At 45.4% G+C, this 288358-nt stretch overlaps 1 protein-coding gene, 1 non-coding gene and 1 pseudogene across 2 annotated transcripts; 1 reads left to right on the top strand and 2 right to left on the bottom strand.

The window, feature by feature from the left end:
* Positions 1-54687: 54687 nt before the first annotated feature.
* On the bottom strand, positions 54688-206350 carry LOC8051647 (neuroligin-1). The gene is made up of 9 exons (XM_040504743.1): positions 206209-206350; positions 184725-184910; positions 93942-94312; positions 78718-79193; positions 68427-68539; positions 64985-65523; positions 63826-64029; positions 58789-59018; positions 54688-54724 (listed from the first exon to the last, which is right to left on the bottom strand). Exons 1-9 carry the CDS (start codon positions 206324-206326, stop codon positions 54688-54690), a joined length of 2274 nt encoding a protein of 757 aa, XP_040360677.1. The 5' UTR covers positions 206327-206350.
* On the top strand, positions 172698-173682 carry LOC120848831 (annotated as a pseudogene).
* A 46399-nt stretch (positions 206351-252749) lies between the features above and the next one.
* Trnat-ugu lies at positions 252750-252822 on the bottom strand. The gene has a single exon. It is a non-coding gene; the product is annotated as a tRNA-Thr (tRNA).
* Positions 252823-288358: the final 35536 nt, after the last annotated feature.

Below are 288358 nucleotides of genomic sequence, written 5' to 3'. Positions count from 1 at the left end.
CATTAAAAAAAAGGCACCATAAAACTTTCATTACACCAGTTATTTTATATCTACAAGAAATAAATATGTGAAGCCAACCGCATAAAATTTATTTATAGAGACCATATCGGATCTGCACAGATGAGGAGAAAGCTAATATTGTGGAAGGCCTTCTTAATAACTGTGGCCTTTGATCTAGCGAAGCTGTACAAGTTAGGATAGAATAAATGTTAGACACAGATTTTTCTCCATCCATTGTGGACAAATAGACATCCGACTATGACTGTGGAGGGGAGGGGGACACAGGCAGCAGCCGCATCTTTTTTCTGCGTGCGCCTCGACCAAGTCGTATTAATTTGGGTTGTGGGGACCTGTACCTGCATGTCTTGGCACAGAAGTCCGCCGAGCACAGCGATTTCTGTGCCAAGACGTGAAGGCCACAAGACATTTTTCAAAGAATTGGGCGGCTAGCAGGACTAGTGGGCAGCGAAACCACTGCCACCCACCGTGGAAAAAACCCTGGTTAGATGTGATAAATATTGTCCAAACAGTTTTCAGAAGGGTGCTGTCAGTCACATCAAGTTTGCTTTTCTCTCAGACATGCTAGATTTTAAAAACTGAACGATTTACTTGCCAGCAAAAAACATGTGCAGCCAACTCCACAAAATAACTTTTTCTAAGTGACCAATCGTTAAAAACGGCTCCACGTTGTACAATTCCAAATGTAGTTCCGGAAAAAAAAAACGAATGACAATCTATACAAATGAGAGTTGCTTATATCGTAGCTGGCTATAACTATCCAAGGTAATCCTGCAGTACAATGGCCACAGGAGACTGCCAGAAATCAGCTGACTTGTGCTCCAAGAAATTCCTACAAACAAGACTGAAGAACCATGCAGTTCCTTTTACTTAAAGGTTACCTTATAATGTGTTAGAATATATAAGAAAACAGATTTTAAATCTGAGAGAAAGACCTTGTAGGCATCGACATAAACTAAGCGAAAAAATTATACAATTAGAGGACCCTTACAATATTTGTCGCCTTCGGCCAAGATACTTTATATAAAAAGACTACCTAATTAAGCTAGTTAAGAAAAAAGTAACCTATAACAGTTACTCCTAAGAGGTAATTCCATTATTTTACTTTACTTATTTTATTAAACAAATAAACAAGGCAAACTAGGAACCGGCTATGCTCAGGTTTTTTGCACAAAGTGCCTGTATCAGTGTTATTACATCTTATACTAAAGCAGCAGTCACTTTTCTAAATTTTCATCCAAAAGTTTTACTTTACTGAAGGCAAGCACATCCATTTCCATCGCTGACCAAGCTTTCAACTGGCACACTCGGTGGAATGGCTTGCATGCACAAGGATTTGTTCCTGGTTAAAACCTCAACAATGCACAAAGCCATTGCCTCTGAGGTTATCTTTCTCCACCACTGCTCCTCACTGTAAGCACAACTTTTGGAGGGAGTTGAAAAAAAATATTCTCCTTGTTTATCTGCTGTCAGTGTTTTCTCTGCATTGCCAGCTGCGCTTTGTCATTGGCACTTGTCATCCATAATCCGAAATGCATAATCTTTTTGGTCATTGTCTATCCATGACAATCTAGATATAAGGTAAGCATCAGATCATGCTCCTCAATGTAACTGAAATTAGAAAGATTAGAAACTTAACTACAAAAGAACATTGCTACTTTTTTATTCAGTAAAAATAACGTGATACAGAACTTACTTCCCACAAACTTGGCGTGTGACAGTTAGTGTTACCAAGAAAACAATTGTTACATCAATATGTTGCTTGCAACGTGTCACTACTTAATACTACCTGCGATTCAAACGTGGCAAGTTCATCGGCTACAAAAAGCCAGCAGCAGGTGACCTAGTATGTTTAAATTTAGCTATAGTAACTAGATTCAAAAGAATTTAGCATATTAGGTTTGAATCTAGCTATAGTGTATAGTAACACCAGTTGGGGTCAAAACAATGTTACATGCGACGGACACTACTACAAAACTTGTCGGAAGTGACACCAGCTGGATCAGCGTTGTCTCCCTCTCAGAATCGTGCTCGATCTGTAATAACTCACTTTTTACTTACCATGAAAATACACCAGCGAAGTTGATTCCGTAACTCGACTTGTTCAAATAGTTAAATCATAAAACGTTGCTCGACGTTTCGAGATGCTAACCGTATCTCCTGAAAAACAAGACATACACAAGATTGTCAGAATGCCAGTTAAAGCAAGTGAGAGTAGCTTAAATCGCAGTTGGCACTGGACATGCAAAGTAACCCTGCAGTGCAAGCACGGCTGCAGGAGGCTGCAAGAGATCAGTCAACTTGTGCCCTGAAAACCCTCCACAAAACAAGAATGAACCACGCAGTTCCATTTTGAAGTTAACTCATAATCTGCTAAAATATGCATTAGAAAAAGGCTTGATACATGTTCAAACTGGGGCTTTAGGGGCAACATGTTAGATGTGGCTGATATTGCTACAACAGTTGTCGAAAAAGTGACATCAGCTACATCAGCGTTGCCTCCCCCTCAGGGACATGCTCAATCTGTAAGAACTCAGACTCGTGACTTACCATAAAAAAATTTAAAAAAAAGCGAAGTTGACTCCGTAATTCAACTGGTTCAAATGGTTAAATCGTCAAACATTGCTCGACGTCTTGAGGTGCACACTGTATTTTCTGAAAAACAAGACACAAGATTGTCAGACTGTCAATTTAATCAGGTTAGAGCAGCTTAAATAGCAGTTGGCACTGGACATGCTAAGTAATCATGCAGTGCAAGCATGGCTGCAGGCGGCTGGCAGACCGGCTGACTTGTGCTTTGAAAAACCTCTATAAAACAAAAAGAAAGAACCATGAGGCTTCACTTAGTTCAAAGCTTAAAAGTTACTATTTAAAGGAGGGTGCAACGATTTCCGGACTTCGGTCAAAATTTTGTGGAGGTTGCTCTCTGACACTTCTGAAGTAAAGAACAGGAAACCCATTTCGCCTGCGCGTCCTAGTTGTTGCGTAAAAAAAAAAGATAAATATCGGAATTTCGGGCACCCCTCAACTCACTCCCAGTCTTCAGGGTCACACCTGGTCGCACTCCTAGTGACGTCATTCGGAGTGCCGTGTATCCCTCTCTCTGCTGACATTAGCGGGCGTTATGCTGCAGCTTGGAGCCGAGCGAGGGCACGTAATCTTCTAGCCGTAGTTCCTTCGGCTGCCACTTGCGGCTGCAGGTGGGGGAAAAAGCTTGGCTTTTGTTTTGCGATTATGCAGCGGAATCGCAACATTCTTAATGAAGGAGATGTCTTCTGTATCCTCCGGGACGTGATAAACGTAAAAATGACGAGATGCAAATTCTCTTAATCATAAAATCGTTGCACCCCCCCCCTAATAATAATACATTTAAATATCAAACGAATAATTATTTTGTGCGAGAGCAAGGGGCAAGAAAGTTGCAAGGAGATAATTTGTAAAGTGGCAGGATGCCGGTTGCTGTAATTAAACAGACGCAGACTCCTAATAACACGGGATATGAATACCATATCATGTCGGCCACATCTGCCTTGACACTGTAGCACTCGCACTGCGTGCATGCACCCCCGGTTCACAGCAGCGTACCGCAGCAAATCATGTATTGGCTCTGGGGGCTCAAACATTTTACAGATCAACCATCTTTGGTTACAATTACAGGATGACTTCCCGTTTTAAATAAACGAGTTGAAATAAGTTTTATTTGCATACAGATCCCATACTTCTGTGTGGGCTTTTGTGAGTCGTTTCAGTTGCTTTTTTACGATGCTGTGTCCTGGAGCATTCTCAGATTGAAAATTCGTACAACTGCCGAACCGTCCTATCTGATGGAAGTATAAACAAAATATGACATCATTCGCTTCGATATTTGAAAGTTCTGAATACTCACAAAGCCCTTTGTTACGCTTCTCAAAAGATTGGCATCAGCCACATTAGAGTGTAGGAATTCAAATTTGCACTTACCATAAAAAACATACAGGTTCAAGGGATTTCTGTGGAGACTTCATTTGAAGCCCTTCAGCATCGCTAAAATCTTGCGCTGGGCCGTCGTTCGCTTCACTGCTCCCATTCTCTTCAAGCCCTTCTCCAGGTTGATTTGGAAGATTGGTCTAGGAGGATATATTGCATCATCTAACATTAATGCCATGCCTGCTTCATGCATACTCAGCCTGGTGAAGGTGAAGCCATTTATTTTCTACTATCAAGTCAGACTATGGTAGTGTTGGAGCATATTAAACCTGAATGACTGCTGAACAAGCACACATTCTATAGACCGACACCCTGTTTATAAGCAAGCCCGCGTTTGCCCACACCAGGTGCGAGCACTGTGCGTGCGCAAAAACCAAATTCGCGTAAAGTGAAGCGTCTGAGGTGTGCCGCCGACAGCGCCACCGCAGCTGCGTGACGTCAGTGCCGCGTGCTGGCCTCTACAAGATAACCATGCTTCCCTGCCTTGAAAGTTACAGCCTAATGACAACCAGTGTTCCCACGTTATCAATTCATTATAAATATGCAGCAGCGTAATTCTTTGTAAAATTAGTACAGCTCAAATGTTTGTGCGAGTTGTGAAAAAGGGCGCTCTGGCACGATAAATGATAGGGTAATATAGATTATGTCATTCTATGACACATCCTGTGGACTTGACGCATTTCAAGATTTTCTCACATTTGCATAAACTCGAGAGTGGCCAAGGCTTCCTTTGAGTAGGTAAATTCAACACGTAAAAAGCTCCAAACAAGATGCATACCGCCTTCAAGAATGGCATAGGCTCTTTAAACATTGGCCGATGCTCAGTGACAAGGAAGCAATTGTCGTTGAAGACGCCTCCTGAAAAAAATATGAGCTTGCATCTCAGACAATTTAAAACTGCAGGAATGGTGGCTATGTTCCTTACAAACAGTCTGACTGAGGAGCCAAGATTCATGCATACAATTTTGCAGTCCGTGGAACAGTGGTATTACGTTCCCTCCTGAGTGAAGCCGTGCAAGTATTGAGCGGAGGTATATTGCTTTAATATACACATAGAATATTATGAGCATAAAAATGAATATCAATACGATGGTCTTAGACCATCTGGTTGGGGGGAATCACCGTACGGTGACACAAGTGCGTTGTGTGAAATGAGAAATTCATCGGCTGCATTACGACTGCTAACCAACCAGTGAACGTGAAATACGCAGTGGTGATACACCAATGGGAATCAGTTCATCGAACAACGTTTCCTCGACAGACGGTTTCATCGACAGCTTAAATTAACCTTCTTTTTTTTTTTTTTTTTTTTTTGGGGGGGGGGGGGGGGTAAGCTGCATGAGACTGTCGCCGCGAAGCGACCTGTACGGGTCGGTTAGGTGGGTTAACATTTTTGTAACGAGCAGCCGCAGACTGTCGCCGCGAAGTGGTGTGAACGCAGGCGGGGGTGTGGGTTTACGCGCACTTCAGTGATACACGAGTGGCGAAACGTCCCTGCAGCATGAAATTCGCGTAACGAGTGTCGATGAAACGTTCGTGTCGACGAAACGTGTCCACAAAAAGTTGTCCACGAAACGTACTGCCGCGAAACGAATTTCGACGAAACGATATGGACCCCTCGGCGAAATGAGTAGGCTACAGGAAGCGCGAACTTCGATGCGAAACTCGTAAAGCGCACTCACGCACTCAGACGATTCGTTGTCACATACTTTACTGCAACTCTTGCCAGCCAGCACGCGCGAATAGCCTCACAATCGCTACAAACGACGAACGGCGCGTCCCAGCGAGCTCGCGACATGACACAAGGTTCAAACGAGCACCCGACTTGAGCTTTCAACTCTGAGAAGAACGTCAAACACGAACTGAGATAGCGGCGACAGTCATTGAACCCGAAAGTTTCAAGCCACGCAAATCCGTCGTTTCGTTTCTTTCGAGGAAATGAGTGTCAAAAATACGAACGTATATATGACAGTCCCCAATCAATGTTAATAAAAAGAGCACAACAAACTCACCGTTTTGATAACAACAAGGAAAGCTCGCACAGAAACCACCAAGCACCTCTACCCCTCTACAAAACAAGCGCGGCAGAAACGGCAGCAAAACGAGCGAGCGGAGATGGGTAGATGGAAGAGATAGCGGCTGTTTGTTTATACTAGACAAAAATCTCACCTCGCGCTTTTCAATTGAGCGGTAACTAGCGCCACCTCGTTTCGGAACGTTTATCATTAGTTGTTTGACAGTGCAACAAATGATCCTTTAAAATGTGAGAACCGTTGTCTATTAGTCTAAACCAAATAAAACAATTTTCAGCTTGTCGCAAAAAATTTAAGTTGTTTAAAGAATCGTAACTTTAGATTTACGGACAAGTCAATCGTATTTCAGATTACGGATGCTTCTCCGTAGCTTTTAATGAGAAGCTCTACGTTTTTTTACGGAACGTTTTTACCGTACACACCTGATAGAAAGATATAAACTTTCTTGCCTAAACCTCTCGGACCGAGTCAAGAGCATTTCAGTATTGCAGCGAGAGGTTCCGACAATGAGTGCTTCGCTCTAAAAAGTGCTTCGGCTGTATATGCAGTTAAACCAAGCAATCGTACATCAATCGCCGTACTTCAGTTCTACTCACCTGCCATGCAGAGTAGTTTCGCGTCGTAAAATCCTCCTTTCGTTGGAGCGTCTCCGGCAGGGTAGTACACCTTGTCGTCGTCAACTACACCGCTAAAGTGCCTTACATCGTCGGAACTCACAACAGGCTGGGTCTTGTCGAGTAGGAATTCTACTAAAACGTAAGACATTCTAGAGCCGGGGCAGGATCGACAGGTTGGAGCAAGCGTGAAAACAAAACGAGTCGAGAGCGATCGTTCATGGAAGCTCGGTGAAGAAGTTCGGCGTTTCGGCGGGCTTCTGATCAAGGTTGTCGGTCGGTTGCGTGTCATATCTCTAACATCTGCGGTTTTATGGGCTCACGTCACGAAATCATTTTCTCGTGCATAGATTATTTTTCGTATTCATAGATTTGACGAAATAGTGGTATCCGAACGAACTTTACGTCCTTTGACCGTACGTCTGTCTGCACGTCAAAGCTTTTTGACGTACAGTCAGAGACAGTCGATGTACAATCAGAATCGCCACCAAGAAATCTTGACGGCATTTCACGGCGGCCGACTGCCACCAGGAAATCATCAGAAAGCCGACAAGCGGGGTCTGACTGGAGTTTGACTGTCGGTCAGAGTAACTTGTTGGACAGTCAGACATGCTTGACGTACAGTCAGGCACAGTCAGCGGTCCACTAGAAAACATTGACTGCCAAACAGGGTTACATTGATGGATATTTCCTTCAGGAATATACCTTTTTTTTTATTTGTGATATATATCCTTTTACTTTTGTTTTATACAGAAACCACAATTGCAACAATTTTTATTCCTTGCTGCAGTTTTATGTAGATATTTTTGTTTTCTTGTTCCTAATTTGCTTCAAATTCGTCAAAATCAGGTGTATTAAAACATTTCCGTTTTTCGCAAATCAGCGGCCTTATCGCTTAATGCGTCTTCGCCGGAATAACGAACTGATAAACCGCCACAGCTTTCCCGCTTATCGGTACAGTTACCGGGTGACCGCTGTGACGATCTGATTCGCCAGTTTAACGCACCGGGCGACCGCTTTGCTTCCCTGGAATTCCGGTAATGTGCGGTACGACCGGAGCCACAGTCCGGTACACCAGATAGGTCCACCGCTTCTCAAGCTACCGGGGCTCCCGACTAAGTAAACCGGTCCCGATGAAACACTCCGGGCCGCCGGTACGGTGTCACCGGGACCCCGGACAACGTATAGACCGACACGCGGAGCGACTCTGTTTACCAACACGGCCGGAAGGCCGCGCATGCCCGGTAGCTATGTGTGCAAAAGCAGCCCGGCTCTCCGTGTTTTCGCCAATGCGTTCTATGGCGTGCGCTTGTTGTTGACGTTGTAGGGATGCTTGTATCTTTATTTGTGCATCGTATTTCCTGACAACTAATGTTGTATGCCATGCCCGACTATTTGAGATCGCTGCCCGAGCTTGAACGGCAGCGGTACCCGAAGGAAACATCCATCAATGTAACCCTGTTTGGCAGTCAATGTTTTCTAGTGGACCGCTGACTGTGCCTGAATGTACGTCAAGCATGCCTGATTGGCCAACAAGTTACTCTGACCGACAGTCAAACTCCAGTCAGACTCCACTTGTCGGCTTTCTGATGGTGTCCTGGTGGCAGTCGGCCGCCGCGAAGTGCCATCAAGATGTCTTGATGGTGATTCTGATTGTACATCGATTGGCTCTGACTGTACGTCAAAAAGCTTTGACGTGCAGACAGACGTACGGTCAAAGGACGTAAAGTTCGTTCGGATACCACTATTTCGTCAAATCTATGAATACGAAAAATAATCTATGCACAAGAAAACGATTTCGGGACGTGAGCCCATAAAACCGCTGATGTTAGAGATATGACACGTAGCCGACCGACAACCTTGATCAGAAGCCCGCCCATAGAGATCAGTGAGCCCGCCGAACACGCCACTTCGCTGACTTCGCTTCGCCTATAGAGGCTTCGCCGAGCTTTCATGAACGATCGCTCTCGACTCGTTTTGTTTGCCCGCTTGCTCCAACCTGTCGATCCTGCCCGGCCTCTACAATGTCTTATGTTTTAGTAGAATTTCTACTCGACAAGACCCAGCCTGTTGTGAGTTCCGACGATGTAAGGGACTCTAGCGGTGTAGTTGAAGAGGACAAGGTGTTCCAGGTCTACTGGGCCGGAGACGCGCGAACAAAAGGATCGTTCTACGGCGCGAAAGTACTCTACATGGCAGGTGAGTAGAACTGAAGTACGGCGAGTGATGTACGAGTGTTTTGCATAACATTCTGAAGGCTTAACTGCATTTGCAGCCGAAGCACCTCGTATAAAACGAATTGTCAAATCGAGTTTCCTAAGCGGTGGCATTGCATAGGGTTTAAGGTGCCCGGTTTGTACGCAAGTAATCGCAGGTTCGATCCGCAATGGTCCTGCTTTTTTTTTTTCCTTTTTTTTTTCTCGAACATTTTGTTTTATCGAGGCATTTGGCGATATTTATAAGTACGTATAGCTTTACTCTTATATAAATGCTGCCCTTGTCGATGAAATTCCCTTGGCAGTGGCAGTCAGACGCCATCTGATGGACCATCAGATGACGTCTGATGGTCCATCACGTTCCACCAAGGCTGCTGACTGGCAGTCAGTGTCCCAAATTACGTATCTTGATGGAATTTTCAATAGGGTACCGAACCAAATGCGTGTGGACGGCTTTGCCTACGAGGATCCGTACGCCGTAAACAAGGCCTGCACGAGTTCCGACGTAAAGTTGCTGCCACCGAAGTCGACGGCTCACGTTTTCGTTTATTTAGTTGTTTCGCCAAGCCAGTTCACGGCCGACACGGTGCAGGCGTGCAAGTCTCTCGAGGCCTACGATTACTTCGAGTCGGTTTCCGCACTGCCGGCGGGATCAGCAAACTGTGGGCCTGCGGAAGTGTATTCATTAATTGATTAAATACACACAGCGTCTTCAAGTCAAGGTATGATATTTTTCCTACCCTCATGACCACAAGGCATGACAAGCAGTAACGCTTTCCTTGTCCGTTCTGCAGACTTGGCGGTATCACGTTAGAAGTAACGGCGCTGCCGGTAACGCATTACTTTTTTCAGTAACGTAGTAACCTACTCGTTACGTTTTCGACGCAGTAATGGGTAACGTACTTTGGTTAATATTTTAAGTAACATAGTTACGTTACTCGTCACTACTCCGCAAGTCTTAAAAAAATTACGCTTCAATTTTTTTTCCGTGTTTAAGGCGTAAAGCCATGTTTTTCTTTGCGTTTTTTCTCGTGAGTCTTTAGATGAAACCGTAAAAAGAGATAAAGTAATTATGTTCAGTTTCTGCATGAAAATAATGTTTCTTGATATATGACCTATATCGTCAAAACCGTAAAATGTGTTAAATCATAATTTAAAAAAAGTAACGCAGAAGTAACCTGCATTACTTTTTATCGGTAGCGGTAACGCGTTTCTTTTATTTTCAGGTAACGTAGCTCAGTAACGCGTACCTTTTATTTCCAAGTAACGAGTGACGTATTTCGTTACGTTTTTTCGGTAACGCCTATAACACTGCCGTTCTGTCGGCAATCCCCTTTTGCTGGGTAGCACGGGCGTAGCGAGCCTCCGACGAGCGCTTGGCCGATGCTTTGTGCGCGAACACCATGGGAACAAAGTCCGGGCGGTGTCGATCAGACAGCGGTTTCCCTGTACATAAGCAAGTCTCGGGACGGAGATTGAAATGGAAGCCGCACTTGCTCTCAAGAAAGTGTTTACCGCATAAACGGTCGTTCGCGCGAGCCGACCATTTTTTTTTCGATCCTCGGATATTATTTACCTTCTATGCCTTTCAGAGTCTGCCGGGAACTCGTGGAAACTCACTAAGCTGCTTCTCTTGTACGTTTCGGTGCAATTAACGGCAACACAGCTTCCCAGCATGCAAAAATGCTATGACGCCCAAGCAAAACGTGCGCGCTTTTGCCCACACCACCCGGCTCCGGCGCGATCGCAGCGCCGCCGCAGCTCCGTGACGTCAAACCCGCGTGTCGGTGCATACCGGTCCCGCTGTAACTACTCCGGGCCGCCGAAAAGATGCCATCGGGCCTCCGGTCTAAATATACCGAACCAGTATGGACCGGTACGATCCGGTATAACTTCATATCGGTTATTTCAGTAGGGTTCACTTTTTACAGCCTATCCTTAGCTCACGAATGGCCCAGTAAAAAAATGAGCAATGCTCCAGGCAAAGGTATGGCGCAGCTCGACATTAGAGGCAACCGATTTCCCGACAATTTCAGGTCATGCTCTCAATATTATGAGCGCATCGATGTGCACTACAATAATTCCTCGCATGTATATAAAGATGCAATAACAGGGGCTGTTCAACCCACGGAAAAGCGAGTTGATGCCCAACAGCTGCCTCTGCTTAAACAAAGAATTCAAACGCTGGCAACAATGGCGAAGAGCACGGAGGCACCTGCACCAGACAATTGCGCATCATTTGAGTCCGTTGTTGCAGAACATTTGAGGCACCTGCCGTTAGGGGAAAGTGCTAAATGCCAAGCTGAAATTCTCACTCCAATGTCATCGTATCTGGACCAGTAGAAGGCGAACTTGTTGCAAACTATCGTAATGAAACGTTCACACTCTACTCACTGCTTCTAGTAGATAAACTCGGGCAGACTAGTACAAGATAAAAAGTGTTTAAATTGCTTACTACAGCTTCAAATAACAACTGAGTACAGTAGTGAATACTCAACTCAGAAAGTGTTAAAGTTCAAGTACAAAATAAGTACCTTTGAATGTATACATAAGATACCGAAGAACCACGAACACATCAAAGATAGAGTAACTTGAGAGTGGGTTACGTAATTGTCCGAACTTTATAACCTATCGCAGACAACTGCTAATGTAGAAAAACGCTAACGGAATGTGCAGAAAATAACCAAGATATATAAATTTGTGTGCATAAGGAAGGTGTCCTAGGGGAAGCACATACAATAATTCTGGCCCAGGCATGGAATTATGTGGTCCTTTTCCGAAGCTCACGGATGTCTAAACCAGCCTGCAAGTCCTGCCACGGCACTGCACCATCTCCGCTGAAATATTCACACAACCGCTTCCTTATAGCTGTTGCCAGCGCTCCCCGTCGAGCATTGAACGGTTCTAGGTCAAAATAAGTGTTAGTTCGTATTGCCTGGTTGTGCTTTGAAGTCTGACCCCCAAAGAAAGTTGTGAAGCACGCATGCTGCTTGCACCATTGTTGTTACTCGGTCAGGTTTTGCATGCACTATGTATTGTGTATAGTCAAAAGAAATCTGAACATGTAAGCTAAAATGCCAAAAGCATTTTCAGTCACACAACGAGCCCTGGAGGGCCTGAAAAAAATTAGAACCATGGAGATCAATTTGCAACTCAGTAAACCTGTCTTAACGACTCAACAATAAAATATCATCAAAGATACGATTACTGGTAGTTGAAAATTTTTTGCTTCGCTGAAAGTTTTTGCCCACCTTCTGGTTTCATTTGGTGTACAGAGAAAGGGAAAGCATTATCCCCAACAACCGCTGGTGGCAGCCGCAAGCCGGTCGATGTTTCAATGTTCACCAAGTCCGGTAGATTTGCTCTCTTGCTTGAAATGGCTTTTTGCAGTGGAGTCGTTTGCCATATAGCGCCATCTTTCTTTGAGCCTGGCACCCCCACATCAAAGTAAGCAAACTTGTAGCAAATATAATATAGCTTCGCCAATACTGGAAACTCCTCCGAAAACCTATGGGAGCGGCGGCGAACGTGACAGCGGCGCCTCTAGCGGTCTCGGAGTCTACGGAAGGAGACAACACAATGGAAAAGTAGAGGCTCTGCGACGTCCTCGAGTTTGCGTGCTTCGTTTCGTCACCCCAACAGCACAAAAACTTCATTACGGTAAGTACGCTTGGAAAGCGGAATCCGCTGATCGCAACTCCAACGACAAACAAATAACAACGCGCGCATAAACAAAGATAGAGTAGTTTGTTTAGATGTCTCAAACGCCTCTCGGGGGAATCACGCGCCTTTGAAGCGCATCTGGTAAGTGGAAAAAAGGCGTTGAGCTAGCCGAACTACGTCGTAAGACGTTACTGTTTATTCGTTACAAACTGCGTTGTCACATTTCAATGTCTTACCTGAAGAGGTGATTACTAAAACGTGCGCCAACAACCTTTTAAAATGACCAGAGCACGCGGACCACCCTTTGCAACATTACAAAAACAAAAAAATTAACGAGAAAAATGACCGTGCAAACACTTTCCGAATTTTGAGGAAGAGGTAGGGTCCACATCCCAGACGAAAATAAAATGAAATGGGGAACAGTCGCGAACAACGGCGAATGAAACAAAGAAGTTAGCATACTATACAAGGATACAAATCAGCCAGCAAAGACCTCCTTCAACGACGACGATCGCACGGGGCGTCGTAGGAGCATTGAAAATTAGCAGGTGGTGCTCGCCGTTGGTTTTAAGTCCACAAAAAAAAAAGCGGAAGCAACACGACGAAATCACAAATAAAAAAAAAGCATCAATTTTTTTTTAGCTTCACGTTACACGTTTGCTCGTTTGTTTTCGCGACGTTGATAGGAGCTAAGAACAAAACAGAGGAAAGGAATAACGTAGTCCAACTTTTCAGCTGAACGCTCGTTTGGCGAAATATTCGTCTGTTGAGGCGTCAGTGGCGATTTTGAAGCCAAACATGGTTAGCTCTTCCAGTTTATTTAGAAGTAACTTAATTACTCACGTTTGTTCGGTCTTCGGGAAGCGTAATAAGGATTTTTTACCACAACACAAAAAATTGTTTTTGCTGTGGAGATGGCAGGCATATGACATTCCTGCCATCTCCAAGTATGTGCTGGTGTATGCCCGAAGATGGCCGGTTGATCAGCCAACGATGACTGATAGCAGACGTGAAGGCGTACTCAAATAAAACTCGAATATAAGTGTATAACGAGCTTACACTTTTTAATATATTTATTAAGTATCCAAAACTACATGTGAAGATGTTTGATCAGAAACTCAGTGGAAGGTGAACATAGAAAAACATCACAGACAACAATGAAAAACGCACACACACACGCACACACACACAAAATAACAACAAAGTTACAGACGGCTTTCCAATGTCAGTGTGTAACGTAGCAGACGAACAGGTGGTAGTAAGCGACAAAGCGAAGGAAAGAAAGTAAAAACTAAGCCGAACAAGGCAAAGCAAAATACGCAATGATTCGAACGTCAAGTAAACACAAGAAAAAAAAAAAAAACTAAAAACGTAAACGCTGGAGGAAGAAAGACCCCGGCGGCGTAGCGTTGCCTCAAACATAGAAAGGAGACTGAACAATGGAAGGAGATGCACACCGTCCAACGGGTGTTCTTTTTTTCTTTTTTTTTTTGCAACTCCGCTTTTATTAGTTTTAGTAATAGCGTCAGATTTGCAAGTGCACAATCGACTTCTTCCAGAGCATACTGACATCACAGTAGCGTACGTGGTTCGAAATTGCGTTTTGCTTCTTCATCCGGAGACGATCGGGATTAGCCAGCTCGCGTATTCGACGAAACGGTTTAAAGCAATAGATTCATGAGATATTGGAATCGCAACAACAAAACGAATTGATCAATGTGAACAGTAAAGTTGAAATATAGCAGTATTCTAAAAAATTTCTACGTTGCCCTTTTTCAAGAAGGGCGAAGGTACATTCGTGTTTTGCCTGGCTTACGAAAGTTCTGACAGAGTGTTTTCTACAGGAGAGCCCGAAAATTGCACCCTACAAGGTGTAACATCTTTGTCACGCGAAGAAAATGTCCCTGACTTATGGGGTGGCAGCTATTTGCTTTTTCATTGGTAACCTCGCACGGAGATGGGCAAAACCAATGCGTTGTGGAAAATTCGTCTGCTAGCGGAAACTCAGAGCTCGCCAGGGGTGCTGCGATCACTTTTCGCCCGCGATCCGCGGGAGTTGCCAGTATTGGCTTACATGGTATTTCCTTGTAGTCCGAGTCGACTAGAGCGAAAAGTATAATACAAAAGGTCCTTGTATAGTTTGTGGGAGCCGAGGATGAAAGACGAGGCAGAGGGTACGTGACGGGCGGTCGGCGGAGAAGACACGAGTGGCGCGAGACAGTGCGGGCTGAGCGAGGCTGGAGCTGAGCAGGAACGACGGAGCCGGGCTCTCTCGCCTGGCCCATGGCGAACACCGGAGCGGTCCACCAGCGAGGCTCGGAGACGGACCGGTGGAAGCGTTGAGCCCTGGCCATACTGACCTGGGCTACGACGATCCCGGTGTGGTTCCGCAGCGAGGCTCGGGCTCTGATAGCCCTGGACAGCTAGCCTACGCAGCGCTTGCGTGGGAAGGACGATCCACAGGTCTGGACACGGACACCGACTGTGAGCTCTGAACGACGGGCGACCACAAGGGTCGGCGTGCCTGGACTGCAAGCTCTGAATGACGGACAACCGGGAGGTATAGTAAACCCATTCGCTGTCTTCTCGTTGTGTTGTGTAACTCTCTGGGTGACGAATGGAACGCATACCAATCGGGCAGTGATTAATAGTAGAGCGACCTACATAAAGAACCCCACAAGTTAAGATATAACGATCACGAATTTGCGGGTTTTGTTATAGCCACGTGTTTGCCGTCATTTTCACTCACGCAATACTCAAAATTTTCATTGGTCACGAAAACGGTTGGGATGCTGCAACCATTCAAGCTCCGACTTCGGCGTTTGACTAATTTCCAAGTTCAGCTTCTCATAGATCGCTCGGCAAGTGTTCGTGATAATCCCGCTCACCGAACTCTGCCCTAGCCAAAACTGCCGCGCAGGTTGTCCTGCGACTCTCCTGAAAAATAAATAGAATACCAAATTAGAAAAAAGAAGAAATCAAGGACTACCACACAGCGTGGGCGACTAATAGCGGTTGCTGTTCAGGTGTTGAAAAAGGTGCGGTTAATGAGATAGATACTTTTGAGGAATGATTTAAGGAGGGGAGGTCTTATAAGATGTCGTGGGCAACGCCCTCCAATATAAACTATATTGGAGGGCGTTGCCCACAACGCTAGCTCAGAAAGAGCTGTCCCTGATTGCCTGCCAAGATGAACAAACTTCACGGTGTAAAACACACCTCACCAGAACATTGTGGAAGCTTGCTCACAGCACGTGCTCAGCAGCAGTGTGCGCACCTATTGGCGACGTGAGCGATCGAAAGCGTCGCTGTGATCGGCCTTCCACGATTGGTCGAACTCTGACTGTGACCACAGCAAAAGAGTTTTCATCGACGGAAATAAGAGTATTTTAAGAACTTGAATTTTCAAGGTAAGGTGTTGGCACCGTTCGTTTAAGAGCGCAATGATTTCAGGCTTCCACCATGCTCATTACAAACACCATCAAACTTGTTGCTGGCAAGGTAATTACGTCAAGAAAGTAACTACAGGAGGGCGCCACCAAAACATCTCTCCACCAATATGACCGCCAGTATATACCACCTGATCAGACACGAGAAATGAGAAGGAGCACCAACCGTCTCAACTTGAGAGGCTTTGTGTTCGTCCCTTTTTCTCCTCCGCCGTCTCTGCTTCGTTTCAAATGTGTAATATTAACCAGCTTTCCCGTCTACTAACGCTATATGCAATACTGCTCAGTTTGGCGTCGCTCAGTTTTAACCCATGATTTGCTATTAAAGACTATTGCATAGTTAATATTTAGCTCAGGTACGTACCCGTTGCCAGGAACCGCAGAGTCACCTGCAGTCAAGTCTTCGCGCTGAAAGAACGGCATATATTTGTGACCGCTTCCTCAATCCGGTGAAGGATGCGGTTCAGCAACATGAAGAAAATATCGCCGAGCACCCACAGAAGCCTTCGATATTTCTCACGATCTTGCTGAAGCAGCTCATCATACAGGTCGTTCTGCATTCCATGCATTTTCTCCTGCAGTCACTTTTTTAACCAACATAATTTTTCTTTGGAAGTGAGTCGTCGTCATCTTCTACTTCGAACACCGCTGTAATCGCAGCATACCCACGCGCTTCGAGTCGGCCTCCATTTTGTCCACTCTGGACCTCAGTGCACGGCAGCGGCGCGTGCACTTGGGGTGTCGAGAGTAGCCGCCAAATTGGGCTACCCCGCACATATTCCCGACACCGTGTGAGTGCAGTAGCTGGGCAGGTATTTTCACGGCTTCTGACATCACGCTCATCCACCCGGGGATATCTCCTTCGTGTGAATACCGCTTTACAATGCGATGCTCCGCCTCTGGTGTTTAGGTAAATATTCGACGACGTGGCAAAAAAGTCACGGTATTCGACGAGGAGATCAATAATTTGCAGGCGCTTTGGTACTTGAAGCTCGGGATCGGTGTCGAGCTCCGGCGGCAACGTGCCCCTGTGCTGTGACGACAAGGTTTTCTCAAAGATTGCGGTGACCATAGCTGGCGTTTGAATTTTCGTGGCATAGCCCGTGGTGGTAACCTTCCTTAGGCGCTGTGGCTCTACTCGAAAGCTCATCACGAGAACAGCTGCGCAGCCTTTTAGAGCGAAGCTGTATACCTCTACCAGCCAAGGAAATTTTGGTGTCGTCGTTTGAAGCGAAAAACTCCCGGCGAACAATTGAAGGCAAAACAGCATATGTCCTTTGAAATCACGCATACAGCATACACCTCAGTATCCGATTCAATAAAAAAAAAAACACAAAACAAGCATCAAAATCACATGTTGCATGATAAGGCGCGTGTGACCAATAGGAACACCCTCCCACGCGTTCCGGCCAAGATTAGGTTTGCAGCTGCTTCGAAAGGGGTGGACGTCGTTCGAAACCGTCGCGTGAAGTGCGAAACGCATAAGGGCTGATAACGACGCCTGCTGCCGCGGCGGCGGCAGCTTGCGACGTGGGGAGTGACGTCACTAGCCTTTCATATATAAAAGAAGAACCCGCCTATACCCTGTTCGACCTTACGTCGAGACGCAGCGGACGCTACGAGCTATCTGAGCCAATCCCGTTCGGTTGACGTGGCCTGCGATACGCTTTCTGCGCGTCGCGGTGTTCCCTCTCTAAGGTCACGTGACGCTCACGCGGCCTCCGATTGGCTCCAATGTCTCCTAACATCCGCGGCGCTTAAATATAAGATGAAACGCAGTATAGCAACTTATTTCATTGTTGCTTCAGCACCGCGAATAGTTAGGACTTCTTAAGTGCACCGTAAATACTTGGAGCGCCACAGGGAAAAGAAACGTCAATACGGCCAGCGGCGGCTTGCTGCGACAGGCGGCGGCATTTTGCATAGTGCAGTAGGCAATTGTTGCAGGTGATACCACAGCTTCGCTGACCAACCACCTTTACAGCGTAGATGGAAGCCCCGATTTTTTTCGGAAATCCATTAGACCTCGTGCGACCACAATTCTATTGTCACAAATTACTTGAATGGTGCCTTCCAGAAGAGCTTCACCGAACATGGCGGTGGCTGTTATGACAGTTACGAAAACACTCGACCGCATCGGTAGGCTCACCTCGTTGGCAATAACTCGAATCGCGGTTGACGTCGTGTTGGGCTCTATCAACGTCACAGCAGGCTTTCGCAGCGTCAACTGGTTTTCCGTGAGCTCGATTATGGCGCCATACTCGCAGAGAAAGCCCATTCCGAGCATTACGTCTTTCATACAGTCCTCCAGAACGACGAACTCTACTAGGCCTGTCCCACCGTGGATCTTGACGCTAACAGTGGAACTCACGAGTGGCATGATGAGGTTTCCTCCGGCGGTTCGTATTTTAAGTCCAGCCAACGGTGTTGTCACTTTTCGCTGAGTAGACCGATTAGTTTGCTCCTCTGTCTACGAGTGCCGATACGTCATCAGTCGTGGGAAAGTTAGATTTAAAAATTAATTAGGTACAGTTACAGTTAATTTTAGAAAAAGTTGCGAAGTTACCGTTACAGTTACCGCAACAAGAGTAACTCGCTACAGTTACAGTTACTTTTAAAAAGTAACGACATTACTTTTCAGTTACTTTTCTTGAACACTTAAAAAATTTGGAGAAACTAGAAAACGCCCCTCACAAAGTTTTATTGCATAAAATTAAAACGTATATTCTCAACAACATCCCCATTCTTGGTAGCAGTAGCACATTGCTGGGTCGTTGACGGTTGCGCTTGGTTCATAGAGTCCCTGGACATATTTCAGTTCGTACCCGGCAAGCCAGAAAAAAAAGAACCGCGCAAGCATCAGTAAATTTTGTCTTGACTGTTGACACCATGCCGGAGTAGTGGCGCAAATCAAAATACGAAACATGCGCAGTGCTCTCCGCGTGTATCACTGATTCATGGTTGATTCATCCGATCAAAAAACGTTTGCGCAGAAAAAGGGAAAACCGCAGCAGAAAGAAGAAGCGCGTGCGTGAAGATAACTCGATTTTTTTCCTCATCAAATGTACATGTGGCTATATTTGGGTCGTGACTCGCGAGAAAGAACGTATCCAAAAGTTTGTGCATGGTCAACTGGACACTCGAAATGTCGGAACAGACAATTTGGAAAGTGCAATGAATAGGTAGGTTGTACTCGTTCAATATTACATTATTCATAAAAAACTGGAAAGTAACGACAAAAGTAACTTCGTTACTTTCATCGTTACCTCAGAAAAGGTAATAAAACCACAGTTACAAGTTACATTTGTAAAAAGTAACTCATTACAGTTACAAGTTACCAAACAAGTAACAAAGTTACAGTAACGCGTTACTATTTAAGACTGTACGTCATGGCCGTCGATGACTAAGTTTAGGTTGTCGGGCACCGTAGCAGGGCGGCGTTGCAAGGCATGGTGGCGAAAGAGTGGGAGCGCTTCGGCATTTTTGGAGGCTTGCTACTTTGGTCGTCTTTGGCAACGCCACCTCCAGGCGTTGGTGCACTTGGTTTTTCCGACAAGATAGGCTCCTGGCGGGACGGTCTTTTACGCCAGGAGTGGCGAAAGGGCGGAAGTGCGCACCGAGGCGAAGGTGAACGAGAAGCTCGTGGTAGTGTCAGCACATGGGACAGGGGCCGCCGGAAGTACTCCTCCATGTCCCTTGGTCGCTCCACAAGGCTGGATCGCAGTTCGATTGGCGCAATACCTCGCAGGCCCATTTTTCAGTATGGGTATCTCCGGTAGATGTGGTCGACCTCGCCGCATTGATAACACAGCGGTCGCCGATTGGCCGTGCGCTACACATCCGTCTTCCTAGGCGCTGGTTGTTCGGTGCGAACTAGTTGAGGCTGCCCTCCCCGACTTCGGAAAGTCTGCGGCGCGGGTAAGTCACGTCGAGGTGCAATCGAATACTGCCGGGCTGCTGGCGCCGGTCTCCGAGCTACTGCAGCGTAGGTCAGAAAGTGCACCTTGGGTGCTGCTACGCTGGCAGGAGCCTCCGATTGGAACGCGCACTGAACTTTCTTGCGGACAACTTTGGCTAGTGACAGCGACGCAGGCTGGTTGGCAGCAGGCAGAAGCTTCTTGATTTTTTCCCGGACAACGTCCCCGGTGATCTCATTTATGTCCGGTGTGCTGCGGTTGGACGGCGAAGGGCAGCGAAGCCGGGAATTGCCTTGTAGTGGGAGGCCCGTGCTAGAAGGGCACTTTCGATATTTGTGTCTTCTGTGATGAAACCTTTGACGGTGGTAGGTGGGCTCCGCACAAGGCCTTCGAAAATATTTTATTTCACTCCTATGCATCAGGATTCGAAACTTTTTCTCTTCGGGGGCGTTTTGGTCGGCGTGGTTCTTCAAGAAGAAAACGTCCTCGACGAAACTTGCGACGCTCTCGTTCGTCGCTTGGATTCTAGCTTGGACAGGTTCTTGGGTCCGCTGACATCGCTGCTGGCTGGCAAAGGTGCGTCGAATCTCTGCCTGGAATTCATCCCACGACAAAATCGACGCTCCGTAGCTCCCAAACCAGGTGCGTGCCATACCTTCCAGAGCGAAGTAAACATTCCGTAGGCTCTGTTCAGGCCCATATCCGATGAACCAGGCGACACGCTCGTACTGGTTCAACCAGTCGTCCATATCTTCATGAAAATGGCCACTGAAATTTGCCGACGTCCATGGAGCGGCATGTAAGTAGACGACGGACGTCGGTGGCGTTTCATCTTGAAGCGACGTGGTGTCCACCGTCGGTGTCTTCGCCTTCCTCGGCTGCTCTGATAGTTGATTGAACTCCGGAGACTGGCCTTGGTTGCGGCGGCTGGCTCGAATCTCGGGTTCAAGGACGGGGATTAGTTTTTTGGGGATTTGAAAACATCGAGCCCGACAGACCTTCCGAGGGGTGCGTTTTAGGGGCATGGAATGCGGTGCCCGACACTTCTACCAATATGTCACGAATTGCAATTGACGGGTCGACGAAAATCGAAGCAAACTAAACGTTTAATGGGGCGAACTTGTGCCTAAGACAAAATAAGAAAGGCTACCGCCCCAGGCGTCAATGGCTGCGAAACAGGAGGATCGAACGCTGGGGTGAGACTGGCTCCGGCTCGCACCGCAGGATCCCTTTGCACACGCTTGGGCTTCTGGAACATTCGGCGGAGAACAGTCGTAACTTGGTCAGATGACATGGTTCTCGAACTTGTAAGAACGCCAAGCTGAAAGAATAAATTGAAAAAGCGCCCACTCCCATGAATCGAACCTGGGCCCCAGCGCGAAAGTGAAGCAAGGTAACCATTCGGCCATACATAGGCTCACTGGGTAACGCGCATGCAATATAACCAATATAACCATAATTCTTTATTTGTGACAAAAAATAAAACTGCTGGCATTCGGATTTGTAACTCTAACTTACTTAACTAACTTAACATTCGGCTTTGTAATTCTAACTTACTGTTCTTCGGCCTGAAGGACGCTGCGAGGGAAACATGGGCGGAGTCCGAAAGGCTGATTCTTGAAGTCTGTAACGAGAAACTTGGTATAAGGGTTGACCCAGAAACAATTGAGCGGGCTCATCGGATTGGGAGATTTAATCCTTCTAAAAACAGGCCCATTGTTGTGAAGTTTTCTTTTTTTAAGCAGAAGGAGGCTGTTATAAGGTCGTGTTACAAACTAAAAGATACAGGTGTTTCGGTCAGTGAAGACTATGCTAAAAATGTACAATTCGCGAGGAAGAAGCTCTTGGAATTTGCCCGTACTCAAGGTAGTCCTTTTAAACTCCGGTTCGACAAACTGGTTATTGGTGATAAGCAATTTCATTTTAATTATGCCACAAGCCATGTTTACGAAGCTGCCACATAACTAACTAGACGTAGTGGGAACAGACCTGCTGCCTCGGAATTAGGGGAAGTTTTATCAGGTGAAGCACGTTGCTGCACTTCCTTTCCAAATAACTTTTCTGTTCTTTTCACTAACATAAGAAGCGTCATTCACAACCGAGACGATTTGTCATCAATTGTTGATGCGTCATCTAGTGATATTGTTGTTTTAACAGAAACTTGGCTTTCGAGCGGTGTTCGTGACAGCGAGATTTTTCATTGTTCCAAGGGGTATAGGTTTTTTAGGCACAATAGGAGTGATAGGCGGGGTGGCGGGGTTTTAATCGCAGTAAACGATAGTATGGAATGTTTTCATGTCGATATTGTCACCCCACTTGAACTTGTTTGTGTGCGTTTGCGATGCCTGCACAGATATATTATCATGTGTGTCTGCTACCGCCCCCCTAATGCTCCTGCAAATTTTACTTCTGATCTGTATGACGCGCTGAACGTTATCTCTTCCAGATTTCCTCTGCCCCTTTGTTATTACTAGGCGATTTTAACCTTCCGCTAATTGATTGGTCCGGAGCGTTCCCGATTGCATCTGGGGGCTCTTCCGACTACACCGAGTTCTTGAACCTTTGTGCCGATTTTTCCTTTTCACAACTTGTCACCGAACCCACCCGAGTTACCAGTACAACGGCCAATATATTAGATCTTATTCTATCTACTGACCCAGACCTTGTCTCATCCATAACTTACTTACCGGGAATTAGCGATCACCCGATTTTGCACTTTTATTTGCAACTTCCAGCTTATTTTGAAAAGAAAACCACGAAATATTTTCTCGATTATGATAAAGCTAACTTCGATACCATTAATAGCGAACTAGCTGCTTTTCTCGATGAGTTCCTTTTTAATTTCTCACACCGCACAGTTGATACCAATTGGAATATGTTTAAAACCAAAGTAAGCTCTTTAATTACCTCTTTTATCCCATGTAGGCCTATCATTTCTAACCACTTGTCGCCCTGGTTCAACAGATCTGTTAAGCGTCTTTCTAATAAAAAGAAACGTCTTTTCCGGACTGCCGAGCTTACTGGACTTTCTGAACGATGGGAAGCTTATAGCGCAGCAGCTTGTTCCTATAAGACCGCTATCGCGGAGGCCAAGCGAACATTGTTTTCTGTAACCCTCCCCTCTATGCTAACTAACAGTCCTAAACAATTTTGGAATATGTATAGCGGGTCTAAAAATACAGTGCTTTCGCTGACATGTGATGATCGCGTGGTAGTTCCTAGTCAAAGTTGTGCTTCCGTTTTTAATAAATATTTTGTCAAAGAATTCGCTAGTGATGTTGTTCCTGTTTACCCTGGTACTTTCCCGAGATATGTTTTTTTTCAAATGGATCCACTTGCTTTTAACTATGACGGAATTATAAAACTTATTGATGATTTAAAACCATCTTCCTCCTGTGGCGTTGACAATATCACACCGAAATTTCTTAAGAGAACTAAAAATTACATTTCCATTTTTATTTGCAAAATATTTCAACAATCTGTTAACCTTGGCGTTTTACCAGACGACTGGAAAATTGGGAAGGTGATTCCGCTTCACAAATCAGGCAGTAAACATAACACTTCCAATTATCGACCCATTTCCCTTCTCAGTACTCCCTGCAAAATTTTAGAGCACGTAATTTACTCACATCTTGCAAACTTTCTTGATTCAAATTCTTTTTTTACTGCATCACAACACGGTTTTCGCAAATCACTGTCCTGCGAAACCCAGCTTATCACTTTCACTAATGACCTACTTTCCATCCTCGACCGTGGTTCCCAGGTTGATTGCGTCTTTCTAGATTTCTGTAAGGCATTCGATAAAGTCTCTCACAAACTTTTACTTTTCAAGCTCAGTCACTTGCATGTTGATCCTAATATTTTGTCTTGGATTGAATGTTTTCTTACTAATCGTTCTCAGTTTGTGTATACTAATGATGCTAACTCTTCTCTAAGTCCAGTCACTTCCGGTGTCCCCCAAGGGCCGTTCTGGGGCCCTTATTGTTTCTTATTTACATTAACGACTTACCTACGTGTGTATCCTCTTCTATTAGCTTATTTGCCGACGACTGTGTGATATATCGTGAAGTTACTAATGAATCCGATTCACTCCTCCTCCAAAATGATTTGTGTGCTGTATCCCAATGGTGTGAATTGTGGCAGATGTCCCTTAACATTAACATGTGCAAGTCTATGAGAGTCTCTCGTCGTCACACGGTTCTTCCACCTCTCTCAATTTGTAACACTCAACTTCAGTCTGTGACCTGTTACAAATACCTGGGTGTCCATATTACCTATAACATGTCATGGAAAACCCACATTGACCACATTATTGCTAACGCTAACTCTATGCTCGGTTTTCTAAAAAGAAATTTTACACTGGCCCCCGTTTCTTTGAAATTACTGCTTTATAACTCCCTGGTCCGGTCAAAATTAGAATACGCTGCTGCAATCTGGGATCCCGGTCACTCGACACTTATAACTAACCTGGAAGCCATGCAAAATCGCGGAGTTCGTTTCATACTTTCTAACTATCATCGTACAGCAAGCGTTTCCTCCATGCAACTCAGTCTATCCCTACCCTCCCTCTCTTTACGTCGCAAAATATCGCGCTTGTGCCTCTTTTACAAGATCTATCATTCTAACACGTCATTGAAAGATAAACTATTCCTTGAGCCCCCATTCATTTCTCCGCGTTTTGATCATCCATTCAAAGTTGGTGTCCCTCATTGTAACACATCAGCCTTTTTGAACGCGTTTATTCCAAAAACATCTCTTGAGTGGAACCACCTTCCCGCTTCGTTTGTTAATATACCTTCAATTGATTTATTTAAAAAAACCTTATCTGCTCACCTTTTGTCGTGATTGTCCTTTTGTTTATTTTTGACCAGAGTGCTGTGTTTCGAGCTGTTGATGTTTATTCTCGGCTGTGTTTGCTCTCTTTTTGTACCCTTTTTTTTTTCATTTTTTGGTTGCCCCACCCCCTCTGTAATGCCTTTTGGCCCTGAGGGTATTGTAATAAATAAATAAATAAACTGATTCAACTTCGAAGCTGTTTCATACGCACTGGATCGGCTACTTTTTGAATATTATTTATTTAATAATGTTCAGCGTCTCCCATGCCCTTATTAAGTGAACATTAAATTTCTGGTATGCTTTTGATGTGTTCCTAATGAGTCATCACAAATTCACAACAAGCTCAAAGCATAATGTGTTTCCACAGCCGATTCACAACAAGAGCTCACGTGAGATTACTCATCAAATTTCTTTTTAGAAATACTGCATAGGTTTCCATTACAATAATTTCTTGTTTAAACACATTACGTGCCTAAAGGCTCGATGAGCTTTCTTTGAAACTCGCAGAGTATGTTTAACTGCGGTACCGTGCGTGCAAATATGCAAATAACAAACGTTTTTTTTTTTTTTTTGTCAGTCGGCAGTGTTAATAGGAAGAGAGGCCCCCGGGTGTCGTTGCTGGAGTTCGACCAGTTGGCAACAAAAGATTTCGTAGGAGCGTGTTGAAATTTCTATCGAGGCTCTATTCAATGCTGGGCCAAACACGCGTCTCTTCGTTGGGCTTCCGATCGGCTCGTCGTGGTGGTTCGTTGCCGACCGACATTCTGTTAACGGGGGCTGTTCATTTCGCTTTAATTTTTCGTTGAGTTTCCGATCGGCGAAACGGCTAGCTATTCACTCGTTTTGTTTTCAGAATTCATACATGGGGGCGCCCGTGTGCAAATAGCCCCAAACCACTTCCGGTCCTGCGAAATCAAGTAAACGCGCTAACTTCTGAAAATGACTACTTATACCACTGCAAGACTTAATTCTCTCTAATGGTAAAATAATAATGAGTGAAAAACTTGAAAATATGCGTGAAGCGGAATGTGCCGGTGCTACACAGGTGTCGCCACTGAGATTGGTGCCGAGCAGAAAAGGGGGAATTGCTTGCGTCGAGACGCGCACATCCAACGGCATCCTCCAAATGGAAAAATCCTGATTCGCCGAAGTCCCGCCAGGGGCGCTCGCCAGCGGGCTCGGTGATAGAGAGCCTCTGTTACAGAGTTTCCATCTGCTCGATCGGCGTCACGTGATTTATTCACGGCATTTGTCATACGAGCTGCCAGAAGCCCTCGACTGAGGTCTCCACCCCGACTTTCGTGCTTTTCTAAAGTAGCTAAATAAAGTCACCACAAGAAGGTGACAAAAGCTTTCATCGTCTGCAAACGTCTTCGCCGTTCCTGCGGCTTTCTGTCTCGCCGCTTGAAAACGCAGCGCATGCGCACTTTAGAGTTGCGACCGATGGCCGCGGTTTGAAATGGACCATCTCAAACCGCGGCCATCACGGTTCTCTTGGATGAGAGCCATCTTGGCTCTCTTCTTGGAGACGGATACCGCGCGCTGTCTGATTGGCGGCCAAAACGACAGCGCTCCCTCACCCTCCTTCGAGCTGAGGGGAGGAGGGGGCTCAGCCTTAACGCCGTCTTTCTCTAATCTGACCATTTCACCTTGCCTGCTTTTCCTGCGCGAATAGATATTACCGTTTTGACCGCGCGCGCAAGGGGGGGGGGAGAGAATATGCTCCGGAAAATTTCCAACACACTCTATACTTCGTTTCACCTTACGTACGAGGGCGACAGATGTTATGAGCCAAAGGGCCAATCAAACAGCGCAAAAAAACGCAACATCATGGTGTGCTCTCTGCGCTTGATAGGACTAGCCGGAGCATGAGCAACCACAGAGAGGCGGCGAATACCGGCTGGTCCTATCAACTGCAGACAGCACGCCATGACGCCATGCCTCTTTCGCTACTTGATTGGCCCTTCGGCTCATAACATCGGCCGCGCTCGGACCTAGGCTGAAACGAAGTATAGAAACTAAGGCCCGTTCACTTTCCCTCTCCCGCGGCGCTGACGTCACGTACCCCGATCTAGCCCAATCTAGCCTCGGCGCTGGCAACACTGGCGCTGGGGAGCCGCCTACGCCGTCCGGATCTCTTCCCGCGTGAGCTCCGTTTGGCGTGCCGGGTTGTTTCGTTTGCGTTTCAGAACCACGATGGGTTGCTGTTGTGTCCCAAATTGTCAAGGAAATTATAAGAACGGGCCCCAAGGTTCGTACATTTTCCTTCCCAAAACATCCGGCTCGGAGAGCCCAGTGGAAGAGAGCCGTCCGTCGAGATGATGTCGACTCGGACACGCTACGGGATCCGCAAGTACGCTATTTCCTTATTAATTCAAAATATCTCCAATTACTTTTGAATCAGTTACTGACGTAGGCTGCAGAGAAACAGCTTCGCTCAATTAGCGTTGCTGAATTAAGATAGAAATACGTAAGGGAGTCCTCGAGCGCGGTCCGGTCGCAAATAAAGTGAACCGTTTAAATCAGCCAATAAAGTGAGCGCAATAGGACTGTTCATCTATTTATCATACCCAAATTTCGTGAATATCTGTTTCCAGAAACAAAAAGAAAGGAAAAATGCTACATCTCCAAGTCAGTCACTGCCAAGCTGCTCTGTTGTACTTTACGAAGCCCAGACGATCCACTAACCAGGCTTGTTTACACGTCTGCCGCGATCGTAAGTACACGCGCCTCGATAGCTTTGAGCTGTGAATCCAGCGATCCGTGGCGTTTTTAATACTTGTCCACCATACCGACCGCGGTCGCCGAGTGCGACTCACGCAGTACCCGAGCTGACGACGACGTCGAAGACGCGATCAACGGAGATGTCGTGGGGGCCGCCTTTTGCGGTACCCACGCTATTTTCGAGAAATAACGGGCCCCAAAGCTCGAGTCCGAATCCTTGTTTTGGGTCTGCGCATGCGCAACATCGACGAAGTTATTTCTTTGGGGTTGCGGACGTTATTCTAAAACTCCCTAATGTTCACTTCTCGTTCAACGCGTCTATTTACAATTCAAACAAAGAAGTTTGCTTATTAACTGCGTTGAGTGGCTCGTTCTGCCACATCGTCGGTCTTCCGCGTTCTTCTTGAACATAATCATCACAAGAGAAAACTTCACAGATAGATAAACTTGATTAAATTAGCACATTTCCATGTCCAAAAGCATTTCCATCCCGCGACACACATGTACCCAACGCACGAAAAACGCAACCATGCCGGAAAACGAAAAAAACAACAAAAAACAGGATAGCTAGGTTCGACATTGTACATGTTCCTTTTAAAAGTACACGGAAGTGACGTCTTCATGTCTGATTGGTTGGAAGCAAAAGTGGCGTAATTTTCCTAGAAAGAATGTTGGCGGAGTCGCCTAAACTGGGCGGTGTCGGCTACCGGACGGGACAACATGTTGACGTTTCGTTTTGTACTGAATACGTTTTCAAAGGTACTAGCTCCTGAGTAGGTGTCTTTCGTTGGTCATATTTTCTAAACCGCGTCTTCGTCGGGCTTTTATGCCAATCTTGAACTAACTTAGTTATTGTTTTCGCCGGGAAGACTTACCGGCAGCACCGCGCGGCATTCGAGCTCCCGGAGGATTGCAAGCGTGCGACGCAGCGCCGGCAGCGCGAGACAACGTTGGCGCAAGGAACCGGAGGTGAAAAGACTGCGAAACGAAGCTCGTAGACATTCACGGCTGTGGAGGTTCAAGTGTTGTACACTTTGTTTCTGCGACACGGAGTCCTTCCAAAGTTTGAACGCGAGCGACGAGCACGTAGCGCGGGACTGAAGACAGTCGGCGTCTCTCTCCGGGTCGCGTCCGTCGCTATCGTGCGTCGTGTCGGGGTCCGGAGCGGCTGGCTCCGCTTTTCCGAGACGCCGAGCGAGAGGTACGACGTGGAGACGGGCCTCAGGCCACTCGGTAGGATATTCGGCGTCATCGGTTGCGTGACCGAAACGATGATCGCCATCGTCGGCCCGTCCAAGAACGATCCCACTGCCACGAAGGCGGTGCACTCTGCCGCCGGCATTTCTCCGCTCTCAACGTGATGGTGGTAAGTACGCTCGTATTACGTTCTCAAAATCAGTTTCATGTCTGTCAAAAAGAATACAGCGTAACGCCGGTACGGTGTGAATATGCTGTGTGCTCCGCCAGGGGCGCAGGTATTTCTAGAGAGGGCGTGGAGCGGGGGGGGGGGGGGTCAGGTGTTTGGTCAGTGTATCATATGTTTAAAGCCGCCCCCCCCCTCGTTTCCACGCCCTAAATTTTGGCACATGCAGAAATCAAGAGAGGTGACAGGTCATCCGGATCACCCCCTCTGAATCCGCCCCTATGCTCCGACTGCACGAGCGTGTGCTCTAGATAGTATGTCGTGACATTTAAGACGTGCATCCTTCCGCCCGCCACATTATCTTTGTTTGAAAGAAATGGTTTCTTGTCGTCATAGTTTGCGTTCATGAAGGTGTGTTCGAATCATGTTCATGGTGTCACAAGAACTTGGAAGGTTCTGGAATTGGGAGTGCTTTGTGAACCACAGGTGGAAGATTCAGGTAAACTCATGTCGGTATCTCTCTCATACTTCCGGATGCGTTACGCCGAATGCCGGGTAAGATGCATGCAGCCACGGTGCCTTGGGTCGGTGCACGACTCTTTTGTGTAATGCTTCTCTTGGCTCTGCGGCAACATCAAGCAAGGGCGGCTGGTAGACGACGACAGGCGCCACCTCGGTGAGCATGCTCGATTCATTCCTCTTGCATACAGTGACTGTGTACCGCTTGAAAACCAGAGTACCACAGAAAATGTGCTGTACCAAACATTAACAACTGTGTAGGCCCTGTGTCCATACCTCTGGTACGTTTTTGTAAATACTATCCGAAGGAGCGTAGTACCAGGAAAACACAAAGGTTCATTCGGCTCTGTTCGCTGCTCTCTTGTCGTCAATATTAAAAATAACAGATTATAATAGAACCCGTCCTCTAAACGTGAAGGCGACGACGGCTACGGCTTAGAGTCTTGGTTCATCACCACTGTCCCTGGGATCCACGTAACCTCCATTGCTTGCTGCCGGTCTAGTAAGGCACATTCCTCGGTCAGGTCCGTTGTGAAGCGCTGCAGTGGGCTGTTGAAAAACAGATTTTCGTGTCTGCAAAGGCACCGGACTCTGCATTACCACCCATCAATAGGCACCGCCACCATTATAACGGCATGTGCAGTGCTGGACAACGCCGGCCTTGTATTGAGTGAGCCAAAACCAGAGTCAGGTTCCGACCCTGAAAAGTGAGAGTTGGAATCTGAGCCGAGCTCGGAGGGGTCAGCATCTGATGGCGAGAGGCTGGCTCCCGGCAACCTTCCGGTCGGCCACTCGGACAGGGCTTTGAGGCAGCGCCTTGTCGCCCGGCTCGAGACCAGCTGCAGTCGTGCCCTGCGCAGCGCCACACACACCAGGATTGCAGTCCCACCCATGAGGGGCGCCGCCGGCATCAAGGAGTCTGTCGCTACGACGGTGGTCTCGCCCCAAAGGACACCGTCGGGGAGCCTCTGCTGCCCTCGCCACGGTGTTGACCAGCTCGGACGCCACCGGCGACGGGGAGCCGCTCACCACCACGAGTGCGGTCCCGACCACCAATGACCCATCTGTTCCCTTGCCGTCAGTGAAGGCCTCCCCGTGAAAGCAGTCAAGTGCACACTTCGCTCGCCACTCCACAGTTATGGCCATCCATAATATATGCAGTCTCTTCAGCTCCAACACCTTGCGCAGTTCATCGCGCAGTCACCATGGCTAGGGCCAGCTTGAACTTGAGACAAAAAGAAAAACATATCGCTGGACTACCAACTACAGTTTAATACTTCTTCCCCTTCATGTACCTCAGGTATCTGCTTCTTTTTGTTCTTTATTTTTAGAGCTGCACATACAATTTAGTTTGAACCGACCCGCATTTCAGCGAGACGTAAAACATTCCAAACACTATTGCTTTTCTTATCGAGTTTAATGGAAGGGACAATGACGCATGCTGCTTTGCTTCCTTTGATGGCCATTGTTTTAAATGTTTTCGCATTTCTCGTGCACACAGGCTTTTGTTTCTTGCAAGAATGGTGATGCTGCTCAACTCAACACTGCATTTACAGGTGCGGCAATGACCTGCTGTAGTCCCCTCGACAGAAGCTGCATGCTCTCTTGTCCTATCATTTACGCACCTGCCAGTTTGACCAATGTGACATTTGCTACGTGATAGGGGAATGTAATAAACAACCCCTATGTAGCGCGGGGCACATTGTGTCTTGTAAGAAAAGTCACAGATTTTCTTCTGGTTAAAGTTGCAATTTACTTTGTCTTGTTGGGGTACACTGTGTGGTGGGCGAGGGGGTCGTTTGAATTGTGAAAGAGGTCTGGGACATGTATATAAGGCGATGGTTGTTCGATAAATTTCAAGCTGTGTTAGAGACTTGATTGTTCTGTCCCTTTTTTTATTGTTCCTACGTCTCAGGGTTGCTATGGATGTCATTCACCAGCTCACCTGTTTTTTATACTTTTTTTTATGCAATACGCTGAATTTGGAGCAGGGCACACAACCTTATTGTTCTGCCTCGCAGCTCTTCTTTTTAATTTATGGATTATGCCATGCATGTAGGGTACTACAATTTTTTGCTTGGTTCTTGTCTCCTCTCTTCCATGTCTGTGTCAGCTGATTTGTGTTACACTTTGGTGCAGATTTTTTCAGGTGCGCATACGAAGAAAGCAATCGGATAGCCAGAATCACGTAGGCAGGAACATTGCTTTTCAAAACTTTGCCCATTATACTGGTGACAATATTTCTTTAAGGTTGATACAAAAGCAATGTAGGAAACACTGCGTTTTATAGTTTTGGAATGTTCAGATGCAAACAAAAGAAATCCTTTGCACAACCTTGGTTCATACTGGCTACATATGTTTATATCTTTAAATTCCAGTGTTAGGTCGAAGAACATTATGGACCTGTTCACAGATAATTCATGTGCTGTGTTTAGAGACGGACGGTACTGCCCCCGGATATGTGTTGAGTGCATGGCGGTCATATCGATAGCCTTTCCATTTTATGAGCAGAAGGCATGAAATGCGTGGGATAATGACAGAGAAGGCTTGCGGGTTGCCAAACCGACAAAAGTCACCTGGATTTCCCCTGCAAAGAGCCGAGATATCCTTTAGGCCATCTGTAGACCTGTCAAGACCTATTTCTTAGTGTTGATTAAACCAGGGATATTGCCATCTTGGGTATTGTTTCATATCCCTTGTGGTTTTAAACGTCCCGTTATTACCTTCTGTATTATGACTACATCACTCAGGTGTGCCTCTTGAGGTAAGGATTGGGGGTTTGTGTCAGGATGACTCAAGACCCCACATTCCTGGTTTCTCTCTTCCCCTTACATTTTGTCATGGTGCCTATTTCAGCCCTTTCTGGAAAATAAAAATTTCAGCCGTGTTTGAGACCTTTCGGTGCATGTGTCCTTTTTTACGTAGAGTATCAGGGTTTATGTCATGTTGCACAGCTAGTTTATTTTTGAAAGGGCTTTATTTTTAGAATGCAAAACCGTAACTTGAAAACGTAAAAGTATATAAAAACAGGTTTTACAATATTTCATTCTCGAAAGTGAAAATGAACACACTAGCATAGCACAACAACACACTTGGAGATTCTTAAATCACATGTTATGTGAAACATTGATCTCTTTTTTGAACGCGTTTTGCAGCACACTGCCTCTAGGTTGTATTTCGTAACATATCTACTAATATACACGAAGACCTGCCGTATTCGACACAAGATTAAATGCAGCTCGACAATAATACACTGTAAGCGACCTATATTTCGCGGGCTCTGTATTTCGCAATTTAGGTTAAAACTGAAGTTTTGGAATAATTCGCGGGTTCTAATTTTCGCGACGCGGTGGGACCTCAATATAGATTCCAGTGAGCTGACATCTTACCGGAATTGTTCGCGGTACCTATTTTTTTTTGCGAATTGTTGTTGATTCGCGAAAATTAAGTCGTTTACAGCATCTACAAAAAGACGTGGTGAAGTTTGCTGCTGAGGAATACCAGACAAGATGAAAGTAGTTGCTGTTGCAAGTTATGACTACACTGTAGGTCTCAGAAAGGTGAGCGCGCAGGTGAGCTCGTGAAAAGTTGACATACCTTGACCTGAGACAGGGAAGGAAAAGAAAGGCACGTCTCCGAACACACCGCTGTTTTTGGATACGCTGTGCGCTGACCGTCCCTTTCACGTATCTTGTTTCGTCCCTGTCTCAGGGTAAGTCATAACAACCGAATTATTCTTGGGTTCAACAGAGCAGGCAGGCGTCTTTGTCCAGGTCGTCTGCTGGCTTCTGCGCCTTCATTATGCGCCGGGAGCACAAAACGCTGGTAACGGATTCAAAGATTTCTCATATAGTGATTTTTTTGGCATTTGTTTTGGGGCTTTGTATTGCATAATAAATTTATAGGGCACACAAAAAAAGTTAGTATTTTCCTGTCATTTTTTTTTATTTGGCGGTAGGCAAACTGTTAAAGTGAAACTGCATGGTTTTGTATTTGACAAAAACACTTAAAATATCTTTATTTTGAATCCACCATCACGAATATCAAAATCATATGTCATGTTAATGCACCAGGTAGCCACAACAGCGCAATCAAAGTAGTGCTAAAGGGGACTCACCGCTGTTTTGGAAGCGTTGTTGTCGTCGCGTTCCTAGTCCTTGTTGTCTCGTTCGAATAAAGGAGAGTATCATAACGTGTTATGCAGATATCTCGACACTTCGGTGCTTTCTGCAAGAATTACTTCACGAGTCAAACTTGCTGCGCGCATTCTCTCACAAGCTGCACGTGAAAGGCAGTGGAAACCTCTAAGTATGACGCAACACCCAGGTGTTTCGTTTTCTGTCTTTCTGGCGTTTATGTATACGTTCGGATAATGTGCTTGTGATATTTTAATTCACATAACAAGACTACGCTAGAATGCAGCTCTAACTCCTTTTTTTTTCCTGTAGGCCAGCGGCGCTCCACGCGACAATCAAGTGAAAAGAGTGACGTGCAGCCAGAGCGCGTGTCTGCAGAGCACAATCCGGACACACGAGCCTCCGATGGCGCAGGCAAGTTGTGCCGAAAACTGATTTATCCTGGTCAATAAACCGAAGTATTCGGGCGGCACCGACCTGGTGTACGCGAATACGACAAAGGCGACGAAGAACCAATGACCAACGAAGCCTGAAACCACCGACCACAAGCCATGACCATGCAAGGGAAGCTGGAAGCCTTCTCAGGCAAGTCATGGACATCGTGGTTAGAACGTCTTGGATTTTACTTCGTTGCCAATGGCACCAACGCCATGGATAAGAAGCGAGCGCTACTTTTAACGCTGTGCGGCCCAGAGACGTACGAAGTGGTACAAGCATTTGTCGCGCCCAGAGGACACGGCGATGTTAAGTTCGATGAGCTCGTGATCATCCTTGGTGCTCACATCTACCTTCGATCTCCAGAGCGTGTGGGATTTCCCTTGCTGCTACCCGTCTCGGAGAATGACACAGCACACCGGTTCAACAACACGTAAACATTTAATGAGCGCAATCGCCTGCGCCGCGATCCTAACAGCCCCCGCGCATCCGCTGCGACGGCCTTTTATCAGCGGCGGAGCGCCGCTCGCGTGGCCAGTTGCCCTTGGCCCCCTCGTGGTCAAGATGACCCCTCATGATTGTCGGAGGGGCACCCTGGGCCAACCGCTTGGAATCGCCCGGTTGCCCACAAGCTCTATAGCCAGTTTAAGTTTCAACCCCGAGACCAATTACCGGAAACATTAATAAGCAGCTACGTTGCGACTTTCAAACAGCTAGCAGACGACTGCAATTTCGGCATCTTGGCCTCCGTAACTACGCATATTGCTTCGACAACAGCGCAGCTTCCAGCGTCGCAGTTACCAGCGTCGTCTCAAGCATTCGCTGCTGCAGCTGGCACTGAGCAACAAGCGATGCCACAAGTGGACATTAAACTGCCGCTAGAAGTGATGCTGCGTGACCCGTTCGTCTGCGGTATTCGCAACGAACTTCTGAAGCAACGCCTGTTTGCTGAGAAGGACCTAATGTTCTCCAGCGCATTGCACGTTGCCATCAGAGCAGAGAGCGATTACAAGCCACAGAAATCCATCAAAAAACAAGGAGCACCAAATAAACAAGACACTGAAGCCAACAAGAATTCTGCTTCACACACAAAAAAAAAAAAGAAAACGTCGATGCTATTGATGCACGGGTCAGAACGAGCCACAAGAGTGTCGATTCCAGAAGACTGATTGTCGGTACTCTAAGAAGACTGGACATATTGAAAAGGCATGTCTGGCGAAGAAGCACCAAGGCAGAGTAGGACGCAAGAAAACCAATCACGACGTCAAAGCAGTGATAGAAGTCGTGACCCAGCCGACGTGTTCTTCCAGAAGTTGATTGTATGAGCTAAACAAGCTGTCCACGACAAGGCATGTTCCCATATTTCACGTTTCTCTTTAGATTGAGGGCAAAACTCTTCAGTTCGAGGTTGTTTCTGGCGCCGCTTGTTCACTGATTAGTGAAGAGACATTTCGCTCCACGTGGCCTAAGAATTTTTTGAAAATCACGAAGAATGACTTTGAACTATACACTCGGAGTGATGAGGGCCTGAAACTTCTTGGGTCGCTTCAAGTGCATGTGTGTTTCAAGTCAAATGATTATATCCTTCCGCTGCTGGTGATGAAAGGGTCCGGCTGCAACCTTTTGGGCAAAGATCGGTTCGACACCCTTCACATCCGAGTACAGGGGACCAACCTGCTGCAGCAAAAACCACGCCGCCAGAGGTGGAAGCACTCCTTCAGCAGCATCCCAAGGTGTTCCAGGATGACACTTCCCGCTACATGGGACCCCCAGTGCACTTGAAACTCAAGATAGGACCAACGCCGAAGATTTGTAAAGCTCTCCCGGTTCCCCCTGCGCTCCGCGCAGCTGTAACGTTCGAGCTTCAGCAGCTACAGCAGCAAGGAATCATTGAACTAGTATAGCACGCTGAATTGGCTACGCCGCTCGTACTCGTCGGGAAAAAAAAGCGGAGCCGTCAGACTGCCTGGCGATTATAGGAGAACTGTGAACGCCCTATCGAAAAAGGCAATCTATCCGCTGCCTACATCAGGAAAGGTCCTGTCAAACCTCAGAGAAGGGACCATCCTCTTTACAAAGAACTTGTACCAAGCGTACCAGCAGTTGACGGTGACGGAGTCCACGGCAGCTGTCCTGACAATCTACACAATTAAATGATTGTACGGAGTGACACGGCTGCCATTTGAAATTTCAGCAGCGCCAGCGATCTTCCAAAGGATGATGGAGACGACACTAGCTTTCATCGAAGGTATACGCGTCTATCTTAACGATACTATTATCAGCGGCGCAACCATAGAAGAGTATACTGAAGGTTTCGACCAAGTTCTATCCAGGCTAGACAGCTCCGGTCTCAAAATCAAAACAGAAAAATGAAAGTTCGCAGTCTGCGAGGCTACATTTCTGGGACACAGGATTGACGCCGCAGGTGTTCATACAACCGCTAACAAGGTGCCAGTGACCCTCGATGCTCCAGAGCCAACAGAAAAACAGTAACTGCAAGCCTTTTTTAGGTTGCTAGCGTTCTACAATCCATTCCTCAAAAACAGGGCTATGGTCGTAGAAACCTCTTCAAGCTTCTTGAGAGGAACAGGCCATGGACGGGATGGACAGTCACAGGGAGGCATTTCGCAAACTTATGGAGTTTATTAAGGACTCTAGTGTTCTCAATCATTATGACGAAAATAAGCCTCTGATGCTGTCTTGGTACGCGTCTCCGTACGGTATTGGAGCAGTACTCGCTCAAAAAGTCCCCGATGGACGCAACGCTCCATTCGCTTTTGCGTCTTGGACAGTAGGAGCAGCGGAGAACTATTTCCAGTTGGATAAAGAAGAGTTGGCTATCATCTACGCTGTATACCATTTCCATGAGTACATCGCTGGACGGAAGGTCGTATCTACACAGACCACCAACCACTTTTTTGAATACTGGGAGGCTCGAAACTCATACCACAAGTTCTACCCCACGTATGACACTGTGGTGTATAAACCTCGGTGCCTACGACTAAGAACTAAGGCATAGACGAGGAAAACCACATCAAAACGCAGACGCCCCTGAGCCGGCTACCACTTCTTGCTGATATCGACGAACCCTGCATCACAGATGAGGTGTCGATGCTTGCATGCTCGACGATTCCCCTACTATCTCCATGAACGCACTGCAGCACTCACTCAACAAGACGAAACCTTAGCAATAGTTTACAAGGCTGTACATCACGGAAGCGCAAAAAAGCTCAACGGTGATGACTGCAGGCAATACAAAAGTCGCCAAAGAACTATTAAAACTTAACGGCTGCTTGACCAGGGGATCAAGGGGGGTCATACCCAGCGCAGCCAGAGCTCAGGTACTGGATATACTTTCTGCTGGTCATCGAGGTACGGTGACAATGAAGGCGGCTACTCGAGGCTACGTCTAATAGCCTTCACTCTTAGAAAAAAGGGTATGGATAGTCCTCCCTTAGGGGGAGGTACGGTCTTGTAACCTATGTTTCTTTAGGAAGAACTTTTGGCCCTGAAGCAGGGGAGCAAAGTTCCTCCGTCGCTTCCATCTCAATATGGCGGCCCCGAATCGAGCAAATCGAGCCCGTCTCTTGTACGGGACGGGAGGAGCAGCAAATAAAAGCGTAACACGAGCTTTCCGCGAACTGTGTTTATTTTCGAAGGCAGATTCCCCCCACAGGTACAGAAACTTGCGTTTCGAAAGCAGTTACTCAGTCTTCTCGCCGACAGCACTGCGATGTTAAACGGAGACAAACGATACCCAGTTACTTCGCGCACTTTGCGTCTTACCTTTGGTGTTCCTCGAAACTCAATTCCTTCGTCAACCGCACGTCACGGAGAATGGAAAACTCAATCCGCGAAACCAAAAGCCGCTTTCGAAAAAACAAAGTCGAAGCCGCTGTTTATCGCGTAGCGTGAAAGAAGGTTAAATCGCTAGCCACCAGATGGCAGGGTCAAGCAGAGTAATTGCAAGAAGCTAGGCTAGGTGGCGCTAGGTACCGCCAAATTCATGTTCTACAAAAAATAATTTGATTTTCTCAGGCCACTGTTGCGCATAGGGATCCTCTACTGTACACACATTACGCACAGTACAAGCATCGGTTGAACATACATTAAAGGACACATGCAAAGGAAAAAAACATTTTTTTTTAGACAGCTTAGATGGAAAAAGGATGTCATTAAACGATTTTACAACGAAGAAACAAAATTTTTAGAGCTATATTTACGGCGCTATATGAATTTGTAGTTGGCGCTCGCGGGAGCCGCCGCTGGTCATGTGGTAGGCCGGCGCGCCGCCGCGCTGCGTCGCCGCCGCACGCTGAGCGTTGTGCGAACGCCGCTTCAACGCGTTTCTTCAAGCCGCCGTCGCCGCCGCCGCACAAGTTCGTCTGCTTCGTGGCGCCACCGCCGTCGTCTGACCGGCGCACAGGTCTATCACGTCAGCTTCCGCTTTTTCACGAGTTTCCTTTGGGCTCTAAAAGTTACTTCTTCGTCTTGTTTTTTTGTTATACTTCAAACAAAGATTAATAAGTTACTTTTAGAGGCCATAGGAAGCTTCCGAAAGAGCGAAGCACCACGTGATAAATAAAGACCAGTCACGTGATAAATACGGATCACTTTTCCGCGGTGCCCGCGGGCGCCAACTACAAATGCGTTTTGCGCAGTAAATATAGCTCTAAAAATTTTTTTTCTTCGTTGTAAAATCGTTTTATGGCGTCCTTTTTCCACCTAGGCCGTTTAAAAAAAATGTTTTTTTCCTTTGCATGTGTCCTTTAAGCACATACAGCGGCACAGCACACTAACCCGAACACTACACCCGCGATCTGCGGTTCCGTCTTTTATACTGGTCGTTTTGAGCAGACGAAATTTCTCGGTGACTGAATAGGGAATAAAAAATTTTCCCAGCATGTTGATTTTTAGAGCACAGCTCTTAGTCGCCCGTTTCCGGCTTAAGCGGCGTCGGCGTCGCCGTCGGCGTCGGCATAACCACACGGTGCATTATGGGAAATGTCCCATAATGCACCGCGCGAGCCCCCCCCTCCCAGCGTCACGTGACTCCCCCTCCCCGAGGTCACGTGACCCCCTGAAATCACGTGACTCTCCTGAGGTCACGTGACTCAATTGAGGTCACGCGACCCTCTCCCCGAGGTCACGTGACCCCCCAAGGTCACGTGACCCCCCGATGACGTCATCATCACTGATGACGTCACCGGCATCCGCATCGTCATCGTCATCATCACTGACGACGTTATCAGTGACGTCACCGGCATCCAAATCGTCATCATCACTGATGACGTCATCAGCGGCGTCGCTGATGACATCAAGGACATCCGCATCATCATCATCATCATCACTGATGACGTGATCAGTGACCTCTCTGATGACGTCACCGGCATCCGCATCGTCATAGTCATTATCACTGATAACGTCATCAGTGACATCACTGATGACGTCACCGACAACCGCATCGTCATCGTCATCATCACCGATGACGTCATCAGTGACGTCACTAATGACGTCATCGGTATCCGCATCGTCATCGTCACTAATGACGTCATCAGTGACGTCACTGATGACATCATCGGCATTGTCATCGTCACGTGACCCCCAGGTCACGTGACCCTCCCCCCAGTACCCTTCCCTCCTCCTACTCAAGAGCTGTGCTCTAATTCGGCGTTACAGGGAGTTGTAAACGGCTTTCACTTTTTTCCAGCAATTTCATACATCTGAGTATTTTAAATAGCTCAGGGGATGAATCTCTTATTAAAAACCAAACGCTCGATGATGGCGTAATTATTTGAAAGCCAATAAATCAAGCCGCTCCAATGCGGTTCGAAGCCATGAGTTTGTTTCTCCGCACGGCAGGTCGTAGCTTGTCGTGCGGTCCATACCGGTAACAGTTTAACCATACCGGTCACCAGTTTGTCAAAGGGGTCGCCCGTATGGCTCAAAGGGGTCCCCCGTATGAGCCATAACGGTCACCTATTTGGACAAACAGGTCACTCCTTTGGCAAATGGGTCGCTCGTCTGGGCAAATGAGTCGCTCGTTTGGGCAAATGGGCGACTCGTTTGGGCAAAGTTGTCGCACGTTTGCTCAAACCGGTGACCATGTTGCAAACTGTACCGTTTTAATCAAACGGCTCTCCGGAGCCCGTTTGATATTGAACGTACAGATCGGCGGCGTGGGCACGCCTAGCGTTTCAGCCGTTGCAGCCAATGTTTCCGGAAGACTGGGAGCGCGGGTTCATCGATTTCAGATCGTCCGCGTAATGCAAGTAATTATATTTATATTTCAATTGCGCTGATGTTCGCTTATACTGCAACTAAAACTAACACGTTTTTTGTTGCTGTTTTACGTAAACGCGCGACGCTGGTGAGCCGATATTTTTGACAGAACTTTAATACATTGTCCATCTTTGTTGCCTCAATTTACTTATTCAGCTCGAATCTCTCGCAGAAGACGCAACCGCGTGAAAGAATGTACGTCAAGACCCCGTTTCACTTTAATTCAAGACGCAGAGAAGGTAGCACGCGTACGCGCGGCTGCAAGAACATCGAGCATTGCGAGAGCACGCCCGCCGTTGCAGCAGTCAAACTACGAGCTCGCGCTGAGTACTTTCTTCGCTCGGGCGCTAGCCGAGCTTCAGGCCGCCCCGCCGCCATTTCCAAGGTTCGAGCGTGTCGAGCGTGCTAAAATGCGCGCGCGCGCGCGCACGCGTGTTTCTTTCTCGAGGTTACAAAAGCACATCTCACTGGAATGCCTGGAGAGAGGGAGAGTGGCTGTCCCCGTGGTCCTCGCCCTTCCCTCCTCTCTTGTCACCCGTCACGTGATCCTCAGCCGCGCGCGAGCTACACGCTGATAAGCATCGAGATCCGGAAGGGTGCGCCTGACAGCCGCTTCTTTCTTTCTCTGCTTGTTGTCATCTCCAGCTCGAACTTCGCGCGTCCACCTGCTTCGATCTATCGCCTAACCCTGCGGTCTTATCAGGATGTCTCTCGACAACGTATTTGATGTGCACCAAAGCTCTCAGTGTTCGAAAAGTCCTACGCCTATATCGGCAACAAGCGATTCGTCAAAGAAGTCAGGAATTCTTGCGGTTTGGTTGGGTTCGGCAAATGACAGCTTGTGCGCCACATCGTGTTGAAACTTCCAAGGAGCCGTTCCCTTTCGTTTGTGTTTCTGTGGTTGTCCTGCTTTGACCGTGTCGACAAATATCACGGATTACATCTTTCAAGTCCGCTATTTTTATGGTAAGTGCGCCGCAACCTACTTCTTGGCAACGATTGACCGTTCTTCTACTCGTACTCTTCCAGATTATCTATATAATTATGCAGCCGCTATTCCCGCGGCAGCCGGGCGAATAATTTCCCGAAAGTCTACCTTCATAGTCTAGAATTACCTCGGTTCTTGTTTGGTTTGCTATCTTCTCAGTTGTATAAAAGCTTAGAGTGCCTCTTACATTTCACTGATCGCTTGCTTGTTTGTACTTGTCTACAGAAGACATAATAAACTTTGAGGAGCATTGAAAAAATCTTTTGTGTCTGTTTTCCTGTCCATTTGCAAGCACCTACGTGAGCACATTTGTTCTACGTGTTTCCTCCATGTTATAAATATGTTTATGAGTTTCGGAACGTCTTAAATAAGTTTAAGATAACCAACCCACCAGACGATTCCCATTTAGGGCTAGCGTATAATTTCCCGATTCGAATGGCACGTTCAAACGTGTGGTCACGTGCAAGGTCGAACGGGCACCCGTATCAAACGGGCACCTGTATCAAATGGGTACCGTTTCGAGCGGGTACCGTTTCAAACGGCTACCCGTATCCCATAATCACGTTTGATCCAAACGGGTCGACAAGTTTGCACCCGTTTGATTTACCAGTTTGGCACCCGTTTGAATTTCAAATGTTTTTTTTTTTCAGTAGGGTTACCCTATTGTCTTTTAATGCCAAAAATTCCCCACTGTAAATATACGTACTTTACGTCACGATTTCGTACTGTTGTCCTGGCCCCAGAGCGCAATCGCTCTCGGGGACGAGACAATTGACAGTCACATTGGCCACTGTACGATAGGAGCTTACTGTTCAGACCAGCGTTCCAACATGACTATCCGCATGTCGATCGATTGCACCTAATTCCTCAAGTGGCATTAAACTTTTTAATGTAAAGCGGAATGTCAACCTGCGACACCCCACCCCTCCGATCACGGCCCGACCAGCGGCATCAATGCCCCACCAGTTTACGATCTCATCTTGTTGTTAGACCACTGATACGCGAACACACGGTCAGATCGGCGATAATTCCAGTCTTCTGTTCACAACCCACAACACTGCCATCACGATGTTGCTGCTATGTTGCTGACACGCACAAATACAGAACTACGTTGAACGCCGGTTGCACTCGGCATCGGGAAACAGAACCGAACTCAGCACGGAAGGCACCCAGGCTGCCGTCAGCAAAACCTTCCTGTCTTGGACGCAGTTCCTGCGATTTCCGTAACGTCGAAAACGTCGACACAGTTACGCGTGGTTTCGATACTGTAGTTCCGTGCCGCGTGAGCGCGTGAGTCCCGCAATCCGGAAACGGCCATCTTACCCAGTGTACGTAGCGTTGCTGGCACTGCTCCGGAACTTCGCTGTTTCTAGCGGCTTCGTTTGCTCGTTTGATAAAATTAGTGATAAAAACGTCAATGCAACCGAAATGTTCTGCACGTTGAGACTAGAAGACGGAATTACAGGCGGCCTCGCTGCCGCTGAAGGTCAATCAACTCAATAGCTATTTATTAAACAGCGTGCGCGACCTGCTCGAAAAACGAAACCTAAAGATGATGAGTCGGAAGGGCGAAAGTTTTCTCCCGTCTGCCTGGAGAAGGAGAAAAACGTTTCGTTCCTCCCCTTTTCTCGTGTCCGCTTGGGGGCGCGTCAATAGACCGGAGGAAGACGCGTCGTTGGTACTTTTTTCCTCCATTTTTTCTTAGAGTGTAGAGTAGACAAGGATATCGAGGTGAAGGCAAGGACATGTCGCATTTGCCAACAGCATCAACGGGCATCGCCCAAGGCACCTCTTCCGGAATGGCAACGACCATTGAAGCCAAGAGACACTCTAGATGTGGACTTCGCCGGACCCGCTGTAGGAAAAATGCTATTGATAGTTGTTGATGGCATTAGAAAGTCGATCGGAGTTCGCCAAATGAATAACGTCAACACTGGCTCACTGATCCTAGAACTACGAAACTCTTTTGGAATGTTCGGAGTACCACGTAAGATTGTCAACGACAACGGTATATCGTTTGTATCCGCCGAGACCGAAGAAGTCTTACAGAATAACGGTATTCGTCACGTAAGAAGCGCCTCATGCAATCCGGCGACCAACGGCCAAGCAGTAAGAATAATGAATGAAACTAAACAGGCCTTTTCTACAGACAATACAGGAAGCTTTTTTTGCCGGCTTCTTGGATTCCTGCTCAAACAACATACCGTAATCAGTCTCACGACGGGAAAAACGCCGGCTGTGCTAATGTTCGGCCGAGAATTGTCAACAGCAATCACACGTCTACAACAGCAAAGAGAGCGAGATAAAGAAGCGAAACAACCAGTCACGACACCTAGGAAGCTTTTGGTGAACCGCAACATATTCATTAGACATTTCAGAGGAACACCGTTGTGAATACCAGGAAGAGCAGTCAAATGACTCAGATTCTGTTCTTGGGCTGTCAAGAAAAATGATGGCACTGTACGAAGGCACGAAAATCATATCAGAAATCACACAAAGACGCTTCAGGACAAGTGGTCACGTTATCATCTTCAGCAAAAGGCATCAGCAACAATGGCCAACAAGATTTACCGGCGCAGTGCACCATTCCGATGGTTGTGCAGCCATCAACAACAGAAGGACAGGAATCCAAAGAGGTTCAAGCTAATGTTAATCCTGATGGACAGATGGTTCCGCCACCTACCTCTAGACCACAACGTTCAAGAAGGCCTCCTGATAGATATGGCGACGGCATCTAGAGGGGGAAGTAGTGTGGTGGCCAGCGGAGCTCCACGAGACCATCAAATAACAAGAGGGATGTGCGGCCAGAGCGCGTGTCCGCAGAGCGCGATCTGGACACACGAGCCTCCAATGGCGCAGGACAGTTGTGCCGAACACTGACCTATCCTGGGCAATAAAACTAGGTATTCGGCCGGTAGCCGACCTGGTCTACGCAAATACAGCATTCCGCCGAAAACCCTTCCAGCTTTTGTAGGAAGTAAGCAGCTAGCTGACGCTAGATGCCATTCAGGCCATCAAGCAGCGTTGTGAATTTAAAGCTAAGCGTTCACAATCTTTATATGTTTGCGTATATGGCACTTTCGCTTAGTATGTCTGTTGTATCTGCACGAGTTGTAGCATTTCACTTGGCTCTGGCTTAAAGTAGAATAGTGTATAATAATGGGAAATTACTATGAGTGATAGTGCTTGAGTCCTAGGCAGGGTACTATTACGTCGCGCACAGGTCCGCGTGCATGATCGAGAAAGGCACTTCTTCGTTCGTCTGGAAGATTCTCGTTTACTTTTACCCCGATTGTAAAAGATGAGGAAGCCAAAATGACATTGCTTAGTCAGACTCGTCCTAGTTGATTCACAAACATTCCAGGCCGAATATTCGAGATGCTGAGTGTAGAATATACGGAGATGACTGCGACTTTGCTGACTCACTCCTATTCTCCAGACGACAAGGCCCATTCACTTTCGCGCTAGTCAGCTGTCACGTCGACCCATCGTCGCTCGCTGATGCCGTCTTTGACGCTCGCGCCTTTTTTCTCGAAGTTTTGTTCAGCATTTTCTTTCTGGCACGAGTTTGCCGATGAAAACACTATTTTCAGTTCAATATTCACCGTCTCTTCGCCTTCATCCTCCACATCTCTGGTGGAGGTCGGGCAACTTTCTATGTACATTGCTAGTATATCCCCCGAAGATCCATCGAAGCAGGTCAATTTAAAGCCGGGGTTCCATCTTCTTTAAATCCAGACAAAGCTCGAGCAAACAACTGCATCAAGAAACAACCCTCTGGAATTTGAACATCTGCCGGACAAGCCCCCCAAAAAAAAGAAAATAACACCGCCGCCTTCGATCACCAACTCGATCGTCATTATGCTCGTCAGCCCTGGACAACTGCTTCCTTCCGCCGCTTTGTTAAGACAGACATCAAAGGCAGGATCAATTAGTACGAGCGAGTAGCCAGGCACAATGGGTTGACGCTTGAACCTTCAGAACGTCTAATTTTCCTTCGAGGGCACGGTGCGACTGTGGATCGATAATCATGAAACCTCGATTACGGCATGGGACCAGCTGAAAGAGCTTTGACGGACGTTCAACAGTCTTCGCCGACGGGAGAGATCCGATGAAGTCCTTCGAACGAGGACGCCAGGTCCCAACGAGAGCATAACCAGCTACGTTACGTTGAAGACGTCCTACACCTGAGTGCACGCGCCGACCCTCAGGCAACGGAAGAAAAATAATCTGAAGATTCTCATGTGCGGCGTAAAGGAGAACACATTTGGAGGTCTTGTGCGCAACCCACCTGCAACCATCGAGGCTTCCGTGACAAAGACGGGAACATCAAACGCGCCCTTCTCGCGAGAGCCACTCAGTACCAGCGATTATTCGTCGTCGCTGGCACCACGCCGTCCATCTGCGTAATTGGCTTGAGTTCAACCGACCTGCACAAGATCATCCGGGACGTCGTCCGGGAGAAGCTTTAAAAGCTGCTCCCCCTTGCTGTGCTCCCAGCCTTGTTTTCAGTCGTCGAAATTGTACGCGACAACATTCAACAAGCACTCTAGCCTTTAACATTTGTAAAAATTGCCGTCCCGGAGAAGCCGACGTTGACCTACGCCGCCATAACCCAAAGTCCGCCACCGGTTGCCCGCCGGTTGCACCCGGCGCCTTCTCGATGCGACACGCCTGTACCTTAGTGCGCTCAACTCCAAGATGAAAGAATTCAGTACGTCCGCCAACAAGAAACGGCGCCAAGGAAGACAGACACCTTTAGAGTGGCTGTCCGATGTGCGCTCTTCTTCACTTGCAGGGAAGCCGGCGCCCCTACTGACGACTTGGGCTGCGCGGGTTCCACCCGAAGGACCCGCGCTCACAGTACGGTTTAACGTCCGCGAGAAGTCGTTGAGTACCTTCGCCGTCCACTGTCTCCTGTGCAAGCTCCGCCCCGAGAAACTAGTTTGACTTATCCGCCACGCATGCGTCACAACTTCTTATGTTTTGACGGGAAAGTCTGTCTCCCCTGCCTCGACGGGTAAAGAAAACGAAGAAATGCCAGTCGGTGTTATTGCCGAGGTCGAACGACGCAAATATCCTACACAAAAGTCAATGAACAACGTCGCTAGAATAAACACTAGCGACGAGATATATTAGAAGTAAGTTTCCACGGCGGTGTCAAATAACCTCGACGGTATCATCGACTGCCATATAGCGACGGCACTCATTGACACCAGAGCAGTCTATTCCTTTTTTTATGAAAAGCTGGCTCGCCGCTCTTGGAAAGTGATGACGCCGAGTGATGACCCTAAAAGGTTATTTGACGCCTTTGAGACTTCAACTACGAAGTGCTTTCCGATGGAACCCTACAATCAGGACGCCGCCAGCCGCGACCCGAAGCATTGCACGTCGTTCACATCAAGCCGTACTATGCTCGATATGAGGAAGGACTATTTATGGTTGAGACGACCCCGCTGTTTACTCATATCTGTTATTTGGTCTAGCGTTGTGTTAATTTATTTACGGTTGCATCGGGGCGATATACTTTTAAAAGGGGGAGTAATGCCGCATGCATAACCTAGATCAAACGCTTTCCCGTGCATCTAAATGATTCGAGTCTACTTGTACGCCGAGTGTAAAAGACAAGGAGGCCATAATGGACTTGTTTAGTCAGTCTCGCCTTAGGTTAATCCCGAACATTCCAGGTCGAAAGGTCGAAGTAGATACCGAGCTGACCGCAGCGACTCACTCCTACGCTCCCGACGACGAGGCACATTGACTCTCGAGCTAGTAAGCTATCGCGCCGAAGGACCGTCGTTCGCTTGAGACGCCGTGGACGCTCGCTGTTGCGTTCTCGACGGTTTTTTTTTTTGTTTTTTTTTTCTTTTTTTTTTTGTTACAAGTTTGTTTATTAAACGTTTAAGTTCATTATTTATCCTTCTTTTGCCTTCATCTGTGGTAATACAACTGTGGCAAATTTAGGAGTCCTTGCCCTAAAATCGTAAGTTCCGTATCTTGTTTATGTCTACAATAGGGCTGTACAAGCAATGCAGATCTACCTTCAGTGTCTGATTAAGATTTAGCGCAATAAATCCAACGTCTTGCAACAGATGAGCTGCAGGAGAGATTCTAAACGCCGACTCCAGATAACTAGTGGTACTGTGCCACTAAGACGACCATATTATTTTTTTTGGCATCACGGAGAGGGGGAAAACACCTGCAAAAGTCATTTTTAAAATGACCCCCTAGAAACAAAAAAAATCTACAGAGACACTTAAGACTGCATACGTGTGGGAATGCGAAAGCACGACGCACGCACAAGGCACAATTTCAGTCAGCCGGAACCGCGGAGCCGCCGTGGCGTCGGGGAAGCGTGCACGTCCCGCACCCCGGAGACCAGGGTTCGATTATCACCCATACCGAAATCTACAAAACTTTATTTTCGAGCCCATAAAATTGCTTCGTTTAGAGGTACCTACCTGGAAAATTCTTCACGTGTTTTTACTCTGCGCTACGCCGCCAGCTGTTCGGCTGTCTTCTCAGCTATTATGACGCCATTGCTATCCCAGGCAGCACACAGTATTGAGTCAATATTGGCGTCGGATCGGAGCAAATCGGGCCGATTTCATTCTGATACTGCCGATATTGGCGGTGAATCGTAAAGATTGGGCCAGTATTACTGTGATGCGGCCGATGTCGGGGAACATCACTTGGGTCGGCCAACGTTACGCTGATATACAGTATCCAGCGCCGTTTTGCGGTAATTTGTCGGGACTGAACCGGCTATATCGGCCGATATTAGGAATTCTTGACCGTTTCTAAAACGATACGGAATCGTGGTCAATCGCGCCGGCCAATCGCGGCGGGCGCCGCTGTTTCCACGGGGTGCGCCGAAGGCGTGCCGGGCAATCAGCGGCGGGAACTGTGTTCTTCCGTACAAACGAACGGAAAAACTTTTTTTACGGTAACTTTTTTTGGAGATTAGTACAAAGCGGAGGGGGGGGGGGGAGGGGGGGGGGCGTGATGTTTTCTAAAATCTTTAGTTTGCAAGGTTTGCGGCACAATTAATATTGTTTCTATAAAACCATATCTCAGCGGTGATTTCAGGTAGAGCGTCCCGACCTAGGTGCACCCCAACTTCGGCAGTAATTAGCGACGCGCCCGCTTGGGAGTCGGGGGTGGCACCCTTTATTCGGGGCCAAAATGGCCGATTAAAGCCACAATGGAAGTCTCGTGCAGTTCCTCGAGTGGCCGATGAGGAAAAAACGGCGGCGTTGCGATCGCTATTAGCTCGGTTCTCGAGTACGGATAGGTGCCACTTTTTCAGAGCAGGCTCTATTTTTTTCAGAGCGGGCAGTTTCCCAACTGATCGGTTAATTCTATAGTAACGTTGGTTTGGCCCAAGTCGGCTGACACCGCAGCAGCTGCGGCCATGTTAACCGATATTCGCCCATCTCTGCCCAGTACTCGAATATTCGCCCATCTCAGCCCAGTACTCGAATGATATCGCCGATTCTGGCCCATTTTTGAAAGATCGTTAACCATTGTTGGCCCAATACTGGGCCAAGGTGTAAACGCGAAACTGGGCCAATATTGCGTGCAATATTCCCTCGACGCTGGTCCAGTGTCGACGTGCTGCCTGGGATACAGCTACATGACAGATCGCAGCCAATGGGAATTTAGGTGCCGTTCTCATGTTGTGGCGGCTTCGCTCCATGGATCAGTGCATGCTTTAGCATTAAAATGATGCGCCTAATCACAAATGTGACAATGCGCATTGCACTGTGACTAGTGTGTGGTATTTGTAAGTGTAGGATTTTCTATGTCTGTTTTGCAATAGAATATAAGCACTGGTTTCAAAAATCACGCAGAAGTACCATTACTTATAAATAAGCCCCTAATTTAGTTCGTTGCTATCTTATTCCTGGTCATGTATGATTTCTTGGTACCAACAAAGAGGCATTGAATTTTATAAATATCGTTTTGTTTATAAACGTAAAGAGGTAGTAGTGTCGAAAGAAAAGGGAATGTTCCTAATTTGGTTTAAGAATAAAAATACCAAGCCTAACGCAACTTTTATTTGGCGCGCAACGGAATTCAGCGTGTGTTGTATGACAGCCAACCTGGGGTATTTTTAAGGTACAAAATATCAGTTATTACACGACCACATGCCGCTATGATTATTTGATAATAATAATAATTGGGGTTGCGTGGTTCCTTGGCAAATAACAGAGAGAGCGGATCTTCTATCAAAAGCGACAGTGGGGTTGTCTAACCCCACTGTCGCTTTTGACAGAAGAAAGAAAGAAAGACCTGAAGTTTTTTAAAGTTTAAACGTTTGGCCGTAGCGCAGGGCAACCAGCTAAAGAAATTTGCACCTCCATAAATAAAGTTCAAATATTCGCCGAATGAGCATAAAGCGGGTGCACATTGCCCGGTGAAATTTCCAGCCATTTAGTTTCCTTTTCGTGACAAATGATACCAAAAAACTTGCCAAGGTAAACTGCCAACCTGTTCACAAATGACCGAGTTACAAAAGGCTGTAACTTGTGGCGCCATCTCGCGGTAAGCGCAGTTAACTTATGACACAGTATATAACCCAGTTGCTTTGCCTATAGTGAGATGGCGCGGCAAGCAACAACAATTGCTGACTTGGTCATGCGTGAACACGTGAGCAGTTGACGCTGGCAAGTGTGTTTGTATACTTTTTTTTTGCAGAAATGGAGCTGCGCTTTGAAATTTTACCTGGCAAGGCCCGCCACCTGAATGCACATTCATGAAAGTTCAAGTTTTATGTTTTTCAATTGAATATGCCATTTGTTTGTTTGTTTCGCAGCACTGGAATTAATTTTGGACACACTATACTTACAATAAAAGTCTCAGAAATTGTTTCGCAGGGAACAAAATATCACTTTCATTTTGTCAATGCTGCGGCACATTGCCACTCTACTCCGGGAAAGTCAGTTTGAGGCTGTCGCGTGTCGTTTGCAAAACACGCAAATATAAATACACAACAAAAATGAAGTTCGCAATTTTTTTTATCTACCAAACAATGCTTGAACTTGTCATCCTCTCACTTGGTGCGCAACGCAGTAAGCGTTGATGTGAGCCATACCTTTTTGTATGCGACATCTGGCCGCCCAACTTGGTCACCTGAGCAACGAAGACAAACAATACGCTCCGCAAGGCGCTGCGCAAGTCGCACTCCGACTAACTCGTGTGTGTCTTTATATTGGTGTATCATTTAGAATAAGTTGACTGGAAGAACTGCACGGAACGCTTTCATTCTTAGACGGATGCGGTACAACGAACTCGGCTCTGTTTTATTTTTATGTAAAACGCGCACTGCGCCCTCCTCTCTGCCTTACAGCTTCTTAAGGCAATCAACAAAAAAAATTAAAATTGGAACTAAGTGATAGTATGAAGGAGCAATAAATGTTCTGCCTTGCGTTTGTGTGTAGCCTGGTGATACAATGTGTTGCACCAGGTTGCCGGCATCTGAAATTGTCTCTGTCCATTTCCAACCGCGAGGTAGCCAAGTACGATGGGTCACGCAAGCTGCGGCTTGCCGCTGATAGAAGGCCGGCGCAGAAGTGTGCGAGCCGGCTTTTCGGTCGCGGCGCGCTGCGATAACAATCAATAAATTACTACATGTCCTTGAATCAAAGCAATCTACCATTTTCAGGAGCGGGTACAAGCCAGCCAAATCCTACAAATCCGAGCAGTAAAACAATAATAAAGGTTGTTTTTCCTTGCTGAAATATTTCGATAGATGAGGACTGAACAAGCTCACAATAAGATCGCCCGTGCAAAATTACATAGCCTTTCACTTTTAACAAAAACTGGCCTATAATAAAATGTAGGAAAACGCAGAGGTTGCTTTTATTTCTTACTTCATAAATCATCAAGAAACATTTAATATATGTCTTGTTTGTACTCCCATTAGCTACAGGATAACCGCTAAGAGCTCTCCACAAATGTGCCGATTCATTTCACCCGCAGAATTATTTTGCATGATGAATGACCGAACGGTTAACTAATGTTGTGCTGCTTAATTTTTTTTTTTATGTTCATCGCTTTCTTTTATATTCCTTGCCTCATTCGGTGCCACCTTATTTTTTCAGTCACTGGGACTTACTGTCTTTGAGACAATCCCTGATTTTTACGTATCATTCTCTTAGATTACCGCTGACTTCAAAATGTCCGCATGAACAATATAGGTCTTTAGCTGAGGCCCTCATTGACGATAATAATATAAACAAATCTCCATTTCTCGCATTTTCCAAAGGCGTTCTAAATGCATGGCTAGTATTGGGACTCTTCGTGCTTCTTCCTTTGGGGAAACAGTAAGGAGGCCACACAAGGGCACATTGCGAGAGTGTTGCGAATAAATAGAGCCGTCACAGTCGCCCTTAACATTGTGACGTCAGGCGACGCCCTAATGTCTGAGGCCATGTCACCTCATGACTCACCTGACGTCATGGCTTCACGTGACGTCATTAAGTCACGCAACTCTTGATGTCACGCGGTGTCATAATGTCGCGTCACACTCTGACGTCATCTAGTCAACCTGCTGCGGACACAATATTGCTGAAGCTGTCCTTACAAATCCGATGCATTTCTTAAGGATCATTTCAGCGAACTGGTATGTTGCTCTCGACTATGTAGGTCATTCAAAAAGATAAATTGTGTTTGTAAAAAGCAGGCCTTTGCTAGTTGTGAGAGGCGAGCGCTGGCCGTCATGTGCTCTCAGCTCTCTCAAACAGGAGTTCCTGGAAAAACCGTGCGAGAGAAGTAGGTGTTATCTTAAAGGCGGTTCTTCCATGCTCGTAATTCGTGGCCTCTTTTGCAGCCCCTATAAGGCTCTGGCAGCGGCAGCTCTCCCTGATTGTACGTTAGAGCTTAAGGAGTTTCTTTACTATTGGTTCGTAATATATTGAAAGCCAACGCCACTTTGTTTTTCTTTCTTGATGGAGCATTAAACAAACAAGAGAGTAGGTTCGTTAATTGAGTCTCTTCTGTCCGTAAAACACACTTTTAAGCGGATTTATCCTACATCCCCTCTCGAAAGAAAGGCAGCCATGTGAAGAATGAAACACATGGCACAAGGGCTGGGACTGGGTAGGTCTAGGGACATGTTCCGAGACCGACAGGGCTACACAGCGCGCACGGGACCGATAATCGTGTGATGTTACACTACGTTCATTTGCACCAAAAACGTGCCCCAAATTGATGTTCGATGCGTTGGTTGATACATTTTGTGTCGTGTGTTTCCGGACAGCGTCGAAGTTTAGTCACTTCGGGTCGTTGCGAGTGCATGACAAACCAATATTTTGAGTTAAAGGTAATGCTTTATAAGTGTTTTTGAGACAGATGTTTATGGCTCCTGGCAGCCGAAGCCTAAGTTTGAAAATCTCGCCCAAGTACTTCTCGGAAATCTGGCGCGTAGCTATTCATGGTGGCAGATAGAAAAAATGACATTAAATGATCAGGTAGAAAATTAATCAAAGTTTTTTTGATTTAGAAAGGCTATGTGCCCCAAAACATTGAAAATCACGTTTTATAACCTTAGAATCCCAACTAAGAATACAGTTTTGAGAAGTATAGCACTTCCGATCTAAATAACCGTCCGACGTAATTAACGGTCACACTATATCAGTAAATGGCAAAACCGATGCATCAGAAGTATTGGCTTACATTTCTTGACTACTGGAACTGTATAAAGCAATCTGAACAAACCATATAGCGGCAGTTTCTAAAAAGCGAACCCTTTCGTCTCGTACTGGCAGTAGAACGAGTGACGCAGACACGCTTTAAGCGCTTTAACCACGGTGCGACACTTGCTCGATAAACCATTTCACATGTGAAAATAAGAGCGCTTTACAGCCTTCTTTTCCCTATTTTTTATTTGAAGATGAACCGAAGTATAGCGCGTATTTTAAAGAAAACAAGCTTTTGGGGTGACTATTGCCGGCTTTCTCAAATCCCACAAGACGACGTTTCTTACCTCAGACAGTTTGAACAAATAAACAAAAATGTCAAGGCGATCGCACGCGCAGGATAGGCAACGCCATCTGAATAATGCATGGCCCGTCCAAACCTTTTTCCCCACCACGAAACATCATCGCGCCTTGCTCTACATTATGACAACGTGACTTCCTGAATGAACCAAAATGTATAGCGAGACTTGAGGCAGCGCCTCACTCGAGTTGGAAGTCCAAAATAGGACAGTGCACCTTGAGAGCTTTTTCGGCGGTGAAAAAGTGTGCTGGGGTCTGACAATATCGTTTTGCTTGTTGGATATTGCGCTGCGCATCCATTTTGGTTCCCTGGGTATTTGAATGCTTCATTTTGCCTTTCTTCCGATAAGGTGTTGCTCAGTTTGCTTTGCCGAGTTGTTACATGCAAGCAAGCCTCAAGTGGGTGCGCACGTGCAAGATCCTTATTTATGCGATCATCGGACTGATTGAATATTTGTTAGCTCTCAATATAAGTAAAAATATTCAAGGGCTTTTCGTAGTTGAAACTCTGCACACAAAACAGGTAAAACGAATGAAACTTTGGTAGATGTAGGAAATCATTTTCACCTCCCTGAGCAAATTTCTGCGAAACACAGCATTAAAAACGTGTGTGATCCATCAGAGTAAATAAAAGTGACAACTTAGATCTAGAATAAACATAAAAAACATAGTGCTATCAGTTATATATTGTTACGCGTTCGCTTTTGTTTTCTCCCAGGATAGATGACTCGTCAAGAAATGAAAGTTTCTTCGTATGCAGGACCGGGCAGTAAGGCACAATGCACGCTAGAGCATCGAACCTGCCGGACATTACGATTCCACAGCTCAGTTCACGCAGGACGTTGAACGTTTACAAATGTTTAAAAAAATCATAACATGTTTTTGTTTGTTTTTTAGCGCGTGGTAGTTGTTATGGTAACTTTGTTAAAACAAAGTTTCCATTATGGTGACTTCTGCTTTGGGTTTGCACTGTACGCGTGGTATCATCCTCCCATTTATTCCCGGTCGTCTCTGGCTCACAAAGGCCGGCTCAGAGTCACGCACACACACGACGAGAACAATAAAAACTCCGCTTCTTTCTCAACCGCTTCTCCCTCACTCGCGCACATGTACCAGAAGCTGCGCGCGCGCACTAGCACATACCTTTTTTCGCACACACTCACACATGCATTCACAATCAAGGCGGAAAGTGTGTACTGTATGTCTTCCTTCCTTTTTCTAAGTCTTTGTCTTTGGTAGAAAGGGACTGCAACAATAATACAACGCGGGCAGCGAGGAGTTTCTTACAAGCGATCGTGGTGCTCTTGCACTCGAGAGTTCTCGGTGGCGTGGTTTCCGGCCTCCCGCTATGCCGATGTTGTTCTTTTGTTTCTTTTTTTCGTTCCACTTCCGCGGAAGGGGATCATCAGAGAAGGCGTCGGATCGGCACCGGCGCGACGTTGGTCATTGTCTCTGAGCAGTCACGCTTCCGATATAGTCTTTGAGCGTGCGCTTGGAAGAGAGGCCGAGGCTGAAACCACCCGCTGTTAGACGGTCGTCTCCTCTCGGCGATCTCGGAAGCTTCTGCATAGGGGGGAATAAGAAACATACAGAGGAAGACTCAAAAAAGGTGTTTTTTTTTTCGGGATTATTTTTACCTTGAATACTATCTACACAATGCCGCGGTGAGCATTTTCCAATGTATTGAGCTCAAATTAAAGAGTTTAGCAAACGTTTTTTTTTTTTTTTTTGAAAGCCCGTAGTGACCAGGGTATGAGAGTATGAACATTCTTTGAAGCGGCAATGCCAGCCCCTAGTGCCTACAATGTTCTACAAGAACAGTGTCCAAAAACTCTCTTTCATTGAAGGGCGCCTGCTTTCGCCCTTGCTCCGGCTTGGTATGGGGCTTGTAAAGACTAAAAACAAGAGTCACTTGCTTTAGAGAGCGCACACCGGCTGCGTGAGCGACTGTAGAGTGTGAAACGTCGAAGAAGGAATATCGGATATTCCTTTCTTTCAGCATTATTAAGTTAACTATACGTTGTTATAAAAAAAAAGAAATGCTGTATATTTTACTTGATTAACTGCATACGCCGAAAGACCAGTGCAGTAATCTTCACGCATATACGTCATAAACTTAGCTTAGTTTATGCCGTTAGCACAACAGCCCTTTCGCCACAATTTACTTGTTTAAAAATAAAGCACGAATCTTTTTTTTATTCTAAAGGCCTATCAATCCTTCGGTAGATGCTTTCCCCCGGAACAAGCAAAAGAATCTTTAGAACAATTCGTTGGCAACAGACTTTTTTTCCGAGTCATTTTCTTCATAATGAGCGAAATATAAGACACTGATCTCTGTAATTGCCTCTGGGGTCTGTGTATAACGTTAATTCAGGGCAAGACACAAATCCAACGTCAGCAGGCGAGCAGCCTTGGGGTGCTTTCGATTCATTGAAGTAAATGTGCAGCTGAGACACGATTTAAAGCCAACAGTTCAATTCTGATACTTCCACCTTGGCTAAACTTCGCATGAATTGCCGAAGGGCCTTGCTACTACCTATTACTTCTGAATCACAACTAATGTGCAATGACTTTCGCTTTTTGTGCGATAAAAGTGTCCCGTAACAGATCGGTTGTGGTTAACGAATTGGGAGACCATTTTGTTGACAGTAAGCAAGGATTCAATTAGAGCTATGAAAGTCGCGAGCTTTATAGGGTATATTTACACGATGACAGATAGTTAGCTTTTAGGTGTGCATACCCAAAGTTTCTCGTATTTATCATCTGGGATATCTTGAAAAAGGTTGCCTGCACGTGCATATAGAACTCAAAAGCAGAGTAGAACATCGGCAGTATAGCAAACTGAACAGCATCAATAAACTCATCCGTTACTGCCTAATACTGGTAGTAAAGCAAGTACAATTGGAGAGTTTCGGAACAGCCAACACAAATACTCCTCTAAACCTCGTAAGGCAGACTTTCACCGTATGCTTTTTACAAGAAATTTGCACTTGCTATTTTGTTCGTATAAGGGAGCGGAAAACAAACAGCGCAAGGACAAGGACAGAGTAGAAGGCGGTAGACACACACAGCGCTGACTTACAACTGAGCTTTATTGGCACTGACAACCTGTATAAATACACAATTTGCCCTGCCCAAAAGCCAAGAAAAAAACACAAGAGGAGGACTACACGTGTTCCTAGAGTCATCTGCAGGCGCCGTTGCTCTCCGATCTGAGCAGAAAAATACACTCCTTTTCCGTCAAGGCAAGTGACGGGGCACTAACACACTCAGAGCCCCATTGCCCAATGGCGCGGGCTTCTATAATCTCACGTGTCAGTTTCTCTTTTTGTTTACTGATGACCGTGCATCGTTCAAAAAACGGAGTACATCCGCAATCGCGGCAATGCACCCCAAGGTGCCCCGACACAACCTGAGACACATTATATCAGGTTGTGTCGGGGCACCTTGGGGTGCATTGCCGCGATTGCGGATGTACTCCGTTTTTTGAACGATGCACGGTCATCAGTAAACAAAAAGAGAAACTGACACGTGAGATTATAGAAGCCCGCGCCATTGGGCAATGGGGCTCTGAGTGTGTTAGTGCCCCGTCACTTGCCTTGACGGAAAAGGAGTGTATTTTTCTGCTCAGATCGGAGAGCAACGGCGCCTGCAGATGACTCTAGGAACACGTGTAGTCCTCCTCTTGTGTTTGTTTTCTTGGCTTTTGGGCAGGGCAAATTGTGTATTTATACAGGTTGTCAGTGCCAATAAAGCTCAGTTGTAAGTCAGCGCTGTGTGTGTCTACCGCCTTCTACTCTGTCCTTGTCCTTGCGCTGTTTGTTTTCCGCTAATATGAATGACCAACTAGCCCAATCGTCAACACTACTGTATAAGGGAGGTTGACGCTGGTACTCATATGGTTGAGCAAGATTGTTTGCTCCGTTTACTGTTATGTAATTTTTACCTGTGATTTATTGTTCAAAGTGAAAAAGAACACTTTCCTTTTAAGTTGCTTTATTTTTTCAAGTAAAAGCTTATGTGCTTATTTAATCTGAAGTACATTTTTATGGGCTTTTTTTTCTGACTGACCGTAAGAGCTTAATGTGATAAAATAATCGTGCCATTTGCATGCTTTCAAGTAAGTAACCTTCTAATAATAATGATTGCATAACAAGCCAGTCTCCTGATTTCATCTCCCTTTATTATAATTATTCAAGCATGATTATAACCCCCTCCCCCCCCCCCCCCTCAAATGTTTCGACTGAACGAAATCCTACTTGAAATTACCCGCTCAACCCAAATGATACATAGGGCAAAGGTTTATATTTCACGGCTTTGACACTCGCATTGCGTAAAACGCCCTACTGGTTAGAGCCAGAGGGTGAAGACAACAACCGCGGCACTGAAGTCCGGAGGGCAAGGCCATATATAAAAACAAAAAAATATATTAGTTGATAAATGACGTATTGATTTAGCTGTAAGTAGGCTTGTGTTTCAAGCAACGTAGACTGAGCCAAACAAAAATCAGTGGTGTAGACGAAAGTAAATCTCGATACATATAAGATATATGCAAACGAGAAATACAAAACAATGTTGAATAAAATGATCGTACGAAGGAAAGTAGATCGGAGTAAAAACGAAATTGATGAAAATAAATGCTTGCCGAAGGCAGTCACTTGAAAGGCGTCCTTAGCAATTGTTTCGCAATTTAGAGCGCATTGAATACTTGTGAATGTAGTTTTGAACTGCTGGCACTGAACGGAGAGGTCACCTCAAACCAGCACGCACCGCTCTTCCAGCACAGGCAGCATATAAAGCCGTAAGTATTTATAAACTGCTTATAATGTGCCTACACAAAACTCATTAGCCATTAGTGTGCTAAAAATTGTGTTTTATAATAATATTTTTTATGAACGATTGTGCGTTTTCTAGCAGATAAATTTATTTGTATACCTTTCGGGCAACATTATGCAGAAATAGCCGTGTAGATGGCACAGAAACAAATGTATGTATCTTAAGTGTTTAAATTTTTCTTTTTACAGAATTATGAAAAAGGTGGTCGACAAAGGCTTTTTTTTAATTGTTGAGGTATCACATAAAAATTAAGCTAACGTGCGAGCTTTAATAGTATTGATAAAAACGCTTCTGCTATACTTCTGTACGAAGTATATTGTTTTACTATGTATCACAGCCGCCGCCATCAGTCAGAAACTAAGCACGGGCGCTTTGGACATGGCGTCGCTCAACTTGCCGTTGTGCCGTGGTTAATCGCACCTCCTGTGTAATAATGTCGTAATTCGGAATTTAGTATATAAGCTGAAAGAGGCAAGCGCTGAGGATGTTGTGAAGTTGATTGTTCCGTGAGGGCTCGGCTGGGACTTGTTATCAATGGTTGAACACTCGAGCCTAAACTGTGCCACGCGTTGAACTCCAAGTGGTGAGGTCGCACATCCAGAACTGGGCCTTTTCTAACTAGGACGTGATGAATTGCACCTAAGTAGAAAACTAGGGCCATGAACAGAGACGAGGAGAGGGTATAAAATAAATCCATGCGAGAGATGAAATATAAAGTATAAAATAAATTCACGTGTGAGGATGATGTCCATTGAGAGTTAGGAGGATGAAAATTTGTCTTACGTACTCACACGCACAGCTCCTGAGTGTTGTGACCCGTGCCCTGTTGCGGCTGCTGCTGCTGCTGTTGCTGCTGCTGCTGTTGTTGGTGCTGATGCTGCTGATGCTGCTGATGCCTCAAAAGCGTGGCCTGATGAAACGGACCCCCGGGGGACAGGACGCGAGCCGAAGCCGAGAGCGGGAGCAAGGGCTGGGACTCGGGATGGTCTGAAGGCAGCAGTCCGTTCGGCTTAGGGGGAACCTGTGGTGTTGCGCCGTCAAGGTGGGCCGGGTAATTCAACTATTCAAGTGAATGCAACACTGACTAGATAGCGCAAGATGCCGTCCAATGATTTTTTTTTATCCTGCATTAATCCATGCACCTTTCCTCCAAGGCCACCGACACATGGCGAAAGAATCCTTGCGCCGATTCGCGTTATAATTATATCTTTTAGCAGACCGAGGTACTTTTTTTTTTCTAACCGCAATTCAGTGCACTCTCAGTCTCTACTACCCCAAAGCTACTACATTAAAGATATCGCTACAAATACGTTTCATTTTCAATCCAACGACCGACACGGTCAACAGCGTTATCCCGATGTGAACGTCCATTTATTTTAAGTATCTTTTTTACTGATGACGAACCTGCTTAGACGTGTTGAATATATCCTTTGATTTGAAGACTTGTGTTACGCATTTATTGGCTCTCTCAAGCAAACCTTCCGTCATAAAACAAAGCAGCAAAATCGGCCCCTACGTATCAAAAGATAAAAATATTATTGAAAGTCCCATCAGCTGATAAGTCTTACATCGTGTGAAAATTCAATGCGTAGTTCTGTTCGTCTAGCAAAGTAGAGCAAAAAACTTGCCAAAATCAGCGTTGGGCTTGTTCGCAGTTACTGGTTGCGCCATTTCCCAATAGGCTCAGGGAGCAGACAACACCGTGCGTTATCTGATATCTACGTCGGATCCAGACTGACAAGTCATGCGCACCCGCGAGGCGAGCACAGTTAACTTCGCAGACGACATCTGCCAGCTGATGGTACTTCAGGGACAAGTGCGCTACAGCCGATCAATAACGTCTTTTGTGGGATTGTCCGATGCTAGAGGAGACAAGGAGCAAGCACCGAGAGAGGACATAATCTCACTGGAGTGCGAGACACAACCGCCCGCTGGCCAGACAAAGAAATTGAGGATCTAGGCACTTACTTTTTTATTTCATTCACGAAGTAGACCTGATCACAGATATCTATTCCGTAGCTTTATTCTCCTTCTCTCTCGCGCAGTCTTGACCAAGCAGCAAAGCTACCGACAAGAGTCCCCGTGGACCCCCTCTTATGTCTCATACAGCTCGCATGCTTGCTGCGCCTATCGGGAGATCGTCGTATGCTAATGCATCCGTGGCTGACTTTGGCAAGATTTTAAAGCGAAAGCCTTACTTTCCCCATTACTCAAAAGAGCGGCCGCGTTGTGCCCGAAAGATACGTCATAAAGCACGCGCCTCAAAAATAAAACACAAGGAAAAGCACAGCAACGCAGATTCTTCGTCACGGAAGCCTGCGGGGGCGCTCAAGGTCAATGCGGACGCGCCTCAGAAATGAAGCACAAAGAAAAGCACAGTAACGCGGACGCTTTGACACGGACGCCGTCGTGAAATTGGCGGGGTTTACCGCCCCTGCGCAGTTGGGGAGCATGATGTCCCTGCCGGAGCACCGTGCGATAAAGAAAGACGTGGCGCGCAGATTGCTGAAATGCGCCGCGTGTAGGAATGCAAAAGCATTCCTACATGTAAACAGTCCTCAGTGTCTCGGCCTGATTTTCGTTTCTATAATTTTATTAGAGAAAGGGAACTACGCCTCGACAGTTCACACGGTGATCCTGAACTTCTCAGTGCACATTGCGTGAACGTTTGATCATTCTATTTTAAGTCGCCGATTATTTGCGGCTCGTTTTACAGCGGTAATTTCGCTTGGGACACCATATATTAAAAAAAAAATGTACGAGTAAAAAATGGGCGTTCATTTTTTCCTTAAAGGTATTAGGCATACATATACATGAAACGAATTGTAGGAAATTAGTGTAAGAATTGCTGTGTCACGTGACGTATATTTTACAACCATTTTAAACGGGAAGCTAAAAGTTTCCATAAGTCACGTGACGTCCTGACACGTGATGTCGATTTCCCCCGCTAAATTTAGCGGGGAAACTCTACTGGTGTCTGGGTCGAATGACGTTATTTTTTCATCCAAATTTCGTGTGTAACTGAATTGGTATATGGGTCACAAGATGTAAATTTTCCTGCTAAATTTAGCGGGTAATTGGATTGGTGAATAGGTCCTGTAACTTTAATTTCCCACTAAATGTAACTAACAAACTGATTATTTGTTTTGGCTAAAGGACGTAAATTTTCCCGCTAAATTTAGCGGGGAAACTGAGTTGACGTAAAGGTCACCCGCAGTCAATATCCTCACGGTGTATGCGTTCCCTGATGTCACGTGAAGCCATTTTCCCCACTAAATGTTAGCGGAAAATGCACGGACGGGTGGACGGAAAGACAGACGGACAAAAGTTTGGGATTGAGGGTAGCGTTAAAAAGCGCTTCATGTTTCAAAGAAAACCTATATTCTACACGCGAATAAACTTTCTTGGATCTGCCACGAGACGGCACCTCAAGCTTTCGGTCGAGCATCGGTTGGTGTAAACTTTCCTCAAAAAGAACAGCAGCTACGGCATCAACCTCAATTCCTTCCTAAGAGTATTCAACATCACTCAAAACTTGGCACCTACTACCTGGAGGACAAAACTCAAACTCGCCTCGATTCTATCTTTTTTATTGGATGTTAAGTTTATCCCTCTGGTGTCCAGAATAGCTTGAAAGTGTTGCGTCGGTGACTTGAACAATGTTGCGTCGGTGACTTGCACTGTCATATCTCTGTGTGATATACCGCCCCACGCATGCGCGCCATATGTTATCGCTTGGCGCCCTGTCTAGAAGAGCGGAACGCCGCTGCTGTGGGAATCACTTTCATCTTGTTCGTTCTTGACGATTGACCATGTTGCAAGAAAGCAGTAAGCCCTGCTGCGTCTGTCCCAACTTCCCCTCAACGTAACAGTGGCGACGAGGATGGTATCCCACTAAAGAATGATTTATTTCTCCCACGCCATGTCCGCCTCAATAAATTACGCCCCATCTGTTGCAGAGGCGAGGGCACCTGCGCTTAGCAATGAAGAGTCGAATTGAATCTTCAAAACCGGTCACTTGTTCTTTAAAGCCAAACTGACAGAGGATGGGAGGTATGACGGTGTGCACCACTGACCTCGAAACACTGGAAGAAAAAAAAAACTGGCGCAAATATTGCAAAATTATTTAAAAGGGTCTCTACTATGTAAAACGCTGAGTGCACCTGTGCCTTCCCCCAGGTCGTAACTGCCTTCAGTCATTGGACGTAAAAAATGCGGCAAATGACAAACGTTGCTTAAACTCAACATTTTGAGAACAGAGATTGTTTCCAAAATACGTTTCAAACACAAACACAAATATTATAAAACTCTGAAAGCTCGGTTTGTAGTGATTAGTAATGCACCATCCAAGACTGGATACATAAAATATGGTGTTCCACAAGGATCCATATCGGGACCAGTATTGTTTCTTTTCTATATTAATGATATCGTTTCCATCCCTCAAATTCCAGACATTGTCCTCTACGCAGACAATACAAATGTTTTTTTTTTTGTTTTGTTTTTTTTCCATCCAGAAACGCATCATCTTATATTCTCGTCATAAATATGCGGTTTAAAAATCTACCCAAATAGCTTGTCGCCATTCAGCTTCTTCTAAATATTAAAACAAGATATGTAGTTTTCCCTTCCATTAATTGACCAATGAATCTTGTTAGCTCCTTGATCTTTCAATCACACTCCTTGGAACGGGTTTTTGATAAAACATTTTTAGGAGTTAAGTTTTATGAGAACCTTCGTTGGACGTTCCATTGAGTCGTGTGAAACGTTGTATCACGCAATTTGGAGGCATGCTGAATAGTTTTGGAACATTACTTGCTATGTGGCCAAATCGTCAGCTTAAATTCGCTAATCTTGATTCGCAACTACCTTACTGCTTACTTGACTGGGGAAGGCGGGTTACACCTACATCTAATATAAAAAGTTTCTACCTAATACTGAATAAAGGCGCACGGTTTATTAAATCTGATTGAGCTTCGATACTGTTTCTTCCTACTTTGAATAAAATCGTGAATTGAATATTGAACCCTTATATAACCAACGATCGTCTAAAATCCTTTCTTGGGTGCTAAAAGACGACCCCAAAAATTATTTTTGTCTACATAATCAATATCTGATACACACTACAGTTTTAGACATAGACATAGCATAAAATCTAGAACCAGAACTATTCCACTCAAAGTTTGAATTGGGAAAGTCCAACTCGGCTGAACATTTACCTTAACTCAATTGATATATTGGAACGACCTTCCTCTCCGCAGACCTTCAGGAAACAATCGAAGATATATTTCTTAAATGTTGTTTAATGGCTTCTAATGGGGTTTAATATGTTCAGTGGCTTTCATTTTAAATTGTGTTGTTGCCTTGTAAGTTTTCTAAATTCTAGTGTGTTTGAAGTTTTCATGTAGCATTTATTTTGCTCTTTTCTAGTTTTGCTTGTGTTGCTAGTCTATTATGTTGTTAGAAACCCCAGTGAGGCGACCTTTGCTGTCGCATTTTGCCTCAGCTCCAAGGCAATGCTGTATTGTCAAACTGAAAATATACTTACACGCAGACGTACGTAAACGAAACAATTTATTTGTAGCACGAAGATTATAGTATTCTCTTTGTTGTAAAACCACGTCAGAATATCTAGGTTTTCAGTATGTCAAGTAATATTGTGGGCATGAAAGGGATAACTCTCATGTGGATGACCATACCCAGGGCAAAAAAAGTGTATAATCAGAAAGCTGGCTGCTTGGCCAACCGTCGACTAGAACTGTCCGGTTATTATAAAGATCACACATGGTGGCGTTTATGAAGAAGAAACTAGTTATGGTTCGCGAACCCACCTTGGGAGGTGCGACGGCGAGGCATCCACCAACGACAGATGGAGGCGTTCCTTTGTAGTCTAGGTGCCCGGTGCATCCCCCACCAAGCTGGCCACAAGGCGACGATGGCGGAGGCCTCTTCAGAGTGCCCCCGGAGAGGATGGACGCCGGCTCAGACGCTGGAATGCCGCCCATGCCAGACAGGTCGTCGCCCATGCGTGGAGGCTGTCAACGGTGGCGAGGGAAACAAAACAAAATTGGCTACCGACCGCTTTGCATGATAGTTCACTTAAAACTGTCATTTCAATGATGAGTATATCTTACGTCTTTTACTATCCATGTTTTTAGTCCTTTGAACTCAAGGTATGCTGTTATATCTAAGATTGAGTTTTAATTGCAATGAGATCCTGGAGTGAAAGATGTCTCATTTATCATTTTATCTGTCAACATTATTCTTCGTTTATTCTCGAGCTTCAAATATGACTTTCTAGGTACATTCCATGTAACATTTCCACTTCATCCATCTCGCCACCTTGACTTCTAGCTTTGCTAAGCGAAGCGCCGATTTGTTCAGTCACTTTTTTATTGTAGGTTCGGGAAGCGGTTGAAGGGGTTTAGTTTTCTTGTCTCTGTGATTGTTTTGTTTACACTGTTTAACAAGTAGCTTCGTGATGTCTGTTTTTCTATCTTAAGAACATTTCATTTGCACTACAGCTATGTATTAAATATCATTGCAGTCTGCTAGCTATTGCCTGCGAGTCTGCCATTGAGGAGCGTCGATGTTTCGAAAAACAGAACACCGACGAAATATTGTTTGATTCTGAAGGCTACTGTGTATTACAACAAAATTTCGCAACGACACCCTAGAAGCGGCTATCTAGCTTAGCGCTTTTCAAGATACCTCTTGTTAAGTTCATGCCTGCTCTGTGAGACTGCCAATGCGCAAGAGGTACTCGCAGGGAAGAAGCGGGCCCAGCCTGACGCGACAAACGGCACACCTAATAACACAGTTTAAAAGGTTGTGCAATTCGAGTATCTATTTTGAATCGTCAAGAAAATTAATATCCTAGACACACCCAAGAGTAAGAAAACGAAAATCTATTTGCATAACAAGAAAAAAAAACAAAAAAACAGCCGAGCTGTTTTTTTCTTTTTTGAAAGCAGCCCCGGCAAGGCTCACCTCGAAAGGCCTCTTCTTGCCCTTGTCTGTCGCCCTGCCCTTGTCTCTCTGGTAGTAGACGCCGGCGAAGATGAGCACGTTGAGGATGAGCAGCGAGCATCCCACGGCGATGGTGACGCCCAGCGCGGTGGAGTACGTGGCCTGCGGCATGGCCATCGCCTGCGAGTCCGTCTGGTTCGGGTCTCCGGGCGTCGTCACGCCGCCACGACCTTCGCCGGCTGCGTCATGCGCCATGCGGCCACGTCCTCCCGACGTGGTCAACAGCCCTCCCGCGCCGCTCACACCACCCGCGCTGACCCCGTGCGCCGTGTTCGAGTCCACCGTCGAATGGGTCAGGGACGTCGTGGGAGACGGAGACGGCGTCGGTGAAGGGACTTCGCGTACGACCCCGTCGTAGCTGGACGGGTCGTCGAAGTCTTCGAGAAGGTGGTGGGAACGGGGAACGTCGGCACCGCCTGACCGGTGCAGCTTGGGGATGAGCTGGGTCCACACGGAGAGGCGGTGCGCGTGGTAGTGGTCGCGTAGTTTGGGCTTAATGCCTGCGAGTATTCAAAGTAGTTTCAGGGGTGAGATGGGTAGCCCTCTAAGAAAAAAGCTCTTTTTTAGTCTGCCAGAAAGACGTTCCGTACGAAGAATACATTGGGAAGGCGCACTTAAAATTTTGCAGCCTGCCAGAGTGACCTTAAATCACGTGTTTTCACGTAGCCAACGTTGTTAGTAGTTCTATTAACGTTGGGTTTCTACCCATGGTGCTACGTGACATTACGTAACACCACCATTTCGCGCCGTAAGTCAAGGGACACCATGAGGTGACATTCTGACTCTATGCGAGCTGGAGTCGTGACCCACAGTGGCACGAGCAATGATACCACGTGATCTCGGGTAGCACCAACTACGTTAGCGCATGACGATTAATGACGTCAGCCAAAATATTTAAATAAGTTATTCCACTAAGATTACCCTAACGCAGAACTTTATGGCGATCGCTACGGAGACGTTGAAGCAAATTTAAACTTAACTTTTGTTAAAACATATTCTGCGTAAAGAACAACCTGAAGCTACTTTTTCCCCGAAGTACGCGGAAAGCTAATTGAGGTATGCATGGTGGTACACATTTTCACTTAAAAATATCTTAGAAGGGCACTTTGTTGACGGGACTTTTTTATTTTGCAGCTTGTCAAGTTCTCTATTTTTGTCCCTTTCTTCCGTGATTGCTACGATCGGCTCAACGACTGTTTTGTTTAAACTTAGATTGAGAGGCACATATACGGTGAAGATGGGTGCATGGCGCCTCCCAGGAGATTTTTACCTGGAGGTCTTCCAAGATGCAGCTATAGTCACACGTGGCTTGAAAGCTTAAAGTGAGCTCAGGCGGTTGTTTCGAGACACCCGAACTACGCAGATATTAGGATGGTTGTGGACGTTTCAGCTGACTCGAAAATCGTCGCGAAAACTACCAAACAAACAAAGAAAAAGCGCTCACACAGCGCTCACTAACAACTCTGTATTGCTTGACAAACGTCACGCAATACAACCTTCAGCCTGTACAAATACGTGACAACACCCTCAAATCGAGCAACCTGCTGCTCCAAGTAGCATAGAACAAGCTTTGCGTCTTGCGTTGAGGGGGCTGCCTATGAATTCGCCCTTTCCTGTGGAAGAGAATACGCAGGAAACCCTGGGCGATGTCTTAATGACGGCCTTTGTGAACATAACAACCACATCGTCGTCGCCAACTCATGCCACTTGGGAATTCGCTGACGGGATTGTGGGTCGTTCGCCGCATTTCAACAATTGCACCGTGTTGGGCAGGAGTGTTAACCAAATAACAACGGAAATGATCGAAGCCCAGAACATTAAACGACTGGAGGAAAAGTGTAGACTGTCTATAATATTGTCACAAAAAGAGAGTGATTATTTAGTCGCAAGTTTGTCAAGGTGTTAGAAAGGATTTTTTCGTCTTTCAATTTCCTTTTTCTTTCTTTTTGAGAGGCTTCTGAAATTTAGGTAGAACAAGAAGCAGAATTTTGTCACGCAATACAGTGTTGTTAGTGGGCGCTGAGTGTGTGTTTTGTTTTGTGTGTGTTTGGAAGCTTGAGCGATAGCTTTTCGAGTGCGCTGTAACATCGACCAACATGAACAACCAACTCGCCCAATCTAAAGTGTTTAAAATTTAGGAATATCCATGCTGTGGTGTTCCCGGCATGTCATTCATTATTTATAGATTCATATGAGCTATTGAGAAAAAGTACACTACAAGCAGTACTAAAACTAGCATCATCAATTTTAAGATTATTCGAGCGGGGTGGCGCCACATGTTGTATAACTTAGAAACCGTGCATGGCGTCTAACAAACCCGGATTTTGCTGAGGTGTTTTCGCTTCGGTAGTATGAGCTTTGCCAGCCTTCGTTCAGCAAAAGGTGCAATCCCTATATACTGCTCCAGATTGCATTTGACGTCACGTTTTTAGTGGTGCCAGTGGAATCTCTCAGCCGCTCAGATCAAACTAAACTTCTATTAGTTCGCGTTAAAAATTATTACGACTTGCAAGATGGATCACTAGTTTAGGCATGCTTAGTAATATGTTGAACCAATTTTGAGACATATCAATGTCTATAATACAATTTCACTTTTCAGAAACGGATGTCCTATGCATCTTATTTCAGCCTCCCACTCAATGAGATTACGGCACAGGGGAATAAGAAGTTCGAAGAACGAACTCGAAGCAAGAAGTGTAAACACACAAGGCCAAGCGGTTCTGAGTCAGTGAGTAACTATGGTGTACAGCGAAAAACTATGCTTCGTTTTACCTTCAGTGAGAGCAGAGATAACGTAATTCATCGAGTACGTCAATAAAGCAGCGCAAAAATCGCAACGTCTTGGTGTTCGTCGCGTTTCTGTGCGTCTGTTTTTACTGAATAGACCAACAACTCGCAGAAACTGCCTCTTGACTTCGTGTTTTGTTTTGTTTTGTTCTTTTAGTTTATGTGTTGATGCATGTAGGTCTTCGAGCTCTTGATTCCGCTCTGACGTAATCTGAAACTAGATATGGCACAAAAACTGAACTTGCTTTTATGTTATGCTCCACCGCATACAAACCTGAATGCAGTGTGAACACATTAATTTCGCCTCTTAAACATAGACGTATACTTTGGGGGAATTATACGTAAACATTCGAAGGAAGCGAACAACGTTTTTGCGCCACTTTGATGTAACGTCGTGGTGTCCGAGTCCACGGACGTTCGCAGCAATGAATGCATTGCTTCAGAAAATTGCCCTAGTATATCGTCCAGCTCATATGTACGGCTCGCACGCACATAGACGCAGATGGCTAGGGCGTGCAATTCGCGTGCGCGTTTGTTTTGGACGGCAGAGAGGTGATATGCCCGCAACGCACGTACAGCCTTTCCCTAGGAAGTTTCCGAAAATAAGATGATTTACCTATCATGAGGTACTTTTGATGCACCGGATCATACGCCGGCCAGGCGATCTTTTCGACACGACCGCCCTTGCCCCGGTCAGACTCCGACTCCGACGAAGTGAAGTTCGGTGAGCTGGAAGGAAGACGAGGAACATCGGTAATAAGGCGCTCTACATCGTTCGTATCGGACAGTCTCCGCACAAAAGTTAATATTGAAAAAAGGTAGCGAATTAATCCGCGTTTCTGAGCCGCTTTGGCCCATCCGAAAAACATTGTCTCGATGAATAGAACTGTATACAATACTGCGTTTCTTCCACACGCGTAGCCAGCGTGAGCTTCTTCTAAGTCTCGTAATAAGTTAGATGAAAAACCCCGTACTTATAATAAATGCGCAGAGATTCGCCGACGCCACAATGTATTCTACGCATAGTGATTCCCAAAAAGACCAAAGCACTGCAAAGATTTCTGTATTTTTTTTTTTTTTTTTTCATTTGTCGTCACCGCTTGTTTTGGAAAACTGTACCAAACTCAGGCATGATCGGAGTAGTTTCTATACCGTAGGAATGAACGGCAAACCCAGTTCACAAAGATAATGCCCACTATACGCCGATAGCCAGAAAGTCACAGTTAGGGCCACCGGTATATTGACTGGAATAAAAGAGTTTCGTGTTGCGTTCTGTTGTCGCGAAGAAATAATGGGCGAGCAGCCATAGAGTGCTAAAAAAATATACCCACTCAAATATAAACAAATATCTGTCTTGGGGAGGTTGGAGCTGGCGCAGGACGTAGCGTCAAATGAAGATCATAAAAATAAGTGTAAAAAAAATCTTTTCAAATCGAGATGAAAAAAAAAAAAATAACACAGAGGAGGCAAGCATTAAATAAAAACATGAAAAAACAAACAAAAAAACATCCAATGTCTCTCTCCGAACGTTGTCGCCATAGCTATTCCGGCCTTGAGTAGAGCGTACACTAAAATGAAATGGAAATTGCGCTAGCCGACAACGCTTCTCTTGTAGTACGGGGTGTTTTCGTCCGCCGATGAGACTACATATTTCACTTGTAATGCTGTTTTTCGCTTTATTCTTACGCTGGCTGCTCCGCGAAGGACATATGTGGCATAAATCATGTCGGATGGAGAGATTTTTTCTCGGCCTCGGTACACCAACGGTGGTCTGACTTTCGCGGCGAAATAAGGCACTTAAAACGGATGGGCGTGAATGGTGTCCTTTTTTCAAAGCATATAAGACGCTCAATTACGCTGTTTTTGCAAGTTTATTGTAATATATGTTTTAACACTCCCTGTGTGTGTGTTTTTTTAATAATACCTATAATCGAGACAATGTAAACATCCGCTTAATTCAGCTAATCAAATAGATATGTTATTTATTTTAGGACTTGGAATTAATGTTTATTCGAGACTCGCAAATGTTTGCACTCCGTGCTGTCGCGCGTCTGCTGTGGGCATTTCGAACTTGGTTATCGAAGCGATAATATCATGTTAGTATTTTTTTTTGCTTCATCTTATTCGATTTACATATACCCTAGCACAAATATCAGCCACGCGAGTTGATAAGAGAAGCAATACATCATAATTCGCAGTTGATCCGGCGGGATGAATTGTGTATTGTACAATAGTTGAGCTTGTAACTCGATTGCTCTATATGAACTCGTTTATTATAGAAGTTGTTTATTTTGTAGTCAAACTCATAATGCGGCTAATAATGACAAGTTTTCTTGGGAGGCCATAAAATCTGTATGTATGTAACTATTTGCCACAAAGTAATGATGTAGGTAATGTGATGTAGGTAAGATTTAAAATACAATATCTGTTTTAGTCTCTGCCACATGTTCCTTAGAAACAAATCATCTCAAAATGCGTTACCGGTAGGCTATATTTCTTAAGGCTTTAATTCGTCTGAACCATCTGAACTTCTTGATTTACAGCGCTGAATGGAGACACTGCGTAAACGCAAACAATTTGCTCAACAAAAGTTTTGAACGACGTTAGACCAATCATAATATATACCACATTTTTCCGAGGAGCAACGTACAAAACAGTTCCATAGCGATCGTAAAACGAGCATGCCGCTAGTAGTAATTCAAAATGGTGGCCCCACCAAACTTTATGTATTAACTGATAGGAAAAGATGCGCAGGGCTCCTCTTTTTTGGATGCTCAGCCGCCAACACGAGCCCGTTTCGATTCGCTCTGATCGAGCAGCGCGTCTGCGCTTGGAGCTTGCCAGACGGCAGAGTAGGCGAACGAGAGAAACTCGAGCCGGCGACCTTCCTGCTGTTTTATTTATACGGCCAGCTAAAATAGTGCAGTCGGGGAAGTAAATGAAGCTGGCGACAGTGAGCCTATCGGCGAGGCAATATTTCACGCTTTTTCACTGAAAAACAGTAAAATGGCATGAAATATGAAGCCTGCTTTAGAGTTTCACAACTTCAGTGACATACCATCGCTAACAAATAAAATGCTAAAATAACGACGGATATAAAGAGCGCTTGAAAAACATGCAGTGATTCAAAAGCGAAGTCCAGGCTCGTAGTCACCGTTTTAGAACGTATGATTTTGTTTCCGCCAACATAAAGACACATCCATGTATCTCTCTCTCCCCGCTCTCTCTTTTTCTCTCTCTCTCTATATATATAGATAGGGTGTTTTATTTTTATTCTTACACATTTGTTTAAAAAAAAAAACGTGAAAGCTACACTAATCCGGTTTGTGCAGGTGGGTTATACGGCCAGGCGGACATTATGTGGGTGGCTAATCTTCGCGATACGTCGGCTAATTAATTAAAGTTTGTTAATTAACTTTTTTAATTAGTGGAAATAGACATTTGATTTCAATTAGAAACTTGTAGAGCATCATCGAAAACCAATAAATCAACTATTTTTGGAAAAATATAACGCCGGGGAAGCATTTTACAGCGTTCTGTAGAAACGCTCCATTTGGACGCGTTTCTAGATTTCGGTTTCTTATCGTAGCGCATCACCGCGCCCGCGGTCCTGCTCCCCAGTGGCTGAGACGTGCAACACACGTGCGCCGTACTTCCCTCCATTCTACGAGGGAGGCGAGGAGGTGGCTTCGCGTCGCGACCACCGGGGAGCAGGATCGCGGGCGCGTAGAAGCGCTCCGATAAGAAACCGAAATCTAGAAATGCGTCCAAATAGAGCGTTTTTACAGAACGCCGTAAAATGCTGCCCTGGCGTTATATCCTGCTAAAAATAGTTGATTTAGGGGTTTTCGATGGTGCTCAGCAATTTTCTAATTGAAACCATATGTTTATTTTAAGTAACTAAAAATTTAATTAACGAATTTTAATTAATTAGCCGACTTATCGCGAAGATTAGCCACCCACATAATGTCCGCACAAACCGCATTATTGTAGCTTTCACGTTTTTTTTTTTTTTAAAGTGCAAGAATAAAAAAAAAACACCCCGTATATATATATATATATATTTGTGTGTGTGTGTGTGTGTGTGTGTGTATATATACAGAGTGTTTTTTCTTAACCTTAACATATTTGTTTAAAAAAAGTCGTGAAAGTTACACTTATGCCGCTTGTGGTGGTGAGTTATACGGCCAGGGGGACATATTATAGGGGGCTAATCGTAATGATCAGCCGGCTAATCAAAATTCGTTAATTAACTTTTTAATTAATGAAAATAGACATATGGTTTCATGTAGAAACTTGCTCAGCGTCATCGAAAACCACCAAATCAGTAATTTTCTGAAAAAACCTTGAGCGCGTGCGAAGCGTAGTAGTGCACTAAAGTTAGCACTCGTGGAACAGGTACAAAGCTAGCGGTTGCAATAAGGCGCCCGCGTGATTTTTCTGCCTCTTATCTAGCCCCGGCCTTGTACACGTCGCTGCCAAGAATCGAATCCTGGCTTTTCGCGTGGGAGGAGGGCACGATAACCGTTACGCCACGCGCGAGCTGCCTACTTGGCCAGCTGCGCGCACGGCAATATTATTCGTAAAGTTCATCGACGTTTCAACCTGAGACAGACCTTTTTCAAGACGTTACATTTGACGAAATATTGGCACACTTTGGTTACAAAACGTGGCCCATGACGTCAAGGGACTATGCTAATTCTAAGCACCTGACTCCTTCAAGAGCTCCACGATAACATGATTTAAAAACTCTTGGTATTTATAAATAATAGACTTTGAAAACTCCAAGAACCGTCTCAAGTGCGTTTTCTTCCGTAGATATATATATATATATATATATATATATATATATATATATATATATATATATATATGCAGGGTCTTTGTTTTTAAATAACAAATTTGTTTAGAAAGGTGCAGTAAAAGTTGCACCAAAGCTGTTTGTGCAGTTCGGTTATAAGACCAGCCGAAACATGGTATAGGGGGCTAATCGCACTGTTCAGTCGGCTAATAATTAAAATTCGTTAATTACCCTATAGATATATGGTTTCAATTAAAAACTTGCCCAGCGCCATCGGAAAACACTAAATCAACTTTTTTTCGAAGAATATTACGCAGGGGCAGTATATTACGGCGTTCCGTAAAAATGCTCAATTCGGACCCGTTTCTAGGTTTCGATTTCTTATCCGAACGCATCTCCGCGCCCGCGGTCCTGCTCCGCAGTTTCGGAGAAGGACTGCGTTCAACGTTCCTCCATGCTACGATTGAAGCGAGGGGTTGGCCGGAAAGATGCGTTCCGATAAGAAAGCGAAACCTAGAAACGCGTCCAAATTGAGCGTTTTTACGCAACGCCGTAATATACTGCGCCTACGTCATATCTTTCTAAAAATACTTGTTTTAGTAGTTTTTGATGACGCTGCGGAAGTTTCTAATTGGAACCACATGTCTATTTTCAATCATTAAAAATTTGATTAACGCCTTTTAATTAACTATCCGACTGAACGTTGCGATCAGCCACCTATACTCTGTCCCCCTGGCAATATAACTCACCTGCGCCAACCGCATAAATGTAACTTCCACGGCTTCTCTTAAAAATATCTGTCAATTAAAAAATAAAACTGCAAATATAATGGGTATGGTAACCGGGGGCCGAAGGAGTGGGTATATAACTCAAGAGAAATGATAGCCTTCGTGAAAACAGCAACAAGGGACAATTTATTCTTCGACGTTTCGGCCAGAGGCCGGCCGAAACGTCGGCCGGAGTCTGGCCTTCAGACTACTTAGTATAGAAGTCCCCGCAGCAACACGCAATCACCGAGTTTCAACTTGCTCGCGTGGGTAACGTCAGGGTTAGCGCTGGCCAGCTTTCGAAAGCTGTACACATTCGGCTTGTTTTGCAACAAAATTATACTGTGCTTTAGACAGGCTTCTTGCCTTTACTTTGACAGGAGAATATATATATGGTGAGCTTCCGAAACCTACATATATTTATATATATATAGGTTTCGAAAGCTCGCCAGAGCTGCCGCAGACGTTACCCACGCCAGCAAGTGGAAAAACTCGGTGATTGCGTGTTGCTGCGGGGACTCCTCTATTAAGTAATATGAAAGTTTTATGATAAGGATCGTTAAAGTCGTCCGCTAAATACAGCAGCCACCCTTTTGCGGCGTCCGTAGGTGAGCAGAACCCGCGTACGGATCATACAGATCGCGGCTTCCAAGAGAAAGAACATTTTAAGTGCGCGACCTTGTGGGTGTCCTTACTAGCCGTTGAAAGGCGCTTCAGGAGATCTCAGTGATCAGAAAATTCGCCGGAGAGCGCGACTCTTTAGGGATTCGCTTGAGCCTGATTCGGCGCGCCGGCTTTGTTAAACCCGCATATGGCGAAGCGATTTCGTAATTGAGTGATCCATGGCGCTGTGCGGGGCAGCCTGAGTATCTCATCCTGAGACTTTGACAATTGCACCCAATTAGTATATAGCAGAATTAACGTAACAGTTTCAGTACATAGCCTCTCGGCAGGTAATTTACGCTGCACTCGAAAGACACGATTAAGATTGAAGCCCTCAATATTTTGATGTCAATTACAAAGTTCGTTACTGCTCGTCGACGACGTATAATCGCTCTTTCCTGAACCACTAACCGTTCAGGAATCAAACAGCAAAACAAAATACTGCATATTCTGTTTAACCTGTCTGCGAAAATGCTAGAAGCGCGAGCGGGTGCACTTGACGAATGCTTCTGTTGCACGGGTGTTTGCATAGCTGAGCCGAGGTTAAAACTAAGTATATTGCATCCATGGACTTCGCCGCGGTCTCATTTTGTCGCGACCCAGTATTCGTTATAGAGTATGTGCAAGCAAAACCAACACTATGGGATAGAACAAAAAACTGTTACCATTTGTTTGCGGTGTTGTCACGCGCTCTTGTGCGATCTGAGTATTTCTAAAATCAATGTCCCAGCATTTTTTTTGTTATTGTTATACGCGAAATTTTGCGTGTGTCTGAAATGTGTGGTTGTGATATGGCGACACATGTTCACATTGTTAATACAAAAACAAAAATTACTCACTGCAGTACGACTTTTGCGCGTCGGTACAATGCTTATCCAGATCAAAAACGAGTATGGGGTAGTGGTGTAGGGCACTGGATATAGCTATTCCTCCTGTGATCTTCGACATGAAAGGCAGCAGGGGGCAATACGCGGGAACCTCTTGCTTGATCGCTCCCCGGTTGGGAGGATGCTCGTCCATCTAGAGCATGCAGCGAAGCTAATAGCTATCATTAGTGTATTTGCATGGAAAGGTGAGGCGGAGAACGGGTAATGACGGGGATGAGCTGAGCTTGATGGTTATCAAACGTCAGGAGTGGAACCAGCTGAACAAGAAAAGAAGTAGAAACAGTAAAGGCAACCGACCTCTGCACTACCATCTATTTTAATAAATCGTCCTCCTCTTCTACAAGTTCCTATGCGTATCCCTTTGCTTTTGTTTCTTTTTTTTATTATTCTTAATAGTGTTGCTTCCTTTCTTCTATTTATACTTAGCAAGAAGGGCGCCCTGCAGAAATAGCTTTTCCTGAAGTCGCACGGTTATTGAGGTGGAGCTCACTCAGTTTTCTTCTTTTTCTCTAGCAAAGGCCTCAAACATCTCCCTTGCAAGCTGGTTTTTTATGGTGCCCTATGATCGGAGGTTGCTGAAGCTTTGCTTTGCATTCGGAAGTATTTCGACAGGCAGGGAGGTGACCTTGTCGCGCGAAGTTTTTCAGGTTCGCTACAATGTTCACGTGCACGGTCGTTTATACAGCCCCCGGTCTGTCCAATATAGCAACGCCCAAATGTCAACAGTCTGTTGTAATCGACTTCCCTTCGGAACGGAACGTAGTTTGACCTGTGCCTGGTGTCGCACTTATCTTTCTTTTCGGTTTGTGTCTGATTTTGTCTAGTGGCATAAGGAATAAGCCGTATTGGGTGCCGAGCACACAACTTGAACGTTCTGCCGGCTCGCTATATATTTTTTTTTCCAATTTGTGGGCCCTTTGCAGTGGTCCCGTATATTCATGGGGTCGCCCACAAATTGAAACGATAGCGAACCGGCAGAACGTTCAAGTTGTTTGCTCGGCACTCAATACGGCTTATTACTTATAGCACAATATCGCCAGATCAATAAGGCACAAACCGCAAAAAAAGCTAAGTGTGACACCAGGCAAAGGACAAGCTACGTTCCGCGGCAAATGGGAGTTGTTTACAACATACCGTTTTGACCGACCGTGCGATCATAAACGACCGCCCTAGTGAGAATGTAGCCAACCTGAAAAATCTCACGGGGACCACGACATCTCGCTGCCCGTTGTCAATGTTACAAATGCAAAGCAAAGCTTCAGCCATCACGCATCAAATGGCACCATAAACACAAGTTTGCAATAGAGATGTTGGATGGCTTCTCTATATGAGAGGAAGGAAACTGTGTGAGCTCCGGCTCAATCAGCCCACAATCAAGAAAAGCTGTTTCTGCAGGGCACCTTTCCAATTGAGTATAAATAGGCGAAAGAAAACAACACAATTTGTGATGAAAAAAAACGGAAGAAGCAAAGGGATACGCATAACAACTTGTACAATAGGAGAAGGATTTATTAAAAAAGTTGATACTCCAGCGAACCGTTGTCTTTTATGTTTTTCCTTCCTTCCTTGTTTAGCCTGTTCTCCCCGTGAAGGAGCATGGGTATTTTTTTACGTGATAACGTGGTGTCGAACTGCGCTGTCAGGCGAGCGGCCAGAAGCGGATGCAGATGCCTGCAGGGATAACGGCGGCTGTTATGAGTGTCGGTATTCAATACGGTTTTGTTAATCGTTGGCCTCCAATCTGCTATGTGTGAGACCTGCGACGAAGATGGAAATACAAAGGCCAGAGTGGAGCTGCATCAGAAACAGGACCCCAAACACCAAGAGTAGGCTCACCGACGGGACCAAACACAGCAAAGCAAAATTCCGAAAACGCAGCTGCCGTCGACGCTTTTTTCAGGGATCATCCAGGCAGGGATAAGCATAATTCATCGCAGTAGGGACGGCTACCAAATCATAGGTGAAATTTCCTATCGAATTTTCTATTTCAGAGCTAGAGAACATAGACAAGTTCGACGAAAAAACGCAACGTTGTTTTCTTGCTAGAAATGTTCCAGTACTATATCACTGCAAATGACATTACAGAAGCGAACGAGCTAGCAGTATTTCGAACGGTGATTCCTGCACATGCCTACAAGATGCTCAAGCATTTAGTAGTTCAGGCTGCACGAGAGGAAAATATGTTTCTTGTAATGACCGCCATACTACCGAACCACTAGTGCCTCAAAGAGTCGCTGATCTCCGAGCGGTTCAAATTTAATCGATGAGAAAAGAAAGTCTATGAGAGCGTGTCAGATTTCATACTAAAGCTGAAGCAAATGCCGGAAATGAGATTTCGGCCAATTTATACAAGAAGTTCTAATGGCGCGTTTACTCTCGCGAATTCGCGGGCGGATTCGCGCAGGCGGAAAGTGAATTTTGGAGAATGGAAACGAAATCGACTCGTTGCCGGCGGAAAATCTTGATATGGGTCCCGGACTGATCCGACTGTTTTGCGAGCAACGAGCTGATTTCGCCACTCGGCGCCAAACACAACGTTCTGCATGCGCGAATTCCCGTGCGAATCCGCAAGTGTATACGCGAAGTAAGAGATAGGCTCGTCGTTGGGTTTCGAAGCAAACAAAATTATAGCGCGTTGTTTGCTGTAGAGCCTCTCTTATTCGAATGTGTTTGTTAAACTTCCGTTTACGCTAGTAATACTTCGTATATATACCGCTGAGTAACGGTTGATTTGGCGCAGGGTTATTTGCCTTTTCGGCAATGCCTTTTTCCTCAAACTTTATGACCTGCCTGCACTGGCCTTTATTCTACCCAGCTACCACTGATGATGTAACCTTAGTGAAAGACACACTGCATTACCATTGTGAGTTGGCAACAATAATTGTTAAACTCTCAACAAGAAACAATCAAAAGGCAGTTCTTACGTGAGATGGAAGGAAGGAGTAGAAAGTTATATTGTGTAATCCTACATATAAATAAGACCTGAGACCTTCTTAAGCAATTATATAGCCCCTAAAACACTCAGTGCGTGCCCTACAGGGGTCAACACCCCCTTCCCCTCTCCCTCAATATTCCAGTCACTGGTATTCAAGGATATTTGGTATTAGTTTTTCATGCAAGGTAGGGAAACCCATCCTTGCCTTGCATGAAAAACCAAGGCCGACGAATGAAAAATCGAAGCGGTCGATTTGGTGATGTTGAAAACGTACGCCCTAATACTCATCATAATTTTGAAAGGCGGGAAAGGCCCACAACATTCTCACTGTATTCAATACCGTTGAATTATTATTAGTGAAGAGAACGGCCACAAAAGCAGGCCTGGGTTTCGTCTCATAAATAACAAGACGGTGGCTCTAAACTTTCGACGTCTCCTAGATGAGACGGTTCGGTGATTGCATATGAGTGCAGCACCAGCGTCCGGCTGTTGTTGAAGCAGTGCAAATATAAGTCCCATTCGAACACTAATAGAGCACTCCTGTCCTATATTCCACCCCCTCCTTCCCCGTGTTGGCTTCTTGTAGAAGAGGCCGAAAACGTAGTGCTACGGCCTTGCTATCTAGGACTTGTTCAGCAGACCTCCTGCCTAATTTCCTGGACTTTTCCTCCTCCCAAAGGGTGAGTGCGTCGTATCAGGACGACAGAGGCTTTACAAGTGAAACCGGGGGAGTGGCAAAGGCAATTGTTACCCTCCATGTTTCGTTTCCTTCCTAAGTCACGTACCCTTGAACGGTTCTTCACTCTCCGGTGACCGTCAGCCGGGCCCTCGAAACATTTTTAGCGCACACTTACCCGGTCCGGAAGAAGCGTACCCAGTAGGCCATCGTGGTCTCGGCGAGCGCGGCCTCCTGCCTGGTGTAGTTCCCGTACAGTGGCGCGCCGGACCCCAGCACGGGCTGCCCCAGCACGTAGGGCAGGTCCTCGCCGTGCACGCAGCCGTTCTTCTGGGCGAACGACGACTCGTCCGAGTGGTAGCCGAAGAGGTAGAAGTGCGTGCTCGACCGGCGAGTGTCGGGTTCGGGCCCAGACGTCGCGGCGGCAGCTCGACGCGCCGTCGCGGCAGCGTGGAGACTGCCGGCCTCGACGACCGGTGCGACGACAAGGGCATCGCTGAGGGCCTCCGCAGTCTCCTCGAGAATGCTGACGGGGTGTTGAACCGATCTGGTCCAGTCTGTGTACTCGTTGACGATCGTCAACAGGATTTCTTGCTGGTGGTACGAGTAGAGGTTGCGCACTAGGGTGCGTAGAAGCCGGTCTCGGCGGTCCACCTAATACCAAAAAAAAAAAGAAAAAAACAGAAAGGACAAACGTAAATACACGTCATTCGCCGAAGCATTGCCAATTGGCCATTAATGGAAGGTTTGAGCACATCTTTTTCGCTTCTTAACGCTGGTCCCGACGAGCGCTTTGGTGTATACCTCGATATGGCAGCCCGAGCTCCCAATCAATGTATAGTTCCACAAAAAAAAAATAATGCGTTAAAAGCCCACATTAAAGTAAGACAGAGCAACACCCTAAATACGAATGTTCACCTAATTTAGTCGAAAGTATTATCGGGGTGAAGAAACTGAATTTCAGCCTTTCTTTACTCGTGGATTACTCTATTACGTGCATCTGACGTTTTTTAATGCGTACGGAGCCCATAATTGTTTAGGCGTTCTAGTGGAGCGCTCAGAAAAGAATCAACTTCGGAATGTCAAACGAACCACGTTAGCTAATTGTGCATATAAGCCTGATCAAATGACGAGAGCAGGATACTTTTTCCAGCTAAACAATTTTTGTTAAAAAGACACTTCTCTGCATTATGCAAAAAAAAAAAAAAAAAATTAAACAAATATGTGGAGAGGTACGGAACTATAGCCTGCCTGTATTTATCTTGAAATATTGATGCTATTTTAGTGACACACACGTGACTTTTAGTGCTACACTCTTAAAGGGGCACCAAAGTTTATTCTGAGATCGCCTATTTGTGGTGATAAATCAATCTACGGTATCTGAGTATGCTAGAAAACCAAAGTTATACTCATGGGCCGCCGATTTCCATATTAAAAGTGTAATCAATATTCTTTGCACGCCCGCCTTACTGCGCTATGTAGCAGACAAGGGGGTACCGTTGGATGGCGTTTCTAAACAATACTTGCTATATTATATTTCTCACGTCCAAATATTTTAGGTGGTTTTGTAAGATGTACTGTAGAACGGGCATAAAACAGAGCAATAATAGTAACGTTCGGAAAATTCATGCAGTTCACTAATTTTATTGGTCAAATATTTTATGTATGTGGCGGGTACCAAAGAATAGCCCGCCTCCCCCCCTTCCCCCCCCCCCCCTTTATCCAAGAAAAAATTAGCGCCCGTGTATTTATATTGTTGTGAGTTTACTTGGACATGGTCGCCATCTAGAACTGGTCACCATTGACCAAAGTTACACATACTCTATGCCATAAAGAGCATGTTTCTACAAAAAGTATCTTAAATATTTTTCATATTTATAATACATTTCGAACGCTTTTATACAGTTTTCCCTCATGGCGGAGTCAAGGGGTACCGTAACAGTGCAGATAATTTTCTAGGAACGGTAGAGAAGCAAACCAAACATACAAACACAATGACTTTTCTAGCTCTGGACTACAATCAGTTCAAAATGTCGCTGCGAATGTTCAATTGTTCCCCGTCAAAGAAACCACGACGATTTTCTTCTTTTATGTTTTCATAATGCCTAAAAATGTTTAAAAAACGATTCAGCTGAACCTATTAAGAACAGTTTCAAAAAGTTTTTTGCTGATATTATATGCTAAATTACACATAATGGTATAACACTTAACACAATGTATGAAGCTATTAAGGAAAACATTATTGTGACATATATTTCCGGGAAGCGACTCACTCGTTGTTCTGTCCTACCGTACCCTAAGAAACATGCACTAAGAGGGGGTTATTTTATGTCCGCAAATAGGGCTCTGAAGATAGAAGAGTATTCAGATTTCTTTAGTTTTTAGCCAACTTGGAGTGAAGGTTTAGCCATGACACTTTTCTTCTTGCTTTCAGCAGCCTAGTTATAGTCTTGATTGTATCGAAAATTCGAAAGCACCATTTCGTATTGTGCTGAATACCTTAGTTCTTCTGACACTGCTAGACTTAAGAGAATTTTAGCAAAGGCGCCTAACATTTGGAGAATAGCTAATTGTTGAATCCGGATTATCTTCATAAAATAACAAAATGTTTTTAAATATATAATGATTGTTGACATAATATATACTATATTCGAATTACTGCTGCCTTGGCTACAGCAGCCTCCGCCTCGTTGGTGACACACGCGAACGCCATCCATGCTCGGCTAAAACGCTACAATTTTTATTCAACGTCTTCCTTTTTTTTCTTATGCGGATTAGCGCTGAGTGTGTGTACTTGCAGCATGTGGCTGCAAGAATGCGCACACAAATACCCCATAGCCCCAACATAGCTCGATGGCTTAAACAGACTTAGACAACTTCCTTTTTTTTCAATTCTGCTTCTACTAAACAACACATAGTAATATAGTATCAAAAAATAATGTAAATGCAAGTTCAAAACAGTTAAATCGAACCCCAATGCACTTTGTGCATTTATTCTAAGTCAAAGGTTTAAAACATCCGCCGTAGAAACTTAAACGGCGCGCTCCAAGCGATTTTCGCTCCTTTGCAGACGACGTTATCTCAGAAAGACAAAAGCCTGACTTTCAGTGCGAAAATTTGAAAACATAGCTGACTATTTCGTACCTCCTCCCCTTCGTAAGCTCTCTGCCTTTTCACTGTGATACATCCGCTGTCCCAAAAGCGTGTCATCGGGTCCAAACTGACGTCACACAAAACCGGACCTCACTAAGGCCCTTCACCCCTAAGCTGACATTGTGGTGGAAGCTACGCGCTTACCGAACCAATCAGCCGCCTCCCTTTATCACCTGACCTCAATCTCTGCGCGTGGGTATGCGCGGAGGAGCGTGATCATGTTGCAAGTGTGGCTGGCCCAACGAGCACGTAGCTTCCACAGCACTGTCAGCTCCGGGGTGAACGGGTTGGGGAAAGCAACTTTTGTCTGAATTTTGAGCGACGGGCTAACCTTCTAGGGGGACAATGGCTCTGTCCGGCTACATAAACCAGATTCCGAGCAAGAGGGGCCTCCCCTCTTTTCGTCTTCTTGAACTGTTTGGTGGAATGTGCGATTTATGAGTTGAGGAGGAATGCTAAACAGGAAAAAGTTAGAAAAGCGTTTCATGACCCCTTTAATGTAATGGTACTAGTGTTTTTAAGGGATTTTTTAATATTTTGGGAGGATTTTGTAATACTTTTGGTCTCTGTTCAATATAGCTATTGATCCTTCGCATCTTGGATGTTATGACGCCTAAGAGCTCGAAAAAAATACTCACTGGTTTGATGGCAATGTTTGCAATTTCACAAATTTCCAAATGCATATACAGGGCCGAATTTCGTGAGAATCAACAAAATATATATATTGCCATACTTTTTACATGCGTGCGTTGAACTGTCTACCTCAATCACCCCAAATTTTAAACTATGCTTGTTTTCTGTAAAACTGCCAATATTCATTTGCATTTTTCGTAACATTTCTGGGTTTTATTTACCAATCCAACGGGGAGCAGCTGTGACGCCGCAGCGAAAGACTCATGCTTAATGTCTGCCAGGAGAGAATATATTTTGCTAGCTACTGAAATCTCGTTTACACGACGCCTTCTCCGGAATAAACCTCCATCAGAATGCAAGCAACTCGGCTGCAATTTGAGCCTCTGGATCGCTAAGACAGACTTTACCTCGCAATAGCATTTTTTAGAGCGCAGCTCTTAGGGGCCCGTTTCCGGCTTGAGCGGCGTCGCCGTCGCCGTCGCCGTCGCCGTCGCCGTCGCCGTCGCCGTCGCCGTCGGCGTAACCGCGCGGTGCATCATGGGAAATATTCCATAATGCACCGCGCGAGCCCCCCACCGGGGTCACGTGACTTCGTGGGGAGGCACGTGACCCCCCCGAGGTCACGTGACCCCCCGAAGTCACGTGACTCCCCTGAGGTCACGTGACCCCCTCCTCGAGGTCACGTGACTCCCCTGAGGTCACGTGACCCCCTCCTCGAGGTCACGTGACTCCCCTGAGGTCACGTGACCCCCTCCTCGAGGTCACGTGACCCCCCGAGGTCACGTGACCCCCGCCGATGTCGCGTGACCCCCCGATGACGTCATCGACACTGATGACGTCACCGGCATCCACATCGTCATCGTCATCATCAGTGATGACGATGACGATGCGGATGCCGGTGACGTCATAAGTGATGATGACGATGACGATGTGGATGCTAGTGACGTCATCAGTGATGATGACGATGACGATGTGAATGCCGGTGACGTCATCAGTGATGATGACATCAATGATGATGACGTCATCAGTGACGATGACGATGTGGATGCCGGTGACGTCATCAGTGATGAGGACGATGTGGATGCCGGTGACGTCATCAGTGATGACGTCATCAGTGATGATGACGATGACGATGCGGATGCCGGTGACGTCATCAGTGATGATGACGATGTGGATGCCGGTGACGTCATCAGTGATGATGACGATGACGATGTGGATGCCGGTGACGTCATCGGTGATGATGACGATGACGATGTAGATGCCGGTGACGTTACCGACATCCGCATCGTCATCGTCATCATCACTCATGACGAAATCAGTGACGTCATTGATGTCGTCACCGGCATCCGCATCGTCATCGTCATCATCACTGATGACGTCGTCAGCGACGTCACTGATGACGTCACCGACATTCGCATCGTCATCATCACTGGTGAAGTCATCAGTGACGTCACTAATGACGTCATCAGTGACGTCAGTGATGACATCATCGGCATTGGGGGTCAGGTGACCCCCCAAGGTCACGTAACCCCCCCTGGTTAGTCTAACCCCCCCCCCCCCCCCCCCAGCGCCCTTCCCTCCTCCTCCTCAAGAGCTGCGCTCCAATTCGGCGTTACAGGGAGTTGTAAGCGGCTTTCACTTTTTTATAATATCGATTACATGCAATTATACTGTTTAGAACTGAATGTTTTCTCTTTGGACATATGTTACCCATGTTCTTGAGGAGGCTATTTTAAAAACTGTGGAATTGTTCAATTGTTGAGATCCTTCCACAGAAAGGAGGCATCAACAAAAACGGACACGTACGCGACAATAGTACGAAGTGCAAAAAAAAAGCATGCAACTTTCAGAAAAGAAAAGGTGAGCATACAGAGGGGACAGGTTGGTATGATAATTTGTCTTCTCGTGAACGCCACAGTTAACTGCTCCTTAACTAGAATCTTGCTTCGGACGACGTGTCAACATTGTAGCGCATCATTCCTCTTAAATAATCTCTCTTTTCCCGTGTATCAAAAGCTAGCTAGATGTAAGCTTTCTTCGCGAAGTTCAATCAGCATAAATAACTGATAAAATATACCACAAGTAAGACATAACGCACTGAGAGTGGTTATATTAAATCGGAGGATGGCCGTATCTGCTGCGCTATTATAGCAACGTGCCCACAATCAAAAATAAAGGAATTAAAGCAGCAGCTTACGTGACCAGTTAAGCACATAAACGAAAACCGATCGAACGCGCCAAGGTGGTGAGCGAACGCCAGGGCCAAAAGGCAACGAGAACAGTCCGGCTTATCAGAGCCGCAAGGACGTCAGACGTAGGTCGGGGGGCGAAACCGAGGCAATGAATTGAGAGACCACAAAGCAGAGAAGTATATCTGCCGACTGAGGCCGCCCTAGGCCAGCGCAGGAACACTGGAGGCCCGACCGGACAATACGCGGCTAGGAGGGCAGACAGATATCCGCGCAAAGTGGTATACCGCCGGCGGCGGGGCGATGGCGATCCCGGTGAGACCAAGCTTGTTTCGGGGATCGGCGGGAATCGGAAACAAGCGACTTCCAATCAAGTCTGGCGTGTGAGGGAGGTTCGCCGTAATCAGCGAAAGGGCGCCGGGTAAATAGATATCGGCCCTGCCGTCTCGGGGCTGGGCTCTGACCACGGTGGCTTTAACCTCCTTGATCGCAGCGGGGCATTGGGAGAAGTAAGCGGATGGCGCAACAACGCGGTGGAGACGATTAAACCCAAACAAGGTTGGCGAGCGAGCAGCATAAAGCTAGGCGCAGTTGGCAACTAGATTGAGTTATTCAGAAGGTCCTCACATTCTACTTAGCTGTATGATTATCTCAGGATATCTTACTGGGTTCTCACTAAGGTGAGGAAGTGACGTTTTTCTGCGTTACAGGCACGAAAGGTACTATTGCATGCTTTAGACTTGTGGCTGAATCATAAAAATTGTAAACAAACCCTACGTTTGATGCACTGCTGGAGTCACGTAGCGGGCCTCACTTCGTAACGGATTATAAATAGACCATTAAGCTCTAATATTAAAAGCACAATGAGTGGTTTAACTATGGGGTCCTTGCGGTCTCACGCCGGTCTCGCCAAACATTTTATAAAGTTACAAAAATTCATTTTTTTTTTTGGTATACCTCCTCACAACAGTGAATAGAGGGATGATAAATTTATAAAGTTTGCATAATAATTATTTTCATTATTAATTAACTTTCCATATCCTTTAAATGGGTATAATTTAGATTTGATATTCTAAATTTACAAACAAAAATAGATCGTTTTATATTTTAGTTGTGTTGTTTCATACCAGATTTTGTTATCCACTTTTTAGAGAGGCTCAAACAGAATTCGTTGGGCGACATTCACCCAACACACAGTGGACTGGTCTGAAGTTGCGAAATCAGGCAACTTCAGACCAGTCGACTTCTTGAGATATACAAAATCCATTTATGTGGAAGTTCATACGGCGGCATACACTCTTAAGAAAAAAGGGTGTAAAATGATGTATCGTTACACCCTCTGTCGTATAAAATACACCCCAAAATTTCAGTAGGACCTACAGTGCCCTACAGTCAAACAGACGGGCCCAAATTATACGAGGCGTTTGATAGCCACGTGGTACAACATATTAAATTAGCTGGTGTACGTTTTACTGACTACAAACAAAAATAATCGGGGTTTTCTTGGCCCTACTGTAAAAACTCGGTGTTTTCTTTACGTGGTCTTTCATATGAACTTTAGCTATTTAATAAGTTATATCGCACAGTTATCAAGCCCCTCGTAAAATTCGGGGCCGTCTATTCGACTATACACTCCGTGCGGGAACTATAGGGGGCGGTTTGAAAAACGCGCGCAGCGCCGCTAGCGGAGGAGCTGGCGTTCGACCGCGAGGCGCGTTCAGCAGCCTGCGGCGCCTTTTCGCATGCCAAGCTGTGGCGGCGGAAGCGCGCACGGACCAAACTTTTGCTTTTTGAGTCGATACGTTGAGGGTGACGTTGCATGAGTGCTGGGGCAGAGCTAACAAGGTCATTTAGCCGTTCTCCACTTCTTATATATTGAGTTTGAGTCGTTATTAGGGGTAATTTCTCTAGTTGCGGCCAAAAAAGGAGTTGGAGCGATTTTCCGAAAAGCAAGACGGCCGCCACGATAATTGCTCTGAGTGGAAAATTTATTTCGCTCGTCGCTGTAAACGTAGGACTGCTGGAACGATGATATTGGAGACGAGTGAGATGTTCACTAAGTTTGTGCACGAAGTGTGCCAAGTTTCATTTAGACAGCAGGTGTGAAAGTTATGTTTCTAACGAATAAAGAAATAAAGCTATACGGTATATCCAATATTGGACCCAAAATGTTGTGTTATAGCGGGCTGTGCAAAGTGCAGATTTGGGCACACAGGTGCTTGGACTTGAAAGTAACATGACACAGCACTTATTATACAAAAAAAAAAAAGGTGCCATATGGAAACCAGGTGAAAATTTGGTTTGGGCTGCGTAACTCAATGGGAACCGGTTTTGACCATGAAAAGGCTGTTAAGAGAATACCACTGGTCGGGGGAGGTGGAGACTTTAGAGGTAGGAAGGGATTAGTTGACTGTACTTTCAATTGAAACAACTTTACGAAAGGTTGTTCCAAAGCCGAGAAAACAAAGTTGTCGGCCAACACACGGTTTGGCCGCCAAGGGCTTTTGCAGTCAGATGTTGTGTAATAACCTGTTGTGCGAGGTGCTGATTTTCGGCGCACAGGTACTTTGACATGACCGTCACGTGGCACAACACTTATTATAACAAAAATAGTTGGCACAGCGAAACCAGGTGGGAATTTAGCTTGGGCGGCGTAACTAAATGGGAACTGGCTTTGACCGTCAAAGGCTGTCAGATAATACCACTCATCGTGGGAGGTGCACACTTTACAGGTAGGAAGGAACCAGTGGACGGTACTTTCAGTTCGAACCACTTTGCGATAGGTGGCTCTAAAGCCGAGAAAAAAAATGTTGTCTACAGAACTCGGGGTGTGAGCGTTTCCACATCCAGAAGGAGGCTGGTCAAGAAAGAAAGTACACCACATAAACTTCCATACCCAAACATCGATTGTACAGTGACTCCGAGTTTCATTGTTGTTTTCATTAGATTTATATTTGTCACTTTTTTTTACCGTTCCAATCTTTCTTCATGAAGTACAGATTGCGTGCCATACTTGTCCGGAAATATCATCGACACGTACGATGGGGACGAAACTTCTTTGGAGGGCATTCCTCCAACGAAATTGGCACTGCATACCCGCGAGTGTGTGATGGCATTTCAGTTCGTCCCATCGGCGCTGACACACGTAGGCGTTACTGGTACGAAAACAAACGCAGAGCGCAAAGCGGCAGTGTAGAATATGTCAGCCTGCCGACACAGTGGCAGACATGATCGGGACACCAAATTTCTCGCGTCGTACGGCACGGCTCCATCGTTGTCGCTGTCCCACAAAACATCGGCGAGGTGAAAAACTGTGAAACTTTGTCTCCACGAGATACGGCGCATAACTATTGAAGCACTTAATGACGCAGCAAAGGCTCATGCTGTGAACCCAGCGCAACCGCACCACTCCGACTTCAATGCGTACCAACGTACGCGGCGTGGTTTCGGTTTCGTTTTCTCTGGGGTTCTCACTGCATACCTTCGGTAGCGGCCGCGCGGCGGCGCGCCAGTCGCGTCGCACGGAGTGTATAGGGCGCTGTACGTCGAAATGAAGTTTTGGGTGTATTATATGGGACAAAGGGTGTAACGATACACCCTTTTACACCCCTTTTTCTAGAGAGTTTTCGTGTGGCCACATTCAAAGTCGAGAACTTCACTGCTAAAACCCTAAACTTGAAAGTGGCTCCTTCTTCTTGGGTTAACAACTCAGAACTAGATGCATTCAATATAAAAAATAGATTGCTTTTGAACAGCGCTACATAGCCCCACTATTATTGCATCTTGATGTGCGAGCGCGGACAGGTGTATATAATATAGGACCCTTAAATATTTGAAAATAAATGACCGACTGTTTCACCCTGAAGGAATTGTCAATTTGGCGAGTCATTCGGACCATTTGGAAATTATATCGTAATGCTTGTAGGCTACAGAAACAAATCTAACAAACTGTTGAAGCATGATTTTCTCTCTCTGAAATGGCCTCAGTTGTTTTTTTTAACTTTTGTTTTGGCAGCGGAAACACATGTTGACATTAAAATGTATGAAATAAGAGTTGTGCTTGTATTTCACATATTTTCAGTAGTTGAAACAACTATCTGGGTGGGTACAGAACTGCATCAATTCAGTAAGATAATTGATAAGAAAAAAAAATTTTCGTTTTGCCATAACTTCGATTCCTTGTGCTGATTGTTGTTCTCTACCTCAGTTGATTAGCTAAGCCTAGAAACCGATTGGTTCATTGTTAGTCAGTAATGCATTTCAGATCGCCGTGATTAAATAATAGGATCGTCTACAATGGGAAAAAAATCCCTAAGTACGGGGAAAAGCTTTCATAAAGTTGTTTATTCAATAGGACTTTTCTTTAAGCATTGGCATCACATGTATCTCCGAAGAGATAAAATAATGTCAATAAGTTTGATGTAAAACACGATGTCGAAGGTGAAATATAACTACAAAATGAATAATTGCTTTCGAGAGAATGAAAGAGAGAAAAAAAAATGAAAGTCACTTACAACCCCCTGTAACACCGAATTAGAGCGCAGCTCTTGAGGACGAGGAGGGAAGGGTACTGAGGGGAGCATATACCCCTCCTCCCTCCTCCTCACCTCCTCATCCTGCGTGCTACTCCTTCCTCCAAGCGGCGTCGGCGTCGCCGTCGGTGTAACCATGAGGTCACGTGACCCCGTAAGTTCACGTGACGTCACACCGTCAGTGATGACGTCACACGTGACGATGACGATGACGTCTTTGTAATGACGTCACTACGATGACGCCACAGATGACGTCGCCAGTGATGACGTCGTCACTGATGATGTCATCAGTGACGTCATCGTGACGATGATGATGACGTCATCGTGATGGTGTCATCTTGATGACGTCACTTAAGACGTCATCAGTGACGTCACGCGTCCCATAATGTACCGTGCGGTTACACCGACGCCGACGGCGACGTCGCTCAAGCCGGAAACCGGCGCCTAAAGCGCAAACCGCATGGCGCGTTTTTCTACACGCGAAAACGCGACGCGCTATGAACGCTCGCGCGGAAGCTGACGCGGGGGCAGCCGCATGCAGATAAAGCCAAGCACCGCCGGCCGCGCGTTATCAGGGTTGCCAGACAACAGAATTCTCAACACGCAATGTAAATGTTGACGGAAAAACTACAAAATGAGAGTTAAATGAACAAACAAGTAAATAAAACGGGTTTGTGTGTCAAGAGAAACACCTTTTTAATTTTTACATAGAAAATAAAAAAATGCTTTTGAACACTCTGAAATGTGATGAATACGAAACAGCGTACTGTGCAGGATCACGTGATAGTTCGACCGACCCTCATTCGGCGAGAGCCGCTTCGACGCCTCGGCGCGCGCGTATTGTTCTGGGTCGGCTAGAAACCAACGCTCCCGCGAAAACGCGCGCCCGCGCGCAGGAAATGACGTCAGTTTGACGCCGACGCGCCTGAATCGCGAGCAAAAACGCGCCATGCGGTCTGCGCTTAAGAGCTGCGCTCTAAAAACAAAAAAAAAAAAACACACACAAAGGACTGCAGAATGACGACGTGCACCGTAGATTCCTCTGTGGTGTTCGCGGCCGACTTGTCCTTCGTGTTTTTCTTTTCTCTACAATGTACAACTAACTCGCCTAAGTAAATGTTCTTATAGAATAATTGTTTACAAGCCAGTGTTGTTAACTAAGAGGTAAAAATGCTTATCCCATTGTCCCTCTTCAGGAAAACAACGGCTGCCCTGCTCAATAGAGTTACAAAAGATTGATCTGTTCAATGGGGAGTTAATTACTGGAAGCTGATACGCCTTCTTGTAGAGAGCGTGAGTGGTCAGTGTCGCCAAATGTTTGAGAAATGGTGTGGTTCTCAGAGTAACAGTTAGGAAACCATTCTTCACTCAGTAGGATACTAATTCATTAAGACGGTGTTTTGTGGTGCGTTTCTTAATACTGTATTAGTCAACCGTGTTGACTACGTTGCGCTACGCTGGATTTCACTAAGCCTCATTACCGAGTTTTCAATTTCCATAGCAATGTGCAGCGCCACGTTGTTGTAAATAGGTGCTAGAGATCTAAACACAATTTGCTTTTAGGAGCACATTTTTAAGCGACCGTTAAAGGGTAACTAAATAAGATTTCGAGATTATTTCTTGGGTAAAAATAAATCTGTTCACTCTAAGCCTAACAAGAAAACTGAAATTATAGCTATGCGCAACCTTTTTGCCTGTGAAAAAAGCAAGACCGTGTAGTGATTTTTTTTCTATTAAAAATCGCAACCAAGCACCGTTAAACGCCCTTTTTCTGAGATATATCTCAGAATAGGTGCATAGAACTATGTTTGTCGCATTTTTTAGGGTGTTAAAGGCACGCGTGATTGCAATTGGGGGTTTTGTATGGTGCTTAGGTCGCTTCGATATAGTTTACGCCATAAAAATACGATCTCAAAATGAACTTCACTGACCTTAACCACAAGGTGCCTTGAACAGTCACTGAATTGCGGTCACACACAAGCGCACAAGACGGAACACCCTTCAAGCTACTGATTCTCAAAAGCTACCCATTTCTCTCAGTTTCACTATTCTCTTTTGGTTCTTCCTATACTCTCTAAAATGCAATAAAATACAACACAAAAAATGTTTCTTTGTTTCTTAAAATGCAGTCCTAATGTCATTCCCGCTTAGCCGAGGAATATAATATCAACATGATCCTCTGCATTTATATTAGAGAATAGTTGAATTTGCACCACAGCACGCCATTGCAAAATAAATCAACAGAAATCTAAAAAGATATATAGTTGCAGTTTATTCCACTATATTGTTAGAAATAGTAATGCATAAGACATGTTGTATTTTGGCATTGTTTACGACACGTTGTTAACTACAACTAAACTTACCAACGCGAACCAATTTCTGAGGGTTTTTTCCTCTCTTCAAATGTCCACGTTTTAGAAGATAACTTAATAAAGGTTTCTAAAACCCAAGACGTAGGCTACAAAAACGGGACAAACACAATACATTTTTGAGAGCTTCCTTACTTTGGTGGATTTTATCTTGAGTAACTTATCAGGTAATTGATTCAAATCTTCGTTACATAATAATTCCTTGTATCCGCTTTATATTTTGAATAAATAAAAGGTTCAGTAAATTTTCTATTCGGTCTAAACGCTATTCCTTTGGCATTTTCCACTTTATGTTGTTGAAAAACATGTTTGATAATAATATATTTTATCTGGTCCCAGTAAGTTAAACATCTAGTTTTGCAGATCAGTTTCTTCAATTAGGTAGCTCATATTTGTCGATATCTTTTGTTTGGGTTGATTTTATTTTTAGTTGGTGATATATGGCGCAGTGTTCGTAGAATGTTATTCCATATTGAATTTTGGACTTCCCCAGTGATTTGTGTATCACTTCTAGTATGGGTCGAGGGACCAGATATTATAATTTTGTTCGTGCATATTTATTGGTAATTCAGTCAGGTTTTGTCTGCTCATATATCTGATGCATAATGCGTGTGTTTTAGAAACGTTTACAACAATATTGCTGTTTCGACACCATTTTGTTCATTTAAATGTCTTATTGTATAATCTTTACAGCGACTTTGTATTTTTGTTTCCATATGCAATTACTTTATCGCCTGCAAATTAAAAAAGCTAATATATATTTTTTTTAAATTTGATCTTAGCTATTTTGTTAACGTAAATACAAGTAGTGGACCGAGTGCTCTACCTTGGTGAACTCTCTGTTTGACATTTGGTTTTCTTCTATATTCTGAGGCGAGTAGTACTGTCTGACACCGGCCGTCAAGATAATTTTGGAATAAGTCGAAGATCTTTCCCCCAATACCTACACTGTCGAATCTCTCCAGTAATATATTATGGTTTATTGTTTCGAAGACTCTACTAAAGTCTATGAATAAAGCTAATCCATTATATAATTTCCACACGCACAAAACAAATCTTCAAACAAGGCATTGTTTCCTTTGTGCTCCCTGAATCCATAATGAGTGCGAGTTAATAAAATATATTTTGAAATATAGCTCAGCATGCTTTTATTAATGCAGTTTCAATAAATAATTTCATCGCCGACAGTATGCATACATGTCTGTAAAATGAATTTGTATTTTTTTCTCGCCTTTTTGCATATCGGCCGAACAATGGACGTTTTAATTTTCTTAGGAATATTGCAACTGCAATAAATGCAACTATATAAATATAGTGGTGCAGGTTTTAAAATATTGACATAATATTGCATATATCTTGCTCTTCTTTGGTTCAACCCCACTGCTTTATTAGTCTTAAGATGTCTAACAATTTTAATCAGGTCACTGTCATTCATATAAAAGAAAATAATAAAGTACTATTTCTTATTTCATTGCCTTTGTTTTCCTATTCCCATGAAGCAGAGTTCTGATTGATTGTACATATTTCGTATTTAAGCAATTTGCTAGTACATCTCAGTCTTGTTCTTACCTAAAGTTTGTCTAGATTGCGTCCTCAATGTTTTTTTGTTCTTTTGTTTTTATTTTTGTCATTTGTTTTAATAGTTGGTTTACTAAAGTCCAGCACTGCGCCTTATCCCTCATCTTAGAAAACTTAGTGCGATAAAAGTCCCCCTTTTGAGGATATTATCAGCGCTGTACCTTGGCTCCTAATTTTTCAGTTTTTCTTAATATCTGCTACTATAGCATAACGCTAAGCAAGTGCAACGCTTTAGTTCTTTAATTAATTCGAAAATCAATTTTTTTTTAGTTACCCATTGGTTCTCTTTTTTATGCATGTTTGTCCTGCCTACTTGAGTTCATGCTCGCAAATATATTTCAATCTGTTAACCCAATTGACGTATAACGTTTTTCTGTTGCCGATCTTTAGCAATTTGTTTTTCAATGTGTTTCTTAAATATACCAATACGTTCGTATTCTTAATAAATGAATAATCAATATTTTTTGTCTTTTTATCTTTAAAAACTCGCAACGGTTGCTGCTACAAAGTAGTGATCGGCTACATTTTCGGAAATGGCCTGCCCTTTGGACTTACCCTTCTTAGTTCGCATTTGTATATGATCTATACACTATTGTGTTAGTTTCCCTCCTGCTATTTCTTCCCTTGTAAACGCATATATAATCGATTCCAAACCCACTTGTGCCACGCCATCTAGGAATGTATGTACTCATAAACTCGGTTTTCAGATGTCTATGGTCCTGTCCCCTAAAACAATAATGTCAGTGTCAGTTGAAATTTAATTACTTATTGGATGTCACACCCGGTTCATATTTTCTTTCAGATATAGGCCTTTTGGATCTGCACCGTACCTCAGTTCCTAAGTTAACTAGCCCAACAATGCACGTTGTCATAATGTTCCTGGCTTCAGCAGCTCCTCTGAACACTGGCCACTACCAACTCAAAACAAAGAACAAACAGGCAGCTCACCTCGAAACCATGTTTCTCCTCGTGCGGTGTGAACAAGAAGTAGGATTCGAACCGTACGACGCCGAAAAGCAGGTCGTAGTCAGCGTACGAGCTGTCTCGGGACGCCATCTCGACGCGGGGCTCCCCGGGAACCACTGTACCGTCCACGGTGGGACCGAAGGCGGCCAGGTGGTCCGGTACCGTCAGAGGCACGTCCATGAGCTCCTGGACCGGCCGGTGTCGCAGGCAGTCACCCAGTGCGCCCGCTTCTGCAGTCGGGCACCCCAAGGCTTTGCCCACTTGCCGGGCGTAACCTACGGCGTCCCTGGCAATGGCCCAAGGACTAAGCGCAGAGCCGGACATCATAACAGCTCGCCGGAACAGGCCGATTCCTGCATTAGAGCAAGAGCAGTTTTTTTGTTAGTTCACTCTGGCAATGAGTGGAACTCTTACCGTCTGCTTGACGCATTGTGACGATCGGATGTACGGCACTTAACATTTTCCATCAATAGAAGTTCACGTTGTTTTAACGATTCGTGAATTTCGGAACGCAGGTGAGGAAGGAGAAAAGCGAAAAATATAATTTGACTACCTTCTTCTGTGTTCGTTTCTTTTTTGTGCGCTATGAGCTCTAAATCACATGAGAGGGCCACCGGACATTGCACTGAAGGTCGTTTTATAAAAAGCCGTTTTATCAAAGATGTGGACATTTGATCCGACACCGATTCACCAAACGCCATTTAATCGAATCGTTTGACACAGCTTTATCGCATTTCGCATCACCGAATTTAGAAGCTTTACTGTGTTTTTAAATGTGGTTTTTACGAGGCTATCGCATCGCCATTTATAAAATTAATTCCCTGGTCACATTCTTTATCAAGAGGTTTGGTTGCTGAATCTTAGAATAAAGAAAAAGTGTTTTTGTTTAGCGACTTAGTGTAATCAGCTACGACAGAAGGCCGGTCTCCAACACACATTTTGTTACCTTTCGTTCCCCTAATTGTTTACGAATAAAAGGTACTTCCTGAAATGGAATATACCTATCTTCGCTGCGCCTCTGTTAATTTTGTATTTATCTAATTACTTGTGTTTTCGTTATATTCTAGGAGAATAGCTTCCTTCGTAAGAGCATACGCTGAAAATCCGGCAGATGAACGGTGCGATTCGTCAAAACCAAAATGCCAAAATGTGAAACAAAACAATTTTGATTTTCATGCGAAATAAAGACCTACTTTAAGGACGGCTTTGTGCTTAAAGCAGATTGCGTCTCTTCAAGAACGAGGATAGACTTTAGAAAGGAAGTACCTTCGTCACAGTGCACGAGAATTACAGGTTCAAAAAACATTCAAGTCGCTGTTCTCGTTTTTTATTATCCACATTAACAGCAGAAAACGTCGGTTATAATGGAAAAAGGAACGGAAGAAGTAGCGGAGAAAATGAAGTGTTTTACAGTGAGTTAAACACCACGTAGGAAACTAAAGTTTTTAAATAATAATAATGATTATAACACTGTTGTTCTTCCGGTGTTAAAATAAAACTATTTCCTATGCTAAACATTCCTACCTCTCAACTAGGCAGCGATCGATGAAACGTGTTCGATGAAACTACGTTCGATGAAAAGGCTTAGAGGAAACGGTATTCAATGAAATTTCCGGACAGGACATATCATTGAAAGCCGTTTCATCGAACGCCATTGCATCAACAAAGGGGGCGCTTTATCGAATGCCGTTTCATAGAACGCCGTTTCATAGAATACCTGACGGCCGTTTCATCCAGACGTGTACGTAGTTCAACTACTCTACTCAAGTTGCTGTAGTTTAACTACTTTTCCCAGTAGTTTAGTAACTTTCAATTACGTTTTTATTTCGGTAATTCGTAGTTTACCTAAATTACTTTCTTAATAACTTCTACTGAAGTTACAAATTACTTTCGAATTTTAGTGCTTGTTTTGCCAATCAACAAACATTCCTGCACAAAGGAGATAAGGTGTTGGAAGATCAGCTGATATTCGCAAAACGGGGAAAGCCGATACCCCCCGAAATTTCCGCGAGCCCCCCCCCCCCCCCCCCCCCCCCCCCCAAATCCACTGCAACAACACTGCTACGAGACGCGGGGAGCGAACAGGCACTACGCAAGAGCGGCCGAGTAAGTGCGGGATTAGCACCGAAGACTGGCGTTTCTCTGTGTCCCGAAGCTCATAGAGACTTGACCCGTTTGAAGAAAAGGTAGGTCCCCGCTTCCCCCAACGTAGGAACTCTCGCCCACTACAACAGGTGTACACACTGCATCCTCACTCAAAGGAGGCAACAAAACGCAGCACCTGCTGAAACTCATCTGGTGCTCCAGTGGTTTGTGCTGTACTCGAACAATCACGTGCTAAAGGGCAACGCAAAGATTAACTTTTTGCGTTACCTTTCCTCCCAAAACTCAAAATATGCAGATCGACAAAGCTTCAAAGATCGTTCGAGAAGCCTGTAGTAATTCCACCAAAGTTTTTATAAAAAAAATAATAAACAAGCAATGTTGGGAAGCACTCTATGTAAATGGAACTTAAAGTACTAAGGTTTAGATAATTTGCACTTTACTTGAAGTAAATTCTCTGGACATTTACATGTATTTTCTGAGAAAATTAAAACTGCCGACTTCAATGTACACTCCCAGAATTCGAAAACAAAATGGCGGTATTGTCGTGTGAAAACGCGCTCTTTGGAGACGTGATCTGGTTATTTCTCTGAGTGAAGTAATGGCGGCTGTAAGACCGATCGAAATAAGTTCCTTATAAGTTGACTGTGTCAAATAGCTCGTCAGCGAAAAACAACTACTCTGCGGCGACTTGACCTGACACAATATTTGCTTCCATTTCCGCAAAAACTGATGCACCTCCTATTGCCCCTAAAGCAATGCATACTAGTTAAAAAACACTGTATAGGGAATGAAAGGGCTCCAAGAACGATTGTGTAAAAGTGTTTGTATTTTACCTTGAAATATATTGTATTTTCATACGTTACTTCAAGTGCATTGCGCCCGGTGTACTCACTACTTTACTTGAAGTACATAACCTTTCATTTACTTTGTACTTTACTTCAAGTACTTTAGGTGTACTTTACGCAAACCTGTAAACAAACAAGCACCGTCTAAAAAAGTCAAGCTCAGACAGTGCTAAACCTCAAAGTAGAAATGACACACTCGCAGTACATCATTGAACAAACAAACAAGAAAGTACAAAACAATTTATCACGCAGAAGCAGAACCAGCTATTAAAGCATTTCTGTGAAAAACAACAAGCTGATTCCTATTTCGCTAGCACAAATTCGCTAACGGATCAAAACCTCTGTCCTTTCTTTTTACCATAAAAAACGTATAAAGGTAACTCCAAATGTAACTTCAAAAGTAATTTACTACGTTTTTACAGTAATTAGTAATTTTCTCAATTACTTTCTGTTTGAGTAATTTCTACTCTACTCAAATTGCTTTTGACGTCAATACTCAGTAACTTAACTTAATTACCTTTTTTGAGTAACTTGTACATGTTTGGTTTCATCTAATATTTATTCCATGCATTTACGGTATGGCACATTATGAAATCACTGATAGGTGCCTCCCCACATGCAGGTATTTTGCGAAGGGATGACAACCCTTAAATTGTATTGCCATTCCTTTTCTGTGCCTTTAAATCAGAGGCGCACTTCCTTCTGGCGAGATCGCGTAGTTCTGATGTAGGTCTGCAGCGTTTCTAGGTTGCGGTCTTGGCTCCAAAAAGAATACACCTTGAAGAAAACAAATTGGCCAAACGAGCTTGTAGCCATCTAGCACAAAAAATTTGAAACCGTAGAAAATAAAAAAAAATAAAAAAAAATTTAGAATATTCCTAGTTAGCTTTGAAATATTAACATTTCTAAACTTGAAAAAAAAAAAAAAAACTCATCAACATTAAAAGAAGGTAACTACGCAGTCAATAATGAACAATATAGAACAAATGCTGGGGAAGCGAAATGGATGCAGCCGGAAAGTAAGAAACCAGAACATTGCACTTTCCAACTAGGCAGGTTTAAAAAATGTCACGCGGGATCATAGATACGTAGTTGAAGCTGCGGCTTTGTTCTATTTACCTCCAAGCATTTGTCATTATCTACGAAAGTACAGTGAAATGTACTTCCGTAGTTGCGGGATTCAAGCAATCAAAATAAAGATCGGTAAATTCGTAATGAAATTAAACGGCGTTCAATGAAAAGTTATTGATATAATCGAGTTCGATATAACGGCGTTTGATGAAACGACATTCGATGAACGGCTTCAATGAAGTGGTGTTCGACGAAACGTCGTTAGATAAAACAGATCTAGATCTGATACCTGGAGCAGACTAGTTCCCGAGCACCATTAGGAGGGTATCGTTCACAGCCACGAATAACAGTGATCAGCGCAACGTTGATTCTTAAGTCACCTCGAGCCTGTGTCCCGAATTCGTCCATAAGACCCGCTGTGTCGCTTCGGCGGCTCCGGGGAAAAGCGCCGGCCTACAGATCCCCAGGTGACGTGAACGAATCCCGGCCGAGGTGCCCGCAATCTGACAGAGTCTTATCGCTTAGAAGGCGCTGTGTAGTCGTGATTTCGGTTACACATCAAAAGAACGCTAGTTAGTCGAAATTATTGATTAGTCTTCCGACGGACGCATGTCAGGGCCGTCTTTTCTTTGGCACGTAAAACGTCCAATTTCAGGTCAGATGTTGAGGGGACGAGGGAGTCTAATAACTCAGCGGCGTAGATTGGGCCGGCTGCAATTTTGCGCATTTCAAATGCAAACAACGGGACTGCCAGTTTAAGAAACATCCTCAGGGAAGCCACCAACCTAGCTACAAGAAGTCCGAGGTCATTGATGAACAAGGGTGAAATTTTGGTCAAGCTGAAACGAGAACGTTCTCGGCTGCTGAATGCAAGCAGCGCGACAGCTTGTACTTGATCAGCCAATAAGACATTTTGTTAGCCGTTTGCGAGCTCAACAATGAGGCAATATTTTCGTGAGAAGGGTTCACTAGCATATATATAGTGAAAGAGGTGTCTTTGAATCTGATGTGATTGTAATTCACAGTTTTTCAGCCACTGGTCGACGTCAGCTTGTGCAGGGTGGCATTATGCCAGATTGTACAAGACGTAAAATGCCTGGTGTCACATAAGAAAACACATAAATATTTCCTTGTTTTTATTAGGGAGAACAGTGGTTTCGAGAAAGTTCTCACCGCTGAAATGTGCTGAGAGACTGCGTTCATCATGCTTAGCAATATACAATCTCTGCACGAAATATTGACACATCTCTTTGAGAATCAGCGTGGCGCGTCGGCTGCAGCGATATCGTCCCATTTGTTTCTCTGTGAAGTAGGCGCGGTGAACAAAAATTCAGTAGCTGTTTTGAGACGTGTTTTGAACGTCTTTTCTGGCTTCGTCTCGGGTTTTAGTATATCGAGGTAATTTATTCTGTTAATTTTATTACACTTCATGCGTACTCTTCGGCCACCTGTGTACAGTATACTAACTTGTTAGGTTAAGAACTTATTTATGTAGCTATGTATTTCACCTTAGCAGTCGACGATCCCTTTGACTCACTTTTGAAGGAAAGTACCCTTCAAAGGGTCGTTGGGAAGGGAAGTACTCTTCAAAGGGTCTTCAAAGAGTCACTGAAGGCATTTGACACACTGTATCACCCCTTTTCGCTATCTGAAGGCCCTACTTGTTGTTTCGCATTACCTTACTTATACTTTCGTATAAGTGGAGTTTGTATCTCAAGCAGCGCAATATAATAGAGTGTTACGTACTTTCGCTGAATAATTTGGTGCATGTGTCTGGTTTCCTATCTCATCGTTCCTTGACTTGCTCCGGCATTGATCAGGGCAGCAATTTTCGTCCTCGTCTTTAGCTTTTGTCATCGACGGTATTTCTTGCGTGATTCAAAAGAAATACCTTTATTTGTCGGCGAACAAAAAATTTCAGTTAGACAAGTACTGTAAAACTCTTCTTCTGCTTAAATGTGATGTGTGTTGTTTTTTTTAGTTGTTTTTGTTATTGTCTTTTTCTGAACAATTTCAATCCGAAATGCATTTTTCTAGGCAGGAAAGGTAACATTTTGCAAATTTTTTTTCTTTACGTGTCAGGTCGCCCTAATGTTACTGAAACAACAGCGCAATTCGCGAGTTGCTCAAAGGTCGAGCTTAATTACCCCAGTGTTTGATCCAACTTCTTTATTTAACCCAGAGACCCCAAGACACGTCTGAAACTGGTTCTAAAAATTTGTCTAGCTTTTTTATTTTAGTATGAATATTCCCGGATGAGAACATAACTTCACATAGTGCTCTGATAATTTTTTTCACTCTCATTAGCGGCCTATTTCTGTTCCTTCGTGTTCTAAAGTGTTTTAGTGTTTTATTAGTTTATGCTTATCCTTAGTGTGGCACCAGAAAACATATAGCTGTTTGCGTGGCATCTAAAAATCAACCAATACATAAATGTTTGTAGTTAACAAAATATTATCCGCTTTATTACGTAAACAATAGCGGAAGGAATAGTATTTATGTATTCGCCAAGATATTCGCGAGGACCACCGGAATACTTTAAGAGTGTTGAAGCCTTACACCGATAGTTGTATAGCTATTAACGAGTAATATTTCAGGCGTCCATCGAAATCCAGAAACCTCTTTTGATTTCGGAATTTTCGAAGTCCCCATTTTTGAGTTGACCACCTAATTTTACCAAGGCTGGTATTTGATTTGAAGGGCCATAGGGAGACACATCTGTCATGAGACCTTATGTATATCAATTTACAGGCTCCCGTCGTGTTCTGCGACGAGCCGCCCATTAAGTTTTCATTCATTCGTGTTTATGTAGTTGAATTAGCTCCGTAATAAAACAAGTTCTGGCGTTGTAAGTATACCCGCGTATAAACACGCTATATTTTTATAAAATTCAACTAAACGAAGACTGAGTGAATGGAAGACCCAGAAGTGGTTCAGTGCTGTTGGCAACTAAAGTTTAAATATAAGAAAACAAACAGAGAAGGTAATTTCGTGGAAACAGGTAAATGCAACCAAAATCTAGTATGTGCAATTTTTACCATATGAAAAAATAATGTTTTCAATATAATGCTTCATTTTTCTATGATAATACTATGATGCTCGACAAAACAATCGGGGTTCGTTCACGCGTAACGTCTTGTAAGCCGAAAATGTTTATTCGTCACCACCTCTTCATTATAAAGCTGAAAGTAAGGCAGAAGGGTCGTGTGCTGGGCTAGTTGGTAACAGTTTTACTTGGTTGAAAGCTGCGAACAACGTGAGAGACTGCAGAACAATACAGGAGACAGAATAGACGCTGAAGTCACAACTCAATATTTCATCCAGAGGAGAAGAAATAAGGTGACATGCCACAGAGGCACAAGCTCGCAAAACGAAAACTCTAGAGCGCCGGCCGATCATTCCTTAATACTTCCGAACTTCACTCAGAACCACGCCTGATAAGCAGGACAACGTTTTGTCACACATCAACCCACGTCCTGACGAACTCTGTGGTGGGTGATGGCCTAACGGGCCAGATCAGGATGGCTACTCAGCAGCCACTCTCCTCGACGCCAGAGCTGCCTTCCGATCAACCAGTGGAGAGCGGAAGTGAACAGGAACCCGACTTTCCCAACAACATTGCAGCCTGCGCTTCGGTGGCCATGGACGTGAGCGCCACCATCCAACAACAATGCCTGCCCACATGTGAATTATGCGGCTCCTCACCCTGCGCAATACCTAACGCCGGCTCCGCATCATTAGTCACCGCAACTGGTTCAACAGCTGATACTATCACAAGACCACCACCCATAACCCTGCGAGCTACTGACTGTGCAGACTGGAGCTCCCAACCTGAGGCCTTAGTCGAAGACACGGGCGGTCCATGGCTTCCGGCATCGCGTAAACGCCGCCGCCAGATACCTTCGTGGACTCCAAACTTAACCGCCTCCAGCCAGCGCGCACGACAAACCCTCTTTTTGACAACCAGGGAAGAACGCTGCACCGTCATATTGCGCCCATTTCACGGGATAAACCTGGCGTCGCTCCCACACACACCGATTCAATGACGTGTTGTCGAAGCGGCTGGGACCCTATCACAGAAATCTCGCACACGAATGCATACTAAGGCCAGTCTAATCGCAGTTGACACCTGGGAACCAGTTATCGTATTGAAATTACTGCAGATCACCGAAATTAATTTTTGGTGTAAACAAGATTAATTTTAGACAATACGTCCCAATGCGCGAGCGATGGGCCTGGAGAGTTTTCTTACGGAGCGGATTTATTATACTCGCCTGAGGACCTATTGAGAAACCTCTCATGCCATACGCACAAACCCCTAGCAGCCAGCCTCATGGATAGTGAAGGGAGGGCTGTTATAATCATCGTCGAGTGTTCCACACTTCCCAAAGAAGTCGTTTATCGCCTCTACCTCAAAAAAGTGGTCCCCTTCAGAGAAAGGGCTATCGTATGTACTCGCTGCCACGAACTTAACCACCAGCATGACGTGTGCCCAGCAGCGCAGTCCGTCTAAGTCTGCGGAAGTCCACCCCACCGCCATGAGATAGATGGCTGTCACGAACCCCATAAATGTGGCATACGTGGGGGTCCTCACCTCGCGACCGACGGTACCTTTTTGAGGGAGCAAAAGGCCTCAGCACAACGTCGTAAGGGGTGGGCTGCTCCGCCACAGCGCAGGGGGCAACAGCCACAATGGACAACGCTGCACGCCAATCCACCTCCACCTCACTTTGCCAAAGACCATAGTGCAACGGAGGATGCGTGGCCCGCCCTACGTTCACCACCGCCACCACAGGAGTCTTCAAAGACCCTGTCGCTTCCCCGTGCCCCGGCCTGGTCGCGCCCGACCCCACTGGGTCTCCAAACAAACCCTGATCGTTTCCCGCCGCCTAGACCTCCCCCACAGTCAGCAGAGCCCGTCGCCAGGACAAGGACCGTTAATCCACGCTCACAAGGAGAAATGGTAAGAACCTCCGTCGTGAAACCCACATCTGAGGTAAATGATACATCCCCAACACGCATTAGGCAGTCGATCTCATGCTTGTTACTGCAACAATCAAGAAAATCGATAACCTCACAGCCCTTGTAGCAACCTCCATTATCGCCCCCCCCCCCACACCCTGGCGTCGTACCCAACAGTAGAAAGCAGCACAGGCGGCGTTGACTCTGCACTTACCGGCCAGTCAACGGAGTCTTTCGGCCCTAGAGTAACAGTATTACAGTAGAATTGTCGCTCCTACCGACAGCAAGGTCTGTAACTCAAAAAACGGTTGGCAGCAAACGCCAATCCCCCTCAGCATTATCCTCCTACAGGAAGCCCGAAAGCCCGAGCCTCAAATTGCAGGCTACCGAGGCTTCAATACCCCTACCATCGTCATCGCACAAGAAGGTTCACGTAGAAAAATAAAAGCACAGTAGGCCGTTCCTACACCACGAGCCCATGCGCACGTGCTGGTCAAGATATCTATCCCTGCTACCCAGCTCGAAACGTCTAGCTACTGTTCTGAACAGCGCAAAGTGACGGCGGTATCGGTGCGCTTCCAAGACAAAGACATCGCAGTGGCTTGTGTGTACTGGAGGCCGAACAGTAACACCGGCGACCAAGATGCTGAATGGCTTCAACATATGTGTACTAACACAATTCACCCTCTGCCTGTGCTGATTGATGCAGACTATAACGAACCTCACGCGTCGTGGGGGTGGATATGAAACATTGGACATGGCCGTAGCGTCGCAGATAACGCACTCGCGGCCGGAATTATTCTTCCCTTGGGCTGATAATCAGGGTCAGGACTGTACGTCGCCAGGCGTAACGTGGTATTCGCCAAGCCTGCGATGCACGTCGGCGGTGCTCGACGACACATGGGGCAGCGGCCAATTCCCGGTAGTCATCACCATTGGCGGGAGATCAACAGCTCTCTCCAAACGTACTGCCAACACAGTCCGGTGGGACGCTTTTCGCGCAGTTCTCGCAGAGCTGCCGTCTGACGAACCAATTCAAGATTGCATCATTCAAGCAAAAGAAATCGCGACACTGTTTGTTGAGGTAGGATCAGAAGCTCCGATTCCTGATCAACACTTGCTCACTCTTTGGAAGACCGAGGATTGAGGCTTAACACCGCTACCTAGAGGACGGAAAACTCCCAGCAGACCTAGCGCTCTTAAACCATGCCTCGTCAGAGGCAAAGTGGCCTTCTCGGGAGCTCTCGCGAAAGGAGTGGCACGATCACTGCACATCGTTCAACGGACGCACGTCACTGGCCAAGGTCTGGGTGAAGATCCACGCTCCTCTGAACGGCCGGGGAAGATATGGCACTTGGGCTGGGACTAACCAACGAAGATTTTGCTGGTGAGGCTGGCCTTATATTTTTCTCTCAGGAGTGTCCCACAAGTTACGACCCGGTCAATATCACAATCTTGCACTCACCATCTGCAAGCATGGATTCAGGTATGGACGAGCCTTTCACCTAAGCAGAGCTGCAGGGCGCACTATTTTCAATCAGAGAGTTGCAAGGTGCCCCGGGACCCAAAACCAACTGTTGGAGCCATGTGCAACCTTCCAGAATCATCTATGCAAGAAGTCATGGGCGTTTTCAATAGGTCCTCGAACATGGGCCAACTTCCCGCCACCTGGCGCCACGCCATGGTTACACCAATCCCTGGCCGAACCCTGAGTCGGCTTTCGGACATGCGGCCCATTTCTTTGATCTCACATGCCGGGAAGCTGATACAGACGATGGCGCTGATGCGGCTGGAAAGGCACGTTGAAGCCAACAACGTCCTCCACCCCTGCCAGACTGGCTTCCGTTGGGGACTGAGCACTCAAGACTCGCTCGCTTTGCTCGCTGAGGACCTCACGGGTAAGCGCCCGCGATACGACGTCAATTTAGCGGTAGCCGTGGACTTGAAAAAGGCGTTTGATACCGTACCGCATCCAGCTGCTGCACCCGCTGCGTCCGCGGCAGGTCGTACTGGCAAGCCTCTGCAGTACATTCGAGCGTTCCTGGACGGGTGCACCTTCAGCACTTCAGTGGGCAGGGCCCAAACACCACCCGCTCCTCTCGGGAAGGGTGTCCCGCAAGGCGCAGTGGTTTCACCACTACTTTAAAAAAACTAGTGATGGCAGATTTGAGTAAGCGCTTCGACGAGATTCCCGGCGTCCGCCACACAAATTACGTAGACGACATCAGATTATGAACGACGGGCGGTCCAAGCGGTCCTCAAAGCGATGCGGCCCAGGAAGCCCTGGACGTTTTCCATGGGTTCCTTGTTGAGAGAGGCCTAACTCCTTCACCAGACAAGACGCAATGCGGCATCTATGGTAACACCACCGCATGCCGTGAGGCGGCCTCGTGTATTGAGCTCAAGTTTGGGGGCACCGTCATTCACGCCACCAGCGTACTGCGTGTCCTCGGTGTGGACTTCTCCACGCACGAACCACCTAAGACATGGCTGAGGAAAATCAAAGCCTCCGTCAACCATATGCTCCACCTCATCCGTCGCACTAAAGCCAAGGATTGGGGCGCCTACATTCACACTCTATACATGCTGGTTCGAAGTCTGATCCAGGCCAAAATAATCTACGGTGCCCAACACGTGGGTCTCACCAGAAAACAACACGAAGCCCTTGAGATTCTAAATCGGCGTGCCTGCGCACCGTCACGGGCCTTCCGAACTTTACGCCGATTGACACGCTACAGAGCCGAGGCCTGCATGAACTTGTATACAAGCTCATGCAGGCCTCCACACCATTGGCGACCTGCTACACGAGGCACACCTCGGGCAGCACCTCCGCCTCTCAAGGTCCGGACCCTGCCACTTTATTCTCCGGCTGTTCGGCCTGCGGCCCGTCGAAGGAATTCTACCCCCCCCCCCCCCCCCCCCCGTGGAGCCTGCCGCACCTAGCCCCCTGCAAGCCAACACCATTCCGCGCAGGAGGCGGTCATCCCGATCGCCGTAGATTCCAAGCTGCAGCACACGAACGCGCTGCTAACGCCGACGGACCTCAAGTGCGTCGATACTACTGTGATGCGGCTCGGGACACAGAATCCGCCTCCACTGCGGCCGCTGCCTGCTGCCTGGCCTTAGGTTCAACCCCCAGTATTCGGCTCACCACAGTGCTTGACTCCCTCGAGGCTGAGCTCCGGGCGCTTCTCCTGGGAGTGTAACTGGCGCTCCGTGACATCGCCAATGGAGGGCTCACGCCCCCAGGAATTTTCTTACATTCCGACTCGACGGAAGCTCTCAGTGCATGCCATTCATTGGCCTCTCCTCGATACCCAACAGTTTCCTCCATCCACGTGGTCGTGGCCGTGCTCGAGTTGATTCTGGGGCCTACTGTGAAGATCAAGTTTGTCTGAGTTCTGGGCCATGCGGGCATCCAGGGTAACGAAGCGGCACACCGGCTGGCAAGGGCGTCCTTGTCTTACCCCTCGTCCGGTAAGCCGCTACTGCGCCTTTTTGGATGATTCAACCACCGGCTGGGACACAAACACTGACACCTCACCAACACCCTACCCCCGCACCTAGCCCAGGCGGTGCCTTCCCACCCGGTTACCTGAGTGCGCGATCCCGATTCGACGGGGATATCCGCTGGTGGCCGAAGTCCGACTTCGTCGTACCGCGACCGGCTACGCTTGGACACCCCACCGCCTCGCCCGCATTGGACTACATTCCCTAGAGCATGCCGGTTGTGTCCGTTGCTCTACTAGCCCCACTTTACGTCAGCCCTTGCAGACCGTAGGCTTCACCCACGACACAGCCTCCAACGACCATCCTTCAGCGCCTCTCGCCAGCCTGCATCATCTGCTGTGCGAGTGCTCAGCAAGACGACAGCAGAGGGAGGCGGAACTAGCCAAGCTGAGCCCAGCAAGTCGACCCAAGACGCTCGAGTCTTGGACGGCACCAACAAGTCCCAATGAAGCAAAAAAGCTTGTCTTAAACTCGCTGTTGGCTCACATCAGAACGGCTGGTATTGCCGGCCTCATGTAGTTCTTCGTCCTCCTCCCCTCTTTCCCTCCCCCATATCCCCCTCCCCTTCCCCTTCGCGGCAGGGCATGCAACCGGCCGTGTGGTACTCTTCTATAACTAAATGAAACGTTTTCAACAACAACGCTAGATCGGAGATGAGCAGGACAGGAAGAGGGGGAGGGGCGCACACTCCAATCGTCCTCCTCTAGAGCTGCACTCGAATTCGGCATCACAAAGAAGTGTAAACGTCTTCCATTTTAAGAATTTTTTTTTTTCTTTTAAATCGCGTAACGTGTCCAAACAAACCCGTTTTCGATACCGATATTCTTTAGGATATTCGTATAAAATTATAAAAAAACTATGTTCTGTTTAAATAGAATCATGACACGTGATTGCCTTTTTATTAAGTTATAATAAATACCTGTGTAATTGGGTTCGAGAACTACCTCAGCCAGTTATTTCATATTAGGAGGAGCGTTTACACCGCATTAAGGAAACGGGCAAGGTCTTCATAGCCAAGTCTAAAATATCTTAAAAACAAAATGGTTATTTCGATATGCATTCGAATAGATAGCTATACAAACAGCGTTGCAACAGAAAAAAAAAAATACATTGCTAAAAAAACATACCATGGTAACTTTGCGTCTATTCATCCAGGGTCTGCGAGCGCTTGAGTCGTAATTGAGCCACTCAGACTTCCAACAACTCTCCACTATGCCGGTTCGACAATCAAGTAAAAGGAGAAAAAGGGCGTCTCGTTCAAAAATAGCGTCCAAGCAATGCTGTCGTCTTGATTTATTTCCCATTTTTTCCTTTCAGTTCTTCGCGACCATTACTGGATCGCGATGAATCGCGACCATTCCTGGAGAGCGATTCATAAATCAGGAGCAGGAAGACACAAAGCAGAGAGAGGCTAGTATAAGCTTCGACCTCGGAAAAAGGATTCCTGACGAAGGCACGGGCGCCACAAAACAAATAGCGGCGGCAGAACACGTACGCAGGCACAAAAGCGGGGCATAAATCTCCGGTGTACGCGGCGACATTTGCGTCCGGTCACGTCTTTTCCGACAGGCAGGCCAGACTGGGCGGGTAAAGGGCGTCCCTTGTGGTCGTTTTGACCGTGTACGTGTCGCCCGCGGTGTCCCGTCGCCCTGGTCTTACACCGCAGAGCCACAAGCCGGGAAGCCGCCTTCGCAAAAAACGTCAAGATGCCGCGAAAAACTAACAAAATGTGTTGCCTTAAAAAAAACACACAAAAAAATAAACAAGGTCAGGTATAGTTATAACATATAGTGTTATTTTTAACCTTTTTCCTATGCATTAGTTAAAGTTAAATCAATTCTTTTTTTTTAATAAGTTATGTTTACGGATTTTGCGTTTTCGGATGTTCTTTTTTCTTTTTTTTTCTGCTTTTAGTACGGGGCGTGTTTTGTTGTTTCCTTTTGTAGGCCTCTTGTTTTTGGGTGTCAAAATTTTTGGGTGGACAAACATATATGTTTATCGGGGATCAAATAGTATCTAGAAGACAGCACACGGGCATGGGATTCCCTAAGGGAACAGAGGTGTGACATGAATGCTTGAGATGCGTCCCGTATCGCTGCAAGAAAGGAAGGAGATAAGAGGCGTTGCTACCGGAGAAAGAAGTGGTCTCACCGACAGCTCAGGGAGCTGTGTTACGAGTGAGCACAGAATATATCTGTATGTTGGTTTTTCTTGGTCAAAAACAGCTCAATGTGCGTTTATATTGAATTTCCCCGATTTTCACAAAACCTTTTTGGCGGTTAGTGTTCGAGGTCTATTTGTTTCCAAACATTTGACGGGGTGTCACATTGTGTATTTTATGCAGCTTGCTTTCGCTAAATATAAATGTACCGTTATGAGCTAAACACAGAATTAAAAGTCGGAGAGCAGTGCGTCGTATTCAACGGTTAATATACTTATTAACGAGGGTTACTCTGGAAATACCTCAAGCTACTATTTGTGATACTTTGCTATATTTGTTTCCATTAACAATGTTGGCGAAGATATTTATTAATTTATTTATTCATTTACAATTCCCCCCCCCCCCCCCCCCGGGCCTTAGGGCGTTATAAAGGGGACTGTGTGTTAGTTACAATGAAGGAAACATGCGTCTCGAAATGTGGTGGGGTCCTGGATGGTGATGAAGTATTCGGGAAGGTCATTCCAGTCCACAGCTCAGTCAGGAAAATGGCATGCCGATAAGATCGGAAGCAACACTGCGGAAGGGCTATTTTATTGCTGTGATCGAGTCTGAAAGAAAGATCACCCATAGATGAAGGAAGAAACTGAGTTAGAGTTGGCGAATAAAAGTTTTATGCAGAAGGCATATCAAGGTATTCGCATACCCCTTAGTTTATACCGGCAAATGAACTTATGAGAAGACATTGCAGTCTTGCAAAGTGACCTAAGCGATGTGGTTTTGTTGTCTTTGTCCGACAAGTTTATCCCTTTTGTATTCGTGACCCCCACCAATGGGCTCTTCGTGTATCAAAACCTAAGTGACTTATCGATTAGTCTAATCAGTGAAAAATAGACATAAATAAATGAAAACAAATGTTCTCTACAAATTGATTCGGGCGTTTAATAATGTTACACATATTATATATATATATCTTATTAAACGTGCTTGAAGTCTGTGGTTCATAGCAGTCTTGAACAGTGGAACTGAATAGTGGACAGTGTCACTAGGTATACTTAGTTGTGAGCATTGTTAAGAATTAGAATTCTTATATAAATTTCCCAGTAAAGACAGCAAGTGAAATTTTACATCTTAGTCTTTAATATAATTCAAATGCGCGTCATGAAAAAAAAAAAAAAAAAAAAACACGGCATTTTTGTGAGTTTTATTTGCGTTAAGCTTGCGTGATATACAATTATCCGTACATCTATCTTACACAAAAAGAAGAGAAACTTTAGGGTCAGGCGGCACACATTATTCTGACCAACGGAGACGCCTCCTCTCCCCCTCCACTCACACTGCAATGTCGGCATTGAAAGCCTTTCTTGGATGATAAATTATTGAAACCAGGCGGATAAATATAAGACTGCGTTTTCATCATATATTTAGCCATACTGGAATCTATAACCGCATATATTTCGGAGCCACCTTGATTCTCTTCAGATTGATGATTCGAAGAAGTTTTGTACATGCTCTTACAAGGTTTACATATTTATTCTGCCGTGTCTTTCACCGGAGAATAACAAAAATAATTAAAATTAGTGTATTCGAGAGAAAGGAACAATTTTCTCGGTATCGCATTAGTCGTAGTAGATGACGTCAGAAATGCGCGATAGTTACTATGTAGTTCGCTAATTAATTTAAAATAGCTAGTTAACTTTTCAATATTTAAATGTAGAGCTATGGTTCCAAATTTTATTTTATTTAGTTCAAAATAATATCAGTTCCTACATGGGACTATGATAGGGAGGGCATGAACAAAAAAACGTGGTAAACACTGAATGAAAAAATAGGAAATGAAAATAACATTAGAAGCTTGGTCTCGAAAAAAAAAAAACACAACAAGGAAACAAGAACAAACAACAAAAACATGACAACTGCGTTCCTTGCAAACCCGTCCCAAAAATATATTACAGGCGAATCATTCGGCACAGGGGAAAAAAATGTAAAATCATTACAACAACGGAAGAATGACGCTGGCTGGAAGTCATGACGCGACAAAAAGAGGGAATAGTAACTAAATCAACATGTCATTAAAAGGATTGCTGCCCACGTCATCAAATGCAAGATAAGAACAAAAATATTCGAGCGATTGACACGATACTGCTTGTTCTGGGAGAAAGCTCCACTCGCTTATCGTTAGGGGAAAAAAAGAATACTTAAAACAGCCTTTGAAGCAGCAGGGCTGGTGAAGGGCACGACCATGCTTGCTACGTGTAATTCTAAACGCATCTGGAATTAAGTAAGCTGCCTTGTCTATCTGTAGATAATCATTAGGAACCATGTAAAGAAATTTTAACATTTTCTCTTTATGCCTAGCCTTTAGTAGCGAAAGTTTGGCTTTCGAGTACAAAGCCGTTGGCGAATCTAATCAACGGTATTTAGATAATATAAAGCGCAAAGCGAGCCTCCGCACTCTTTCTAATTTAAGGGCATCTTGCTTAGTGTGGGTGTCCCAGATTTCGCATGCATATTCGATGACCGGCCTGACGAGGGTTTTATATGCCAAAAGTTTTGTGTTGACTGAACTCAGTTTTAGGGGCCTCTTAAGTACCATAATTTGGCGTTCGCTTTTCCAACAACGTTATCTATGTGCGTCCCCCAGCGTAGATCGTGAGAAATGGTGACACCCAGATATTTTTGTTTCCTAACCCTTTCAATCGGGTTTCCTTTTAGCTCATATACAAACACACTGGGTTTAGTTTTGTGAGTAACTGTCATTCAAACATTTTTTCTCAAAATTTAACGACATTTGCCATGTATTGCACCATTCACCAATGCGCGGAATACATGTATTTAGGTAAAGTTGGTCCATGGGCGTCTTAACTTCTGTATACAATATGGAGTCATCGGCGAATAATCTAGCCTGGACGGTAAGGTTTTTAACTATGTCGTTTATAAATATCTTGAAGAATAGCGGTTCGAGTACCGTGTCCTGGGGGGCTCCCGACTTGACATCTCTCATATCGGAGTGCCTATCTTTAATTTCTACGAATTGCCTCCGTTCATATAGAAACATCTCTATCCATCTTAATACTACGGGATTCTTTAAAATATATTTTAATTTGATCAATAACTTCCTATGGTTAACCTTATCGAACGGCTTCTTAAAGTCTAAAAATATGACGTCAACCTGACCCCTGCGATTCAGAATCACGGAAAAATCATGCACAACTTCAACACGCCCAGTGACAGTAGACAACCCCTCGCAAAATCCATGCTGAAAGCTATTTAACGAATTATGATTTCTCAAAAAGGAATGTATATGGTTCGAAATTATATGTTCAAGACGTTTTCCACTTAGATACTTGCTGAGTGTCATCCAAAACCCTTAAATCAGTAATTTTAAGAAACAGTGTGCTCGGTGAGAAGCCTAGTAGTGCGCTAAAGTTACCACTAGTAAAGCAGGTACAAAGCTGGGGCTCTCATAAGAACCGGAAAAATTGTGCAGGCACCTCACCGCAACCGCTTGCTTTGTGCCTGCTCACGAATGGCAATTTTAATGCAATACTGCGCTTCTCACGCGCTCAAAGTCCTCCTGAGAATGACTGCTTTAGTAGATTTCGATGACGCTCAGTAAGTTTATAATCGAGACCATATGTGTATTGTTGCTAAATAAAGTTAATTGAATATTTTCACTTAATTAGCTACCTAATGAGTTTCGCTTATTTGCGGATGTCCACCACCACGAGTAATGCTCTTCCGAGAAAAGTATATTTTTACCTAGAAACAGTAGAACCAACCCTGCTGCGCTGTCATCACGCGACGCAGCAGAGGTTGGTTGCACTATTTCTCCACGGGGCGCGGTGCAGTTGGGGTCGAGATGCGCTCCGAAAGGAAACCGAAACTTAAAAACCCGTCGAATTTGTGTGGTTTTTCACAAAGTCGTAAAATGCTGCGGGTGCCTTCTATCGTTCTGTCATTTGTTGATTTAGTGTTTTTCAATGATGCTGACTAATTCTCTGATTGAAACCATGCCCTTAAACACAGTATTAAAAAAAGTTAATTACGCCAAAATAATTAACAACTTATATATCCCGGACTTTAATAATATTCCTAAATAGGCCCCGGGCCCAGGACCAAAACGACACAAGCCTTTTTTTGTTGCGACGCGTAGTTCTCGTAGTATCGAATTCGTCCACCTTTCGTGAAACACCATATATATATATATATATATATATATATATATATATATATATATATATATAGATTAAATCGTCCGTTGTTGCTGTTTCCACTAAGGGTTTTTTTCTTCTCAGTTATATATATATATATATATATATATATATATATATATATATATATATATATATATATATTGTTAGGAAAAGAAGAGGACGACGGGCTCGAGCAGCAAAAGGCGAACGAGAGGGCTCGAGGATTTGGAGCGTGCTGACCCCAACAGCCGATTTACAAACCGCATTGTAAATCTCATCCAGCATTAAATCATCGTTTTCCAACATCTTAACAAGTGGTGGAGGTAAGCAAGCTTTCTCCTACCTCACAACCCCGTCTGCTGCCCTGGAATTGCGCAGTGGACGCTCTACCTCTCGCCCCATGCCTGACGAAACGGGAAACGCCAGCACTATCAATCGACCGGTCAAAACACGCCAACGCGACCCCCCCAACTTCTCAGGCGCACATGACGCAGATGTGCACGACTGGTTGAAGACACAACCTTTGGGATGATACCCTAAAGCTCGCCAACGTCGTTTTCTTTTTGACGGATACCGCTTATCAGTGGTACGACAACCACGAAGCAGACTTCCTCTCGTGGGATGGCTTCAAAGCAGCGTTTTCAGAGGTTTTTGGAAAGCTTGAGGCCGGTTGCCGGGGCGTTACATAGGCCGTTCGGCCTATGTAACGCCCCGGCAACTTTCGAAAGGATGATGGACACCCTTCTGCGGGGACTAACGTGGACCATATGTCTCTGCTATCTGGACGACGTTGTCGTCTTTTCATCGACGTTTGACCAAAATTTACACCGTCTACGTCAAGTCCTCGACTGCTTTCAAACAGCCACTTTGCAACTGAATTCAAAGAAGTGCGTGTTCGGAGCCCGCCAGATCAAAATTTTAGGACACCTTGTCAGTGCTGATGGTCTGCGTCCTGACCCAGATAAAGTCCAGGCCGTAACAGAATTTCCAGTCCCAAAACACACAAAAGACGTACGTACGTTTCTTGGACTTTGCACTTATTTTCGCAAATTTATCCCCGGTTTTGCTCACACAGCCGAGCCTTTAAACAGCCTCCTCCGAAATAACGTATCATTTCAATGGACTTCTATTCAGAGTACGGCCTTTCAAAACTTAAAAGCTGCACTGACCTCAGTCCCCATCCTTGATCACTTCGTTCAAGGCGCGCCTACTGAGATTCGAACGGATGCCAGCGGACATGGTATCGGTGCAGTCTTAGCTCAAACCGTATCTGGTGCCGAACGTGTCATTGCCTATGCCAGTAGAACTTTGACAAAATACGAACGAAATTATACTACTACCGAACGGGAATGCTTGGCTGTTGTGTGGGCAATTACTAAATTCCGTCCTTACCTTTATCGGACTCACTTTACAATTCTTACGGATCACCACTCCCTTTGTTGGCTTGCCACACTTAAGGACCCCTCAGGACGCCTTGGTCGCTGGTCTCTAAAGTTGCAAGACTACCAATTTACGATCAAGTACAAATTCGGAAAACGACACATCGATGCCGACAGCCTTTCTAGATGCCCTCTTCCCAATGACCCTGCGCCTTCTGTCATCGCTCCCCTCACCGATGTCACCGCAGTTCTAGATACTATTGACATTCGTATCGCTCAACAAACTGACGAAACGTTGAGTCAGATAATCTCCTGCCTACTCCATCCAACGAACCATGCAAGTCGACGCACCCTGCGGCGTGCACGACTGTTCCAACTTCGCGACGGCATCCTCTACAGACGTAACTACGACGTCCAAGGTCGTCCATGGCTCCTCGTGATCCCTTGCCAATTACAAAAAGAAATCATACGAGCCAGTCACGATGACCCAACCGCCGGACACCTTGGTTTCTCAAAAACGTACTTCCGCATTCGCACACGCTACTTCTGGAGAGGCATGACTCGTACCATCAATCGTTATGTTCGATCATGTCATCTTTGTCAAACGAAGAAAAGCTCCACAACTTCGCCATCGGGTCTGCTGCGGCCGATTCCCCAACCGCAACGACCCTTTCAGCGGATTGGATTCGAATTCCTGGGCCCTTTTCCCCTGTCCACACCAAACAACAGGTGGATAATTGTCGTCATTGACCACCTGACCCGCTACGCCGAGACAAAATGCGTCCCGTCTGCTACCGCCGAGGAAGTTGCCGTCTTCTTCTTACAAACTATTTTGTTGCGTCACGGAGCGCCTCAATACATCATAAGCGATAGAGGAACACCCTTCGTTTCAAAACTTATTCAAGAAGTTTTGCGGCTGGCTTCCACCATTCACACCGTCACAACCGCCTACCATCCGCAAACGAATGGCCTAACCGAGCGCCTCAATCATACTTTATCTGATATGATTTCGATGTATGTCACCGACAATCAAACTACTTGGGACGCCGTTGTTTCCTACATTACATATGCGTACAATACGGCTCGTCAATCAACAACTGGTTTCTCACCATACCATCTTCTTTACGCCAGAGAACCTTTCACGACACTGGACCCCAACCGCCGATTTACAAACCGCATTGTAAATCTCATCCAGCATTAAATCATCGTTTTCCAACATCTTAACAATATATATATATATATATATATATATATATATATATATATATGTATGTGTGGTTTTGCTTCTCGGATACTACAGGAGTTCCTTTTTTTTCAAATTTCAAATACCAATGTTTCAATTATTTAGATTGGTCAAACAATTACGCGACGATCACATACTTTTACGCGTTTAGAGAGCGTCAGTTCTGCTGCTTATTGGACGATATGACGAGGACGATCGATTGACTTTGCGTTGATCGTGCGTCATACAATTATCTTTTACTAAAATAATGCTGCATTGATTTATCTTCGATACGTTATTGATGAATAAATGATTTTAAGATTGGGATATATTTCCGGACAAATTTAGAGGGGAAACTGAATTGGTGCATAGGTGACGTGACGTCAGTTTTTTATATTTTTTTGCCAAATTTAGCGGGGAACTTGATTATATCTTTAGGGCCCGTGACGTCACATCACGTGACATTAAATGTACCGGCAAATTTAGCGGGGAAACTGAAGTGGTGCATAGATCACGTGAAATACATTTTTCGGCTATGTTTTGTGGCGAGCTTCTTGTTTCCGAACACGCCATCGAAAAACTGGGGAACTGATTGCTAACAGGCTGATTCTGTAGAAAGGCAGACTGTAATGTGTGAACGTTGTCTGTAATAAGCGTATCAGACGTAAGAAATTGACTTCTACTCATAATTCGAGTAGAAAAGTTCACAAACAGAACTATTTTATATACGCATATTTTATATTGCATGATTAGATATGCATCAAGCAGATGCCAATGGTATTTTCTTTCAGTAGAAAAGTGGCATAGGGGTACGTGTAGAAATATGTTATATTACTTCGATACGGTGCGTGTCCGAAAACGCTGATTGTGGAGTCGATAAAGAAATATCTCACTCGGACAGTTCATATGATATATATGAAATAACGCTAACCGCATGTTGGGATATCTTCGACGTAATTTTGCAAAAGTTTCCTCATCTCTAGAACTTTTACTTCGTACTAATTCGTCAAAACCTCGAGCTTTCCGTTTCAGTCAGTGATCCTTGTCATGAAAATCTGATTCACTCGCTGGAAACGGTCCAGAATAACTATGTTCGTTTTATTTGGTCTAATAACAACAGAACTGTGAGCATAACCAGTATGAAATTTAGCCTTGACTTACCGTCTTTGGCACCTTTTCGTAGAAACTTTCGGCTTCGCTTTTTCAGAAGTTGTTCGATCACCTCCATCTCCGCGCCGAACTTATTTTACCGTCCCAGTACGTTTCATCTCGATTAAATCACGTTCATAAGGTCAGTATCCCATCATCCAGGACTAATGCTTTTGCTACGTACGCGCCGTACGAGCCAGCGGTACGAGCCATGTTCCCCGACCGACGGAGAACAACCCGACACCCCCGATTTCGCAAGCGGGGCCCGGCGGAGTTTCCCTCTCCCGTCTCTTTCCTGGCTAAAACATATGCAGCGGCGGATCACCGCCGCTCCCCGGCACGCAGAAGATGCTCTGTGCTGGTTTTGACTTGACGCCTTTCTTTCGCTATAATAAACACAGTTAACCGCACCTTGACTCAGCCACCGTCACTCATAAAGTAGTCACATCAATGGCGACGAGAACAACGATATCGAAGCCCTCATCCAGATGCCCAACATCTGACAAGGCAAGTCCCGACGGTTTGTGATTTCTTCTCGGAAAGAACTCTCAAGTGAAAGAAAAATGGCGACTATCGGCACCGCCCCAGCGGACGACGCGGAGGTGGAGCCATGGGCGAACTACGCAGAACGCTTGGAGCAGTTCTTCGTCGGTAATCGGATTATTGACGACAAGCAGAAGACCGGGATCTTTCTGTCTTGCGTAGGACCGAAGACCTACGGGTTACTTCGAAGTTTATTAACTCCAATAAGGCCAAGCACAAAGACGTTCGAGGAGCTCCTGGGGACCCTCAACCAACACTTCTCACCGAGACCATCCGAAATAATGGAACGGTATAAGTTCAATAGCCGCTCCCAGCAAGAGGAGGAAACCATTTCGGAATTTCTGGCAGCTCTCCGGAAACTCACCGAGTTCTGCAACTTCGGCGACACCCTCGACGTCATGATCCGAGATCGACTGGTATGTGGTGTGCACGATGTAGGAGTGCAGAAGAGACTGCTGGCAGAGTCAGCGCTGACCTTGGAGAAAGCAACGCGCATAGCACTGGCGGCGGAGACCGCTAGCAAGAATGCATCGGACTTGAGAGGAGAAGGCTCGGACCATCCCCAAGTCAACAAGGTGCACGAACGAGCTGTGAAGAATAAGCATGTGGGACGCTTTCCGCGAAACAAAGCACCCCAGTCTCAAGGGCATCAGCACCAGAAGTGCGGACGATGTGGCAACACCGACCACGACCCAAAAAAGTGTCCTTTTATGTCAACTGCCTGCTTTAAATGCGGAAAAACGGGACATCTCGCAAGGGTGTGCAAGTCGCGCTCTCAGGCAAGTGGTTCGGCACGCCATGGTCAGGCCAACGTCATCGCTGCAGCACAATCGGACCCCGCAGAGGAATTGGATCTTCGTGCGATGAACAGCGTCAGTGAGCTGCCGATGCACAAGCCATGGACCATTCCGCTGAGTGGGAACGGAATTCCTGTGAACATGGAGGTCGACACCGGTTCCCCAGTATCAGTCATTTCGGTGAGTGTTTACCAACAACACCATGAGTGATGGCCTAAAATGACCTCTTGTCAGACGAAACTATCGTGCTACCTGGGAGCCCTACCAGTTAAAGGAGTTCTCCACATGACAGTGGAATACGAAGGACAGAGTGCAAAGGCGCCAGTCTACGTCTTGGACTGCAATGGACCGAGTCTGTGCGGCCGCGATGTAATTGGAGCGCTACGTCTACTCCAGAAGATCAACTTCGCCGAGGCGGAAGACCGGGTCTCCGAACTCAAGACGAAGTTTGGCGAGTTGTTCAAGCCTGGAATAGGCCAAATGGAGGGACCACCAGTGCACCTGCACCTTCACCAAGACGCAAGACCGACATTTTTCAAGGCAAGATCTCTTCCCTATGCGCTGCGAAACAAGGTTTCAGCTGAGATCGACCGTCTTTGCCAAGAAGGAATCCTGTCGCCGGTGACACATTCTGAATGGGCGACTCTCATCGTGCCGGTGATGAAAAAAGACGGCTCCGTGAGAATCTGTGGGGACTTTAAGGTCACACTAAACCCTGCCTGTGACATTGAACAGAACCCTCTCCCAAGAATCGGGGACTTGTTCGCATCACTGAATGGCGGAGAATGCTTCTCGAAATTGGACCTGAAGGATGCGTACCAACAGGTTCCCCTCGACGAGTCGTCAAAGAAGGTGGCAGTGATAAACACGCATCGTGGACTCTACTGCTACAACAGACTGCCCTATGGAATCGCCTCGGCCCCGGCGATATTTTAGCGCAGGATGGAAGCACTCCTACGCGACCTTCCGGGGACGCAGGTGTTCCTCGATGATATTCTGGTGGCAGAACGCGAAGAAGAATTCGGGCGAAACTTGGAGAAAGTACTCCAGAAACTGCACAGCAGCGGTGTTCGTCTTCGAGAGGACAAGTGCGAATTCCGGAGGCAAGAGGTGACCTACCTTGGACACCGAATTGACCGTGATGGGCTACATCCTGAGGAACAGAAGCTAAAGGCCATCAAAGAAGCGCCAACACCTAGAAATGTGAAAGAGCTGAGGTCGTTCCTTGGATTCTTCACGTATTATAGGAGCTTCATTCCCCGCATGTCAACGATGCTCAACCCCTTGTACGACCTACTCAAACTGAATGCGAAGTGGCAGTGGGACACGGCCCAAGAAACAGCGTTTCAGGAAGCAAAGAACGCAATCCAGGACTGCGGATTTTTGGCTCATTTCGACCCATCAAAAGAAGTACTGCTGGAGTGCGATGCGTCGCCGTATGGAGTGGCAGCGGTGCTTTCTCACCTGATCGATGGCGTCGCGAGGCCGATTGCGTTCCGCTCCAAGACCTTATCGCCCGCTGAAAAGAACTACTCGCATCTCGAAAAAGAAGCTCTTTCCTTGATCTTTGGTGTGACCAAATTCAGAGATTATCTCCTGGGGAGACAATTCACACTGGTGACAGACCACAAACACCTTGTTGGACTCTTCAGGGAAGACAAAGCTATCCCAGCAACAGCGGCTGGCAGGATCCAGAGGTGGGCCCTGACACTTGGTGGATACATGTACAATATACGCCACAGGGCTGGGAAGTGCAACGGCAATGCCGACATGCTAAGCCGGCTTCCACTGAATGATGGAAGTCGATCACCGACAAGCCCAGAACAAGTGGCCTTCGTGAAGCAACTGGAAACAGGACCACTTTCGGTGAAACAACTCGTGGATTTGACAGCTGCCGACCCGGAGTTGAGTAAACTTCGAACGACTATCCTGGAAGGATGGCCAACTCAGCCACAAGATCCCACTCTCGAACCCTTCTGGACCCGTAGAGCGGAGATGTCGGTGGAGGAAGGACTTGTGGTGTAGGGGAGAAGAGCAGTAATTCCACGAAAGGCAAGGCGAGCCGTGCTGCTGAAGCTACACGACGCCCACTCTGGCATGGCTGCGATGAAGTCCCTGGCCAGATCGCTCTGTTGGTGGCCAAACATGGATCGCGACATCGAGAACATAGCCCGCGACTGTCATCAGTGCCAGCAAGCGCAGCCTATGCCGCCCTTAAGGGAGCCACTGTCGTGGCCAGCAGCGACCATACCCTGGTCAAGAATCCATATCGACTATGCGGGGCCAGTCGACGGACAAATGCTGATAATTGTAGTAGACAGCTACTCTAAGTGGATTGAGGCTGTTCCGGTGAAAAATGCTACTTCAGAAAAGACCGTAGAAGTAATGCGAGGATTATTTGCTCGTTTTGGGGTACCATACTGCATCGTCTCGGACAATGGCACTCCCTTTACCGGAAAACCCTTTAAAGACTTCACATCCCAGAACGCCGTGCGTCACGTTCGAACTGCACCATATCACCCACAGTCGAATGGACTCGCCGAACGGGCTGTGCGAACGGTGAAGTCGGCTCTGAAAAAGATTTCTGGCAAAGACCTACAAACAAAGCTGGACCGCTGGTCGCTTTCATACCGGCGAACACCCAACAGCACGTCAGGAAAATCTCGTGCAGAACTCTTGGTAAGACGTCAGATACGTTCGAGATTGGACCTCATTAACCCCGCGCGACTGGAGAAAAAGGAAGAACAACAGCCTCAGATTACCGCTGACAAACGACTTCAACCTGGAAGAACCGTGTTTATCCGCAACTACGGATCGGGTTCCCGTTGCATTCCGGGAGTCGTAAAGGAGACGAAGGGAGCGCGCATGGCAATCGTTACTACACCAGACGGCGACGTTGTCCGACACGCCGACCAGATCAGGCTGAAGATTCCGGAAATGAAAACACCAACTTCTGAGGACGACACATGGATGGACGACGTCGGCATTCCCGAGGCGCCAAACATGCCAGTGCCAAGAAGGTCAACTCGTCCGAGACGGAAGCCTTCGCGCTTTCAAGCCACTTAATGTAAACTAAGGGTGGAGGAGTGCTACGTACGCGCCGTACGAGCCAGCGGTACGAGCCATGTTCCCCGACCGACGGAGAACAACCCGACACCCCCGATTTCGCAAGCGGGGCCCGGCGGAGTTTCCCTCTCCCGTCTCTCTCCTGGCTGAAACATAAGCAGAGGCGGATCACCGCCGCTCCCCGGCACGCAGAAGATGCTCTGTGCTGGTTTTGACTTGACGCCTTTCTTTCGCTATAATAAACACAGTTAACCGCACCTTGACTCAGCCACCGTCACTCATAAAGTAGTTACATCAATGGCGACGAGAACAACGATATCGAAGCCCTCATCCAGATGCCCAACATCTGACAAGGCAAGTCCCGACGGTTTGTGATTTCTTCTCGGAAAGAACTCTCAAGTGAAAGAAAAATGGCGACTATCGGCACCGCCCCAGCGGACGACGCGGAGGTGGAGCCATGGGCGAACTACGCAGAACGCTTGGAGCAGTTCTTCGTCGGTAATCGGATTATTGACGACAAGCAGAAGACCGGGATCTTTCTGTCTTGCGTAGGACCGAAGACCTACGGGTTACTTCGAAGTTTATTAACTCCGATAAGGCCAAGCACAAAGACGTTCGAGGAGCTCCTGGGGACCCTCAACCAACACTTCTCACCGAGACCATCCGAAATAATGGAACGGTATAAGTTCAATAGCCGCTCCCAGCAAGAGGAGGAAACCATTTCGGAATTTCTGGCAGCTCTCCGGAAACTCACCGAGTTCTGCAACTTCGGCGACACCCTCGACGTCATGATCCGAGATCGACTGGTATGTGGTGTGCACGATGTAGGAGTGCAGAAGAGACTGCTGGCAGAGTCAGCGCTGACCTTGGAGAAAGCAACGCGCATAGCACTGGCGGCGGAGACCGCTAGCAAGAATGCATCGGACTTGAGAGGAGAAGGCTCGGACCATCCCCAAGTCAACAAGGTGAGCGAACGAGCTGTGAAGAATAAGCATGTGGGACGCTTTCCGCGAAACAAAGCACCCCAGTCTCAAGGGCATCAGCACCAGAAGTGCGGACGATGTGGCAACACCAACCACGACCCAAAAAAGTGTCCTTTTATGTCAACTGCCTGCTTTAAATGCGGAAAAACGGGACATCTCGCAAGGGTGTGCAAGTCGCGCTCTCAGGCAAGTGGTTCGGCACCCCATGGTCAGGCCAACGTCATCGCTGCAGCACAATCGGACCCCGCAGAGGAATTGGATCTTCGTGCGATGAACAGCGTCAGTGAGCTGCCGATGCACAAGCCTTGGACCATTCCGCTGAGTTGGAACGGAATTCCTGTGAACATGGAGGTCGACACCGGTTCCCCAGTATCAGTCATTTCGGTGAGTGTTTACCAACAACACCATGAGTGATGGCCTAAAATGACCTCTTGTCAGACGAAACTATCGTGCTACCTGGGAGCCCTACCAGTTAAAGGAGTTCTCCACATGACAGTGGAATACGAAGGACAGAGTGCAAGCCACCGTCACTCATAAAGTAGTCGCATCAGCTTTTTTCACTCCTTTTTCCCGCGCAGATAAGATGAGTGAGATCGCCATCCCATACAAAACAGCTTCGATAGAAGACCTCCAACTGTTCAAGAACGGCTTAGTTAAAATTGTATAGATAGATGTAACTTTTTGTACTTCTAGTAACTGCTGTCTTTTACTGCATCGTCATTTATTTTTGTAACAAGCCCCCCCCCCCCCCTCTTCAATGTCGAAGTCCCTGAGGGCACATGTGATAAATAAATGTAGTAAATACGAAAGTGCTCATCCCGAATTTTCCGTTTTTGTTTCATTTATTTTAGACCAACATTTTCCGAACTAGGTTTCCAGAACTTTGTCTTTGTGTTTCTGCCTGAAAGACACGTCACAGCAATTACGTGATAAGAGTTTCTCCAAAAGCTCTGCAACAGTTTTTTTTTTTACTCGAAGACGAAACTAATTCGGCAAATGATTCTTTCAGAGGTCTCCAAACCCCTGCGCGTGGGCCATATCCAGCCCTTTGAGATGTTTTGGCCGGCCCGCGGATGGCCGCGGTCTTTCCAGTGACGTCCAGCACGCAGCCCGCTGCTACTAATGCAACAAAATAGCTTTCATAAGAAAATTGGCGCGACGACAAGCACAAAAAGCGCAAGCGAAGATATCAGTAGAATTAGAGGAAACTGTAGTTTTGTGTGAATATTCGAATTTTCAAAAGGTAGTTCGAATAGTTGTCTACTCGAATTCTCTTCGAGAGGAAGCCTGATATAAATATATTTCGAAGTATTGAGCGGCGTGAGAGCCCTGTTCAGCGCGCTTCTTACCGAGAACCGGTGCACTACGGAGAAGCGACACCCACGGACCTTGCTTCTACGGGTGTTGTTTCTCCGCAGCTTAATGGTGATCTTTAAAAAGCGCGCTCAACGGGGCTAACACGCCGCCATCAACACTTCGAAGAACCCAAACATTGCAATCACGCTCTTACGAGGAGAAATCACTTTCAAAACGAGATGGTGCACACGCCCTCGTGGCGTACGCAAACAGAAACAAAAACTTTGAGAATGTTAATATCGACACTACAGTAAAATTTTAAAAAAATGCAGAATACGCCTAAGTACCTCTCATGAGTTGTGAATGCAAAAGCACTAATGTCCAATTGAACGGCAGACGACGATATAGATGCTTCAGGCGCCGCCATGTTCCTTGGCGCCGACAGGAGCAGAAGCTGCCGCAGCGCCGGCAAGGTGTGCGGCGGTGCGCCCCGCAGAGAACATTGGCTCGCTGGTGAGTGCTGCGCCGCTGGGTGAGGCAGCGGCGGGAGTGCGAAGCTCAGCACGATGCGTACTGAAAACACGTGCCCTTGAAAATCATCATCGCCATAGTTGCGTCTCCCTTTGCAACCTCCCTCTCTTGTTCGCACAAACGGCTGTTCATGCAGCGCCCAGTTTGGCCGACATACTCTGCCCTACATCAGAGGAGCACAGAATATGCCAGTCTGGTCGCGCATGGGACGAAAGCTTTCGAGTGCTTCTAGGCACACTTAGTCTCGGCTTGTGTTGGTGTGTTCACTTGACGGCACATCGCGCCCAACTTGAAAGGGCACGAGAACACCACGCTTTTGTTGAAGTGGCGGGCTACTGCCTTTGGACGGTCCGGGGTGTTTTAGTAGTATTTGATTGTTATGATATTCTTACTCTGAGTGTGCTTCTGGACACACGAGCCCTCGACAATAAGTCTTTTAAGCGTGGAGGCTATGAGGTCGCGCGGGTAACCGGCCTTTTTCAGTCTAGTGAGCTGTCCGTCCACGCTGGAGACCGAGAGATGAGGATATGAGCTTTCACGAGAGAAAACTGTCAGTTTATGGCGTTTGCCCGCGTTGACTGTTCTGGAGTGGTGGCTGTCGAAGGGGAGCACTAACTTCGGAGATCACTGATGAAAGATCCAGCAGACGCCTTCTGGCGATCAGTGTCAGCGTTTTCCGAAGGAAGACGTGTGTGGCGCTCCCAAAGGGTCCACCGGGGTATCTTCCTTTACTTGTGTGTCTGTGTGGGGGGGGGGGGGGGGTTGTTTTTTTGTTGGCCCGCCTTGCACGCTTAGCAGCGGCATCCGTTGACTCAAGCTGCTTTCGCTGTTCCCCAGTTTCGGTAGCTCGTCTCCTTCGTTCGCAATCCGTCTCTTTTTGCCGCCTACTTGGACCAGCGCTACACTCTGTTTCACCTTAATGCCCGTGCCCCACTAGAGCGACAGACATAAACAAACGACCGCGACAAGCCACAAACCAGAGTCTTTCGCGATTTGAGAGGTTTTGCAGATCAAAGGAAGCTATACTCAAACACGAGCATCATGCACGCGAGGGTATCTTTGGTAGGCTTGAAATCATTCGTGCTTACTTCACGAGCAAAGAACGACTAAACGCCTGCCAAAGATACCATCGCGAGCATGCTGCACGGGTTTGCGGCTTGTCGCTGTCGTTTGCTTCTGTCTGTCGCTCTACTGGGACATGGGCATTAGACGGATTGCAGGGGACACTGCAACCTATCCTAGCCAATCCAGCGTCGTGCATGTATCACATCACCAGCGCCCCGTGCGTCACTGTGCCCCATTCGAAGGGTCTTGCATATTTATCTCGTTTCAAGTTCACTTGCTGAATGACGCAGAAGTAAAAATTCAGTTGTAAGTCAGCGCTGTGTGTTTTCCTTTACTGGTCCTTTGTATTGTTGCGCTGTTTTAACTCATTCAATATGACCATCAACCAACTCGCCCAACTTTACACCTTGTTCAAGAAACATGGCTGCCTTCCCGAATGGGGTGGATCTAAGGGTACATAGATCGATTTACCTACGTAACGGTCTTCAATTAAAAAAACGAAAAAAAAATGAAAGCCGTTTACAACTCCCTGTAACGCCGAATTAGAGCGGAGCTCTTGAGGAGGAGGAGGGAAGGGTACTGAGGTTCACGTGTTCTCTGGGGGGGGAGGGTCAAGTGACCTCGGGGGGGGGGGGGGGGGGTTACCTGACCTGAGGTCACGTGACCTTGGTAAGGTCACATGACCCCTCCCTAAGGTCACGTGGGGGTCACGGGACCTTGGGGGTCGCGTGACCTGGGGGTGTCAGGTGACCACGGGGGTCACGTGACCCCCCAGAGAAATTTTTCCGCTAGATTTAGCCGAAAAAAATGTCCACTAGATTTAGCGGGGAAATTTTTCCGCTAGATTTAGCGAGAACATTTTTACGCTAGATTTAGCGGGGAAATTTTCCGCTAGGTTTAGCGGGGAAATATTACCGCTAGATATAGCGGGGAAATATTTCTGCTAGATTTAGGGGGGAAATATTTCCGCTAGATTTAGCGGGGAAATTTTTCCGCTAGATTTAGTGGGGGAATTTTTTTGCTAGATTTAGCGGGGAAAATTGTTTGCTAGATCTAGCGGGGAAATTTTCGGTTAGGTTTAGCGGGGAAAATTTTTAGCTAGATCTAGCAGGAAAATGTTCCGCTAGATTTAGCGGGGAAAATTTTTTGCTAGATCTAGCGGGGAAATTTTCCGCTAGATATAGCGGGGAAATTTACCCATAATGCACTGCGCGGTTACGCCGACGGCGACGGCGACGCCGACACCGCTCAAGCCGGAAACGGGCGCCTAAGAGCTGCGCTCTAAAAAGTGGAAGCCGTTTACAACTCCCTGTAACGCCAAATCGGAGCGCAGCTCTTGAGGAGGAGGACGGGAAGGGTACTAGGGGAGGGTAGACCCCTCCTTCTCCTCCTCCTCCTTGTCCTCCTTCTCCTGCTCCTCCCCTCATTCTTGAATATGCTCCGGGGGGTCACCTGACCTCGGGGGGAGGGGGTCATGTGACCACGGGGGGGTTGTCACGTGACTTGGGGGGAGGGGGGTCACGTGACCTTGGAGAGGGGGGTCACGTGACCCCCGAGGGGGTCACGTGACTTGGGGAGTCACGTGACCTTGGGTGTCTCGTGACTTTGGGGGTCACGTGGCCTGGGGGTCACGTGACCTTGGGGTGACCTTGGTGGGTCACGTGACCTTGGGGTGGCTCGCGGTTACGCCGACGCCGCTCAAGCCGGAAACGGGCGCATAAGAGCTGCGCTCTAAAAGCAAATGTAGCAAAAACATATAAGAACGTTCATATGATCCTTGCAATATAGTTGTCACATATTCTATTTGCGACATGCCATTAACCCCTTTGAAGCATGGCATGCTATGTAACGTAATCAGCTACCTCAAGACATTTGTCCGTCTGGACGTTCTTGAATATTTAAAGCAGAGCTTGTCACCACAATCGGTTTGCTTTCAATGGCTACATAAGCCAAACTATTTAGACACGGGCAATATAGTTATAGTTAAACCGATACATGCTCATACCCAGCAGGATTCGAACTCAGAGCCTCTTGGTAGGGAGCTCGATTCTCCAACTCTACACCGGCTGGACGACTTGCTGCATACACCGGCTAAGATGTATGCCTTAAAAACAAATACCTCCGACTTGCATAACAATACCAACATTTATCAGACGTTTCGTCTCCTATACGGGAGACATCATCAGTGCGGCCTGGGAACACCCGACTAGCTACCAGAAATCAACGCTTCTTCGTTTAAAAAGCGCGCTCAACGGGGCTAACATGCCGCGATCAACACTTCGAAGAACACAAACATTGCAATCACGCTCTTGCGAGGATAAATCACTTTCAAAACGAGATGGTACACGCGCCCTCGTGGCGTACGCAAACAGAAACAAAAACTTTGAGAATGTTAATATCTACCCTACAGTAAAATTTAAAAAAAAAATCAGAGTACGCCTAAGTACCTCTCATGAGTTGTGAATGCAAAAGCACTAATGTCTAATTGAACGGCCGACGACGATATAGGTGCTTCAGGCGCCGCCATGTTCCCTGGCGCCGAGAGGAGCAGAAGCTGCCGCAGCGCCGGCAAGGTGTGCGGCGGTGCGCCCCGCAGAGCTCATTGGCTCGCTGGTGAGTGCTGCGCCGCTGGGTGAGGCAGCGGCGGGAGCGCGAAGCTCGGCACGATGCGTTGGATTTCTGGTAGCTAGTCGGGTGTTCCCAGGCCGCACTGATGATGTCTCCCGTATAGGAGACGAAACGTCTGATAAATGTTGGTATTGTTGTGCAAGTCGGAGGTATTTGTTTTTTAATCATGAATCCCGGCTTTTGGAACATTTTTGCATTAAGATGTATGCCATACGCTTCCTCCTTCAGTTATCCCATACCAATACTCTCTGTAGTGAATGATGATGTAGAGGAGGGTGATCCCAATTAACAAACAGTTCTTCATGTTTAAAACATTCCTTTAATTTGGGAAACCTATTCAAACGATGGCATCACAAATAATCCAATATATCCATTAGAGCCATTTAAAAATAGAGACTGCAGTCAACTTTTCAATGTTAATGAATGTTTTATACATCGTCTTTCGACGCCGACCCTGCACCAAAAAATTCTAATCTCTCAAAACGCACACACACGCGCGGTAGAGCGGCGGGCAGTGAAGGTTTGAACGTCACCTAAGGGGAGTCTACGCATGTCCTCAAGATAGCTAGATCAGCTTGTAACAGTCTGAAAATGAACTATAAGCAGGTTGGTAAAGGGGATCTGAAATACACAAGGAATAAAATATATAAGGGCGAAAACAGAAATAACTGTACTGTCTGTCTTTGTTACTACGTTCTTTATGATTCCGTGTATATCAAGTCATGTAAGCTCAGATAATTGTGATGTTAGAATGAGTTTCTTCAATCCGCTCAAGGTACGTAATTCTCAAGTGTCTCCTTTTTTAGAATGATATTCCGTTAAGTCACTTCCTTGTTTCGAACACCTTATAAAAGTTAAATAATTGCTATTGTGCCTGGATGAAGGACACTTCAATGTTTGGGACGGGGCTTCACTCTAGTACACGCTGTTGTGAAAGGCCTCAGGAGACAATCTTCGCCCTTCAGCACGTCCGCCACAGGTGAACACCCTGGAGCGTCGTCGTCGTCAGGTGGCTCGGGTCAGCTTGCCCGGAAGCAAGGCGAAAGGCGCCATGGCGTCGCGAGCGTGACCTCCAACGAGAGGTTATCAAGTTGACCGATACCGGTGTCAACACGGGACGCAATAACCAACGGACCCTTCGTCGCCCGGCAGCCTTGGGTCGGTCCTGGAGGAAGGAGGGGGCTCTGTCTCCTCTGCAGAGCTTCACACGTTTATGGGATTATCCCTTCCCGCACGAAAGCCAAGACGCCTGCAATTAGGGATCTCACTGCCTACATCCGGAGTCCGATGCCGCCATTGTCCGCCGAGATTGACTGGCGACAGCGCGACCAAGGACGTCTGGCCCTTCGGTGTGCGTGACGCGAGTGGCGGTGTGTGAGGGAGAGAGGGAGAGGCTTTGCCTGAACGTTACGAACCAGGACCTAACCGGTTTGGTCGAGGCATGGACCATGGGGAAATGAGACAATACAAAAGGAGCAGCACGTGTCTGCTAGCGTTTGTTTTCAAATGTGTTATCAGGGATCTCGGACGAGGTTGAACCTGTCTATATATATATACATAAGCAGAGGTTTACGAGACACCCCTCCCGCTCCCTGGCGATTCCGGTTTCCATATAAGGTCCTGCCCTGGCTCCGCTCCCTGCCGTACCCGAAGTCCCGGACAACCGCTCGGTCCCACCAACGCTCGCTTCAACTAGGCTTTCCATATGCAGCTCTTCAGCATCATTGTCGTGTGCACTGGTTCATTTTATTTCTGTGACATTTGCGGCGTGGCTAAAGAGTTTATTATTGTGTTAGGATTAGTACCCACATGACAAGGAAAAACTGACGGCGTCTGTCTGGGGACAAAACAGAGGAAAAAGTATCGCTTCTCGTAGAGGGGAGAGTATTTAAGGACAAATGCGAGAGGCAGGCGACGTCACGGGACAGAAGCCAAACCGCGCGCGGAAGCATGTTTGAGTCTGAACTTGCAGGTGTGCGGAGCGCGTATGCCCTGGTTTGTGCTACAAATTGGAGTATGAGCCAAGTACTATACTCCGTTTCACCTTAAAATAAACCGTTGCGGAGGCTACGCGGGATTGTAGCCAATCCACTGCCGGGTTAGTTTTATGGTTAGTGTTTCTAATTCTGTTTTCCTGTAGAAAAGTGTACATTGGGAAGACGGCGAGGTGTGTTAGTGACCGGGCGAGGAAACATTCTCTGTCCTTCCGCTCCTCCCCGTCTGGCAACCTAGTGGTTCACTGTGACAGATGTGCATGCTCTCCAATGCTTAATGAATTCAAGATTTTAGCCCGACATAAAACTAAGTATGCTCTGGAGATTGATGAAGCATTTTGTATTGCCTACCATGACGCGGACACGTGCATAAGTGCTCCGTCACTTGCCCTGGTTAGTGATGAGATAAATTTTATCAGAAAGGCAGGTAAATACGTGTAGCCACAGGTCGGCTTGATAAGAAGATGACGTGTTATCGGGTCGATTGCACTTGTATGTTTCTCTTGTTTCAAGTTTACTTGCTGGATGGCGCAGAAGTAAAAATTCAGTTGTAAGGCAGCGCTGTGTCCGTATTTCCTTTTAGTGATTCTTCGTCTTTTTGCGCTGTTTTACCCCATTAAATATGTTTCTCGAATGGGGGACGTCATTCGCCGAACACGCTGTGTCTCCCTGCACGCACTCGCTGACTTGACTCTTACAGGGTCTCGCGCTCCAGCTTCTCGTTTACCTTCCGCGGTTGGAGCACGCGGTTTGGGAACGATGACGTCTACAGCATCACTCGCTTTGTCGGAGTTTTCAACACTGATCGCAACAGCGATGAGTGTGATTGTTATCGAGAGATTTTGGAAGCAGGCCATTTTGACTTGGACCCTCTGACAACCGGCTCCAGCGACGACAATGAGATCGTCGCGTACTAACTGGCCGTCGTCCGCGACGATGTCGCACGTGCATGCAGAGTGCAAGGTGAATGAAAGGAAAACTCTAACCAAAAAAATATTAGTACGGAGCCCTACGTTTCAAGGCCAGTTCGGCCCCTTGCTCACGGGTGACTGTTTTTGTTCTTGTCGTTGTCTTGCAAATTGCCCGGTGTTGCTGGCTTCTTTAAAGCGGTCGTTGTTTCTGCACATGTTTCATGGTTCATAGCGCCTCGCGTGACGCACCGCAAACGACACGTAGGTGCTCAGAAGTATCCCAGCTGACCGGTTGACGTTATCTTCGGTGTTCTGAATGAACCAGGGCTCTAATAAAAGGCGTCTGCGACAGTTTCTTTCCGTGCCAAGAATAGAGCAGTTGTTGAATACAATCGTGTGACCCTCTTTCTGGACGTGTTCTGCCAGCGCGCAACCCTGCACGTTATTCTTTTTGACGTCATACTGATGCTGGCGTAGACGTTCCGGGAAGTTTTTAGTTTCCCCAACGTAGGAGGCGGCGCAGTCACCACAGGGGATCCTGTAGACGAGTCCCTGAGCATTTTCTTTTGAAGGACGACCCTTTGAAAGCGAGAAGAGACGTCCAAATGGTGGACACCGGTTTATATGTCACACTGACGCCGTATTTTCGTAAAACGCGCGCAAGAGTCTCGCTTGGGCCCTTGATGTAAGGGACGCATACGCGGTTGGGTGGAGGAGAGGCGTCTTCTCTTTTATTGTGTCTACGTTTTTTGTACGCAATGGAAGGTCGAAGAGAAAGGGGACGACAGCGAGAGTGTACGTTGCAGTAGCCGAGTAGCGCCAGAGTGTGCGATCGTACCGTGTTGAGGTATGCTTGGGCGAGCGTGGAGTGCCTAGAATGAGATTCCGTTTAACTACATATTTTGATAAGATGGTTCATGGGCACCATGGTGTGAACTAACCTGGACAGTGGTTTAATGGGGCGAACACGGGCTGAAAACAAAAAGGCAACAGAAGAAAAGAATAGAGGGTTGTTGGCGTCGATAGCGGCATAACAGCAGGATCGATCGCTCGGGCGGGACTTACTCCGACTTGCCACGCAGAGCAAATTTTGTACCCGCATGTATCTCTGGAACATTCAGCCTAAAACATTCGGCGCGTAGAACATTCGGAATTCGATCAGATGAGAATGTTCTCGAATTTACGAGAACGCCAAGTTGAAAGAATAAATATAAGGGCAGTCCGCACACCGGAATCGCACCTAGACCTTTCGCGCGAGTCAAGCACGGTAACCATTTGACCACGCACGTGCTCGTTCAGCGACGCGCGTGGCAATATATATACGTAGTACACCATGGTCATTTTATTACAGAAAAAAAAACTACCCGTTTAATTTGTTTGTCCTAATCGCTTTAAAATTCGTGCTTTCTTTTGTGTAATGCTTTTGAAAGCTAACAATTAAAGGCAGAAATTCATCACAAAGATTCTTATAGGCACCATACGAGGAAATACTATTTACCTGTATTTTTATCGAAACACCATGCGGCCTCTAATTAGTCATGTTTGTGCTGATGCAATCAACATACAAATCCCCTAATGCTAGCCAACATTTATTTACCGCAATAACAACACGAAATGCATCCACTGGCTCTATACAACTTCTCTGGCGTTTTAATACGCTCGGGAGTTGAACATTCTATGTAACATTGCAGAACCTCCCCGTCTTTTCAGGGGCAATTCTGAACCAAATCATGCAAAAAACTAAAGCAAACATCAGTTAATACCCCCAATAAACTGAATTTCAAACTATCGGCGCGCGTTCTACTAACTCACACAGCTTCAAATTTCCTTTTTCAGTCAGTATTTGTATCAATTGCTCCCATGCAGTGGTTGCTTTGAAGTTTTGTTTTTTCTTCAAACCTCGGAGACAAAAGGCCTCTTACGAAATTGAATAACGAAGTTTCGATTTGACTTCCTTGAGCCTGCAGCCGAACAAAAGAGTCGTTTTTGTCCTTTGTGTTGTCTGCTCATGCGAAGACAACGCTGCTGTAATTTCCCAGAAGAAATCGACCTCGCCGAACAATTTCGGGACTCCCGAAGCGCTCCTGGCGTTACGGGTAGCAAAGATGAAAATCTGGTCGCGGAATTCTTCCCCAGGAATTTCCGGATGGCGTGGTACGTTCCGCAATCACGATATATGGCTTCGCCGTAAAATATTGAAAATAAAGATGAATCAAAAATAACCTCAAGTTTCGAGAGGACGTGCCTTCCATTAGATGCACTGAAAGTCTACGGAAGCTTTTGTTTACATTAATTGACCTCAGGGACATTTGTCTTGCGGCACTTTGAGCATTCCTGGCAGACGCCGTTGGGCTCAAAGAAGGGATTCGGATATATACTTATACACTTTCGCCTGTTTCCCAAGGGGTTCGACATAAATAAGAAGGGAGGCACCGCAAAAAGCTCGCGCTGAATTACGAATGAGGTATTAGAAAGAAGTATATGATGACCCGGTATTTTATAAAGTTGTACTTGCGCTACTACAAAAAAAAATCGAGCAAACAAGTGAAAACAAAACAGAAACTGAGTCGATCGAACCCAGGAATAAAAAGGCACGTATCCTCTGGAATATCTCCGTCGGCTTATTCAAATGAAAATACATTTGCGTGCCTTTATTTACTAAATAATAGCTCTCACCTTATATAGGCAAATGGTGTGCAGCTAAAAAATGTTTTGCTGGAATGAGTTTTGATCCCCAGATGTTACCATAGCTAATGGTGCATTCTGCTAACTGCGATAACCAGGTTTTTGTTATACATTTTATATAAATGTGTTTATATACGATTGATTAAAACTGCTCTGCACATGACGCGAAGCATCCGTTGAACAAGCATATTTTTTTCAGATCCAGTATTTGTTAGTTTTCATTGCTGGCTCATTGAAGGGGGTGAACGATCGGCACCGGACAATGCCAGTTCCGGTTGGAGGACTCCACAATTTTAATGTGTTTGAATTATCTCAATATATTTCACGCTGATGTAGACAAAGTTTTATTCGATTCCTCGCTTTTGATAGTGTGAAGGGAATATATTCGTGAATATATATATATACATACTTGTGTCGCAACGACTATTTTAGCCAACACAGGTGTAATAAACAGTACGGCAGTTAGAGTAAACGCGACATGTTCACTTATTTTTCGATTTTGTCATTCACGCTACTTGGAAGCACCAAATCTAGCCACTAAGGTTGGTGCCCGAATGAACACTAACCTGCACACTAGTACGTTTCTACGCAGTTTTTTTAATTATAAAAAAGATGGTGAATAACTTTTCCAGTTAACAGTGCCCACTCTGCGCACACTCCTTTCTTTAGAAACTCGAAAACAATACGCTCAACTAAAAAAAAAAAAAAAAGAAACAGCGATGCAAACATAGTTAAAAACAAAAGAGAGCAAAGACGAGGGCAAAGTAAAAGGTGACCGACAGGACACAGCGCTCATTCTCAACTGAAGATTTATTTATGTTAGCATCCAGTAAAAACAGCAAAGATGCTGCACCAAGTTAATCAAGGAAAAACAACAAAAAAGGCATATCACGTGTTCAATACGACTCCGTGACTGGTTTGTCCTCCTCGCTCAATGTACTGCGGCTCTTTATTTGAAAGCACGAGCGACGGAGCTCTAACATAATCTGGCCCTAGTCTTGCAATGCTACGAGCTTTTATAACTCACGCTTGACTTTGTCTTTATTTTTAAAAACCGCTTGACATTTGTTGAAGACTGAGATGCAACCTCAATCCCGACTGTCCACACCGAGGTTACCCGGCACAACTGAAGAGGGTTAAAAGGCTTAAAAGAATTGTGGTTGCATTCCAGTCCTCGACCAACGCCAAGGGTTTTTTTTTTGTTTTTTTTTTTTAATAAAGACGGAGTTACACGGTTGACAAGTCCTTGTCAAAAACTTGGAGAATAAAACTAAATGGTAGCTCCGGTGACGTACACACTTCCGGGTTTAGCCACTTGCTTGCGACGATTGAATCGCTTTTTCAGAGGTAGTATTCGAGAAATGAAGGAAGATCAGCCGCTGGCGTCTGTTACTGAAGACGTCCTCAGCTTCTCTCCCCATCACGTCAAAGGAAGGTGCTCATTCGTGTTTCCGCATTGCGCAGGTGAAGTGCTGATACGATGCGGTAGTGCTCCCACCCTGCAATTCAACCTTTTCAATTGCCTCTATCACAACAGTCGAACATTTTCGAGGTAGACCTCCCGCCGTTTTCGCGGTTTTTTCTTCCGTCTGGTCTTTCCCTCCGACCACTGAACTGCATCTTTCCATCCTCGAAGTTCACCGCTGCCACCATGGTGTGTGTACAGTTGGGTCCAAAGAGGCGCAGCTGTGGTTCTGACATTTTCATAACGAAGCCAACTTGGGCGATGGCGGCCCTTCTCTGCCGCGTTCCGTCTACCGCGTCCGTCCGACCATACTTAGTCCGAAGTTATTTATTTATTTATTTATTCATTGGTTTATACTACTGGTCATTGTTCAGGACCATTGCAGGAATGGTTACATTCATGTGGTTACAAAATAGCCATCAAACAAACAAACAAACACAAGAACCAAATGACGCTAATATGTCACGAAAGGAAAAACATGCAAGCAAATACAAATAGAAACAAAATCTTCACTCATCATTGAAATGTTTTCGTACATCATCAAGAAATGGAACTAGGGAACTAGAGCTCGTTATTTCGGCGGGTAAGTTATTCCAAACGTTGGTCGCATATGCAGCGCCATCTGTCGATAGCGCGTACCATTAATCCGCGCCCGGGTGCCACGGCGGCCGGCTAGCTCCGGTTGGTCAAAGGATAAATTTATTTATTAAAATAAAAGAGAAAAACATACTATAGGCATTTAAATAAATGTTTTAATACTTTTTTAATATAAGCACTAAATATTCATTTAGGTAAACACATTTTATGTCAGTAATTATAATTTCCAAGTAAAAGGATTATTTATTAATTAACATTTTATCATTATTTTTATAAATATATAAATGTGCAGAGTAATTAAAAATTTCCCTATTTGTATAAATCTAAAAATGTAAGTATTTTTAGTTTCCTTCATTAGCAAAGCTCAATACACCCCCAACTTGTCAAAACTGTTTCCCCATGCGAACCGGGAACGGGAAAACCATTTGAAGTGCGACTGGGAATCGCTCCAACCAGTTACTTGCTTACTGGTCCCATTTTATCCCATTTCCAACTGGGAGTCAAACCAGTTGACTTCCAGTTGGGAATGGTTCAAACCAGTTGACTCCTCATTTAATCCCAGTTGGTCCCAGCTGATTCCCAGTTGGTACCAGTTAAGGTGCCAACGGGTCCCAGTTAGAAATTTTCGCCTGGTTGAACATGCAAATAAAGTAACAACTTTCAAGAAAAGCCCGCGAACTCCGAATACCCAATGCAGGTGGGGAGTAAAGCTGACCGGGTTTCTACAGCTTTGGCGGTTGGCAGAAATTTCTGGCTAATAGGGGTCGCTCGATTCGCAAAATGGCGGCGGCCAGAGAGCCATCTCTGTGTGTCTTCTTCTTATTACAGTTGGTGAAGCTGCACGATAGGGTAGCTTCAACTTAGTGACAAATCTTGCATATTGGCAATATTAACGTGATCAAAACGTTAGCGGACCTTGAACAAACCCTAGGTTCTCTTCACTTGGCATTTTTGCTTAGGTTGGTAATTTTTCTTTACACGCCTTCTCTAGAACATATCGCTATGCCTCAAATAATAAAATAGGAACGAGCTGAGCTAGATGGTGGGACGTATTTTTCATTATAAACCCAGCTGAACTTACATTAAAAAATGTGAGGAGAGAAAGGAGAAAGACATCCAGCGATCGGATATCGTTTCACCTATCTTTCCTCACATTTTTTTTCTGCAAGTTCAGCTTGTTCCACAATAAAAATATACGATGTTAGAAATGACTGACTCAACAGAAAAAAGATCTAAATAAAGCAATGCCGCTATAATATTGACAATAATATTGCCTACTATTTTTTCCGATCCACCTAACAAAATACATTTTTGTAACTTACTGTCGAATGAAAAAAAATGCACGTGGCTTTTTCCATAGGCATATAGAGGAGCATCGCAAAGGTACACAGGTATGCTACAACTTCAAGCGGTAAGTCGCGCAGAAACTTTCACCAGGCGGACCTTGTGGGCAAGCTGCGGATCCAAACCCTTGGCCAAGGTTGCCCGCCTGCCAATTCCTTGATGGTCATTCCCACTGAGAGGGGTCCAAAGACCATTAGCCATTCGAGCGGCGCTCTGCCGCTGATAAAAGGCCGTCACAGCGTATGCGCGGGAGTCTTGGGATCGTTGCGCTGGCGACAACAGAATCAATGACTGCGTGTTGTTGAATGAATGTTTTGTTTCATTCATACGGGGGCGGGTAGCACCAAGGGATGTCCCACTACCTCTAGCGTTCACATAATAACTTAATGTCTAGGACACTCACTTATGTAGCGCGCAAGAGAACCGCATAGCTTTGTGCGAGCTGGCGATCGTAAGGGGTCCAACTCAGGCCTATCTTGAATAGGGCCACCTGAACAGTTGCGACGTTGAAAAACAAAAACGATAGGGAAAAATACTTTTTCTCCTCTCTTCGGCCTATACTTCGATTCAGCTTAAAGAGCCCATGAAGTGAGTTTTAGGCTGATATAAATGATTTTAACATGGGACTATACTTATCGTCAATCGTTTAGTGAGCCAAACGAAAAAGGACAGAAAGTCAAAAGCCAGCTTTTCGGTACAAACATTTAAAAAATAGCGGACTACTTCATACCTTCTTTCCTTCAAAAGCTCTCTTCCTCTTCACTATGATACATCTGCGGTGCCCAAAGCATGCCAGCGGTGCCAAAATGACGTCAGCCAACCCCAGCTCACGCATCGGACACCAGAACTCCGTCACTCGGGCGTATGCGCTCGTCAACAACCAATCTGTCGACGAATATTTGGATTGGCGTTCGTGGCCGATGAGTGCCCTGACGGAACTTATTGTCACTTGCGAAGGACTATTTCTACGGTGACCTTAAAACGCACGGTGTAAGCTCGGTGGCATCGCACCGGTGCCCAAGCACGTCATGACGACGTGATTTTTTTCAATCCGCATTTGAGTTGAGGATTGAAGCTCAGAAGGACGAAGTAGAGAAATCTTTTCATGACCACTTTCATTAAGTCCAGACCCAGCCAACGCTGCGAGCTAATCGGACCAATCAAGGAACAAATTAAGTGCAGACCACTGGGTCGTGTCTCTTCATGCTTGATTCAGTGATGACAGAACACCTACAGAAACATACCGAACACCATAACGGCGTGCTTTTGACGGGGCCTGGTAAGTATCCAACCGCCCGTAGCGTTGACTGCGTCTGGAGTTAAGGTGAAGCAAAGTACAGTACGGTTTTGCTTCAGAGCATTAGATAGTGCCAGAGTACGTTTTAGAGCGCAGCTCATCGGCGTCCGTTTCCGGGTTGAGTGGCGCCGCCGTCGTCGCCGGCGGCGGTGTAAGTGTGTGTTGCATTATGGGACGTTTCCCATAATGACTTCACACGTGACGTCACGTGGGACGTCACGAGGGTAAAATTTTTCCGCTAAATTTGGCGCGAAAGTGTTTCGGTTATTAAGCAGGACACGTTTCCGCTAAATTTCGCCGGGACATTTTTCTGCTAAATTTTAGCAGGGAAAATGACGTCACGTGACCTCGACATCAATTCAATTTCCCCAATAAATTTAGCGGGGAAACTTTTGCTAAACTTCCTGCTAAATTTAGCGCTGAATTTAGCAAGAAAATGTTGGTCCATTTTCTGCTAAATTTAGCGAGAATATTTCCCGGCTAATTTTAGCGAGAAAATTTTGGTTTAATTTAGCAAGAAATTTAGCGCAAATTTCCCGCTAAATGAAAGGGGAGCAGGAGAAAAGGAGGGGAGGGTCCGGGAGGGGCGTACCCTCCCCTCCGTACACTTCCCTCTTCCCCCTCAAGAGCAGCGCTTTAATTTGGCATTACAGGGAGTTGTAAACATCTTTCATTTTTTTTTCTTGCGTTTCAAAGGCTCTTTTTGTTTTGGTTCGCCAGCTAATTGCTAAAGTGCAAGACGTGAGCTAAATATGTTCTGTATAAACAAAAGAACTAGCGGTGAAGCCTAGATCTAGGATTTGTTTATCAATTTCGTCTCAATATTACCACATAAAAACCGAACAACCAGGAGTAAAGGATAAATCTGGCACTTGTTTCGCGAATTATGGACACCCAAAGAAGTTCAAGTTAAACTCTGCCTTGGCGTCTTCTGTTTTCTTTTTTTTTAATTCTCAGTTTTTAAACATAATAAAATAATATCGCCTACATACAGTGCTACCTGGACATAGTGTCATCTACCGCTACGTAAGTATATATATATATACATATATATATATATAGAGAGAGATATATAGACGGTGTGAACGACGAGATGAAGTGCATCATTATACTCATTTAACTCTGGCAGACGTATTTCGTAGTTGAAACCATTCAGCGGCCTTGTATTTTACGCGAATATTTTGTAAATTCTGTGATTGGTCATTGGACTTTATTAGAAAAAAAGAAAAGCCTCCAGTCAGTTTTGCTGCCTTGCTTTCAATCAATAAAGGTAACTTTGCGAGCATATTGACCAAGCTTATATTTTGTTTTATTCCCAAGCGCATTGGTAGAAATGAGTATTTTTATTTTGTGTGGAGATAGACGAGTAACTCGGCAATTCAAATTCTGAAGACGGACTTAAATGCGAAACATTGCAGAGGGGCGCTTAAAACAATTTTGACGACGAAGATTCTGAATTTGGGGCCCAAATAAAAAACTCCCCGGCTTACAAAGAAGGACTGCTCTCTGCAAAATCTTCCATAAACAATGGGGAGTGGAAGAGCTGTGGTTCTCTGCTATACCTTTCATTCAGAAAATGTATTTTTGACGATTGCAAGTCATCACAAATACAATATAGGCTGGTTTCATGTGACGTACTTTCTTCTGGATATCTTGCGGGAAGTTTGTAATGTCAGAAATTTTTTCCTACGAAGTTCAAAGTGTAAAGGAAGTGCTTTTCAGCTCGCTTTAGTTCTTTCGCTTCGTGAACAACAGCGTATTTTGGAGTAGTCGGCTTCACAAAAGAAAGTATCGTGTAATACAAAAATTGTATTAGTACCGGTATCTCTTCGACGTCCACACGAGCCTGCGCTCAAGAGTTCGAGTAGTCGACGGCCAAAGAGGCCCGTGGGGTCCTATTTAGCTCATGGAGAAGGTCGATAACTTTCTAGACTGCCGAATAAATGTGGCGTTACAGTTTCTTGCTGGTCGCGCAGTATTGATAGTTAAAAAATTCTTGACCCGTCTTCCGTAGCTTAAAATCAGTCAGTTTATTTTTGAGACCTTCTCGCCAACAAAAAAACTGCTAAAAAGGTCTCCTCGGACATGCGTGTCCTTGCGCTCCTGCATCCACTATTTAATACCTTGCGTACGGCAGGACAACTTGAGATTCGAAACGGAAGCACGGGTTGTCAATATCTTCCACCGGGAAAAACAGACAATCACAATTTAAGATTGCATCGGATATCAGTAGGCCGAGGCGCATAGTTGGTAGCAGAGTGTTCATATCTGTAGTTTATTGGTATACGACTGCCGGCGTTTTATTCGTGTTTTTATCAGGGAATGACATTTCTTAGAAGCAAAAGTCCGCATCTGGCTTACGTTAGTATGTCGTCACGAATGACAATTGATGACCCAACATATTTACAGACAAACCAAAAGTTCAATGAGGCGAACTTTTGCCGAGAAAGCAAAAAAAAGAAATTAACAACAGAAGGCAACTCGCCAGCGTCAGGGGCACCGGGTGTCGGCGTGAACGCAGAGTCGACCGCAGGCGAAAGACTGACTCCGTACGGCGCGGCGCGGCTTCTTTTGTGTCTTTCCTGGGATCCTAGAACACTCTACCCATTTCATTCCGGAAGTATACATTCTTAAAGTCACTGGATCTGGGAAGGGAGCGTCGTTGCATTTTCGCTTCCGAGCCGTACATAAACGAGCACCGTCATACAGACGACAAAACCTCTTTGGTTTCGGAGTACCATGTAAAATAACCCGTGGCGACGATTAACTGCCGGTTTTCTTGCGTCAATGCCATGGGAACGGTACAAGAAAGTTCATTCCGATCTTTTGAAACCGGGAAGTTCGCTGCGGTATCGGTTGAAGAAGTCCTGACGGCTTCGTCGGCGGTTTCTTGCGTGGTTCGCATTCGCGGCACGATCGGGTGTAGAAATGAACGGTCCTTAGAAGTCTCGGCGAGTAGAAGTTTTTTATGAATTCTGGCATGTGTCCTACTGTACTCGACGTGCGTCGCCGTCAGGTCGTCATGGCATCCTCGGAAGACCTCTTCTCCAAGGCTTGGAGGTATAACAACAGCCACGCTCTGTTGTAGTCGCCCAAGTTCCCCTTGTACAGCATGCCCTGTTTCATGGCTCAGGTACAAGGGATTCGTTAGAAAGCGCGGGGAACCGTACTCCCTTTTCCAACTACGTGCTCGATGAGTGCTCACTGTTCAGGGTGATCTCGTTGGAGTGTTGCCATGTCGATGAAGTCCAGAGTTTTGACCAAATACTCATCTTCGTCATCTTCGAAAGGATCGGCTTTGACGGAGGGGCTCTTTGCAGTCAATCGCCGTCATTGCGCTTATGCTCGGACTTGTACAACACGGCCATGCCACACTCCTGCAGTCGTAGCATCCACCGATCAAAACGTTCGCTGGGGTGCTTCAGATTAGCGAGCAAGCAGAGCGAACGGTGGTGCGTTACCACGCAGAAAGGACCCCATACAAACACGAGCGTAACTTTGTTGTTGCCCAGATTACGGCAAGACACCACTTTTCAGTCGTTGAGTCATTTCTATTTGCCTTGGACTGCGTCCGACTTGAGTATGCGATAACTCACTCTGCGCCCTCCGTCGTCTGGACCAGTACCGCGCCAAAGGCGGTGTGACTTTTGTCCATTTAGACCTCTGTTTCAGCGAACTGGTTGATATGGCCCAGAATCGGGGCGTCAAAAGTCTTAGCTTGAGCTCATCGAATGACCACTGGTGTTCTTCTGTCCACTCAAACTTTCATGCGTCTTTTGTCGGGTGCGTCAGCGGTGCGCACAGCTTTGCGAAGTGTCGAACAAACCGCCCGGTCGAGTCCCAAAAATCTTCTTACAGTTTTCTTATGTAAAGGCGGCGTCAATGCGGCTAGAACGCGCGTCTTTTCGGTGTCAAAAGGAAACACAATCGTTGCTCACGACGTGGCCCAGGAAATGTAGTTTGATGATCAGCCTCAGAAAAGTACCCTCACCAAAATGTCACGAATAACAGTTGTTGAGGAGACGAATGGAAAACAGATGCTAAACGTTTAATGTGGCGAACTTCTGCCGAGAAAAACAAAAAGAGAAAAAAAAAAAGGTTGCTTGTGACATGATAGTTGATGCAGCGAGCGTTTGGGGAGAGTGGAAGCTTCACTCCATCAACTGGGTGAGATGACGTACACTCTAAGAAAAAATGAAGGAAAAAGGTAGCAACGGAGCGTCTTCCTCCCTTCTACTGACGCGCCCCCAAGCGGATACGAGAAACAGGAAGGAACGAAACGTTTTTCTCCTTCTCGAGGCAGACGGGAGAAAGCTTTCGCCCTCTCGACTCATCTTCTTTCGTTGTCGTTTTTCGAGCACGTCGCGCAAGTTGTCTAATAAATGTTGTTGAGTTGATTGAGCTTCAGCGGCAGCGATGGCCGCCTGTAATTCCGTGTTCTAGTCCAAACGTACAGAACATTTCGGTTGCATTGACGTTTTTATCACGAATTTTATCAAACGACCAAACGAAGCCGCTTGAAACAGCGAAGTTCCGGAGCAGTGCCAGCAGCGCTACGTACACTGGGTAAGATGGCCGTCTCCGGATTGCGGGGGATTGCGGGACCCACGCCGAACTACAATAGCGGAACCACGCGGAACTGCGTCGGCATTTCCAACGTTATGGAAACCGCAGGAACTGCGTCCAATGCAGGCCGGTTTTGCTTCCTGCTGCCTGGGTGCCTTCCGTGCTGAGTTTGGTTCTGCTTTCCGATGCCGAGTACCAACTGGCGTTCAACGTGGTTCTGTATTTTTGCGTGTCAGCAATATAGCAGCTACATCGTGATGGCAGTGTTGTGGGTTGTGAACAGAAGACTGGAACTATCACCGATGTGACCGTGTATTCGCGTATCAGTGGTGTAACAACTAAATGAGCTGACGTAAACTGTCGGGGATTGATGCCGCTGATCGGGCCGTGATCAGAGGGGGCCGTGTTTCGCAGGTTGACATTCCGCTTTACATTTAAAAAGTTTAAGACCACTTGAGGGATTAGGCACGTGCAGTCGATCGACTTGCGGATAGCCATGTTGGAACGCTGGTCGGAACAGTAAGCTTCTATCGTACAGTGGGCAATGTAACCGTCAGTTTTCTCCTCGCCTACAGGGATTGCGCTCTGGGGAAAGGACTGAACAGTACAAAATTATGACGGAAAGTACGTATATTTACGGTGTGGAATTTTAGCATTAAAAATGAATAGTAGGTAAAATCGAAGAAACAAAAATCTAGACTTTATTTTGCGTTTTAAATATACTACAGTTCCTCAAGAAACTGGCATTTAAGTGGCGCGCTGGGATCAGCGCTAGAAGTTTTCGAGCTCGTCACGGCGTAGCTCCGCACACTTAACACCTGCCACAAGTCGCGGCTTCGACTGCGTTCAGGTTGATCGAAGAGCGATTTCTCTGCCCGTGAAGCGTCACTTCCACCTGAGTGAATATCCGGTCTACAGAGATTAATGCAAGACGGCAATTGTAGCCAAATAGAAAAACAAACGCTGCAATATAAATACAGGCTATAACGTGCCGTACGGGGAAACAAACTCATGGCTTCGAACCACATTGGAGCGGCTTGATTTATTGGCTTTCAAATAATTACGGCATGATCGAGCGGTTACTTTTTAATAAGAGATCCTTCCCCTGAGCCGTTCGAAATACTCTCAGAGGTATGACATTGCTGGAACAAAATAAACATGCTGGGAATATTTTTTATTGCTCAGGGAGTCACCGATAAATTCCGTACGTTCAAAACGACCAGCATAAAAGACGGAAACGCAGAGCTTGGGTAAGTGTTCTGGTTAGTGTGCCGCTGTATTGATGTTTGTATGTGCTATGTATGTGTATGCGCTCAATGTATGTTCATCTGATGCTTGTAGTATGCGTATGTATCTACATGTGGTGTGTCGCAGAGGTTCCCGAAGATCCCGATGCGTAGGTGGCCTGAGGAAATGAAAATATTTTTTTGTAGAAAATCAATTCGGCGGTACCTAGCGCCACCGAGCCTTCATACTTGCAATGATGATGATGATGATGAGGATGATGAGGATGCCGCTTGTTCCCTTTGAAACGGGCGAGCGCGAACTAAGTTCGTGCCCCAGCCTGGGAGCGAAGAGGTCTTAATGCCCCCTGAGGTGGATCTTATTCCACCAGTCTTCAAGTCTTCGTTTAGTGGCCACTACAAGCCAGTGCCGGCCGCTAGAAGGCCCCTTTATCCGCGTAGCTGCAGAGCTTTGTGCATCAGAGTAGTCTGCTTGGTTGCGCCCAATTTCAGTAATTGTGAAGCCCAACGCCTCTGCGAGCACTAAGGGGCTCTGCAGGCGTGGGCACCGGGAAGGCTGAAGTCCCGCACAATCTAGGACAACGTGCTCCACCGTTTCATCGTAGCCTCCGCAGACCCGACATGCGCTCGAGGTCACCGTAGCATCAAACCGGCGTCTGTAAACTAGTGTCCGGAGGGCCCCTGCGCGCGCCTCAGACAACAAGCGGCTGCCCAGGCTGTTGTCGTACAGCAGTGCTTCCGATGCGATGGTTGTTTTGTGGGTCAGGTACACTTGGAGCGTCGACTTTGTTTTTGCGTCTCGGAGCCATTGTTGGGCCTCGTTGTCACGGACTTTCTTCTTAACCTCTGACGCCCATTCCCTTTCTGATGACGCTTCAACGGGGTCAGAAAAAAAGCCATACTTGTGCTCAAGTTGATGAAGGCGCTTCTGCCAGCGTGTCCGCAGCCCCGTCAGGTGGGTGTACGTAAACAACCTCCTGGCCCACTTGCAGCTGTCCATATGGCGAAGACGCCCGTAGTAGGTAATTTTGCTGGTTGCCTCCCGAGCCTCAAAGGAGGACCAGCCCAGCTCTCCCTGAACTGCCTCGTTGGCGACCCCCCCGTGGCAGCCCAATGCCTCGCGTCCAATCTCTCTCTGTCGGCGTTCCATATGGGCTCGGACATCACCGGGAACGCATACTACGGCATTTGCAAATGTCAGTCCAGGCATTACTACAGCTTTCCAGAGCTCCCGGGACACAATAAACCGATTTCAGCTCCAAAGGCTTCGCTTACAGAGAATGTTGGCTCCTCGTGTGGCTGCGTAGCGAAGATAAGCGTGGTGGTCTTGTAGGTAGTCTGCCGCATTTGACAGTGCGATGCCCAAGTACTTATGTGAGTCGAGTATTGGCACATCGCATCCGCCGAGGCGAAGGCTGCCGAGTGTTGGGTCGAGGGAGCCTGAAAACACAACCGCCGCTGACTTGCCCGCGTTGAATCTCAAGCCAAGCTCTATTGCCTCATGCGTGCATATGTCAAGAAGTTGTTGCATTTCAGACACTGATGCCGCAGTCAGTACCACATCGTCTGCATAAGTTAGTCCCGGCAGAACCCAGTTGACGGTCTCGCCATGCTCCAGGTGAGTTAGAGAAACGCCCAGCCCTGATGGGATGAGCTGCCTCTCTAGAGTGGTCACGTAGAGCATATATAAGAGCGGAGATAGGGGGCATCCTTGCCGCAAGCCCCTCGTCACCAGCACCTCCTCAGACATACACTCACCGAGCTGGGTTCTAACCGTGTTACCATCGTAAGGACGGTAGATGAGCGCTGTCCACTCCGGTCGCATGTTAAGATCCTGGAGTTGAAGAACGAGCAGGGTATGTGGGACGCTATCGTAGGCCTTCGCGATGTCTAGAAAGCAACAGATAAGATTCCTTTTCTCCCTTCGGGCCACCTCAATACATTGTGTAAGGGTATACAGGTGATCTTCCAATCGGCGCCCCCGTCGGAAGCCTCCTTGGAGTTCCGTCAGTAAACCCTCTTCCTCCGCCCATGCGGTCATGTGCTCTTTCATGATGTAAGCGAAAGTCCTATACACCGTACTTGTTACGGTCAGGGGTCTGTAGTGTCGAAGGTAATGACGATCACATCCTTTTTTAGGAATCAGTACGACCCGACCACCCCTCCAGTCCTGAGGAATCCCTTCTGTCCCAGACAGAATGTTCTCGAAGATGTCTTACTCTGCTTGACCCTGCCATCTGGTGGCAAGCAATTTAACTTTCCTTCACGCTACGCGATGAACAGCGGTTTCGAGTTTGTTCTCTTGAGAGCGGCTTTTGGTTTCGCGGATTGATTTTCCATTCCTTCGTTATGTACGGGTGACGAAGGAATTGTGAATTGAGGAACAGTACAGGTAAAACGTAAAGGACACGAAGTAACTGGGTATCGGTTGTCTCCGTTTAGCATCGCAGTGCTGACGACGAGAAGACTGAGTAACTGCTTTCGAAACGGAAGTTTCTGAATCCTATGGGGGAATCTGGCTTCGGAAATAAACACAGCTCACGGAAAGCACCTGTTACGCTTTTATTTGCTGCTCCTCTCGTCCCGTACAAGAGACGTAGCATCCCTGCTAAGCCTCACTGAGCTCGATTTTCCCGATTCAGGGCCGCCATAATGAGATGCAGGCGACGGAGAAACTATTTTCTCACCTCCTTTAGGGACGAAAGTTCCTCCCTTTCTAAAGGAACATAGGTTACAAGACCGTTCCTCCCTTGAGGAAGGACTATCGATACCCTTTTTTCTAAGAGCGTACTTCATCTTGAAGTTGTTGAACATCCGATGACTGAGTGTTGACGGGCACCAGGTGGAGGTGGTCACAGATGAAACCGATATGTTTAATACATTAGAGAGTTTTCGTAGATCGTTTCCGCCGTCCGCAACGCTCTTCGCAACCCGCTACGACATCAAGATTTCTTCAGTCGAGGCTAGCAGAGCGCAGGCTCAGTTGCATTCTCTTCGTTACGGAAAGCTTAGCGGAAGGAGGAAAGCGGTATACGAAAACTTTCGTTTGTCTCCTAGCTCCGCTAGGCAGTTCAAGGAGAAGTTACTGGACGTCACCAAAATCATGCGTATGTTGCCCGCAAGTCGCTGAAACCAAAGTTCGCGCAATATGGCGTCATCAAAAAAGGGTCCGCGATCTCCGAAAAGCAGCTGCATGGATCGTAGCCGCTGAGATGACTTGCGGTCTCCTAATTGGACCCTTGTAAGCACTTGCTGAGGACGCCACTGTTTTGATGCTGTTGTGCTATTAATGAGCTCTTCTATTCTTTTATTTTAGAGATGGTCGCCGGGAGATTGCATAATTATGTCTCCACGTTTACCAGAATAAGTTGGTTGGAGTGCGACGACCACGTAATGTAATTCTGTCTCTTGTCGGGAAATGCCGCGCGTTGCCAAAATAGATCCGATGTGAGCAGACGAGAGGCCTTGATATGCTCGCAAGAAAGGCGGTCGTTTGACTGTCACGTAAATTAGTGTGCTTGTCTTACCGGTAGTTCGCATGGTCATCACGTTCGGGTCACCTTTTGAAGTGAAAAAAACTTTGTAAGTCCATATTTATTTTGGCGACTGCACCAACTGCACTGCCGCTCTGATCAGCGAGCGCGCGTCGTTTTCTTCTTTTTTAGGGGCTGCCGATTCTCTTCTTCCTCGGCCGCTACAACAACATTAGTGCGTCCTAAAAGTCTTGGCAGCGGCTATTCCTATATCATTACGACAAAAGACGGCAAGAATGGCGCCCATTTAATTTAAATAATGGTACGTTAAAAAGGGTGCTCTTGGTCCCCCAGAATAGAAAACCATGACAAGAGCTTCCTAACAAGCAAATGTGGGAGCTAAATATCTGCCATGACTTACTCAAAGGGAAGACAAATTGTCGCGTAGCATAGGCTCCCATGATAACTTTCAAATAAAGTCGCAAACATTCTGTGGAACCGCTGTATGTTTGTTCTGGCACAACGTAGAACTTGAGAGACGTACCATAACTCAGCAAAGAAAATATATTACAAACACTCGCCTTTGCTAAAATAGGCAAATCCCGGTGGGCGCACTAGTTAGCATGGTATTTTTAGGTATAGCGGCTTGTGACCAGTATAGGTAACTAGAGCGGAAGTGACGTAAAGGCACGCCAAAATAATTACAACGTGTTTACACCACGTAATGCCTTGAAACAGCCGGTTTTGTGGCCCTCTGTACATGCTAGAAAATGAGACATTTACAATTGTTTTTACTTTCACTTCTGTCTACCTGGAGATATGTTCGACTTTTTCTGGACAAGGTTGCTAATGTTGCATTTGATTTTCCCCAATTCCTGAAAGGGTGAACTTACATGTTAATTTACGCGTAACCAGACATCGAGTTTGCTTCTATATTCACTCACTGTGCAATGCCTCACCTCTCTCCCGAATTCAGTCATTATATAACGGCACCGCTCCACCCCACCTTGATATATCAGTAGTTGTTATAATGCTCCGTCGCCATTTCGATAATATGACATTTGTCTCTTAAATTTATGTGTGCTTAGGAATATTTGTTCTTTTGGTGGTTTTGTTGTTTTTGTTGGTGCACCAAGGGGCAGACTGATCTGCCTGTTCTGGGCCCCCAAAATAAAAAAAAATATTATTATTATTATTATTACTATTGTTATATTGATGCCGAATTAGAGTGCAGTTTTTGAGGAGAAGGCGGCGAGTGTACGGAGAGAAGGTTATGCCCTTCCTCCATACCCTCACTTCCTCCTCTGTTCATTTTATCCTCCTCCTCCCTCCCTTCCCCTCCTCCTCATCTTCTTCTCCTCCCTCTTCGTCTCCTGCTCCTTTTCCCCTCCTCCTCCTCCCTCTCCCCCTCTCCATCCTCCTCCTCCTCTCGTCCTTCTACCTTGCTCCTCACCATCCTCCTCCCAGTCCCTACATCCCCATCCCTCCCTCCTCCCTCGTGACGTCACTCGTGACGTAGTGAAGGTCACCTGAAGGTCGTGACCTTTAAGTGTTAAGGTAATGTGAAAGTCGTGACCTCCACGAGTGACCGTGACGTCACTCGTGACTCTATTGACTTTCGTGACCTCACTCGTGACCCTCGTGACGTCATTATGGGAAACGTCCCATAATGCAACGCGCAGTTACGCCGACGGCGACGGCGACGCCGCTCAAGCCGGGAACGGGAGCCTAAGGGCTGCGCTCTAAAACCATTGCATTTTCGCCAGTTTATTGTAGCGCCCGTAGCTTCACAGAAAGACTCTGTAATAGCAAGTACTTCACTTACACTTTTCTCGTCTTTACGAAATACAGCGATATCGTCTGCGTGCACTACAACTAAAACAAGAATGAGACGTTAACAAATCTTTGTAACGCGAATTTACAGCGCAGCTCTTAGGAGGATAAGGGGAGTGTACAGAGGGGAAGGTTTGACCCTCCTCTTCCTTTGTATTCTCTCCTCCTCCCGTCCTCCTCGTTTGCTCCACGTCCTCCCCTCCTTTCACCTTCCATCTCCCTCCTCCTCCTCCCCTACTCCTTCTCTCTTCTCTTCCTCCTTCCATCCTCCTGGTCCTCTCCAACTCCTCCCCCGTACGCTCTCATCAACCTCCTCCGTCCCCTCCCCTCCACCTGCTCCATACCTTCCCCTCCTGCCAGTTTTCCCTCTAAATTTAGCTGTAACATTTGCGCCCCGTGACCGCAGCAGCAATTCAATTCTTCGCTGAATTCGTATGGCATTTAATTGCTGTCGAGGTCACGTGAGGTCAATTTTTCCGTTGTCAGGAGGGGAAAATGAATTCTTTGATATCTGACGTGACATAAAGTCATGTGACGTCCGTTTCATAGTTAAAGGTAGCGGGGAAACTGAATTAATGTTGAGGTAAGGTGACATGAATTTTTCCGCTAGATTTAGCGGGGAATTGAATTGTTGTTGGGGTCACGTTACGGTCATTTTTCCCACTAAATCTAGCAAAAAACTGAATTTGTTCTTAGGTGGCGTGACAACAAGTCATGTGAAGTCATTTTCCCGTCTAAACATAGCAAGGAATTGAGTTAGTGTTTATGTCGAAGAGACTTCAATTCTTCTGCTAAATATAGTGCGGCACGCCGACGCCAACGCAAACGCCGCGAAACCCGAAGCGGGTGCCTAAGGGCTGCGCTCCAAAAAAAGCTAAAACTGAAACAACAGATGCAACCTGATCCCAGGACACCGCTGACTATAAATTATGCTTTAACAAAATTGTACGAGATACAAGTCAAACAACAAATGAGACATAAGACAGCCCTGTAGCACAACAAGCGACGGCAATATCCATCGTTACGGCATTGTTAACAATAACACGTGTATAACATCCCGTGTATGACATATTTTCCCCCTCTGGTATGACTTTTTTTAGCTAAAACATGAGCCATAATAGAAAAAGTCATGCCCAAACGATTGAAGGCTTTTCTCTAAGTCCATTTGCAACATGCGACTTGGTTGGCATTTCCACTACTGTGCTCAAAGACACCATGCGCGATATGAACGTTCGTCTAAATCGTCCTTCCCTTTATACCGCAGGTTTCATGTTCCTTTATAAAATCGCACAGAATATTTTGTAATCGTTTCGGCATCAATTTGGAAAATAGTTCATAATTTCATATTACACAACGTAATTGGTCGATAGCCAGAAACAAGCCTAACCTTAGCCTCATCAGTTTTGGAACGAGTGTAGTTAACGTCGTCAAAAAATAAAAGGCGGTGCTTTTAGTTTACAGTTAAAAAATATGAATTTGTCTAATTAATGCACGAGGCGTGCATAAATTAGAAAAAATATTCATATTTTTTAATATTTTCTGTAAAGTTTTGAATTATTTCTACCTGGACTGGCCTAGTTAGCTGCGCACGCGGGAGTATAAAGATTCGGCAAACGCTAGCTTAGCTCGTTCTATGAGAGACAAATGAGGTCTCGCTCTCGCGTGGCAAAAGTGGAGCATAAGTATATGCCACCGGGACGGCTAGGAAATGAATAAAAGCAAGATACGTGCGATTGTATGCAGGCACGCAAATGACATATCTTGGTGTCCCTATTCAGTTATGTCGTCAATCCGGCCAATCGCCATGCTTTCGTATTTCACTCACATCAAAAACGGCGCTAATAACTAAACATATGCATGTGAAAAAATCGACAAAAGTATGAACGCTGTTCACCAAAATGACTGAACGCGGCTTAGTAAAAAAAAAGAAGAAAAAAAAAAAACCTTTTTGTGAAACCTTTGTGATTAGTCTCGGTATATTGTAACGAATGACAACTGGTGAGGCGACAAAAGATGAAGCAAACTGAACGTTTAATTGGGTGAGCCTGTGCCCAAACAAGATAAGAGTGGGCGCACGATAACGGGCATTGATGTCGGTGTAACGGCAGGACCGAGCGCAGGTGAAGCCTCTCCTGTACGGAGCGACACAGTTTATTTTTAAAGCATTCTCTGTGAGCCTGGAATACTCTGCCTCAATCTTTCTCGAGCTTCACTTTCTGAAGATGAGCAACCTAGACGGTCTCCCATTCTTATTGAATCTTCTACGTACGAAAAGAAACGTAAAAATACATGCAGTGCCGGAAATCGAATTTTAGTCATCTGCGTGTCAGCACAGCGCGCTGCCCAATCGGCTACGTAAGCGCGCGGCATTACTCCCCCCTTTAAAAAGCGCATTGCCTCGATGCCACAGGAAACAAAACAAGGGAAATCAAAAGAAAGGTAAACTAAAAAGTCTTGTGGAACGGAACAAGTTCACAGTCGTATTCCGTGTAGAGTGGCTTGAGTCGAACGACGTGAACCACGTCGGGACCTTGGCGGCGTCTCAATGGTCCTTGCATTCCGTCGGGCGCAACTTCGTAGTTGAGCTCTCTGAGGCGACGATGTACTTTGTACGGTCCGCAGTAGCTTTTAAACAAATTCTCACTGAGAATGCGGCAACGAACGGGTGCCTAAACCTGCACCCTGTTTCCGGGCTGAAAGTGAACGTCCCGATGACGAAGGTTGTAGCGGCCAGCGTCGGCACGTTGCTTGTCTTAAATCCGGAGTCCGGCGAGCTGGCGCAATTCTTCGGCCCGTTGCGCAACGGCATGGGAGTCGTCACTCACATCGTCAGCTGGCTCGTGGGGCAGCATCGCGTCTAGCATCACCATTATCGTCCGACCATGTACCAGCTGGAAGGGTGTAACCCCAGTGGTCCCTTGAACCACAATGTAGGTGGCGAAGGAAACGTAGGGCACCACCTGGTCCCACGTCTTGTGCTCTACATCGACGTATATGGAGATCATGTCGGCGATTGTCTAGTTAAGTCGCTCCGTCAACCCGTTGGCCTGCGGGTGGTACACCGTGGTGCGACGATGGCTGGTGTGGCTGGGATGACTAATTTTTTTGCATCAGCTTCGTCATAAACGACGACATGGGATCTGTAATCAACACCTTGGGAGCGTCGTGACTGAGGACGATGAACTCAATGAAAAACCTGGCGACTTCAACCGCAGATCTCCACGGAAGTGCATTGGTTTCGGCGTACCGCTATAGATAATTGGCACGAGGATTATTCAGTGGTTCCCCAAAGTGTATGGCGGAAAAGGACCAAGCAAATACATTCCAATTTGCTGAAATGGCATAGACGGGAGAGCGACTGGTTGCAGTCGTCCTGCTGACCTCGTTGATGGTTTCTTTTGTAGTTGGCTCTCATGCCACGATCGGGTGTAGAGGTGAACGATGTTCCGAAGCTGAGGCCAGTAGTACCTCTAGCGGATCCTGGCGAGTATCCGGGTGTAGACAAGGCGTCCCGCCGTTGGGTCACCGTGGCAAGCTTGGAAGATCTCTCGGTGGAGGCCTCTGGGGACCACCAGATTTATGTCGTGTTGTTGTTGCCGGAGGCTTCCTTTCGAAGTACACCCCGTCGGGTGGCGAAGGGCCCCAGAGCTCGCAAACGGACACAGGCGCCGTAGTATGCCGACTTTTCAGTTAAAGTCGGCATACTACGGCGAAGTTAATCCTGTTAAAGTTCTCCCATTTTGTCGACGCTCACTGCACCGAGAAAATCATCGTCCTCGTCGTTGTCGTCACGCGGCTGTTACGCCAGCTCGGCAGGGGCTCTCGAAAGACAATCGGCGTCACTGTGCTTGGAGCCAGACTTGTAGAAAAGAGTCATGTCAAACTCCTGCTGCCAGTGACTCCAGCGAGCATGGCGTCCTGATGGGTCCTTTATGTTTGTGAGCCAGCAGATCAAGTGGCGGTCTGTTACTCCGCTGAAAGGACTTCCATACATACAAGTTCCAAACATAAATACAGTCCAGACGACAGCAATCCACTCTTTTTCTGTCTTTGATTAGAGTCACGTCGCTTTAGGCAGCGCCTGACTAGCTTATCCGATGATTCGCTCTGTGCCTTCTTCTCGTTCGGAACAGTACGGCGCCAATTCCGGTATTACTGGTATCGGCGTGGATTTCGTGTTTTGCAAACTGAACAAAATGTCCAAAGACAGGGGTGTTTGAAAAACTCGAATTTACGTCGTCCTTCGGCATACGCGTCAAGGGTGCAGAGAGCCTGGCGAAATTTCGGACAAACCGCATTTAGCAGAAGGCCCAGGGACTTCCTTGCAGCCTTTTTGTCCAACATTGGTTAAATTGAGGCTATGGCGCGCGTCTTTTTAGGGTCAGAACGAACACCTCCACTGCTCACAGCTTGGTTCAGAACTTTACTTCCTTGTGGACCAATCGGCATTTTGTCGGTTTAAGGGTGAGTCCTGCGTTATTGATAGCTTGGATCATGGCTCGGAAGCGACCTAAGTGCCCGTCCAAGCTGCTGCCAAACGCCACAACGTCATAAATTTAGCAGAGGCACCTCTGCCATTTTCGACCAGAGAGCACGGTGTCCTTAACTTCCTGGGAGGTTGGTGGCGCCGCGTATAGCCTGAAAGGCATCACTTTAAATTCGTACAGCCGATCCGGCATGACAAAGACCGTTTTCCTGCGACCCCTCTTGTCGACTTCGATCTGCCAGCATTCACTCGTCAGATGCATCGACCAAAAATAAGGAGACTGGCGAAGTCTGTCAAGCGTGTCGCGAATCCGAGAAAGCAGCTGTTGGCATCCTTTTTAGTTAGAGCGTTGAGTCGACGATAGTCCACGCAAAATCTGAAAGTTCCGTTCTTCTTCTTGACGATCACGAATGGTGAGGTCCATAAACTGCTTGACAGCTAAATTATTTTGTCGTCGAGTATTTTTTTAAATTGATCTTGAATGATCTCCCTCTCTTGCACAGAAAAATGGGTACGGTGAGTGCTGCACCGGGAGCGCGGTGTTGTCGTTAACAGTGCGATCGTTTGTCGTACGCAAAACACCCAGTGAACTCGGCGATAAGTTCAATCAGTCGTATTCGTTCAGTAGCAGGAAGCTTTGGAACGATTTCAAGACCGGTGGGCTGCGTTGTCTGGGGCTGCGATGATGACGAGTCTTCGGATAGTGCAGTGATCACGGCTGAGTCCCGGAGTTCTTTGATATGACCCAAGACAGTACCTTTGGTAAGGTGTCGGTTCTTATCAAAGGTTTGCAACGCGAACTGTTGAACGTCCGTCTTGACGTATTGTTAAACCTCTTGCAATTCTGATTCCCCTTTCAAGCAGCAACTGAACGGTGCCCTTGAAAAGAAATTTAATGCAGAAAGCTTCATCGGACTCGACGGGTATCAAAACACTCGACCGTGACGGCAGATACACATGGTCGGCGAGTTCTCGAACAGCGGCTGCCTTTACCGTTGATACTTCAGGCGTCGGGACAAGTTGTCAGGGTATCTGCCTATTCTCTCCTAGGTCGATGACCGCACCGCACTCGCACAAGGAGTACATTCCGATTATAAAATCCCTCGCACAGTCCTTCAAAACGACGAACTTCACCGGACAGGTTTCGCCGTGAATCGTGACGCCGGCAGTGCACGTTCCAGCGGGTGTAGTAATTTTCCCTCCGGCAGTGCGTATCTGCGCGCCATCCCATAGTGTAGCGACTTTCCGAAGGCGTCGAAAGAGTCTCCAACACAAAGCGGGGTATTCTGTTCCGGAGTCCACGAGTGCCAACTCGTCGTGGCTATCGATGACAAGGTTGAGACTGTTGGGCAGGTTTGCGGAAGTGTCGTTTTGACACGATGTGCTGCAAGAGTGGGAGCCCTCCGGCGTCTTTGGAGGCTTTTTACGTCGTCTGCCCACGGCAACTCCAACTACAGGGGTTGCCGCTCTTAGTTTTCCCGGCGAGACAGGGGGGACTGAGTCTCACGGCTGGACCTGCGTAGAGGCGATGCTGGAGATGAAGGTCACAGTGAACGGACACCGCAGCGGAGTGACGGTGCCGGAGATGGAGACCGGAGGAGATACACGTCAATGTCCCGAGGTTGCTGGCCATACCTTGGGCATGGGTCGCTCGACTTAAAACCTCAGAGTCCAAGCTGAGAATAGTAGCGGCGGCAAAAGACATGGTCAGCCTCTCCGCTGGGGAAACATATTGGGCGCCGCTCTGCCGCCCTCCACACGTCCGTCTTTCGAGGCCCACGTTGTTCCTGGTGGGGAGTATTCTTTGGCGAAAGGGCCTCTTGTTGTGGTGCAACTGAGTAATGCAGGGCCGACGGGAGTGGCGGGCGACGAGCTACAGTGGCGCAACTCAGAACCGGTGGTTCCGGAACGGCGTTGACGTGAACCTAACACTAGAGCGCTTGGTGAACTTCTTCGATGACAACCTCGGCAATGGAGGGCGAAGCTGTCCTTACAAAATTGATCAATATCTTTCAATTAAGTTTATATTCAATTGAATGACTTTCAATTATAACTCGTTTAGTTTCTTTTGTAACGGTGGGCTTGCGGCAGCAAGAAGAAATGTCTTGATTTCCTCCCGGACGTCGGTCATCCCGTATGATTTCACGGATGTCCAGTGTGTTTCAGTTGGACGGCGAAAGAGCAGCAAACCCGAAAAGTCGCTGGTAGTTGGAGGTCCCTGCTTGAAGGACACGTTTGATGTTTGTAGCCTCATTGATGAAACCTTCGACGGTAGTTCGTGGCGTTCGGTGGAGGCCTCCAAAGGTGTTTTCCTTCAGTCCTCGCATTAGACCTCACAGCCTATTCTCCTCTAGAGTGCTGGGTCGGCGCTGCTCATTAGGTGGAAAAGATCTTCTAATAAACTTGTGACGTTCTCGCTTCGGCTCTAGGCTTCATGTTTGAAAAAGTTCATCGATCCGCCGATGTCATTGCTGGCTTGCAAATGTGCAGCGAAGGTCGGTTTGTTTTTCTTCACACGACTAAATCGACGTTAAGTGGTTTTCGAACCAGGTGCGCTCGTTCCTTCGAGAAGGAAGAATATATTTGGTTGGCTTTGCTCAGACCCCATCCGCTGAACCGGGCGACGCGCTCACTCTAGCTCTACCAGTCGTCCCCATCTTTATAAAGGTCACCATGGAAAGTCGCCGGCGTCCGTGGCGAGGCCTGTAAGTAGACGACGGAAGTCGCTGATTTTACGTCCTGCTGTGACGTGGTGTTCATCGTAGCCGCAGTATTTCTTGACCTAGCCGGGATATGTTTGATTTCCCGGGGCAGGTCGTCGATACGATTTCTGTTCAAGGCTTCAGCTTCGTCACTGAAGATTAGTTTTTCGGGACTTGAAAAAGATCGAGTACGACAAATCTTCTGAGGGGTATGTTTCAAGGGTATGAAGAGCGGTACCCCGCACCTCTTCCAAAAATGTCACGAATCAGAATTGACCAGGCGAGAAAACCTGAAGCAAACTAAACAATTAAAAGGGCGGACCTGTACCCAAACAAGATAAGATTAAGAGGACGATAATTAGCGTTGATGGCGGCGTACCGGCAGGAGCTAGAGCGGCGAAATTTCGTATAAGCCTTTGCTGGGAGCCTCGAAAAATCTGCCTCGATGCTTCTCGAACTATACGTTGTGTACATAAACAACATAAAAGGTTAATCAAACTTCTTAAATCTCCTCCTTACAAAAAAGAAATATAAAAGAACATTCAGTGGCAGTTATCATACCCAAGCTCTTTGCGTGTGACCGCAGCGCGTTGCGGACTTGGTTGCGTAGGCGCGCGACATTGTGATCTATAAAATAAACAATCATAACCAAGAAACAAACCAATCTCGAGTGTGTAACACAGGATGCATGTTCGGTAATACAGTGCATTGATAAAGATAAAGCGGGTACGCCCAACATTTCATAGACTCTTAGTTTTCTTTCACGGTGACATTAAAATAAAACAATAAGTAAGCAGTTATTGAATCAACACAAAACAAATGAGAGGTGGAGGGGAACAGAAATCGGAGGGTAGAAAATTGAGTTGAATTGACTGCAAATTCCCTCCAAAAGAGACAAAAAATACGCCAAAAACAGGAATAGGCGCCCAGTAAAGAAACACACAGGGACAGAGAGAAAGACATTCGTCTCCGGCCGCTGGGGCCAGTGCTTAGCGGGAACGCTACCGTCAGCTGGCGAACCAATTCGCTCGGCTGACGCAGTGCCGCAAACCGAAACGTATCCGATAAATTACCTCTTTCGTGGGGGCTGCCTCGCTTGTTCCCTCCGATTTCTCTCGGTTGCCTTGTTTTGCGGCGTTTGAGCGCGGGGCCCTGCGCGCTTATTCTGTCCTCCTCTTAGATGTTCGTTTCTTGTTCTGTACAACCTCGTTTTTTTATTTTTTTTTATTTCTTTTTCTTTATTCTGCTCCTCGCCCAACCGCAGTTCTACGGACGCGCACAATCACTAACGACGCCCATTCTGTTTCGAGACGTTGCCTCTAGACTGCGGGGAAAAAAAGGCGCTATGGAGTCGAAGAAGTCCTTCAGAACCGTTTCGACTTCTAGCGTTGCCGTAAACGAAAAAACTTTTTTTCCTTGTCCGCTCCAGTGATTGTTTTATTACCCTTTTCCACTTGTTTCTAATAGCTTTGCTCTTTGTGTTGTTGCACACCTTACTTTTATTATGGCTGTCTCCTCAAAGTGGATTGCGTGCGGTTCCAGCGGCACAACGAGGTACAAACGAGGAAGTCTAAAATCAGTTCCACTCGGAGCTCGTAGGCTGCTCGCCACGCTGAGTTCTTACGGTGTCGTTGATCTTCTTTTCTACTTGCTGTCGCACCAAACGAGAAGCAATTTAGGCTAACTAGATTTATTTAAGGGCTCTTTCGGAATAGATATTATCTTCTTCCTCATTCGGAGGCGCAAACACGTTTTCAAAACAAAAGAATATATGCTTCTTTGTTTTTTTATAGGGAATTTATGAGTTACTGGCATTAAGAAAGATAGATATTTTACTTAATCAATGTTGCCTAATTAAGAATGATATAGTGAAACTTTCCAGTAACCGGGAAATATTTAAATTTTCTTTGAAGTTCAAATGAATACGACCGCAAACGTGCGAGTGAGACGAATCTTTTGGGAGACATCATATTGTGACCAACCGTCAATTACACTTAAAATAAAGTTTAGTTGCAACACCGGTAAAAAAAAATCTTATAAAGATTAGTTAATTCAATAATTAGAACGTAGCGTACCATATTCATCAGCAATTTATATACACCTGCTGTCTACACGTTGCTTTATAAATACACAGCAAACGTATGCGGAGAGTAAGTCGTCTACTGGCGCTCGAGCTGCGGTAGCGTCAGGTAAAACGCCGAGCTTTGATTGGCTCCGATTGAAGGATAGCGGGTGTACCTCAAAGCAAGCTGCCTTGAGGTCTACCCACAATCCTTCAATCAGAGCCAATCAAAGCTCGGCGCTCTGACGTAACCGCAACCCCTGCAAAAGAAGAAGACGAACTTGCGCTCCGCATAGTTAGTAAATGCCCCATTCTAGCCTCGCGTAGCAGCACTCTTCAGATGGACGCAGTTCAAGGACTCAAGACGCTGTTTCCACGCACTCTATCAATGCAGCGCGGCCAATGTGAAATACGACAAACATGGACAGCGCTTAACGTCTTGGTTTCTTGGGAAAGACGGCGCGACCGGGGCAGAAAGGAGGAGGAGGTTGGTGAGAGTGTGCAAAGATCATGCTCGATTTAAAATACTGAATACAATTGTGTGGAAAGCCGAACGAAAGCCGGATTTCAACTGAGAAATGACCATTCAAGGAAGGAGACAAATGGGAAGACGCAAGCCAATATCACACGGGCGGAGCATGTTTTCGAGATTAACCGGTGCGTCAATCTTTCTGAAATGAAGAGGGACACGGGGCTCGCCAGAAACACCCTACGGCGTAATGCGAACCATCACCTTGACATGGGGAACATCTCTGCCAGTTAGGTGCATAAATCTCTGAAAGCTGCGCAAAGACAACATCCCGTGGGTGTGTGAAACGAGCTCCTACAATGGCACAACAAAAATCTGGCAGATTTTTTTTTTTTTTTTTTTTTTATGGAAACCATTGACCAAAAATTAGATTTTTTTTTTTTTTTTTTTTTTTTTAAAGAAACAAAGGCGTAATCAATGCCGCGAAAACAGAGGAGTAAAAAAATTTCGGACGGTTCCCTCGATCGGGAAATGGGTACCGCAGCGTTTTGGGACCCGGAGGACTTAATCCTTATCGATTGGCTGGCACGAGGAAACACAATGAACAACTGCACGTATTTGCCAGCCCTGAGCTGAGTTTTCAATCCAAGAAGATTCAATCCAATGAATTCAATTTATTTTACAACTGCATGGAATTCAAAGTGAGAGCAAAGGGACAGGTAAAAATCTGCAATAAAGTTGCTTGACAGAATCCCTGCGTTCTACTTTTGTTATCATGGTGGGCAGAAAAAACATAAATAAACAGTTATAAAACGATAAATCGGTAAAACACATTTTTCTTTGTAAGCTCAATGCGAACACGTCGCTGGTCCAAAAACTTAAATAGTGTGTGCAGCGCCTTCTGAACCCTCTGTAGTCTGTAGTTTGTTCTAGGACGTGGCACTCTCGAGTACGCACCGCGCTATTTTGCCGCATATTTCAGAAGTAGGGACCAAAGAAATGAAAGGAGGCGTGCTCCGGCAGCATGACGATGCACGCCCTCACAGAGGCCGGGAAAGACCGAAGGTCATCGTCACGTTTCGATTTTGATATCTGCCAGACTGGCCGTATTTGCCCGACATAGCCCCCAGTGACTTTCACCTGTTCACGTTTACGACAGAAAACCTGACAAGGCTCCATTTCATGGAAGTGGATCAACCGGAAGAGACTATCCAGGCGTGGGTCCGAAGCACTCCCGAAGAGTGGTTCCGGCGAGGAGAGGACCGGAAATCTGCCACAACACTGGAACAAGTGCATTCGTCACCAAGAGGACAATGCCGAAAAAGGTCCCCGGGCACGTGCAGACACTCAAGTTGGTCTTATGTGCACAAACAATTAAATATGGTGAGCGCGGCGTATAAAGCGAACACTATGTGCCATTATTGAGGGGTGGAATGATACTGTCGTACGTCCAACAATCAAATAAGAAGAAAGGTTCACTAAAATCAAATAGGGTTTCGAATACCATTGATAACCTGATATACACTGCGAATATAATTTTACCATATAATGCGTTATGTGGCTGGCTCCTAACGATATTCTATCACAAACAATGAACGTAAAGTAGTCATGCGCTGGAGGAGAGCTCGTCTCCTCGCTGATGGCACACCCGTGCCAGCCGTAACTCTTCATCGTTTGCCTCCGTGTTACTCACGGTGAGGGGAAAACATCACGTGTTGAGATATACAGCGGCGTTCTGCCCTGTGAAACGGGCACGTTCCAAACTCCTCCCCCCCCCCCCCCCCCCACACACACACACACAAAAAAAAAAAAAAGGATGCGCCAAAAACAGCAACAAAAAGTCGAAAAAGAAAAGCACAATGAAAGCATATACTTCTATAGGCGGGCTCCGTTTGCGTGCTGCTCCACGTCTCTGTAGAGTGCCTCGATTTAAGAGAGGGAGCAAGCAATTATATACGGAGAGTTTACAATTTAGTGGTGTAAGACTCCTGAAGCTCCTGCGCAAATTATTAGCAAGTTAGCGTGTATTAGGTTGTCATGGGCCAAGGAGAAAAGCGGTTGTAGTGGCAGAAACGCTTGTAGCCAATCAACACTTATGTCACCGCGCCCCCCCCCCCATCACCCCCCCCCCCCCCCCCCCGTAGGTCGAATTGCGAACGTAAACCACGCGAACCCAATCGAGAAATTAGAAGCACTCTACAACTTAGGCCCACTGCGGTGCTTCCGCGTTATATTTGTTAGTGCTTTCCGCATACTCAACCTACTGCGTCTCATGGTCCAAAAGGCTCTGAGAACGTTGTATCTACAGGTCCACCGCAGGAAATGTTACTCACCGATAAGACATCGTCGGTGTGCTCAATCACTCGCACTGCACAAGAGAAGGCTGCGGGGTCAACGGTTAGTACGGAACCTTCGACAGTCGCTAGTAGGTCCTCCAACAAATGGGTGACACTCTACAGAAAGCCATTAAATCTCATGGTGGTAGAGGATTCATTTTAGAATATCAGCCCTTCACACACCGCCCCTAATCGACAACACAGATTCAAAAATGTGCGCGCCCCCCGCAGCCATGCTATACTTTGTCTCATCCTACGATGGACTAAAGGCCAAAGCCACGAGCCGCCAGGTCCAGTCACGATAAACGATAAAGTATGGCCTGCTTAACATTGATTAGGAATGGACGAATAATGCTACGAATCAAAAAGCGCTGCATCATTTATATAGCTTCGAATTTCTTTGCGATGTAAAATTGATGTGTCACTCAGTGCTACTCAATTCGAAACACTGCCCGACCGTACCCATTAGTGATCCTAGACGCGGGCACCAACATGAGCATCGAAGTGAAATATTACTGAAATTCTAAGTGGCTTTGGATTGGATCTGGTGGTACGTAGCTTTTGCCTTTAGTTCATCCTAGGGTGAGATGAAGTATAGTGCCACTATGCTCGTATAGAAGTATAGCGGGCACGACGCCGCTGGCGGAACTCAGCTAACCGCGTCCAGCGATTTCGACAAAGCTGACACTAATACCTATTGCATAACCCAGCCTCCACAGGCGCCCAATATCACAATCTGTGTTACAACTGACTTTGCCACGTTAATACAGCATAGGGGCAATTTTCGTTTTAGAGCACCGCTCTTAGGCGGCCGTTTCCGGGTTGAGCGGCGTCGGTGTCGGCGTCGGCGTCGGAGTCGGCGTCGGAGTCGGCGTCAGAGTAACAGTTCTAAATTTACCAAGAAAATCGACGTGACGTGACCTGAAAACCAGTTCAATTCTGCGCTTAATTTAGCGGGGAAAATGACGTCACATGACTTAATGTCACGTCACCTATGAGCAAAATCAGCTTCTCCGCCAGATTTAGCAGACACATTGACGTCACCTGCGGAAGAGGAGGAGGGAAAGGTACGGAGGGGAATGAGGAAAGGAGGAAGAGGAAGTGAAGAGGAGCAGGAGCGGAGAGAAGGAGAAGGAAAGCAGGAAGAGGAGGAGGAGAGAGAAGGACGAACAAAAAAGGAGGAGGAGAGGAGCAGGAGGATAAAGAGGAGGGAGTACAGGAGTGCAGGGGCTTGTCTTCTTTTGAGAGCAGGGAGGCAATTAGCCAGTTGAAATTTGAACAAAGGTTGGCAGAACTAAGTGATATGTGGTGCGCACGGAAGGTATTCAGGTATTTATACTTGAAAAGTTGCAACACAAAATGGACAAACCGAACCCGAAAGCTTAGTATTCAAATATATTCACACACTAGTGATGAAACTGAGTAGGCTACTTCAGTAAAAAAGAAATTGAAAGAAGCAGAGGGGAAATGTGGAAGGTAAGAATGCAGGAACAATCAGCTCTAACAATATAGAGGCCACAAAAACACGAGATAATAGAGGAATTATGTTCGACAATTCATTGGGAAGTGCTTTGCTGTTCCAGGAGAGAACGGGAGTTTTGAGGACGAGAACGTATAGGGATACATTTGAGGAGACACAGACATTATGTGCCGCCTGCCATAATGAGAGCGAGACACTAGAGCACTCGGTTTTTAAGTGCACAGTGCTCGTACCTGCCCTCCCTGGAGACGTAACGAATTTGGCTGTGTCTCTGGGTTTTGCTGGCGATGATGGATGGACGGGAGAGAAAAGTGTTACAGTCGCAAAAAGGCGATTATGAGATTGGAGGAAATTGTCTCGGGAAAATTGAATGATGCACTACTAATTAGCGCAGCAGGGGAGAGGTGGGACAGAGGAAAATTGGGACTCCCTCCTGCGTGGCTCCGGCTCATAGTCTCCACCCTCTTTCCCAGTGGGTCTGATGCTGGAGTAACGTGGACAACGTTTGACCAGAATAAATTTGGCGATTTCCACGCCGGGAGAAAAAGGCGGGGGCGATGTTATTAGATTTTGTTTGCCGATCCCCGAAGGTGATTCGTGTGATATGCTAAAGTGCCTGGTGATAGCTAAGGGGAGAAAACTGGTCTTAGAACGGCGAGAGGAATCATATGTTTGCATTTTTAGACTTTGGCTAGGTGGCGCTGGCTAACGCCCGTTACAAAGCCATTAACATGCAACCATCCATCCATCGAGGAAAGGAGGGGAGAAGGAGGGAGAAAGTGGAACGAGGATAGATAAGGATGATGGAAGGAGGAGGAGGAGGAGGAGGGGAGGACGAACAGGAAGGGAGATGAGGAAGGGGACGGGAGGAGGAGGAGGGGAGAATGAAGATGGAAGGGGAAGATCAAAGGAGCGAAGGACGAGGAGTAGAGGAGGGTGGGAGGAGGAGGGGGTACGGTGGAGGAAGAGAGGAATACCCTCTCCTCCGTACTCTCCACTCCTCCTAAAGAGCTGCGCTCTAAGTTCGGGTTACAAAGATTTGTTAGAGTCTGTAATTTATTTTTAAGTATCAATTCCATTAAGTAAAAGTTAAAATAAATAGTATATTTGTGTATTACGTTTTTCTGACAGAAGAGCGTACATCGTATTATTCGCCCTCTACTGACAACAGCAAAACAATATGCTTGTAAATGTACTCTATTCTCGACAATATATTAGAGTTCCAATACAGAAGATTCATTAGTATGTAAGTTGGATGTTCTTTTCTCAAAACGATTTTTTTATATAGTACAGAGTCAAGCGTCTTCCTCGTCTCAATATCTTTGAGCAAAGAGCAAATCTATTCTTCCAAGTTCAATGCATGTGATAACACTCGAGTGCCAAAGCGTTTCAATATAACTTTTTTTTTTTTCTGAGATACCCACAACAACTGCATCAATACGATACAAATAGGCTAGTGTGCAAAAAACAATCTGCAGTTTCCAGAAGAAATAGTCAAGCTTGACTTTGCTGTCTATCAACAAAGAGGTCAAAAAAGAATTTCGATTATTCTTTTTCACACAAAATTACTGAAAAATTAATATAAATCGCACGAATTTGCGAATGCGACTTTTTGAGGACCATCGGCAAATACTTTGCCCACATATGCAATCTGACGACGCCTTGAAGCATCCTAAAACAATGTTTTAAAAATCTGCTTTAACTTTTTAACAAAAAGAGACCGCAGCGTCATTCCTTCTGTAAGATATTCATGATTATCAGGAGGTATTTAGAAGCTGAACAAACTTAATTAAATTCAAAGAAACTGATGATCGACGGTACCTCGCAACCTAAATAATGAAGCAAACACGCACGCGCATTTAATATTACAGGGCACCAGGCGAAAGCGTGTTTGACTATGTTCTCTTTTTCACTGTACGCCGATTAGTTAAGGACCATTTTAAACGGAAAGAACAACACGCTCGTTGTTGCCTTCGCCATTCCTACTGCCTTTAATGTTTTATATATTTCTTTTACCCCCCGCACGGTATTTAACGCGAAACGGGAAATAAAAAAGACACTGGCTGCTGCGATAATGTCTGATACGGCTAATTGGGCATCTAATTGGAGTTCATTAAAGCCGTGTTCAGCCTCGCGCTTGCGAGCAGAGGGAGCGAAGAGCTCTCCCAAAGCCTTAACGGGCGAGAGTAAAGAAACACCGAAGGCGAAAGAGCTCCCCAGTGCCTATCCCTGCTTTGGCCGCGAGGCGCGGCACACCAGGCTTCCTAGATAAGACTTTCTAATTAGCAACTTGGGACGTTCACCAAGATGGAGGCAGTAGTCGTGCCATTCCTCCTCGCCCAAGCTAGACTAGCTGCGCTGCTCTTTCTCTGCTTCTCAGGAACAATGCGCTCGATTTCCTCCTTTTCCTTCGTTGCCAAGTAAAAACAGGGATGTCCTGATGCAATAGTCCCTCTCTCGTTTCGTCCTTTGTCTGGTGCTTACGTTTTGTGTGGGATGCCTACTGCGGTAAACACCGTCCACTGGGAAGCTTGTGCGTTTCCGATTAGAGAGCGTCCCCGACGCGGCACCACAAAGGTCGTTTGATTAAGCCAGAGGGCGCTGCCGTCTTGGACCTTCCGAAAATTCCCATGTCGGTGCTAAGGGCGACCGAGACGACAACGGCTGCCATTCGGTCGCCGATTTGGCCATTGGGGGCCCTCGCTTTCCTGCGGTGGTAATGTGCGACGTCGCTCGTCGAGATTTAAGGGGTCGCACGCGGCTAATCGATGCTCTTTTGCGCCTCCACCGACTCAGGACGTTCCGCGATCTTTGTCTCACCCCCGAGAGCTATTCCACGTGGTGAGATGAAGCTCGACGGGATCTCGTTTTAGCGGACGTTCCTCGCCCTTTTATCAAGCGGTTTGATATCAGGAGAGAATGTGCGAACGCCACAGTTCGGGCGACGCCTTATAATACCAGATAATGTTATAGCACACTATCACTGCTTTTAGATCATAGGACTTTGATTCGGAAGGGTAGACCTTAGAGTCAACCACAGGATATACTCATTCCAAGTCATGGAAACTAAGCCATCGCCTTGTTTTCGCATCATGTTTAACAAGTTTTATACTTGAAATATTTTTTTGTTAAAGTTAAGATTTTTTCTAATATGATATACCACCTAAACGTCCTCTGACGATTTTGACGGTTATACTCTCCGATCTTTTCATCAAAAATCTCGAAGTACCAACCAAGGACAGTTTGCTTCCCCGCACTAAGGGTTAACTTGCGGTAAAGACACCTGCTTAAGTTTTGTACTATTCTTGAATGTCAAAAACACCGATGTCTATATAAACTGTAGACACGCATGTGCCATTCAGAAACCGCTAACAATATAAAGTGCACTCTCAGTGTTAATATAAAAAAAATATAACTCTGCTATCTAGGTAAACCGTTTTGCCCTTCTAAGTGCGGACAAAATGGGGGAAACTTAGTAATCATGACTAATGACGACCTGCTCGCGACGTTACTCAAGCTAGATGGTAGAGAAAGTATGGAGATTAAAATCATTTCTTTTCATGTACTCACAGCGTAATACAATCAGGAGAAATAATGTTAAGGCACAGCTCAAAACATATTCTGTGACCTATCAATTTTTTTGTAACTGCTGAACCGCAAAAAAAAAGAAATTCATACACCTCTGTAGCGACCAATCGGAATTAAAGAAGATGATGTTCACTGGAACACAAGCTCGAGACCCACAGATGGACTCGAGATGCACTAAATTCACGGCATTTAAGCTCTTGTAAATATTGTAAAATAAAACGCGATGTGGAGAAAACGTCGTCTACATTTTGGTGATCTTAGACAAAATAATTTCCTACTCAATCAGCTGTGCTGCTTATTATTTTTTTTTTTTCGTGTGTGCAGAGCCACAGTTTTTTGTCAGCACCATGAGTTTTAGAGGAAACAGTGGCCGAACCAATCCTGGGGGCAGTGGCGTCACGAGGGTCAGTAGCACCCGGGGCGGTAGCCCGCCGTGACACCCCGCTTCCCCCCCCCCCCTCCCCGGGAATCCCCCCTTCCCCTGCTCTCGCGTGACCCACCGCGACTCCCGTTGTCCCCCCCCCCCCCCCCCCCCCGCTCTCGTGGCCCACCGCGACACCCCCCTGAGTGCTGCACCCAGGGCGGTCTGCCTCCCCCCCCCCCCCCCCCCCCTTGTGACGCTTCTGCCTGGGGGCGACAACAACGCCAGTCAAGTTCCCGGACTTCTACTTATCAGACTCTGAGCTGTGGTTTTGACGGCGAAGTCTATACTCAGGAAAAACACAGGTGTATCTTCCCAGACGAGCTTTGATAACGTTGCCACGGTTCTTCCGCATGCAACAGCGGCAGTGGTGAGAGGGGTACTGCGATCGACTCCCGTCGAATAACTCTACGAGAAGCTTCGAAAGGAACTGATTCCATGATTCGACACACAACCAAATCAGAACTACGCCTATTTCAACAGCTGTTGACCTCGGAGGAGTTGGGGAATCAAAAATTCACCGAGTTCCTTCGACGAATCAAACAGCTCTTCGCAGACAAAGCCACGACCAAGGATACATCGATTCTGAGGGAACTTTTCCTCCAACGCCTCCCAACCCAAGTATGCATAATACTGAGCACGGCAACGACAAATTCGACCACCACACTAGCTCGCATAGCCGACCAGGTCATGTATGGTTGGCCATGACATTTCTGTACTGCAGCAGGACCCACCATCATCACGTCCACTCTCGGCCGTGGTGACCGCTCAACTCGCTCAGATCTCGGACTTGAAGAACCGCCTAGAGGATACTATTGACCAACTAAGTCAAGAGATTTGTAAACTAAAGGTGCGACCGTTGCAGCCTCCGAAGGCTCAAGAAAATTCTCGTCGACACAACAGGCGTTCACCTGACGAAACTCAGGGGTTTATCCTAGATTTCAGCTTTGGGGGTGTCGGAAATATTTGTTGGGGTGTTACAATTTTGTGTTGCTGGGGAAAGGGGTGGGTTGTTATTATTCTAAGGTACTAATAGATTTAGGCTATGTAATGGATCTTTTTGCCAGTAAGCTTCTGCGCATGCGTACACCCCCCCCCCCCTCCTTCCTGGCCTCGCTTCCCGCTGTCGCCATTTTCGCATGGCAATGTTCTAGTCGACCAACATATTCAGTACCTATCTTTGCATGTATTTAGTCTTTTTTGGCCATTCTTGTTTCAGTATATTCTTGTATGGGTCATAAAAGTAAACAAAGATCAGTACAACAGCACGATGCCAAGGTATTCTGACGGGCTAGCAAAGTTGGGTTGCCTTTCATTTGTAATTCGAAGCAAACACCGCAGGCGGCGCTCGTTACTGGAAACAAGGTCTATTGCAAAGCTTGTTCCATGAACTCAACTAAAGTTTAAATATGAAGCATTTGATGCTGCTGAAAGCACGAAAACTTATACGGTTACTTATACTAATTAAACCTTTTTTCAAAACGCATCCAGTGGTTAATTTCGTGGTGACATTATTTTTGAATCTAGTAACTGTATATAAGTGTTTACACTACCTATAAACATTTTATACTTACCGAACCCATAAACACAGACCCTTCATTTTTTTTCAGAATAGAAGTACTCCCGCGTAAAAATAAAATGATCTCCGGCATCGGAGTAGATATACTCCAGTGCAATACGGATGTACGCATAATGCTGGATTATGACCTTCACATTGCCATCATAAGAATGCCATTGAGTATCCCCAGGTTGCACATGTTTGTGGGATAGCCCATTGATTGCTATTTGAGTGCCTTTCAAAACCAATAGCCTGTTGTGTCTTCCCCTAAAGGTGCTATACCATTTGTTCAATGCACTGAGGACTCTTCCTGCAGCTGTGGACGAGAGCAAGCTAGAGTAGGTCGCTGTGACAGTGTACGAAAAGCAAGTCTGGTGCGTACCCTTTCAGTCGCTACTCATATTTTCACTGAAATCGGCGCCCTTGTCAAATTATTCGGCTGTAAGATTTTCAAAGTTTAACCCGTCCTTGTTCAGCTCTCTATGAGGTCATTCTTCATGTCCTCGACCTTTGTTGACGCAAGGGTTTCGGCTCAAGTGAATGTTTCTTCAAGTTTTCATTTTGAGCAGTAATATGGCGAATGCACGTGCTGAGGACTGCATGAAGATTTAAGTCTGCACGTTCGTCATCACACACTCAAGAAGGTTGATCTCCGCTCAGCTTTTCTTGTATATCTTTTGATACAGATTCTCCGAAGGCCTCACCTTCAGCAAGATTTCTAGTTTTCAAAAGGTTTACAAAGCTATATTTTCTCGCACGCCTCGATTTGAGATTGTGGCTCTTTTTGGCGCGATGTTTCATCGGTTTTTCGAAGTGACTACATAAATTGGCATCTCAACTTGCCCCGCTGTAATTTACTACTAAGATGCCAGAAGGCAGTGGAATTTTTATTAGAAGGTATGCATACATTACTCCCCTTGAGCGAAAAGGAAAAAAAAAATATTTTCTCCGACGTAGAAAGGAATTGAAGGGAAGAGGAAGGGGAAAAAGGGGAAGCTGCTCTTTTTGCGAGGGAGAGGCGAAGATGAGGGGCGCGTATCTTGGGTAGATACCAGTCTCTTCGTGGTGCGGTGTTGGGGGTGTTTATAAATCAGCGCCGCAACTCGAAAATCTGCTGGTTTCACCACCGCTCTGTGCGATCCGCGAGGCAATGTCCCATACAATGTACCTACTCGGGAAACGATATGGTCTCCCCCTGAATTCCGCCAGCGTCGAGACCCCACGTCATTCCGACACTTTTACGTTACCAAACACCGCTCGAAGGTTTTTTGCTCTGATTGACACTGGAGCAGAAGTCAGCGTTGTATCTCCTACGATAGAGGACGGTCGTTGACGCCAGGAATCTCCGCCACTTCAAACTGTAAACAGATATTCGATCAAGGAATGCGAGGAAAGGTCAGTGACCCTTGACATTGGGCTCCTCAGGACGTTCCGCTGGTTTTTCATCATCGCGGACGTCCGTCAAGCCGTCATCAGAGCAAGTTTTCTACGGTGGTTCGCGCTTACCGTAGTCTTATGGAGGAATATGTTTCAAGACAGTGAGACGCAACTCTGTGTTCAAGTTCTTCCATTAGAGATGTCACCTTTGAGTCTCAACCTCCCACGAGCGCAAGTGGACATTCCATGAAAGTTTATTGTTGACGAGCTCCCAACTATGTTCCCCCCATCGGCGCCCCCACCAGTCTCCAGAAAAATATTACTCATTACATTGAGTCTAAGGGAAACCCAGTGTTTGCAAGACATAGACGCCTGGCATCCCATTCTCTTTAAATATCTAAATATGAGTTTGATCGCATGCATTACCTCGGTATATACGTCCATCTTTCATCGCGTGGTCCTCACCGCTTCACGTGGTGCCCAAAAATACAGGAGACTGGCGACCCCGTGGAGGATATACGGTCTTGAACAAGGCTACGGTTCCGATCGTTATTCAATACCCCAAATCCTGGACATTGGCGGCCCAGTAAAGAGCTCTACTATCTACAGCAAAGTAAATTTGGTCAAGGCTTATCACCGAATCCTCATCGAGCCTGCTGATATTCCCAAAACTGCCATTGTCAAGCCGTTCGTGGCGCTTGAATTTTCGCAAACACCTGTTGTTCTTCGCAGCGCGGCTCAAACCTTCCAACTCTTTGTTGACATAATCTTTCGTGGCTTGACATTTACATTTTCTTACATTGACCTCATCTTGTTATTAGTCGTACACTGGAAGAGCACGCCGACCACTTACAAAAACACATTTCTTGGCTTGAAGAATACAGTCTTGTTCTCAACGTGGCCGAATGTGAGTTCGTTGTCGAAGAACTAAATATTCTTGGACACCACGTTGACAGCCACGGTATTCAACCGTTCCCCATGAATGTAGACGTCATTAGGAACTTTTCAGCCCCGACAATGGCAAAAAAGCTTCCTAAATTTCTCGGTATTGTTATTTTTTACCGCCGATTTGTTCCCGGCTGCCCAAGTGTCTGTCAGCCCCTCCACGACTTACTTAAAGACAACAAAACAATAACGCCGCCGCAGAAATGGACACTAGAGGCTCCTCAAGCTTTCCAGGCGGTGAAGAATGCCAATGCTAATGCCACTATGCTCATGGATCCTCAGAGCTGGGCGCCTATCTCCATCATGGTCGATGCGTCTGAGGGTTGAGTGGGAGCTCTTCTACAACAGCAAGAAGAAGGCAAATGGCATCCTTTTGTCATTTTTCTTAGAAGATGTCCCAACTTAAGTCCAATACAGCACCTTTGGACGAGCGTTTGTACTTATATACCTTGCAATCAAGCGCTTCCGCCACTTCGTTGAGTGCCGAAACTTATATCTGCTCACTGACCACAAGCCATTAACGTATGTGCTAACCTCAAACAGTGCGTCGCATTTTCCACGGGAGGTGCGACACATGGCCTATATTTCTCAAAGCACGTCCGACATCCGCTTTATGAATGGCACGGACAACTCTGCGGCCGACGCGCTCTCCATAATGGGCGTGAACCTGTGGCTTTCTACGCAGAGCTTACAGCAGCCCAACGCGTTGATTCCAAACTTGCACGCATCAGAGAAACATCAGACATTCGAGGGCATCTGGATGCCCGACTCCGACATCATGATCATATGTGATATGTCAATAGGCTACCCTGCCAGTTCGTTCCAATCATTTTACGTCGGGCAGTCTTCGACTCACATCACAACTTATCCCACCCGGGAATAAAAGCTACTCACCGTCTACTTTTGGCAAGGTTCATTTGGGCAGGTATCAGCGCTGGCGTGCGGGATTGGGCTTAAGACGTGCTTCCAAAGCCAGCGCTCAAAAATTCATCCGCATACCATTACATCATTGGGGACGTCTAGCCCACCAGACGCACTTTTCGGTCAGAACCATATTGAGGTGGTAGGACCGCTTCCTCAATCTTACGACTACCGTTATATCGTGGCAGCTTTGATTTTACACGATGACCCAAGATTGTCATAGTGAGGGACATCACAGCGCAAACGGTCCCCCGCACAATCACCGAAATCTGAGTGAATCAATTTGGCTTCCCTCAGACTATTGCTACCGACCAGGGTCGGCAATTCGAATCCTCGCTGTTTCGGAGCCTCTCCTTTTTCCTCATAGTTACATATATAAACACAACAGCGTATCATCCAATGTCTAACGGAATGGTTGAACCCTCTCACCGCCAACTCAAAGCAGCGATCAAGGCAAAACTCAACAGCCGAGCCTGGACGGCTGTCTTGCTGGGTATCCGAATAGCCTTTTAATCCGACATCAACAGCAGCGTCCCGGAATTGATTTACGGCACGTCGCTCCGTCTTCCAGAAGACGGCTCCCACCCGTCAACTGGCACTGGGCAAGAAAATGCAGAACAGTATGTTTAGCGACAGCGAGTCCTGATGCAGGACCTCCGACCTATCAACACGTAGGTCCCTTCCACACGATACGCCTCCATCTCGAGGGATGTTTTGAAGAAGTACGCATGTCCTCTTGATACACGACGGCCTCAAAAAGAAATTACAACCGATATAGGGCGAACCATTCGGAGTCCTCCGACGCGATCTAAAGACTATTATGCTGCAAGTCAACGGTAAAGACAAGGTAGTTTCGTTAGACTGAGTGAAGCCCGCGCTCATCTTGTGGGCAACCTGAGGATTCCAAGCGGTTGGCTCAGGCTGCCCCTCCGACATTCAAGAGTGGTCATTTTCACCACGAAGGGGCCAAGGGCAACTGGCCACTCGAGCGGTGCTCCGCCGCTGATAAAAGGCCGTCGCAGCGGATGCAAGGGGGCGGTTGGGATCGCGGCGCAGGCGATAGCGGTCATTAAATGTTTACGTGTTGTTGAACCGGTGTGCTGTGTCATTCTCCAAGACGGGAAGCAGCAAGCGAAATCCCACACTGGCGCCCAGACGTGATATGCTGCTCGTCTGGAAGGATGGCCGCAAATTGGGTTCGTTCTTACGCTTTACATAGTCAATTTTGCATTCCTGAGTTTGCCCACATTTGAGGAGGCGTTTCTTCGCAAGCCTAAGTTCATTGATCTGCAGAAGCCTCAGCTACAACACTATGCCGTCTACAGAGCACGCCGTCAAAACGTGAGGGGACGACATTTTGATGCTCGGTGCACTCGCGGATAACGCCGCCAGCGACATAAGACCAGACGCTAAGCCTGCAGTCTCAGTCCCGGCAGGCGCATTATCAGAGGGTGGTCTAGCAGAATTAAGAGTGGCCATGACCATGTTTCTTCACATACAACGAGGGCAGATGATGCGCTCAAGCACCACTCCTGCTGGAAGCACGCCCCCCACGGTCTATCTAAGGCTCTTCCTCAGCGTTCCGGTTTTTTCGGGGTACGCAGATAGAAAGTCAGTCGCGATGTTCGTCTCGGAACTGCGGGACTACCAAGCTGCGTCGGGAATTGACGACGAAACCATCCTCACCCGCCTTTTGCCGGTTGCACTGACGGATGGTGCAGCACTGTGGAGGCAAAGACAAACTAAATTCATTGAGTATGTCAGATTTCGAGGCACGATTTAGGACGGAGTTCCTGTCTCCTGATTACAACAGGTGGAATAGGGACGAGCTGCGCGCGCGCACACAGCACCCGGAAGAGTCACTCATTGAGTTTGTAAAGGCTCTCCAAGGCCTGTACGATCTCGTTGATGCCGCAGCGCCAGACGCGGAAAAAGAACACCGCGCCATCCGCCAAAGTCACCCGCGTTTTCACCCTCATCTCAGGGGACGGACCTTTACGAATTTAGACGAGATGGCACGGGAGGCGATCACCATCCAGGCCGACATCCTCGCGGAACTAGGATACCGCCCGCCTCCACCACAGAACATGACTCTGAAACCATCATTTGCGTGGTCTGGAAACGCACGTGTACATTGAGTAGAGAGAGAACAAGACGATTCCAATCAGGCGTCTGTACCCCGATCCATAGATCCCCGTGCCTTCAAATCACGGAGCTGCAGCGGTTATGAGCGCATGCATTCGCAACGCTACAGCCCCTCCATTGGTCAAGATGAGTTCTTGGCCTCTGGACCGGTAACGCGGAGCTTGGGAGAGTCAAGAAAGAGCGGGACATCGTACGAAGCCGACGGGCGGGCCACGCCACGTTGTTTTCGAAGCCCCCAGCCAGGACACGTACACCGCGACTGCAGCGAACGGTAGCGGCCGCCTCAGACATAGGGAAACTGCTACGGCCGGCGGTAGTAACAAATTTCTACTCTCCGCCGGCCGTGCCAAAAACACAATCCACAAGATCGAGCTGCCGCAGCCGCCTCCGGGCCTCCCGGAGGCTCTCACGGGATCCGGGGTCTGGCGCTTTTCTATCGGCCCTCTGTGGCCCTCCCATCACATTTTCTTCCTCATAACACTCTCCGTTGTGGGACCTCAAGCGTGTCCGATTATGCATTGACACCCGGGCGCCCAGCTCACACCGTTTGTGGTGTGGAGACTCCCGGCGTGTCTGCTCGTGCATCGACAACCGGGGGGCCAGCTCACAACACTTTCCGCCATGAGACTCCCGGCGCGACGGCGTTCGCGTCGACACACGTGCGCCCAGCTCACCCCGTTCGCGATCTTGAGACTCCCGGCGTGTATGATCTCGCATCGACAAACGGGCGGCCAGCTCATAACACATTCACTCTTCGTTGTGAGACTCCAGGCGTGTCCGATTTTGCATGGACACCCGGGCGCCCAGCTCACACCGTTCGCGGTCTTGAGACTCCCGGCGTGCCTGCTGTTGCAGTGACACCCGGGCGGCCAGCTCACAACACTCCCCGTCATGAGACTCCAGGCGTGTCGGCTTTCACACCGACACCCGGGCGCCCAGCTCACACTGTTCGAGGTCTTGAGACTCCCGGCGTGCCTGCTGTTGCAGTGACACCCGGGCTGGCAGCTCACAACACTCCCCGTCATGAGACTCCAGGCGTGTCGGCTTTCCCATCGACACCCGGGCGCCCAGCTCACACCGTTCGCGGCCTTGAGACTCCCGGCGTCCCTGCTGTTGCAGTGACACCCGGGCGGCCAGCTCACAACATTCTCGGTCATGAGACTCCCGGCGCGTCTGCCTTTGCACTGATCCCCAGGCGAACAACTTCCACTTTTCCCGGTCGTAAGCTACCCGAAGCAACTGCATTTGAGTTGGACCCTAATGCGATACCCTTTCAGCCAAAAGTCGGCCCGTCAGATTGCGGCCGATCCCCAGCGTCAGAGTCGCTTTGAAGTTCTCAACACCAAGGATGGTCGCTTTGGATGGCCGGGCGCTAATGGACTCGCACCAGCCGACGGGGCTAGGAACAACCGCACTAAACGAAGAACCGACAGTGCTCATCCCAGGTGTGAGTAGAATCAAAGCTACACCCAAGTCTCTTGAACCTCGTATGACTGTGAATATACTAGGTACACCAGAGGACGCTCTTTTAGATACTGGTGCGAACATTTCGCTATTGGGGATGCTGTATTTGCGGAATGTAACAAGAAAAAGATACACCTCCGGTCAGCAAACGTGAAATTGCTGGTAGCATCGGAGACCATACTGCCTGCTGCCGGCGCAGTCAGGTTACGAATTTCCTTTCATGGCAGAAAACGAAGACAACGGTTCGTACACCTCCCGGAACTACCAGTGCCCATGATCCTTGGTAGAAATTTTATTGCAGCGGAGCGGGTTTTGCTAGTCTTCGCACAAGCTAGATATTGGTTGGGGGGCGAAAGAAAATTAATGCCGCCAGACGGAAGGATTATATTCGCGTCCAAGCGTTCCCGTTAAATTTTGCCGAGCAGATGTCTTTACTTCCAGAGAGCGTGCTCAAAGTCGTGCAAAAGTGTGCCGGTGAAGACAACCAGAAGCAACTCCAGCAACTGCTGGAACCCTTCTCGCCGATGTTCACGGAAAGACCTGGGAAAACTGATCTCCTACGGCACCGCATCGAAACCAAGGATGCACCCCCGCGGAGGTACAATCCGAGACCCATAAGTGCTCACAAGCGCGAACTTCTTGATGCGGCACTATCGGAAATGATCGACACAGGCGCAGTACGTCAGTCAAAAAGCCCATGGGCTTCCCCGGTGGTCCTTGCTCCAAAAAGGACGGCACAGCAAGGCTTTGCGTTGATTACAGGCGCCTAAATGAAGTGTCAGTCAGAGACAGTTACGCGTTTCCTAGTATTTCCTCAGTAATGTATGTCCTTGAAAACGCGACTGTTTTCACAACCCTTGATTGCAGCCGCGGATTTCTTCAAATCGAAGTTCATCCGGCTAATATAAAGAAGACCCTTGCTGACCCAGAAGAAAGGTCCCCCCCCCCCTTCCCCCCCCCCCCAAGACGTCCTCTGTTTTCCTTTTTGGAAGGGGGTAGAGCTGTGGGCGACCTGGCGATTCCAAGCGGTCGGCCCAGGCTGCCCTCCGACAATCAGGAGTGGTCATCTTGACCACGAGGGGGCCAAGGGCAACTGGCCACGCGAGCGGCGCTCCGCCGCTGATAAAAGGCCATCGCAGCGGACGCGCGGGGGCGGTTGGGATCGCGGCGCAGGCGATACCGGTCATTAAATGTTTACGTGTTGTTGAACCGGTGTGCTGTGTCCTTCCCCGAGACGGGTAGCAACAAGGGAAATCCCACAATCTTTACACCCATTTTTGCGTTTCAGCGGCAACAGTATTACAAAGAACTCGTGAAGTTAGTTCCCGTACCGACAACACTGAACATGTGTCGCGACATACCACTCGACTCTTCACCACACCAGACATCTCAGGCACAGACACGCACGTCACATCGGCCTCCTCACTAGGAAGGGAGTACTGTAGTGACCAGCCGGAAAGGAAAAGTATTGTCACGGAGACACCAGTTCGAGGCGTCCACATCGACTATAGATGCTTTCGAACCACGGTATTTAAGGCCCAGTAAATATTGTAATCTATAACGCGATATAGAGGAAACGTCCTCTGAGCCTGCCTGAAAGGGATCTGACAAAGCGACAAAAAGAAAAAAAAATGCATAGGGTTAAAATGAATTGTCAATGTATAAGTACGATTACGAAAGGTGATGTGTTATACTTGGCGGAAAAGAACAAACATTAGCATAAAATGAGAGTAATATAGCAGTTACAAACTAAACAGTAATCAAACACACTAATAAAAAATAGTACCTGGATCCTAATGTCAGGCTAATTTGTTTGTACTTCTTATTTTGCTGAAGAGCGCCACTTTCTCGAACCGCTTTGTGATATTTCATAGCAAATAATATTTTAGCCCGTTGTTTCATTTTCTTCCCACGTTATCGTTTTAGTAGTTTGGTGCTCCGATCTTGCAGATATAAAATGGCAGTGTCCTGTGTTCGATAATTTCATGCCGAGATGTTATCGGAGCAAAGTAAAATTATCATTTAAATCTCCTGCGCAGGAATGAGTCAAGATCTTGCACCTCTACACTGTGGAATAAGACTTACATCGTATAATGCAAAAAAAAACACAAAACAATAAAGATGTTTATAATGGAAACGTAAGACGGAAGAAATAGAATGAGTATCGGTAGACTTTTGTGCGTCCGTCTATGTAGTTCCTTCCCCCCCCCCCCCCGCCCCCCCCCCCCCCCCCCCATTTTTTTAAGCAGTACATCACACTGGGTTGGGGCCGAGGCAGTCCCGGTTGGCCGGTCTGGACTCAGCACACCGGGATCGACGACACCCAGGGGACGAAAACGGCCGGTTTCAAATGCCAGAATCCGGCAGTACCAGAACCTTACCTTGATCGCGGTTTGCCGGCGTCGAGCTGCCAGTACCGTGTCTTAACATGCCGACACCGTGTCCGATCCAGTTCCCGGGGGCCCCGGAATGTTCCGAGGGACGCCGATACGTTTCCGGTACATGCCGGAATACTGTAATTTGGGACCGGCCTGTCATTCCGAGACTGGTGTCCCCGCAAGTTCCCGGAATCGCCCGTGTTCTGGCTTTCGAGAGTGGCCTTTTTCGCTTTCTGGTGCGTTTCCGGTGGCGATCCTGTAGCCACTCTACAGACAGACCGGGACTGCCCTGACCCCAACCTGGCCTAACGTACTACGTGGTCCCATATATAGTTGGCGAAACCGCTGTGTCAACCATATCTGTCACCTATATGGTAAGAGAAAAGGGGACACACAAAATTGTTGCCGTGATGTATTTGTTTATTCTACTGGCTGGTGTGCTATGCTCTGTATCAGACGAGGTGCACTATACCGGGTAAGAGCGGGCTGGACGAAGGCTGCTGTGAGACTCCAAGAAGGGGAATTTTCACTAGTCTCTTTGCCCATCAACAGGTAACAGCTTAGATTCTTCTAAACCATGCCGATGACGCCCTTCAGGGCGATTCCTTAGTTACAGCGCCAAAAAATAGATTCGTCGTCGCATATAAATCACATGGGGAAAATCAAGATAGCAGATATCAGTTGCAAACAAGGTACTGGCAACTTATTGGGCATCAAATACTATTATCAAGTGATTCTTAAGGCACTTAACTAAGACTGAAATTAAAAAGTGTGATAGAAAGAAAACCCAACACAGGTGAAGATTTTGTGCTTGGCTGCCATTTTAAAGGACAAACTGTATGAAAGCACATGATAAGCCCGAAAACTCGTAGACCCGATATATCATATCGGCAGGTCATGTGAAAGCAACACTTTTCTAACTAACGTCTTATAGGCTCAATTATAGCCTGGAGCCTATGTCTCACGGCCTTCATCAATGTTGTTTACGAGCACATCTAAAAGTCGAGCTGTTTAACGTGTCATCTAATTCGTTTGGCGCGGGGTGTTGCAAGTTCGAATACACTTCAGAACTAAATACTTCTCTTCGATGTTTTTTACTTAAATGACATTTTTAGTGTACAGTATCATCATTTAAACGCATTATTGAATTATGCGTTTTTATTTCGTGCACATCGATGCCAACAGCTTTGGCATTTTATATCGCCGTTGTGTGTCTCCTTCGTGACTAAAACATTTAGGTCGTAGAAAAAAGCTTTATAAATGCTGCGTTTCTTTATTTCCAAACTTTGAACTATTTAATGCCCACTGCCAAAAGAAATGACCTCAATACTGATTCTTCTTTACTTTTTTATTTTATTTTGACCAAGTAGTGTATACAAGCGATCGATCTGTTCAGATGGTGTACTTGCACTTCTTTGTAATACCTTCGGACTTATTATTGGTGTAAAAGAAAAAAAAAAAAAAGAAAGGAAACAAAACAAATCGGGTAGCAGAGGGCATTTCAGCGTGGCTTGGCCAGCTGCCCATAGACTGCAGAAGTTAACCGATTTAGACAGCTGGTGTCTGTAAAAATAAGATGTGTTTTTCATTTCTTTTCTTTCATCCCCGGAACAAATGTTACGCCTGAAGACTATCACGCCCTCAAGCCATTCTCGTTTTATTGGAGAGGGAGAAGGGCAATAGTTACAGCAATTGACGACATCAATTGAGCAGGAAAAAAAGGGGGCACAAAATATAACTTGGCATATTAAAACACACTGAAGGAAGCTATTGCACCACAAACATGTCACAAAAAGCAAACTAACGAAAGGATTCATGGTGAACTCACACCCGTAACACTGGACGGCCATAAAATTGAAGGATCACCTGTTAGACCACTCGAATACGAAAGTTTTTTTTTTCCAGTTTTCAACTCGAGCAGTCGTGTGTCAGGCGGCCCAAAAGGCCAGAAGCACATGCCTTGCGCCTGGGCTCGTGAGCAGATTCTGAGCGGCTGCGGTGATCAAAAAGTGCCGCTCTTCCAAAATAAAACCTTCGGGTTTCCACCGTCCTTCTCCTTTGCTTCAGTAACCACTCAGGGCCTGGTGTATTATTTTTTTGTGAAAAAGGGTATATTGTCTTTAATTTAGTTTTAACCTGCAAACCAACACAATAAACATACCAAATCACCACCCGCCTGCACTAAGATGCAGCCTCGAACCACCACAGCCGCCTATGTACTCTAAAATTTACAATGGCATGACAAAGAGACATCTGATCAAGAAATCGTAAAATCCAGTTTAGTTTTTTCCTTGTGTATTAAAGGTACATGTAAAACGACATGCGATAGATTCCGCTTCATCTTAAGAAGGAATTCCAGCACGGTGGAATCGCCGGCGTGTACTCTCGTAGTATTTTTTCCCCAAACAGCCCCTGATATTGACGTGCTGCGAGCATCGGAAGAAAATAAGGAAGACCCTACAAAAAAGGTGCGGAGGATTGCTTTCGCAAACGCTCTGTGGTAACTGGCTTCATCACCTTGCAGAATGCTTTTTTTAAGTTTGGACATGACGTTATTTTGCCTGGGAACAATGCGCCAGGAAGGTACGTATGTGCGAGTCATGTTGAAAATTGTTGAAGAAAATATAGTTCTTGCCTTTCTCACAATGCTGAACAGCCTCTGGAGCTAAAATCATTGTGAGCCGCAGTGTCGGTCTTTTCTCAATGTAAAACACCTCCGTCGCAGTCAGGAACTGCAACAAAACTAAGCGGTTTTCATTTCCTGATTTCATTATACACCAAAATTCTGCTTAATATTGCACAAAAATTTGCAAACACATTTTTGCTCATAATTTCTGTCGGAAAACAAGGCGAAATTGTGAACAAAAAGAAGACAGGAGTGACGCAAGCTGGATGGAACTAAGAATCTAAAAGTATCTCTGCAGATCGTTACACATATACTCCGCTAACCACAGAAGGGAGGGTGGAAGCTGCACGCTTTTCAAGCTAACAAGACCACACTGCCTTTCATCGCCTCTCCTCGCTTGCTGCGTAGATGGATAAGCAAAAGCGCCATTATGTAAAAAAAAAAAAATTGACACATGACTGGTCATGTGCCAATTTTCACGACAGGCTGGTCGCAAAATTTCCTGCTAGCCTAGTAATGAACAAAGTATAGGCTCCATAGCAAGGCTATATTGAATTACACCACAGCTCTTGATCAGCTTCAAGTAGCTTTTGACCCATTGTGAGTGTGGGGTAGAAAAACTGAAGCTGCAATTCCATGGAGTTCATAATTACGAATGGGTATGCCAAGGTTCCACACTGCAAGTATATTGTTGCCAACTCTATTCCTTTATTCAGTGACAGGGCGGGAACAGCAGGGAGATCATTCAGTCGTCTTACCTTGTGGGGATTGTGATCCCTCAACATTCTGTCGCGTCAGCGTTTTGGCGTGCCGTGGCGGCCGCGCTGACGTAGCGAGAGCAAGCAAAAAGCGCCGAAAAAATGCAGGGACACAGACGAAGGGAAACAGGACAAGGCCTTGTCCTGTTTCCCTTCGTCTGTGTCCCTGTATTTTTTCGGCGCTTTTTGCTTGCAATGAACCAACTGGCCCAAATCTCCACTTTACCGTAGCGAGAGGTGGCGCTGCTTACCACTGTGAGCGGCTTTCGCCTCTCCCCCTTTGGGGCGATGTTCGTTACGAACCCCCGCAAAAGGGAGATCGACGTGTCGCTCCTTGATTGGCCCCTTTCGCCCCCGCGGGTTCTTAAAACCAGCGGACACCAGGATCTCGCTCTCTTCTTCCTGGGATTCGGCGGCGGCGACAACGGGGAACCGTCCGGCGCACCGGTGAGCGTTTACCCCGTCCTTTCTGCCTTTTTAAACGACCGTTCGGCAGTGGGCGATCTTTACACCGACGGCGTTCACCAGCTTATAGCCGCTGTTTTCTTGTTATTTGTTTCATTGTAAATAAACAGTTTATCACCGTGACCAATGTGACTGGTGTCTGTTTGCGCTCAACGAGCAGCATGCCACGCGAGTAAGAACTCGCTTCGCGGTGCGTCTCGCCGTGAACGTGGTACTTCCAAAGGCAATAGTCCCAAGGAGAACCACAACCTCCAGCACTACATTACTACCTTCGTCGACTTTTCAACATCTTGTGAGCTTCAAGCTTGCACATGTATCTGAATCCTGCTGTTAAGATGTGAACGCATGTTGGAGGCTAGTCGCTTGAAAGATGCTCCCTGACATACTCCTGTCAGTTGTCATTACATCATGAAATACACTGCGCGGCTTGCCGTCAACCACCTTTGCAGACCACCTTGATGAACGAACCCCATCCCAGTATTTGGTGGAGGCCGTGTCGTCTTGGGGGACATAAATTAGTCAATGACAGCTTCTTCTTTGCCAGGGCTTTGAAGGGTGTAAATGGAAAACACACAATATATTTTTTTTGGTGCGAATAAACCTGACGGTGCAAACTAAAGCAATCCCAAAAAAAAACTTTATACAGACACTATGCTCTGTCCACCCCTAATTTGACAGATAGGCGCTCGCCAGACCATTTAACTGTCAACCTTTAGTCACCTGACCCCGTTCTTTCTCTGTGGGTGTGGGTAAGAGCGTGATAATGTGACCGTACACGTACAGACACGCCCAACGAGCATGCAGCTTCCAGCGCACCGTGAACGTGGGAGTGAAGGAAGCATAACAAACGAATGACTAGAGGTTGGATGAGCTGTCTAATGCAACATACTTTCGACACGCTCTCCCCTTAAGTGACATTAAGACTGTCACTGCAATAATTAAAGATAGGCTGGGAAATTTTGTAGGACTCTTCGAATTAATATTTTTGGAACCTCCAATCAATACCATGAAGAAGATACCAATTGATTTACCATATTAAGTAGCCAAAGAATCATTTATTCTTAGAATCAGTGTGATATGTGCCGTGTTAGCGGGAAGTAATAACCCACGCAGGGCCCCAAATTCAAAATGTGACTTCAATTGTTCAGGCTTTCGCCAAAAGTAGTAAACCAAAATTGGCTCAACGGTAGTGCACAACGCCGGCAGCAACCGGAGCGGAAGTCTGACTTCATCCAGTGTCGCACTTGCGCAAATGCGTCGACAAATTTACCGCGGGAAAACCTAGAAAATCCGTCCCGTCAGCTATGAAGTCGTTGTTGCTACGGGAGAACGCGCTGTTGTGCAAGATCTCCGGCTACGCGCTCTCAGCGCGTAGCTGTGTGCTCCGGTGCCCGGTATATCGAGAGGCACCGCTCTGGCGAACTCTCGATTAAAATTCTGCCACCTTGCTCTAATGTGTACGCAGAATCGGTGTTACCAAGCCATCTGCCGAGATATTTTAAAATGAAAAATCTGAGATTTTCGATTATAGACGAAGTAAAACGTGTACTTATTTTGATTGATAACGAGCCCGAAAATGTTCAAGGTCAGCTATTCATGCGGCAGGATCCACTTCGTACATAGGGTCGGGGCCGTTTTCTTCTGAGGCAGCAAAGCGCACCCACGCCTGGCTGGGCTTGGCTTGTAACCGAAATTTCGAAAATCGCAGTCGAGTTTTGCGGGTCCAGGTCACTTTCTTCGATGCCCGAAACTCGTAATGCGTGCGGACAGCCCGAAGAAAAATCTTCATAGTGCCAAAGTAGCTAAAGATAGGCTTCGGATTTGGGATTAAACGGAATTCTCGATCGTAATACAGAGAGGCCGAACTCAAATTTCAAAGTATCACTTGGGATCGCCCAGAGACCTCCGTGCGCGTCTCGGTTTGTCTGAACGGGGTCGCTCGTGAATCGCATTCGCAACCGCTTCTCAAACGCATCTCAACAACTTCGCAGGCGCATCTCCACCGCCAGTGTGACTACGCGATAACTTTGCTTGATTAGTTCAGCTGTTGGTCGCAGAAGCGCAGAAAGATGCCAAATGCCATGACATTGGGGTTTCGGCACTGCTTGATTAACTTCATGGGCTACCTTGTTTGTGGATGCCGCTCGACGGACGCAATTGTGTTTTCTTTTTGGCTGACATTTTATAGCATTTGAGAAAATTTATACGTTAGTTGGCATGATCATCCCCATCATTTTATTTCAACGTTAAATGTTATTTGGCTCGTCAGAGGGTGGGGGCGGGCGCCAGATTTAGTGAAGACCAAAAAATTGCCGCGAAGCTTCACGCTGATTGGCTGGTGCGAAGGTCACGTGATCAACGCTGATTGGCTGATTCCGTTGAGTATGGGAGGTTCTGGAAACCCGCCAAGCTTTAAAACCATACTACCACCAGAGCCGCTATTCCAGCAAGTGTTAACATGTTTATATGCCACGTGTTATGGTTTCTGATGAAGATCGCCGTAAGCGGCGGCGGGCTCGGTAATGTTTCAAATGTTTCACGTGTAACCACAACCCCAAATGTTTCACGTGTAACCACAATGCAAAGCAGTTTGCTACATACCGTTTTGAGCATCTATCATGGCGCAGCTCTAGCCATGCACAAAAAGTGTCCCCAGTTGGGGCTTTGACCGCATCGACGGCTTATTGATACCGATCAAAGGATTGAAAAATACACTGCCAGCAAGGGCCATGGGGCGCGCATGCCCAAAACGGAGCTGGTAGTGGACGTTGATGTATAAACCGCCCTTTAATTATTAGGCAACTACAATAAGACTTTTCTTCAACACTCTAAGAATGACATGGCTCTAATAGGTTAAAGCAATTTAAAACGTTAACGTTTTTTGTTGTTTTTTTAATTCTGAGAAATGTTAAACATTATTTTATGTAGCTGTTACTGCCTTCAATATTTCCGACTGGAGGTCACGGAAAGGCGATGTCGATTAGTTGTCGGAAGTTATGTGACTGTACTGGCCAGTTAATCTAGTGGAAAAAACGATGTCGGCAACTAAGTAGCCAGAATTTAAGGCGGGAGTGGTCATAAAAACAATAAGAAAGTGATGTAGTACAGTAACCACACCTTTTACAAGACTGGCTTGAAAATACAAGCAACCGATATCGGCCAGTAGTCGGAACATTCACGGCGGGAGTGGCCAGAAAATATAGCATCAAACCAATGTCGGCTGTAGCCGGAACCTACAGAGCGTGACTGGCCACAAAATACCGCAAAAAATGGATGTCGGCCAGTTACTGGAAATCTGACGGCTGCACGGGCAAGAAAACAGGAAAATAAGAAAATACACCGGCAAGAAATCGGTGTGGGCAATATCAGGGACATTCACGGCAAGAGTGGCCCTAAAATAGAGTAAGATAGCCTACATTACCAGCCTAGCTGGGAATTGGAAGCTTGAGAACTGGTTATTAGTTTCATTGTATTATATTTTTAATGTTGCGTACATTTCGCAAGTTAAAATATTAAGAGTAATATAACCACCCTACCAGTAGTGTCTGGAACGTCAATGTTACAACATAGGTAGTAACTTATAGAATAACCATAGCGTTTGAACGAGTAAGAGCTTTGATGTCGCGCAGTTATGGGAATAGCGGATGTCATAGAAGGCGACGACGTACCTTTGGCCATCGGAGACATCATGAGGAAGTTGACGCAGGCTGCTCCGTGTCCATGACCGGCGATGGTTACGTTTCTGGGGTCGCCCCCAAACACGTCGATGTTCTCCTGTATCCAGTGCAAGGCAGCGATCTGATCCAGCAGGCCGTTGTTAGCTCTCGATGCCCCGTCCATGGCTGGCAGGAAACCTGTCGGAAGACAGGAGACACAGGGCGGCTTAGAGGCGCCCTTCGCGGCCACCACGACTCTTTTAAAGCCACTCACTACTTCAGATACGGAGGGGGTGGCAAGTCCTGAGTTCCTACTTGTAGTGTTCATCTCGATGAATGATGTGCTGGGTTATGTATTAAACAAATAAGAGCCACATGATCTGCGGGAAACGACAGAATGCCCTGAGCAATCCTTAGATATTTTCGTTAAGTATTCAGGATACTTTTGTGCGCTCTTAAGATCAGAAATATTTCCAGAAACGTGGTAAATAACCGTTGTCGTTCCAATATTGAAGGCCGGAAATACGGCTGATGACCTTAAAGGGACACTGACAGGGTATTTATGCTCGTCGAGGTTTTTAGTTGAATATGACATATGAGAGCCAAACTAACTAAAACCAAGTTTCCTTCTCGAAATTCGGTTTCTTAACGCCCCAAAAAAGGCCGATCGAAAACTGGCCGTTTTGAGTCGCGCCCACTCTCTTCTCCGCGTTCACGGACCATTTTCTTAGGTTGAGACGCAACCACCAAATTTAATCGAAGTCGTGGGTCATAGAAGGCACACACTCAATATTAAAAATAGAAAAAAAAGTGAAACCCTTTTTTTGTGGCTTCTAAAAAACAGCAATTCGTAGATTAAAAAAAAATTCGCACAGAGAACTGTAAGCATTCTGTGTCTTCACTGCCTAATTCTCAACATGCGTCGTATCGCGTATCGTGGGAATCGCGGGCAGGACGGCAATGGCTGCGGTCGACGAGCGTGGGACTTATACTTCAGAACTGTCGTTCGAAGTACGGTCGCATTCGTCTACCTTTGTAAGAGAAATTTTGGACCGATGGAAACAATTAGGATTCATTCCATACGACACGCCCCACCACTAAGCCGATTTGCACGAAGACGTCGCCGAGTCGTCGCCCCTTCTCTTAACTGAAGACATCGCTCGGGCAGTTGTCCCCTATCGGGTCTCGTATAAAACGATTTGTCAAAACGACTATATTAAGCTTAGTGAAAATATGTCCGCTTAACACGCAACAAAACCAGGGCACTTTTTTTTCTTTTTCTTTTTTTTAACATTTTGCGATATTTGCGATTTTGTTTTACAATTATCACTGAAATACAACAACAAATGTTGTGGACGAAAGTCGCTGAACTAAATGGCCTGGGACTCTCGTTTTGACATCTGCGAGCTCAATCTAGTCACTTTCCAGAAAAGCAAGGAACATATAAATCGGGTAGCGTCCGATTTCCGAGGTGCCCATAACTGTTCCGCCGGAATTGCAGCCAGCCATTGGTTCCGATCCCATTGATATTTCGGAAAAGTGTGCAAGCTCTGCTGCACAATGCCACTTTTGGACTGTGAGCAGCTCTTCACGCAACATCTTGGGGGCATTCTTTTCGGAGCTGATCATGGGCGTTCACCACGGGCACTCACTACTCATTTCTAACCCTTCAATGTACAAAATAACTCACCTTGAAGTGCAGAACATTGAGCTTAACAAACATAACTGTAAAGCAATTGCACAGCAAACGTTTCCTGCAACGATGCGATGTCGTCTGCTGCGTGCGGCGAAAAAAAAAAAGCGTTCCGGCACTCTCCTCCTTTATATATCTTCGACCTCCGTGCGCAGGTCTTTGGTTTCGGTTTCGTTCTGTTGCGTATCTGGCCTTATTAATATATACGTGACTTTGTGGCAAAATATTAAGTTGGTTGTTTTCTGACACCATTACAAAACGCCCAGCAAAAACGAAAAAAAAAATGTGGGGGTGTCAGTGTTACTTTAACTATAGACCTATCTCTTTTTCTCCCTTCATTCTCCAGCTCTTTGGGATGGTCATTCATCAAATATTATCATTTAAATTTCGTAACATAGCCATCCCTTACCAGCACGGCTTTATGTCTGGCAAGTAAACTGCTATAAACCTCGTGACGTTTATGTACACCACTTCTCAGGTAGCTTGTAATAAAGGAAAGTGGATGTCATCTACTCTCAATTGAGAAAGGCATTTGACGTTGTTAGCCACACTATTCTCTTAACAATTATTTCCGCCAATAAAGTGTGTGGCTCAGTTTTTTGCTGGACTCCCAACTATGTGACGAATAGAATTTTATACGTACGTGTTAACAATATAGCCCCTTCATTTTATAATGCTTCCCCTGGCGTTCCTCAGTGATCTGTTCTAGGTACCCTCTTTTTTTCTATTTTTGTTAATGACGATTCCTCCATTTTTCTCTCTTCATTTCTACAGTATGCACATGAAATCAAACTCTACAAACAAATTAGGCTTCAAGAAGACGCATATTCCTTTTACAATTGGTGCTCGGTTAATAATCCTTTTTTAAACCGATAAAAATCCAAAGTTAAGACATTTTCAAGGAAGACATTGTATATCATTTTTGTTTATAGCATCTCCAGTGAGATGTTGCCGCGTGTGTCTGAGATAAAGGATCTGGGTTTTATTTTCGATTCGAGCGTCAGGCCTAATGACCACATGCCAAGAGTTGTGAAAACGCCTCTTCTCAGGTTGGGCGCCACATGTCGCATAACAATGGAATTTATGAATCTGTTTCCGTTTCTGACACTGTACCACTCATTTATGCGATCGCAACTTGAGTAGGCCTGAAATTGTGTGGAACAGCATTTCTAAACCTAATTCGTTGGCACTTAATATAGTTCAAAATAAGTTTATTTTTCATTTTAGACATCGCATTGTTAAGAGTGGCTTGCATCACTTCAACTATGAAACTGATTTCGAAATTAGGAACTTGCTTAGCCTGCATCAGCGTCGAGCTAAGGCGAATTTGTTGTTTTTAATTGAAGCTCTTCAAGGTTTTATTTACACTCCCCGAATTTTTTTAAGAGTGGACATTGGAGTTGCATGTGTGCACGCACGTCATCAATCATTGTTTCATGTTTCAATTTTTTCAAAAATATTTGAAGGGGTCGTAAATTCTAGATTAGACAATTTTTTTCCCAGGCACAATGTATTAAACAAATGTCAATACGGCTTTCAAATATCTAAATCTGCAGAGCAGGCACTTGTAGAAGTAAAGGATAAAATTATAAGCAATATGGAAAATAGATTATACACCTTAGGCTTATTCCTAGATTTTAGAAAGGCCTTCGATACGATCCAACATGACATATTACTAATTAAGCTTCAAAGGTACGGCATACGTGAGGTTGCTTTGACTTTAATAAAAGACTACCTCCAAAATCGCATGCAGTATGTTTATATTAACAACAATTATTCTAATTCACTCAAAATAAAGTACGGTGTTCCGCAAGGGTCTATTTTAGGCCCGCTCTTATTTCTTCTTTATGTGAATGATATCACAAATATTCTGGGGTCCCCTGAGCTGGTCATGTACGCAGACGACACTAACGCATTTTTTGCTTCAACCTCTAAAGCGGCCTTAGAATCTATGACAAATAATTACCTAGACAATCTATCAGTGTGGCTTCAAAATAATAAATTACAACTAAACGTAAAAAAAACAAAATATATAATTTTCACTCCCGTTAATAGGTGCGACAACACTAAGGTGACAATATATTTTGAAAAGGAAATTATAGAGGAGGTTACAGAACAAAAATTTCTTGGTGTGTGGTTCAATCGGGAGTTAAGTTGGAACACGCACATAAATGAACTGAGCTCTGAGCTATCCCGAGCCATCGGATGTATTTATAAAATAAGAAATCTCATACCTTTGTGGCTAAAAAAGAATATATATTACGCTTTATTTTACTCCAAACTGTGTTATTGCATTTTAGTCTGGGGCACGACATCGGCAACCAATTATAATAGGTTGATCATCTTACAAAAAAAAATTCTGCGACTATTTGAAAATTATAAAGGTAAGCCTCAAGATCTCCCAACTGAACCGCTGTTCAGCAAATATGGTCTACTTAAAGTGAATCAAATTTATTATTTTAAATTGTTACAGATAATACACACAAAAAAACTCTTCGCAATTCCGCCAGAAAACACAGCGTATCACACCCTTAGACATAGAGTCAGACGACCTCCAAAAATACGTACCAATTACGGAAAACAAACGACATGCTTCCAAGTCGCCAAAATCTTGAATAATACGGAAGATCTAATAGATTTTAACTGCAATATACTCCAATTCAAAAAAAGACTAAAGACACTTCTGGTGGGCAGTGACATTGTGTTCTGATATATGTGTACTGTGTACTTATTAAATCATGTCCATAGTTCACTTTTGAATTGTTAAAACGTGTTTCTGACCAATTTGTTTTTATCCTTCTTTGCTGAAAAACATTATCGTAAGATATTTGATCGATCCCGTTTTTTATTGTTTCTGAGTTGTATAGAATTTTATAGGTTCTTTTCTCTAATTTTCGTGTTCAAAAATCTATGTACCCCGCACTGCTGTGTTAGAACTGTAAAGGGGACAGAGACCTCGTCAGGCATCACGCCTTTAGTCTCTGTCCACCTCCCGGTCAATCCGGAAAGAAAAAAATAAAGAAAGAAAAAAATACCTCTTGGTATCTTAATTGATCACGCGATAATCTTAGGTCGACATTGTGCTACAACATATACTCTGATGCACACGGTATTTTTGATTCGTGATGTACAACTTTTCATCCCTCTGTTTACAAACAGTTAATGCTTGAAAAGGAACGATAAATTATTGTCTGTCGGTACGATATGACGTTACTCGCCTTTGTTTGAGATATGCAAGCTTTGGTGTAGCTTCTTAATTGTTCTGCTTGTTTCACTGCTTGAGCTATCTTCAAATTTGGGACAGTTCTTGTGTCAGACCCGTGGACTGCTTTCCACCACTGCCCTGGTGTTTCCGTTTTCATATTTTTTTCCTCTCAAGTGTGCAAGCGCTAAGGCCTAGGAGGCTGTTCCTTCAAACTTAAATCAACACTGATTGATTTAATATTATTATTGTTATCAACACTATTATTATTATTATCAACATTATTATTATTATTAATATTAATATTATTATTATTATTATCTACAACGTAAACCAGTGTCGACAAACATTATAGGCAGACCAACCTTACCTGGCTAAAGACGAACGTCAAAATTTGTTTTATACTTCGTTTCGCCAGATATATTATCATTCGTGACATTTTGACGATTTACAAGGAGAACTTCGGAAACAACAGCTCGCTGTGGCAGCTGGTAATCCCTGCCAACCTTAGAGAGAAGATCTTCCACGGATGCCATGACGACCCGATAGATGGGCACCTTGGCTACAGCAGGGCGCTCGCCAGGATTCGGGAAAAATACTACCGGCCAGGGCTACCGAAGACCGTTCACTCTACACTCGATCATGCCACGAGTGTCAGCGATGTAAGAAACCACCGACGAAGTCGTCAGGGCTGCTGCATCTGATTGCTTCCCCGTCTACACCTTTCCAGCAGATCGGAATAGATTTATTTGGCCCTTTTCGATCGTCAACTTCGGGAAACCGCTGGATAATCGTCGCCACAGATTCTCTCACGTGATTCGGCGAAACGAAAGCCCTTCCTTCGGGGACTGCTGTTTAAGTCGCCAAGTTTTTCATCGAGTCTATTGTCCTCCGGCACGGTGCCCCCGAAGTCCACATTACAGACCGTAGGTCATCGTTCATGGCTCAGCTGACGCAGGAAATTCTTCATCTCAGTAGCAGCAGCCTCCTTCGAACCACTGCGTACCATCCAGACAAATTGACTAACGGAACGACTAAACAAAATTTTCGCCGATATGATGTGCATATATGTCAACGTAGAGCGCAAGAAGTGGGACGAGGTGTTACCCTACGCCATGTTGGCTTACAACACGGTTGTGCAAGAGACCACGGGAGTAACACCGTTTCAGCTGGCGCATGGCAGAAAAGTAACGACGAGGCTCGACGCGATGCTGCCCTACGAACGAGCTGGCAATGAGAGCCACGCGCCCAGGTGGTTGCTCAACGAGCTGAAGAAGTTCGCCAGCTCGCCCGACTCCGGATTCAAGATCAACAACGTGTCGACGCCACCCGATACAACCTTCGTAGGATCGACATTCGCTTCAAACACGGAGACCGTGTGTGGGTCTGAACCCCGAAACCACGACGCGGTCTAAGCGAGAAACTCCTGAAACGCTACTTCGGACCCTACAAAGTTCTTCGTCGACTCGGGGATCTGAGCTACGAGGTGATGCCCGACGGAACACGGACTTCATCACGCCCCTTACAGAAATGTCATATATGACCCAGATATATTTGATATAGGGCCGTATATGGGCATATAAGTAGACATATACGGTCATATATTGCCATACAAGGGCTGAAATCAGGGCAGATATGGTAAGGTGACACCATATATGACGATATATATTGCCAGATAAAGTCATATATGGTGCCAGTGGCTGCCATATATGACAGTATAGGATGGCTGATACTCCTGTATATGGCACTATATGGTGCCAGTCAACGTGTGGATGCAGGTATCACTCCGCGTCGGCCGGTATCGGGACTACGCCGGCCCGCCCATGGTAACAGGATGGCAGCGCCGGCCATGGGCACCGGGGAGCTACCGGCCCCGGCCGGCGTCGGGATTTCGTCTTGCTCATTGGCCAGTCCAACCGTAGAAGTTACAGTGACTGGCCGGCGTCGGGTTTTTGCTGTCTTTGCTGGCTAGTCTTTCCTTGGAGGTTACAGTAACTGGCTGGCATCGGTATTATGCTGTCTTTGATGGCCGGTATTTACGGAAATTCAGTAACTGGCCGGCACCGGTATTTTACTGTCTTTGATGGCCAGTATTTACTTGGAAGTTCAGTAACTGGCCGGCATCGGGATTTTCCTGTCTTTGATGGGCAGTATTTACATGGAAGTTCAGTGACTAGCCGGCATTGGCGCTTTGCTGTTTGCAGGCTGGCGAGCCCCGGGAACTTCCCTTTACTGACCGGCATCGTTCTATTTCTTTTTTTGCCTTTTTTTACAATGCAGTCACGTCACTGAGATTTCCGGCGGCGATTCATATGTAGCGAGTGGAAATGTTTGCGTTGATCAATCCTTCGTAAATGACTGCCGACGCTGGCGTATTTGATCCCACCATGGCAAGGCTGACGTGTTTTACCGCGAAAACGCGAAAAAAAACAAAAAAAAAAACAACGCCGTGAGGAAAATTTGCAGTCCATGATTTGAGAATCTAACCCCCTACGCCACGAAAATGAAACTTTTCAACGCCGAACGACACTTTTTTCAGGGAGTTAGTTTAATTAGATGTACTATACTTAAGGTCTGGCGTTATACGCAGGTGTTTGGCTCTGATAAAAAATAAAAACGGTAACGCGGAGCCTCGAATGAAAAAAGAAAAAAGTCGTGGCATGATTGAGCACGCGCTTTGAGCTACAAAACAATAATAAACATTACTTTCCAGGAACTAGAAAAGTAAGAGATGTGTTTATTGCTTATGACGCTACGAGAGGTACATAAATCTCCTGAGAGGTAATTTTAATGGTGATTTTAATCTAGTGTGAAAATATGCTATTTCAGGCAGGAATTGACTCTTTTATGCGGTAGTTACCATATAGAATGATCATCTAAGAGAAATATTTTAAATGTTCACATAGGCCAAACGGTATCTGTCTCTTTAATAGCTTATGTTATACGACATACCGTACCAGAGAAACGCGAATATAAAAACTTTTTTTCTTTACTCAAAAAAACGACAAACACCAATGCGTTCTGGATGTACACACTGCTGGGTTTGTGAATGTGACCCCTTGACACTACGAAAAATAAATGTCACAATGCCGAACGATAGCATTTCTGAAAGCTAGTTTAATTATCCGCGCTGTACTTGAATCTCAGGAATAAAAAAAGTGTTTAGGCCTAACAATAAGTAAAACTGCGGAGCGCAACCTGTATAAGTAAGACCTGGCGGCACGCGGGGAATAGCGCTGATCTACCATAACAAAATTAAATACTACTTTCCGGAAGTCAGAAAATTAAGAAACGTGCTTATGAGCTATGAGCTCAACTAAATTACTGCCTTAAAATGGCGGTATTTTTGTTTCAATAGTGGGTGAAGATGGACCGCTTTCATGACAAACTTTGGCTTCCTCACTGTGGCAGTTTTATCACTTACATTTTCCCATTTTTCTCTAAATGTACCCATTATTATTAATTGCATTTCTTCGTTGAAAGGACTTGCGCTGTTTGCCTTCTACACTGACCCACCTATTAGCACGGAGGGAGCGAATCATACCGGCAAAACAAGAGGGACAGGGTTTCTGAATTGCATCAATTCAAATGTGGGCTCGCACTTTTTATTTTCACCTTCTGCGTGATTGTTACCCTGAAGAATGGTGCCGACGGCAGCATTCACATAGAAAATACTTAAAATATAAAAAACTAATACACAAAGGTGAGAAAAATTTTAAAATAATAAAAACAATTTTAAAATGGTGAGAGAAAAATATAAATAATAAAAAGTAATACAAAAAGATGACAAAAAATATTTAAAATAAACACTAATACAAAGAGGTGAGAAAAAATATTTAAAATAATACGAAATAATATAAAATATTACGAAATAAAATAAAACAAAATACAAAAAGGTGAGAAAAAATATTAAAAATAATAAGAACGATACGAAAAGCTGAGAAAAAAACATTTAAAACTAAAAAACAGTGTAAGAAAACGAATAGCGCTTACCGCGATTCGAACCAACGACCACCAGCTCAGAAAACCAGAGCGTCAACACTCTACGCTATCGCCGCCCGGATGACCTCCGCTCCCTTTCTAGAAGGTTGCATGTCCACTGAATTAGCCTCTCATCATCGCAGGCTTAGTTTCGTATTTATTATTTTGCAACATGTTCAGCACTTATTCATAATATTGTCGCGAAATTGACATGCGAAATAATTTATTATTGCTGTGTCTTTTATGAGTTTTATAATGCAGTTTGCTGATCGTTTTATTTCAAACGTGTTGAAGATACGAATACAATGCCATCGAAGCAACGGCCTCTCTTTCGCACGTTTTGCCGGCCGTGTGCGTTTGAATGCCTGTGATCACGGCCGGCTAACGGTCCAATTACCCGATTAGTGGTGATGCGTGGAGTTTGCCTTAGTTTCAAATGTGTCCGACGAAGACGGAAGCGACTGTGGGACGTGGAACTACATCAAATCTGCTCAACAGCCAAGATCATGGCACAGGATCGAAGTAAGTTCGTGTTTTGTTCGTTTGGGCTAGATTATTTCCTGCGTTCAAAAGGCTTGTTATTGTCTGTAGATTGCTTGCTTTTACCAGTATTACTAATTGTGCGCGGATGGTGTTATGCGAGGCTGTTTTTCTTTTTTCCTCGATGCAGAGGCTGTCTACTCGCTTACCGCTCGTTCACACTGGAAGCGGATCCGCGTTCGCAAAGCGGTTGCGAACGCGGTTGTATAATGATTCAGTACAATCGCACGCGCACTTGATATCATCGAGTGCGCGTGCAATTGTACTGGATCTTTATGCAACCGCGTTCGCAACCGCTTTGCGAACGCGGATCCGCTTTCAGTGTGAATGAGCGGTTAAGGTCGATCAGTTGCGGCGGAACTCTTTGGGAGACGGATTGGGGGTGGGGGGGGGGGGGGGGGTTGATTTCCTCCCTCCGCCGTATTGTGTACTGATCAGCTAGAATGTCTGGAAGAGCGCGGTGCCCCTCCATCGCCGATGCCACTCTCCGTACTTGCCTGCTAAGAGCTGGACCCGACAAAAACAGCGATTGATTGATCGAGCAAGTCCGTAGCTTTCGCCGCCCCAGTCGTCTGCAGACGCCTTCATTTTCGCAGTTCGTACCCAGAAAAAAATTGCCAAAAATTGGTGCCGCGATGAATTCACCCCATGGTGATTAATGCATAGCATACCACTTCCGATCGCAAGAGTTTGTGCCCGCGAAATAATTTTTGACGCTGGCATTTATTCCTCGCGAAATGTCGAGCTCTAAAGATCATTTGCAGTACACGTGTCTCATATGATCCAACGTACGTGTAACGAATTTCACACCTCCAGAAACACTCAGGCTGCTTTATATGATGAAGCATTTTTTCTCTTCCTACTGGTGTTTTTCTTCTTTCTTTTTGTTGAGGCTTTGAAGTATTAATTACAAGCTTCTAGGGAAATGTACATGCATGTCCTCAATTAAGGTAGTGTCTCGCCAGTTTTTGGTATATATATTAGTCGAATACACAAGAGTTATACGTTCAGCGCGTGTGCTTGTCTTTCTGAGCATCTGGTGTGTGATTGTTTCCCTGCACTGTCACCGTAGAATATGCAAAAATGAATAATGACATTGGCATATTTGTCGTGCCAAAGCCTGTCACAATATTTTCGAACTCTGATCTCCACGAGATCACAATACCATTGTTTCTGTCGTAGTGGCACGGCAGAGTCTATACTTGTTTTGCTCCCGTCTTTGTGAGGGGAACGCTGTAATCCGATTCTACTCAATTAGGGTATACTAGATAGCACTATATTTGCAGAGATAGTCTTCGGTTTTTGTAGTTCCACCGAAATATATTTCAGCTTTTAAGTTACTTGTTATTTAGCATGTAAATTTACAAGCTTATCTAGATTGAAGGTAGCGAATATCTTGCCAGCACTCATGCTACGTGTTTGAAGTATATTGCGTTAACACAATTGACCCACCCTTTGATTTTTATTTGTCAGTGCCTCAAGGGAAGCAAGGAGAAGGAGTGGATCCCCGCCCCTGCCCGTTTCGATCTGGATGAGCATCATACCGGCGTGCGGTTGTGTATCACTACTGCGTGGTGCGCGTTAAAGACCCCAGGCTAGCGGTTGTACCGCGCTGGCTAAACTACTCTACAGCTGAGACAGCAGACGCCCACTGAGGCAAGCTAACTTCTGACTGTATAAACATACACACAAATTTTTTTTTTTAGGAGTGGGGTTATGTAGAGGAGCTAGTGGGTTTTTCTATGGGTAGGAAGCTGTTCGAACTAAGACCCTAATGGAAAAAGCACCACCAAGTTCCGCCTAGTCCCAAACAGCCACAATAATGAACACGGAATTCAGAAGAATAGTAATACGAAGGACTTACGCAGGCAACCACACTTTGAGTTCGCAATGACATTTGATTATGATCACAAATATTCCTGCTTTGCTCAAGGTGGCCTAGTTTACACACCATATTGGTGATCTTTAGCGCAGCAGGATTATTTTTTTATCAGAATTAAACGTCATTGTTAACTGAACAAATGAGGCTAGTCCGTCGTGTTTTTATTCTTTTTACTTCTGTGTTCGTTATTTCATTTTTTTTTCTCATGATTTAGTCCTTTTGTTTTTGTTTCTTATGTGTTCATTTTTTTTTATTTTTATGATGTTTTAGTTAAAGATATGATGCCCTCGTCATTTCCTAGTCCGGGAAACAGTGGTGACCTCGTCGTGTTCAAGGAGCAGTAATAGCCTTTTCATCTTGTATTGCTTCCGCGGCGAACAACGTTGTCTGTGTGCATGTGTGACGCGTTTATCACACGGGAAGATTTGGCGACGAAACGGAAAAACAACGCCAGCGAGGAGCGACTGGGGGCTTTGAACATCACACGGTCGAAGAAAGGACTTCAACGACGAGGCTAGCAAGCAAGCCCTTGTCAAAACTGCTGTGCTCGACCGGAGAGTTGAATCAGGACTGTGACTGTGTGAGTAGGAATCAACGACTTTGAAACTTTCGTATAGTTTACAGCTTAATTGTTGCCTTCCGTTTGTTTTATTTTAATAGGTGTCTTTGTGCTATTACATTTTAGTCAATTTTGATGTTTGTCCGTGCTATATTACAGTTTTGTTTCTTATCATTTTTTTCTTGAATGGGGGAAGTACTTGTTTAGAGTTTTGGCGCTTTTATAAATAAAACTTTTTTTGCAAACAATATTCTCCGTCTGCTCCTTCGACAACCAATCCCATCAAATGGCTGTTTACTTTCCGACGTCGAATAATACGTTACAATGTTTCCGAGCTAGCGATCGCCTGCATTCTATATTTGTAGCATACATATTTGTCGGAATGACAGTTTCCGAACCAGACCAATAAGGACTGGTCAGTGGCTTATTCTGTAGATATATCTACGTAAACAAACGTTTGGCAGTGTGGGATAGCAGTAAAATGTATATTATGTGGATATTCATAGAAATGCATTATATGATCCCATGTCTGGACCTGGAAAGTATGGTACCTGCCCCATGGCAATAATTTTCATGTGATGCTAGAAGGAGCATCACATGAAAATTGCTTTTTATGGGGTGGAGACCCTATTTCCCAGGCCCAAACACGGGATCATATAAAGCAGTCCATATATTGCATATAAGGAATTGGGCAGATATGGTTATATAAGGAATTGGGCAGATATGGGTATATAAGGAATTGGGCAGATACGCCTTTATCAGTCCAGATATGGCCTGAGTATGCATATCTGGCCATATCTGCCCAATTCCTTATATATCCATATCTGTATTTTTTAATATAAGTCCAGATATGACATTTCTGTAAGGGGCTGCACTGCACGACCGGAAGTCGCTTACGTCATGCGCCTCCGTACTGGGATCGATAGGACTGGGAATCGTGTTTTGTATTACGCTCGATAGAATTGTATACTACAAGTTTACGTAGTTTGCCATTTTTTGTTTGTTTTGCTGTTTTATTTTCCGGCATGTCGCATCGGGGCGATGCAATTTTCAAAGGAGGGAGTAATGCTAGCGCGTACGTGGACGAATGGTTACAGTGCTTGGCTTGGTGACTTGACGGTTTCGCAAATTTGAGAACTTTCTTGTCTGATCGAGTTACCAATGTTTCAGGCGCCGAACGTTCTAGGCAAAGGTTCCAGAGACCCACGCGGCTACAAAAGGTGCTCCCCGTGGCAAGCAGCAGTCAGTCGCGCCCCAGGGTTCGATCCTGCTGCTACGCCGTCATCGACGACCGCGACGTTCTAGTCTTATCTTCGGTTTCCTTTCTTGTTTTAGGCTCAAGTTCGCCCCACTAAAAGTTTAGTTTGTGCCAATTTTCGTCGCTTCATTAATTGCCATTTGTCACAATATGAATAAAAAATTAAGCAAAACAACAAGACCCCCCAAAAAAGGCAGAGAACAGAAAATGCTCTGAGCGTAGATTACAAAGATATTTACAAACGAAAAGCCTTCAAGTAGAAAATTGTCGAAGTCACGCTGGCTTGCTGCAGCTCACAGAGCGAATGTGCTACGTACAAAAAACATTCGGCCTGCGTGCTGCGTCAGAATAGCGGCTGGTGTTCCGCGCGCCAAGCATGCCTGCGCCGGCAAAATGTCTTCGCTTGTTTGGAACAATTGCTTGATGGAGCTTAGCGTTTAGACTAACTCGTAGACCCCTCCTCAACCTATAGGCAGATCCTCAGTAAATTCTAAGTGCTCCCAGAAATGACAAAACAGATCTAATTAGAGGTAATATTTGCAACAGGTTCTCAAACGACCTTGGAAAACATTATTTATTTATTTTTTTAATATCGGCCTTTCTGAGCTTAAATGATCAACCTTTCGGCGAAAACCCAAGAAATACAGAACACGCCAGAGAAAATTATGTGCAAGTTTTCGAGAAGTACTAACGAACTCCTTCGTCTCTACTTTTTAACTTCTGCGGCGTACCACTACTACGAACACCACTTTGGTCACAGAGGACTTGAAAAAAAAAAGTACAAAAAATATACTATATTTTTTTTTTATAGAGTACATAGGTTTATTATATAGTGTCGTCTCTAAAGTAGCTTTCGGTAACGCCATCTACATTTTTTCCTGAAAATCATAATGCAAAAATACGTTCACAATATTATTAGCGAAGACCGGAGAGAGAATCGAAAAGGAGTGGGGGAAAGGGGGTCCTTTTTTTTTACAAAAAAAAATGCCTTATTTGGGGCGAGTCCGGCCTATTTTTTCCAGTCTAAATTCGCCCCCAGGTTTTCAGGTGATTTTGTAGCCGTTTCCAAATGGCTATGCCTAGTAGAAGTGCAGATAGGTGCGTATTGGCTGTCGCGTGGTTAATGCTGACGACGGTTTCTTATGGTCGCGCATCATATTGGTAGTGGTGAGCGACGATGCGACGATGCTTAGGGTAAGTCAATTAGTCTGTTCATTTGGTGGTGCAAATATTACTATAGTAAGGGTGAGACGCCTAAAGAGGGTGCGCCCCTCCGCCGTGGAATCATACTTGCGGCGATGCGGACTGTCCGCGTGAATGCTTCTTTGTGTGCGGACGTGGCGTCTGCTTCTCCACATTCCACTGCGACCATCTTGTTGGTGTCTTTGCGCGACCGCGTTGCTTAGGCTGTATTCCAAGTCTTACCTAAATGCATCCGAGTTACTCCTGTGGATCACGTCACGTGACGAGGAAGATATAGCAACGAGAGCAAAGCTGGACGCAGGGATAGGTTTTCGAACGTCAAGTACCTTAGAGTGAGATCGAGGAAATTGTGGAACACAGCCCGCATCTGACGCCGGAGTAAATATGTCGTAACCTGATATTCAAAACCTACGTGCGTTCAGCGGTCCTTTGTTTATGTTCTCATGTGATACGATCCGCAGGACTGGCTCCCAACTAAGATTCAATACTGCCCTCGCAGTGTAACCGTCAAGAGAGGTAACTCAGCCGCTTTGGTTTCGTGTACCTGTACCTACGGTGCTCGTCTGTTCGCCGAAGGTATTATAGTTCTGCGAAACGATATACACCAGTGTCACTGATTGATAAAGTCAATATAAGAAATGCCTTTAACTTCCATTTTTTTAGATTGTTTTTGATTCGCATACAAATCGACCTCGGCCTAATGGGGAAAAGATTACCGCGGCTTTTTCTACATCGCGTGGAAGATGTATGTGTTTTAAATTCGACCTCTAGCGTAAAAAACGTTCGCGCCATCTGTGGGCCCGAACGTTTGCGTCGCGTGATGATTAGGTAAGCATATAACGACTATAATTATGGCTGACTGAATGGTAGGTGTCCGTCGGCCGCTGCACATGATGTGCATAATCTGCTAGAGGTCCCAAGCTTCCAATCGGGGTCACATACTCCCGTTGCTATTTCTCCGAAAGTGGGCATAATACTAATGAGCTCAGTCTGCTTTTAACATTTCTTTAGGATTTCTCACACTGAAGAGAGGCCTGAGTCTATAGTTAACATTTGCTTGTTGAATCTATTTTTAAAATATTCGTCTGTACTTATTTTTATATTATTTCAAAAGTCTCCAAACAAAATTAAAATTGAGCGCTCATTAAACTCAATAATGTTGACGATTTTATAAAATTTGATTTCAACGACATGCATTGCTGCTCAATCCCAAGATATGAGCTTCCCGCTCACCGCCTCGTCTAATACAGAATATAATGGCAGAACATAGCCGGCTGCATATCTATTATTATTCGCGAGTGTCATTATTCAATCCTTTATAACACATGGCGAAAACGCAACAGCGCTTTGGTTGAAAGCGAAACTGCGAGATCTTGTGTTTTGCGTGCTGCCTGCTTAAACTTCGAACTATCTCAAATCAAACATCGTACTTCCGGCAGCTGTTAGTCATGCTCCGTGTGAAAAGCGATAGTAATTTCGGCGCATCTACTTTTCACGCCTCCGCTACTCGGAAGATACCGGAGCGACTTGGGATCAACCGATGAGGTTGTAGATAATGATTCAGGGAGTTTTTCAGGCAGGGGAGTTCGAAAAATATGTATTGTATTGTGTTTAGAGCATCCAAAAAATAAATCACACAAAACCGGCACGGGAAAGACTTTTTACAAGAGGATTTTGGGCATCCTTATTGCAAGCATAACTTTTTTTTTTTACTAGACAGGACGCACCTTGGAATCAATGCGATAAAAGCAGCGCCATCGCGTCTCTATCAACACTTGTACGTAACACGTTAGATGTGACGCTGTACTTGATTCTAGTTAAATTTTGGCAACAAAGTAACGACGCAGTTAATTCTAGAAATGAGAAACGAGTGACGTACTTTTGTTACTTTTTAATAGAGTAACGAGTATAGGTATTTAGTTACTCGTAGATTGAAACGTGTACCACAAATTACTTAACATGGAGTTTACCCGAGCTCTTGCCTCTGATTTTGACAATAGGAAAAGCCCCATATGGGCAATAAAAATATTTTCACAAAGTATGACAGTAGTTCCAGTCATACGTGAACATGTCCATTCATATCTTTACATCCGTGAATGCTAACCTTTATGTTAAATATTAAGCAGATCAACACAGGTATATGTGTTTGACTAACCAATCACACCATTTTTTTTTTCTTCATTTTTGTGGATTTTCTTTGTCTACAATATATTTTCAGTAAAAAAAGTCTACACTAGAATGCCGTCAAACCTTGGTCGAAGACTGGGTACAGGCGAACGGGCTGTAATAAACCGATTTAAGCTGTAATTTGAAGAGAAGGAAAGACCAACAGAAAACAAATAAATCTTCCTGCTTGTCATTCTCCCATCTGTCTCCACGCCCTAGTGGTCGTTCAAACTTTCTTTGTACTTTCAATTAAATGCGCATATCTGCCTTTAACCGGCACCCGACCATCGCCTCGAGTAGAACTGGCGAAAGACGGAAGTCTTATGTTTCAAAATAGTATTGCTGTTTCACCGGGCACTATACTCCGCTTCACCGTATAAACGTTCGCAGCGTACTTTGCAAGCCCTCAAAGAGAGTGCAATGCCGTGTGAGCATCACCTGACTTTGGACAGAATCGCAGCGAGGTGCGCGAGGCATGTACCTACGCCATACGGTCACAGCGTTGGACTGGCTGGGATAGCTCGCAGTTTCCGGCGCGGTTCACCATCAAGGTGAAACAGAGTATACGTTTTACGACCCACAACGATCAAACAAAATCATACAGTCCCGAGTTCTCGCCTCCTACGCGGTCGTAAGGCAAGTAGTCAAAACTAGTCTCCAACTCCGCCGCGATTTTAACGTTCCTGCGAATAAAAAAGATAAAGACAAAAAAAAAAGTATTCTGAAACTTTAAATCTTAGTCCCCACTGGATATCCGCCTCCAACGGTTACATCGCGTAGCTTTTCCCGCAACCGAAAATCAGGGATTTGCAGCGGTATTGCAAAAGCGAGAAAAAGGAGAAGAAAAGAAAAAGAAATATGGGAAGAAAAACAACGAAGCAGGAGGGCGAGCCCAAGAGAAATGGGTGGCAAGGTTTACGATTCTCGCCCGCCCTAAATCAACGGGTTGCGGTGGGGCCGGCGGCGAAAGGCGCTCCATCCGAACAGCTTCCGGCCGGAGGGGGAGCCGCACAGCCCGCTCCGTGGCGGACCCGCGGCCAGTTGGTAGATCGTATCTCGGCGGGAGCACTTCGTCGCTGGTCTCTGTAACGGCGTCGTTTTGGTGCGCTCTGCCTGTTTGTTTGGGACTGCGGCGACGGCGGGAATGCAGGCGTCGCCGAGTGAAGGCGGTTCGTTTTTGTCCGGGTGTTGAAGGAGAGGACTCCGTGTAGGACCGCCTGGTCGAGATTAGGTGATAATAAATGTCGTGTCCCCTTCCTCTCCTCGGCGCGGGCGGCTATTGCGGAACAGCTGTGACCGCCGTACTTTGAGGCTTGGCAGCATTTTTGGCAGCGCTGGCTGTCCTTCCGACTTCCGCTCTTCGGTTCATTTTTTTTTTTTTTGATCCTAAGCAAAAACGAACGGCAGCACTGCCATGTTTCACGCTCGCTTGTCACACTCCTTCCTAGAGTCATGGTGCAGGATTTGTGACTAGGCTGTTTCAACGCGTTTTCTCATCAGTGCCCTGGAACATGCGGTGATCTTGGACTCGTTTGGAGTTACCAAAGTTCGCGAAGTCACCCACTGACTCCTCCTCTCCCTCAGGTGTCAAAAAACCCTGACAGTTTGAGGGACGGCCTTCTTCGATCTGAAAATTTCGGTATGAAATAAATCTGTCGTTAAGTTTGATGCTCTACTTCTCGACTCCGAAGTTGCTCCCGAAGTATGCCGTACTCCTGCGGTTTAGCCATGGTACTCCAGAAAGACCTGCACGTTCAGCGAGCCGCCACAACGACGCCCTCAGAAGCTCCTGCCGCTGGTTTGGAAGAATTGTGGACGCACACGGGCTGCGATTCGATTCTTCGGCCTGCACCGCCGTTCTTCGCCCGCAGTCGTATTTTCCATTGCACTGGGCCGTAAACGCACGGTGTCGTAGCCCGTGTATGTACAACATGTATGCGCAACAACGATATGGCTCCGCCGTTTTCCGGGCATCGCGCGCACGTCCTCCATAGAAACGCTGTGACCTTATGCGCGTGCACCAGGGTGAAGAGGGGCTTCGGAAATGTCCTCCACGCGGAAGAGAGCTGAGAAGCTGCATTCATCCTGCTTTCTTATACATAAACGCTACGCGATATGCTAAGGCATTTCTTCCAGAATCAGCGTGTCGGCAGCAACGATATTGACCAATTTGTGTTCTGTTATGTTCTTGCCGTATTTGGCAATTCGTCACTTATGTCTGTGTTTTAGCTTAGTGTAACTACAAAACGCACGTTCACCGCTCACTTCGGTGAGCGATACACACCCGGCCAAAATTACGAGACATTGTATACTCTGCTTACAGCACGTAACTCATGTTCAGAATCTGCAGACCAGAATTTTCTGAGGCCGTACTAAAACTGTCAGAAATGGTCAAAGGTAAGGCTTGATATGAATTGTTTTTCTCTAACTGATATTCGACAGCTGTACACTGTACACATTTAAAGTTTTAGCTAACAGAATGGCAATAGATGTTTGTAATTGTGGCTAGAATTCCCAAAAAGTAGTTATTTTCAAAGGTAATCATATTCAGCTGTCCAGGGTACCTGAACTTCCCAATGCTATTGGGACTGCGCAAGCGGGGCCCAAATGTCAGGCTAAGTTCACTGAGTGAAGCCCACAAGGTGATATCTGTTCATTAGCGCCGTAAATCTTGTTTTGTTTCGATTCACCGATCGTACTTTAGAAGCCTGCGCATTAGCATTGCCGCGGAGCGTTTAATATGCCGCGTCTTGCGTCGACGTGGATGCGCACTACTCGTGTCAACACTCCAATCCTCGAGCATCTGCGCCCGCCGTCGTACTAATCTGGGCAGGAATTTCTATGTTCCCATAACCATTGATGACTGCATTAAAGTTCCTATACTTCTATTTAATTTGAGTGGCACCCCAAATCGTGGCGCTCGCTTTCTTTGTGGGTTTTCTATAATCGGCTAAAGCAATCAGGCTTAGAGACAAGCGCAAGGTCGTGGTGCATTCGCTATGCCGAACTGTTTTTTCCCGTTATGGCAAGCGCATAAATGTGATGAGCGACGTGAAAATTCCCTTTTGGGTGCTGTTGGACTGGCTTCATGGGAGCGTAGCGTCGGTTGAAACTATAGCGAAGCTTGTGACACGGAAGTCATCATTCTGGCATATATCTCGAAATAACACCTGGATGCATTGGTATTCTTTCTGCAGCATGCGAAGGCTTCTGGCGTAATCTAGGCATTTTTGGTCCCCATTGTTCCTCCCCAGCGAAAATGTGGAGGGCTTCTCCGCAGACGCGATGTGCAACCGCCGTCATGTACTAGTGTTTTGGCTCGTGTAGGTTCAAGACTGACGCGTGTTCTGTTCCACTCAGGAATTTGTCATCGAATGAAAGCAATGTTTTTTTTTAAATTTTATTAACTTACGCGTGAGAAAATCTTCTACTTCGGCTCCTGTGGGCCCACAGCATTTCGGAGAAAAAAAAATAAGATCTCGGTTGCGATATTTTTTCCACGATGGTGAACGACAGCAATTTAGGTCCATAAGGAAAGCCCAAAGCTAGGAATAATAGAAGACGAAAAAGCGGTCACACCATCTTAACTTTGACCCTTAACTTCATTATACAATTATCACCATCTAGCTCGCGTATTTCCACTTTATCAGCAATCTAGGTATAGGTGGTGGGCACCCTTTGGGCCACATCGACCTCGTGTACCGTTTATCCCGCCTCCCTCTCGCCCCTCGTCCGTTCTTACCGCGCCCTGCCAAGGCCGAAGAGCTCTGCCTTATGTCCGGCTCTCCTGGATTCTTGGACAAGCGAACACCATCCCATGGTTCGTCACCCCCTCTCAGGGATCGTGTGTGTGTGTGTGGGGGGGGGGGGGGGGGGGGTTGCAAGGGCGTCCGGGGCACGTGGACGACTCGCGGGAGTTCACGAGATCGGCGAGGAGCAAGTCTACAAAAGGCGAAGCCGAACACCGGGCAGCTCTCTGTCCACCTGTTGACGGTACAGCGGCAGGACGAAGACGGACAGTCGACGGACGGGGGACAACAGGCAGGCAGTCAGCCGCGTGAGTGTCGCAGTAAACTGTTCTAACAAAGCGCATTGCTGGGGGACTTCTTGGGGAGCGAGCGAAGCACGTCACGATCGGACGTCGATTGAGTGACGGCCCATATAATCTGTCGCCCAACGTGAGGCGCAGATTTGATGAGTCGTCATTTACTCGACGCCTTATCGGGACGGGATTCGCTCGTTCCCTGAGAAGTCATTCACACAGTGCACACTCTTAAAGCAATTTACAAGGACTCACGCGGTTGTTGTGAAAGTCTCTGTTTCCCCTCCGCCACCAGTACGTTATCTTCCTGCCCCTGTCTGGTCCGCAGGTTGAAAGGGAGGTCCCGAAAAAAATTGTTTTGGTTGTATGTTTATAGAGCCTTGATGTTAGTACGCCTCAATGGGTAGCCTGTCCTTTAGCTCTGGATGAGAAATTTAGCCATTGTAGTACCACTAACCTAGGGTCTTTAACGTAAACCACGCAGTAGTGATTACACTACCGCGTGCTGGTACAAAACTCATCGAGTTCGAAACGAGCAAGAGAGGGGGATTGAAGCCAGGAGGTTCTGCAACGCAAGCTTTCGCTGAACGCTCCGAGCTGCCACCTCTTAGCCCACTCGGCCACCAATCCCCATTGCGCTCCCCTGTGTGCGGCTTCCCTTTTGTGGCCTTGGCACTCAACGATCACGTGCACCCCCCCCCCCCCCCCGACTTCTTGACGGGCGCCCAACGTCCAGGCCACGCCCCCCCCCCCCCCCCCCCCCAAATACCCGAGCCGGGTTGACGCACCACGCGATGACGCTCGCTTATCAGGGTTGAGGTGTGCAAAAAATGGGGCCCAGCTGTTCGCCTTGGCAGGGTGTGGAAGGCCGGGAAGAAGGGGTGAGATGGCGAGAGGGATGCAGGAATGATGAGATTCGAGGAATGGGCGCCCGAAAGGGTCCCCACGAGGCAAACGGGAGGCATCTTACCGAGGATGCCGAGCCTGTAGTTGATAGTGACGACGACCACGCTGCCGTAGCTGGACAGCACCGTTCCGTCGTAGGCGCTACCCGAGTTCCACTCGTAGGACTCCCCGTGAATGAACATGATCACCGGCAGCTTCGTTGAGTCCCTCACCACTGTCAAAGAGAAAGCGAGATATGCGTTAGCAGAAGCAGTGCACTCAGAGCTATAAAATGTATACAAGACAATGGTCAAAATAAGGGCATATTGTAGCTGTAAAAGACAACGTTTGAAATAAATTGTCATCTACGAAACGCGTTGTTCGGCTGAGGTAATATTTATTATGCCAGCTTGACATCTACTGTATTATTTGAACTATATTTTTCCGTCTGTGAGAATATCGGTGTAGTTGTTGCGGTGTCATGCGAACTGAACATTTGATCATGACAACCCCATGTCACCAATCATCCCCCTAAATGTATGAGATATGAAGTTATATAGCCAGTTCATTCAGTGACATTTAAATCCTTTACTACACTTATTTAGCAAAAAGCAGAGTTAAACATCTTGGAGTTGGCGTGCTTTCCCGTATGAAGCTCGAGAAGGTTTCCGAGATCTCCCCCCCCCCTTTACACGCACACTTCCCCTACCCCGTAAAAATCTAAACCAGAACAAAAAAAAAAAAAGGTCGTTAAAGCAAATGTTACACGAGAAAAATAGAGTTATATTTGATAGACCAAGGATGTGCAAAAGGTTTCAATCTGTCTTTCCTGGTAAATAAGGACGTCGACCAAAAACCCCTGTGTGGCAATGTTTAAACATGGTCCGGTAAAGTACGCCTCTGGTAAAGTACATATGTATGATCTCATCTTAATTTATAAAAAGAGCTGAGCCACTGAGAGGTTAGAGTAAATGTTCTCCTGCTCGAAATTCTACCTGCGGAAGGATACCCCGTAAGGGTTCACATAGACAAAGTATAATGAATGCCGGAAGTTTTCGAACCACCTGTTTCTCGGACTCCTGGTTCGTTGTTTCGTAAATAGACGTCATTAATAGCGTATCCGTGTGCGCTGCATACCTGGATAACTGACCCTTCTTCATGCCAAAAGTGCTTCCCGCCTGGGACTTGTCACATAAAGCGTAAAACATATAAAAGCTCTTGTTTGCTTCCCAAAGGAAACAGGACTGAGCTCCTACTTATAGAAAACGAAGCTCTGTGTTCGTGAACAGTGCCGTGTCTATACTGTCGACGATTCGTAACTTCTACAAATTTAAATGTCTCCTTCCCGTCCCCTTTGCCACGCACAGAGTAGCCAACCGGGACAATCACCCATGTTAACCTCTCTCCCTTCCTCTTATGTGATTAGTTCCTATCGGTGTGCTTTGGGCCTGCGGGTCTTATTCATAACCAATATGCAAATTATCGACGATAATTTGCCACTCAGTTTCATTTGAAACAACGTATAACCCCTCAGCGGCTGTAGCGCCGCTTAGAGCTACAAGCCAACGGTCGCAAGGTGGCCCTTACTATTCAGAGGCATTTCGTTTCACGAACGAGCAGACTAGAGATCAGCCTTTATTTATTTTTACCCCAAGTTAAGAGGTAATTTTCTATGCTCAGACTCAAGGTTGCGACCGAGAAAGAATCAACACCCATAAGGAAGACAGATTGAAAGCAGACGATAGAGACTGTCATCGGTGTTCCTCTGCAAACCCGCTGACAGTTTCCGGGGCATGGTTGGTAGCATCTGGGAGTATACGGACTCCCTAGGATAGTTTGTAAATTTCGTATGGGCACAATACTTTACAATCGATAATCAAGCCTTGCGTATTGTCCAAGCACAAAACAATTCAACTTCGCGATAGGCAGTGACGATGGCGGCCGTAAAAAGCTGCCGACGGTGTTAAATTTGTGTCATGTATGAGTGCTGTTTTATGACGTCCCTGATTATCTGGCTCCACACTCTTGCATTTTTAGCAAACATTTATGGCTCGACTTATGCGCTAGTCACATCGATTACCCGCTACATCTTGTCCGTCTATTGTGTGCTTCATGGAACAAAGCGGTATGTTGAAATGGGCTTCAAGCATTGACCAGACGGCACGTCTATACCTTGCCCAGATAATAGTTAGTACCATTAAAATAATAAAAAATCATCGCCTATTTTTTGAAGAAGTCATTTGAAGATTGTTTGAATTGATGAATTGGACGGACAAGGCGCAATTTGTTTCGTGATACTTTACTTGTGGAGGCAAGTACGCTACACAAACCTCACACACACAATCATGAAAAGTCTTTGGCGGTGCACAGTAAACGGCGCAAAGGTTAGAACCTTTCCTGTTATTACAAAGGCCGAGAACTCCCTTGTGTTCCAGGTCCGCCTCTTAAACTCCCCGGGGAGTATGTACGCGAGATCTCAGCTTAGAACTCGCGCAGTTAAGCGATTATCTAAGAAGAGGACCTAAGGCAACGTTCGCTTGTTTGAGGTACACACTCTAAGAATTAGAAGGTGTATAAGAGTACACCCCTTCTCCCATATGTAACACCGCATAACAACAATTCGACGTTCAGTCCACAGACTTCGAACCGACGGTACCAAGTTTAACGAGCGGCTCGAGAGTCGACCGATACTACTTAATAAATTTGCTAATGTACGCTTTAAAGGCTACAGTAAGACAATCAAGGCTATTGTTTTTAGCCCTGCTGCAAAACGACAGTGCATTTTTTTTCTAGTCTTTTATACGCACATTAGCTATTTAGTACGTTACATCTAACAGCTATCAGGCCGCTCGTACATGTTGGTATCGCCAGCTCGATGTCAGTGCATTGAACGTCTAAATGGAGTTGTGGAGCGTTACTTATGGGACAAGGGGTGTACCCCTATACACTCCCTATTTCTAAGAGTGCAGGGCAAAAGAAAGCGCATTTTCACAGTTCTGGATACTGCTTGTAACGTACCACGCACTGTCCCGCGAACCCTTCGTGCCGAGTCAATTTATCACTCATAGTTAGATCTGTTCTCGGTAACCGTGACAGCAAAGTCCCCGCGCAACCCTGCAGCTCTAAAACACGAGATTGGTTTGTTTTTCGACAATGAGTTTGCCTAAACGTACTTCCAAACCAGTCTCCTCCACGACACAGGGGGAAGCGCACTTCATTAGTATTTTTTTGCTAGATTTTTTTTTTTTTGTTACCTGATGTGTCCTTTTGGGGCCAAGCGCTCCCGGGCATATGTCTGCGTTGCCCCCTTCGCGTAACGAGTGCGCAAGCAGGGTTAATGAGCCGCCGGGGGAATGAAAGGCCGCTGAATTTAGGAAGGACTCGCGAATATGCTCGTTCGTTTATTATTTACAGTATGCGCAGGCGGAAAAAAAAAAGAAATACAAAATAAGATTACGGAAGAGAGCCAGATTTGAGGAGACACGGCCGAGCGAGTGTTCGCGAGGTACTTGGCCTGGGAGGCATGCGTAACCGCGACGTAGTACAACACACGACACTCTTTTTTTGCGGCTTCGAAATGGAGACTAGTGCTTTGTGCGGTGCTTTCAATCACATGTAAGTGGAGCAGTCACTCGGTGTTCTACGATTATCGCTCGAGGCAACAAACCACACATTCGTTTACTTTTTAGATTGGATGTTTTGTACGGTGCGGAGGCGCACGCCAGTTTTCGATTGCCTTGGTGTAGGCGTACAAGTGAGCGGGGCACTTGAGTAGCTCAGCCCGTCGGCCCTCCTCAAATTGAGGCTCCCATTTTTAGCAGATTGCTTTCGTTCACTGTGCTCCTCGCCTTTTATCCTTCTACTTGAATATTTGCAGAATTGAGACATGGCGGAAAATACTGATTCGCTTACGTTATAAAATCGAGGTTAGCATTTTTCTTTGTGAAACTAATAAGTACTTTTATTCGTTCATACCTCGAACTTTCTGTAGAATGGATCCCCCTCGAGATACCATCTGCCACTATTCATGACTCAAGTGTCTTCAAAAATTATAATTTTAGCTTTTTGTTCCCTCTATAACCATGATAGTTTGGTTTTTGTGTGTTTTTAACTGTAATGTTTTCTGCGTTTAATTGTCCACTACACTGTGTAACGTGATATCCCCTTGAGAATGAATGAATATATAAATATTATCGAATCCTTGTATCCTCTAGGTTTGTAGGGTGCACTCTAGAGTCCACTATCAATATATGTCGAAAATAAAGCCATACCCAATGCAACTGTCTAATACTTGTCCCATTATTGACACATTAACACGCGGCCGTTAAGAGCCCCGGTTGAGAATCCTAGAGTAAAAAAATGAATTACGTATGACGCTCTTATTTTATTATGTAGTCAATATAGCGCGTCTATTATTGCAATTTAAATGTTTATATAATATCGAGATAGACTGCGAGAGTAAATATGTAAATACGTATTTCAGTATTTCTTATCAAGCATGTTTTACTTGCTTTATATATTTATCATATATCGATATATCTGCTCAGAAGATTCTGATTTCCCACTAATTCTTACATTACTTGTAAATAGTCTTAAGGTGTTCCTTAAAGTCCATAGGAAAGACAGAAAAGAAGTGAAGTAACGAAATTATGGGTAGCACAAAGCATGCGTGGTAATTCTTTGTTATTCCCGCTTGTTCTTGCAGACATACACAGATTCGATAGATGAATGACATGTTCGCGGGCGCTTCACCTTGCAACGGCGCGGTATGTTAGTTTATATAAATATGTATTCAAGAAAAATGTATTTTGCAATGCCTGGTGAAATATCATTTGCACAAAATGTCGCATATTATCGTATTCGTGGGTTTTGGGTCACGCGTAGGGGATGTTGATTGAGTTATTCCCTTAAAGAAAAACCTCGAAGTGCATTCTGGTGCGTTTTAAACATGTCCTATCGAACTGCTTTTTTTATCAACACAAGCTGCCCTTTAGAAAATTATGTTAATCAGATTAGAAATTTCACACGCACTGACCTGAATGACTTATGCCATATCCTGCTCAAAAAACAAAGCTTTAGCTCAGAAATAATCGTGCTCTATTTTTTTAAATGCAATGAACAGCCATTTGTTTTTACTAAAGTGAAAGGCGTAGTAGGCTTAACGATCGCTGAAGCCGAAACGCCATAAATAAAACGTAAAAACTGAAACCAAACCAAACAGAAGAACCAATGCAGGAAAATAGACGAAAACTAGAAACTCCGCTGTTTTCGTCGTCGGTGGAAATCATCACCCTCCCTCGACTCGACCTGCGTCTTTCTTTAACTAATGTTTTCCTCTAAAATATTATCAGTATGATCTATGTAGTTTTGAAATTAGAGCTGCACTGCTAGTCTGCACCTCACTGGCTAGTAGCTTCGCTGCACGATGTTAATTTCTAACGTCGAACTACTTAGCTTTGTATTTCATATATGAATTCAATGTAATGACTACAAACCTTGAGAAAAAGGTTATGTTCATGCCCCTCATAGAGGTCATAGATATAAGTTACCTTATAAATACTAACATGTACCACTCAGAATTGATTGCAGGGTACATTTAATTGGCCAGGGAAATGAAAGTAGCTGATATGTGAACCCTTTGTGGCTAGCTTGAGAATTCGTTGGCGAATAGTTTATAACTTTCGAGAACCTGGCTTTATGCTGAACAATATGTCTAATATTTCTCAAACTCAAAATTTTGTAGGTTCCATATATAAATTATATTCTAAAATCAGGGGAACGTATATTGCAACTGCAAATGTTTTTAGGGTTGTATTGAGGCAACATAAGCAAAGATTTTATTCGTGATTATTTTCCGACATTCGAATGTTTCACATGATTAGATCATAAACAACAAGAAATTAAAAAGAATATCTATAGACAGGAGGAAATCAGATTCCAAGATTGTAATAACTTTCGAAGCTTGTTGCAAAAAAAAAAAAAACATAAGAGAGGCTGCACCAAAAACGAAAATCACGCGCTTCAATTCGACTGAAATTGGAGAGACCTCTACTGCTCAGACGCCAAATGCAAGTTCTAAAAAAGGGGGAAGACGAACCAGCCAAAATATATAGGAACCGGACGAACAATGTGCCACGATCCATTTACAACAGCGACCTGTCATCCTGAGGACCCATATATCTTCCCAGAGAGACTGTATGTACGACCACGCCAGGCTCCTTTTGAATATTTGTTTTAGTTTTACTACGCGAAAGAGGAACAACCGAATGGCAGCAAAAAAGTATTTTGCATATCTCAATCACCGAAAGCAGCCTTTTTTTGTTGTTGTTTTATCATGGTTTCGAATCACCAATGGATTGGCGCTTAGAATGTACTAGCGGGAAAAAAAAAAACACGCAAGCTCCTTGAGGAAGCTTCTTCAGTTTCTTGGGTAAGGTAACAATTACTATAATACCACAAGCACGTAGATTTGGAAGCTTAGGACGAGGAGGGTGCGTCCTATCGTCCAAGTGACGTCATCTTCAACTGCTTGGGCTCAGTCTGATGTCTGCCCATTTGAGCACAAAACAGTAGATCGCTACAACAAAAGTGGCGATATTATTGAAGAATTAGAGAACAGGTTTGGGCGGAGTTCATCCGGTTGTCTGTGAGTAATCGATTTTTGCCAGAAATCACAATGTGCCGCGCCCGAAACGCGCAACAATTTACGGGAACATTGTGTATGCTCATACTTGCTTCCGCAGCATCGACCACGTGATACTGGAGAGAGCTCGAAAAAGAAAAGATTGATCGCCTGTCTTCGCTCGCTCGCCCGTCTATCCTCCATTCCCTTAATGGTTGGCCCCGTCTTCTGCTACTGCCGTTTTGCATACAGATAGTTCCCGGCATACCTTTCGGTGACATGAATGTGGTTGTACGCTTTAGATATGTTGAATTAGTGTTAGCCAGGCAAATGTTTCTAGAACCACTAAACTAACATCCAAAAACCCAGCTTGAGCACGGCACACCAGTAGCCGTTTACTTGCCAAGTCCCACTTAAACGATCATACATTTCTCCCATACATTATATTTCTGTTGCCAGCCTAGTATTCACAACCGAAGCAGTGTTTCACGCTAGCTTAATTCAAGTTATCGAAAAAAATATTTTATTCATTCGTTATGGTAACGAGACATCTAACTAATACAAGATGCGCCATATATCTACTAGATTGGCTTTCCCATTTAGTTGCGAAAGATTGCACTGTTCAGTGTGTGTAATTTACAATTAGCACATCTTCACACCTTTTTAAGAATACGTTGTGTTTCTCGGAGGTCTCTTTGACGACCCCTGGCTTTGCTTTGCACATAAAATGTGTGCTGAAGCGTATGCTCCTTTAGCAGCCGCAGCCAAAACTTTCGCTTGCTTGGGGTGGTAGCAGTTAATAATCAAACCTGAGAAACGAGCCTATCTAATCCGACGATAATGTTTACATGTCATTTTCATTATAATCGACAAGGGGCCCACGGTGTGAAGACCGGATGAGTTGTCCACTGCGTAGGCAGACCTTGCAGTTTTATTGCGAAAGCATTAACTGTCTCGAGGAGCGAACCGGCGTTATAAACTCTTGAAGCCACGCCAGACGGCACCTAAATTTCCCTGTCTTATGGAGCGAAGCCTGTCGTCTGTAGCAGAGCTTTAATGGGTAGGCTACCATTAGCTGGCGCGCGTCATAGTTGCAAGGAACGAGGCTCCCATTGTCTGGCGTGCGTCATAGTTTCAAAGAACGCAGCACCATGGCGCTGTGGGCCCCGCGCCGGTAAAAGGAACACGGTGACACTTGCTCTGCCGCTTCTACTCTTCTCGCCGCCGACGAACATGGCGGCACCTCAAGCATCTACATTGTCGGCGGCCGCAACCTCAGCAGTGGCGAAACCGGCCCGTCCACAGCAACTACACCGCAGACGAACTAAGTGTTCAGAATAACGCAGCTCAACGAGCGAGGAGGCAGGCAGCGACATCCACCATCGTTGTCAAGCCTACGAATACATGGCGGGCGGAAGGAACAGCGGCGCAACGCGCTGGGAGACAGAGCAAAGCCATTCAAAAGCGTGAAGCACAAGCGGATAACGACGCAAAGCGTCTGAGGTGGCACGAAAACGAAGCCCTTGGACATTTATGCTTTCGCATTCATAACTCATAGGAAGCACTTAGGTGTCCTAAGACTTTTTTTTTCACCATATCATCTAGCTCGTTATTTGATATTTTAATAGCGAAGCACATAAGGCGTACGCAAATATTTGTGTAATTACACCGAAGCTGTTTACACAACTTCTCCGCAATCCGGGCCACTCCTGAATTGGGCTAGATTAATCGGACTCTGACACAAAATGTGTCAGATGGTGCGCTACCCTGCCAACTTGGACACCTGCATTAATGAGACAGTCCGCGTGGGGGTGGGCGAAAATATTATATAGGGAGGTTGTGCTGTATTTTGTTTTCCGAAATATTGTGATATATATCAGGATTTTAAAAATTAATGTAGGTGTCGACAGACATCTAAAATAGATACATTCATATCAAAATGGCAGTATGGACCCTTTATGGCTACAGTGACCCAGCCATTATGTATTCCCAATAACGAATGACTGCTGTCAGCCGTTTAAATATTTCTGTTGCCTCGCTCACCCAAAGCGTTAGACGAAACATGCTGTGCAAAATATAGGGCCACTCATGTTGCTCAGGAAAATAAGCAACATTTCCCTAAATGTATATTTTGGCCACAGCCTGTAGAGATTTACCCCTGAACCTCCAAGGCATAGGAGCACCCGATAAAGCCCTTATACATTTTTTTTTCTTTTTTATTATTCGTTAGAAATTTGTTTTAAAAAAAGCCATGAATGCTGCACTTATGCGGCTTGTGGGAGCGAATTACACCACCAGGGGGACACTATATGGGTCTCTAATCTTTGCGATAAGTTGGCTAATTAACTAAAATTCGTCAAATAACTTTTTTAATTCGTTAAAATAGACTTATGGTTCCAATAAAGGACTTATTGAGCGTTTTCGAAAAACACTAAATCAACTCTTTTTAGAACGACTTGAAGCCGGTCGCAAACTCGAAGGTGCGCCAACGTTACCACTCGTGAAGCACGCGCAAAGCTAGCAGTAGCGGAACGCGGATGATTAGGTTATTATGGCGCTCCGCCACTGCTGGCTTTGCGACTGCTTCACGAGTGCTCACTTTGGCGCGCCCCCGAGTTTCCGACTGGCTTCAAGTCGTTCTAAAAAGAGTTGATTTAGTGGTTTTCGATGAGCATCAGTAAGTTTCTATTTATAAACATTTGTCTATTTTAACTAATTAAATAGTTAACTAACAAATTTTTATTATTATCCAACTTTTGCAAAGATTAGCCACCCACATGTTATCCCTCTGTCTGCATAATTCACTCGCACAAACCGCATAAGTGTAGCGTTCATGGATTTTCTTGTAGCGTGAGCTAATCTGGCCGAGGTTGAGCAGTTTTGCGTGGCTCGCATAATGAGGCGTGCTCCGTGCTGTGAATGCGCGAGGAGCAGTGACGTCACACGGCGCACATTTGGCGCGCCGGAGCCCCCGCCGCCGCGCGCTCCGCCACCGCCGCGCCCTCCTCGCCGTTCTGCGCATTCCAGAGGAGTGACGTCATAGCCGCGGCAGACGCACTGGCGCCGCTGCGTGCCCAGCTGTGCGCCTCCGTTGCGCAGTAGCCAAGTCTGAAGCTGCACCGGAGCAGCTTGAGAGCGCCTCTCATTTTGTGCGCATAAGCTCACGCTACGAATATCTTGGCATAGCCGAGCTAAGCCACCGCAATTTTTTTAATTAAATTTGTAATGAATGGAAAAAAACGGTATATGTTGCACGTTTTCTTACACGTAAAACACAAAAGGGATCGATAAATATTTGAATCAAGAGTAGTTACCTTTACAACACAAGAAAGAGGCTTCTTGTGAACAGGAAGACATCGCCAGTATATCACCTTTGACTCCCGAATGTGAGCTTGATTTCAGCTCAGAACGTATTGTATGTCTTCAGCACAAAGACTTTTCGTGTGGTCTGCGAGAAATTGGCATGCCAATCAGTGAAGACCCTAAATATATACCGAGCTCTGTATGCCATATTCTTAAATGCTTTCCTTAAGAGTTGCCCTAAGAACAAAACATGTCAAAGGTCGACTTGTGGTCTCGCTATTGTGAACGTAAAAGCGCTTCCAACATGATCTGTGGTGATGTACACTTTTTGTTTTACCGACAAACCTGTTTAAAAACAAAGCGAAAACTCGCTTGCGGAAAATGGATAACCGCCAATTCTGTCATGAATTATTTTCATTCAATGATAAATGAGTTACACAATCACCAGTTCAGAAATGACGCTACCAGCCGTGTATACTCAGCTCGGTGGAGTGATATTCATTAATTATACGGAGAGACTGAGTAGTGCTGTGAATGAGTTGCAGAGCTGAAGACGTTGAGGGCCGAACAAATTGAAACAACCCTCCCTGGTTCGCACCAATCCAATTGGTCAAACGACTGGATCGACATAGGAGTTTCAGAAAAGTTATAACTAGATCAGTGTTGAGTCAGGCGCACGCTGAACAAGTGCCCAAATTGTGTTAAGCTGGAGCGATACAGAGGCAGAGAGACGCGAAGTGGTTTTAGTCCGCCGCTTCTCGGATTTAGCTCAGAAGCCTAGGGTCATTTGCGTAACCCGTTTTTGATTAATGACTACATTACTTTATAGTTGCTTAGTTCCTGCACTTGAAATTATATTCAGGGAGATTACACTACAAAGAACCATATGTCATGATACATATTTTTTATAAGCACGTTGATTTGTTCTCTGAAGTCAATCTAAACCTTTAAGGTGTGCAAACTCAAATATTTTGTTGATTATCTTGTCGCGTTAGGGCACAGCAGGGTGTTAGAATTTAAAAAAAGTGCTTATTAAGCTGTTGACATAATTCTTTGATGCCGGCATCCGTATAATGTTATTTCCACCAGGACAAACATTCAAATGAGTTTTGTATATTGCCTTCAAATGTACTACTTATTGCACAAGACGTCAAGGAATCTGGTAAAGAACACCTCTGGACAAAGGGCACAGGTGTTTATATTTATTCAGAAGAAATAATTGCGTGTGTTATTTTAATGTTAAATATATAATTGGCGTGGGTATGACACTGTATCATACGATAAACTGTTTTGATGGGGCATGATTTTTTTTTTTTTGACGCATTGGGTGGGTGGTGATTATACCCTCGGAGGTCGAAAACAAACTTTAAAAAAATCAGCAAATTACAGTGATTTAGAAAGCTTTCAAACACACTTTGCTTGAAGCTTCATCGAAGTACACTTAAGAAAGTACTTCGAGGTCAGTTCGTTAGAAACAATGCCTATTTAATAACAGAGTAACAAGCGAAGTTTATTTAACAGCTCTTATTTTAAATATAATATGAGGGTTTATTTTTAAATGTCTTTGGTTGACAATAACATCAAAAGTTTACATATATATACCTATGTATTTATGTATCAAAATTAAGGTATTTACTAACTTATTCATTTATTTACAGAAGCTGCCAGCCCGCCTGCGGTTTTTACAGGTGTAAGTGAGTTGAAAATAAGAGAGAACAATTGTGTGCCGAAAGTTATCCAATATGCAACAAATGAGCGCCAGCATGCAAAATAATTTTCAAGAAAGGCAAGTCCAAAAAAACGTATATAGTCACAATACGATTTATTTTTAGAGACGCTTATACCGCAGTATAACTGCTAGCCATAAGTACAGCTTAAGAACTAAAACCCAATACATTAATAGTGATAAGTGGCGCCAATATATAGTTCATGCTTCCGACAAACTGCAATAAAAATTATGAATGCAGAATATTGAAATATGTAGGTTGGAACAATATTCAAACAAAGATCTACAACATATTCGAGAAAAGTTGTATCGTGGCATGGAAACATTGTAATATCGAGAAAGGGTGTGTTTCTTTTATTGAATGCCATTTCTTTCTGAAGAAATCCGTGAAAGCTACACAAACGCGGTTTTGCAAGGGAATTATACGGCCAGCCAGACATTATTTTCAAAAAGAATGCACCTAAAGGATGACTAATTAAAGAAAAAAATTCACTAATTACACTTTAATTATACATATTTCGGCACTTGGTTATATTGAAGAAAAACAGGCAATCAATGTTGAAGGCCAGTACAGTGCTTTTTTTTTGTTAAATTCTTTGTCCGAGCACACAGTTAGAGTTCATCTTGGAACAGCCCGAATGTTACTTGGACAGAGGAAAGAAGTCGACGACCCAAGCGTCCTCTTCTTTCGTGCGTGCGCCTAACATTCACATTGTTTTCTGGATGAACCCTAACCAACTAGGCCAGTAATCTTGTCTCTTACGCAGTTAGATTTTTTCATTGTCATGTGTTGTTCGGCCAATTTGTCGATACTGAGACCAAACGCGCGATGCCGAACGGAAGGACACCCTCTTTTGACGCCGGAGGGTTATGTGTTAAGGACAAACTTTTTTCACTATTTACCGTTTCACCGCGCCGGACCTGATTGCAATCGGTGTTACGCGGCTGGAGAACTAAGGCCATAAGCCAATTGATCGGCCGTGACAAGCGCCACAAGTTGCTTTGTTTTTCTGCGCGATATCACTGAAAAACGTTTTAATCATGGGTGCAGGTCGGCGATATCGAGCCGCAAAGCAACTTGTCGCAGTCGCTTAAGGTGGCTTATCGCTTTAGCTCGCCAGTCACGGAACACCGACTGAAATCAGTTCCGTCGCAAAGTGAGGCAAAATATTAACGAAAATGTCGTCATTACCACGTGACCCTCCGGTGGCAAACGGGACTTGCCCTTCCGGCGGTCATCGCGCAGTGGGTTTCAGTATCGAGATTTCAAGGACAAAATTTGGCAATGAATAACTCTAACTGCGTGCTCGGTTCAGGAATTCTCAAAACTGGGCTGGCCTTCAACACTGATTGCCTACATTCATGCAGTATAAAGTGTGATTCAAAATGTCTAACTAAAGAGTATACTGTGCATTTCAGTTAATTAGACATATGTTAATTGAATTATTTCTTGAACATAATGTCCGCCTGGCCGCATAACTCACTTGCACAGGCTTTTTAAAAAAATATTTATTAGAACAAACACATAGGCAACCCCCCCCCCCCCCCCCCCCCCCCCAGTATTTCGAACAAAGTCATTTACTGTGGCTTAGCTGGCGGCATATCATGCTGTTCAATAATCAAGGTAAATCTACCTAAAGAAGACAACACAATATTACGAATAAATTTTTTCTACAAAACCTACTTAAAAAGAGAATGGTCAAAGCTTGGTCTGACTCGTTTGTGGCTTGTTTGGGTTGTCTTGCCCTCTTCGTATACGAACTTCATTCCAGAGAGGCGAACCATATCCAAATTCCGACATTTTCAGAGAGAGTTATAGCGGGGCTTGGTAGCAACGTATGGTGCCACACCGCAGCTCCGAAGCGAACGCTCGTCCCGCAGGCGGTACTGGGACTTTACGAGGTCAATTAGCAGAGCACTCCGCTACTGATTTACATACGGGCGAGTGTGCCGTTGACCATTCGCATAATCGCCAGCCTGGCGTGATGTGCCTTATATCCTCGAGGCTTAATGTTTCCATTCGGCCAAGTCGAGCTGCATTTGTGGAATGGCCTCTTTGCAGGGGATCTGTCAGACTTAATTCCGAGGTGCACTAACTTTTAGTCGAATAAACCTACACACGGCGGTTGTGTTGGACCTTGATTCAACTCACCGAGAAAGAGCCTGTCCGAGAATCCGAATGTTCTTTCATGACCCCGTCTACTCGACTACGTCTGGAGAAGTCGCCGATGGCGATAGCGCCGTGGCACAGTGCGCACTGCCTGGTTTCTTTTAATTACCGCTATAGCCGTGCGGCGTGGAATAAAACCCGACACTTTCACATCCCGTGCCACCGAGTCGGAAACTCTGTAGTGCTATGACAGATAATGTATGATTTACCTAAATTGCAGCGATGCTGGTCGTGATGTAAAGAAAAAAGAATACATCATTCGAAAGCACACCTATGTGAATCAAAATAACACAGAACCGGCTTAGCGGGCTTAAAATCTTTAATAGGCCAACATGTCTATTGGAAGGCGAGAAATGACAGCTGTGTGCAGAGGTTCATGACCGGTAGCCTTTGCTGGCACTATACTACGATGATTTTTGTATTTCTTTTTCTTTTTTTTGCTTTTTGTACACCCGTCTAGCGTTTGTGACAAAATGTTTAGATTTCATATGTATGTAAATGATAATGTTGCTACAAAAAAAAGTTGGAAGTTCCTACAATAATGCAATTGCCGATACTCTCATGAGCACATTAGAAACATAGCATTGATTCAAAGCATTCTCTCTAATCGCCCACTTTAATCATTGAAGGGGAAAATTAGCTGACAGCAGCTGTATGCTAAATCACCATCCAACGTTTCGACATCTTTAAATTGCAACAGCTGCTTTTGGGCACATTTTCCTACTTGTAGAAAAAAAAACAGAAATGGAAGTAAAAGCCATCATTATATTCTTCTTTAAAACGTCGTCAGTTACCTCATAACCCAAACTTAAATCCAAGAATAAAGTTCATCACCAATCCTTTACTCGATATTTTTGACGAAAGGGCTCTACTAAATCACAGTAAAGCAAAAGCAAAGCAAGTCCTCTTATGAGGCCGCACAGAGATCAGCGCTCACAGACGCTGAACAAAATAAGCCGATGCTTCGGTGCACCAACTTCGTATATGTAATTATAACGGCTAACATTCCCAGTCAGAGAAAGCATCGGTAGAATCTCGGAGAGTTTCCGATAGGGCAATCCTCCCTCGACCGGGCCAAAATAAGAAAATTTTGCGCGTCCAACCGGCCCCGAACGTATCGGCCACTGATGTCGCAGCAACGGCTGTGCCATCGCGTCCTCCATCAAGCAACGCTCTTGCCCTGAAAGCCATTGTGTTGACCGCCGTGGCGCTTCGATTCATCATCGGTCCACACCGCCAGGGCGGCGCCACGGACCGTCCACGTGCCTGAGTGGGAAGCTGGGCAGAGCCCGCGTCTCTGGCCGCTTGATTCGGCAAGAGGCGAGGGGGCGTCCGATACCATTTGTCAGTGGGGAACAGAGCGCTCGCTGCCTGGTCTTCGCGGGGATTATGGCTTCATCAGGTCGATCTCGGCGCGTAACGGGCCACGATTACCACTTTTTCGTCTTGTTTCAATTGCCGTTGCGACTCGAGAATGGTCGCCATCAAAGAACGGAGAAGACGCCGACATGCCTCCTTTCTTCGTGTTTGTACGCTGCACATATCTTTGAGCGTATACGCATTATCCCGCCTGTGTGTGTGTATGTGTTTTTCAGTGATATATCTGCTCTGTGTCTCTTTTTTGTTTGTAAGCGTAAACAAAACAAAAAGCTAACATAGTCGAAACCGGTAGAGACAACCTGAAAATGGGTCTTCTGGAAGCCACAGAGTGCCGGCTCGCTAAGGGACTTGACGAAGTCTACAAGCGGAGCGCCGACTGACCCTCCTCTGATCCTTCCAAGGCACACTCCGTTAACCTAAGGCGCTTAGAGGAACGCCGGTTGCCGCTATGAGGCTGAACAAAAACTCCCGCGTCAAATTTCTTCTTTTTATTCAGTGTGCGTGTGTGCTGCATTTGTTTTGTTCCTGCTTACATTGGAGTGCGCAGTTAGGTGCTAACGTTTTAATTTTTTCGAGCGCAGCTCTTAGGCGCCCGTTTCCGACTTGAGCGGCGTCGGCGTCGTCGTCGCCGTCGGCGTAACCGCGCGTTCCATTATGGGACGCGTGACGTCACTGATTACGTAATCAGTGACGTCGTCGGCATCGCCATCGTCATCGTGACTGATGACGTCATCAGTGACGTCATCGTCATCGTCACCGATGACGTCGCTGATGATGTCATCGGCATCCGCATGGGCATCGCGATCGCCCCTGATGACGCCATCAGTGACGTCACGGATGACGTCATCGCCATCGTCACTGATAACGTTATCAGTGACGTCACTGATGACGCCATCGGCATCCGCATCGTCATCGCTAACGTCCCTGATGAAGTTATCAGTGACGTCACTGATGACGTCATCGTCAGTCATTGTCAATGATGATGTCATCAGTGACGTCACTGTTGACGTCATCGGCACCCGCATCGTCATCGTCCCCAATGACGTCATCAGTGACGTCAATGATGGCGTTAGCAGTGACGTCCCTGATGACGTCATCGGCATCCGCATCGTTATTGTCTCTGATGACGTCACCGTTATCGTCATCGTCATCCTCACGAGACCTCATAGGGGTCACGTGACCCCGGTGACGTCACGTGACCCTCGTGAAACGACGGCGACGCTGCTCGAATGGTGGAGTAGCAGACAGGATGAGAAGGTGAGGAGGAGGGAGGAAGGATATACCTTCCCCTCAGTATCCTTCCCCTCCTCCTCCTCAAGAGCTGCGCTCTAATCCGGCGTTACATGGAGTTGTAAAAGGCTTTCATTATTTCTTCGTTTTTTGCCGAAAATTTCAAGATGGAACATGCGTGCATGTAGCTGCAAATATGCGTATGATACTTTTAGAGCTGGGCAGCGATATCCCCAAAAAGTATTCCGTAATACAAACGCTGGGATACTTGTACTTCAAGGCCAAAATACATAAAGTGAGATACATCTGTCTATTAGGAAAATGAATATTTCTACGATTCGTCTGCAGAAACGATAAACAAATATTCCGTGATGCAAATACAAATACATACAAATTCGTTTCTTTTTTTCCACACGGTGGTAGCAGCGGAAGAGTGCAGTTCGTGGCGAGTGCGAATAGTTGCTCATTTTTTGCGTCAGTTTATAATCGTCCCCTTGCCTAGGTCTTTGACCTCATCAGATATCCAGAGCTACCACCCCGAATTTCGATAAACAGAAGTTTTAAAAACAACACCATCACCCTCAGTGAACCCGCGGAAGCAGACGAGCTATTGTCATGCTTGACAAAGTGAGCCTTCACGAAATTAACCGTGTTTTGGCAGGGGTGCGTGTCTCATACTTGTCGTCCTAAGTGATTCGAAGTGACTTAGGCTGTGGTGACTAAGCAACTTGGTCGGGCCTGGTTGCTCTCAGTGCCTCAGTGCCACTCCACCTTGTCTGCATGGAACCTGTTACAACATAAGAGAAAGGAAGCCAGTCTCATCAGTGATTCCCGGTTCATGATTAGGTATATATTCCTTTCCGCAACTCACACCCTTTTCAGCTTTCACTCCGCTAAAGCGAAAAGAGTGGAGGGCTTTCGGTAGGAGCTTATATGCTATTTTTAAAGGGACAATCGCTTAAACAGTTTGTGCTTGTTTTATTTTTAATTTTTGTTTCCTTTTCACCTTTTGTGACTTCAAAACATAACTACCGCAACAGAGGTCAAACCTTCTCCCCCCTCTTATAGCTGTCGTTGTGTGGCACGTTCAAGGTATGCAGATTGCCGTCCATCACACCCAAAACGTGAACTTTAGTTTATCTTAAAACCCAACAGTTTATTTTCGACAGCTGATGTAAAAGATACCTAAAACTAGCAGAGTATTCGATACAAGTTACTGCGATACAAATATATTTCTTCAAAGGCACCTCGATACAGAGATGCGTGTACTCAAATGTATCTCTCGGATATTATTACGATGCTGCCCAGCCTTGAACGTTTATTGATCTGCCGAAGACCTAAAAATAGGATTATCCATTTGTCTTACAGTCCCACTCCCGCACCTCTTTGTTGACAGGAAAATATAGTTTAATACAAGACTCTTCAGGGACGTCGCAGCTCTAGCTACAAAAGTTATATATTCATCCGGTCATTACTTAGTTGCACAGGCTGACAGTAGAAGTACGGAGAAAAGTTGGTTGGAATACATGTTTCAAATAGATAACTAGAAGGTCACCAGTGTTTGGAGTGTACTTTAACACCTTAGATAATTTAATGTTTTTTTGTTTTTTTTATTGGGATACCTCCAGGGCCTAGAGGGCGGGTGTTCCAGTGGAGGTGGGTAGAAGGTGTTAGAATTAATAAACACAAAGTAAAGTAATAATAACAATTTTTTTTAAATTAACAAATTGCAAGATTATATAGGCGTCCAGTTATCGTGGTCTTCAACAAAAAAAAAAACTCTTTAGTGGTGGTAATGAAGGAGAGAATTACTGACAAGAGATATGAAGTAGGCTAGCAGGTGAACCTCCATGCTTAAAAAAGACCCGATACAGGGGAAAAGAACGCGACAAACACAATGAAGACCCAAACGCCTTCGTTGTGTTTGTCGTTTTCCATTACCCTGTCTCGGTTCTCTATTAACTAGGAAGGAGAGAAGGCGAATCCAATTCGAGGTGTTCTTGGGTAGGTAAACATAAAAGAGTACATATTTGTGCTGCAAAAAGAGATACTATTAAAATTCAATATTATTTTTTTGAAAAGAGTGGTGGTCGCGTTTGATTTATACTGTCTGATTAATGTAAATTCTAACCGTTGTATTTATTAATATGTTACTGGAAATGACCACTATTGCTGTGTATGGACGCGAGGTATACAGACCTTGGGAAAACATGCAATAAGCTAATCGCCACAATAAGTCGAGGCGAGGTTCCATTCCCCCTGCGCCACGTGGAGACCCTCTCGAGTAATATACAAGTACGGTTCAGTGTTATCAAGTATAATTAAATATTTGTCAGTATGCATTTTATATGTTTTCTATATTTGTCTATTACATTACATCGGCCACGTATTTATTTTTATTTTTTACGTGTACTGCTCATGTGAACCCGAGAGCTATCCTTTCGAATGAAGCTCATATCCTAAAGGAACGCTGAAACGGCTTTGATTTTAAGGAAACACACTTAAACCGTCTTCATTTAACCTTGCAAATCTCGAATACGATTTTTTTTTTTGGTGCATGAAGGCTGCAGAATATTATTTTCGAAGTACCGCTGATTATTTCCGAAGTACCGTGTCGCTTCTTCCAGAAGAGTGACGTCACAAAAAAGTTTTCAGAATCAGAGTTCTCGCGCATCTTTAACGCCTATCAAAGCTAGGCACGCGCAATCTAGCTATTTTTAAAGAGGACAGAACTATACCTCTCGGCTGCTGCCAGTGTGGGGGATTGTACCCGGGAAGCTTGCAATAGAGCTGTTTATAAACTACAGAAGCATCAAGGAGAATGCGGGGATTAGTGTTCCACGCGCCACCCGCGCACGCCTTTCTCTAAAAATGATTCGAAGCAGGTAACGAAAACAAAGCGTTGACAAACGGGCTTGCACGATGCAATTTATTATAGGCATTTGCTTTCAAAAAGTTACTACTGCTGAGGCCAGCACGTGCGGCGCGTGGAGCACCAATCCCTACATTCTCCTTGATGCTTAGGTAATAGACATATTGCCGAGCATCAAGTAGAATGCTATTTCCAAGCATCAAGGATGTTTGGGTAAAAGACCTAATATCCAAGCATCGAGGAGAATAAAGGTATTGGTGTTCCACGCGCCGCACGTGCTGGCCTCAGCAGTAGTGACTTTTCTAAAGCAAATGCCTAAAACAAATAGCATCTTGCGTGCGCGTTCGTCCAACGCTCTATTTTTATTTTTACTTCGAATTTTTATACGGGGAAGGCGTTCGCCTCTGGCGCGTGTAATACCAATTCCTACATTCTCCTTGATGCTTAGGTAATTTAGCAATAGGTATATTTAGCCATAAGTCTATTCCATGCGGAGCCCTCGAGCGACACCCGCTTGGCGCCCAGAATATCTTATGGCGTAATGACTGGTCGGGGGTGCTTTGTGTTTTTCGCGTTTATTTACGTATTCGGGAAGAACAGACGTGATATCCAAATTCACGGAATAAAGCTACGCCAGAATCAACCTCTATCTCGTTTTTTCGAAGGAGTGTTTCGGCTTCCTTTTAGATATTTTTTTATTCTTCGTTTGAACACTGGCACGTCTGCATCCGCGTCAATTAATCGCATATGTACAGACGGAACGTGCTACACAAGGTCAAGAAGAGGGAATAGAAATGCAAAGAAGCAAACAATCTTTCAAATTTAGGAATTACCAAATATTACTTATAATTTTATTTTTTTGCCCCCTTAGGTGCCGCAGACGCTATAGAGGGGGCTTGGATTGTTCCGTAAAAAAATTAAACAACACAAGGAAATCATGAAACAAACCCTAGCAGCCCGGTTATTAATTTCTAAAATCAACACGATTAAGAATTTCGGCCATTGATGCGGGGAAAGTTATTCCGGCGAGTATACGTTCGAGGATTTAAAGATTTATGCTAGGTAGTAGCGTGAGATTATGGAATCACGACTTTATGTCGGTGATCGCTGCATGATGCTAGTATATATGATGGTTCAATTCAACTGTGGTGAGCAATATACTGAATTGAATGCTACATTCGACCTGTCTCCAACTTTTAGTACAGTGTTTATTATTTTAGTGTAGTTTTCAACTAGCTTAACTTGCAGCATAGAAAAAGAAGGATTCAAAAAGAAGCGAGCTCATATCAGTAACCTAGACTACACACCTTCAAACCCTCGACCACGACCCGAACAGCCGCCACATCATCTTAATTTCTCCAGGGACGACGAGCAAAGGTAGGAATACAAAATATAAAGAATAATGTAACAAAGTTCTAAAGAGAGCCGGCCTCACTGAAACCAAACAAGACGACGCGAAGTCATATTTGCTTTTCATTAAATACCAAACATTCATTGGGCGATCCGGTCTGGGACCAGGATGCTTTCGTGGACGAGAAGAATGGCGGGATACGGAGAGTTCGGTGGCCCTCACCTTACCGCCCCTCTCGTGTTGCTTCAGCAGAGCGATGAGGGCGAGATGCGTTGCTGCGCGCACAGGTCGCTTTGTTTCTACGGTCAACAATGCCTCGGAAAGGGCTTCATTTTCTCACTCGGATGTTTACGCCGGTTCACTGAATCGGGAAAGAAAGGCCGGACCTGTGTCCAATCAGAAGTGGATAAACTGCCGGGAGAGATGTCCAGTGGCGGGGTCGTTTGATGCCGGTTTGGAGTGTCGAGTTTAGAGTGCCGAGAAGTTCGGGAAGAGGAATAAAGGGCAGAAGAGAAAACAGAGGGACGCCCATACTTCCCAAATTCAGCAACGAAATCTCTCCTTCGCACTCTGAATTGACTGCTTCCGACGTTAAATAGTTTGCTTTTGGTGCACTGGAGCTTTAAATTGGGCGAAGCTCTTGGCAAAATTTGAATGTAACAGATATTTTTAAACACGAAGGGTCGCAGGCCGCTAACAAAAAGCACAGGAAAAAACAGGATTATGTATTGTGCATATTGATTTTCGCTTACTAAAATGAAAACACCATCAGTTTCGTTAAAGCTTTCTTTTTTTTTTCTGCATTAATCCGTTATTGTCAAAACTGGTGACGGTGTCCAGGTGCTATACATTGACGTCCTCGAACCGTGCTCCATTTGAGACTCCCAAATTAGCCTGTTTTCGTTGTTTCATTAACTTTCAATGAAACGACCATGAACGAAAACCATGATGTTCAGTTCCTAGATAGCCACATAAATATAATTTATAAATGGCGTGGTTTGCGACAGATATATATCAATGTTACAAAAAGAAAATTAGCTTCATTCGGACGTCCTTAATTGCGCTCGTGTCGTTAGTGCTCTTGGCATCATTATTTTGTAATGCCAAGTAAATGTAGATTTTATTGATTCCTGATTTAAACCATGAAAGATTATATTTTATAGTTTATATGCCGAAGATCGTCTTTCAAATCACGAACATAACGTTGGTCAGTACTCTGAATTGGTTGAGTTTTCTACCTCGCGGAACAATTCGAGTTCTTCAATAAACAAACATCGATGAGTTCCAGACTTTGATTCCCCTTCGTTCAGACTTGTCTTTACCATACCTTTTAGACTGGAGATTGAGAAGGTGGAAGTTTTAGAAAGAAAATCAGAGTGCTCTATTTTTTTAGCACTTGATGAGTTTATTGGATGGACTTTATGCCAAAGATGTCACGCTTGAGTGTGGCGAAAATGGGTTATACACAAGCGAATGTTACATATTGCATAAAAACACATCGTGGGTGTTTTCATATAATCAAGAATAATTCGATTCAAATGACGGCGGCTAGGATATATTTTTTTTATTATTTATTGACACTGTTAGCCCATCACAGGGCCATTACAGGAGTGGAAGGTAGAGACGATAAAAAGCAAAAAGATACAAGATGTAAATACACACAGTTCTCGTATTTCGCTTGGTTTCATAAAAAATGATGACATTTCATTGCCATTTCATTTCATTACCTGCCGTGCTGGCACGTAATCGAGACGATACACACGATACTCCTTAGTTACTCGCGCATATCAAAACGTTTTCAATGCAGTGAAGGAAGGCCGTAATGGATGGTGATGTCACCGTTTCATTCGGCAGTTTATTCCATACCCTGACGGCTCTTGGGAAAAAAACTAAATTTAAAGTAATCGTTTTTCCCAGAATATTCGCTTATGTATAAACTATGCCGGTGCCTTAATCTTTCGTCTTTAAGAACTTGGAAATAATTAACGTTGCTTATCTTTACATAATCATTAATAATTAAGAAAATAAATTTTAATCTTTCAAAATGCGTCCTAGACTCGAGGGTTGGAAGATTAGACAGTTGACAGAGCTCAGTAGGAGAATGATCGCGCCGGTTTTTGTTATAAATGAACGTAGCCGCTAAGCGCTGAATTTTTTTCTAATTTGAATTCATTTGTGGTGGTATGAAGATCCCATGCTATTTCGGCGTACTCCATGAGTGGCCTAACAAGGGTCTTACAGGCGAGACTTTTTACGTCCGGTGAGCCGTACGATAAGTTTCTTCTTAGGTACCTTAACGGTCTATTGGCTTTTGCAGACACTATGTCTATATGGAGCATTCCAGCATAAATCTGAAGTGAATGTTAAGCCTAAGTACTTGTGCTCAGTTACCCTTGCGAGTTCATGCTCGTTGATACAGTAGCTGTAACTCAGAATCGTGACTCTTTACTGCTATATCTATCTTTGAGGGAGAAGCCAACATTTTCATCGGTTTCAAAGTTTTTTTTTTTTTTTTTTTTTAGCACCGGTTTCAGGTGTGACATTATGATTAATGGCGGATTGATTGATCAATTTGTTCGATTCCTGAAAGCAATGCGGAACCAGGATTTACTTTAAACTAAAGGACAGTTTAATTATCATACTTTTATTGATGCAATTCAAGCCATACTAAAACAAAAACAGCTCGATTTTTAACTGGTTAAAAACTTTATTTACTTTTTATTTTACCTTACGCTTTGCTTGAATTAGGGCGTTGCATGCAGACGATAGTGGAAAGCAAGCTAAGCGCTGCGATTTGCTGGCATCAGCACTCATTTTCGCTCGTACTTTGCGTAATATATATTTTCGTCGTTCAATGAACCTTCGATTTAAATACAAAACAAATGCGCATGAACGAATCAGACGGTAGACATCGGACAAATAAAATATATTTCCTGGAATACTTATGCAGGCAACGTTTTATTTAAATTATTATATCAAAACTGTTTTAATATAAACCATCTCTATTTGATAAGTCCACCCTGCATTTTGGCCATAATTAATATTCGTGTTCTTAATTAGGACAAATGCATGTAGCGAGTGAGATTTACCGAACGCCTCAGTTGGAGGAATCGAGCCCCAGACCGTGCTACCCTTAGTTCACCACCTTTGCTCGGCGACACGGGAAGGGAAATAGGGCGCTAACTGCAGTACCACGTATGGCTCATAGGGGAGCTGTGTATACAGAGAGTTTAGCCAATGGGAGGCGCGGGTAGAGACAGGGCGTGCGGCAGACTCGGAAAGAGGGCTTGGCTCGCTCTCTTGACCAGCCAGAAGCCGAAAAGAATCCCCTAGTGGTGGTAGCGAGAAACAGTTCTGATCAATGGTATATGTTCGCATATGGTTTTAATAAGCGCGTAAGAGTGAAGTGTAGTAACTCTTTGTGGTTGAAAATAGGGTTCACGTGTTATTTTGATCAAGATCATGCAGAAAGATGTAAGAAACGAATGCGCCGCTCAACTCTGTTTTGCTCGGACAGAGTGCGACCGCTCGGACGGCAGATTCCCGGCCCTCGGCGCTTGGCGTGCGGATTATGTCAATCGTTCCGCTAGTAGCACTCTTCCAACATTCTTTTGGATGAGCGTGATTGAAACATCACGTGTACCATATTTTCAGTCACCGAGAGTTACTCCAATGCAGTTATCAGGTTTGTTTCCCGCGACCACCACCAGGGTATTATTTCCGGCTTCTGGTTGGTCACATTCGAATTTCTGAAGACGCCCTGGAACACACTCAGCCCGCTTTCGGCCAATGGCGCCTCCTCATTTGTCTCCTGTACTTCCCAACGAATGGCCAAACTCTCTACATATACGGCTCTGGCTTATGGGAGCCTGCGTGAGAACCGGCGGCCGTTGGCGAGTCCACATGGCTCTGGAGAGACAAAACTTAGCTCCTCGTGCGTTCCCTCAGCGTCACTGGGCGGATCAATCCATAACGCACCAACGGATAGTGCACCTGGTTACTACGCCACGACTCAGCACAACAACCAGTGGGTGGAATGAACCTCTTCCCGTCGCGATTACCTCAGTTATCACATGGAGGTCTTCGAAGTCAAAGAGCGCTGAAGACGCAGGGCGCTACACGCACCTTCGGAAGGAGCTGAACCCAGATACTTCACCATGCCTTGCTGAATGTTAAGAAAAGCAGGAATGGTTATCCCTCAAATCTCTCTGCTCTTCCCACTTTGGAAGAGCGAACGCTGAAGAGGAGGCAAGCGAGGGGACTTGCCCTCTTTTTGGCCTCCTGTACCGTGTATTCTCTCAAAACCGGAAAGAGTTGAAGCCTTTGAGGGATCAGCTTGCCCTCTTTTTCTTAATTTGCAACAGGGTATAGCCAGCCGGCAAGGGCCAGGTGGCGTCAGCAGCGTGAGAGCCCAATGTTTATACTCCGTCTCGTTGTAGTTTGGCAAAGGCGTTCTGTCGACTTCGACATACGCTACACATACGAGCGCAAGACACACACACTGAGGCATAAGGGAGCAAAAAGCCTGACACCTCATCCCAGTAAAAGCGCATTCCGGCGATACCTAGTCACGGACATCACTCCGTTGTTCCGATTAGGCCGCAGGGGGCAGTACCTTTCACCGTACTGGCATGGTATACGCCCACGGATTCTTGGCCTACCCACCATTTTGTTTTTTTCTTTGGACGCTCAGCTAATCGAAGCCACCGAAGTAAAAGCTCACATTTGAAAGCAAAAAAGCGCCGAGAAAATACAGGGACACAGACGAAGGGAAACAGAACAAGGCGCCTTGTCCTGTTTCCCTTCGTCTGTGTCCCTGTATTTTTTCGGCGCTTTTTTGCTTGCAATGAACCAACTGGCCCAAATCTCCACTTTACTCACATTTGAACAATGCAGCCGCTACTTCAAAGCATACACAGCTTTTTTTTTTTGTTGTTGTTGTTTCTTGGCGCTACATGGCGTCAAACCAAAGATTAATGCGGGTCGCCCATAAAAAGAAGACATTCTGTTTCGCTCATTTTAAGTCAGCAGTATTCCCAAATCCTCCCCAAGCAGTTTGCAACCCCCCGATCGGAACTAAGCACGCATATTGTGGAGTTGACGCGGACGCATTTTCGCGCTGTGCCAACAGAGAGGTTTGCTGCCCACGCACCAAGATACCGGGTTTGTCATACAGCAGGGGCGGCTGTCTCTTCTGTGTGGATAGGATTACGCAATACAAGATGGCGGCAGCCCCCGCTCCCATTTTAAAGGGTAAAAACCCTGGGGCTGTGCGCGTGTAGCCTTTTCAAGTACGCAAAAGCTGTCAGCGCCGAAGCCATTATATTTTTGCGGATCATGATGGTATTCCCTAGGAAAGTATTTGCGTAGCCCGCGGAGACTTCAAAATAAAGCATACGCTTCGCACACTCTGCTCTTAAAACAATTTTAACTTGTCTCGATCGGTCTGATGAACCCGGTGACCACATGGCGGCGTCGTGTGTGCAAGATATCGAAAACCATTGCATAAGCAAACCATGAATAGCGTTGTCTGAGAAAACGTTTTTCTTAACCTGGGAAGATTTAATGTTTTCTAGCTTCATCTTTGACCTAAATTGCTTTTATTTATACTTCCAAAAAATTATCGCGCTCTTTTTTCTTGTTTTTTTTTTCTTTGCTAGTGTAAAGGAGTGAAGTTACATTTTTTTTTAATGCATCTATAATCTATAACATTAATTTTCCTACTTTTTCTACCTTCACCATGTCCTATTTATTTTCTCCCCCTCGGTGAATACATTAAACACCCAGTTGGAGTAAGTGCTCTGTCCTTTTCTCTTTTCTTTCCCTTGCCGTATGAGCTTTTGATTTTTAACAGTGTATAGCCGACTAGCCCAACAGTTAATTTTGATACTTGAAAGGGACCATGAAACGATTCTGAAATCGAATTTCATCCACCGCACGTCGTAAAAGGTGTGAAAAGAAACCCCAAAACAAACAAAAAAGAGAGCAAAAAAAAAAAAAAAAATAAAAAAACCTTGGCTATAGAAATTTAAAAGAAAACCGGACCATTTTGCGCCTTCTTTCCTTCGAAAGCTCTCTGCCTTTTCACTGCGATGCATCGGCGGAACTGCAGCACGTCAGCCGACTCCACGTCACGTTTTGGGTAAGAGCCTAGCTCACCAGCACCGCGATGATAAACAATAAGTAGCCGGCGAATGTTTCTTAAACATTTTGTTAAATAATATTCAGATCCACAATTTGTAGCATAATTAGAGATGTCACGAAAATTGCCGAATTCGATAATGCTCAGACTCAAGCGCCATCTATCGTGTGGTAAACGAAGCAAGAGAAAGACCCTACTGCGCCTGCGCAGTCAACCGATGAGCGTCATCTGCTGAACGGGTTTGCTCTTGCTCACGCTTTCTTCGCAAGAAAAAATTTCGTTTTCTGGCTGCTCGAGTAGTGTTTACATTGTTTGTGATCGATCGTGCGTTGGCTACGCCGAAAGGCTGCAGTGTACCGAAGTGGCCGGATTACAGTTTATGCAGTCCGGTGGCGAAAAAGAAACAGTTGCAGTTTCGCCGCTTGCCACTCGATGAACCACGTCGAAGCACTTGGTACAGGCTCGTCGGTTTGAGGGACCCTGGGTCTACGGTCATTCGTGTATGCTTAGAGCATTTTAACACCAAACGTGATTACCGCCACAATCACAGTGTTCTCCGTGAATACGGGCAGGTTTCAAAAGCCCTCTGCCTGAAACCCGATGCGATTCCGACGCTTCGGCTACTGTCGCCCGCCGAACAGGTGAGAGTCACGTCGCGAGCACAAAACAAATTTCGCCATGTGGAGAATAACGAGTGCGTTAAGTGTAGACAACTCCACTGTTAACGAACAGTACAACTTGCATGTGGTAAATTACTGTCGAGCCATTGCGAACCCGCAACCTCGGAACAGGCACACCGGTGTATGGGACTAGTCCCATGCTGTCGCTGTAGCGCAACATATATAATTGAAATTCGCTCACCTGCGATGTGTCCATGGCTATCGCGGCGATTAGAGGCGCCGATTCAGAAAATACGTCGCTGACATCAGCGCCATCAGCGCCGTAAAAGCTACCGGCACACCCCTAACTCGCCGCCGCTAACGCTCCCATTCTCTTACTGCCGAGAAAACTTCAGGTTTCTGCGCCAAAGTACGTCAAGACCGTCAAACTTACGGCGCAGCTTGTTTTGCAGTTAGTTGGAGGAAAATAAAAAGTCGATATTTCATCAATTCTCTGTTTAGAAGTTAATAAACGGAAACGAAAACGGATGCCTGTTCGGCATTCACTGAACATTGAAGGTTTAATGTAAAAGTCATCTGGGCAAAAGTCAAAAGGTCATTTCATGGTCTCTTCACGAAAACCACCCAATGCTCCCCGTAACAAAGAATAATTAACCATAACGCACGCAAAATGCACGTAACATACATGTTGTGCTCCAGTTTTATGTAAATTATCAAGAAAAGATTAACATATAAATATATTTGGGATGGAGAGTTTTATCTAAATGATCAAGACAAGATTAACATATAAATATATTTGGGATGGAGAATTTACCCGTACCAGCACGCTCTCCATCCCAAGTAAGGTTGACACTTTGTAAATATATATTGCAGCGCACGTAAACATTTCCTATTGGCTGCAGGCGTTTTATACCAAGGGCGATACTAGCGCGGATGAAAAAGGCTTGACGAGCCTAAACTGAAATCTAAGATGTGATCGGCGAACATGAGCCACAAGCTAAAGAGAGAACACGAGTCGAAAAAGCAGTATCGAGCGACGTCTGCGACAACAGCGAGGTGTGATGCGTCGGCGTGGCAGCTGGCTGGTGCGAAAGTGCGTCGTTCTCGGGAGAGTCTAAATTCGCCGGCCATACCGCGCTCGGCTCCTTTTGTGCTACGCTCCGCATCTCGAATATTCGACCTAGAATGTGCGGCAGTGAAGTAGGGCGAGACCTTCACGGCGAGGTCATTCTGGCCTCTTTATCTTTTAGACTTGGTGTGAAACTAAGCTCGAACCTTCTACAAGTACGGAGAAGCGTTTCTTGTCAGTCATGCACGCGGCAATATTTGACATGTACGAGAGAACGGAAAGGTGTTCTATAAACACGGGTATCGCTCGAAAAAGGAACATTAAATTAATCGGACGATTTAACTAGATTAGATTGTTAGGCTACTTGGTTTGGTCACTTGGAATACATTTCAGCGCTCAAAAACAAGGACAAAAAGACGAGAATCAGACACCACTGTGCGCACTGTGGTGTCTGATTCTTTTTTCTTTTTTTGTCCTTGGTTTTGAGAGCTGAAATTTATTCCAAGGGCGATTTAAGCCATTCGAACTAAATAGTAATGTAAATATACTTCATTGTTACACATACCTAGTTACATTAAAGCAGATTTTACATTTACTCTTGGAAGTTTTGCTCATGTTCTGATGCGCCTGCCCCCTGCTTTGATCTACCAATCTGCATTCTTGCCATGTTGACTTTTAAAAGTGCAGTAGTCTTAAACAAAATTTTGATCTTCGCTATACCGTCTTTCGCCAAACAGTGTGACCATAAAGCCGGTATTTCAGCCGTCGGTCTAAGCGATCGGAGAAGCCCCCCAAAAATACCGGAAAAAGACACAGTAAAAAAGAGTGTAAAAAAGCAATAAAATGCAAGGGCCATTCTACAAAGAGAGGAATAGAGTATAAATATAACGGTTTCTCAAACAGAGCGGGAACGACAGCGGTAAACAAGCGGAAATACAATCTACACCTCGGTAACACGCAACCGTCGAACATATTGCAAGAGAAAACGACTACGAACTCAAACGACAGCCGTACGACGGAGAGAAATAGTCCTACTAAATGCAGCAAAGAATCAAATCATCACGATGGAAGAAGACAAATCCGCTTTGGTTGTTGCCGACTCGCGAAAGGAATGTTCCCCGCAGCCTGCAGATGACGGTGCCGGCAGGGCGTACCGTTATTAAATTTTCGCGCAATAAATCGGTTGCCCGACTTTCGACAAATGCAGCGATCCATCACTGAGTTCCCCCTTCCTCCGAGACACGCGCTAGGACACCGCGTCCATTTTCCACACCTGTACGGCAACAGGGGACGACAAGCGCCGACACCGTGTCGATGTTTTCCCCCAGGGAGGAACCTACCTCACTTTTCTGTGTCCCGCCCCACATTTCACTCGCGCCTCAATTTTCGTGTCTCTCCCCAGTTCCTTTCTCTCTCTCTCTTCCTCTATTTTTGTCGTCACCTTCACTTCTTTCTCATCGGGGAATCCAGCACATGGACACGGATGAACAGGAGAAACAACTGTGAGAATGCAGCACCCCGCAATATTACCTCCCCTCGACCTCCTCCGCGATACGTTTCCATTTGCAACGGAGACAGTTTTCAGCGCTTTCCGGCATATTATACCACTTGAAAGAGAAAAGAAAAAAAGGGGAAGAAGCACGAGATGTGTCGTTGCTGGGTTTGAACGCGCCCTCGGTAGTGATATAAAACTAAATGAAATTTTATATCCTCTCGGCACGGTTCTTGTGTTGGTTGTTGTTTGCGCCATCTTGTTCGCCATCTTTGAAAGAAGCAGCCAGATGTGTTCGGGTGTTGCATGGTTCCGCGTTACCTAAACTGCCCGGTTCATTCTTTTGACATCACTCTGAGTTATATTTGGCACTTTTAAGCTGCTCCTATCAGGGGGGGGGGGGGGGGGGGGGGGGGGGGGCTAGATTATAGACAAGATACAATAATTCCGGTTCGCTGTTCTGTGACTTACTTGTGGTTATGAACGCTGCGACAAAATTACGGCGCAGTAGTATTTGGAAAACCCAAACATATACGGATATAAAGAAGTAGGTATGAAATTTTAATTTGGAATAAACTCTAGACGACAGAAAAACATTCCGTACACTGCTGAATAATGCTTTGTTCGGAAATGAACTACGTTACTCAAGTTACTGTATGTTCACTAATTTGCTTAGTAATTTAGTATCTCGATTTCATTTTTATTTTGGTAATTAGTAGTTTTTTTAAATACATTTTTCGTCGTAACTCCAAGTTAAATGAAAAGTTTTATTATAAATTTTGTTGTATACTGGTTATCACCGAACTAGCTAAAAGGTTTGATTGTGCTAGTTGTTTCATGAACATTTCAAGGTAAAACAACGCAACAAAATATCGACGAAGTAAAAAGGAGACAGTGCACAGTGCAGACTAGAAACTGAAAGTTTAGTTCGCTCACGCCATGTATATAAACACAAGTGCGAAAGCCAAATAGGTAGAGTGGGAAGAAAGAGAAAAAAACTATGTTTTTGCGTTCGTTCTTTCTTTCTTCGCACTCTACTTATTTGACTTTCACCCATGTGTTTATGTAAAGGCCGAAAGAAAAGCATACAGTTACAAGCCAGCGCTGTGTACTGTCTCTTCTTTACTTCGTTCATATCCCGTTCTGTGGTTTTATACCAAACTATAAACAAACGTTCGCGCACGAAAAAGAATAGGGTGGCAGACGACCTGCTTATATTCGCAAAAAAAAGGAAGACCTCGCGTGAAATAGATAGAGAGTTAGTGACAGGTTAAGAGATCAGGGGAAGCTTTTCTTTCTTTTTTTTCTCTTCGGTAGAGCAAACGTTGTAGAAAAGATTGCCTCCTCCTCAGCGTTCGCTCTGCTAAAGTGGAAAGGAGTACCTTGGGAGGAGCGTGCCTTAAAGTCTTCACCTGTCTCCAACTTTTGGGGATGACATTCAACAGCTATGCCTCAAGCAACTAACTTGAGAACTACAACGGAAAAAACACATTATTGTGTGTATGTTTATACAGCCTGAAGTTAGTCTGCCTCAGTAGGCGTATGGTGTCTCAGCTGTAGATGACCGACAAGGACAGCAAATAACAATAACGCGGCACTCGGCTCTTCGACATTTATCCCCTGGAACGGTTCATAGTGGGTTGGTGATATTCTGAGATAGAGTAACTGCTGCTGGAGTAGGAGCGCGTCTCTATGTCCAGCGGTGTCTACAAGATGGCACTGTGAACGGTGCTAGGCACACGGCAGAGCAAAGTGCGACAGGGACTATAGGCGTGATGCAGAATCCCTCTGAACTGCTCCCTATACGACGAATTCGGCACCAGTGACACTGTAAATAACTTGCAATATAACTGATTTCCATGCGATTGTTCTTAGCATGAACTCACAAAGATATATTTTATTGTCTCCTTTATTACCCCTGTATGGAGTCATTCACAGGGTTTTACTCCCGTTATTTTAATTTTACTTGCGTTCTGCGTCTGTGTGTCGGTTTATGCTTTCTCTTCTCTGCTTTATCAGTGACCGAATGCCTTTTCATCTGATTTCTCTGTATCTGCCTATATGTTCTTCATCGTCGATCGAAAACGATAAGAAGGTGCTTCCACGGGTGACTGCGGCGCTATGTCTAAGCCCTGATGAGAATACCTTGGGGTCACAGCCGTCAACCAACACTCGGCCATGCCCTGGAGCTTGCTGACTTCACTGAAGTGAGCGATGACACCACCAAACCACCAGGGATTTTCCATCTGAGACGTGCATTGATCAGCACGCGGGAGACACCCTCAGACGTCGCTGGCAGACTGCCTTGAATCTTCCCGGAACTTTCGAGCTTGAACCTTTCCCGAACCTTCGAACAACGGTGGTTGCGATGTTGAGAAGACCGCGTCGTCCTTCCCTTGTATATATCGTCATCTAGTCATCATCACTAGACGTGTCACTGGCGTAATGATCAATGACCGAATGCCTTTTCATCTGACTTCTCTGTATCTGCCTATATGTTCTTCTTCGTCGATTGAAAACGATAAGAAGGTGCTTCCACGGGTGACTGCGGCGCTATAACTAAGCCCTGATGAGAATACCTTGGGGTGACAGCCGTCAACCAACACTCGACCATGCCCTGGAGCTTGCTGACTTCACTGAAGTGAGCGATGACACCACCAAACCACCAGGAATTTTCCATCTGAGACGTGCATTGATCAGCACGCGGGAGGCACCCTCAGATGTCGCTGGCAGACTGGCTTGAACCTTCCCGGAACTTTGGAGCTTGAACCTTTCCCGAACCTTCGAGAAACGGTGGTTGCGATGTTGAGAAGACCGCGTCGTCCTTCCCTTGTACATATCGTCATCTAATCATCATCACTAGACGTGTCACTGGCGTAATGATCAACGTACATATCTCGTAATCATCATCATAAGACATGGCATCACTAGGAGTGCCACCGGGGAAAGTCTGTCGCCTTTCCCCGGCGCCGCGCCTCTGCTGAGCAAATAAAGGATTATTATTATTCGTACTATTACTATTATTATTATTATTATTATTATCGTATTCACATATTTCTTTAAACACATCGCCCTCCCCTGTCTGTTTTCAATAAGGCCCCTATATAAGGAAGATGGCGACATCATCACCCTCCTACTCTGACGCGCACACTTTGTACCTTTTGTTTCTTTTTTGCTTTCGCAATCGCGCATGGACGGTGGCGCCGCCTGCATCGCTCCAATACAGCAGGCGGCCCTATGCTAGTAAAACATACGCGGGGACTAGAGAGCGCTGTCACGGTATACCCTCTGCGTTCAAGTGGATAAACCGCGAAGAATATGGTCAAAAAAAAAAAAAAACGATGGGAGCCGTGACGTTCCACTTTCGGCGTTACTTGATTGGAGGGCAACAGCTCCTTCCCCGTGCACGCTCTTTTATCTTAATGTTTTCCTCTTTCGCACTCCGCAATTCGATGGTATCGCCGCCTGGATCGCTCCAAGATAGCAGGCGGCATTCTTCAAAGGATGTCGCTACTTTTCCGAATGAGGGGGTTTTAGTATTCAACCCTACCGTCCTCTCTTTCAGAACTTGTTCATTCGTGATACTTGCTATCATATCTTTGTTCTACTTACCTTTTTAAGTAAAGTTTCCGTCTCCCACCTTTTACTTTTCTTCACCTCCATTCCTTCCCAGCTGCTCGTAAACCCCGTAGGTATTTCTCTCGTGCTAGAATAGCCGAGCTTCTCACCAGGTATTTACTAATAGCTTGCTGTGACCAGCGTAACCAGCCGATCAGACGACGCCTGACACAAAATAATGCAACCGCAGCCTGCAGCAAGCGGACGGACCCCAGCACGGGGTGCCTAATGAGTATTTTGTCAAACTGACACCAAGTGGAAGCACGATCGCTCTAATTACTACACTCTCACCCACACCCGACAGCCGATGGGAAAAGGCGGATGAATTGAGCACAGAAGAAAGAAAGAAAGGCGAGTGCAGAAGGCGAAATGATGACTAACGAGAGAAAAGAAAATATGCTAATAGCTTTAAAAAAAAAAAGGGGGGATCGCGAAAGCTAAGACCGATGCGGAGGATGCAAGGACAGCAGTTCAGAAACAGAGAGGGAAAACAAAATAGAGACAAAAGATAGGGATGATTTCAGGAACACAGCGGGCGTTCTCTACGCGTATGGCCGTTCTGTGGCAGCCCAGGCTCGGGGTTGTTCGCAGCGCTGTCCGACTGAGCGAAGAGTTATTAATTGCGCTCGTACGACGTGTCGAGGCACGTCCGGGGACTTCCTCATTACGGATTGAGCGGCGCTCTGATATTTGTCACAGACTGCGCATTCTGGCTTTGACAGACCCTACTCAGGAAAACATTGGTTGATGCCTGCGCGCAAAATAATCGCGGCGAGTCGCTCTTTCCTTCACTTTATCTTTCGCTCTCCTTGTTTTGCCAAATATATGCTCTAACTGCGCTACCCTGTTGTTCCGCGTGAATATTTCGGAGCATTTCGACCGAAATATGCTCGGAGACTTTGACATTTTCGGGCAGAATTCCAGCGCATTGTTTTACACTACGTGTAGGCCAACACCACTGCCGTCTTCGTCTGTGTTGTCACCCGAGTGATATTCAGCTTACATTTTTTAGACGCTTTGAGACATTCTCTTTCTCTTCTCTTGGTGTCAACTTTTGTATTCTTCAATCTCGGGTAGCTTCAAAATTTTCAGTATACACTATCTTACTTGCGCCATTACGTTCTTTTTTCAGTCATATCGAGCTTGCCACTTAAAGGGCATCAATTATATTTATCTTAGAATAAATAATGACAATTACATCTAGCGCCTTATTTATTATTTAAGTAAATTTAAAATTTTCGAAACAGCCTTACCGTACTCATGAATAGCTAGCAATGGCGACCGCCAATGTTGCTTGATGAGCTTGCGAAAAGTGTCTATTCTGGCGTCTAGAGGTCAGAGACGTAGATTCAGATTTGAGATTTATAGAACGAGTTAACAATCAATTGTCTCAGAGTGGCTGGACCCATTTTCTCCAAACTTAGAACCTACCTACGATTATAGGAAAATGTGCACCGATTGCGGCCGACTTCGTCCCCGGATACACAGGTTACACTCCATTGCCAGGTATTAAAAATCTCCTAAAGAGATCCAGATACTTCTAATGGCTCATCGAGGCTCGGATCATTGAGGCTGTTAAAACCGTCGAGGCGTGGAGTTTATTGCCGAATAAAATTGTGAATATAGAAACGGTGTTCTCCAGCGAGCATTCCGTGACTGCACAGTTAGAAGAATAAAACGCAAACTGCTCATTTTTTATGTGATATATGTGACGATAGCTGGCTCGAAATTTTTTTTGCTATGCCTGTTTTTCAGCACCAATGTTTAGCGTTAACAATATTTAGCGTCTCCTGACTTTTGAATTTCTACGAGACCTGTCTCCTGTAGACATCATTTTTGGGGGGGGAAGCTTGTAGCTTTCCATTACAAACATCATCTTGTATTTGTGATAAAGCCACACATTACAAGTGGTGCTAGTTAATGTTTATTGTGGAATAAGTCACGTCGATCGAAGTTAATTTTATTTTACAAAACCAAATACGTTCGAGCATGACCGATAAAACGCCAGAACAACTGAGATCGCAGTCTGAAAACCGCAAGCCGTCTGCGACAGGCAAGTTTACAGAGTCGCGCACAACCACTCTCGAGACACCAAAAGTAAAATCCTCTACCAACATTGATTTAGGGGATCTTGGGAAATAGAAGGTAGATAAAATTCGATAACCAAGCGCGGCGTCCTCAAGCCAATATCTTTGCCCTCGGGGCAAAACCAACCGAAGAAGGAAAACTCTCGGTCTGCTAGCCAGAAGCACAAACTCTGCGCTGAGTGTCGCTGCCCTTCAGGAATGTGGTCGACTGAAAGCATGGGACGGCGTGCTTGCTTATAAAGCGACCGGGTTGGCGAACGCAGGTGTACACAAACGCTCTTTTTCAGATCTTTATGGTGGGGCTTACGCGAGAACGTGGTGGAACCGGTTCAGCGAACAGTTGGCTCTGCACTGAAGAACGCTGCCCGACATGCATAATACATGCCCCATAAACGCGCAGACTCGAGGTCCTGCCTAGTTTGCTTCGTTGCGGTCCAAACGCCTAACTTGCTTTTATTTTTTTTTTAAGCTACCATTACGTTTGGGACCGGGTCTTGCGCCCAAGTGACCGGTTTCCACCAAATGGTACAGCACATGTGGGAGCTGCGACGTTCTACGAAAATGTGGGAGCGAGTCAGTCTAGCTGAGCCTTTCAAGAAATGCGGCGTGTAATATTTATTCACCGACCCTAGCCGTCGGCTTGCAGCTCGTAGTTTTAATTTAAGGGAAATTTCAGCTTGGGCTGCTTGGATGGAGTAATGGCTCTTCCCCCTTATAAGTCTAAAATGTGGCAAAGATTCGGTTTGTGGCGTCATGGTCAGTGGTACGAGGTTCTCTGATACCATACGCTCAAGTGAGGAACGCTTTTGTCTATTAAAAATGTATGCCAAAACGCTAAATGAATCTTCATTTTAGAGACTAGCGTTTTCTTAATATTAATGTATGAAAACCTTTACAATAAATTATATATGTACAGATACAAAACGTTAGTATTAGTATGCGGCGGAGTAGAGGACGACGATATTCTTCTTTAATGTCAAGGACTGACGATGAAGTCAATTTTAAGCGTTTAATTTGGCGTATGGGGTAAAATATGCCAAGACAGTCACTTTCTTTTCTTTGCGCTTTCTTTCTAAAGCTTTTATTTTCCTCTTTATATCTACTTTACGGTAGGGGGACTCAAAATACTTAATCTAACTGTTAGCTTCTCATCATTCAAGAAAAAAAGTGAAGCTAGTTTGGCTCACATTAGAGACAACGTCGAATGACAATGGTGTTTTGATTCTCTCGGGCTCTAGTCATATCTTAGCTCATTGGAAGGACAAAGCAACCGGCTAGGTAGCAAGTAAATTATTCATCCTTTGCCTCCTCCGCAGTGAGGGGAATATATTACGGCGATTCGGCAGGATTCCTCGAATTTCGTCGCTATACTCACCTTAATTATAGATTCACCTGAAATAATAATACCGGGTGCCAATTTGCCGGGACGGTTGTTCCCCACACATGTGTCGCAAACTTGAAGTTTCCCAAACTGACATTCTTCAGAAACAAAACGAGTTATTAGCATATTCAGTTGACAATTAAAAGTGAAAAAAAAACTTGTAAAGCAGTTTTTATCTCTACCGCTAATCCCGAAAATGTGTCCGTCCGCCCGTCCCTCCATACGTACCTTTCTCTAAATTTAGAGGAGAAATTGACGCCACGTGACCAGATATAATGTAATTAACGTCTTGTAACCTGAACAGAACTTTATTTTCCGCGCTAAATTTGGCGGGAAAATCACGTCATGTCGCCTGGCGCCACAGCACAGATACATCAATTCAGTTTCCACGCTACATTTGGTGGGAAAATTGAGGTTCACTTGACATAATTTCCCGGCAACATTTGGCTGGAAAACTGAATAGGCATAAAGGTCCGGTGACGTCAGGTCAAGTGATGTACGTTTACCTGCTAACTTTAGAGGGTAAATTATTTTCACTTCACCTGACTGCACATCACTAGACAATAAATTGAATTGATGCAGGTAACGTTCCCAGTGCAGAAATTCAAATTTCCTCCCTACATTTAGCGGTAAACCAACATCACCTGACATGGTATCAAAGGATCTGCATCAATATAATTTTTTTGATATATTTAGCGGGGAAATTGATAAAAATATAGGTTCATCCCTCCCAGAAAATTTGTTTACTCTCGTCTAATCAAGTAGAAGCGATTTCGTTTTTAAATAAAGCATTTCAGGCATTAGAGGTCTTCGAAGATAAAGGTTGCAGCGAATTGTTTTCTAAGAAAGGGAACTACACAAACGTTGGCTTTTGTTGAGTCTAGTCAGGTGGGCTTGGTATCTGTGTGACATTTCCTGTTTTACTTGACGGGCAAACGAAGTGAAGGTTATCAATTGAAACCCCGTCCTTTGACGTTACATGCTGCGTATATTTGCTTAGTGAGTGCATACCTTTTTTAATGCGACGTCCTGCCCTTTTAGTTTCGGATTAAGAAGTGGTTTCATACAAAAAGCTGGAAATCCGTTATTTGCGCTGAGCAGTTTCCTTGTGCAACGCACGTATACGCTAAAAATATCAGTGCAATAGCGCAATGCCTCGACGCAATCGATTCAAAGTACGTGATATTTCAGTTCGGGTTGTATTTTCGCGCCAAGCCATTTGTCGTATTGACTGATCACCGAGGTGCTTACTCGTGAACATGATCGGACCTCATGCAATCTGAAGTCGTGACAGCGTCAAGCATTTCATTTTTGTCGGCGCTATGTTGAAGAAAATTATAAGTATTTTTTTGTCAGACTTTATAATTTAAATTGTAGAGTGGACATAATAATGTAATCTAATATTTAGAAACTTCAGGTCGATTTATTGTTAATGCGTTCGCTTTTGTTGCAAACTCACTCAGAATTAGAAACATTCCTCAGCCACAGTGTTTCGGCGAGCATGCCTGCAGAGAAGAAAAAAAAACTTTGGAATTCGACGTTTGCATAGCTGGGTCCTTAAATAAGACCAGGTGCGCTGCGTGTCAGATTCTAAAACATGCTTAGGTCAATTTAAATATTATTGGTAATATAATGTCAGTCATTTAATTAATTTTAATTCGGCAGAATCATTGGATGGAAAATTAAGACAAAACGCACTTCAATACATAATTTATGGTTCAGAAATCTCAGGGCATTGGCAAGAGCTTTTACTACTAAATATGAGTGTCACCATCATCATCAGTGGCTGTAAAATATGGCTGCTGACATGGTGGATTCAATTATTTTCTCATGCTCGTATTGAGAGTATACCGGAAGGAAGTTCAGAGGGCGTGGCACAAGCCACCATGGGCATTCCTTTCAGCAAAAAAGGTTCCTCCTGTTGCCTTTAAAGATCTACGGTGTACCTGAAGGAGCTTCGGAAACATTGCTCGTGCCATATTTTTCACCCAAGGTGCTTTATTTCCACCAACCTGCCACCCAGGGAATCCTCCAAATAACTCTCCGATAGAAAGCACGAGCTCTTTAGAAAATTATGGGATTACGTACGATAAATCTACGCACTGTCAGAATTTTTCTAAAAAAATAAAAATAAAACAATGTCGGAGAAACGGCGAACTTTGAAGGGACCCACGGAAGAGTGGAGTACATTTCATTCCAAACGGAGCCTTAAACACATACATGAGTCCAGCTACACCGTACGGCCTCAAAACTCTCAAATACCAACCCTCCCGCGCGCTGTCACTATCAGGTATACCACACTATTTCCGCAATAAAGTACGGCCCGAGTGCAGGCACACTTGAAAAGCGGACTGGAAACTTAGGCGGAAATGCACATGTAACGTTCCCCAATGCAGGCGTACAAATTCTCATCGAAAGAAAAACAAAATGTCTAGCGGATAAAAAAAAAAATGAAGGAGGGCAAAGGGCCGCGTTTCGGAAAGCCGCGGCGAGACCAACGTCCACTGCCCAGCGGCCCTTTCCCTAAGTCCTTCCGTCAGCGTCCCGCAACCTGCGGTCGCACGGCCTCACGAGCAATTCGTCACCGCCCGAGCGGAAACGCAACGCTCGGGACAAACGTCGAGCGACTCGCCCCACAAAAATACTAATAATAATAATAATAATAAGCCGCACTACCTGACCTCTCCCCACCCCGTGGCCCTCAGTTCCCTACTGGCCCCCCTCTCCTTTCCTGAATGTCGCAGCCATTTTTGGCCGGCAGGCCCTCCCTCGCCCGGCCCAGCAGCTTTCCCGGACAGCGGTGCTCGTCTACCAAAGGCGAAACATTCAGCAAAAATTCGTATCCGAGGCAATACGGCGCAGCCCGAAGCGACTGGGCAAGGTGCTGACCTCAGCTTTACCGGCAGTCCCGTCATCTTTCTGCTGCTCCTCCTTCTCCCTCCCTACGGCATGTCCTGCCTCTTCCCCGCCCTCGGGGCCACTCTTGCCCGTTTATTTTTTTCTCCACTGCGCGGGCTGGTCTCGCCTCGTTTGGCCATTTCTGTTCGCCTGGACGAATTCCCGGCACCGTCGCCTCCGATCGAACCCCGGCTCCGGGCGGTCGCCAAGGTCCGACCGCGCTTCTCGCGTAAAAGGAAGAGCAGGGGAAAGGGTGTCACAAAGGAAGAGGGGAGAGGCTGATTCCCTGCCAAGTCTCCCAGAAGCGCCTGCCGCGAGTTATCGTTCGTTGAAACAGCGCGGAAAATACGAAAGGCAAAAAAGTGTACTCGAGCTGCAACGAGAGATACTAAATTATTTATCCAATTGAGCATTAAAGACACGTTTCAAATTTTAGTTTTTTCACTATCGGGTTTTTAATTTTTTTTATATATCTACTATAGTAGGCTACTGTACTTCGTGGCTGTTCAAAAAAATTCGTCGTAATATAATCGGTAGAAAAATTTGGCATACTAGGCGCACTTGAAAAATTAATAAACACAGAACAACTTTCCCAGCTGCAAAAATTTTCTTAAAACAAAAGATGAATGAAAGTTCCGAGAATTCAAAAAAAATTAAAAAGCTTCGCCAACGTGGAACTGAAGCAATCTTAACGGACCTATCATATCTTATCGACATGTTTAGTTTAAGACACCCCAACATGGTAGGGAAAGATCTTAACGTATTATTAATTTATTACTCAACAAATTTCAAGATGTTGCCATTACAAGCACAACTAAAGATGATAAAATATTAAGGTATTGCACTTGTAAATTTGTTTATCAATTATTTTGTGGTCGTGGGGAATCGTATGTAAAATAATATCGCGGCAAAAATTATCGCCAGAGAAAACGAGCCACTATTATTTCTTTTAAACCAACTGACTCTAGAGAAATACTCACTATATTTATGAACTTGAAAAATAGCCGCAGTTATGAATTTGTGTATCTTCTAATCCTGAAAGTGAAGTTTTTAGTTTACTTAATATTACAGTGCGTAACACATCTCTAGAATCTTACATTGTGATCTAATACATTTACAAAAAAAAAAAAAAACGCAAGCTGCTTAGGTATTTATTTTGTATAAAGGCAGGGATGGAAATTATATGAGCAATTAGTGTTCCGCTGTTACCCTTCATGTTTTCTCGAAGTCCATTGAAAAAATTGTACATTGTCGACTTTGAAGTATTTTTTTTATAATTTTCCTTACTGAGTGAGTCGCAGTCTGATTTTAATAAGCCTTTAAACTTACAGAAACGGCTATACTTGTAAAAAAATAATATTAGAAAATGTGCAGAGTAAACTTATGACCTTAGGGACATTAATTGATTCAAAAAGAAAGTTCTTAAAATGATAAATCCCAAAATAATTTGAAGTGTTATCTAATCCTATATAGTGCGTTATCGCTTACAACATCATATATACAGTACTGATCTTGATATGTTCAAAATAAAAATAATAAATTAGCTACGGATGTATTCACATAGGGCTTATTCTTGGCACTATTCCAGGACCGCTGTTGTTGCATATCTATGTCAATGATACCGTCGCTCGCGCAGCTGGCGAAGTAGACAGCGCGGCCGTGGCTTAAAGGTTATTGTGATTGCCTCCCAGCGAAGTGAACGGGGTCGATTCCTGGGAGCGACGCGTCTTTTGTTTATTCTTGCAATATAGTGTTCTGGTAAATTCGATAATCCTGTTGCTCGTTCAAGGTCCGAATGTTCTACGCGTCGAACTTTCTACGCGATTATTCCAGAAGCCAACGCGTGTACACCAAGAGCATCGCGTGGCGAGCCAAAGTCGAGTCCTGCGACGCTAACTTTCTGCTATTTTATTATGTGCAAAAGTTCGCCATATTAAACGTTTAGTTTCTGCAGTTAGCTAACCGCCTCATCATTTGTCATTCGTGACATTTGGGTGGAGATGCGCGGTAAACACTGTCCGTGCAGCGCACCTCTCTGAAGGCCCGCAGTGCAGGTCCGGCCCCAAGTACTTAAGACCCAACGAAGAGAGGACCCAGACCCGATCAAGTCGCCGCACCCAAAACCAATCCCCGGAGCTTGGACTCTTGCCCCTCAAGACCAAGAAGTCAACGAGGTCGACGATGGACAAGCAGACGTAGCAGACCGAGGCAGCCACTGCCGACCTTTACCTGTCCGTCGCACCGCGGGCGGCTGCTCCGTTCCACGGCGAGCAATACGAAGACGCCGAAGACTGGATCGACCAGTACGAACGCGTTGTCCGCCGTAATGACTGGACTGACGAGAAGCGCCTGCATAACGTCTATTTTTCGCTTGAGGGGACCGCCAAGCACTGGTACGAAAATCATGAGTCCTCTTCGACATCGTGGTACATCTTCAAGAACGAGCTAAAGGGCACATTTATCAACCACCACCGCCGAGAGAGAGCTGAGGGCCCACTGCGAACCAGAGCCCAGGGCCCCAACGAGAGCGTCACCGGCTTCGCGGAGGACGTCCTGCGCCTCAGCGCCCGCACCGACCCTTGGGCTACAGAGGGGAAGAAGCCACGAATCATCATGCGGGGCGTGAGAGACAACATCTTCGGCGGCCTTGTCCGCAGGCCTCCAACAACGGTTGAATGTTTTGTCATCGAGGCAACGAACATCGAGCGTGCCCTGCAAGTCCGAGCCAGTCACTACCAGCAACTACCCGGCCTTGCTACCCTCGGGCCCTCTAGCTACGACCTTAGCTCCAGCATCGGAGGCATCCGCGAGTTCATTCGCGACGTCGTCCGGGGTTGGAGTCAGAAATTTACCGGTCAATACTTGTACCATAAAACATATATTGGTGCGTACCTAGAAAGGAAAACTGTCTCATGATCGTCCGGTCATGGTACCTTTTTTCCTAAACGGTGTATAATGCTAAGTAAGCTTTCCGCCCAAAAATACATCTCTGATTGTGTACGAACGTAATCCTCGTCGGCAGCCCACCTAGTGGTTAACAACGACAGATAAATAATATTCGAACTTTTCTGTTGTATTTTTGTAACAAACATATAAATCAGCTATTAAAGGCACATGTGTGACCCTCCGGTACTTGAACACTATCTGTACCGCGACGTTGCAAACACTATACCAATAAAAGAGCAGAAGCACCTTAAAAGGCTGCTAATGGTCCATCACGCCGTTTCAATTAGTTTCATTTGTGACGTCAATTTGAAAGACCAACGCCAAGCATTTTTTTTATAGCGTGTGGGGCACACAGAACAAAGCATGGTAGACCTGCGAAGACCTTCGTTCCCCTTCCACACCTGTGTTTAATAGGCCTAGAAATTCAGTACCGTTTCCAGTTTAGAACACAAAACCACCTGAATAATATTTTTTCACTGTCAATAACGTAGCAGGACTTAACTCACGTTAATTAGGCAGTACGGTCTAGTTTCGCCCTTCATATCCTTTTAACGATCATCATATTTTATTGTAATTAGCAACTATTCAACCCGAATAACTCGTAATCTCCTTCCATATGATCAGACCGCATGGCACGTTAAGGAAGACTTGCGTTCAAAAGATCATAATATGAAAAAAGCGAGAGGAAAGAGAGGACAGGCGCAACGTCCAGTTAGCAAGAACCTAGACCGAACTTACGTGCATAATTGTCCCGTGAGTCATTTCGAATGATCTAAACATAGCATCATTTTCCCCCCTTGCGTTCCTGCTTCTGCCAATCTAGCAAATCAAATGCATATTGAAAATGAGTTGTCAAAGCAAACCCTAGAGAGATAAAATATACTCCATTTTGTGTTTTAAATTGTTGAAACTACCAGTTTAAAAACATGCCCCTATGAAGATTAATAACTTGCGTCCTGAAATATGTTTGTTTGCTCCCTACTAACCCAAAATAATTGCACGCAAAATAGCGATGCTGCATTCCTTTGGCGCCACGATGTATAATTTTCATCAAGCAATCTATCTTTGCCTTGACAAATCCCGAACATGTTAAAAAATAACTCTCGGAAGTTGTGGAGGAACTAGTAAATTTCGTCAGAGCCTTTTTGTTGTAATAGAGCAGCTTAAACCCGCTGCTCTTAAACATGTGTGCACAAAATATGAAGCGCCACAACAAAATCGTGAAAAACAAAGATAACATATATCTTCCTTATTGACAATTGAGATGGCGTAAAACATATTGAAGGTGCTTTATTTCTAATTGTGCTGCTTTCAGGTAAATATTTCAGACTGAGAGTTTCCAATCTTCCGGCAAATAATGCCTCAGCCAGTACTGTATTTAGCCCTCTTCCATACAGATGCGTTCACACTTTCTACAACAGGTTTGATCACACTTACATCCGCACATACTTTACCACGCGCACAAAACACACGCAGAAGCGATAATCACGCGCCGATGCACGACCACACAAGGGCACGGGCAGATCCACTTACAGGTATGCGTACTAAGGAATTCATTATATGCTGACTTGTCCGCATACACGCACATACAGGAGCACACGTATGTGCACACGAAACGCGCACACATACACATATGGGACCATGCGCCCGTGCCAAGTGTGAAAAAGAGCGTGTAGATTATCCTCTTCTCAAAAGGTCAAATTACGGAAAGTAATTATTGAGTCTGATTAATCCTGTCACCGCAGACGTCACACACGGTAAAGTTAAATCCAGTAGTAGATTAAAAGAAGATTTTTAACGACATTGGAACGACACGCCCCTGCTCTTTCTTTCAAACAGACACTAACGGTTTTTGAGAGTTTGAAGACGACGGGGAAGGTAGAAAAAGACAAGCAAAAAAACATCGCCATTTTAAGGAGCAATTCGGAAGGAGTGTCATGAACGAAGCATTAACCTACCAAAACGCAAATATTAGAACACGTTTTCAACCTCAAGAACGTAGATTATGTCATCTTTGTAAAAACGTACTGCCCTCTTTCCAATAAAAAAAAAAAAAAAAAATCTCTGGCTCCCCATTAAAAAACAAAAAAAATAAAATAAAGAGAGAAAGAAAAGAATAGCTACCCTACTTAATTAAGATTTGTCTTCGCTATGTCCCCGTTTTATTTATGCCCACATTCGAACGAGAGGAAACGTTTAAGTTACATTTACGAATGACCCGAGATGCTCGTACACTCTAAAGTGCTTCAATAAGCAAAAAAGAAATAATAGTTCCTAAATTGAAGAAACGGTGGTTTGGCTAAATGCCCTAGGTTATTGCTAATGAAATTGAATGTCTGCTCTTGATTCGCGTGTTTTCTTTTTTATTTGACGGTACATTTTTAATCGTCTCTCGACTCTCTTCCTAAATAATTAAACTGCGTTTCAAAGAAAGTGAAAAAACAAAATATTTCCAACTAAACAGCAAGGACGCTACAAAAATAATCTAAATAAATTAAAAAAGAGAACATCCGCAAGGTGGTCGTTTCCAACTTCCCACTCCTTCCAAAAGGTTCTTAGCAGATCAACCGTCCGTTGAAACGTTTTATCTTTCCTGTTTTTTTTTTTCTTTGCCACTAATCTGCAATTAGAATGGCCTAACGTTCCTGCGTTCATTCCAGCAGCGCGAGTGAGATCTAGAGGCTTGACGTTTGCGAGAAGATTGGGTAAGTTGTATCGGTTGAGTTACGCACGCTCATTAAACGGCGACCCCATTGCCGTAAATCGACTGTCTGATAGGTTTTAAAAAAAGGAAACAAAACTAAGATTCGACGTAACACTTTTTACTGTAATTTTTCTGCTCCGTGGCTTATGTATCTAAGTTGCCACCGTGCATTATATATTTACTCGCCTGGCAATATAGTGCATAGAAGCTCTTCCAAAGGAATGAATAATAGAGCATCGTGCATTATTCTTATCTTCATTAATTCGTAATTAACTTTAGGACCTGAATTAACCTCTCTCGATCGTATGACGTCTGCCGAGAGAGAGCATTTTTAATGTATTTTCAAGCGCAGGTAATAAAACTACAGAATTCACGACGTGTATATATTAATATGGAATAAAAATATTGATACGATTTGAAACGAGAAAAGCCAAAATACATATCGAAAAAAAAATTATAGTACACACGACTGAATGTAGAGTGCTATCACGTTCGCGGCTTTAATATCAATGCCTAATGACCCTTTCCAAGAATCTTTTAGACTGTAAAAAGATAATTATTCTCTTTTATCAAAACCATATGTACGCGCGAAGAGCGTCCTGGAAGAGGTTTGTGAAATCCGCCAATTACGCGGAAAAGAACTGCAAAGGAGGGGACGACCGCAATCTCTTGTATTCAATCCGAAATAACGCAACGTCGTTAAGTTTCCCAAAGCGCGCTTTACTTAAAGGTACACTGACACCCCCTAAAAGGTTTTTTTTTAATATTTTCCAGGCGATTTATTTCGGTGTCGGAGGACTACCCAATTAATATTTTGCTACAGAGTCACGTATATTTTTAATAAAGTCAGAAAACGCAACTGCTCGAAACCGAAACTGGAACCTCCACACGGAATTCGGAGATATAGAGGATAAGAGAGAATCGGAAGTCGCGTAACTACACCCAGCAAGAGGGACAAGGGACAAACATAAATCTCCAAACACAGCTAGGTGATTGGTGAGCGCCTGAAAAAATCTGCCTGGTCCGGGTATCGAACCCGGGACCTCTCCATTACAAGTGGAGCGCTCTACCAACTGAGCTAACCAGGGGTTAGACGTCAGTAGAGCAAACGGGTTTTATCAGCTGCCACCAGTCTAACACCAACAAGGGTGAAGCTTGCAAATTTAAGGTTATAATTATAATGCAATTAAATGCAGAGGTGCAAGCGAGCTGGACAAGAATGACGAAAATAATCCCTGGAGAAGAGGAACAAGAGGGACAAAGGACAAACATAAACCTCCAAACACAACTAGGTGACTGGTGAGCGTCTGAAAAAATCCGCCTGGTTCGGGTATCGAACCCGGGACCTCTCCATCCTCTCCTCTCTTCGAACCTCTCCTCTCCATCGAACCCGGGACCTCTCCTTTCAGACGCTCACCAGTCACCTAGCTGTGTTTGGAGATTTATGTTTGTCCTTCGTCCCTCTTGTTCCTCTTCTCCAGGGATTATTTTCGTCATTCTTGTCCAGCTCGCTTGCACCTTTCCATTTAATTGCATTATAATTACAACCAACCGTGCGTTCCTTCTTTTTTTGAACGCAGCAGACGAAATGCGTCGCCGGAACCGTTTGCCGTGCGATTGCCTTGCAGTTATGTTAGTTCCGCTCGCTGTTCTGTACTTCAAGATGAGTTGTTTTGTACATTTAAGTGTTGGAAAGGAGTAGTGATTACCCGTGGTGAATTCCCGTGATCGGCTCTGAAAAGAATACTCCCCAAGATGTTGCGTGAAGCACCCTGCATCTGAAAGTGGCATTGTACGGCAGAGTCTGCACAAGTTTCCGAAAGATCAACGGGATCGAGACAAATGGCTGGCTGGAATTCCTGTAATAGAACAGGTACGGGCACCTCGCAGAGCGGGCGCTACCCGATTCATATGTTCCTTGTATTTTGTGGAAAGTGAGTACATTGAGTTCGCAGGTGTCAAAAAGGTAAGCCAATACCTTTTAGTTCAGAGACGTATCGTCCACGACACTTGTGTTTTTCAGTTATATTAAAAAAAAAAGATATGTAAATATCGCAAAATGTTTGACGAGAAAAAAAACAAAACAAAAAAACAACGCGTGCTCACTAGGGATAGAGCCTGGGCGCGATGCGCCTGAAACGGACATCTTTCCACTGAGCTGCTGAGGGTACTTCGTGGTCATGTAGCCGGTCTACGGTTGGTCAGAAAAGATTGCTGCCGATTTCCCTTTATCAAAGGCACTCCCGTCTCGAAGTAGGGCAGCACCACTCATTGACCACATCCGCACTTAGTAATGAAATCGCACGCGTGCATATGCAACTCGAAGTACGCGCTTCGTGCTTGACGTTTGCACGAGCAATGCCTTCAGCCACGAGAAGCGGCAACGGCTCGGCGACGTCTTTGTGCGAATAGGCTTGGTGGTCGGGCGTGTCGTACGGAATGAATAGGCAACCGGCAATGCAGTTTGGAACGACACGCTGCTCCATCTAGCGGCTGCAAAATAAAAATGTAGGGAGGCCAGAATGGCCCGTGTTGCGAGACTGTTGTCGGGCGCATTAAGAAGTAACGTGTTAACGTGGCATTTCTGATCGACTTGAGCCTTTTTGGAACTGTTTTCCGTAAACGCAAGTCTCAACTTCACGTCTCTATGACCTCCCCGGTTCCTCTGACATCTTGCCTACTACTAAAGGTCTCCAAAAATAAACTTCGCTACTTCGGCCTGAAAGAATGCCGCAGTCGCGAAGGTGACGCAAGCGTAAAACTTTACCGCTTTCCTTCAATATCTTGGGAATAGACCGATGTCACCAGCTAGTTTGACTATGCCACCGCTGTCGTAGTGCATCGTGGGAACTTTAGCCTTTCTGCACGTGCGAGAACCTCGCTGGAGCTCTGCGCGTGCAGGGCACGAGACAGTCTCGTGCACTGACGATTGCCTACTGTGAACTGAAGTTATGGCTGCCTCGCGCATGCGTCGAACGCTTGGTGAGATCGGTCTATTAACGCAGCGACAGAAGTGGATTACTGCTGTGCGACGCATCAAGTAAGTGAATTTTACAGCAACTGTTGAAGTGAACGAAAATATATGTGCCGGCTTCGAAACTGGTCTGACGACCTCGTTTTGCAGTCTACTCGGCAAAATAACATATCTTACAAGTCGTTTTACGAGTCACCTGGACAGCCACATAGCGAAATACGGTAGAGAAATCGGGCCGATTGTTGCTTCGCTGTGACGTGGAGAATCAGGCAACGAGGTCTTCAAGCGAGAGGCCCGCCGGCCCATTCGGCACTCGTGGTTGTACGCCTGCATAGCCGTCCGGCGCGTCCAAACCCATCCAAACCTGCGAGTTTTCAAATAGTGGATTTTCGTAGAACAAATTTTTGTTTGTGTCGGCAGGCGAATTTAGTGTTAAGTCTGGTAAAAAATGAGACGACGTGCAGAAAACAAGATGCACATTTTTTCTTTGCAAAAAGCTAATGCGATGCGTAAATATCTTTCTCACACTTACAATTTGTTGCCAGCCGACTTTTTACGTCATGCTTGTGTATTGTTCTCTAGCATGCAGAGTTTGGTTTTACTTACCCACATTTTATTCTAGTGTGTGGGGGCGTCGGGAGAATAGCACGGCAAAGCGAGGCGCTAGCGGGGGCCAGCCAGCGAGGAAAAAGGAAGAGCGTGTTGCACGAGGCTGCGGCTGGGCTGGAACGATAGAGCCGTTCTGGCTGGTCTTGCCCATGTCGATCCCCGGAGCATCCTACCAGCGTAGTTCGGATCAGTACCAGAGGAAATGGCGAGCTCTGGCCATACCGGCCTAGGCCACGACAATCCAGGACTAGTTCCGTAGCGAGACTCAGGCTATCCGGAACAGCTAGCTTACCCAGCACTGGCGTGGAAAGGACAATCACCATGCGTGCACACGGACTCCTACTGCGAGCTATGAACGACGGGCGACAACAAGGATCGGCGGGTCCGGAGTGCCGGCTCTCAAAGACGGGCAACGGGGTAGCACAGCAAACCGATCTTTTGCCTTCTCGTTGCGTTGTGTCACTTCCTGGGGGACGAGCGAAGCGTAGACAGATCGGGCGGCGATTATTATGGAGGGACCCCACAAGTGTGGAGGACAACTCACACTGGTGTCGAAATGACAACTCTGGAATATGCTCTAAACACTTAGACTTATCAAGGCTCCCGATGGTCTTAAAAAAAGACCATATAAAAAAACAAAAACAAAAAACACACGAACATGGCGCGCACGTGGACACTGGACTGCTGAATTCAGGGTCACCGCCGCTCACCACATCCCGAGGGGCAAACTGGCCGCCCCATTAACAGACACGCCTCCGCTTGTGGCGCTGTATGCAGCACCCTCGTGGCGTTGCCTGGCCATTGCCGGCTGGCTATACGAATTGTTTTGATCGATCCAAAAATTCATCTTTCGAAGGAATACAGATTCGCCAGTACCGGGAACGACAGTTCTGAAGTAGATGTCTCACGTCCGTCCTCCGCTGCCACCGCCGAGCATGCCCGCGACACCCACGATACGCGATACCACGCCATGTTGAGAATTACGCAGGGAACGCACAGAAGGCTTTCGGTACTCTTTGCAATTTTTTTTTCCATTCAACTTGTTCAAGCCACTAAATATGTGTCTCGTACTTGTTTATTTATTTTTAATACCAAGTGTGTTCTTTCAATGGTGCACGAGTTTGATCAAATATGATGGTTGTCTCTAAATCTTAGAAAACGACCCGTGTCCACGAAGAAGAGAGTGATCGTGACTAAACCCGGCCAGTCCTCGATCGGCGGTTTTCGGCTGTAAAAAAAAAAAAAAAAATGAATTTCGAGCCGTTAATTTGGTTCTGGGTAGTTGGGCTCTCATATGTCACTTACAACTAAAAACCTTGGCGAGCATAAATACCCTGTCAGTTTCCCTCTAAAGCAAACAAGAGGACATCAAAACCGCTCGATATCTTTAAGTTTGTCTTGCAAGTATCGTTAAATGCGCAAGCGCACGTGGTCCTTTTCTCGAGCGGCCCTAGGAAGCAAATTGCGGCGCAGCACTGAATTAAGCGGCCCTTGGAAGGCTAAGGGCGGCGGAGCACCCGCTCGTGGCAAGTGCAATGTGCGTTTCCGCAACAATGGTTGGCACTACTTGTAAAAAAACGCCTTTATCGGGGGACGTAAGCCGCTCCTCCTTGAGAACCCCCATTCAGGAATGACATCGCCATTTTACGTCGCTTGGTGAAGAAATGCCGGCACCAACGAGGTAGAGGGGCTTAGAGCGATAAACTGCCATCTCGTTCACGAGACAAACGTGACCCCCAAATGGCTGCCGCCATGTTGCACAAATGTGACCACTAGACACGTGACTCTACCAAATCCTGAGCCTTTTTCACGAATCTGAGCCGAGATTTGTATTACGAACGCTGCCAAAAATTGCAGAATCCACCCACTTGACATGAAGATGGAAGACCAGCGAAGCTGTTATCTTTACGACAAAAGCTGCAAGTTTCCGCTTGGCATCGGCGGCCCGATCTTTTTCGGTCATATTCGCCCGGCGACGACGTTCACACTCCCGGCTCTGTTACCGCTGACGCTCTAGACGGGCACGTTCTTCGTCGGTGAGTGGAGGATCAATCGAAGGCGATGGACCCACACCATCGGCCGCACAACGTCGGGCCGTTGCGCGTTCGGCTCCTCGACGCTTTCGCACACATTCGTGCTATTGAGCGCGCCGACGATCCTTGTGGGCGCGCTTTTCCTCTTCAGAGCGAACAACACGCTAAACCCATGGCGAATCCAAAGGGCAACTGATAACGTCGCGAGGAAATGAAATAGCTACGTCAAGAGACGAAGGAACACAGTCACTGGTTGGTAGCTATTTTAGATGTTACAGAGATGTTACATAAATCGCGATGAGCTCTTTGAAGTTCTAAACCCAATTTTTTGAAACACACCTCGACGACAATTTTTTTTTCGATTTAGCCCACATCTCTTTATTAGCATCGTGGCAATGAAAGAAAAGAAGTTTAGAGCGGCGCTTTCTGCGCTCAGCTACGTCACAGTGCACTCTTAGCTGAGATAGAGTGAACTAGAACAGAAGGGCAGTGGAAAAACCGTCGGCGGCGCCCCATCGGCCATGTGAAGCCAGAAGTGTAGACTGCCACGAGTTATGCCTCGGTCAAACTTGCGAACCGGCTGCCGGATCCGCGAGAATTCTGACGCCCGGCGACGAAAGCAGGCAGAATTTTCGGCGGAGAGCAAGATTGCTCTGAAACCAATTTTGAACGCCTGAAAAAAGTTTTCTCTCGCCGCAAGCCAATCAGAGCGCACGGGGGATGTGGCGCTTGCTGACGTCAGATCCCCGCTGACGAGCTGACCACGATGGCGACGAGACGCAAGCGGGCAAGGAGGAGGTTTGGCAGCTCTCGTTAGCTCTCGTCTCTTCGGGAAAGTGCGAGACGCTCGCGTCGCGCACTCCGTAGGTGGCAACAACAGCGAACGACCCAATCTTTTTTCAGCGAGCGAATCCAGTCGGCGGCGAGTGTGTAGTTCTCAAGTCTGAACGAGCCATTAGGCTGTTGTCGAAATCCGGAGCACATGGCTACTGTAACGTGGGGTACGGTGTCGCTTACGTTCCCGGGTGGTTTCTGTGGTTTCTATGGTCGGTTTTCGCCATTTGTTTTCGGGAATGTCAAGTGCTTGGCATTCTTATTACATAGGTTCGAGTCCTGTCGCTAAGCAATGAAAATGAAGAGAAAGAAGACTGGATGAGTACCGCTACGGGCGCCAACATGCAGGACTGGTTACCCCGGTTTTCACTACATTGCCCAAGTAAGCTTTAAACATTAATTCATAGACGTTGGAACACCCATAAAGCATACATAGGCCACACTAATGAACCGCTAAGAACAAAAACAGCTACCCTTGGCGCGAACTTCGCTGGCTGGAGTGTCCCGGAATCGAACACCAGCGCTACCTGTTAGGTTTTACACGAAGCTTCTAACCTAGAGGCCGGCTTTTTCTTTCGCTACTCCTCTTCTAGTTCACTGTTGCTCAGGTAAGTCGGTGACCGTAGATAATAACAAGGTATCAGGACCTCACTATCTAATAATGCCAATGAAGACTGACTCACGCGGGTTGCCCCCTCTTTTTGTTTATACTTGCCACGACCAATCGGAACGAAGGAGCGCCTTTTAATCTGGAGTATTTTTGTTAACATGCCTGTACGCATTTTTTTCCAGATACTAGCACATAAAAGCTTTGCTTTAAAATCATGGTAAGCTATTTTTTTCTATATTGTTAACACCGGAGATTAGTGTCTAGCTCTGTTAAAAACCCAAAATACAGCTCCGCCGCTGACGCATTTTGCGGGGGCATAGCGAAGCTACCCGAGTTTTTGTCGTAAAAGCACGTTTTGGACTAAAAACTAACGAAACACAACTTATCTCGTCGGTTCGGTTATTAAAGATCAAAACAATTTTTTTTTGTGAGCGGTGCGTCTTTAAAATCTAGACGTAAAACTAAGGTCACGTGTTTCGTGGTCAAAAAGTTGCAACATGGCAGCGGCCAATTGGGTGTCACACTCAGTTGCCAGTTCATCGCTCTAAGGCGCTCTACCTCGTTGTCCCGCTGCGTCTAGGCCGCGTATGCACCTTCCTTCTGCCGACTGTCTCGATCTCGCACTGGTGCATTGACTTTCAAAAGCTTAACCGAATCCAGGGTTTGTCAGTATGGGTTCTCATATCATAGGACCCCCAGGAGTTGCTCGGAGACTGGGCTTAATCGCAACTACCGCAATTGTAAGCAGCAAAGACGGCAACAGCCAGCCATGGGTTTTGTTCATCCGCTCTCGAATATCCTTCTACGTGGCGCTTGTCTTTTTATCGGCCTTAAAATTACCAGAGGGAGCTAGTCACCGATGCCAGTGACTGATAAAATTTACAGGCAAAGTATTTTTCGCTCTTCTTTTTAGCAGATTACGCCTCGTTCACTAGAGGATCAAGTAGAGGTACCGGGAATAAGATGCAAGAAACAATAAAATAGCCAAAACAACTTAAAAAGAAAAGACGATTGACGGGGGAGTTATTTTATGGGAAAAACTCTGCTCTCTGTACTTTTACTAAGTGATTTAAAATTTAATTGATTCTTGTACTTGTTCCTTGTAGATTGAGATGATTGGTGCCGTTTCTACGGGTGCATGGAGGGGATTATGTTCTCAATTTCTAGGTGGTGTGTAGAGAAACTTGGCACCGATAGTGACCCCGAACGTTTTGTATATCGGTGTGCTCAGATAAGATGACACTGATTAACAATTACTTTCAGCCGCTGCACAGGATGCCTATGCGAGACGCTTCTGTTAGGAGCAGTTGAGCGGCAGAATGCTCTTGACGAATTTTCTCCAAAATATGCCAGAAGGCCAACATTTTATGTAAGTTACGCAGCACTGATTACGCTAATATGTGCTACATCAAGTCTCCTGGTTAGAAACCAGCGTGTTTGGGACTAGGACTCGAAAAACCAATAAAACATTCCGCCTTAACTATTGCGCGAGCACAATGTGCTAACGCTTTTCGAAATAAAACTACACACTAAAAGAAGACGCTAATGCCCACGTGGTACAGGCTCAAGTTACTTCCTAATATGCTGCTTTGAACGACTCCGGCTGGTACCCCATTTAAATGTCAGGGACGATCACGGCCCAGTCGGTGAAAGCCGAAAACTTGTCCACAGCATTCCCGGTTTTAGGAGTAGGCGGAAGCTAGTGTGCTCTAATAGGGATTTTCTCCAATTGGCGAACTAGCGCGGGCGTCGCTATTCAGGCACAATCCTCAATGTTCATTGACAATTGTAATTGACGAAAGCCGCGAGGAACAGAGTGACGCTGACAGATGGTGCGCGCCGCTCTAATCCCTTAAGCTCGTGTATGTTCATCTGCGAATCAGGGAGGAACTGCGTCCGGCAATTAAACAGGCCCGAAAAGATTAATTCGGAGTGTAAAAAATGAAAGCCGTTTACAACTCCCTGTAACGCCGAATTAGAGTGCAGTTCTTGAGGAGGAAGAGGGAAGGGTACTGAGGGGAAGGTATATCCTTCCTCCCTCCTCCTTACCTCATCATCCTGTCTGCTACTCCTCCCTCAAGAGCGCCGTTACCGTCGCCTCACGAAGGTCACGTGACCTCACGGGGGTCATGTGACGTCACCGGGGTCACGTGACTTCACGGGGGTCACGTGACAATGACGATGACGTCATCAGTGACGTCACCAGTGGCGTCACAGTTGACGTCATCATCACTAGTAACGTCATCAGTAACGTCATCAGTGACGATGACGATAACGATGCAAATGCCGATGACGTCAACAGTGACGTCACTGATGACGTCATCAGTGGCGATGATGATGCGGGTGCCGCTGACGTCACTGATGACGTCATGCGTAACGATGCCGATGACGTCATCAGTGGCGATGACGATGGCGATGCCGATGACGTCATCAGTGACGTCACTGATGATGTCATCAGTGGCGATGACGATGAAGATGCCGATGACGTCATCAGGGACGATGCCGATGCTGATGCCGATGACATCATCAGTGGCAATGACAATGCGGATGCCGTTGACGTCACTGATGACGTCATCAGTGACATCACGCGTCCCCTACTGCACCGCGCGTTTATGCCGAAGGCGACGGCGACGCCTCTCAAGCCGGAAACGGGCGCCTAAGTGCTGCGTTTTAAAAGGTTGGCGCTTAAAGGGATGGTGAACCAAAATTTGGATTTCAAAAAACAACCCTGGAGATGCAGGCGGGACGCTACAATCCCTACAACACTATAGTAAGGCGATATCTCAAATGGACGGCCGTATTTTTGGGAAAAGAAGTCGAGATTGAACCAGGCCGACGAGGCGCGTGACCGTCAAGATACCTAGTTTCCTCCCCTCTTCGCTTCTCTCCGTTAAGGCCGCGAGGCGGAGAAGACGCGAGGCCGTTCCCTCTCCTTCTCGAAGAAACACGACGTCAACATTCCTGACAAATGTGCCTCTTTTCTTTAAAAATACGGTCATCCGTTCGAGATATCGCTGTATGAGTGATGTTTTGGTTTTTGTAGTATCCCGTTGCACGCTTTTGCCGCGTTTTTTGTGGAATCCAGATTTCGGTTCAGCATCCCTTTAACGCCCCGCTGGAAATCCACTTGGTTCACGAGCTCGTCTCTTCGAGAATCCATCTTCACGGAGATGAACATGACTATTGCCCGATGTCTACTGTAAACAAACCCAAACAAACCTAATACATCTACAACGGTTGGTCCTAGTGATGGTCAATGTTGCCAAAACACCAAGCACCCAAGCCTGGGTTCAGGAACCTGGCATTAGGCGTAAGCAAATGGCTACAATAGGGGGGTGCTGCTCTCTCGAACCGAAAAAGGGAGCAGATATGTCAGGGTCTTCTACGCAAAAGAATTTCCTCGCGAAAGAAGTTACACTATTATGGCATGTAAAAGAAGACAGTGTTGCAAACATGGTATAAGAAGTTCAATATATATTGTAATCCAGTAAAACAATTTTACGAACAAGACATGCATCTGTACTCAAATAGAGTAGCATATATGGCAAATGATGCTATGGCAGGTATGGTAGCAGGTATATTTATTAATGGTGCCAACTATTGCCATATTTGGCTATAGAAATCCCTCGGATGACGTGTCTTTGTTTTCATTTGGCCGTATATGGCTATATGTAGTTCCTTATGTGACGATCGTTTCTCATTTGCCCATATATGGGAATATTATATGCCCCATATTTGACTCGGTCAGTGCATTTTTAATGAAAACATTAATACCAGATATATATTTAATGAAAAAAACATCTTGACAAGTTTCAATTTTGAAATTTAACTCCTAAACTCTTTTAAATTTATTTTTAATTGGTGCCATATCATCATGCCCATCGATATTTTCTGCTTAAAGACTCAATTTGCTTCTGGTAGTTATTTGATTAAAAAAGTAGTAACTGTGGCTCTCGCATTTTTTCCGGTTCATTTTAAAACACAGCAATAAGATTGCTTTTTCATAAGTATAGTAATATATTCACTGGAGTATACACAAGTTTCTTGATGCTCGAAAAAAAGTATACATGCTCGTTCGTTTAAATATTATTTCATGACTTTGTTAGCAAAAAGAAAGCATCAAGATGCAGCTTTGGTGTGGAGTTCGGATGTGTGTCCCCCGTCACAAGCGGCTTAAAAAAAACCTGTCTTGTGTCAGTTGGTCGTAGCCAAACGCAAGTGGTGAACTGGCCTTCACAGTGGCATCGTTAAGCCTTTTACGACTTCATGCGACGATTCCTGCCAATGATGCTATATTCAAAAAAAAGCAAAAACTATATATATGCTCCTTAACGGGTTATAGCAAAATTTGAGCAGTTCACACTCTTATTGGGCTAACAGAGTTCTAATTCAAGCTTTTGAAACCAGAAGAAATGGAAAACATAATTGCGAAACTAATAAAGGGAACTGGCCAAACTGGCGAATGTTATATTTCGGATGAGAGGGCGGTGTCAGGGAAGGTCGCTCGAGCCAGCTTGAGGTTTACTGCGTATACATCATACAGAATACAGTCTGCATACAGATTCGAACACGAGCCACCGCGAGATCCGCACTTAGAATGCCGCATGTCAATGAGTTCAAGAAGAAACTTTGCACGCGGCATTCGAACCACGGATACTGCGGTAACTCTAGTTTGCAGACTGTTTTTATAATATGTATCAGTAAGGCGATTCCGACTTAAAGGCGCATTCATTGACCGATTCCTTATATACTCGTATCTAGATTTTTAATATAAATCCCGATATAACATTTTTGTAAGCAGTAAAGAAAACGACGCTTTTTGTATATACTGGAACTTCATATTTGTACCTATAATACGAGTGTCTTTAGACTGTTGATTTACCAAAAACTTGATTTCCTGACGAATAACATAAGCGCTGTTCTTTAAACAATAAGCATGTGTCTGTATTTTAATATATTAGAAATGTTTCCTTATTTTGGCGGAAATTTCTTGCATATTTTCGGCTATATAACAAATATGTCGTACATTGTACGAGCTGACAGGACCAATCAGACAAATTCAAAAGAGCACCATCATGGTGCTCGTCCTGTTTCTGCATGTGTCCCAGCATCGCTCAACCAATCAGTAACAGAAGAAGGCCTATTGACTTGCGCTTGTGGCAATGTTTGGTTGGACCCATGACCTCGTAGTGTAGGTTGCATCAAAATATGAGATAAAGCGAAGTATAGTTTAGATTTCAAGCTTTATTAATACAAATCTGCAGAGGATAAAAAACACCCTGCATTTAGGCCAAACAAGAAGGTGCGCGAACGATCAGACTGAGGTAACACAGATGGTCAGTTATTTCATCGACCTCGGCAATCTTTCTATTTATTGTAGCAGATGTGGGTGTTCAAATAAGCTGGAAGATTATACCATCCTGGAGAGCTAAGGCCAGCAAGTCGCGAGGGAGATGGCAGAGGCATTCTTCATATTGCTGTGCGAGAGTGACAAATTTGTTAGTGTGGCATGGCTAGCGCTCTATGAAAATTAACTAGCTTTTTAGGGTGCTTTTGACTGGATTTCACAGTAAATTACTTAGTAAAAAGGTGAATAATGCGAAATCATTAACTGTCTCATGGAGCGAGCCAATGTCATCAGTTTGAAGCGCGAAAACGGCACCTACTTTCTGCGATTCCAATAAGAGCGGAGTTAAGCTGATGGATTTTCGGCTTCGGTCCCATTGGCTGGAGCGCGTGGACGAGGCTTTCATCGACCGATGCGCGTCAATTTGTGTGGTGTCATCGTCACTGTGCTATCACACTGTTGTGTTATCACTGATCTGATCTCCCATACTAACTGACCTGTGCACATGCCCGTGTTCAATCGCCTCTTATCGGTTGTACGGCGCGTGGCAATATGTACAGAATTTGGAATAAACCAATGGGTTCGTTCTGCTGAAAACTACGTTGCTGTCTGTTCCTTCCTCGCGCTGCAAGGCACACTACAGTTTGAACACTCGCTCACTTGATGGCGCTGCGTGTCTGCGAGGCAGCGGCTCTACCGTTCCGCGCCCAAGGTCAGCGGGTTGTACGCCGCAGATTAAAGAATCGAGCGAAGAACGGCCTGCGTGCTTTCGCATTCACAACTCATAACAAGTGCTTAGGTGTACCTCGAGCGTTTTGTCTTGTTGTTTCGCTTTGATGGGATTTAAATCGCAATGAAATTAGTGTAAATCAGCACTCTGTCCGTGTACGTCCCCTCTCACTCATTACATGTTCTTCCAAACACTTAAAAAATTACACTTCGATTGTTCTCGTGTTTTTAGGCCTCAAACCATATATATCATTTAGCATTTTTAACGTTTTTCCAGGTGTTGTTTCGTAACATATGGCGCTTATGTATATCTGTAACATCAATAATCAAAACGCATTAATTTGAAATTAAAAAAAAGAAAGTTATGTAAAAGTAATGGAATTTACTCTTTAACGGTAACAGTAACACTTATTTTAAATGCCGTAGGGCGGTAACGCATTCCTTTTATTTGCAAGTAACGAGTAACGTATTTCGTTGCTCTTTTCGGTAACACCTATAACATTGGTCCTGCGTTAGATTACGGCTGGGCCACGGGTCCAATCAATGCGTGGAATGACGCCTGGCGTCGGGATCTTGCACAATTGGTTGGCTGCACGCACTCCCAGAAATAGGGGGTGTACGGGGGTACACCCCTTTTCCCGTGTGTAATACCCCAAAACAACAGTTCGACGTTCAGTCCACCGACGTCGAACCGACAATACCACCTGTCACGAGCGGCTTGATAGTCTAGCGATGCAACTTATTAAAATAGCTAAGGTATGCATTAAAGACCACAGTAATACAATCAAGGTTTTCGGCACTGCTGCAAAACACCAGTGTTTTTTTTAGTTTTTTTTTTGTAGTCTTTGATACGCACATTAGCTATTTAGTACGTTATATCTAACAGCTATCAAGCCGCTCGTAAAAAATGTTATCGCCAGCTCGACGTCAGTGGACTGAACGTCCAAATATAGTTTTGGAGTGTTACATATGGGACAAGGGGTGCACCCCACTACACCCCCTTATTTCTGAGAGTGTGATCAGAATACTTGGAAGTAGAGGATGCCGTCCACAGGCTTCAATAAAGCTAGATTGTGTAAACTTTCGTTTGCTATTTCTGTAGCTTAGAATGCGTTTTAAAGCGCCGCTTTTAGGCACCCGTTTCCGGCTTGAGCGTCGTCGGCGTAACCGCGCGGTGCATTAAGGGACGTTACCCATGACGTTTCCCACGCACGGTGACGTCACGAGTGACGTCACCACGTGTTGTGTTATGAATATACTCCGCCATAAACTTAGCGGAAAAATTTCGCCATTAAATAGAGCGGAAAATTCTTCCCGCTAAATTTAGCGGGAAATTTCCCCGCCAATACGTTTTTTTTTTTTTTTGTTAGTTTTGCTTCGAACACGCCGACCCATAGTTCTCTTCAGCGGGCTGTCAGTCCCGCTATTAGGGCGCTGGGACTCGTCAAGCTGCTAACGTGCAGCTTTTTTTCCTGCGCCCTTGTCACGAATGCATTTTTGTGGCAGAAAATGAACTGATTTAATTTGATTTGATTTGATCTCCCGGACATGAGCACTGTCTGTGTATTTCTTCCAAGAGTGTGGGGAATTTAATTGTATGCGTCATAAGATATTGTTTATATCGCACAAAAAAATGCGTACTGTAACCAGGACAACGTGGTAGATCACCCTGAGTTGAGAACTCAGTGTTATTCTTCGTTGTAATAATATGGAAATGCACTCCTCCCCCACACGCTTACAATACTCTGAAATAGGTTTGTACAGCACAAGTGATCGTTCCTTCTCCATCTGAGTGCTAGCGGTGCAAGAACAAATAATCGCAAGTGTGCGCATGACCTCTAGGGACGGTGACACAGATTGAAGCGCAGGCGCCTACAAAAACAACTCAGGAAAGCATTCTTTTTTTTAAAGGGGGCAGATTAGAAGAAAATTAAAAGCTTTTACGGCTGTGGTATACCGTGCAAATTTTGATCAAATGAAAAACCGTCGAGAAAGAAGGGGAATGACAACGTTTTGTGTACAGGAATAAGGTTAGTGACGAAGGCTCAACCGTCGGATGAAAACAAGAAGTTCGAGCCGAGGAGAGGTTGGGCAGCAGTGAGAAGTAGGAACAAAGTGAACAGGTTGAAAGCAAAGAAAGATTGTTTCATCTAAGATGCCGAATTGCGAAGCAATCAACAACGGACTGTTACGTGGAACATGTTCCGTGTAAAAAGCGGAAACGGCATGGCATAAAAAGATGCGGCAAACAATATTGTGGAAGATGCTGAAAATGAAAGTGAGAGACAGATAGAAATACCAAGCATCACACAAAAAAGGAGTAGGGGGTACAGGGACAAAAGTATGCAAATTCTATGTGGGTGTTTGAATACCAGTTGGAAGAGAGTTGAGCTTTCCGTGATTTTGTGATTTTTTCACTATATAATGTAGGCTTTAGTTTTCTTTGCTTTGCTCGTCTCTCTCTAAAAATAGGAATCGATTTTGCATTAAGCGGGGCCAGCACCGCCACCTTGCGGACAGAGTTCGCGGATTCTACCGGTATCCTCCGTCTTCTTTATGCCGCTCTGTCGGTAACGACGTAAGCGAGCATGAGCTGCCCGGCATAAGAAATAAGCATAAATGCACGCACAATTAAAGGAAGCGATAAGAACGCGAAGGACCAAAACATCAAGACCAAAGTACGAGTGGCTCTTCCCTTTCTCGCATTCATCGTTGATACAAGATAAAAACAAAAAATTAATCATACATGCTTCAAACAAAAGATAAACGAAAACTCCCCACTCCCCTTCTTCAATCAAAATAAGAAATAAGACTAAACACTAACAAAACTGGAGCCCGGTAACACTGATGAGTAAGGCGCAGCGTCCCGCATTCTCGCGTGCAAATTGGAGTGGTAGTTCGCAGGTGCTGCCTAGTACGCCCTGACGTCAGACGCAGCTCTGAGGGTTTCACCTCGCATACGTTCCACCTGCGCCAAAGCCTTTTCGCTAGTATGAAAACCTCCTTATTTTGAAAAATTTGCACCTTTACAACTTTTTCCTCCGCTTCCCAGGCCTGGCTTTCCCGCCGCCATTGTTCTTTTTATGATGATTATTTCTTTCCTCTCGCCCTGTATGCATCATTCTTTTGGTTATTTTTTCGGTATGTCTCCCGACCGGAACTGTGTTCTCCTCCTGATGGCTTGTCGGTGGGAGGGACGTCAATATTCAGCAGATATCGCATTGCAACGGGCTGCGCCAACTCCTCCAACTTATGACATTTTGCTGAGGTCCAGACGCCGGTATATGTGAGAAGATGATATAGGCCATGCGTACTCTTATGCATATATATTCATGCTAAAATAGGGGTGAGGTCATGGGTCCTACGTAGCCTTTCAAATAGCATAGGCCGTTGTTTTCGCTAGCACGCTCATAAACGTCGGTCCTGGTCAATACGAGTGGGGCCACTCGTATTGACCAGGACCAACGCATAACAAACGAAGAATAGAGATTATTGATAATAAAGTACTTGATCGCCTGATTTCGTCCAATTACTGGATGGCTTTCCTTGAGTTGATATCACAGTTCAATGTTTATGCGAGGTTCGCAGAGTGCATTAAATATTTCAATGAGTTGTCAAAGCGAACAGGGTTTATTAAAAAGACGCAGACCCGATCATTCCTGGTTGAATGACGATTTCCTTGCCGCAGTCAAAGAAAAAGACGTCTGTTGGGCTCGTAGTCGAATGACGATTTCCTTGCCGCAGTCAAAGAAAAAGACGTCTGTTGGGCTCGTAGTCGGCTTGCACCGACAAATGATCAACTACGTTCCGAATTCAATGAGGCTAGGAACAGAACCAATGCTGTGCTTCGATCGATGAAACGGCAGCACTTTCAGGACAGGTTTGCAGAGGCACGTGGTAGCAATACGGAGACTTGGTCACTTGTTAATTTTTTTTACGTGGTAATAACAGTAAGAGGTCTCTCGATGATGTGGTAAAACGTAGTTTTGGCAACAACTTGACACTTACAACAGAGCGATTCAACTATTTTGTTTGCAAATCTCAAATATTTGACAAGCTGTGGATGATACTCCGACTAAAATAGTGAATAACGAGTCGTCCGTGTTTCATTTTCCCATGAGTCTTGACGACTTCCGCTCCACGCCCTTCGGCATTAAACCAACAAGGTCACCCGGTATTGATGGGATAGCGGTTCGCTGTCTTCAGAGGAATTTCGAATATACAAAAGATGTTGTAATTTTCATGATAAACAAGTTCAAAATTGAGAAATAGGGTGTCCTTGCATGGAAATAAGCTTCATGTGTGTAGGGTGTAAAAAGAGTGACGAAGAAAGGTGCTGCTGTGGAAAGAGTGCAAGCAACCGTACAGCTCGTTGAATTAGCTTCAGGCGACCAGGTTTTAGCTCAAATCTCGAATAAAATGTAAAAGAACGCAGTAATAATATCGAATAGATAGGGTATATGTTATTTATTATGAATGGATAGTGCGCATTTCATTAGTATTGACATAAATATACCTTCTCTGCACTTTAAGACAGTATGCTTTCTGTTAAACACTGATTTCTGTCACGCTATACTTTTCCTCTATTTTCCGAATATAAACCCGGGGAGTAGTGTCTGTATTTGTGTTTTCTTTCTGCATATGCAATTATAATTGGTGAGGGCTGCTTGCCACCTTATTGGTCATAACTATATGTTTGTAGGATGCTGCTAAGTTCGCCAGCACCTTCAGTTTCCAGTGTACTAGCCAGCACCCTAATGGTGTTGCTTTAGCACCTAATGTTTGTTAACCCCGATACTCACTAATTCAAACCTTTGAGATTTAGTTACCTTAGTGTGCAGTTCTGGACGGCCACTTTTGACGAGCTAAACTTCGGGGCCTCTCATTCACCGTGGGAACTTCCATTTTTGTGTTTTGTAAAATAACTGCCTTCTTCGTGTAATAACCAAAGATATTTGCTGTAAAATGCTAACAGCACGTTAAATGCGCCAGAGGGAATGTGCATCTATCTGCAGCTGAAGGGCTGTTCAATTATGACGTCATTTAGTCTTTGCAACTGTTGACAATAGCAAAACAATTAAATATTCCACATAAAAAAAAACACCTCAAAGATGTAACATATTTACCAAACTCTGCGGTTCTGTACGTGCAAGTTACCATATAAGCAGGACAATTGTAATATTTAGAAACTAAAAAAGAAACACAAACAGGACGAATGATTAGTAAGGCGTACACAAACAGTGCTTTGTCCGTGTGTGTATTTTCTCGTCCTACGTCTTGCTTGCGCTCTTTTGTTTTGGTTTTAAAAAGGCATACCCAACTCTTGCAAGTTTCTACCCTTCTACAACTGTGCTGTGGAATTATGCTGTAATTTGATAAAAATAGCAGTACATGCCCCCTCTATTGTTCCTGAGGTTTGATTTTAAACAAAATAAAAAGTGAGCCCGGTTCTAGCGCCAAGATAAAAAAACAAACCTCAGATATTCTAGCAAAACTTTTTTTCTAGAATTTTCCTGCGGCATAAAACACCAGTGGTAAAAAAAATGCCTCCCTCTCGGTGTGTCAACCATGTCTTGGCGTAATTATGCACGAACGGAAACCTCATTCTTTGTACTCGTCTTTCCGAATGTATAGCGCCGAACTGCATGCGTCTTTATTTCGCAACGCTCTCCTCATCTGCATAGCAAAATATTCTTTCTTGCGAACTCACTCAGGAACACGAAGTTTGGGAACAGACCGCCGGAGCCCCCTCAGCACGCCCCGTCTGAGCGGTTCCATCCATCACGACCCGGGCACTCCGGGCAGCGCACCGTCCCCCACGAAGAACGAGGACAGCGTAGCCTCAGTTGCCAATACCAGTGAGCCGCCATGCAATTGAGATAAAATATCTCGAGTACAACCTAGCCTAAAGCTTGGAAAAAAAAAGTATCATTGGCGAATACCTGCGTATTTTTACCTACACGAGGATAAAAAAAAAGGTAGGAGTAGCACTCGATCCTAGCAGTCGTATTTTTCTCACGAGTGGTGTAGAGGCAAGCGTCACCTTCGAGTCCACCCCTCATAGAAAATTTGGGCTTCTATTCCAAAGACCCGTAACGACAGCACGAATCCTAGGCGCCGGCACAAAAATATAACATTGAAATTCCAAAGCACGCTATAAAAAACGCTGGAACGCCAGGGAAAGCACGGCCAACAAAACTCTAAAAGTGAACAGACGAAATACGAGCTATACGTCTAGAAAAGTTCTTCGCTGGAACTTGTGTATCTCCCCCTCTTTTCATACTACCATTGTCCATCCATCTTAGGTAGGACTCAAAGACGAGGTTTCCCCTTCGACAGGTCTTCCGTCCCCCCCCCCCTCCTCCCTCCCCGCCATCCAACACACCTCAACACACATACACACAAAAGCAGGCAGACGTGGTCGACAAGAAGCACAGCAGCGCAACTCGCAGGAGACGAAGCACCACGTCCAAGTTGCGCTTCAAACGCAAGGAGCAGCCAAGCGAGCGCGCCTCGCCAGCCCCGCCGTCGTCTCGATTCGCACACATCCGACCGCCGACACGAATACATGAATACACAGATTCGAGACGCGGGAGGAACCTTCAAGTAACCGAGCGGCAAACCTACAATCTACTCGTCGTCGTCGTGTGTTTGGGAAGCGAGCCGTTCACGCACCTCGGCGCCGTTCTTGTTACTTGGCGTGCCACCGCCACCACGTAAGCATCCCATTTTGAATGGCAGCTAAGTGGAAATTCGATCAAACTCCTACCGTGTCCTGGTTGGAACGCAGCAAAGAAAGGTACCGGCGGCGTGTGTGACGTCGATGTGGCGGAAGCGACATTCCTGCAGGGCGCGTCCTCGGTCGCAATTTTCTCCGCTCTTAAAGTGATGCTGCCAGCGACGACAGGGAAAACTTTTTGCGCAAGAGTGCGAGGACCGGGCTGACAACGGCAAAGGCGACGTACGAAGGCGCTAAGATCAGGGGTCGCTCGGCGTTATCTGAAGCCGAAAATGGCCCAGCTACTCCTCGTATTCTGCGGGCTCATTATGTTTGGATGGAGAGGTTATTTTTCTTCGTTTTGCTCCCTTCGGCGTAGATGAAAGTCAGCGGTGGTTGTGTATATGCTCGGCCTAAAGTAATCAAGTAATACAAAAATAGCGACGAAGAGAAAGAGAGAGTGACGAAGGCCCGGGAAGACGGGATGGAGTTTGGGGTGGTGAGTGCCTATACGCAGCTACTTTGAACGCCGCAAGGTTGAGGCCGCTGACGCTGCGCCGTTGGTGGGGACCCCTTTTCCAATTTGTGTCCCTCTCCTCCGGTACCTCTAAAAGCTTGAGTTATTTTTTTAATATTTTTTGTCTGGGTTATATTGTTACTGTCTTTTATTTCAAGAATGTTTACCGATTCCTCAGCCGCTGAGCTTCAGTTGTCAGTAATGTTATATTTTGTGTACACAATTCTCAGGTTATCAAAACGTGATTTTTTTTTCGTGACAACAGGGTTCTGTCGTTTATACATATATATATATATATATATATATATATATATATATATATATATATATATATATATATATTTTAGTAATAAGATGGAGCTTTTTTTATCTTTCGAGGATTACATTCTTTTTTTTGTTGTCCTTTTATTTAAACGAAAAGCTTAGTATCGCTGAGTGAATTTGTTGGAGTTAATTTAAAGTTAGGATTATTTTTATACAGGTTAATTTGCCCAAATAGCTCTACTGAGTTTCAAGTTGGGCAAAGTTCGCATAGGGCATACTTTCGAAATTAAAGAAAAGGATATTGCACAGAACACGTTCCATATGTAAACGTTTATATCTAATATATTTTTCATTCAAGCAAGTTTGATACTGAGCTTATATTTTTTGCTTCGTCCTTAGAAAATATCATATCTAGGTTGTGTTCTCGAGTATAACCTTGTATAAAAATGAACTCTTCCTCGGATATACTAAACTTGGTGTTTAAACCAAAGTTCAAACTCATATGTAAATGCAATATGACATTTTTTTGGTCTGGACCTCCAGATTAGCCAACTTAAGCATGTTGGAAAGAAATCAGTCTATTCGACTGTTCAGAACATTGAAAGAAAAAAAAAAAAGACATGCTCTCCCTATACATGAACAATGCCATACTTTTTATATTTGTAACATGTTCGCGTATAACGTTGTCGGAATAGGTGTCGTAATAACTTATAAATCATATCTCTTGATAGAACGACCTCTTAGCAGATTCTTGGACGAGTTGGTACTGGGTATCTATCGCTCTGTGTCGCCCAGTCTCCTACTTTGTCTTCGTCTCAAGTGCTACCATGTTTTTGAAAACCTCTTAGAGTGACCGATTGGAGTTACATTAGTTACTCTTTACCAACTACGAATCAGGTCCTTTATTTATTCATTTTACCACAGAATGATAAATTTGTACTTTCAATATCAGGCTAGTCAATTCTAAGATTGTCAAAAAACTCAAAAGGGATTTTGACTGGTTTCTTTTCATCGTACCGTTTACACGATGATTGTTGTCATCCTCATAATATGCCTTAGATATATTGTACAAACTAAACTTTAATATATTTATGCATCATATTTTTACTGCTGCGTCATTTTCCTTTCACCCAAGCGTGCTCACTCTCAAGACATTACATACATGTTGACAAAGGAGACGAAACAGTACATTGTTATGGCTTCGGTAACACACAGAATAATTCAACGTGCATTAAAATACAAAATCGGGGGATGATACAACTACTAGAATATGAACTGATGATTTATGTGTGGTAAGGAAAATTGATTTATGGGGTTGATGAAGACATCCTCTTTTCAGATTTTTAAAACTTGAACCCTTGCTTTTATTCAAAGCCGGGATTTACACTGATTGATGCATACAAATGACTGTTACACAGTTATTATGCTTATAAACAACATAATTGTTTCTGCAACTGTGTGCATAATGTGTAGATGCGTCCTAATATCTGAGTTTCAAATTTTATTTGACTAATGATTATCTGAAACATTTGATTACGCTTTTAAATTTGTAATTTTCGAGTTTCAAATCATTTTATACACAGAACAAAAAATGAAACTCTAACCATTTTTAATGGCAAATTCTGAATGTTTCAAGGCCAGCTCGGCCCCTGATTACGAGTGACTGTTCTTATCCTTGTCGAGTGTTCAAAGAGCCGAGATGGCATTGAGATGTTCCGTTTTTAAAATTTCAGTTGGCTAAACATTTTTTTTTTTTTTTTTTTTTTTTTACGGATTTTTTTGTTATTAGGTAGTTGTCTACCTAAAGCATCAATTTTAAATTCTATACATCACAATTCGGCCCTGATGGCAAATATGTTTTTGATTATTCAGAAGCGAAGTTCATACAGCTTGGGCGAAATAGATTGAACGCAATTTAAACTGGCTGCATAAATCTGTTTCGTAACTTTTCGCGCTGGGATTTACTGCGGAGGTGCCTAACGTTGATGGAACCTTTCGCTAAAGTTGTGGAAAATTTGCTCACTTCAATAAGTCGACAAAAATAAGACAGATTTTTTTTCTTCTATACTTTGCATGTGCAATAACAAGTATTATGTGTTATTGTGGCACTCATTTCGGCCAAATGATGTAAAGAATAGGTAAGTCAGTTCTAATTTCTTTGTATCTTACAAATTTTTCAATCGTGGCAAACGCCAGAATAGCCAGCAACAATTTCCTGATAATTTTTTGTACAAAAGGCTTAGCGATAATTTTTCAATACACAAATCCATTTCTTATTTTCTTTCTTGTCACTCCATAACTTTCACATATTCATACTCTTACTCAATTAATGCAACAGCTTCGAGCACCTCTGTAGTTATCCCAGCGCGAAAAGTTAAGAAACTAATTTATGCGGTCAGTTTGAAATGCCATCAATCCAATTCGCCTAAGCTTTAAAATGAAATATTCCTCACTGGCCCGTGTTGGCCAGTGAAAACTACAGTGTTTATTTCGAAGGCTCTGTTGCTGCATACCTTAATAGGATAATGCTGCATACCTTAACAGGGTAATGCTGCATACCTTAACAGGCTAATGCTGCATACCTTAACAGGCTGATACTGGATCTTGCTTTCAGCAGGGTGACTCTGGTGATATCGAGCAGTGGCTTCTTCCTTCCGGCTGTCACTACCATTCGCAGCGGTGTTTCGTAGAAATTGGCAAGGTTGATTTCTACAAATCTCAGTTACCTGTCGCTCCATTTGGTGGTGGAGCATCAAGTTGCTACTGAAGCACCTGCGCTTTTACTGAGGTTTTTTCTGAAATAGTGACGTGCCGTATACCCGTTGCCGCTACAGCGCTGGCCCCGGTGCTTGTATATGATTGTCCATGTCGGTACCGCCTGCAGAGCCGATGACATCAGGGCAGGTCACAACGGTGGCGCCCGTTGTTATCAGTACGGCCTGAGCTGAGTGGTATGATGTGAATAGTGTTGCCAGACGCAGGGGCCAATTCGTGTGTACACCCGGTATCGCACTCACAGGGGCCAGTGCGTCGCCGTGCAGAGCCGCTTCTTAGATGGATTAAAAGGGTGCTCCAGTCAAGCCAACTCCTTAGCGGCCTGGTCTTCGCTAGCTGGTAGTGCAACAAACCGGTGGTAGTACGAGGCACGCTCGATAAGGGTCTCGGTCGCCTTTGCCGTTTTTTGGAAATCTGTAAAGTTAATACTGTCGGACAAATCTTGGAAATTAGCGCGCATTCGCCAGTGCACCCTTTACACCTTTTCGTCGATCGCGATTTATAAGTGACCGGTCTCCAAAGCGAGTTACTATTGTACACAATGAAAGATACACAGCGCAAAAGGACACAAAGGGAAGAGACGCACCGGATAGAACAGAGAGCTGTTATTGTGGACCGTCTTCGAACTAGGTGTGATTGCATTGCCATCGGTGCTCATGACGACTTCGTTAGTGTCTTTGGGTGAACCGCCACTTTTAAAGATTTTAAGATTTTAAGATTAAAATAATTTGCATCTTGTCATTTTTAGGTTGTTTATCGTGTCCCGGAAGATAGAGAAAACACCTCCTTCAATTAAAAATTTCGCGATTCGGCTGCATAATCGCAAAGCAAAAGTCTATCTTTTCCCCCTCCTGCACCTGCAAGTGGCAGCCGCAGGAACTACGGCCAGACGATTACGTCACTTCGCTCGGCTGTAAGCTGCATCACAACGCCCGCTAGGAAGCGTCCTTTGAGAGAGCACACGGGAAACTACACGGCACTCCAAAGTACGTCACGAGAAGGGGACCAGGTGTGACCCTGAAGACTGGGAGTAAGCTGAGGGGTGCCAGAAATGCCAATATTTATCTTTTTTTCACAACAACTAGAACAGGCAGGCGAAATCGGTTTTCTGTTTTGTACTTCAAAAGTGTCAGAGGTCAAGTTCCACAATTTTTTTACCTAAGTGCGGAATTCGTTGCACCCCCCCCCCCTCCTTTAAATGTCTAGGAGTTTATTGCACGTAAAAATATTTCACGAGAGTTTGGTGGCATTCATTACGTTAGTCTGTTATTTTTGTTGTTTCGGAAGTTCTTTGTGATACTTTCCCAAAAACGGATTTGGTCAAAGGCCCGAATTACACATAACCGCTAATATGGCGCACACTATCTTCCTCCTATATTGGTGCTTTCGAATCTACGCGCGAGTTAATGACCTATGAAATTTATAATATAATAACGTTGTGGCAGTGCCCCGAGCAGAGTTCAGTGTGCACGACGCTCAAGAGATAGGTTATTGTGCGTGGCCGTCGCATGCCCAGCCCGCGTCCTCACAACCTACATCAAGCCTACATTTTAAAACATTGACTAATACACAATTTTGACGCAAAGTAGTCTGGCTCTCCTGTTTGTCAAACAAAGCTTTCTTGCTCCCAGACCCATCTTCTACAATGCGCTCGGCGAAACCCAGTAAACCACAGGCACGGCCATTGTGAGTTGAACCTTTCGTGTCCTCTACTGTGTCTTTTGAATTTGCACATATTTAGTTATAGGGTGATTTCAGATAAGATCGACCAAAGGGTGGATGGTCGACATTTTTAAATCAACTGATGTTTTTATATGACATTGTCTAGTGTCTGGTATAAACGAATCCACACTTAGTTTTGACCAGAAAAAAAATTTGGAGACAAGAAAAATCGTAAGGCAGGGAGAGGTGGACAGTTGCAATAACGCGCACTGATGGAGGGGGCAAGTTTGAAAGTGAATAATTAAAACAATAAAATTAGGAGAATTTTAAAACTTTTTAAAACAAACTATGGGTAGAACTTGCTTGTAATATAAAGTAATAATATTTATTAAAAATTTATTTAGTTTTCTAAAAATTGCCAAACATGCCTGCTCGAACGACAAATGGCAAACTTTGGAAATCTGTATCTCATGAAATAATTTAATCATTATTACATAACTTGCAGACATTATTTTACTAATATATGGCTATTATTGAAAAAATAAATAAGGTATCTGAGTGACACAATAGTTACAATATATTTAGGCAAACATGGGAAAAAAGTCAAACAAAGAAAAATTCCAATGCGAATAAAAAAAAACACCACCTTCGATTTTTTTAAAATTTGGGTACCCTGTTATACTCTATTTCGGCATTCATTTCTATTAAAAACATGTTGCATCATTGCACTGTGAAAGAAGAAACAACTCCCCAAAGTAGGGTCCTTTTTCAAAGCCTACACTTAGCAGTGTCCTATACAAGAAGTGACTCTGAGTTCCAGTTTCATGAAACTTGCACAAATCTTTTATATAAATTTATTCAGATGAGGTCATTGATAAAAGGAGCGGTCGGTCACACAGTAAAAGGGAGGAGAAACTATATACAGCATTTTACATAAGCGTACAAAGTGGTATCATATTAGAGACTAATGATTTGAGAAAAGATGATGCAGTGTGAAGTTGTACCTTCCGGTATATTTTACATCTAGAGTAAAATAAATAACTTTACTTCCACACACAAAAACAAAGATATAATAGTAAGATATTTAGGTTGGCTGTGTATTTACGATTACAAAAAATTTCAGGTGACGGATGCCATAGTGCCTAACTGGAGCAGAATCGATGCTCTCGGTGTATGAATGAATCGTGGCAAGCCGATATATTTTATCCTGCTCGAGGATAACATTTTGGGATTTTTTTATAGTGATCAGATAAAAATTATTAGTAACCACCAACAAAAACAGTAGGTTAAATACCCCGTGAAGAAAAATGTGATAAATAAGATGTCCCTGCATTCAAAATGAGCAGACCTTGGGAAATCAAATTCGGCACTTTACGCTAAGGTTTTCCTCGCTGTACCCATTTAATAAAGTTGCTTCCAAGCAGATCCGACTGTCCGTGCTACAATGCGTCACAGGTCCCTTCTGTTGATGACTTGCTGAGCCGCCACGCGTGCCAAGTCTGAATGCCAGGGAAGGCGCGCACCGTCAGCCACTCTTCTTTTTTTTGTTCACGATACCGAACAACCTCATTTTCGTCCAGATATACAAGATGCACGCCTTTCAGTTTCTTTGATAGAACGCTCACCATTGTCCTGGCCGTCTGAATTGCGCTTACTGAACGTTCTCTCAGGTTGTTCAGCGTGGCCTGGTGCTTCACGAGTCCGCCAACTCCGTCACATGCATTTTTCCCATGTCCAGATGCAGTAAATAACCACTGGGCTTGTGGGCAATCGTCCTTTGCAAATTGGTGAAGCTGGTAGCGATTCTTGAAATGACTGGCGGCGCCGTCACTTACGTACGTTACGTACGAGTATACCGCAACGTTGTCTTCAACCCACTCCTTCACTTTTTCTAGAGCCAAGCAAGCGTGAGCGGCGTCGTGACACAGGTCCTCACTGATGATGGCAAAGCTGTTTGTAGATTTTCTTGTCGTCACTACACATGTAAATATCGAAACTTGTTTTTTTTTTCCAGTGATATGCTTGCACTTCGTCAGGAAGCACGATGGTCCAGTTTTCAGCAAAGTCAAAATGAAAGACAATGCTCCCGCGTTGCATGCACTGTTTTTCATCGTAGATCGCTTTACCTTGCGTTTGCCGGATATGGTTGTGAAGTACCCAACTTCCAACCGTCACTTGGATGACTTTTAGGAAAGTCTCAGGTTCCAAAGTTTTTTTCACAAGGTCGCCGGACTCCCATGTAGCAAGCACAATCTCTTCATCCTCCGGAATATCAAGTTCCTGGAGTGTAAGAAACTGGCCTTTTGGGCAGTGATCACAGTCTCCTTGAAGGCACAGTTCTGTTGCTGGGTCGCACAGAAATGCCGAGTTCATTTCACCAGTGTTGAATGTTGAGCCTGTAACGTTCTCTAGAGCGGCAATACAAAGATAATAATTGGCGCAGCGCACACAAACGCACACTTCCTGGTCTGGAATACATTGGACCCATCTAGGGCGCAACGAATAAAATTTCGTTAGCCCAACGCCGGAATCGGGATGCTTGTCTTTGTATATACGGAAGGCCTCTCGTATTGAGCGTGTCATGAAGCGCTTTGGCACGAACGTTTTCTCTCCGTTGAGCATGACAGAGATGACGTCCTTCTGGTTGGGACTTTGGCGCGAACATTGTAGCTCGTCTTTCGTGAAGTACTCTAGGGCAGCAGACGGGTTCTCAGGGCTCACCTTGCACCTCGTGTAAGGATCCGGCTCTTACCACACGCAATGCTTTTCCTTGAGTTTTCGGGATTTACTGATGAGGTACATTGAGGCCTGTGGAATCAACTTTTGAACCTCATTCTTCGTCAGTGTTGACGGCAGGAGTGTAAGCAGTTGACAACGTTCCCGGAGAGAGGTGGCGGTTTCAAAGGCCTGCCGAAAGTTGTCCACCCACTCAGTGCATGTGGAGCGTGTTGGTTCGGACGACCCCGATGGTGCGTCCCTGTCGTACGCAATACGTAGCCTTGAGCGTATATTCTTGACAGCAACCTGCTCCAGTTCTGTCTGCTTTCTCTTGACATAGGCAGGCCTGTCCCGACTTCTTACGACGCTTGGTTGTCTCAGCGGCGACACATCTGTAGGTAGTATGCTGCGATTTAGATCTTCAATTGCTTCTTCAGCTGGCACAAATATGTCAGGGCACTGCTCTGAGCTTCGCATCGAGATCTCCTTAGTGATGTGCATGAAGCAATGGTAGCACAGGTAGTCCGTCGCACTCATTTTGGTGGAACAGTCAGGCGGAAGAATTTGCTTCAGCGAGTTTAGGTCCAACTCGCCAACACTTCGAAAATTCCGCTGCTTTGGTATAGTCTTTTTGTGTTTGCAAAAGTAATCTGCACAAAACACTCGTTCGGAGCTCCAGGACGTCTTCATAATGTATACATAAATAATAGAAATTAAACCCCAACTGATGGCATATAATGGCCAAGTGAAAGAGCTACTGGGTGCACAAGTGACAAGTCCGAGGCTGATGAGCTCACTCACTGCAAACGTACATTTGAAAAGAGAGGTCACAACTGAGGCTGTCGGCAAAGCTTGATCCACGTCAAAGGAAGAAAGAGGGAAAGTCTCCAGACAAACAACTGTGGTCAGCGGCCTTCGAAAAAGACTTTCCGGAATCGCACTGTCGTCCCTCCACGCGCTGATATGAAAGCACCCGAGCTTCTACAACGTGGTTCATGACACAGCCTGAGCCATGTCGGCGACCGGTTCGCGAGGGGTTGGTGGTGGGGTTACGTTGATGGTCACTCGGATTAGCCCTTGCTGTACTGAGCTACCGCCTGCAGTGCCTTATCGACGGCTGGTGTCAACAACGAGAACACACACACCCTGTCTACACCAAAACTACAAGCGTTCACTGCACACGCGTCGCCGCCGCTTTTAAGCTTTTGTGAAATTGCTTTCTTTTGCCGCGGAGAACCGCCTTATCTTAACTACGCGCCTGAAATCCTTCCAGGCGGGCGTACACAATATCAAGCGTTTCGAGAAATGCCCGTGGAGTAGAACTATGGGAAAATTCGGAGCCCGCGATGTCGATATCGTCGCCGTTGTGTTAGTACGCCGTCGCGTACTGCAGTCCCCCGTTGGGGAGGGGGGGGGGGGGCGGTCTTACTACGATAACATGGCGACAGCGTTTACACTCTATGTATTTACGCGAGGCTCGAGTATTTGGGGATAATGCTGCCGGTTGGTGTGCCCCTTTGTGCCTGATATTATCGCCCGTGACGCCAGCGAGTGAGATGACGACAGGCATGACTGCTTAGTGAACAGGCGTCGGCGGCCATGTTTTGCTGGTTGAAGCGAACCCCCTTGTCCTTGACAGCGAGCGGGGAAATGCGAAAAAAAGATTGTATCGGCCGTTTTGCCAGAACTAGCGACGAGTGTCGTCTGCGGTTTCCGGCAACTATTTTGCCATAATCGTGAGTTTAGCGAGGAAATGATTTTTGCTAGCCACAGAACACTACCACGCAGAAAGGGAATGCTTGAACATGTTTTTGTTCTGGATATATATCAGGGATATATATGAGAGAGAGAGAGAGAGAGATGAAGGTAGAGCGGAAGAGGGAATAGCATATAGTGTCGCAGGAGAATAAAGTAAACAAAGTTCCTAGTGGCCGATGGCTGCATGATCTTTTCTCGGATCACTAGTCCGTAATATGATACCTCTTTGTACACAGTAGTTTCTCCTTAATTTAAGTGTGTGAACGATTTCTTTAGTTATCATTGGCCTCATCTGAATAAAAATATACAAAAGATGTGTGTTGGTTTCATAAAACTGGAACTCAGAGTCAGTTCTTGTATAAAACACTGCTAAGTGTAGGCTTTGAAAAAGGACCCTACTTTGGGGAGTTGTATCTTCTTTCTCAATAAAATGATGCAACATGTTTTTAATGGAAATGAATGCCGAAATAGAGTATAACAGGTTACCTAAATTTAAAAAAAATCGAGGGTGGTGTGTTTTTTTTATTCGCATCGGAATTTTTCTTTGTTTGATTTGTTTTCCATGTTTGACTAAATATATCCTAACCATTGTATCATACAGATACCTTAGTTATTTTTTAAATATTAGCTATACATTAGTAGAATAATATCTGCAAATTATATCATAATGATTAAATTATTTCATGAGATACAGACCTCCAAAGTTTGCCATTTGTCGTTCGAGCAGGCATGTTTGTCAATTTTTAGAAAAATAAATAAATTTGAAATAAATATGATTACTTTATATTACAAGCAAGCTATACCCATAGTTTGCGCCTAAAACGTACTAGAGTTCTCCTAATGTTATCGCTTTAGTTATTCACTCTCAAACGGGCCCCCTCCATCAGTGCGCGTTAATGCAACTGTCCACCACCTCATGCCTTACGATTTTTCCTGTCCCCAAGTATTTTTTCTAGTCAAAACTAAGTTTGGATTCGTTCATACCAGACACTAGACAATAACATATAAAAACATCAGTTGATTTGAAAATGTCGACTAGCCATCCTTTGGTCGATCTTATCTGAAATCACCCTATATTGCTTGCCGCTTCCACTTGCCATATTTTGATTATAGATCAGTTGAATAAAACTGGAGCTTGCTTAAATATAGTTGCACGATATTGAAAAACATTGGAAGTTGTGTGCAATTTATCAAATTGGGTGCCAACGGCCGCCCAATTTTGAAACATCACAGTAATCCCATGGGAACTTTGTTGGAAACGGTATTCAATTTATTATTTGGGGCGCAAATAACCGTCTAATATTGGGCGAAATTAGGAGCTCATTAACACCACATTGGAAGTGGTTTCCAATTTATCCAATGGGATTCCAAAGAATACCCAATATATGTGATAGAGAGGATAAAGGGGCTAGTCATGTCCCTACGTTTCCAAGACATTTCCAAGATTGCTTACAGGGAGGACACAATGAGACGATGATTGCCCTCTTTCTCCAAGATATTCCCAATTTTAGTCAATGGCCTATGTTGCCAGGCTAACTATGTGCGACTATTGCGCTACAGAATTATTTCACACACACTGCCTGAATCTGAAAAAAAATTACCCCTTTCATTTTCTTATAGACATTGTATTACACCCAAGCAACGCCTCGCTTCTCGGCGCACGGTGCGATTCAGCCCAAGGTTCTTAAGACCGGCGACTTTTAGAGACGCGTGGTATCGATATACTGTAACGAATAAAGCGCCTTCCGCTATATCGTGGCGAAACAGCCGTGCCGAAACTTCATATCATCTTGAAGAAGAAAAAGCAGCGGCCGAGACCTGAGAAAACATCAATGTCTCCGTCGACGAGATATGCTCAGCAGGAGGCACCGGCAACGGTCGTAGCCAAATCCCAAAGACTAACAAAACCTTCGAGAATTTGCCGTCACTCCCGTGCCCCGCTCGCTACCCGCTCTTTCTTCGCCAGTCTAGAAAATATAGTAAGTGGATAGAAAAGTGAGCGCGCCGGTCTCATTTGGGAGATAAAAGATCCAGGTTCCAGCGTCGACTTTTCTTGGGCTCCTCCGTTGTGCGGTTGCGAGCCCAAGATGGAAAGCAGAAAGAAACAGAGTGGAAGAGAGTAACGAGGGAGAAGCAGGCGTAGGTGAGTGAGAGACAGAACAAATAAACGAATAAGGTATTAAAGATGGAGAAAGAAAAAAGAAATTCAATACAGGATGCTTGACGCTAACGCAATGTCCCAAACATAAGGGCAAAGGGTGGAGTAGAGTGGGGAAGGCGCTATTGATTCGGCCTGAGCTGTGTCGTGGATGCCAGCCGACCAGCAAAGTGGACTGGGCTGGTCCTTCGCAGTAATGGCTGGCCAGCTTAGCTGGCAAAGCCGATTCTTTCAGTCCGATGTTAGTGCGGAGCTGCTGCGCCCGTGAGCAACAACCTGAGAGGGTTGCCGAGAAATGTTGGCTAGTTTCTTAACCTTACTCGAAAAAATAAATACGAACACCTGAAAAGCAAACTGACAAAAGACAACGCTTTGGCCTGAAACACTGTAACAATATTTCTGCTCCGTGTGTGATTGCTTCAGCGGGAGATACGAGGCAAAAATCCTAGACGAATATAACTTATAAAAACCATGTAAAGAAACAGAAAGAAATCAGACAATGAAACAGCGAGATCTGGGGATGGCTTCAATCTTAAAAAGGGTCTTTGGAAATCGGCGAAAGCATCTACTGAAACTACTCGAGATTTTCCAACCTTGATCCGTTAGTCTGCCCGCTTTCGAAAGGCAAAACTACCTCTGGACTCAATCACTTGGATAAAAATACTCTCCCAAACTCAAGAGAAAAAAATAAAATAAAATAAGTAAACCAAAAAAACCGTAAGATGATAGACTCCTGCCACCAATCTCCCCGGTGAAAGAGCAGACCCATCGCCATCGAATTTTATATTTTAGATGATGCTTATTATAGAAGCAACTCGAGAAATATTTCTTCAGGTTATTCAGGAAACTCGAGCGCGGTCTTTAATTCGCATGTTTTTTCCTAAGACTGGAGTCTTCATTATAAGCCTGTACCAAAGTAGCCGCATGTTATTTGCGCAACGTGACGTTTGTCTTGTTTCCGCAGTATAAAGTTTATGAAAACGCTCTAGGTGATGTAAAAAAAATCTTGGAAGCGATTCAACGGGAGTCAAAACTTCGTTTCAGACCTAGCATCATCATTAGCCTTAAAAAAATAATTATCAACAGAAAATATCGGCGGCCGCTCGAGAACACAGCAAATATTTCTTGTTTTTTTTAGTGCGTCCTTCTTGATTTTAAGATATTCGTGATTTTTCAGGTTGTTGCCAATTTTGATAAATTACCGTTTTTAATGTTTTGTTTCACTGTAAACATCGTAATTTTATCAAATTTCGTAGATAGCACTTGATGAATCAAGTAATGTAATCTAACTAGAATGCCGAGCAAATTAAGGCTTCTCCGATTTTTCTTTCTCATATTTGTTCAACGCTTTTTAATTATGAGGTCCAATGCCGGCAGGGCGGAAGAAAACAAAATGTATATTTGCCTGGAAAGTCTCCTTCACTAATTAAGGTTTAGGAATTTTCCTTTTGCAGTATACTGCTCTCAAAATGATAAAAAAAGCCGTTAAAACAAAAAAGACGTTATCTAATAGTTGAACGGAGAGGGACATCAATCCGAAACCAATGTGCTTTACAAGCTGATAGAGCCTTCTCTTGTTAGAGAGTCAAGCTATTCAAGATTTTTTTCTTTGAAGATGCACTCTAGTTTGTTGGAAGTAAGCTGGGAAGCATGCGCTTCGAACATGTTCTGATCATTGCTTGGCAGTTATAAAGCATATGCCGTTAATCTAGAAAACGTCATGCACATTGGCCTAGGAGCTTCCAAGAGGAAGAAATATACCTTTTACTCGTAGAGGTCTTCAAGCATAAGTTCTTTAATGTCGAGAAATTGTGGTGGTATACTCTCGCTGCCACTGTACCGCGCCTGGAAACTTCACGGTCGGATATAATTACAAATATCTTATAAAAACGCAGAATCCGGTGGCTGTTCTGTATTTCTTTCACATAACGTAAATATTTCTTCTACCAAAACAATATGACAGCTTTGATAGTTGTGCCCATAAAATGAAACTGGAATAAAGAGGCCTGCACTGCCGCAGAAGGCCTCCGACATGGTAATTAAAAACCCAAAGATACGGCCAATCAAGCAGTGATGACAAAAATATACACATGCAGGTTTTGCGCAAATATGAAGATCCGAGAGCTTAGAAAATCGCGATGATTATCTGGCTGTGTATACACGCCAACTGTTCCATCTGCTTTGAATTGCTAAACAAACTTTTGCTGTCGGACCACTTTATTATATAAAATGACCACATTTTTTTTTCAGACAAAAGAAATAATATATACTCAAAGAAAGGTCTGCGCGTCTACTTACCCACAAAACACTCGAAGATCCAATTTCTGCGGTGTACGAAGTCAGCTCAGCGAATGATGAGGCGGAACATCCGGTTACACCTCTAAATTAAGTCTGCGCTGTTGCATTACACAATCTAATCATGACGTTTTGCATTGTGTAATGCCACATCGCAGACTTCATTTTTAGGTGTAAACGGATGTTGCGCCTCATCATTTGCTGAGCTGATTTCGTAGATTGCAGAGATTCGCTCTTTAAGGGTGTTGCGGGTAATGGCGAATTCGGGTGGTCAGTCGTCGGCCACTTGTTTTGCCGGAAAACCGGCAATAGTGTGCGCGTGGTCAGTTTCCGCCCGTTAGGGTGGTGGTTCTTCGACAAGCACCGGCAACTTTCCGGCGCTTTTTCCGCCCGAGTTCCAAACGGCCGGGCGAGCAGGCGCCAGACTGTATCCGGTGTCGTCACTTCCAAAATGAGAGAGAAGGTCAGTGAGGAAAAATGAATGAAAGAACGAAACTGATCTGAAGTCACTTCAGCAGCCAGAACTTCAGTCAATCCAAGTCGTTGGGACATGGGTGACGCCGGTGACAGCCTTTCGCTAGCGGTGTTGCGCGGGTAAGGGGCGAAGTAAACTGCCACCTACTGGCGTTTCGTGCTCGGCTGCTGAGGGTCATGTGGTGTGCCGCCGGCGCGTTTCTGGTTGCCGGTTCCGCCGGCTCGGTCTCGCCGGCGATTCACCACCCGAATTCACCATAAGTAAACGCGCAGGCATTTCTTAGAGTGTAGAATAAATAACTTTCGACGTTGGACCTTTTGCAAATAGCTTTCACCCGGTATGGGACGGTGGATTTGCAGTTGTACCATTATATTTTAGAATAGAGTAGTATTTGAATTATTGCTTACAAAGTAATGAAGTTTAATTTTTAATATTAAAAAATCAGAAGAGCAATGTTATAACAAACATTAAATGAGCATATCAGGAGTCATGCTCAGCCACCGATCACTTGAGTTAAGGGCTTCGTTGGCTGTTTGAAGGAACCGTATAACTCGCTTTTCTAATGTACCGCGCTAGGGTTTACTACAGAGGTGCCAGAAAGTAGAGGATCTTGCATGTCAACATTTCACTGCGCAAACTGTGAAAAGTTAGAGATCGGAAACTTTAAGTCTCTACCTACGGACTCCGTGTGTTAACGAAAGGCGTATTTCTGGCACAACAGACGACAGATGGCGACACGTAACACAGCAAGGGCTCTAAACTCGTCAAAGACAAAGTTGGGGTCGAAGTTCATAGAGCGCGCTGGTTGGACTATGCCGACAATGACATCGCGCTTTTGTCGCCATCGTCCAATCGGTGCGTTCCACAAACTTTCGGCCTCCAACCTTGTGTTTGATGAGTTTGGGGCCCAAGGCAGACAAAACGTGCGCTACCCCTGACCTCGGCTTGAGAATATAACATTTTAGGCAGAAGCCGATGACCTCGTTTTTTCATAACAACTGCCAGTGCGTGGTTTTCTAGTATTAGAAATGATTTATTAAAATATGCAAAACGAGAAAAAAAAGAAAAGAGATGCGTTGTTTGTTAATGTGTCGCCACAATATCTCAGGTGTTGCCCGAGTTTGACGCATTTTGCTAGCAGAAGTTAGTAGACGAATGCGATAGCTAAGGATTATTTCTTGTTGATTCTACCTTTATTCTGTTATGTTGGTTCAGTGATGTTTTGGATAAAAGCGATCCACTACCTTCAGGCACCTCGGTTCTCAATGCTTGCGCGATACATCTAGAAACGTATTTATGCCGACACTTAAAACAGCCAATCATCTCTTTGACTCGAGGAGAGGGAGGAGACTAGAAAAACGGTGATCTTAAAATTTAACGCCGACCGGACGTGGGCGTCGATAGGGGGTGAGCCCTCCGTCGGTATTCGGCCGGGATTCACGCTCAATTATTATGTCGATGATTCTCAACATCGGGCTTGGACGAAATTGCTTATATGGTGCCATTTTAGTTTGATGACTTTTTGTGAAGAAAGAAAGCAAGATGAGTTGCTTTTGAATTTTCTTAGCGATTGCGGTCAATATTAGTGTTGCATCACGTGCAAACGTTCCAAGCAGACATTTGAGGCGGTAACTCCGGCGGTATGTTTTAGTAGGCGGGTTCAGTAGCGGTTCCGGGAGTCAACGTGCTCGGGCTACTTCCACTATAGACGGCAAAAACGACTTCTGGTGTACGTTAATCCGGAGTAGAGGAGCCGGGCTCTCGTACGCAGACCGAGTCCTGAGACGATGCGCGAGGAATGAAAAGGGCGCGGTATGACGCATTTCCGGATCGCAGACGAACTTCCGGCGCTGAAGAAAAAACAAAATAGCCGGAGAAGCTACGTCGGCAGCGGCGTGCAAGGGGCAGGGGTTTACTCACTTTTTTTTTTTTATGAAATGTTCTTAAGGTAAGATGATTAACTCTTTCGAATTTCGTTTTCAGCTTAGGCTCTTTTCGGAAATCGCATTGGAACGTATTTCGCTTAACGCCGTAAACGTTAATTTCACGTTTTTCAGTGATCCATAGTACCCAAAGTTAGAGAACTTGACCCCCGTACCGGTGCGCCTCGCCCCAACTGGAGTATTTAATGATCTCGCGACAGTCTGC

This window comes from Ixodes scapularis, unplaced genomic scaffold, assembly GCF_016920785.2.
Source record: "Ixodes scapularis isolate PalLabHiFi unplaced genomic scaffold, ASM1692078v2 PGA_scaffold5__190_contigs__length_132052651, whole genome shotgun sequence".
In the NCBI taxonomy this organism is placed as follows: Eukaryota; Metazoa; Arthropoda; class Arachnida; order Ixodida; family Ixodidae; genus Ixodes; species Ixodes scapularis.
This window is presented reverse-complemented; position numbering and strand designations above follow the sequence as displayed.

What these genes read in the sequence shown, in the direction of transcription:
- LOC8051647 (XM_040504743.1), bottom strand. Translation starts at nt 206,326, where the DNA reads ATGTTCATTCACGGGGAGTCCTACGAGTGGAACTCGGGTAGCGCCTAC. An exon ending in GTACGCTTCTTCCGGACCGG is followed by an intron (nt 68,540 to 78,717) that starts GTAAGTGTGCGC and finishes TCTTCCTTCCAG; the next exon opens with CTCACCGAACTTCACTTCGT. An exon ending in AACACTCAGGAGCTGTGCGT is followed by an intron (nt 54,725 to 58,788) that starts GTGAGTACGTAA and finishes CCCCCTATGCAG; the next exon opens with AAGCTTCCGAGATCGCCGAG.